This window comes from Felis catus, chromosome B1 (genome assembly GCF_018350175.1).
Source record: "Felis catus isolate Fca126 chromosome B1, F.catus_Fca126_mat1.0, whole genome shotgun sequence".
NCBI lineage: Eukaryota > Metazoa > Chordata > Mammalia > Carnivora > Felidae > Felis > Felis catus.
Genome location: NC_058371.1, coordinates 17,391,786 through 17,680,143, shown reverse-complemented (window position 1 = coordinate 17,680,143; position 288,358 = coordinate 17,391,786). Strand labels below are relative to the sequence as shown.

The following is a 288,358-nucleotide window of genomic DNA, read 5'->3' as shown; positions in this document are numbered from 1 at the left end:
GTACTCTCTCTCTCCCCCTCTGTCTCTGCCCTTCCCCCACTCATGCTCCCTCTCTCAATGTAAACAAACATTTTTTTTTTTAATAAATTTACCCTTTAGAAATAAAGCACACAATGCTATATGAAAGAAAAGTTTTGAGTAGTCTTGGTATTAGTAAAAAAAAAAAAAATTAGGAAAAAAACCATAAAAACATTCAATAAGAAATTGACTAAATAAATGATGCTATAGTCATACAACAACATATTCAGTTGGGGCACCTGGGTGGCTTAGTCAGTTAAATATCTGACTTTGGCTCAGGTCATGATCTCCAGGTTTCTGGGTCTGTGCCCCATGTCAGGCTCTGTGCTGACAGCTCAGATTCTATGTCTCCCTCCTTTCTCTTCCCCTCCCCACTTGTGCTTTGTCTCTCTCTCTCTCAAAAATAAAATAAAACATTAAAAAATTTGTTTTAAAAACCAACCATATTCAGTTAAAAGTATATGATGTACCTATCTGTGTTGGCTTGCAAAATACCCACAGTAGGGGTGCCTGCCTGACTCAGTGGAGCACACTACTCTTGATCTCAGGGTTGTGAGTTCAAATGTTAGGTGTAGAGATTACTTTAAAAAAATAAAATCTTTAAAAGAAAAAAGAAAACTTCCTACAATAAATTGCTAAGTGAAAAAAGTTAGACATCAGGATGTAATATGATTCCATTTACATTATGCATATTGTGTGAAAAAAATTCCAGAATATGCCCCTGTGAGCAGTGTTGATCTTTGGGAAGTAGGATTACATGGCAAACATTCACTTTCTGCTTTATTCACCTTTATAACATTTTTTTCATAACTCAGCAAGTATTTCTTGATATTAAAAACTACTGTTAAATTATAGTAATTATAAAATTTGATCCTAGCTTAGGAATAGAAAAATAAAGCCCAAAGTTTTACGGATCATATATGGAATTCAGAATACGGTAATGATGACATTGCAAAATAATAGGAAGAAAATTCAGCAAGTAGCACAGTTATCCATTGGAAAAGAAATTTAACCAAGTAACCGTTTCTTATTCTCAGATGAGCAAGTGATTTCCCGATTCATCAGAATTTTAAACCTACAAAAGTACTTCATAAAAGTTACAGATTTAAAGACTAAGTAAATATTCTGTGCCCTTAAAAGCATGGCACCAAATATAGAGGCACCAAAATGTTAGTATTCATTTTCTCAGTTGTGTGAAATATCAGAGGACTTTAAAATTATTTGAGACATGCTTCAACTTCGTGTGATTTTTAACAACAAATATCATGCAAGTAATAGATAAGTTTCAAAATAATAAATGGGTTCAGAATAGTCAGGATATTAGAAGTTGTGTGGTATAGTTGTAAATTTCTATACTTCATGGCACACCTGAATCATGGGGAATAATACACTTTATATGTATGTATACATTTATTTTTTTTTAATATAACTTACTGTCAAATTGGCTAACATACAGTGTATACGGTGTGCTCTCGGTTTGGGGGGTAGATTCCCACCGCTAGTCAATACTCCATCCGTGACCCGTGGCACGACATGCCGCGTCCATGCTTCTCCTTCATCATTAAATTAAATTCCATTCCCTTGAAATCAGAAGACCCTTAACGTCCCCAGCAGGAGGTTTTGGGATTTGTGAACACATTACCGCATGCTATGTGTCTTTCTCACAAACAAAAAGAAAAAAAAAAAACCAAACTTTATTTTCTGACCCAAACCGGCACTTTTTTAGACATCTTTTTCTTTTCCTCCATTGCTGTCAGCAGCAGCAGCAGCACTGTCTTCTTTTCTGAGAAACGCTCCCCAGAGAGTGAGCTAAACTGCATACCACATGGTCTGCCATCATAAAGGTGCAGAGAGCCCCAGGCCTCATTCCGATATGAAAACTGGGCTGCTTCTGCTCATTGGTTAAGCGACTCGTCCTTGCCCACCAAACTTACAGCCGTTAAAAATTCAAATTCTTGCTTTCTACAGACTTTCCAAGACACAATTTGGCAATACTTATAAAAATATTTTAAGGGGCATAATTTTTTGGTATTTAAAGAGACACTATGCTTGTGTTTGAAAAGAAAACTTCTGGAAGATTATACATGAAACCCTTAATTTGGCAAAATTAAAATCAAGTAGGACTGAAAGATGGAATAATTCAAGGAACTTTTATTTTTAAAGAGCTTATTTAAGTTTTATAATTATAAAAGTCCTGCTTCAGCAAAATTAAAAATGTTTATAAGTCCTCTACTATGAGGTTGCTCATAAACAGGAAAAAGTAAATATCTATTGTGCCCATTAAACACCTCTGGATCATTATACTAAAGAAATAAGAACACGCCTGCCCTCTAAGAGTCTACAATTTTGTTGGGGAGATAGGCTTGCAAATAAATCATTAGAAAAAAACTGAGACAGCCTACTATAAAGTTCTAGGTTGACTGTAATCAAATGCGTATGGCCAAAATGCAAAAAGTGATCATTATAGTTGTTCAAAAAGAAAGGTCAATAATTGGGAAGCCGTGGGTGACCTAATAATACATAATTTATGGATCTAAAGAAGAGAGAAGGGTATTCTTGAGGAAGTGTCTCAAAAGAGATGAGACCTGGAGTAGAGTAATCAGGGTGTGAGTGAAGGTTGGGGTCATGGATGGAGACAGAAAGAGGAGCTAGGCAGGAATAGGACATGGGCATCTGACTGGCTCTGCTTGTGCATGTGCCCTTGCCCTAGGGTCTGGGGTCTAAGAAGAGAAGAAACTCCCCATTTCAGCTCAAGAGTAGGAGACAGAGCCTTACCTCTCACCTATGTTGGAATTACTTCCAAGTAGTAAAAATGGGTAGGTACTGTTCAAAACAACAGAAGTGCACGCTGATAAGATCTGTCCAAAACTAAGTGGATTTCTTTTGGAGGTTGTACAGTAGGCTGAATGATGGTCCCTCAAAAGATAGGGCCATGTCCTATATCACCAGCGCCTGTGAATATTACCTTATATGGGAAGAGGGTCTTTGAATATGTCATTAAGTTGGAGCTCTTGAGATGAGGAGTTCATTCTGGATTATATGATTGATTCCTGAATATATTACAGGTGTCCTTTTAAGAGACACAGGAAAAATGATGTGAAAACTTAAGCAGAGATTAGGGTGATGTGGCCACAAGCCAAGGAAGCCAGCAACCACCAGAAACTAGCAAAGGCAAGAAATGTCATCTTCCCTAAGTCTCTGTAGAGAGTGTGTTCCTGCTAAACATCTTCAAGTTTCTAGTCTCCAGAACTATAAGATGATAAATTTGTGGTTTTTGAGTCACTAAGGTACAGGTGGTGAGCCTCCCATTGCTGTAAGTATTTAACAGGCTGAATTCTACTTCTGAGATCAGTGTTTTGGAGATAATTCTTGCTCAGGGCCAGAGGTTGGATTTAGTGATATCGCACGTTGTTTTCAATTCTAGGGTTCTGGACTTCTTTTTTTTTTTTTTTTTTTTTTAAGTTTATTTATTTTGAGGGAGGTAGGGTGGGGAGGGGCAGACAGACAGGGAGAGAGAGAATCCCAAGCAGGCTCCATGCTGTCAGAGCAGAACCTGATACGGGGCTAGACCTCAAGAACGGTGAGATCATGACCGGAGCTGAAATCAAGAGTCTGATGCTTAACAGACTGAGCCACCCAGGCGCCCCGCCCCTGGGGTTCTGCACTTCTGCCTTTCACATAAGCAGCTCAGCAGATCATAGCCTCATCCTGTTCCTCAGTCTGTCATTTCTATGCAGTTAGGCTTAATGGCTCCAATGTTAATATTTGGCTACTGATAGATTATTGGAGATTTTATTTCCCAAGTCGTTCATAAACAAACTTGATCTATTACTTACACCTTCTCTTTCTTTTCCTTTCCTCTCTTTCTTTTCTTGACACAACAGTTTGAATTGACTAACGTGGAAAAATCAACTGTTCAGATTATGCAGCTGTCATGTTTCATGCTCCTTGGGAATATTCGCTAGAGAAATAAATGGACTTGGGCTGCTACATTTGTTACCAAATCATTGGAAATTCCCTTATTGCACTTTGAATCATCGTGAGACACACTTATTTTTAGCCATTTTCCTGATGTTGTCATAAATCAGAGTTCATCTCCAAATCCTTGTGACTCATGTCTCATCTGCATAAATAAATATTGAGAAGTGGCAAGTAAAAAATTTCTCTCTCTTTTTACTTAAGGAATTTAAGCAGGTAACAAGACATCCTGACTATCCAAAAGCTAAAGCCACGGCACTAAGTTTGATCATATTTTATTTTCTTCCACACTTTCTCCAAATATTAAAAGTTAGTGATTGCACAGAATCTTTTGGAGGGTTTTCTGTTTTGTTTTTTTTTTAAACAGATTTAAATTTTTATATCTCTGTTTCAGATAATATATGATATTTCATGGTCGTACCCTACTCATAGCTGAGCATTACCTATTGACACATGTTATGGGAACATTTGGTCGCAGATATAATCTTAGTTTTGGCAAACGTGTAAGCCTTATGAATATTGGATTTTGTATATAAAATGAATTATAATCACCAGTAGATATCAAAGCCCTGGCATATGAAGATCTCTTGGCTTTACTGTAATCTTGTCTGCTCCTAATGTTAATGCTACTTTTCTCCATTGTCCTTTCATAATATCCCTCCCTCCCTGCCCTATCCAATAGCTCACAGTGTACAGGGAGGGACAGAGGCTGGATCAGATGGATCACATTTGGATTTTTTTTTTTTTTTGCTTGTTATTTTATCTCATCATAAATGCACTCCTTAATCCTCATCACCTGTCTCCTCCAGCCCCTCACTCTACCTCCCCTCTGGTAACCATTAGTCCGTTCTCTATAGTTAAGAGTCTGTTTCAGGGTAGTTAAGTCCCAGCTGGGTGGCTCATTCAGGTAAGCGTCTGACTCAGCTCGGGTCATGATCTCACAGTTCATGGGTTCAAACCCCATGTCAGGCTCTGTGCTGACAGCTCAGAGCCTGGATCCTACTTCGGATTCTGTGTCTCCCTCTCTCTCTGCCCCAACCCCACTTGTGCTTACTCTCTCCCTCAAAAATAAACATTAAAAAAAAAAAAAGGAGGGGTCTGCTTCTTGGTTTGTCTCTCTTTTCTTTTTTCCGTTGTGTATTTGTCTTGTTTCTTAAATTCCATACATGAGTGAGATCATATGGTATTTGTCTTTCTCTGACTTATTTCACTTAGCATTATACTCTCTACTCTTTCCATGTTGTTGCAAATGGCAAGATTTCATTCTTCTTTGTGGCTAAATAGTATTCCATTGTGTATATATACACCATATCTTCTTTGTCCATTCATTAATCCCTGGGCACTTGGGCCACTTCCATAGTTTGGCTATTGTAAATAATGTTGTAAAAAACATAGAGGTGCATGTATTCCTCTGAATTAGTGTTTTTGTATTCTTCGGGTAAATACCCAGTGGTATGATTACTGCATCGTAGGGCAGTTCTATCTTTAACCTTCTGAGGAACCTCCCTACTGTTTTCCCAAGTGGCTGCACCAGTTTGCGACCCCACCAACAGTGCAAGAGGGTTCCTTTTTTGCCACATCCTCAACACTTTTTGTTTCTTATGTTGTTGATTTTAGCCATTCTGACAGGTGTGAGGTGATTTCATTATACAAATAAAGGGGAGTCATTCGAAGGCTTTTGAGTACAGAAAAGATTTGCTCTCTGGAAAGCTCAGAATGATCTGAATATAAGGTTAAATTGGAGGGAAGAGAGCTGGTCCCAGGCCACTCTTCTTTTTAGGCAGCAAGTTTGGGAAATGGCATGCTGGCAGAGTGATAGTGAAGGAGAAAATCGGAAGTCGTCACCAAGGAAAAAAAACCCAATGGGACTGGATTAAACCTGGGAAGTGGAGGAAGATAGCCTGTGAGGAAAGGCCAACATGTGTCGCCTCAGTCCGTTCTGCTACATAATTTCAGATGTGATCTGAATTGAAAAGCTCCCTATCCCGATGGTGAAATAATGAGAAAAAGTCCAGTAATATACTTGCAGATCCACACAACTTGAAACTCTGTTTGAATTGAATCCCAGTTGTTCCAAACAAACTCCTAAAAATCAGCTGACAGCTTTGCCACCCTACTTCATGTGGTTTGTAAGCAGGGTAAGCAAACTTTGAAGGATCTGTTGGTTTCCTGGATCGCTGGAGCCGACTCTAGAACTTACCCCTCTCTGCAGTCACTTACTGCTTTCTTAATTTTTAGCCCAACGTAAAGACATCGTCGGTGGTGTGCGTACGGATTAGTGACTGTCGGTTGGGGTCCAGGGGGCGGTGTCCAGTGTGAGGTTTGAATCCTAATTTCTCCAGTCATGGCATTAAACGCAGCTGCTGTCTGCCAGCCCGGCCCGCCCCACCCCCCCACTACCGACTCTAGAGTTGTCTTTTGTTTTAGGCACTTGAGCAAGCCGGTCCTACCTGCCTTTTATCCCAGGCTCCGTGTAGTCTGACCACTTAGCTTCCACATCCCTCCTGTCTTCCCCTCTCTCGAGGCCAGGCTCTCCCCAGCACATTTCTCTGCACTTATGTGTCCCTCGCCTCCTGTGGAGAAACGAAGGCCACACAGCCCAGGGTCCGAATGGCGCTTACCACTCCCACCGGTCAGTAGGGGATCAGGACAGTTTGCCAGCTAGAGAGATCTTGTGGTTGTCCTTAGGCCTGCTTGGTTCTGCAGCTCAACTGCGAGAAGGACAGCTTGTTTGTGATTTTTGAAATTCAGTATTTTTTAAGTGTGCAGTTTTACGAGGTAGGGCTTTTCTCATTGTCATAACATGTAATCTGTCAAGAAAACACACACACACACAAACACAAACAATTACCTATTAAAGTACTTGAATGATGCGGACTCCGGGGTGATTTCCCTTTGAAAACACACAATACATTGCATTAGACTTTCAAATGAGGTAACTTCCCATCTCTTCCTGCTTCTACACTTTGGTTGAGTTCTAGCTCTATCCTAAAAACCAGAATGGCAAACCCATAGGATGATTTAGAGTACTGTTTTGTGATGATCTATGTGAACTCCTCTCTCCTTTCTTCTCTTCCTGGATACCCACACCACAACCTCTCCTCACATACTCTTAGAGAATTTGTAAAGTAAAAAGGGCTAGCCTTGAAAACAGCGCATCTGTATAAAAATCGGAATGGAAAACGACTCCATTGATTAACATTGCCAGCCCACCTTTTGTCAAGCACTGGCTAAGCCATTCAGAATACAAAGTCAAACAATATATAGTCGCAACTCTGAAAATGTATCTACTTTAGTAGAAGCAGCAGCAAAGCAAATCATCATTTCAGTGTAGGATAGCTGACTTTAGGGGGTAATGTGGAAGCACCGAGGAGAAACTTCTCAATTAGATTAGGAGATAAAAGCGGTCTCTTTGGAGAAGTGATGCTCAAACTTTTGAAGCGTTTTGTAGAAGTTAGCTAAATAAGAAGGGAGAAAAAGAGAAGAGCATGAAGAAAGTTTTCAAGGAAAGAAACAGTGTGGCCCATTGTTTCCATATCAGAGGTATTTGGGAAAAAGGAACAAATAAAGCGAGGGAAAGAGAGAGGACACTTCTGAAAGACACACAAAAGCCACGAGTCCTAGGCTAAGGAATTTTTATCCATCAGGCTCTGGAGAACGTCAAAGGATTTTTATGTAAGTGAATGACATAACTGGACAAATATTTTATAGCAATTGTTCTGACAGCATTCTGAATAATACTTGAAAAGACAGGCGAGGATTGTAATTAGGTGGCTAATGCAATAATTCAGGCACGCAGGGTGAAATCCTAACTTAAAGTGAGGATGCTAGGATAGAAGAGATAGGTGGCTAACCTGTTTGAAGACGTTGAATTCATGACTCCCTGACTCATTAACTGCAAGAGGTGGGGGAGAGGGAAAAGGTGAAGGTGTCAAATGGGATTCAGGCTTTATCAGTTGGTTGAGTAGTGATACTACTCATTGACTGAGATAGGAAATTTAAAAGTAACCAATTGTCTAGAAAATTGTTTGAAAATGTTAAGTTTGAGGCTTATATCTACACACACAGTTATATAAATAATATATTCCGAGCAAAAAGTTGGGAGGAGAATACATCCTAAGTTTAATAGGGGTTATCTCCTATTAACATTTGGCAGATTTAGGGATTGGATTTCCTTTTTCCTTGTATTTTTTCTATATTCTAACTTTTACATAATGAATATGTATTACTTTTAATAATAAAACAAAAACTAATAAGAAAGAAAGAAAGGTCAATGTGGTCAAGAGGACCGTAGAGCAGTAGACCTAAGGGAAGGAAGCGTCTATTGGTTTGGCAATATAGAAGTCATTTGGCAATTTTACTAGACGTCTCATTCCATGGGTGGAGTTGTAAATGGACTCAGAGGAAAAAGAGATAGAAAGCACGGAGGATGCTTTCAAAGAGATTGACTGTAAAAGGAAGCAGAAATATGGATGTGAACATGAGGAAGATATCAGTTCAAAGGAATATCTGAAGATAGAATTATCTCCGTGTGTTTACAGCTGACAGGAAAGAGCCAATATAGATTCAAAAGTACAAGACAGGGAAGGGATGACTATTGGAACAGTAACTCTGAAGAGACGTTAAGACATTGAATTCCAATATCAGGTGAAGTAAGAGCCTTAGACTAGAAAAGACTTCAGTTAAGAGGAAATGAGGAAAGCATGGGTAGAAATAGAAATAAAGGAACAAACGTTAAACACTTGCATTAGCCTCGAACTCTTTCCCAAATCCTATTTAGATAGCAGTAAAGCTAATTAATACATGGCAAGTATAAAAATCCAAAAGGAATGTAAACATCAGCAGTACAATTTTGGAAACTGAAAAGTAGATGAGTGAGTGGTAATTGACTTAGCAGACCTCGTAAAGTAGAGAAAGCTAAAATATAACCGAATTTACATCTCCCACCTGCGGAAGACCCAAGAATTGGAGGGATCCTCTTACAGAATGCTGGCAGCATAGGGCATTCCTCCAGGCAAGAGTCTGGAAGAGCCTTCCCTGGGGAATCTGGCCCACCAACAAGGGGGGGGGGGGGGGAAGTACTGACATTGGGGATTCTACAAGAAAATAGCCAGCCAAATCACCATACAGTGAAACCCACTATCAAGAAAATCCAACCAGCAGCATAGAGATGCCCCAAAAGAACACTGACAAACAAACTTGAGATTTAAAATATACCAATAAGGGGCACCTGGGTGGCTCAGTCAGTTAAATGTCTGACTTTGGCTCAGGTCATGATCTCACAGTTCATGAGTTTGAGCCTCACGTCGGGCTCTGAGCTGACAGTGTAGAGCCTGCTTGGGATTCTCTGTCTCCTCTCTGTGCCCCTACCTCACTCTTTCTCTCTCTCAAAATAAATAAATAAGCTTAAAATAAAATAAAATATACCAATAACAATGGAAAACTCAATAGAAAGATTGGAAGAGAAGGTGAAGAAGTCTAGAAATCAGTAGAAATCTAGAAAAACAGAGAAAACAGGGAGGAAAAGAAAAAATAAGTTAGAGAACTATTTAAGAGAGCCAAAATCTATATAATAAGAGTTCCAGAAAGAGAAAGTAAGGCAAATGGAATGGAGAAAATCATTAAGCGAATAAGACAAGAACATTTCCCCAGAGCTGAAGGATATGAGTTTCCAGATTAGAAAGACCCAGCAAGTGCCAAGTTGAATGAATGAAAATAGAACCACACCAGTACATTTCATTGGTACATTCAAAGGAGGGGGAGATGGGTGAGAAAAGGGTTTTTTTTTTTTTTTTTTTTTTTCCACAGAGCAAAGGAAAAACAGGTCACATAAGAAGGATTAGGGATTTGAGTGGTTTGGACTTCTCAACAGCAGTGTTGGAAACTGAAAGGCATGGAAAATGGCTTCGGAATTCTGAGGAAAAACAATTTCCGGCCAAGAATTCGAAACCTGGCCAAACTATCAAGTAAATGTGAGAATAACAACATTTTCAGACATGCAAAATCTCAGAAAGGTGATGGCTGCAAAGCAGACATAGCAGTCAGCCAGGCCAGACCGGAACAGGTCAGGGGCTCCACCAAGAGACTTTCCCAAGAAGAGGAAATTAACATTAGAGGTTGAAGGGATTGACTAGGAAGAGGATAGGGGAAGCCAAGTTGATTATTATCAATCCTAAAAACTCAGAGGGATGTGTGTTTTCACTGCCTCCCATTCATGGCTTTGGTGAGGGATGAATTCCCATCCTAGGGTTGTGGGATGGCTGAACACAGCACCGGGCACGTGAGATTGACAACAGTTGATTAATCACAAATAGAGCCCCCGGGAGGAGGGCACCACCACCAGGTTGCACTCAGGGACTGTGAGAGGCAGTCTTTGCAGTGTGAAGAGGGGGAGGTGACCCCTCCCTCCCCACACGAGAATGTGATTGGCTTTTCTTTTTTAATATGTTTTATTTTATATTTGAGAGAGAGAGGGATTGAGCATGAGCAGGGGAGGGGCAGAGAGACGGAGACAGAATCCGAAGGAGGCTCCAGGCTCCAAGCCGTCAGCACAGAGCCCGATGTGGGGCCGGAACTCTTGAAGCATGAGATCATGACCTGAGCCAAAGTCAGATCCTTACCCGACTGAGCCACCCAGGTGCCCCTAGAATGTGATTGGCCTTCTTAACAATTCCAAGTGTGGGGCACCTGGGTGACTGAGTCTGTTAAACATCCAACTCTTGATTTTGGATCAGGCCATGATCTCACCGTTTGTGAGTTCAAGCCCCACGTTAGGCTCTGCTCTGACAGCAGAGACCCTGCGTAGGATTCTCTCACTCTCTCTCTCTCTCTCTCTCTCTCTCTCTCTCTCTTTGTCTCTCAAAAAATAAACAGAGAAAATAAAAAAAAATAAAATAAAATAATTCCAAGTGCTAGCAGGGCACTGAAATTCATTACCCAGGGATAAGCAGGAAGTGCACCTGGTCCCCTTGATACGGACAGTTGTTTGGCCAGGGGACCTTCCCCATGAGAGCAGAGTGGGGAAGGGAAACTTGTAGAGAAAGCATCTGAGGCCCTCCGGGTTTCACCAGATGTCAAGGCAGCACATAATACTATGCTTTAATTGTAGGCCTTACACCACAGCATTCAGGAAAGGAAAAGTCATTGTAATATACCTGTGGCTCAGTCGTGATTGGCATTCATATTTTAAAACACATAAATGAATATAACCTGTAGCAGCATGGGGAAGGACAATATGGTCACGTGTTCATGGGGCCGAGGTTTTGCCATGGTGATTAGCTAATTCCTCATGCTTCCTTGGGGAAGGCAATAGAAAGCGGCTAAAGTGGACAGATCGGTGAATGGCAACATATGCGTGATATTTAGGAATATGGATATAAGTGCTCAGAGAGTCAGCTAAAAGTGGGTGCTTCTGGGGAAGAGAAAATTAAGCATAGGAAGATCAGGGGCTGCTGTTTTATTTATTTTTTTTTCCGACCTATTTGTCTCTTTAAATTATGTGCATGAATAGCTCTGAGAAATTTTTTCAAACCTAATTTTTAAAAATTAAAGAAGGTAAGTTTGTAGTCTACAGGAGAGAAAGTTGAAGAACTTCTTGTCTGATGCTTGAAAGGTCGTTCTGGAGAACCCCACAGGGGTTCGTGTCCGCCACCCCCCGCTGGTCCACCCTGGGTAAATGAGCCAGCTTCTCCCAGCTTCTGGGGGCCTCTACCCCAAAGTGGAGACTTCATAACCGTATCCGCTGAAGGTTAGATGAGGTGATGTGAATAAAGGACCTGGCACCGTGCCTGGCATACAATCAGCGCTCAGTTGATGTTAGCAGTGTATTCATCAGGATCAGCTTGATTTTCTCCGCAGAATGCAAGGGAGGGTGTTTTGCGGAAAGGGATGGGGGAGGGGGTGGGTCGGGAGTTTGAGGAATGAGGTGAACACGGAAGGCAGTGGAAGGCCCTGGACTAGAACTGACAACCACTGCTGCGTGGAATCGGGGGCAGCCGTGGGGCCTGGAAGGCACGGCCACCCGCTGCACCTGCGCCTCTGAGGCCGCAATTCCTGGGGTGGTCAGGGCCCTCCAGCGTCGGGATTGATGGGGGCTCGGAGCTTTGCTGAGCAAAGCCGGCAAGGGAGTTAAAAAACAGTGGCAAGAGAGCGATTGACATGATGGACTGGAGAGTTTCGCTGGAAATGGAACCTGGCAAAAGAAGAAGTGACCTGATGGATGGAGCCTGGAAGTTTGCCTGTGGCCAACGAGGATTACAGGGAGGAAGCGGTGCGGTGAACAAGAGGGAAGGGTCCCCGAGTTCAGACGGGACGTCAGAGAGGATTGGGGGGGGGGGGGTTCCGGTTCCATAGCCCCACGGTATGGGAGAAAATCCACCACACGGAAAAGAACGTTTCTCTATTAGATCCGTGCAACAACCTTAGAAAGAAAGGAGGAAGCAAACGGACATCTGGTGAATACTTACCAGGTCCCTGGATTGATGTTCCCTATTAATCGCATTTATTTTTTGCAACAGTCTCATGAGGTAGATAATAGCCCCCATTTTACAAACGAGCAAAACTGTAGCTCAGAGAGATTGAATCCCTGGTTCCAAAGTCAATGTAACTTCCACGGGCTGACCGTGAACTCAAACACAAGCTCTTGGCTCAGCAACTAGCTGGGGAAACCGGGAAAGACAGTTCTGTCTCTGAGGCTAATGAGTGGGCCGGGCTAGATATTCTCTACGGCACTTCCTGAATTAATACCCAAATATCCAAGTAACGATGTCAGTGAGCGCCGTTTTCCTCATTTGTCAGGTAGAAGCAACAGAATCTTCCTTACCCACCTCAGATAGTTGTTATGAAGATCAAATAAGATAATGTATGTGAGAGGGACTTATAAATTAAGACACACTGTATGACTGAGACTTTAAAACATGTAGAAATATGGGGTCGGTGGGGATCAAAGTCATGAGGAAGAAAAATGGGGAGACTGAGATGCAAACAGTATCCACTGAACATCTACTCTCCCACCTACTAGCCAGAGACCTTGGGCAGATTATCGAACACCTCTGTGCTTCTGGAAAATGGAGATTGAAAACTGGACTGCCTCACAGATTTATTGTGAGAATTCTCTAGCACAATGCAAGGGCTGAAAATATTCACTGTTATCATCATTATTACCACTATTTGCTAGGTGTGTTGTTCTTGCATAAAAATATGTAATTACACTAAGAAATATGAATCTATATCATGTAATTTACATATATTCTTATATAAAAATGCCTCTCCTGGAAAATATATAATATATATCTTACAGACTATAACAGACAGATAGATAGGTAGATAGATTGCTAGAGGATTAGAAAAATATTCAAAGGGGAAGTATCAGGAGGCTGAAATGGGAATAAAGACAGAGCTTGAAGAAAAAGATAGGAGAACTGGGGACACGTGGACTGCTGCCGACACAAGCCTAATAAAGAGAAATAACAGACCCGTATGTCTGATCTGTGGAGTTCATGAAGTTGGCTCGGCTGCCTGCAGAGTATCAGTCCTCAGAAGTGTCAGCACTTCTGATGAGTACTTTTTTTTTTTTAATGTTTATTTATTTTTGAGACAGAGAGAGACAGAGCATGAACGGGGGAGGGTCAGAGAGAGAGGGAGACACAGAGTCTGAAACAGGCTCCAGGCTCTGAGCTGTCAGCACAGAGCCTGACGCGGGGCTTGAACCCACGAACCGCGAGATCATGACCTGAGCCGAAGTCGGACGCCCAACCGACTGAGCCACCCAGGCGCCCCCTGATGAGTACTTCTGATGAGTACTTCTGATGAGTACTGATACTCATTCATTCTAGAGCCTAGGGTGTGCTTCCGATTGTGTTAGGTGTGGGAGAAGAAAAGATAAGCAAGGAAGGTCCCTGCCTTTAGGCGCCTAGTAGAGAAAGAATCCGTTATTTAAACAAATTGCTCTGACACAACATACAAACTCTATTTCTTAAAACAAGATAGTAATAAATGCTAACATACATTGACTGCTTACTGGGAGCCAGGTGCCGTGCAAGTGCTTTATACATATCATCTTCTTAAATCTCCCAGAAAAGCCAGGATTCCAGTTCCAGAGTTGGCACCATGGACACATTACCCTGCCCTGACTAGAAGGACCCAGTCAGGAGGTGGTTGCAGTAATTGAACTGGGAAGGGCAAGGGCCTGAACTAGGGGAGTGGTGGAAGGAATATAAGATGAAGATATGAATTCAAGTTATGTTCAAGGAATTAAAATGGGCAGGTCTTGGCAACTGATTACGTGTGGTGGGTGAAGAGATGCCGGAATTGAAACTTCCAGAGAACTCTGGAGGGGCTTTGGCCAGTGACATGAATCTAGGGGACACAAACATTTACATGTTTTTAAAAGCTCAAGCTCTTTTTAGAATCCCCAGTACCAGATACTGCTAGTTTCCTACCTACTATCCATGAAGTCATCTTCTTACTGAATAGAACATGCACATTATTGGGTACAGAAAAAGATTCCAGCCACTTTTCCTTCTAGAAGTAGCCAATGAAAAGCTAGAAAAATGCATTGGACACAGCTGCTGGAAAGTTCCTTTGTTCCTCTCCCTTCTTTTCTAAATAGAACATGGGTATGATGGCTGGAGCTTCAGCAGCCTTTTCTGTGGACCTTGAGGATAAGCACTAATTGCCAAGGATGGAGGAGTTAAACATACAATGGCCTGGGACACTGAAGTCATCGTGGCACCATCACACAGGCCCTGACTGTTCTATCGCTGGCAACCGCCACTAAGTGATATGCCTCACTTCGCCACAAAAACGAAACTCCCATTCTCTCCACCACTCCAGGTCTCTATTCGTTGTAGGGAGCTAGTTGGACTCAAGGCCATCCTCCATGGCAGTCAAGCAGAACTTGGAACGAGAAACCCAAATTCAAAAACAAGGAGGTGGGATTCTCTACTCCCTCATGGCCTTCCCGTGTCTCCCTTTGCCCAGGAGCCCTCGCTCAGTTGAAAATTGGGTTTAGGTTTTGCTGTCAATCAGTTTTCTGTCTTGTGCGACCATGTAGATGCCACCAACCGACACCAGGAAGAGAGCAAGGGTGTCCAGAAGACAAAGCATTCTGTTTGGAGAAAGTTGCATTTAAGATGATTTAAGGATAGCAAGGTGAAGTGTCTTAGTCCTTCCGGGCTGCTGTAACAAATACCATAAACTGGGTGGATTATAAACAAGAGAAGTTTATTTCTCAGAGTTCTGGAGACTAGGAAATCCAAAATCCAGATGTTGACAGATTCAGTGTCTGGTAAGAGCCCATTTCCTGGTTCATAGACCATGTCTTTTCACCCTGACCTCCCATAGCACAAAAGAGGGATCTCTCTAGGGCCTCCTTTATAAAGGAACTAATTCCATTCATGAGGGTTTAGCCTCTCAAAGGCCCCACCTTCTAATAGCATCACCCTGTGGATTAAGATTTCAACATCTGAATTTTAAAGAGACATAAACATTCAGTTCATGGCATGAAGATTTCCAGAAAGGAGTTGGATATGAATCTGAAGCTCAGGAGAAAGGGGTTGGCTGGAGGGCAGGTGGGTGTCTGGAACCATGAACATGGATGGGGTCACTAGGGAGAGTGTTGGAAGGAGAAGAGCAGGCAGTAGGAAGTGAAAGAACACTAGGGATGCCAACGTATAACATGTGGGCAGAGGAGCCCCCAAACGGTGACAGAGGAAGCCCAATTCAGTAAATGAATGAAAACGAGGAAAGAAACGTGTTGTGACGGGCTAGGGAGTCAAAAGATGCCAAGAAAGACAGATTCCTTTAGCGAAACCTTCTTTAAAAGGTTTCCCCCCCCCGCCTAAAATCTTATTTAGATGCAGGCTGTCCTCCACAAGGACTGAGGTATGCTGTCACACAAAGGTTTTTCTGACTTGTAAGGCTTTTCTCAAGTCAAGGGGAAAAAAGTGAGGACCAGTGGAAATCTAAAGACAGGGCGGTGGAGTAGGAGATACAGGGAGGAGGAGGGGAGGTAACAGACATTCTCTACCTCTAGCTTCGCACTGTAATTCTGTGAGGCAACGGATTGACCATTGTGCTAGTGTTCCGAGCTCAGTGGACCCTGTTGTTCCAGGAGCCTGCTGTGTCAACCAGAAAGCCAAGGGCTCAGTTGTCAGAGTCCTTTAAGATGAAAAAGGTGAGAAAAGCAGGTTAAAGTGTAAGACAGAGTCTCTGAGGCTGTAGATGGCCATTATTTAAAAAGTCCTATCGGAGGCACCTGGGTGGCTCATTGGGTTGAGTGTCAGACTCTTGGTTTTGCCTCAGGTCATGATCTCACAGGTTCATGGGTTCAGGCCCCACAGTGGGCTCTGGGCTGATGGTATGGAGCCTGCTTGGGAGGGTCTCTCTCCTTCACTCTCTGCCCCTCCCCCACTTGTGCTCTCTCTTTCAAAATAAATAAGTACACTTTTTTAAAAAATAAAAAGTAGGGGCGCCTGGGTGGCGCAGTCGGTTAAGCGTCCGACTTCAGCCAGGTCACGATCTCGCGGTCCGTGAGTTCGAGCCCCGCGTCAGGCTCTGGGCGATGGCTCGGAGCCTGGAGCCTGTTTCCGATTCTGTGTCTCCTTCTCTCTCTGCCCCTCCCCCGTTCATGCTCTGTCTCTCTCTGTCCCAAAAATAAATAAACGTTTAAAAAAAAATTAAAAAGTAAAAACTCATAACTATCTGGTTCTTAAATTTGTAACAGAATAAATATTTAACTTGCATGGATATTTGTAAAAGATTATCCATTATTTTGGTGCAGTTGTGAGCCACTAGTCCCATCACTTAGTTTAAGAACTCTGTTTCAGTAAATAATTCGGACTCTTTGAAAACATATCCTTTAAATCAGCTAAGAGTATTTCCATATCCTTTACTAAAACCACTTCCACTGTTACAAAGGAAGCACATCCATGTGTAAAACATGTGATTTTGCCTGTTTTTCTTATATAATGTGCATTGTAAACACTAAATCTCAGGTGCTCGCTATTCATGCAGGTAGCAAGCTACTCTGTTGACGATTCTTTTGATTGCGAAAATCCTTTCTTTTGAATCAGATGAAGTATTTGTTTATTGCTTTAGAGTTTTATTTGTTTGTGTATTTTCTCAATTTCGATTCCTAAGAGAACCAAAGCTATTTCTGTGAGAAGCTCAACAGTGAATGCCTATAAGATAAGAAATCAGATAAACTATCTTTCTGCTAACTGTCACATTGGGCTTTATTAATATATAGCATGTGTGCAAGGAGGTCTCTGTAAATTCCACTACCTCCAAGATGCATGGAATGTTTACTGAAGGCCTTGCCATTGTGTTCTAACAACTGTGTCTAGTTTTAAAGATTCATTTTCAAACACTAAGATCCTTGGTCATTATAATTGCATTCCATATCTCTGAAGAATGCCAGATTCATAATAGAATAGGGGACGTGTGTCTAGAGGCATGCTCTAAAACAACAATGGAAGAAAGCCCAGAAACAATGTCCTTTTCACGTTGCTTACAAAGCCTAACTGCTCTGTAATCAGGAGCACGGCGAACTTGCAAGAGGAATTGAAACATTGACTGGGTACCTAGAAACTAAAAAGGCCATGAAGGAAGGCTGGCTTGTCAAATGGGATTCCCCTTTTCCATCTAGGGAACATTTATAATTTTTCCTTGTCCAGATAACACAAAGGCCCTCTGCTTTTCTTCATACATATATTCTGCATTTAGAGGAAAATTACCTCACCCTTTAGAATTTCTCCCTTTATGTTGTAAATCACAGTGACTGAAGAGGAGTCCTCATCCCCTTTGCATGCCTGAGACCAGATTTTATCAGGAAATGTTTCATCACATTCTTTTCCTGTCATTAGAGTCAATTATCATGTATATTTATGCATTCCTTTGTATGAAAGTGTGGTTTGGGTCTGAAAAGAGCCTGTACAGAGGGCATTTTTAATTAGACAGCTTTGCGTCTCCTGACTCATAAATGGCTAAATAAAAATTATATAGACCTATACTGGACAAGCTCATAAAAGCAAGTCTCTGCTGCTTAGCCATGCTTAGCTCATTGAGCTGATGAGCGGTCAGCTGTATTCCTTTCCACCTCACACATCACCAGCCAAACATCCAGCCAGACTCCGATCCCACAGATTATTACTGGTAATGATGTTTAAGGCAAAATTGTTTGAGCATAGCACCTTGAGCTTCTAATTTGGCAGTTAGAGCAATCTTGTCGTGACGTGTAAACTTTGCACTTAATAGGCAAGGTATTTAACACATGAATTATGTGTAGGGCTAAATGCCACGTCGCAGATTTAATGCCTCGAGTTGTGTCCGGTCTACGATCGGAAATGAGCATTCCTAAATGTTCGGCCAAAAGACAAAAAAAAAAAAAAAAAAAAAATTGCTCTTCCCTAGAATCCAGGTAAAGAAGCCTGGCAGATTTCAAAGCCTATACGGTGTTTCAGAGAGTTGTTTTATTCTTTTAAGGTGAAAAAAAAACCCCAAAAAACAAAAAACTCTCTTTCTTTAAGAGGTATCCAGAACCTTTTGAGAGAGGGTCCAGTTACTAATATTGAAACTGAAAATGCCCAAACCTTGCCCTGGCGGCTGGGGGGTTGGCATCCAGCGGTCACCCTGCACGGTGGGGGCTCCACCCACCAGACAGACCCACTGCCTTTCAAGCAGCAGTTGAGGACATGAAAAGGCAGGAACTAGGCACAGGCGGCCAGGCCGTGAGGGGCAAGTAGTCTCTGCGGCTACACCTGCTTTCAAAGGCAACAGCTTTGTCCGGTGTCCTGTGATGTCGATCTCGGCAGTGCGAGCCACGGTGTTCGTGCCTAGCAGCGGCAGTTGTGAGAGGGAAAAACTTCTCCACCAATCTAGGTCTGACTTGGGGTGGGTGGGGGAACTGGCAATAGAGAGATTAACGGGAGAAAAACATATTCTGCTGGCGGGTGGGAGTATCCTACAGAGCATAGCCCCAGGAGCAGCTAGGGGTAAGGGTTTTTATATGGGTTCCAGAAAGCAGGAGGGCATCAACTATAAGTTCCACAGGTATCTTGGACTATCTAGAATAATGAGTAAAATATCTCTGTTGATTCAAACAAATGACAAATTTTATAAGTAAAAAACAATTACCCTGTTAACTTAGTTTTCTCTATCGTGAGTCACTTGGAAATTCTGTTTCTTACTATCATGCATCCTGGCGGTTCCTCTGCTACTGTTTCTTTGCATTTCACAGACTGTACTCAGTGATGCTGCACGAAATGCAGTTAATCCCCCGTCTCCGTGTCAGGTCACTGCTCCAGAGCCGCTTAGAAAAATGTTCTTTCATCTATATTCTTACCTTCCAGGACCTGTTGGTAATATTAATACAGCATTTTTGAATTTGGGGATTCTCATTTGTGATGGGTTTGACTTCTTACTGTCAGTTCTAGATCAACTATCTGTAGATAGTTCTGTAGACTTAGTTGCAAGTTGACTGCATTGCTATTCAGTGTCTAAGAGCATCCTGATAGTTGTGCTGACTTATTACTAATATCGTCATTGTGGTCTTTTTAGCAGACCGTCTGAGCATGTGTTATTAGGCAGCAGAATTGAGACAGGTGCATTAGCAACAAAAGCCTTAAGTGTGCTAAAGATTTTATCTGATACTCATGTCTCAGTACCGTGTTAACCTTGCAAAATGGCACAATTTCTCTCACGTAGTTTTCTAAATGCGTTTCCGTAGCGTCTGAATGTGGCCCTTACTGCCAACTAAATGACTGTCGAGGATGTCTGAGAATGCGGCTTTGTGTGAGAAGAGCTTCTTCGAGGAGTAGAGGAAGTACAGTTTGAAATCGGCTACCAGGTTTCTAATTGCCTCCTTGCATAATGTAAGCTGAATAGACTGAAAAAGCCTTGAGTGTGTTTTTAAAATATCTAAAACATCTCTAAAGCCCAGGCCTGCAGGTTTTGTGCTCGGTCTTGCAGCCCTTCTTTCTGTTGGGTGCCGTTCTGCAATGTACCCAGGAGCTTCCCTGGAGGCCTTCAGAGTAGCCGTCCTTCCCGTGCACGCAGGGAGGACAGCAACCCGTTTGATTACATCTGATCTGCCATGCCATCGGCTCGCTGACCAAACCAACAAACTGCCTAGAATTCCGGCAGAAACTGGAAATGCGCATCTCACATAAATTAGCTTGAGCAAAGAGACTTCTTGGTAAGATGCCTGGAATTGTTGGTACCATGACGTTTGTCTTTTTTTTTGTTGAAAGCAGATGTTCACCACGGCACCCTTTCACAGTGTGCTGCGAAGCCAGCTTGCCTGACACCAGAGAGCATAATCTTTGTGGTTCCACTTTCTTGGCATATTAGTCTTGATTCTATAACAAATAACTTTCCCAAACTACTCATTATTATTCCCTTCTCTCTTCTGGGGAAATGCATTCTTCTTTTCTCCTTTTCCCCCCACGTAAGATGTATTCTTTCCCCACATGCTTTTCCTTAGTTACGTGCACTGTGTAATTGATTGTGATAATTACGGTGAGCCTCATTTATACTCCTAAAGCCACTCCTATTTTCCTGGCCTTTCAGCTATGATTTTAAAGTTACTTCCCATAGGAAAATGTAAAATTCTTTAATGTATTCTCTGATTTATAGTTGAATATATCGCATACATGAATATCAAAAACTGCCTCACATTATACTCGAGGAATCACAATGGCTAGTTTCTAAGCAAAATATTTTCGGCAACTCGAGATTTATGTTAACTGTATACAAGTACGTGAGTCTTCTTTAACCAACCAAGAAGAATTCATAAAATAACAGAGCTGGATTTTAGAAATTCTCTAAATAATGATTTTCAAATTAAAGTCCTGCAAGTACAAGGAATGCTGTGGCAGTTTCTCTGCAGGAAAGGGCTCAGACCAGGGCTCAGACTCAGACACACACACACACACACACACACACACACACACACACTGTGCATGCACATCCATGTGCACGCATACACACATATGGCACACTCACACACACTCTCCACCCACATACGTCACACACACACTCTGACTTCAAGTAGAGCAGTCTGCTGCTGCTGGGTTTTTACCTATAACATCTATATAAATGGCTCGCCAGCTGTAGGCATCAGCATAAAAGATCTGATTATTGGGGTACAGTCTCCTCATTGTTCCAAAAAGATAAGAAGTGCCAAATGGCTTAAGTGGTTTAACCAAGGCATTGGTTTTCCGTCTCTTGGTCAAATAATGTCTTCACTCACCTTGCTTTCTTCTTGTATTCTTCTTACTTGTTTATAAAATACAGGACCATTAAGGGTTTTTTTTTTTAATTTAAAGTTACTTTAAGTATTTAAGTAGTTAATTCATAAATAGAGGCAGTTTTAGTTTTATGACATAACCAGAGAGCTCTTTGTCACTTCCCTTAAGCACCTAAAACTATCAATATGAACCATAGGAACTAAAAAGGCATAGTTATGTATCCTAGTGTTGACCTCACTAAAATTACAATGCCTTTCTCTCATTTAATATACAGATCAGAAAACTATGAAATACAGGACAAAGAAAAGATGATATGCAAAAACAGCAAGGTTTCATTCTACTTTTCAAAACAATTTACTGTGCTTCTTTGGCCATTATGCAGAGTTTATCCACATGCTCCTGGAGTCAGTTAATAAAATATATTTGACAGTCCTAAGAAAGGGCAAGTATTTATGGTATGCGCTTAAGAAGGTTTTTTGGAGCTGTTAAAGATAGCACCAAAAAAGGATCAGAAATCCCGCTCTTCTATCTAAAAGCATAGGTTTATCTAACATAAATAATTTCAAGAGTGGGTTTTCCTTGACATTTTAACGTAAGAAACTTACAGTAAGAAGATGGCTCTGAAGTTCCCCAAGGATATTAATGTGATTCGACTTCAGTCAGGTCTCTGTTGTGACTTCACACAAACCATTTTATTCTGTTTTCTTTATTTAAAGAGCAATATTGGGGCGCCTGGATGGCTCAGTCGGTTGAGCGTCCGACTTGGGCTCAGGTCATGATCTCGCGGTCCGTGAGTTCGAGCCCCTCGTCAGGCTCTGTGCTGACAGCTCAGAGCCTGGAGCCTGCTTCAGATTCTGTGTCTCCCTTTCTCTCTGACCCTCCCCCGTTTATGCTCTGTCTCTCTCTGTCTCAAAAATAAATAAACGTTAAAAAAAATAATAAAGAGCAATATTAACTAATCTCACAAGATTTCTATGAACAAAAAACTATTACGGTAGCAGAAATCTTATAAAATAAGATGCAAAAGAATGCTATTTAACTGTGAAATTTGAATCATGACAACCACATTCATGGGTGACGACCAAATAAAGAAACAGTATTTAAGGAAAAGTGAGAGAGAAACCTGCATCCTCTACATTTTGAGAATGGTTTTTCCAGAATAAGCAGTATGGACTTATATGTACACCCTCACACACATATGTACACGTAAATTTTATACATATATATACACATATACATATATGTACACACGCACACACAGGAACTTTGGAACCAGACATGAGTTTCAAACTTAGTTCCACCACTTACAGTCTACAGGACGTTAATCAAGTTGTTGAACTTCTTTCACCCAGTTTTCTTTTTAAATGAAGTGTATACAATTTAATAGTTGTAAGTGTTAAATACAACTGGATGAGAAACTTTAGATAATGCATCTGGCACGTAGTAAACACACGGTTTTCCTAAACACACCAGAAAAAAAAAAAAGACAAAAAACGGAAGAAGACTTATATGTTAGTAAGTTTCAGGATCCTTCAAAAGCACTTGTTCTGTGATTGCAGCCAGCTTCTCCACATGTCTTACAGCAAGCTTAGCACTCTCAGAGATGTGGTGATATTTTGATACAAATCTTGACTTTAATATAATTGTTTTTCCAGTATGTGTTTTGACTTAGTACAGACTCATAAAAATGGATTGAATGAAAATCAGGCAAAACAATTTACCTGGAGGCAGATCTCCAAGAAGACTATGTTTGAACAAACTGCAATTCTCAATATATATTTGTAATATCACGAGTAAATGAATCTGATGGCATGAGTAGTTTCCTATGAATCAAAGTTAAACAGAGAAAGATCATAGTTTATGACATGTTTAATGTTATTATTGTTACTATTGCCTCTTAAAATCTACCCACTCTGTCTGATCAATTCTCTGTCCAATCTTCCCTTAAAGTATGATCTTCTCTCCTGAGGCAGTGACTTCTTTCTTCCTATGCTAGATTTTTCTTCTTTTGCTTCTGTGTGTTTACACTATTTTGACATTAAAAACCTGTACTTCCTAAAGGACATTAAATCATCTCCAAATCTTTTAGGGCTGTGTGGAATGGATAAACTTAACTGGGAATAATGAAATCATTCATTTGATTTGGGTAAATGTTAAAGATTTGGAACCCTTCTGTCATTAAAATCCCATTTGCAGGCCACATTGAAAAATGCTACATAAAGCCAGGGCTAAAGGGCCTGGACTCTTGTATCTCTGTTCCCACCTCATTCATATTCATCTCCTTCCCCATCAACTACTACTGTCCCCACCAAGGTGGCCCTGAGGGTTCCACAGAGCACCATTCGACACTGTACATCACTGTGAAAATGGCCTCTTTATAATCTGTCTGGGAAAAGGATGACTTCTGTTTTCTGGCAGCAGAAAGAATTCTGCATAAAGAGTAATTGCTGAGCTCACAAGAGGTAAAAGAAATCTCCAAGAGGTTCCCCAAACCCCTCAAAGTGAAAGGAAACTGGAGCGGTCAGTGAGGGGCCGAGAGAAGAGCAGTGTTAACCTGCCTGCAGGTGCCCGGTTCATCTCTATGGCCAGGATGAGGCTTAGACCCGCATGGCAGCAAGGTAGGGAGGCTGAAGCCCAGACTGATGGAACCACGGGACTTGGCAGGGTCTAGATAATATTAAACTGAGAGAGAGAGAGAGAGAGAGAGAGAGAAACATACCTTGTACATTTTAAGAATGTGTTTTCTAAGGAAGTTAGAATGTATAGTGCCCCCTGAATCTTACTAACAGCAAATGCAAATCCTCTCAGGAGAAACTTTAGATAATGCATCTGGCACTTAGTAAACAGGCCAAAAAAAAAAAGTTACATGATACGTTAGTAAGTTTCAGATTTTGCAAAAGAACATGTTCTATAATCGCAGCAAGCTTCTCCATATGTCTTACAGCAAGTTTAACTGTCAGTTAAATTCTCTTAACTCCAGGTTACCCTGGAGTAAAATCGACAGCATGAATTTACAATGAAAGATCAGCATACACACGTGGGGAAAAAAATCACCTTGAAGTCAGCAGAAACAGCCAATTTAGACCTTTAAAGTCTTCAGGTATGGGAGTATAAGAATTCTTTCTACTTGTTTTGAATTATTGAGCAAGACCAAAATTACCAGGCATATTGGAAAAGTGCTCCAGAAGGAATTATAGAAATAAAAAAATAAAAAAATATCAAATTAAAAGCTCATTTGACAGATTAAATAGAAAACAGATATATATGAGTTGAGATCAGTGGACTAGGGGTGAAAAAAGCTTATGAATCAAGAAGAATGCAGATAAGTGAGTCTCAGAGATGGAAGACACAAAAAGAGGTTAAGACATAGGAAGCATAGAAGGAAGTCTGTATGTGTCTAACTGGATCGTTTGAATGAGGAACTAAAAAGGATGGAAAAGAACAATGTGTAAGATAAATATCATGGAAACTCGCAATCCACAAAACAGAACACAGTGTTTGCCTACCAAAGTAAATTAAAAAGAAGCCAGCACCTAGAGACCATGAACCATCAAGGATAAAAACATGAAGAAATTTCAAGTGAGAATTGTGTACTCAGCAAAATTGCTTTTTAAGAACAAAGGTGATATATAAAAAAAAACTTATAAATTAAAAAGAAAAAAATTAAAAGTGAGCAAAACATGTGAGCAGGCAGTTCACAAAAGAATTTCCAAATGGCCATTAAGATTACAAAAGATGTTCATCAATCTTTTGTTACTAGGAGAATGCAAATTAAAACTACACCGAAATCCCACCACATCCATATCAGAACGGCATATTAAAAAGATAAACAGTGCCAAGTGTTGGCAAGAGTGAGAAGGTGACTTAAACTTATTTATTTTTATTTTTTTTATTTTTGAGAGACAGAGACAGAGCGTGAGCAGGGGAGGGGGAGAGAGAAAGAGGGAGACACGGAATCCGAAGCAGGCTCCAGGTTCCGAGCTGTTTGTTAGCACAGAGCCCAACGCGGGGCTCGAACTCACGAACTGCAAGACCATGACCTGAGCCGAAGTCAGACACTCAACCAACTGAGCCACCCAGGCGCCCCCAACTTAAACTCTTATTACTGCTTCTATGATATGAGTTAGTATAACAATTTTAGTACACTCTGTGGCAATACCTACTAAAAGTAAACATATATATATATAAAATATTTATATATATTTAAATATATTAACTAAGAACTCCATTCCTATTATATCTATTACCCAGCAATTCCATTCCTAAATATATACACAAAAGAAATAAGGGCTTATGGTCCCTAAAGATATATAGAAAAAGTTTTCAGCAACTTAATTCATAATAGCCAAAGAAGTTCAAACAAATCAAGTATCAATCAACAATAGAATGAATAAAGTATGACAGTTGCATATAATGCAATTCTGTACAACAGTGAAAAGGGATGAATCACATAGACAAAATTTTGAATAAAATAAGCCATACTAAAAAAAAGTATACATTATAAAATTATCTTAATGTGAAGTTTTAAAACTAATCTACAATAATAAATGCCAAAACAGTACTTTTGGAGTATACTAAATGGAAACAAGAAAAATGAGCCTGCTAGGTGGTTGGAAATATTCTATATCTTGATTTGGAGGGTGGTTAAATGTGTGCGTGTGTGTGTACGTGTGTGCGTGTGCATGTGTACATGCAGAATTTTAATGGATATATTTATATGTGCAAAATTTATTTAGCTGTATATATAAAATTTATATGCCTAACTACATATGACTTATACATCAATAAATTTTTTAAGTTACCATAGGTGAAATGAAAGCATTTTCAGATTTTAAGAAATGAGAAATTTTTTAAACCTCAAACAGATCTATGCTGAAAAAGAAAGGAGAGTGATATTTGAAGAGAAAGATTACTCCAAAAGGATGGTCTGAGATCAAAGAAGTAATGGGAAGCAAAAGAGAAGTCAATATGTGAATAAATTATAAAGAGGTATTGTCTCTATAAAACATGTTGCAAGTTTATGGGGTTTTAAAAAAGAGAATTAAAATTTTGAAAAAATAGAATAAAAGCTGCAATGAGGTAATTTGAGTTAAATTGTTAAATTGTTCTAATCCCCTGAGAATGGGATTATTTTATTATGCATGGCAATATTTGAGAAGTAATTATGAAAATAATAGAAATAAGGTGTTTAATTTTCAAAAATAACTCACTTAACTGATTTAACAAACAAGAAATATAGAAGAAGCAGGGAATCTAGAAATCCTAAAAAAAGAGTAAAGCAATTTTAAAATATCCATAATGAAAATGAATGTAGTGCTCGCTTCGACAGCACATATACTGAAAATTAATGTAAATAAATTTAACATGGCAGTTGAAAGAGATTGCAAGATTGCTTGGAAAAAAAAAACATACCTATAACCTAATGACATGTAAAGTTTATAAATGAAGAAAAAGATGACTGTTTAAATTCTAAACTAAAGAAGACATTATCAGAAAAAAAATAGATTAAGATAAAAAACATTTCAGGGATAGAGAAGGTCATTATGTGATCATAAAAGTCTCAGTTCATCCAGAATGGTAATTATAAATTTATATGCATCTACTAATATAGCAGGTGAAATTAAATAGAACTATAGGATGAAACTGGTAATGCCATTATCGGATGGGAGGTTTCAACACACTTCTTTCACTTGGGTCGAGAGAAAAAAATTAAGATGGAAAAGAATGTACGACACGGTTAACCAAACCTCCACCCCCAAACTGGAAAATAAGTATTTTTCTCATGCACAATGCAAAATTCACTGCATAACTGACCATAAATAATATCTCAAAAATTTTTAAACATTGGTTTATGTTATGGGCTCATTCACTTTAGACAATGCAAATTAACTAGGTGTCATTAACGAAATATAAACAAAAAAAAAGCCAGTTTGTCAAACACACTACTAAAGAACTCAGTTGTCAAAGGTGAAATCAGAATAGATACTTAAAAGGCTCAACATTGAGATGTATTGTGGAATATAGCAGAAATGGTACTTTGAAAAATAACAACAGCTTACATTATATTTAAAAAAAGAAGAAAAGCTAAAAATTAATGAGCCACATGCCCAAATTAACAAAATATTGGAAAGAGTTTGGAGTTAGAAAATAATAAATCAACAAAATTACTAAAAGATAAAATATGGAGCACCTGGCTGGCTGAGTCGGTAGAGCATGCGACTCTTGATCTTGGAGTTGTGAGTTTGAGCCCCACCATGCATGTAGAGATTACTTTAAAAAAAAAAATAAAGAAGATCAACAAAGCCAAAAGTTGGACTTTGCAAAAACTAATAAACTTCCAACACAACTATAAGGAAAAGGTGAGAAGGCACAAAAAAGGTTTGGAATAAAAGTAAGGAGATAGCAAAAGTTCCAGGAGAATATGAAAAAAAAATATGCCAAAAAATTTGGGAACTTTGATGAAATGAATACATGTCTAGAGAATTTTTCCTAACAAATCAGACTCGGGGAGATCTACAATACCCAAAGACTTTTCTAACAATTAAAGAAATTGAATCAGTGGCTAAAAAAATAATAATAATTCTTTAACAACACTGAGTCCAAATGCTTTAACAGTTAAAATCTACCAAGTCCTCAAGGTCTTTCTAATCTTAAAAAATATCTTTCAAATTATAGCAAGGAAAGAATTACCAACCAACTCATTCTGCAAAGCCCATATAGCTTTGACAACAAAATCACACAATAACTGTAAGAGAAAGAGAAAGGAAATTACAAGCCAATTTCTTTCATGAATGTAGATGCAATTAGCCTATTCAAAATCATAGCAAATCAAACCCAGTTATATATAATAATAATAATAATAATACACCATGACCAAACTGGGTTTATTTCAGAAATGCAAGGTTCATTTCAAAGTAGCAAATGTATAAACATCATTATCGTGTTAAATTAAGATCATATCAAGAGAAACAGAAAAAGCATTAGATATAAATTAATATTAAATCATGACTTTAAAAAATTTTAAGATGCAACAGAAGTGCACATTATCAACCTAAAAACAGAGTATCTATCAAAATCCTACAGAAAACATCATATTTAATAGTAAAAATATTAGAAACCTACTTTTAAAACTTAGGAAAAAGCAGGTGCCTAATTTCACCACTCTTATTCAATACTGGAGCTAGAGAAGTAAGACAAATAAAGAAATAAAAGATATAAAGGCAGATAAAATGCATAAAGAAGAGTCACTATTTACAGAAAAAATGTGTTTGTCTACATGAAAATCCCCAAAAGACATACAGATAGGTTTAATTGGATGAGAGAGTTTAGCAAAGAGACTGGATATAAGATCAATATGCATAATTAAACTCATCTCTATACATTAGCAATTAATGTAATTAATAGAAAATATTGTGAAAAAAAGACACTATCTGCAATAGCAATAAAAATATGATAACCTAGGGGCGCCTGGGTGGCTCAGTCAGTTAAGCATCTGACTTCGGCTCAGGTCATAATCTCGTGGTCCATGGGTTGGAGCCCCACATGGGGCTCTGCACTGACAGCTCAGAGCCAGGACCCTGCTTAGGATTCTGTCTCCCTATCTTTCTGCCCCTCCCACACTCATGCTCTGTCTCTCTCTCTCTCTCTCTCTCTCTCTCTCAAAAACAAATAAACATTAAAAAAATATTTTTAAAAAAGAGAAAACTGTTTAAAAGAAAATACGATAACCTAAAAAAAAGTCTAACAAAAGATACACAGAGATGTATACAGAATGTTATTAATCTGTATTAAAAGTCACTCAAGAAAACATAATTAAAAGAAGTTTGATTCAGTCTGGGTCTCTCCACCCCCTAAAGGTAGAAACCTGAGAAAAAGCCTTTTGTAAAAGTCATTTATTAGTCTGATTTTACAGGAAGGAATGAGGGATAAAGGAAGTTAAACAGGAAGGAGAGAGAATCAATGCAAGGTTGCATTACTGAATTACTGAGTTGGCTGTTGCTATAGGCAACTGGATATTTGCTGCCATGTAGTCATCTGAAAAGCTTTATGAAAAGTGTCTCACTACCTCCCTTCCTTGTGAATGAAGGCAGTTGCATCTATTGATTCCCATTCTCCAGTGATCAAGGGTTGCCTAACAGGGTATGAACCACCCCATCTTCCAGGATGTGACATGTATGTTCTGAGTGGTTTCCCGCAAACATCTTACCATAAAAAAGACCCTGCCTAGAAAGCAAAAAGACTTGACATAAGTTTAGGGTGAGGTGAGGCACTGTCCTATCCACATATGTGAAGCTAGTTGAAGTTGGCATGGAATTGGTCACTGCAGCCATGTCTAGAATGAGAGAACTTGCAGAGGTGTACAAGAAGTATCCAAGACAGAGACGGATAAATACCATGCTCATGGACAGGAAGACTTAATATTGTAAATACGTCAATTCTTTCCACACCGTTTCAGATCAACATCTGAAACTTTTTTTCCTATAAACTTTGCAAGCCCATTCTAAAAATTATATGGAAGACCACAGGGTCTACAATAGACTAGACATTTCTAAAGAAGACTACATAAGGGGTACTTGCCTTACCAAGTATCCAGACTTATAAATGTGACGTTATAAAGATAATGTGACTCTGGCATGCAAACAGACAGATTGACCAATGGAGAGGAAAACAGATGCCAGAAGCCTATCACACATGTGGAAACTTGATATTTGACTGATATCAGACATCCTGTAGACTACTTGGGGAGAGATTAATAAATGATGCCTGGGTAATTGGTAATCAATTCTCATTTATTAAAGACTTAACTGCAAAAGGCCAATTTCTAGATCTTTTAGTAGTAGATAGAGGACAATATTGTTAGTCTCTTTGGGAGGAGAAGAGTTTTTTACACAAAACTATTAAGGAAAAGTAATTGATAAAATAAACTAAATTAATGCTAAGAATAGCTGTTAACCAAAATATACCATAAGGTGAAAAAACTAAACCATATTTAAGGTCTAAGCTTCCAAGCTTGGAGTGAAAGAGAAGTTTTCTAAGAATGAAGGAGGTGACTTCCACAAATTTCCACAGCTTGAAGGTCTGTATGAAGCTTTGGGAAAAATTTGGGGGGAAGCCCAATGAAGAAGTTTTATTTTCATTCCTGGGGCCTCAGGGGCCAACCTGGATATCCTATCCAGAGAAAAGGATAAGAACCAGATTGTGAGGGCACTTTCATTGGATGATTCTCTGGACAAAAAACAAGAAAATTTCCAAAAACACCTAAGAAAGAACATCAAGTTGTAAGAGTTGAGTTTCTCAATTTATTTATTGGGCCATCGTGGGAGGGATTATTGAGAAAAAAAAAAAAGTGTTCCATTTCATGACAGAAAGAAACCCAGGAGGAAGTAATAAAGTGTCAACTCCCAAAAATGAAATCACGCCAAATTCCTGGGGCTTAAGAAAAATGAAAAGGGCATTTGAAATTATAGGACAGCCAAATGGCTGTCCCAAACAGTGGATATAGAGACATCACTTAACATGCCCAGACACTATCCTAGTTAGTGCCTAAATCTAATTTATAGGTTAACTTGTGCAATTATTATTTGTTGCACAATGATATGTGGTTCATGTAAACTCTTGTAGGATGATTATATATTCACTGAATGATACCAGAGGAAACATGGCTAAAAGCTAAAAGAGTATCTATCAACAAAGAATAAATTCACAGGAACATGGAAGAGGGTTTTTCTTACAAAAAGGCCTATAGACTAAACATAAAATAAGTTAAATAACATATACTTTTTATGCACCATAATATAATAAATTATGACATATATTATAATGATATGATAAACATACAATAAAATAATATGTGGAGGATATAGTGAACATAAATAAGATGCAAGAGATTTGTATAAGTTAAGAGCATTTGTATTCACCTATTCTGCTATTTAAGCTACTGCCCATTTCCCATGGTTATGAAGAGTAAAGATGTTCATTAGTCTTTGATCTCACACAAGTGCATCTCCCAGAGATCCATTCACCTGCATTAGGCCACACTCATTCACTCATACATTAACTTATTCAATAAACACTAACTCTGTGCCTCCCATTTACCAGGCATTAAAGAAGTAGTTAGGAATCTCTGCCCTCAAGATTAAAGTTCATTAGGGAAGGCATCAAAACAAAACAAACACTATAGCTAAAGAAGTTCAGGTTTTTCATAGAGGACACTAGGCAGCTGATCAATGAGTGAATAATGAGCAGGGGGCAGGTAGAGAAGCAGGTATGGAAGTAAGGGCAGTTTAAAAGGTCACTCAGGGTGACACTGATTTGAATTTTGAAAGATGTATGGTGGTTATCTAAGGGGAAGCATTTAAGAAAATGGAACAGCAGGTACAAAGGGCCGGATGTGTAAAATTGCATAAATTTCAGTAGCAGGATAGAGCCGAATCTCTGGATTGGTGTGGCCATGGGGCAAGATTAGAGGATGAGGCATTGGCCCCAACAAGAATTTTGTATGACAAATTCAGACTTACAACTCACAACTATTGCTGGAAGGCATGGAGATTCATTAAAGGAGTTTAAATAAGAAACTGAAATGCTCTGGTTTAGATTTTCAAAGATCTCTCTGATGCGGGAATGGAGGTGGACTGACTCAAGACAGGTGTAACATATAGAGGTTTTGCAGTGTTCTAGGCAAGACTCAATGAGGGCAGCAAAGCAGGCAGAAGCCGAGGATAGGATCTGGAGGGGCAAAGTCTGATAGGAAAGGGATCAAAGAGGCAGACTCCACAGAATTGGCTGCTGATAGGGTTGATGGAGACGGAGGAAAGTAGGATAACTCACCAGGTTCTGGGTTGTATTTACCATACAGTTGGAGAACTTTGAAAATGGGAGTAGGGAATGAAGAGTGAATTCAGCTGGAGATAGGTTGACTTTGAGGAATCCATGAGACGCCCAAGTAAGAAGACACATTACATACGCAATTAAATATGTGGTATTTGCACTCAAAAACAAAGTCCAGATTTCAGATTTAGATGTGCTTCCCAAGTAGCAACTGATGCCATAAGTTGGACACTAGGAAAAATAGAGAGTAAGAAGAACCGAGAACCAACTATGGCACCAGAAAACTATTTCAAGAACCAAGAGAGGAGGAGTGGCTACAAGAGGTTAAAGGAAGCATCTAGAGGGGAAGAACTAAAACAACAAACAGCCATGTCACATAGCCCAACAATAACAACAACAATGTCCACAGCAGGAGGATAAAGAGTAGAAACTTGTTTATAAGTTCTTCGCTGGGCTTATGAAGCAGCATTGGTGATGCTGGGGAGCCGTTTAGATGGAATCATAGATTTCAGGTTGTGAAGGTGAGAAGTCAGGAGCAGGAGTTGAGGAGGTGTGGAAAGGGAAATTTTGACTGAACCTAACTTGGTCTAGAAGGTTGGTTATGGTCCAGAAGCAACAGTGGCGAGAGGCACAAAAGGGATGAGAGACGGTTCTTGGCTCTATGTTTCTGTGCCGAAATCACAAATTCTCAAGTACCACACCCAGGTACACAAACAAAATGCAACTTCTTTATTTTCCTGTAACTATTTTAATCTTACACTGGGCATCGTGGAATCAACATAATTATTATAAATGGGCTCGTTCTCTTTAGCTTATATGGTCTCTTTTGGTGAGTCAGCCTCTTTCAAATTAACACCCGGCTCCTCCCCCAAGAACACCTAAATCAATGAGATAGTTGAGGGGTTAACCTGTGTGAGGCACCTTTTCAAGCATTTTATAAAAAATATTTAAACTGTCATAACAACCCTATCTTTACTTGAGAATTGAGGAAAATGAATACTTTTACCAGGATTGGGCATCTAATAAATTTTGGAACCAGGATTCAAGCTTGGGCAGCCTGACCTGAGAGCCCGTGCTCTTAGCCACGACATTTGGCTGACACCAAGAAGTTGGGTGTGTAGAGGACTGAGAAGAATGAGTCCCTCGGGTCCTTACAATCTCTAATCATCTGATGGTTCCACCTGCGCCCTAGGCTTCTGAATGCTGGGGGGCAGTGGATCCCCTCTGACCGTCAAGCTGCAAGGGCTACTAGGTTCCGTGGCCCTAACCGTGGCGTTTGGGCACTCCTGTCTCCACAGACTGTGGCCCTTTTGAGCTCCGTGTAGGCCCTCCCAGCTTCTCTCGAAGCATGGAAGAACACCTGGGTGTCCCACGTGGCCCTTAAAGGCACAAGAACCAGCACCTCTGCCTTAGGCACATCCTCCTACGGTCACTAGGCACTGTTTCCTTTACACTGCGCTCAACACGGCCACTGGCTGCGTCCTGCCCCAACCGGGAGTCCCTTTATCTGCGGTTTCGGTTACATGCAATCACCTCAAAGAGGTCCAGAACCAGGTGCTCCTCGTTCTGACGTAGCATCAGCAGGTCAACAGTCGCCTACTGCTACGTCACATGCCTGCGTCATTCCCTCCACTTGCTCTCCTCACGTGGCATTTTATCATCTCACAGCATCACAAGAAGAAGGGTGAGTACAGGACGATGAGATATTTTGAGAAAGAGACCACAATCACAAAACGGTTACTACAGCATATTGTTATAATCGTTCCATTTCATTGCTACTGTTCTTCTCTTTCTGGGCCTAATTTATAAATTAAACCTGATCTGGGGTGTGTATGTTTAGGGAAAAAACATAGTATCTGTAGGGTTTGGTACTATCTGTGGTTTCAGGCATCCACTAGGAGGAGTCTGGGAATGTATTTCCCAGGGATGAGGAGTTACAAAGGTAATACCTATCGCACCGCCCTCTGTCTTCTGTACTCAGCTAGTTCCTCTCTCAGGTCAAAGGGGAAGTATTTCTCATTTCTCTCCGTCTCCAATTCTGATTGCCAGTTACACTTTGCATACGATAATCAACCACATTGTTATGTTAATGGGACCTAAAGAAACTTAGAAAAGGAATCTTCTCACCAAAGCCTGGATTTCAAAATTCTTGCCTCAGCTACCTACTCGAGAAATTCAGCTCTGTGACCAAAGCTGATCAGTCTTATCTTTGTTCTAGGCAGAATTGTCCTCTTATTTTGTGGGGCACTGAGCCTCAAGGTCCATCTGTAGACATAGGAAGCTGGCAGGGAACATGATATTAAAGGGGAAATTAAAGTGCATTGATTTAATATCTTCAAGATATTACCAACAGATAACGTGCCTAAAAACCTTCCTTAGGGTTATAAACAACTGTAAGTAAATTCTTCTTACTTCCCTCTCCTTGGGGCTATTCTGCATTTCAGTCTGGGGAATTCGTCCTGTATTTGGCCAGAGATTTGCCGTCTATAATTTTATCACAGCCCTCTTTAATTTTTGCAGCCAGAGTGGGAGAGACTCAAGCTTGTCAACATTTTGCATCTTGAGGAAAAAGATTATTGTAACAGGTTCCTTTATTTAGGACCAGAACTGAGTCGGGTGTCTACTTTAATGAGTCCTACACAAATGAGAAATTTAATACTACATAAGCAAATATTTTCATTACGTAAAGAAGACATATTTTCCTTACAGGAGTTCAGCTTACAGATTTAGAGAGTCATAAAGGAACTACTGGTATTATTTACATCAGTAACACAGATATTCTAGCTTTAAAAGGTGGTATTCATAATTATTATGAGCTGACTTCTCTATCTGCTTTAATGAATGCCTGCATGAATTATATGTATCTATGTACAGTTGGTTATCAACCAACACATCTTATTGCTGGCTCTTTTAATGTAAGTCAGAAAATCATCCACAGGCTCATACAAATTAACAAGTACAGCATTAGGACTCTAATAGATTAGCATATAAGAAATATGATCAGACATTTCATCAAAGAAAAAACATCTAATAAATATACAGGGAAACAGCTTTTTTCATACTAAAGAGGAGCAAACATCTTTCTGAGACCATATGACGTTCCTACACTGGGGCCAAGTAAATCCAGTCCCAGGAACTTACCTTTATGAAATTAACCAAAATGCAGAAGAAATGTGGGTACTACGATAATCATTTGGAGTTGGCAGTGTTTTTCTGTCCAGGGCCAGATAATAAGTATTTTAGGATTTGTGGGCCATCGTGGTAAGAAAGCAGCATTGATGGTATGCAGATGAGTGTGTGTGGCTGTGTTCCAGTGAAACTTTATTTACAAAAATATGTAGTGGACAGGATTTGGCCTGTGGCCTAAACCCAGCTTCACAGTGTTATTAGTGGCAAATGAGTGGAAAAATGTAAACAACGGTGTCAACAATTGGAACATAGTTTTATAAAATAGGATAATCAACTCAATGGTTGATTGTGTAGCCATTGTGATAACAACTATAAAAATTGTAGGAGCCTGGGGGGCGCCTGGGTTGCGCCTGGGTGGCTCAGTTGGTTAAGCGTCAGACTTCGGCTCAGGTCATGATCTCACAGTTTGCAAGTTCGAGCCCCGCATCGGGCTCTGTGCGGACAGCTCAGAGCCTAGAGCCTGCTTCAGGTGCTGTGTCTCCCTGTCTCTTCGCCCCTCCCCCAATCACGCTCTGTCTTTCTCTCTCTCTCTCAAAAATAAATAAACATTAAAAAAAATTGTAGGAGCCTGGGAAATGTTGGGTAAAACAAAAACAAAAACCAGGATCTAAAATTATATATTCAGCAAGATTATAAACATAAAATTCTGTTCGTAGAAAGACAAAGGCTGAAGGGGGATACATAAAAAGTGCAAATAATTGTTTGCCATGATGGGTGAGATTTCAAGTTGATTATATTATCTTCATCACTAGTATTAAAAGTTTATTTGAGAAGTAACACAAACTTTAAACATTCATAGCTATATAGCATTGCTGTCATCACACAGCATCTGCCTTTTGGTTAGGAAAATTGCTAGAAAAACAAGGCAGAGGTTTTAGGTACTGAGGAAATTCTAGGGTGATCATGTGTAGTTTCCTAACCATACACGAATTCGCAACACACATGGGCTACACTGACCACACTTAATCAGATGAAAAACTCTGCACGGTTTAAACAAATCTGCAGGCACGTCTCTGAAACCAGCTCAGAGGGACTAGCCAGCTAATGGTAGATTAATGACATTGTCATCATAGAGGACGGTGGTCCATATTTTTAGATCTAGTTCTTGTCGCACACGCCAGAGGCCTTTCTTAAACCAAATCTTGTATTTGTCAGCAATTGAACATGGCCTGAAATCAGAGCCATAAAATCTTTATACTGCTATATACTACTGTTAGTTGCTATGTTTTTCTATCTCCTTTGCTCCCCTGAACTCACTGTTAAAAGCTATCAGGAAATTTTAATATAATTCTTGATTTATTATGACACATTAAAATTCTATGTAACCATTCTATGGGTTGGTGGTTAAGAGCACGGGTCTGGATCCACAGTGCCTGGATTGATGTTCCAATTTCTCAACTTACTAGGGGTATGAACTTAGGCAAATTTATTAACTTCCCTCTGCCCCAGTAAAATGGGTATAGAGCAAAATGGGTATATAGAAAAAACTGTAAAATGGGTATATAGCAAAAACTACCTCATAGGGTTGTTCTAATGATTAAATAAGTTACTGCAATGTAAATTGCTTAGAATACGGTTTGGTATACTCAGTAAGACTAAGGACTCGGTATTTGTAAATACTCAGTAATTATTGTTCTTTTGAGAGACTATATTCCACTGATATTTTATTTCTTTTCTTTAAGATTTTATTTTTAAGGAATCTCCACACTCAACATGGGGCTTGAATTTACAACCCCAAGATCAAGAGTCTCACACTCTACCAACTGAGCCAGCCAGGCACCCCTGATATTTTATTTCAAATCACTGTTGTTTATGGAATTTTATTTCTCCACTCCGTTTACATTATTTTCTCCTCATGCAGCGCGTAAAAATTATGCCAACTTCTTCCTAAACAGACAATAGTTCAATATCACATCTCACAATCTATAGCATTGTAAGAAATGCAGTGAAAATAATCAGATTTACTCTGATGATAATCTTAATTTTCCTGTTGCGCTACAAGCACTCTTTACTCTCTAAAAGCAATATTAAGAATCAGGCCCCAATAGATATCCGAGAAACACTGCTTATTAGATGGCAAAAGTCATCTTGGGCTTTCCATGGAAGCTACCTGGGAGATGGCAGGTTCTATCTAGGTCATTTCCAGGAAAACTGGTGGAAAATTTGTCCTGGGATCTGTGCCGTCAGACAAAAACAGGGATGTGACAAAGCACAGTGAGTGTTGTATTTTTTATTTTAAGTCACAGTCAGCCTTCATATGATTTTTAATACTGTCAACACCCTACTTTTACTATCTAAGTAGCACACATTGAGCAAATTGTTAAGGTATCAATCACATCCTGAGGACAACTGAGAAGAGTTCTGAAAAGTAAATAATATATATAATTAGGTAATAGCATGCTTTCTTTGATGTATTTGTCATAGCAAATATATTTATATTTTTCCTGCTGGTCCTAATGCCACGATTTTTACACTTGTGGACACTCCCTGAGAGTGTAGCACAGAGATGGTTTTCCGCTGTGCCTGTCAGTCTTCCGCAGAGTTTCCTCCTCACCTGATAAATTTAGCACGTCCTTACAATCCTCCTAACAGGGTTAAGAGGTGACTGGATTATTGGTGAGAAATAGTTAGAATCTTAACCAGAATATCGACATAAAGAAATGTTAGAGAAGACATTTCCAAATCCCGTCCAAGATGCGGTGGAGTGTTTCTTAATCGCTAAGTTTGTGGGTTACACACCAACGTATGCAGTGCATGTGTTAGTATGCAAGAGATTTGCTAAGGAAACATATTTAAGATACAAATCCCTGAGTCCCACCCAAATTCTGATTCAACAAATCAGGGCTGGGGCCCCGGAATCTGCATTCTTCCCAGGCACCCCATGTCTTTTATAAAATGAATCTCAGAACACGCGTTGATAAAGACTGTGCTAGGCAACTGCAATGTTTCCACAAATCTACCAAGACAGAGTGCTTAGTGTATGACTATATGCAGTTTATGTACCTTTATTGACAAATGATATTGAATCGGGTTCTAGATGCAGCCATGCTGCTTAGTATGTGGCGAGGCCAACACCCTTGGATTCTTTCATACTTATGCTCTTGCAGTTTGCTATTCCCTCTCTAGCATCCATGACCCAAGACAACAACCCGAATGTCCCTAAAATGTGGTTAGTATGGCGTTGATCCTGGCTTCACCTCCAGGACTGGAAGTTGTTTCCCTTAGCCCACTCGGCAAATCCAATCCCATCAATCACAGAGGTTAATTCAAAAGAAAGAGTGGCACATGACCCAAATCAAGCCAGTCAGGGCCAGGAAAACTCACTTGGGGGATTTGGTTTGAATTACCAGGAAGGCAGACTCTTTCCTAGTGGAAGTGTGAGGAAGCATGTGGCTAAGGAGCTGTTATCCCCGTTTTGTGGTCTGTACTGTACGACAAACTGGGGAGGCACCGGGGCCTGGTCAGAGCCTGAGCTCTGGATAAAGCCTCTTCTGTCACCTAGAACATCCAGTGCTATGAGCCCCAGAATTCCCATTTTTACTAACGGTAGTTTGAATCAGTTTTGTGTTACATGCAACCCAAAGCATCCTAACAAAGACATTTATAAAGAGAGAATATTTTCCTAGATGAACTAGAAGATGCCTTCCCTTCAAAAAAAAAAAAAAAAAAAAAAAATCAGTGACCTTTAAAATCTTTTAAGTTAAAGAGTTAGATTAGCACAATAGTATCTGGACAATGCCCTGCATACAAATTGAAGAGAGATCTTACCTTCTGTTAACTTGTAAACTAACTGAGAAATTTTCTATTGGCTACTCTTTGGCAGATATTCTGGAGAGAACTCTTAACTGGTCCAAGAACCAAAAGATGTAAACTGGTGTGGGATTTGCTGTGCTAAGCCATGAAGCACTGAGGGAACCCAAATACTGAATTCCCGTATCGACCTCAACCAAAGGGACAGTTTGATCTAGGTGAAGGGTTACATCATGATTTGTGACAAATAAGAAAAGAAGGAACTTTAGCAGAGATTAGTCAACTGAACTGGGTGTGACAGCATATCTAAAGTTATTAAGGATGGTCATTTTTACTGGAAGGAAGTGAATTGTCAGACAATATATCAAAGACTTCCTCCAGGAAGCATCAAGTTAGTTTTTTTCCAATTCCAAAATATACTTGTCACTTCAGTTCAGTTCAGCCAAATTCATCATCATCTAAGATACGTAACATTTAAAAATTATTTTACTATATTCTAAGTCGTCAGATTATGTTCCATGTAATATAACATACTGAGAAATAATTAAATACATTAAAAATAACATCAGTGTTACCATATTGCTTTCCAAATTAACATGTTATTACATGTTCTGTGATATATTCTGGCCATCCCTTTTGAATTCATTAGGATTACAAACACTGAGCTTAAGAATCATCACTGCAAAAGAATCTGTCCCATAATAGAAAGAGACAGAGCCAGGCATGCCAGATCTTATAAAAGTTACATTTTTCACCTCTGTAAATCATAATTTCAGTGTTTGCAACATTTTGAGTGCAGACACCACAGGCAGTAATAACTGGCTTAAATGCCTTCACAGTACAGCTGTTTGCAACAATACCTCCATTCATAACGCTCAAAAAATAAAATGACAGCTACAAGTGCCTTGAAAGAATATATGCTCCTCTTTGCATAGGTTAACTCCTAGGGTGCTTGCAGCTCTACACAACAGTAACTGTAAATAAAAGCACTACACCCAAAGTTATTGCACAAGGCCCTGGTAACTACAAACATCTCCGTGTTTTCTCAATGGGGAATTTATGTTTGAATTGCACTGCGAAATCATTCTGTGTGTTGTGGTGAATTTGTTCAGATTAGCACAAAAACTTCAAAGTATCTCATGTGGCTGTTGGTCAGACCATAGGAAAAAAGGAGAGAGAGTGACAGAAAGATGTTAGCAGAATTGCAGTCAAATCTTAACAGAAGTTCTGCAATAGGGACTACATTAGCTAAGACCCTTTTTGGTTAGACATGTTAGAAACCCAACTCAAACTGGCTTCCAAAATGGGAGAATGTAATGTCTCTGTGATCGGGAAGTCAGAAGTCGATGTGTCTTTAATTATGGGTGGATCCACAGGTAAACAGTGTGCTTAGAGTCCTGCCTCTCTCCTTCTTCACCTTTCAGTATGCTTATCTCCACTTGTTATCGCAAGCAGGCTTTTCCTGTGTGTGTCAGACATGATGGCGTTCATCAGCCCCAGATGCACATTGGCCCTGCTTACCAGTCACGGTGGAATTATATGTTCCCCACCCATTAAAACCCTATATCAATCTCAGAAAAGACACTAATTTATCTTTCTTGAGTCACATGCACATTCTTGAATTAATCCTTGGCAGTCTAATAGCTAGCCTTGGTTACCCACTCGCCCACTAAATGGGGATTGGCCATTCTGATTGACATCACCACCTGGAGCACTAAGAATGGGGAAGGCGTAGAAGGAAGGGGATGGGGAATGATGCTAAGCAGACAAAAACTACAGCTTCCACCAATCACTGCACACCTTCTACCCTCCTGATCAACCTAAGACCCTAGAGAACGGATTTCTACAATGTGGGAAAGATTATCCCAGTAAAGAGCATTGATTCTATAGGTTCTTTATGTGTTTTCATTTGTGAAGAAGACTTTTAAACCAATCAGCACTGAAAGATCATTTATACCTGAACCAATGCATGAGTGGTCATTTGTAAATCTTATTTCCTTATGTGGGTGAGGACCTTTTGAAATTTTCTGAAAATCCTAAAATGTGACTAATATGAAGTCATAAGTTTGGAAAATATAATACTTAAATAGAAAATAAAATGGGGCACCTGGGTGGCTCAGCTGGTTAAGTCTCCAACTTCGGCCCAGGTCATGATCTCACAGCTCATGAGTTCAAGCCTCACATCAGACTCCGTGCTGACAGCTCAGAGCCTGGAGCCTGCTTTGGATTCTGTGTCTCCCTCTGTCTCTGCCCCTCCCCCACTTGTGCTCACTCGCTCGTTCTCTCAAAAATGAATACACATTAAAAAAAAGAAGAGAAATCAGGTAAGTCTTGATGTTTTATACCCAAATCTTGAGGAGGAAATTCACTTAAATTAGATTTTATACTGTGGGGAAAGAAAACCACCACCCAAAGAAATCTCATCATTCGCATGAATAAGTGAATGAGGAATTCCGCATTGTTTTACTTCATAAATTGAAAAGAGTATTTCCATTTGATTTCCAAATTTACAGACATGCTTTTGAGTATCAGTATGGTCGCCCCTGCTTCCCCCCCTTAAAATAACATAACAGCTTAAGTTCAAAACTAAAAGCCATTCCTACCCTTAAAGTGGGTGATTATTGTCCTATCACAGTTTCAAGCATCTTTGGATTAAACAATTATTTCTTTTTTTTTTTTTGCATTAAACATTTTAATTGTGTAATATATGACCATAAGCATACAAATAGTAAGTGTACAGCTCGTGCATTTTTCACAAGGACACACCCTTGAAAACAATTATTTCTTTATGTGCTTTCCAAATTCGTGTGAAAATGGTCAGTGGGAAACCAATGTGGTAACATTATTGGGACTGATTCAGCTCCAGTCGAGTGGAGACGAGAAAGGAAATGGTTATTCTTCAAGCTCTTTCTCTAAATTTTGACAAAATTGTAGACGTAGAATTTACTCACGGGCTTGAACATTCACAGTGAAGTCTGGTGCTTAGGAACAGAGCTCTTCAAGCTGGCAAAACACGATTTCTTATTCTTGGGGCTGGGGTGGGGGTGGGGGAATCCCTGAAGCCAAGAACAGTAATTTTCTGCTTATGAAGCAAAGGTGGGAATCTATATATTCTACCTGCTGGGTCACCTTTATGCCATGGTGGAGAACTTGTCTAAGATGGGGAAAAATGGTTAGAAACCAGAAGAACCTCCACAGAAACCCTGAAAAACAGAAGACTTGACTATAAATTTTAAGTTCCTTTTATCACCCATGCCATAAGAGAGATAAAACAATAGCTGCGTTAAAAATGGAGACGAAGAGTATAATTTAGTAAGTTTACTGAAGCCAACAGTTTCAGAAATAGGTAAGAGCTTTTGTTAAACTCACAACGTGGCCAGAATCACCATCTGTTATGAAAGGCTTTTCTTCAGCAGGGGTCCGATCCAATAAGGAATGGTTTATTTCACAGATTTTCAAACTCACTTCATGGAAACCTTGCAGTATTTTTATTATTTCTGAGATATGACAAGAGTGTTAGTTCTGTTTTCACTGTACAGGATAAGGGAACTCACACAATTGCTTTCAACCCTTTGTTTCTTTCCTAAAATCCAGCTGAAATTGCAAAGCAGTCATTTCTCCCTTGACTGAAGTTTATTCCCACCCCAAAAATCCCTTCTTGATAATTGCTATCACCAATTCACTGAACTTTTCTTACTTTATAACAGAAACTTTTTTCCTTCTGAATTCTCCCAAGTAGAAAAGCTTTAAATAACTGTGCTTTTAGTGTTGTTCTCAGAATGAGATTCACCTGGCTTGCCTTGCCAATAGTTTTTTTTTAATATTTCCACATATTTTCATTTAAATTGAAATATAAATCTAGAATTCCATTTGCCATATAATCCATTCACTAGTCTAGAAAGCAAGTTTAGCCAAATATCACTCACAACTGTCCCAATTTTGATGTAATTAGTAATTGTTCACTTCTTTAATCTTAGCAGTCCCATCGCATCAAGTAAGTATTCTTTCACCTTATACACTTTTAATTACCAGCAAACTGCACTCAAATATAACTAGAACAGGATATAAAACATATAATAGCTAACAATTACAGAAAGTATTCTCTTTTTTTTTTTAATGTTTATTTTTGAGAGAGAGAGACAGAGTGTGAGCGGGTGAGGGGCAGAGAGAGAGAGAGAGAGAGGGAGACACAGAATTCGAATAGGCTTCAGGCTCTGCGCTGTCAGCACAGAGCCCAACATGTGGCTGAAACTCAAGAACGTGAGATCATGACCCGAGCCAAACCCCAGAGTCGGATGCTTAACCAACTGAGCCACCCAGGCGCCCCACAATTACAGAAAGCATTAATTGCAAAACATTTTGATCTTTGATTTCAGCTTATCTAGAGACATGTCTTTAGGTGGTTGAACTATACCATAAAGAAGGCTGTAAAAGGTGCTATGACTCAGTTTTACTACATGGATGTAGACCCATTCCACCCATGTCATTTAGAGGCCAACTCTGTGCTGCTTAAGTAAAAAATTACCTTCTGGGCCTGGGCTGTAAGAGATTCCAGTCTGTCTTAAGCATGTCTAAGAAACTGTAAGAATAGGCAGGATGATTCACAAGCCTCTTGGGAGAGCCGCATCACTTTGGGACCCATTTTACCGAGTATAAAACTAAGTGGAAAGTGCAATTTATCTTCCAGGATCTTCTTCACTGCCACATACCACCTAGCTTTGGCACTCTAAAGGACATCAGTTCTAAAGACTGATGGAACGGCTTCCTGGATCATCCAAGCAACAAGAAAGACGAGGGTGCCTGTTAGAATGGCTGCTGAGAGAAATCCCAGTCTGGCCTCAGTGCCAAAAATTGTTGTATCTCTCCAAAGCAACTGAGAATCATTTTTCTCCTGGCCCTTGTGACCATGTAATTGATTAGATTTCCCTCTTCTCAGTGCCTGCTAGAAAGCTTAGAGCCAACTTCTGTTTCTGGCGCTCTTATAGATCAGATATTTTGAAAGACCTTGCCAATGAAAATGACTAAAATGTTGAATTAAGAAAAAAAATACATCTTTAATTGCATTGCTAAGCTGGCACAAATGAACAGAATCCACAGAGGCCAAAATTAAAATGAAAGAAGAAACCCAGGAATTAAGCAAGAGCCAAAGCCAGCTTTCCCTCTGAGGGGTTGAGCTAAGCATTGAAAACCTTGACTTTCCACCATGACAGCTGCACGGAGTGTAGAGGACAGGAGATAAATACGTGCCACGATGGGAAAGTAAATGGGAAGCTATGTCCACGTCGTGCTGAGACACTAAAGAGCTACACATGCTCTGCCTTAGGACAAATGAAAAATAAACCCCCTTCATAGAAATGGACGGCACAAAAATTTTCCTAACTCAACCCTGGAGCAACGCAAAAGAAGAAGGAGAAGTTAAAGAGGAAGATATATTGAGAATTTATGTCATTTAAGTTCAAATTCACCTACCTATGTGATTCAGATCTTTTAGGAGAGAAATTTTACTTAAAGTGGGGCAGTTAAAGAGTATGTGTGTCCAGGATGGCTGGAAAAAAGCAAATACAAACTCTCTTTGAAGGAACATTATTTTAATCTAGAACTTAATGAAATTCCATGATTAAAAAGAATGTGAGTTCCTGTAACAAGAGTCACAAACATCCAAGGAAACAATACAAGATAAAGTCAACCAAAACAAAAGACAGCAGAAAATAACCACAATAACTTCAAATATTAGAATTTTTAGGTACAGAATATAGTGTAACTATGCTTGTAATCATAAAGTAATAAAATAAGAATTTGAAAATAGCCAGGAACATGAGACTACAGAGGGAAAAAAGAATTTTTAAAAGAATCAAATAGAAGTCTTAAAAATTAAAAACTCCATGGACAGAGTAAAGGGAATAGATACAACTGAAGAGAAAATTGGTAAACTGGAAGAAATCTCCAAAGAAACTATCCTAAATTCAGCTAATGGAGTGAAAAAGAAAAATATCAAAAAGAGTTTAAGAAACTTTAAGAATAAAGAAAGCAAGATCTACCATATTTTCAAACCAAGTTTAACAAAAAAAAGCTGAAGGGGTGATATTAAAGAGATAATGACAGAGTGCCTTCTAAATGGTGAGTCCTGTGGGCAGAGTGCACTATGGCATCTTAGACATGGATGCTTCAGATAGCCCCAGGACAATGAAGGCCATGCTCATTAAAAGCTATCTGTAATTTAAAAGGGGTGATTCCTTAATCAGTGGCTGGACTGGTCCCCAAACTTGTCCCAGGAACCCCAGCAGGGCATCAGATGTGGATGCCATGAAACAGAAAAGCTTCAGTCTAGTGGCTTCGGAGGTCACACCAATGCCACGTTGCAGACCCAGAAAAACCCTAGAGTAAGTCTGCCAAGGCCTCAGAAAGGACACGAAGATGCGGAACGTCTACAATTTGACTGCTAAAGGCTTGAACTCAAATTACAGACACAGCAATCTAAAATCACTTGATTATACCTTCCAAGGGGTCAGAAAAGTGGAAAGTGGAGAAATGCTTACCATCCCCGCGCTCACTTCTTGGACTTATCTTTACTATTCCCTGGACCTAAGACTCTTCTTGGAATTTTCCCTGATAACCACTCCTTCCCAAATGACCCTAACGTCAGTTCGCAGAACACTGCACGCCCATCACAACATTTAGTCTACTACACAGAATTTTAATCTTCTCATAATCTGTGTAACTGTCCCCTCCACTCTGAACTTCACACTGTTTGTTCCTACAAAATACAGACCTTAGGTTATTATTAGTCTTTGTATCTTTAGAGTCTGTTAGGATCTAGTTCAATGGCTAATATATAGTTCAGTATGTTCAACAAATGTTTTTTGAATGATATATACATTACATATCATCTAGTATATATATTCCCAGTTATTACACCCTAATGTGTCAGAAGGGCTGGACTTTGTTCTCTGATCATAACAACGAAACCTAGAGAGAGCTGCATTTAATTGAAAGTAAAAGACAGAAAAGGCTAAATAATAGCACAAAAGACCACAGCTAAAAGAAACGAGTTTAATATTTTTCATACTTCTCTTTCTACTCTGATTTCCATGCTTCTACTAGGCTTTAATTTTCCTTCCAAAATTCTTGAAAAATAATTAGCATTCCTTATTTTCCAGACTACATGCATTTTACAAAACTTCTTTTCACATTTTTCTCCTCCAGGCCTCCCAGGCCCCCACAGCTGGATGTGTTCTGCCAGCATGGAATCAAACAGTATTAATGCCTCCCGTCAGCTGGTGCTGTCATTCAACTCACATCTTTTTTATTCAAAATTAACACTGCACCAGATTCCTCATTAATTTTAGCAGAAGGTTTTGTAAAAGCTGGTGCTCTTGTGGTGCGTGATGTGGACCCCAAGAACAGATTTAGAAAATATATATATATGAACATAAGGACTATTATTCCCCACAATAGTAAGCCCTAAGTTATGTCCTAAGAAAGGTGAATAATATAATACAATAAATTAAATATTTATTACTCATTTCAGTAAGTTTTTATTTTCATGTAATTCCAAACTTACAAAAGTTGCAAAAATATCATGAAGTTCAGTATACACTTTATACAGGCTTACTGTTTGTTACATTTACCCTCTCTGCTGAATTTCTCTTTGTCCCTCATTATATACAACATATATATATATATACATATATATGTATATATATATGTATATATATATGTATGTGTATATATATAATTTTTTACAAATCATATGAGAGCACGTTATAGGCATCATCCCCTTTACACTTAAACACTTCAGCATATAATTTCTTTTTTTTTTTAATTTTTTTTTTCAACGTTTATTTATTTTTGGGACAGAGAGAGACAGAGCATGAACGGGGGAGGGGCAGAGAGAGAGGGAGACACAGAATCGGAAACAGGCTCCAGGCTCTGAGCCATCAGCCCAGAGCCCGACGCGGGGCTCGAACTCACAGACCGTGAGATCGTGACCTGAGCTGAAGTCGGATGCTTAACCGACTGCGCCACCCAGGCACCCCATCAGCATGTAATTTCTAAGAACAGAGGTGCTCCCTTCTTTAACCATAGTGCAATTATGAAAAACAGAAAATTTAGGGGTGCCTGGGTGGCTCAGTCACTCGAGCATCCAACTTCAGCTCAGGTCATGATCTCACAGTTTGTGAGTTTGAGCCCTACATCAGGCTTGCTGCTGTCAGCTCGGAGCCCGCTCCAGATCCTCTGTCTCTTTTTTTCTCTGTGCCTCCCCCACCTCAGGCTCGCTCTCTTGAAAATAAATAAACACTTTTTTTAAAAAAAAAAGCAAAATTCAACATTAATGTAATTGTCTATAGTCCATCTCCAAATGTTGCCAATTGTCTCAATAATATCCATTATAGCTTTTTTGCCCCTCCAAGTCTAGGATGTGAGCCAGGATCACCCATGACATCTAATGCTCCTGTCTGTTTAGTCACTTGGCCTTTCTTGTGTGTTTTGCCATTGTTTTCAAAGCCTATATGTCATCCATGTTGTACAGTGTCCTTCAGATTGGGTTTGTCCAATGTTTCTTCATGATTAGATTCAAGATAGGTACTTTGGGCAGAAATGCCACAAAAGTGTATATTGAACCACATCCGTAAATGAAGTGAGTAATACACATATACATAGGCTTTTATAAAAGCTTACAAGAAATGAACCAAATGTAAGAAATGGATAACATTCAGAGAGGTAACATATACTAACAGCCCATTTTGACAAATGAGACAATAAGTGAGCTATTAGAACCAAGGAGATAGGGCTACGGGGAAAATCTGGGAGCAGGGACATTTGCATATTAAGGAAAAGCAAGTTGCTAATAGTTTCATGAAATATACAATCAATCAGGAGTCATTTTTAAAAAACTAATTTGGCTTCCCTGAGATTCCCTTCCCAGGGCATTGCTATTTACTGTTTATAAATAACTGGTGTATGATCATGGAAAATTTTGTCTGTCTCTGGGGGAAAAAAAGTGATTTCTTTTTAAGCCCCTTTTAATTCAAAAGTTTTTTATGTTAAAAAGTTGTAGGAATATGTCCTTATGACACAGCTTTTATAAATTTTTTTAACGTTTATTTATTTTTTTGAGACAGAGAGAGACAGAGCATGAACGGGGGAGGGTCAGAGAGAAAGGGAGACACAGAATCTGAAACAGGCTCCAGGCTCTGAGCTGTCAGCACAGAGCCAGACGTGGGGCTCGAACTCACGGACCGCGAGATCATGGCCTGAGCCGAAGTCGGCCGCTTAACCGACTGAGCCACCCAGGCGCCCCTGACACAGCTTTTAGTACCAAATTATAATATGTGAGAGTAAACTCAAAAATACAATATGTGGATTCATATAGTGTACATACGCATAATAGGACATATATGTATATTTTTAACATGTACAAAAAGTGGAAAATTTGTTCCTTTCCATTAAGAAAGGACATAATTCACAAAGCATTAATTCAACTAATGTCATCTTGCTTTGCTACCTTTCCCCATTCATGGAGTTTCCATGTGTAACAGGCAGCATTTTGGTTTAAGCATGCTATCAGAAATCTCCTGTGGTAATTGTATTCCATCCCCACAATTGGATATAGTACAATGCTTTTCAGAGTCAAGTAGAAGGGAATTTCAGTGCATTACAAATGTGCAAACTATAATTTCAGTCCCAATTTTCGGTAATTGTTCTGTTAGAAAAAAACAACTTCCCTGGAAGGTTTAGCCCTGTACTATTTTTATGCAACTCTCTAGGCATGCAAACTTAAAAACCTGAATTGTGCAAATAAGTTATTTTCTGTTTTGTTTTGGTAAGAACTCAGTTCACTTAGCACTGAAGTTGAGAATGAAGAGATTCTTTTTTTTATTTATTTTTTTTAATAATGCTGTGATGGCACAAAGCAGGACATGGAAATTACACTTTTTGTTCTTCATTCTTATCACTCTCCAACACCTAAAGACATTAACTGGAAAGAGGCTAACTCATGTGCAAGGCACCATTTTAAACTATGGTATAGAAGTTTAGGAAGAGAATGTCTTATCTCTTGAGCTATTTAATACCACCTAGGGATGGTGAGATGTAACAAATACAAATCGTTTTTGGATAATGTTGCTATACAATGTTCTGACAATTCACCAATTACTCTGAGGAAAGTCAGCTGAGAAAGATGTGAGAAAACAGCCTAGGAGAAGAGCAGGAGTAGGGACCGGTCGGCTGAGCTTTGTGTGGGTCCCTCGTTGAGAATCTTCCCGGACTTTTAATCCCCAGGGAAAGGGATTTAAAAAAAGAAGAATACTTCTTTCTTAGACATCATTAAACACCCTTTTAAACTTCTGCCATGACGTCTAAAACATGTCATTGTTCAAAGGTAAGGAAAGTTCATAGTCCAAATGAAGAAAACTTTTGACCCATTCCTGTTCTCTCCTAACCGGTCTTCTTGTGTTAAGTCCCTTTTGCCCATTCACTCTGCTACCTGCACAGTTAGGCCTTTCCCATCTGCTTGTCTTCCAACCACGGAGCCCTGGTAAGTGCGCCCTCACGAAGAATTTAAGGAGAAACATTGCAAGTAGACTTGGCTACGGCCCTGTCGTGACAGCTTCCTGCTCCCGAGAAGATGAGACAACTTTGCCACTCCTTCATGTCAAGTCACTTTATCAGATGGAAGAAATGAGTGAATTATTCACTTAGTGAATCATTGGCAGGGGAAGCAATAACTGACTTTTGGACCCTGCTTGCCCTTCATGTGTGGCCTTTCATTTCATCCACGAGAGAGCCCTTAGGGAATGCACGGCAAAATCATAAACAGGGAGCCAAGGAGTTCAGTACCAGCCCTTCACAACCTACAGCGACTTCCAGACATTTCTGAGAGCCCTTAAAAATAATCCTGTTTATATTTGAGGCCTTACAAGACAGTTGGTCACTTTTACTCTTTTATTTTTATCTCTGTGGAAAAAGCAGGAAGCTGTTTATATGGGGATGGCGGCCCGTTGCCATGGGTAAAATGCAGCAAGTCTAAAGAAAGAGTGTAACAGGTTAAGACGTAACAACTGATATAAATATATTTAAAGGGAGGGACAATGGAAAGCAGTTTTCCCATTTTGTTTTTGCATTTTAACAGAGAAATGTTGCAACCCCTATAGGTGGGAAGCAAGAGTTTCTTAAAACAATGATTTCTTCTTTTAAAGCAATTCCTTCAGTTATGAACTTTGACCAGTTTTGGCACGAGAAGCACAAACAAATTTGACAGAAAAGCACATTCCATGCTGCTTGAAGTGGGAGGAAAGAGGTAAGTCCACATGGTTTAAGAGTTAAAGCAGGGGCACCTGGGTGGGCTCCTTCCTTATGCGTCTGACTCTTGATTGCCACTCGGGTCATGATCTCAGGGTTCGTGAGGTTCAGGAAGTTGAGCCCCAACCGGGGCTCCATGCTATTAGTGCAGAGCCTGCTTGGGATTCTCTCTCTCTCTCTCTCTCTCTCTCTCTCTCTCTGCCCCTTCCCCACACTCTCTCTCCTCTGTCTCTCAAAATAAATAAACTTAAAAAAATAAAGGGTAAAATCATTTAAAAAAAAAAGAGTTAAAACATACTGCACTTGGGGTCAGTTATGTTCTTGCAAAGTGGAAATCATTACATAGTATTTTCCTTGTGGGAGCCTCCTCTTTGGGGTCATGAAAATAACATTTACCTTAAATGATCAATGTGAGCATCCCTACCCAAACAATAGCAACACTGTGTAGTTTGGAATCAGATGTTCCTTTCATAACCAACGATGTAACATGTATAAGCCCCAGTTTTGTAATCCAAAATGAGAGTAGACGCAAGAAAGCAGCAGAAGATGTCAGCTGACTGAACTCCTGGACTGACCTCATTCAAGGGTGGGGCGGGGGGGGGAAAGAAGACAAACTTAGTGAGGGGCTGCCTTTGAAGTGGTTGCTTCTTTAGTAACCTAAGGGATAACCTAAATCTCTAGCATATTTTAAACCTAATCCGGGTTCTTTAAAAAGTTTTGGATGTGATTCAGATACGGCGAGCCCCCTAAGCCTAACATTTCCACAGCTGCCTTCATTTGCTGGCTTGTAAGCGAGACATTAAAAACGTCTATTGGAGAAACTCCACCATGGTGTGGTTAAAAAAAAAAAAAAAAAAAAAAAGTTGCTCTTATTCCTCCTCCCACACTCCTGTGTGATACGGTCAAGAGAAGACTGGGGTTTGGAAAGCAGAGACTGATTCGCCCCTCTCATTGTGAATGTCACCTCTAAGTCAGACTTTGAGCAAAAGTAAAGCAAACAAAAGCACCGTGGAGAATCCAGCCCTTTGTACGATTCTCTTTCTCTTTCAAACCCTTCCTGGCAGATTCGTTTATAGTGAGGATAAATGAAAGACAACCAAATTATCTACTTTTGAGAGCTGGTTAAATACTTTATGGGATAACGAGCCAATTGAAAGCCATTCGACCGTTTAAAATAATGAGGTAAATTGTACGTCTCAATATGGAAAAATAAGCGAGACATTGTTGAGTGCAAAAAGCAAGTTGCAGATTATTGGGGATGCGCTCAATCTGCTTGTTTAAAAAAATGAAAAAATATACATATACATTTTACACTTTCTGGAAGAATATGTAAACCACAGCTAATAGTCGTCAGTCTAGGGCAGGGCACCTCCGTAGAGGCACTGATGACAGGTCAGGCTGGATAATCTTTGCTGTGGAGACTGTCCTGGGCACTGTAGGATGGTTAGCAGCAACTCTGTACCCCCCTGCTACATGCCAGTAGCAGGAGCACCCCCTCTCCATTATGACAACCAGAAATGTCTCTAGAAAGTGCCCAATGTCCCCTGGAAGGCAAAACTGTCCCCAGTCGGGGACCACGGCTCTGCAGAACGAGGCTGGAGGGAAGGTTTTATGTTTCATCTTCTGCTGAACTATTGGATTTATTTTTGTTTGTTTGACTTTACCACGAACATGTACTATTTTTATGAGTTATATTTTTATTTTTTACGTTTTTAATTTTTATTTTTTTTAAGTTGTCTTCATGCCCTACGTCGTGGGGCTTGAACTCACGACCTTGAGATTCAGAGTCACATGCTCTACTGACTCTGCCAGCCAGGCGCCCCTATAAGTTATATTTTTTTTTAAAAAAGGACAAATTTTCCAGGCTAACCCCAGAACTCATATAGAAACTGGAGGAAAAATGAACTATATAACTAATAAAAATACTCCATAAAGCTGTGTTGCCATTTTGACTGATTTCACAGCTTCACATAGTACATTTACTCTGAAGAGCTTAAGGCTCTGTTAAGAAAAAAAAAAAATCAGAAAAAAAATTTTTATAGCCAAAAAATGACAGCAGCAAAAACATTGGGAAAGTGGCAGCCAAAATCAAGCCCTTTAATGAATACAACTGGCATCAACATCGGGGGTTAAGAATTTATTTTCTGTCCAGTAGCACCTGCCCTGGGTGAAACTCTACAGAATGTGAACCGTCCGCAGTATCCTTCCAACCTCTCGTGCCACTGACCTTGATCACCAGTTCATGTATTCACTCAAATAAGCAGCAGGATTGTATTAGACTCTGCATTCTTTGGGATTTGAGAAGCACCAACAGCTTTGGTGGTATAAATTAACTTGTGGTTTTATCCTTACCGGTGACCTGTGCTTTAACATATCACTCAGAGACAGGAAAGTTCTCCTGGGGCATCTTCCAAGACCAATGTCTCCTAGCAGGAGCCACATGGGGAAAAGGGCTGCTTATCACAAAGGCAGCCACCGGGTGAGGCCAGGGGCAAGGCCAGCTGCTCCTCGGGAAGGCAGGAGTGAGATCCGTAAGCAGTGGGGATGGACAGGTTGCTTCACTGAGTGACCAGAAATCCCAAAGGAGGACGTGGAACCTGAAGACTTTTCAAAGACAAAAGTGGAAGTGTTCGGCCGAACTACGGGGAAAGCAGGCGGCACACCAAGGAGAGGGCAGAGAAGAGGGAGGGAGGGGCACAGGGAAACACCACCACTCAGGACAGCAGTATGAGGCAGAAGAGTCTCAGGAAAAGAAAGGTGGAAAGAAAAGCGCCACCTGGGCCTGGCGGAAGGGGCGGGAGTTCAGACCCAGTAAGTGCCTCAAGGCAGAGGGTATTTTCTTAAAGCACAGAACCAGTGGGGAGCTGTAGGGATAGGGTCGATGAAGTCCCATTCCCCAAAGTCAGAGACGTGAATAAGTAGGTCCTACTTTAGAAAAAGGGTATTTGGATTCTTCAAGTCACCATATTTTAACTTCGCAGGACTTACCCATTATTCAGCCTTTGCCTTCCTCCGGCTCCAGCCAAGACGTGAGTTTCCATTTCCCGGTTCTGTGGGTGGTTAGGATAATGAGGGGTATTCTGTGGCTTTGCTTCGTTTCTGGCCTCCCTCCCTTTGTGAGGGTGTGTCTCTCTTTGCTCCATAAAAGATACTGTCACACACGAACGCTGTCTGTGTGTGGCCCTGGGGCCCGCCCAGCCTGCGCCTTAATAATAGCAGCAGCCAGAAAAGGCAGAAAATGGATTACAAACCTCAGTGTTAATGTTAGGACCAGCGGTGGCCATGGCGCTCGTGCTTTTTTCTTCTGAAACAGAAACAGAAAGAATGTGTGTCCTGGGCTTTGTATGGAGTAAGTCATCATTTGCAGAAAGTTTTCGTTGTACCTCAAGGCAGTTGTGATACAGACTTTTGAAAACGTCCGTGATCTTAATACTTGGCACATTATAAAACCAAGAATCCTACATTTAAAAAAAATAAACAAGACTTTTTACCTTCCCTTATAATCTTATTTATGGCGACATTTAAATGATTTAACTAAAACTGAAGTGCCAGGAATTATGAAATAGCCAACTGGATGCTCTCTTTTACATAAACCGCTTATAAAGGGATCCCTGATCCGAAAGAAATGGAGGAGTCCCTTAAGCTATTTCCAGTATTTCTAAGAGTTAAACAGAAATTGCAAGTTCACTTTCAAAAGAGTTGCACAGGCTAATTGAAATGTTGGGCACCTTTGATTCTGCCGGGAATTAAATTGATGTCATGTGGCAGCACTCGTTATCTCTTGCGGATCAGAATTTCTATTATAGAGAAAAGGAAAAGTAAGGGAGGAAGAAGAGAGACAAGAGCAAAGAAACAGGATTTAGGTCTAGACCTGAACAGTCTTTGGTAACCTGGGTGATTTTTAATCTCAGCAGGTCTCAGTTTTCTCATCTGTGAATTGGGCATAATGCTGACTGTGGCATGCTCCTACAAATACTGGGAATAATCTTTGTAAGCACTCAGATTATGTAATGAGGAGTGCTCGCTGTGTTCTAGACACTGTTCTGGGTGCTTTTCATGGGTTAATTCAAAATAACATGAATTTGCATGGGATAACAGTTATTATCCCCCTCTTTAGGATGAGGAAATTAAGACACGAAACAGTTTTTAAAAACTCCTTTAAAACCACACTGCTAATGAACTGGGGTCTCAACCAAGGCACTGGGCTTAAGAGTCCATGGCTGTCCATTACAAATCCATGCTGTCAACACTGTGCTCTATTATCTGAATAGGTAATGAATCTAACATGCAATCGGTCTGTCAATACTATGATTCTACGTCATTGTTATTAGAAAGGAAAAAAACCAAACTTCCACCAAATAAATTTATTGTGTTTAGCAGATAAAACTCTTCAAACCTTAAGATCCATGACGGTAAAATGTTTGGTAATCATTGCTCCATAAAGGGAAATTGTACACATTCTACGGTCCGTCATCAATTTCCTCCCTAGAATGACTCTGATATAAATAAAGTAACCTTCCCATCATTCTCTCTTTTCTCCCAATCATTCATTCATTCATTCATTCATTCTCCAACTGCATGCCACATACTATAAAGTAGGCTATTTTCACAAATTCAAGTGTAGTGTTTTTCTGAAACGACAGTGTACTTATAATACATGTCGTTATACTCATTAAATACAAGATGTATTTTTAGATTCCTGAGTATATCTTCTGAAATCGCAAATCTTTTACTTAATTCACTTTCCCACTTTGCTCTTTGTTACTAATTTGTAACTTATTTATGCACAGTTACACACCAAAATGCATTTTCTGAAGCATATAAAAAGTCTTGCACTTCCTCTGAGAAGATTTCATCCAAACTGAAGGAACAAGTATAAAAAAATAAAGGGGAGGAAAAAACCCCCAAATAATCCTTACGTACTATGGATTCTAGTACAAAAAATATATAAGGCACATAACAATCCATTTCTGATGTCCTGATATATAGTTCCTATAAACCGAGTTTATGAAAAGTTTAAAAACAAAAACCTAGCTACAACCAATTAGAATGCAATTAGCTACAGTGGGTGGTCCATTCCCAATTGTCCAACAACAGACTTTTCAGGTTAGAGATTAACCATACTCCCCTTCTACCATTTTCTCATTTTGTGCTTCGGGCTTCTCTCCCTTTAGCCATGTACCTGTTCACTAGCATGTGAAGATAAGAGGCCCAAAGAACAGAGTTCTGAGCTAGAGCTCAATGAGGCCCTTTGACTCCTCATTAGCAGTTCTCATGGGGCTTTCATCAGAGACAAGAGACAATACAATGCATTAGATGGCATGAATCAAAGTAAAATATCCTCCTTTCAATACTTAGATTGGCTATCTGTGACACCTTATGTCAGCTGGAAGCATCCTTACAGATCATGAATTCCTACCTCCAAACTTTACAGGTGTTAACACCCAAGTCCAGACAAGGTAGGTGACCTGCCCCAAGTCATCCACGTAGATAACGTCATAGGATGAGAAACTAGGTTTTGCTAATGTTTCAACCTGTCCCTTTGAACCCTCTATTCTAATTTTTATCCAGATTCATGTTTTCCCAGTATATTTTATTTCTTCAGCATTTCACAGTGAGGAATTGAGTGAATTCAACTAAGACAATTCCATTAATAATTACAATAAAATTAGTTTATTTGAATACGTTTGATTCTTTCCGTCACATGGTAAACCAGTATTTATTAATTGTTATATATAAAGTCTCTTCAAATCACTTTAACAAAGATACGGATCCAACAGAATTAATAGCAAAAGTTCACTTTTTCCAAGAGCATTTAGTATAGAGGTAAGCAACTTGAATATTTTTGGAATGAGATAGAAGAAGGAAGATAAGAAAGGGAAAAAAAGGAGGGAGGGAGCAAAGAGATGCTAATATTATTATAAGGATTCTGTTCTTCAAGGACATAATAGTTTCATTGCATTATTGAAAGTTGTTTTTAATTTGTGATTGTAAGGAAATCTTACAACATATACCCGTGACCTCTTTTTATATACCCTTATCTAGAATATGTTCTTTAGTAAACTATAAGAGCAGATACCCTAAATTGTTCTGCTTATAACCTATTGTTTATATAAATCATCAGCTCTAGAAGAAAATTAGTTTCCCAAAGTTTACCCATTGATTTATTTCTGCTTTGTGGTATAGAGTGTAATAAATCAATATTAAAAAAAAAAGCCTGAAAAATTCAAGGAAGATAAAGGACTAAGATAATTTAGTATCATTTATGTTTAGAATTATACAATCAAGCGTATGCTACATTCATACATTATCAGGACTTTGGTGATAATACTTTTGTGATATATTTTGCTTCTTGCAACCTTGATCTATTTTTATTTGTTCATTTTAAAATGTGATCAATTCAATTCACTTAAATCTATAATTTCTCTAAATTTTTACTTATAAAGTTTCTGATAAATTAATTATATTTTTAATATCCTAACACTAAATTTTTAATGTCTGAAAATAAGCCACAGGACACTTAATGCATTTCAAAAAGTTGGTTTTCTGATAAATACTTTTTGTATACAGGTGCTTTTACAGATGCACAATCTGAATTGTACAGTTCACACAATTATCTGTTGTGCAATTATCTGAAAATATGCACATTAGCTAGGTAGTAATTTTGAATAAAAAGAAAAATCAGTGTAGACATGATCATAACACTATCAGCATTTGTTTTTTTAATATAGAATAAGCGACCAAATATTTAGTCATTTGAAAAAATTTCAAAGAAAAATATTTAAATAGTTTATTAAGTTATATTGCTGGGACATACATATTACAAATTTTGTGATAATTGGGGTTTTTCTTGTATTCAACGGTGGTGAACATAAGTGGGCCAACAACAACAATGAAAAGTTAAAATAAGTATTTGCACAAACCCTAACCATTCTACTAAGGGCTTTTCACATATTGTTTTCAGATTTCTACGGGTAGCTGTTTTATTTCTGAGTACTAGCTGTTTTTATGATTTTCCTGTTACAGAAGATGAAACAGGCTTACAAATTAAATAACTTACCATGAAGCTCATATTGAATGTGGCTAAGTTAGAATGTGAAGCAAGTTCTGGCTCTGAGCTCTTTCCACAAATAACAAGTTCACTGTCTTTTGGCACCACAGTGTATAGGTTTACTTAAAGAGTAACCTTATAAAATCTATCAAAAGGTCAAAATTCTTCAGGCTCGTTCACTCATGCAAGAAAATAAAAAAGATCATTCTCTGGGAAATTAAAGAAAACGTTTCTTTCATCTAAATTGACTAGGATAGTTGATCAGAATTTCCATATTATTAACTCAGGTATCCTCTTTCACGTATAATCTTTGAAATTAAGAACTGAATGGGGAATAGGATTTTGTATGCAAGATGCTAAGAAAACTAGATCGAATTGATTGATTCAATGAAGTAATCATTGAATTATTTCTTAATTAAATTTAATATTTGGAGTTAAATGGTCAAAAATAAAACTTGATTCAGTATTTTTCTGATTCTCATATATAGCCTTCACCTTTTTAATGTTTTTATTGAACTATAGTAGGCACACAATGTTACATTAGTTTCAGGTGTACAATATAATGATTGAAGAACTCTATACCATATGCTATGCTCACCACAAGTGTAACTACCATCTGTCACCATACAACACTATTACTGTGCCATTGACTCTATGCCCCGTGCTGTACCTTTCATCCCTGTGAGTTATTGATTCGATAACTAGAAGCCTGTACCTCCTTCTCCCCTTTACACATTTTGCCCATCCCCCTTCCTCTCCGGCAGCCATCAATTCTCCATATTTATAGGTCTGTTTCTACTTGTTTGTTTGTTCATTTGATTTGTTTTTTAGATCCTACATGTAATTAAAAACATATGGTATTTATGTTTCTCTCTCTGATTTATTTTATTAGCATAATACCCTCCAGATCCATCCATGTTGCTGCAAATGGCATAATTTCACTTTCTTTTGTGACTAATATTCCACTGTATATATATTTTATATATTCTTTATCCATGCATCTATTTATGGACACATCGATTGCTTCCAAGTCTTGGATATTATAAATAATGCTTCAGTAAACATAAGCATATATCTTTTTGAATTAGTGTTTTCATTTTCTTTGGGTAAATACCCAGTAGTGGAATTATGGAATTGTATGGTATTTCTATTTTTAATTTTTTGATAAACCTGCACACTGTTTTCCACAATGGCTGCATCAATTTACATTCCCACCAACAGTGCACAAGGGTTACCTTTTCTCCACAACCTGGCCAACACTTGTTATTTCTTGACTTTTTGATTCTAGCCATTCTGACAAATGTAAGGTGATATGTCCTTATGGCTTTGAGTTACAATTTCCTGATAATAAGTGATGTTGAGCACCTTTTCACTTGTCTGTTGGCCATCTGTATGTCTTCTTTGCAAAAATGTCTACTCAGGGTCTCTGCCCATTTTTAAATCTGATTCTGTGTTTCCTGTGGATTGAATTGTAAAAATTCTTTATAGATTTTGAATGGTAACCCCTTCAACCCCTTGTCTGAGGAGACATATCTAGATAAATACCATTCAGACTGATGTCAAAGAGATTAATGCCTATGGTTTCTTCCAGGATTTTTATGGTTTCAAGTCTCACATTTAGGTCTTTAATCCATCTTGAGTTTATTTTTGTGTATGGTGTTAGAAAGTGGTCCAGTTTCATTCTTTTGCATGTAGCTGTACAGTTTTCATAACACCATTTATTGAAGAGCCTGGTTTTTCCTAATTGTATATTCTTGCCTCCTTCATCATAAGTTAATTGACCATATGTGCACGGGTTTATTTCTGGGCTTTCTATCAGTTCCATTGACCTCTGCATCTGTTTTTGTACCTATATCATACAATTTTGATTACTATAGCTTTGTAATATATCTTGAAATCTGGGATTATGATACCTCCAGCTATGTTCTTTCTCAAGATTGCTTTGGCACTTGGGGTCTTTTGTAGTTCCATACAAATTTTAGGATTATTTGTTCTAATTCTGTGAAAAATGCTATTGATATATGCATAGAGATTGCATTGAATCTGTTGATTCCTTTAGGTAGAATAGATATTTTAATAATACAATTCTTTCAATCTATGAACATGGTATATCTTTCTACTCTTTTACATCATCTTCAATTTCTTTCATCAACACTTCATACTTTTCAAAGTACAGGTCTTTCACCTTCTTGACTAAGTTTCTTCTTAGGTATTTTATTCTTTTTAGCACAATGATAAATGGAATTATTTTCTTATTTTCTGTTTCTGTACTTCATTATTAGTGTATAAAAATACAACAGATTTCTGTATATAATTTTGTATCCTGCAACTTTACGGAATTCCTTTATTAGTTCTGCTGGGTTTTGGTGGAGTCTAGGGTTTTCTATGTATAGTATTATGTCATCTTTAAATGGTGTCAGTGTTTCTTCTTCCTTACCAATTTGGATGCCTGGTTACTGTGACTAGACTTCCAGTACTGTGTCAAATAGAAGTGGTGAGAGTGGACATCCTTGTCTTGTTCCTGACCTTAGAGAAAAACCTCTCAGTTTTGTGTCCTTGAGTATGATATTAGTTGTGGGCTTTTATATGTTCAGGTATTTTCCTCTAAACCCACTTCATTAAGATATGTTATCATGAATGGATGTTGAGTTCTATCAAATGCTTTTTCTCTATCAACTGAAATGATCATATGATTTTTATCTTTCATTTTGTTAATGTGGTTTATCACATTGATTGGTTTGTGAATATTGAACAATCCTTGCATCCACGAGATAAATCCCACTTCGTTATGATGAGTGATGCTTTTAGCATATTAAATGTGGTTTACTAATATTATGTTGAGGATTTTTGCATCTGTATTTATCAGGGATATTGGCTTGTAGTTTTCTTGTAGTGTCTTTGTCTGATTTTGATATCAGGGTAATGCTGGCCTCACTTAAGTATTTTGAAACTTTACTTCCTCTCGTATCATTTGGAGTAGTTTCAAGAAAATAGATATTAACTCTTCTTTATGTTCTTCCAAGATTTTCTTTAAATTCAAGTTAGTTAACATATAGTATAGTGTGGGTTTCAGGAATAGGATTTAGTGATTCATCATTTACTTATGACATCCAGTGTTCATCACAAATACCCTCCTTAATGCCCATGACCCATCTAGCCCATCCTCCCACCCTCCTCCCCTCCAGCAACCCTCAGTTTGTTCTCTGTATTTAAGAGTCTTTTACAGTTTGTCTCCCTTTATGTTTTTATCTTATTTTATTTTTCCTTCCCTTCTCCTATGTTCATCTGTTTTGTTTCTTAAATTCCACATATGAGTGAAATCATATGGTATTTGTGTTTCTCTGGCTTATTTTGCTGAGTATCATAATACACTCTTCCAGCCACATCATTGCAAATGGCAAGGTTTCATTCTTTTTGATAGCTGAGTAATATATATATTATACACACACACACACACACACACACATGCACACCCCACATCTGCTTTATCCATTCATCAATTGATAGACATTTGGGCTTTTTTCATAATTTGGGTATTGTTGATAGTGCTGGTATAAACATTGGAATGCATGTGCCCCTTCAAACAGCATTTTTGTGTCCTTTGCATAAATACCTAGTAGTACAGTTGTTTGGTAGTAGGATAGTTCTATTTTTAACTTTTTGAGGAATCTTCATACTGTTTTCCAGACTAGCTGCTCCAGTTTGCATTTCCACTAACAATGTAAAAGGGTTCCCCTTTCTCCATATCCTCACCAACACCTATTGTTTCCTGAGTCATTAATTTTAGCCATTCTAACAGGTGTGAAGTGATATCTCATCATAGTTTTGATTTGTAGTTCCCTGAGGATGAGTGATGTTGAGAATTTTTTTCATGTGTTTGTTAGCCATTTGTATGTCTTCTTTGGAGAAATGTCTGTTCATATCTTCTGCCCATTTCTTAACTGGATTATTTACATTTTGGATACTAGCCTTTTATCCAATATGTCATTTGCAAATATCTTCTCCCATTCTGTAGGTTGTCTTTTAGTTTTGTTGATTGTTTCCTTCACTATGCAGAAATTTTTTATCTTGATAAAGTCCCAACAGTTCAGTTTCCTTTGTTTTCCTTGCCTTCGGCAACTTATCTAGTAAACAGTTGCTCCGGCCAAGGTCATAGAGGTTGCTGCCTGTATTCTCCCCTAGGATTCTGATGGTTTCCTCTTTCACATTGAGGTCTTTCATCCAGTTTGAATTTATTTTTGTGTATGGTATAAGAAAGTGGTCTAGTTTCATTTTTCTCCATGTTGCTATCCAGTTTTCCCAACACCATTTGTTGAAGCGACTGTCTTTTTTTCATTGGATATTCTTTCCTGCTTAGCCAAAGATTAGTTGACCATATAGACATGGAGCCATTTCTGGGTTCTCTATTCAGTTCCATTGATCTTTGTGTCTGCTTTTGTGCCAGTACCATACTGTCTTGATGAATACTGCTTTGTAATACAGCTTAAGTTTGGAATTGTGATGCTTCCTGCTTTGCTTTTCCTTTTCAACATTACTTTGGCTATTCGAGGTCTTTTCTGGTTCCATCCAAACTTTAGAATTGTTTGTCCTAGCTCTGTGAAAAATGTTGGCTTTATTTTAATAGGGATTGTTTTGAATGTGTAGATTGCTTTGGGTAGTATAGACATTTTAACAATATTTGCTCTTCCAATCCATGAGCATGGAATGTTTTTCCATTTCTTTGTGTCTTCTTCAATTTCTTTCATAAGTAGTTTGTAGTTTTTTTTATTTTTTTATTTTTTTTTTTAATTTTTTTTTTCAACGTTTTTTTATTTATTTTTGGGACAGAGAGAGACAGAGCATGAACGGGGGAGGGGCAGAGAGAGAGGGAGACACAGAATCGGAAACAGGCTCCAGGCTCCGAGCCATCAGCCCAGAGCCTGACGCGGGGCTCGAACTCACAGACCACGAGATCGTGACCTGGCTGAAGTCGGATGCTTAACCGACTGCGCCACCCAGGCGCCCCGGTATTTTGTAGTTTTCAGAGTACAGATCTTTTAACTCTTTGGTTAGGTTTATTCTTAGGTATCCTATGGTTTTTGGTACAATTGTAAATGGGATCGATTCTTTGACTTCTCTTTCTGCTGCTTCATTATTGGTGTATAGAAATGCAACAGAATTTCTGTACATTGATATTATATCCTGCGACTTTGCTAAATTCATGTATCAATTCTAGCAGTTTTTTGGTAGTCTTTTGGGTTTTCTGCATAAAGTATCATGTCATCTGCAAAGAGTGAAAGTTTGACTTCTTCCTCACTGATTTGGTTGCCTTTTATTTCTTTTTGTTGTCTGATTGCTGAGGCCAGAACTTCTACTACTCTGTTGAAAAACAGTGGGGAGAGTGGACATCCCTGTAATTTTCCTGACCTTGGGGGACAAGCTCTCAGTTTTTCCCCATTGAGGATAATATTAGCTGTGGGTCTTTCATATGTGGCCTTTGTGATGATATTAACCCTTCTTCAAATGTGTGATAGGATTAACCTGTGAAGACATCTGGTCTTAGACTTTTGTTTGTTGAGCGTTTTTTGATTATCTATTCAATTTTATTATTAGGAATCAGTCTGTTCAGATCTATTTCTTCTTCATCCAGTTTTGGAATATTGTATGGTTCTAGGAATCTATCCATTTCTTTTGAGTTGTCTAATTTGTTGGCATATCATATTTTAGTAGTCTCTTATAATTCTTTGTCCTTGTGTGATAACAATTGTTACTTCTCTTTCATTTCTGATTTTATTTATTTGGGTCCTCTCTCTTTTTATCTTGATGAGTCTAGCTAAAGATATGTCACTTTTTTTTTTTTTTTTGCAAAGAACCACATCGTGGTTTCATTTATCTTTTTTTTTCTTTTTTTTTAAAGTCCCTTTCATTTATTACTACTCTCTTTTTTATTTCCTTACTTCTACTAACTTTGGGCTTTCTTTGTTCTTCTTCTAGTTCCTTTAGGTGTAAAGGTAGATTATTTATTTGTGACTTTTCTTGTTTCTTTAGGTAGGCTTGTATCAAATTAAATTTTCCTCTTAGAATTGCTTTCACCATATCTCAAAGATTTGGGTCTGTTGTGTTCTCCTTTTCATTTGTCTCCATGTATTTTTATATTCCTTCTTTCATTTCTTCATTAACCCATTGGTTGGTTAGCAGTATGTTGTTTAGCCTCCATGTGTTTGAGTTTTTTTTCAAGTTTTTCTTTTAAATTTGTTCATACTTTTGTTGTTGGAAAAGATGCTTGATATGATTTCAGTCTTCTCAAATTTATTAAGATTGGTTTTGTGGCCTAATGTGATCTGTTCTGAAAAATGTTCCATGTGCACTTCAATATAATATGTATTCTGTTGTTTTGGGATGGAATGTTCTGTATAAATCTGTTAAGTCCATCTGGTCTAATGTGTCATTCAAAGCCACTGTTTCCTTGTTGATTTTCTGTCTGAATGATCTATAATTTAAGTGTAATAATGTAAGTGGAGGTGTTAAAGTCCCCTGCTATTGTTATATTACAGTTGATTTTTTCCTTTGTGTCTGGTAGAATTTGCTTTATGTATTTAGGTGCTCCAAGTTGGGTGGATAGGTATTTATAAATGTTATATCCTCTTGTTGGATTGATACTTTATCATTATGTAAGCCCTTCTTTGTCTCTTGTTATAGTCTTTGTTTTAAAGTCTATTTCATTTGAGATAAGTATTGCTACCCTGGCTTTTTTTTTTTTTTTTTTTTTTTTGGCTTTTATTGGCATGGAATGTATTTCTATATCTTCACTTTTAGTCTGTTTTGTATGTGTCTTTAGGTCTGAAGCCTACTGTAGGCAGCATATAGAATCTTTTTTTGTATCCATTCTATTACTTTATGCCTTTTGTTGAAGCATTTAGACCATTTACAACTAAAGTAATTATTGATGGGTATGTATTTATTTCCATTTTGTTAATTTTTTTCTGGTAACTTTTGTAGTTCTTCTGTGTTTCTTTTCTTGCTCTCTTTGCTTGTGTTTTATGACTTTCTTTAGTGTTATGCTTAGCTTTATTTCTCTATATTTTTTGTATATCTATTATATGTTTTTGGTTTGTGGTTACCATGAGGTTCATATATAACATCCTAAGAATATAACACTCTATATTAAGTTGGTTACTCAAGTTTGAACACATTCTGAAAGAACTTCATTTTTACCACCCCCTCCATGTTTTATGTATATGTTGTCGTATTTTACATTTTTATTTTGTGACCCCCTTTAGCTAATTTTTTGGATTTAATTGATTTTACCTTTTTCTTTTAACTTTCATACTAGCTTAAATGTGATTGGTCTACTACTTTTACAGTATGTTTGCTTTTATTCATGAAATTTTTTTCTTTCATAATTTTCTTACTTTTAATTATGGCCTTTTCTTTTCTACTAAAGAAATCCCTTTAACATTTCTTTAAGGCTGATTTAGTGGTCATGAACTCCTCTAATTTTTGTTTGTCTAGGAAACTTTTGTCTCTTTTTCAATTCTGATTGATAGTCTTGATACTCACCTACTCTTGCTGAGTAGAGTAGTCTTGGTTGTAGGTTTTCTTCCTTTTAGCACTTTGAATCTATTAATACTACTCCTTTCTGGCCTACAAAGTTTCTCTTGAAAAATAAGGTGACAATCTTATGTGGTTTCCCTTGTATGTTACTAATTGCTTCTCACTGCTTTTAAAATTCCCTCTTTATAGTTAATCTTTGACATTTTAATTATTATGTGTCATGATGTAAACCTCCTTGAGTTCATCTTGTTTGAAACTCTTTGTGCTTCCTGCAACTGGATGTCTGTTTCCTTTTCCAGGTTAGAAAATTTTTCAGCTATTATTTCTTCAAATAAGTTTTCTGCCCTTTTCTCTCTTGTCTTTCTGGGGCCCCTGTAATGCAAATCTTTATTCACTTGACATTATCTAAGAGAATCCTTAATATATCTTCATTTTTTTAATTCTTTTATATTGTTGCTGTTCAACTTGAGTGTTTTCCATTACCCTCTCTTCCAGATCACTGATCCATTCTTCTTCATCCTCTAATCGATTGATTCACTCTGGTATATTTTCAGTTATTGTATTCTTCAACTCTAATTGGTTCTTTCCTGTATTTTCTTTTTGTTGAAGTTACCACTGAGTTCATCCACTCTTCTTTCCAGCCCAGTGAGCAATTTTATGACCATTACTTTGAACTCTTTGTCAAGTAGATTCATTACCTCCATTGCATTTAATTTTGTTCTGAGGTTTTGTCTTGTTCTTTTGTTTGGAGTATATTCCTCTATCTCCTCAGGACACCTGGGTGCCTCAGTTGGTTAAGCATCTGATTCTTGATTTTGGCTCAAGTCATGATCTTGTGATTCATGAGATCAAGCCCCATGTCGGGCTTTCTGCTGACAGTGCAGAGACTGCTTGAGATTCTCTCTTTCTCTCTCTCTCTGCCCCTTATCTAAACAAACAAACAAACAATTAAAAAAATTCTTCTATCTCCTCTATCTCTGTTTTCGTTTCCATGACTTAGACAGAACAGCCATTTCTCCTAACTTTGAAAGAATGATCTTGTGTATGGTCATCCCCTGTATAGACTGACTTTGTTTGACTGGAGCTGTGGCTGACATGGGCTGTGTGTCCTAGGATACTTCATGCTGGGACTGCCTGCTGGGATGGCTGTAGATGAAATGGGCATGGGCCAGGGTGGTCCCAGGGCTTTCCATGCAGAAGGCAGCCTGGTAGGATGGCTGGAACTGAGGCAGGTGCCAGTGAGGGTGTCCTGAGGCTCTCCACACATAGAGCACCATGTCAGGACAGCTGAAGCTAAAGCAGGTGAAGGGCTGGACAGTCTTGGGGCTCTCCACACAGGGGGCAAACTGGTGGAGCATCTGGAGTAAAGGCAAGGCATGGATCAGGGTGTCCTGGAGTGCTTTGTGCAGGGGAGCATGTGGGACAGATGGAACTTAACAGGCATGAGCTCAGAGATGCCAGAGCACTGTGCACTACTGGGTGCCCCAGCAAGTCAACAGGAACTGACTTGGTACAGGCTTGGAGTGTTCTAGGATACTTTGTGACTGTGTTACCTTGGTGAGACAGCTGTAGCTGTAGTGAATACCAACCAGGTGTGTCCCAGTGTGTGTCACACTGATGCCACCTTGGTGGGCGGGCTAGGGAGGTGGTGTGGCTTAGGGACTCACAGTGAGGGCACCCAGACCCTGCTCCTATCCATGCTATCAAGGCGGATGGGAAATGTAAACCATGGTGCTCACCAGCCTCTCTGACCCAGAGAGAATTCCAGCAGCTCTCCTATCATTTGGTAGGGTTGCAGGACTGCCCTCTTAAGACACAGCTTTTTTCCTATGTCCCAGGGCACATGAATGTGTTCATGGTCCTTTAGTACTATCCCTCCCCACTGCAGTTCCCAGGGTCAGGTGTGCAGGTTCCTTTCATTACTATATTTTCATCTTTCTTGCCATTCACTATTTGATCTCGCTTTTTTTGTTGTGCAGAAGCTGTTCAGTCAGGCCTCAGTTCTCCAGGAGAAATTACTCTATAAATAGAAGTAGATTTGGTATGTCTATGGAAGAGGTGAGTTTAGGGGCTTCCTATGTGGCTATCTTGGACCAAAATCACCTTCAACTTTTTTAAATTGAAGAATAACTGACATGCGATATTGCATTAGTTGTAGGTATACAACATAGTGATTCCATTCAGTATTTATATACATTATGAAATGGTCACCACAGTATGTCTATTTACTGTCATCCTAAAAAATAATTACAAGATGATCGACTCTATTTCCTATGCTATACTTTACATGCTGATGTCTTATTTATTTTATAACTGGAAGATTGCACCTCTTAATCCCCTTTGCCTATTTTTCCCCCTACAACCCCAGGAGCTCAGTCTTAGACATTATTACACTTGAGATGACTATTAGACACCCAAGTGTAGATACTGAGTGAGTATTAGATAGACAAGTCTGAACTTGAGAATAGAGGTCCAGGCTAGAGAGAGAAATTAGGGAGTTGACCATATATATGGCATTTAAAGACTAGATGAGGTCAGCAAAGGAATGAGTGTAGATAGAGAAGAAGTCTAAGGACCTAAGTCTTGTGACAACACAATATTAAGACTGCAAGAAAATGAGGAAAGACCAAAGAAGGAAATTGAAAAGGAAAAGTGGTGAGTTAGGAAGAAAATCAAATTGTGGGGTTCTGGAAGATGAATCGAAAAAGTGTTTCAAAGAAGAGGAAGGGGTTACTTGTGTCAAATGCTGGATATAGGTCAAGTCATATGAGAACAGTGATTAAACATTTGGATTTAGCAACATGTAGGCCACTGGTGACTCTTCCAAGTGGATTTTAAGTGTAATGGTGAGAGAGGCAAATGCCTGATTCTAGTGGGAAGAGAAAAACAGAAAGAGGGGAAGCACAGACACAATACTAAAAGAGACAACTCTTTCAGAGTTTTAACTTAAGACGAGGTAGGGAAGAAAAATAGGGAAGAAGAGGTAGAATAGAGGAATAAAACAGTAGTTGCAGGGGAACGTAGAGCCAAGAGAGATTTTTTTGTTTTAAGATGGAAGAAATAATATCATTTCATATGCTGATGAAAATGATTCGCCAGAGGAAAAGCTGATGATGCTAAAGAGAAAAAGGAAGGCTGTGGCATTCAAGGTCATTGAATAAATGAACAGAAATGGAACCTGTATTGGTTTTCTCCAACTATTATAGCAAATTATCATAGGTTTTCAGCTTAAAAAAACAAATTGATCATCTGCAAGGCTCTGTAGGTCAGAGTGTGCAGGGATTGGGAAGATTTCGCGGATTCCTCTGCTCACAGTATCACAAGGTCAAAATCAAAGTGTTGGCCACCGAGAACTTTAATATGGAGACTGTGGGAGAGAGAGAGTCCACTTCCAAGCTCATTCACGTTGTTGGCAGAACTAAGTTCCTTGTGGTTGTATGACCAAGGTCCCCATTTCCTTGCTGGCTGACAGCCAGTAGACTCTCTCAGCTCCTTAAAGTCACCAGCATTCCTTGTCATGTTGCCTCCTCTGTGCTAACCAGCAATATCACATGGAGTCCTTCTTAGGCATCGAATTCCACCAACTTTTCTGCCACATCTCTCCTGCTTTCAGCCAGAGAAAGTGCTCTGCTTTTAGGGGCTCAAGTGCAAGATAATCTCCCTCCATTGAGGTCTATAACCATAATTCCATCTGAAAAATCACGTTTTGCCATTTAACCTAACATATTCACAGGTCCTGGTGATTAGGAAATAGATAGCTTTGTGAGGGCTACTTTATCTACCATGGGAACATTTCTGATAGGAAGCAGAGCAGAATATACAGGTGTATTGTACAGGTGGCAAGGGGGACAACACAGGCTGGAAATCCTCTGTGACTACTCCCGTTTGCATCATCACGTAAGTGTAAAGTTAGGGCTATGGGTGCCGAAGGTTTGAGAAGAGAGAAAGTATGAAATGAGTGAGTGCTCTGGATGTGGTATCATTCCCAGGCAAAATGAAACATTTAGCTGATGTCCACATCCAAGAATAAAAAGGGGCCCGTCAGCCCAGTGGTTATTAAGCCTGAAAGCGGTAGGAATTGAAAGGAGAAAATAAAGATGAAAAGAGATATTGCAAAGTTGGACTGGATAAATATTTAGGAAAGGGAAAAGAAGAGATCCTATCTAGGGGATGGGTAACATTTCATTAAAATCAGGTACGTGTGCTATAAATAAGGAAGTTGGAAGCATGGGGGCACTAATTTGGTGGGGGCAAGGGGAGTTGATAAATTCAGTGTTTGGCATGTTGTATTTGAGAGAATGTTGGGACACCTGTCAGCCAAGCAGAGATGGAGGTTTGGAGACTGGGAGAGTGACGGGGCCTAGAGGTATAAATTGGGAAATCTTTGAGGAGCTAAAAATTGTAGCCATAAGAGCCCATAAATTTTCTAATCATCCACTTCCTAGGATTACTATAAGGATTATAGATAATATTCTGTGGATAATAGATAATGATAATAGATAATGCCTTGTACATAGCACCTTGCACACAGTAAGCATTCTATGCTAGCTCAATTTATTTTCATTATTATTACAAAATGGTAGTGCTAGAATTCAAACCCAGGTGTTACTCCAGAGGCTGTTTCTCACCTACGCTACCTTTAAGTTAAGGATAAACAAGTCATGAAACTTATTTCATATTTATTATACTATTCCTCTCTGTTCATCTTTTTTTAACAAAATCTTTGAAGGGCAATAGAAAAATCAATATGTTACTGATAATATCAGAGGGACTCATTAAAATTTTGTATGCTCCACAATACTCCATTGTATATGAATATATACACATTTTTATATATTGTATGTAATTATATGCGTAATTACATATATGTTATGTACACACATTATAAACACAGTGTATGTTTATAATGACTATAAACAAGTTGAAATAATTGAGTATCATTTCAAATCCTTATGTATTTTGTGATCTCCTTAGAGGCTTTGTTTGGAAACAATTAGAAATGTCAACTTGACATATTCGAGACTCTCAGATCTCTGTTCTGAAAACCATCTGAATTTTTTTTTCTCTGTGAGGTATATTGGTAGACAATACATTGACTGGAGGGTACATGAAATTCTGCTTTCTGTGCTCATCCTAAGAAGTGTCACAAGTAGCAAAACTTCTTTTATTCTGAATTCCGCTGGCTGGGTACTAACCACTGAGCAACTATTCATAGAAAGCATGAAATTGGGAATTTGTGACGCCCAAGCCAGCTGTGACATCACAATTTAAGACAGCAGCCATGCATGCGAGCAGCTTTCGCTCGTCCCTCAGTGCACCTGCCAGCTGGCGTCCATCATGGCGGGCAGTGCTCTACCTTATGGTCTGTTGCCATTCCACTCACTGGCCCTTCTCTCCCTGGGAGATGCCCACCAGTCTGAGACTTTGTAAACAACCCCATCAGCTTCTGTGCTCATGTGTCCTTTTCTTCCAGCCCTGTTAGGGGCAGATACTTGCCTGCTTTCCTGACAGACATTTTTTGGTTTAACACAGAGGAATTGTCCCAGACTCGCCAATGTATGGGAAACGCATGGGGTCCAATACCTTTACCAGATTGTAGCTTGCTTCATCTTGGTAAATTTGGAAGCGAGCAGTGTTGCCACGTGCCTGTGTACGTGGAGAGATCTATTTTTTCAAATGCTTACCTCCCTGCAATTAATGAATTTCTATTTTTTCCTTAGTTCTTATAACAATATTAAAAATCTCTTAGTAGTCATCCGTAAGTATTTCAGAACCTGGGCGTGAACAGTTTTATCGTAGACTGTTGCCAGGTGTTGGGCAGAGACCTCCTCTTGCAGGAGGAAAACAAGGCCTCTCTAGCAATTCCCCCCATAAGTGAGTTCTAGAAAACACTATCACTCCTTTGTACACCTTTTTGGAGACTCCCTTCATTCCACCAAGTCAAGAATTTACACCGTTAACGAGAGGGTCCATTTTACTGTTTTTATCTATGAATGAGGGTGAGGATAAGGATGTGATGATAAAGACAATGAAGACAGCCAGTTGCCTAAATGAGCAGCCCAATCACTTCTAAAACTTATTTGACAATCATAAAAAAAATAAAATAAAATAAAATCTCACAGTTAGTTTTTTTCTTTCCTAAAACACGACCTTTTCATTTCCCTTGGTTGTGTGTGATCCTAACCTCTGCTCCTCCAATATTGTCACGTTTCTTTAGCTCCAATCCATACAAATGTAATTTCCAGATAGAATTAAAATCACAGGGATTAAAGTGAGAATGTAAGTTAGAATCCATGATACTAATTCATAATGATTGCAACATATATTTATAGTGCTTCACGGTTTAAAAGGTAATAAAATATAACACTTGTTTATGCCTGACATCCATCTTCTGTGTCGAACAGTATCATCATTTTTCAGTGGACAACACCACAGCTCATGACGTTAAGAAATGTGCTGGTAGGGGCGCCTGGGTGGCGCAGTCGGTTAAGCGTCCGACTTCAGCCGGGTCGCGATCTCGCGGTCCGTGAGTTCGAGCCCCGCCTCAGGCTCTGGGCTGATGGCTTGGAGCCTGGAGCCTGTTTCCGATTCTGTGTCTCCCTCTCTCTCTGCCCCTTCCCCGTTCATGCTCTGTCTCTCTCTGTCTGAAAAATAAATAAACGTTGAAAAAAAATTAAAAAAAAAAAAAAGAAATGTGCTGGTAATATGTAGATAGGATTAGGCAGAAGTGTACGTAATTGGTATTTCACCTTTTCGGACCTACATCTTCATGTGGTCAGCAAGCAAAAGCTAGGACGCCAATCTGAAGCTCTTCCCCTCATACTCCAGTGCCTGGATTCTTAGTCTGTGTGATTTTTTTTTAATGCTATAATGGGCAGATCATTTCTATAAAGCACTTAAAAGCAATACGGTTGGCAACTTGTTACCTGCCTCAGCCTTAAGATGAACTTGATTACTCTGTAGCAAGTTAAGAAGCTTTATACAGTTGCCAAGTTAAACAGTAAGGAAAAAGGAGGTAAAACAAAATATCTTGAAAGTATGTAGGTTACATAAAACGACACAAAATTCTGAGTTTAAGTATGATGGAAACAGCAATCTTGTGACTCACTCTCATTGGAATAACAACTAAGTCACAACTGAATAGTGCAGTTTAAGCCACCAGATCTGCAAGTGTAAAATGTGTATTGTATAGGAGAGGTCGTTGCTGAATTACTAAAATTTGGTTTTATTAACTCCTGTTATATGGGTTTTCCAGTATTTGTTATTTACACCTTTAGTAGTAAAATGTAAGAAAAAAGTTTTTTCCCGTAAATTCCTAAGATATTCCATTCTCTATCATTGTGTTACTGTAGTCCTTATTTATTATTCATGTATCAACTTGGAAAATAGGTACACACACACACACACACACACACACTGAGAAAAGTGTATGAAATTTTGCAAATAAAGGGCATAAGTATGTTACTACACACAAAGTATACTACCAATATAGCCTGTTCTTTAGTGATAATGGTTCCATTTCTGCTCAGCTTACACCATCCCCCCTTCTGGAAGACAAGAACAGTATCTTTTTATAGTCACTGCAAGGTAATGGCCCTAAGTAAAATGCTAAATCATAGTAATAGACTATATTATTTTACATGAATAAAAGTAACATTTATAACATGTTATAATAAACAATTTATTATTAGTTCCAACAAGGCATAAAGGTGATAAAATTCTATGGAACTCTAAGATTATTTTTAAAAAGGCACTTTGCTCGTGTCAAATATTGCAAGCCGAATTAGAAACTAGCAGCTCTATCCTTACTCCCGTTTTGCACAGGAGATGGCTGACCAGTAGAATACAATCAAGAAGTTTTAATTAGTTTAAAAATAAGCCACATTTTCCAAACCAAATTTCTCTCTTGCAGCTTGCTGCATTATCCACCTCTACCGTGATCAAACCTTGTTCCAATTGAATAGACAGTAATGCGAAAACTGAATACTTATGACTTGCTTTCTCACTTTTTACCCCTCCTTCATGGCCCTAAAGACAGGGGGAGAAAGAACCTCGAACCTTGAGAAAAGATTTCTCTGTCTCACAATATTTCAGCAAGATATCTGGACATTCCACTGTGAACCCTGTAAGAGTGCTATGTGAAATATTCATACTGCCTTACAGATGAATGGGTGAGCTTGGGGAAGAAAATAAGGAAGTATCTATAAGATCAGAAATGCAGTGAAAACAGTCCTACGCAGTTAAGCATCTGCCAGTTTTGGGTGGCCTTGAACTTTGGTTTCATGTCTGTATAGGGTCTGAGATCACTGCCAAAACCCAGAACCCAGAAAGGCTATAAGCATCAGTGATAGGGTAAAATGGGGGCGGGGAGGGGAGGTTAGAAAACCACTTCGCAGAGGCAGACAAAAATTGATTCATAAGACAAATTGCAAAGAACTGCTATAATACAAGCCACATTTTCTGACCACAATTCAAGATGGACAGAAACGAGTAACAAAAACAACAAAAAGGATTATTCCTAGAAGTAAGACTCTTTTCGCCGATGTTCTCTGTAAAGTGTCTTGCCACCAAAGACCTTCTTGGAAGATCACACTCCGTAGTTAATTTCTGCTCAATAGAGAAGACTCCCACCTTTAAACCCTATAAAAATGAAGTTACTATTTTCTGTAGACATGTTTCAGTAGTTATTCAGTCACCCCACCCGGTGAGGTCAGTTATATCCATGCATTCATTTACTGCACCAATATTTAATGATACAACTATGCATCCGGTTCCTCTAGCCATTAGGGACACGGCAATGGAAAAGGTACACAATTTTAGCTGTGACAGAGCTTGCTTTGTAGCAAAGACACATCATACATAATATGTGATAAATATATATTCAATCAAATATGGTAAATTTGTTCATAGAATTGACCTCTTTTCAAGAAAAATTACAGTATAGAAAAATGGCCCATGCATTTTATTTTAAAGCTCACCAAAAATCTCTATTTACAAGGAACTAGCATTGGCTTTGTAGAGAAATAGCAGCCTTTTGATTTCATAATATGTAACCACATAGAATAAAGTTGGAAACCTTTACTTGCTTAGCATAAATGGAGAAAAGGTTTCCTTTAAAGAACATACATTACAACGTGCTTTTGAAATATGATCAGTTAAGTTTATAACTAAAAGCGAGGTGCCCACAGAAACAAATGATCCATTCTACTCAAACATGTCTTGCGCCCCTGTGACAGTTGTTGTATGATGGTATAATCCCCCTAGAGAAAACTCTGAGGGTTTCCCACCACCCGCCCCTAAGAGAAAAGTCAATTTGCACATACTAGTTATTCAACTCTGACCTATTTGTGCAGCATAATTCCCAAGATATCCAACTTACAAATAGGTCCACTTATTGGACCTGCTGGTTGCAGCCAGTCTTTTAAACTTAAAGAGGGAACTCCTCTGGGGGTTATGTAGGAGGGAGGGAGCAGAGTCTAATCCTTCACAGCATGCTGGCTGCCTGCCAAAGCGCTCCAGAGGAATTCCGGAGCGCAGCCCCTGGAACGCAGTCCCATCTGGGGAGGTTGTCTGATGACAGAGCTCGCATCCAGGAGGCTGCCACTCGCGCTGCATGTGCTGTTCCCGGTTATTTCAGGGAGACACCAAGGTGCAGCGTGAGCAGCGAGTCCCAATTCTCTATCTTGACTGCAGCACACTCTGGTTCAGACAGTAGGAGGGAGGGAGCTGGAAAATAGTTTGTCTTTTCCACAGCAATAGAAGCAAATGATTTATCTTAATTATTTTTAGATTGCAATATGTTGCTTCGTATGTCAAATGTACATTAAAGAGCAATTAGCTTAAATGTCAGCCTTAAATGATTCACTACTTAGCATTCCAGAAACAGAAGACAAAAATAACGAATCCGAGCGTCAGTATATACCAGCCTGAACATTTTCAATAGCAGTATACTCTTCTTTCTGCTTTGAATTTGGAATAAGGTTTTCTGCTTAAATTGTATCCAGGAGCGAGTAACTATAAAAGCAAAATAAAACAAAATCCAAAAGACAGTCAGTAGTCAATAAGCTAAGGCCCATAAGCCAAATCTGGCCTGCCACACGCTTTTGTATATGAAACTTTATTGGAGCATAGCCATGCCCGTTGATTTACATATGATAAGTGCTTTAATGTTATAATGACAGAATCAATAGTTGCAACAGAGACCATATGGCCTGCAAACCCTAAAATATTTACCATCTGGCCCTTTACAGAAGAAGTTTTTGACCCCAGGTTTATAAAGTGTGAATAACTCTACGAGGTGTGTCCTTTCCACAGAAGCCCATCTACTTCACAGAGAGAGGATTATGGAGATCTGTGGAGAGCCCCTTGAGTATCCAGGAGAGTACCGATCAGTGACCAAACCACCCAAGATAAGGGGAATAACCATTAGAAGAGTAAAAGGAAACTGCCAGGGTCTCACACAGAGAAAGAAGTAGTTCCTGCTCTACTAGTCATACTGGAAAACATCATAATTCCAAAGCACTGGGGAAAATACTCAGAAGGGTATTGCCTTAGTGGGGGAGGCAAGGGGAAGGGACTAAAAAATACACTGACTGAGAATAACAACAGACTAGACATTGCAGAAGAAAATATTAGTGACCTTGAAGAAAAAAAAGCATTGAAAATACCCTTCCCCCCGCAAAAAAAGCAATTAAGTGAAAATGCATCAGTGAACTGTGAGACAACATCAAAAAGCCTAACACATATTTCTTTGGCATCCTTGAAGGAAAAGAGAGAAAAGGGGGAAACAAAGAAATATTTGAAGAAATAATGGCAAAATATTTCCGATTTGATTAAAACTATAAAACCACAGATTGAAGAAGTTCAACAAACACAAAGTTCAAGAAACACAAAGAACACTATACCAAGGTCATCTGTTCTCACTATTTCTATTCAACATTGAACTAGAGGTTTTAGCCAGTGCAGTAACACACAGAAAAAGAAATAAAATGCATCCAGATTGGAAAGAAAGAAATAAAACTGCCTTTATTTACAAATGACAAAATGGTCTATGTAGAAAATTCATTGGGATGTACAAAAACGCTACTAGAACTAATACATGATTTTAGCAAGTTTGTAGGATATACGATCAATATAGAAAAGTCAATGTTACATCTATAGACTAGTGATGAACAATTGGAAACTGAAATTTAACAAGGACTACAATTAAGAAGAGCATCAAAAATATGAACTACCTAGGGACAAATACCTGTACAATGAAAACCACAAAAGACTGATGAGAAAAAGAAATAAAACCTGAACAACAGTAGAAATGTACTGTTCTATGGGTCAAAAGACTCAATACTAAGATTTGACTCTTAATAAATACAGGTATAGATTCAACATAATATGAGAAAAACAACCAAATGAGCTTACAAAAAAAATCCAATAGTTTTTTTTGTGTGTCTGGAAATTCACAAGTGGATGCAAAAATTTATAAAGAAATTCAAAAGACCTAGAATAAAAATTATTTTTTTATTAAAAATAATAATTTTTAAAAAAAACTTTGTAAAAAGAAGAACAAAACTGGAAGATTTATACTACCTAATTTCAAGACTTATTAAAAGCCATAGTTACCAAGGCACTGTGTTATTGACATCAAGGTAGACAGATAGATCGGTAGAACAGAGTAGAGTCCAGAAATAGACTCTTATATAAACAACTAATTTTTGCGAAAGATGCAAAGATCACACAGTAGAGAAAGAAATCTTTTCAACAAATGGTACCAGGATAATTGGGATATAAATATGCAACAAAATAAATGTTGATACATATGTTGTATCATATACAAAAACTAAAGCACATCATAGACCTAAATGTAAAACCTAAAACTGTAAAACTTCTTTAAGAAACTTAAAAGAAAATATTTGTGACCTAGGCTAGGCAAAAATTGCTTAGACGCAACACCAAAAAGAAAAAAGACAAAAACAAAAAAACCAAATTGGCAAATTTAACTACATCAGTATTAAGAACTTCTGTTCTTTAATAGGACTGCTGAGAGAATGAAAAAATGAGCCACCAACTAGCAAAAAAATATTTGCAAAATATATACCTGATAAAGAACTTCTATCCGGACTCCAAGATGAATTCGCAAAACTCAGCAGGAAAACAAAACAACCAAACAAAAATTGGGTAAAATATTTTAACAGACACTTCACCAAATTTGTACAAATGACAAAGAAGCCCATAAGTAAAAACTCAATATGGTAGATCATAAGGGCAGTGTGCATTAAAACCACAAAGAGAGACTACTTCCCACCAATTAGAATGAGTAAAATTGAAAAGACTGACCATACCAAGTGACGGTGAGGAAAGAAGCGACTGGGAATTTATACATGAGTGGTGGAAATAAAAAAAATGGCACAGCAACTTCAGAAAACAGTCTTGCAATCTTCTAAAAAGTTAAACATATACATGCCATATGTTCCAACCATTGTATTCCTAAGCATTTACCCAAAAGAACTGAAATCAGATGTTCACACAAAAACTTGCATATGGATGTTTAAAAAAATTTTTAGCAGACTTAATATATTAGAGTCGTTTTAGGCTTAGGTTTAGGTATTGAGTGAAAGGTTCAGAGATTTCCCATTCACGCCCTTCCCCTACATATACGTAACGTCCCCCATTAACAACATCCGCCACCAGAGTGATATATTTGTTACAATTAATGAACCTACACTGACATCATCATCATCATCACCTAGAGTCCATAATTTACATCAGCTTTCACTCTTGGTGTTGTACATTCTCTGGGTTTGGACAAATTATTCTGACATGCGTCCACCATTATAGACTCATATAGAGTAGTTTTGCTTCCCTAAAATTCCTCTGTGCTTCACCAGTTCGTCCCTCTTTCCCACATCTTTTATATTTAATATCCCCCAAATGGAAACAAACCAAATATTCCTCAACAGGTCAGTAAATAAACAAACTGGCATATCCATGCAGTGAAATACAAGCAGCAATAAAAATAAATGAGCTACTGATACACTCAACAGTAAGCATGAATCTCAGCATCATTATACTAATATGTGAGAGGAACTAGACAATACATATTGCATAATTCCATTTACAGAAAACTCTGGAAAATGCACATTAATCTACAATGACAAGCCAGGAATCAGTGGGTACCTGGGGAAGGAAGGACTGGGGGGTGGGGGTGCAGGGGCAGGAAAGAGTGACTACAAGGAGGCAAGAAGACATTATTTGTTGACTGTGGTGGTGCTTTCATGGATGGATGCAAACAGCATAATTTTTCAAACTGCACACTTTAAATATGTGCAATTTGATGTCAATGGGTGCGCTTATAATAGCAGTTGTACCTCAAAGCTGCTCTAAAAAAAGAATATATGAAGATCTACATCCTAAAAATAAACTTGTGTTAGAGCCAAGTCAATCCTAATTAATATTTATTGAGTTCTTATTTTTTTCAAGGCAGTTTTACAATACATTATCACATTTAATTGTCATAACACATCATAGGAAAAAGATACTGCTGTCCTCATCTGATAGATAGAAAACAAAGCTCAGAATGGTTGGGTAACTTCCTCATTGTCATAGAAATGTGTAGTAGCAATTTGGTTTTGAAGTCAAAAGCCAAAGATATTCTCTCAGTACATTTCACTCTACCAACAATTCTTCCGCAACAAATAATTATTAAATAATACTAACTTACTACACGTCTTGAAATGCACTAGCCTCTCAACTGATAGAAGTCAAGTTCAAATTTCAACATTTATAACTCAAGCATACTTTTTAGAAATTTATCATGGTATAAAAAGTCTTCCATGTAGCAGCATGTTAGAAATAAATTTGCTAATAATTACAGCTATTTAGAAATGGGATGCTTTTAATGGGGTTCCTGGGTGGCTCAGTTGGTTGAGTGCCCAGCTTCAGCACAGGTCATGATCTCACAGTTCATGAGTTTGAGCCCTGCATTGGGCTCTGTGCTGACAGCTCAGAGTCTGGAGCCTGATTCAGATTCTGTGTCTCCCTCTCTCTGCCCCTCCCCTGCTTGCGCTCTGACTCTCTCTCTCTCAAAAATAAATAAACATTAAAAAAAATTTTTTTAAGAAATGGGATGGTTTTCCTATGGGTCAGCAAGTTAGTTTTCTTTCTCAGTAAGATACTAAGGAGAACACAAGTGGATATCCGTACCCAAAATAATGAAGTTGGACCCTTACCTCATATCATATGTAAAAATTAACTCAAAATAGATAAAATCTCAATGTAAAAGCTAAAACTATAAACCTCTTAAAGAAATCAAAGGGGTTAAATATTCATAACCTCAGATTTGGCAATGGATTATTAGATACAATGACTTAAGCCTACCTCATAGAAATATTTATTACAATCTAAAGGTCCTACATGAGGCAAGATGTTAGAAAGAAATTTGCTCATATTTACAGGTAGTATTTGGAAAAGGAATGATGTGTCATGAGGTAAAAAAGTCGTTTTCTTTCCCTACAAAATGGTTTTCCTAAAAGAAATTAGTAGAACAATCCAGAACTTTGTACTATAGTCCATGACCTTTGAGTTCCTGAAGGTTTCAAACTAGAGGATTAATACCATCCTTTTCTACTTTCCTTTTCTCCATTCCAATCTGTCACATTAGTTGTAGGAAAACAAACTATTGAAATTTTGAGCCAAGAAAGTAGTTGCTTCCAAATTATAAGAAGTTTGCAAACTATTCCATGTGTTTGCACATTTTATTTAAAGAAATGAAATTTTCTAAAAACTCCACATGGCCATATTGTCTAGCCTTATGGATCTCCAAACATTTCATTAGTTGCAAATTTTGTAATGGAACAAAAATTGTTTTGTTTCTCTTTCACAAAGAAAAAGAAAGAAAATTAAAACAAAAGGTTGAACTCCTTTGCAGTTCTTTACTTACACAGATACAAAATCTCTCAAAAGGACTCTTTGTCAACCATTTCTAGGGTTGCAATCTCTGCCCAGACACAGCAATGTTTTGCTTACATTAGCACGATGTCCTGTAATACAAGGCCTCTGACTGCTTTGGATAGAGATCTAAACCCTAGAAAAGATTACATGGGAATGTTTCATCAACTCACAGTTTAAATCAAAGATGACTAACAGAATCCTCAACGTCTTTCACTTTTAGCTTATTCCAAAATTGTGTCCTTTAATCCTAAAGAATCTCACTGAACATGGCTATTTTCTGGCAACAACATCTTGGTCCACTGTTATATCTTCAACAGCACAAAAATGCTGTGTTGTTTTCAATAAATATGAGATACATTTATATGAAATAAATATGTGCACATATGAGTGTATATGTTTTATGATACACAGAGAGACACAGAGCTATAATAGGAAAGGTGTGGGTTTGGGAATGGAGATCGATTCTGAGGTAGGCATACGGATGCTAAATTTACAGATTCTACAGATCCAGATCAGGACTTCTATATGTTTCTTAACTCAGATGGCAATTTAGAGATCTCAGAGTCAAACTCCCATTAAATATAGGATTTCCTTCTTCAGTCTCCCTAATCTTGGCTTGAACACTTCCCATGCCCGAGCGTGTGTTATTCCAAAACCCTTTCTGAGACAGCTGAAATTTATAGATTGTTAATTACTATAGTTAGGTTGAAATCTGTTTCATGTTTTCTGCCCGTTGGCCTTATATCAATCGCCTAAAACAAAAATGTCTAGTCTTTTGTGGGTGGGGAAAGAAAGAGACAGTCTAGTGGAAAGAAAAGTTTTGTTTTGTTTTATAAAGCATGTTGTGCAGTGAAATAACCACTGGGTAAACTAATGATGAATAGGTTATGAACTAATATGAGGAGGTGCTTTCTGAGAATGATGACAAGAAGGACATGCTTCATTAAGCTGGACGTGCCACTTTCCAGGCTCAGGATCTCATCTATAAAATAAAATGATTTAACTAGTCAAGGGTTATAAGCACAAATGTTTTCAAGAGGCAGAGATGAAACATCAATGAACAAAAGATAATAGGAAGGTTTGGCGATGGTGTTCAACTGAAAACTACTGCCCTCTAATGACATTCATATCCAATTTAAAAGTTGTTCTGCTGTGAGTCTAAACAGGCACATCCACATCATCTGACCTTGAGCCTGCCCTTCTCTACCTTCTACTAGCTGACCGACTTTTCAACCTATTGCTCATGTTTCTTTCACCTATAACATCTACAATTTTATGGTACCTGACCCCTCACCATACTGGTCTTCTCTGACCATCCGCTATTCACAGTTCACCTGCACCTGTGTTGGCTTTCTGAGATGTGTGCGTTGTCCGTCTGTGCATTACCCATTCTTTTCGCTTTTGCGCACTCCAGCACTTTGGCTCACTCCTTAGGGCATATGGTTTCCATCCTCCGGAAGTTTCGTTGTCACTATGATGTATAAAACAGGAATATCTGTGTTTTGACAGTCTCAGGAAGATTCCATTTACCCAAAGGTTTAAAGTCAGAATGATGACGTTCTAGGCATTACCCACAACAGTGGGCAGGATGAATTTTGAGAATCAGGGTTATAGTTTTCATGTCCTATAAACCCCCTTCATGTGTTAGCTTTCCAGTTATGTTTCCCCCCACACACTGGTATCAAATAAAAAAAATATATAAAATTATCGCACTAATCCCAAATCTGTGATTGACATGTAAATATCTGCCAAACTGTCAGTGACCATGTTTGTATTTATTTGTGAAAAATAGTTGTGGTGTGCAGTAAATAGTGCTGGCCTTGAGGGAATTAAAAGATACAAGGCCCTTCTCTGCCCCTTGGCAGATTGATCTACCGCAAGAGATTGAATTTTTTGGACCCTAGTCCCTAATCCATAAACTAGAAAGACTGATGCACATCTGCTTGGAATTGGAAGTGAGAAGGCAAATTCCAATTGGAATTGGAAGTCATGGGATTGCTGCGAGAATGCAAATTGAGATATTGCACCTACCCTGCAAAAGACAAAGAATTATATACAACAACCTGTAATTAAAATTAATTTACTCGACCTCTGTTTCTGAGATGTAGTAGGTTGTGAGGGACCAATGCTTCTGTGGTGCCAAAGTAGAAAAAGAAAGATATCCTCAAAGATAAGAGATGTGTAAAGACATCAGAGAGCTGTGGAAACGACAAAGAGTAAACCAAGTAAAATTCCAGAAATATTATAAGGGGTATCTGGTGACCAGGGCATTTGCTGCTTCTAGGCTCAGGCTGAGGATAGCCGAGGGTCCGATCAGAGATGTTTAGCACGGAGAAGAGAAACCAAAAGAGCATTTAGCAGTTGTATGATGCCAGAGGACAACATGGAAACTTGGGGGAGCTGCAAATACACCGCTGTTTTACATCCTAGGGCCTTTGCTGAGTTCTGAGGTTTGGCAGGAGGGTGTAGAGCCAGGGCCCAAACTCCTAAAAGACGGAATGAGATTCCCTGCGGTTTCATAGGGCTTAGGAAACACACGGGCCAGGGGAGAGAGCTGCCTTACATACATGACCAGTCCTGTCCTTAAGATTGCTGCGGTCTCTCCAAGTGGCCCGGGAAAGGTGGTTGGAGAGCCGGACTGGGAATTTCTAAAACACAGAGCTGGATCTCTTACAGTCTTTAAGGAAAGACGGAAGAGAAGGATAATTAACGGCCTTTCAATCAAAACTACGGTACAACTACATTCAAGGAATGGCAGCAAGCAGGATGTCATTAAATTTTATTGACATTGCAACCCATTCAGCCCCAGTCCAGTGCAATCTCTGGATTCAAGTGATGCTCCCCTTAGTCTGTCTCTGTCTGCCTGCCCTTCGGTGGAAGATAAAGCCATCTGGGACTTCTAGGAGTCTTTTCATTATAGTTTAGAGCATAAAATAAGAAATTACTAAGTATATAGGAGCCAAGATAATATGACCAATAATCAAGAGGAAAAAATAAATCATTAGATGCAGAACCACAGATTTCAGTACTGGAGTGGACAAATACTTTTAAATAACTATAACAAAGTGTGTTTTTTAAAGACAAAAATGTATACAATAGAAATGCATAGACATATTTACCAAAAACCACATACATTAATGTCTAATAGCAGCACTATTCACAATCATTAAAACTGGGAACTACCCGCAAAATGGTTGAATGGAAAAATAAATTGTGGTATATTCATATAATAAAATACATGCAGCAATAAAAATAAATAATCTAAAACTACTTCTAGTCATATAGATAAATCTAACAAATACAGCGCCCAGACCCAAAAGAATACATTCTCTATGATTCAATTTATACCAAGTTAGGAAAAGTCACAAATAATCTATAATGGAGAAATAAGGAATAGTCGTACCTTAGAAGTGGGAGAAGCATCTGGAAAGAAACATAAGCAGAGCTTCCAGATGCTGGTAATGTTATGTCTCTTGATGGGGATGCTGGATACCACAGTGAAAATTTGTCAAGCTGTTTACACTCAGATTATGTGCACTTTTCTCTGTGGGCTACAATAAAGAGTTTTCAAAAACTAAAAAATACATAATTAAATTGACTTACATTCTACAGAAATTCCCAAACTGACTATGTAGGCACAACCTCATTACCCAGAGAATCGACTTACAACCTAACTATTACATGGGGGGAAAAAGAATTCATCAGGAACAACTTCTTCCAAAGGCAACATTGTGAGGTTTTTTTCTACCAAAGCCAATCATTTCTCCAAACCACATGTCACACCTCCCTCTTAGTTCTTATTATTTGATAAAAATCTCTAGTAATTCCCTTCCCAAAGATGTTTTCTTATGCGGGGTATTCCTATTATTTAGTAGTAAAACACTCCTTTAAAACTCTTCGAGTTCTACAGGAAATCCCAGCCCATGGCCAAATGTGTTGGAGAATGTCTAGAAGGCAAATGGCAACACAGAGATGAGTTTTTCTCCAAAGCATTTCAACTTCGTCATCTTCCCTGGCACTGTAATCCTCAACTAAAAGCCTCTAACTGAAAGTCATCCATTCGTCACATCATGAAAGGATGCTGTTATCCCCTTGTAGTTGGCTTGGTCTGGATCTGCGAGAACTTGTTGACGCCCTGTCAGAATTCTGTACGTCCCTTCCTTTCAGGGATGTAAACCCTCAACAGAGACAAAACTTACTTACTCGCTTGTGTATAACACTATCGTTAAAGCTGGAAATGCTGGCAAACTAAAAAGATATTCACAGAAAAACGTATTCGCGCAATAGCTGTCCTATAGCTATGACCATATACGTGTTTTTCCAGAAAACACTATGCATCTCAAAACACTGCAGTGTAGCTTCAATGGAAAATGTGCTTCCACAAAAAGCAGTCACACGAGGATATTCTCAGACTTAATGAGCATAGGAGCCATTTTTCTTTACACTGCTCTAAAAACCTCATTTCTTAAGTTTGTCACATCCTAGGCTAGGACAAAATGTAACAATGTAAAGGATGACTAGGTTGCATTATGTACTGCGGGATCTGTATTCTATTAGCAGGGTCACTGCCAGGCGTTTCGTAATTAAAACTCTATTGACCCATCTCTTTTTCCTCCGAAGCTGAAGAAGATTATTTAGTAGGTCATAAATTTAAAGGTCATCAGATCTAAGACTGTACAAATGAGCACAGTGCTGCCAGAAATGCCCTCAAAACAAGCATCGCTATGATGAGATCAGAAGCACAAGCAAGAACAAATACTGAGGACATGTTCCATATTTCTAGTTTCATCATTAGATGAAAACACGTTTTTATATCCAAATTCAAGTTTAGGCTAACGTAGTTTAAAGGCCATGTCCATGATTATGTAAATATAATTAACAAACAGTGTCCATCACTGTGTAATCTGTGTTGTCTTTTTTTTTTTTTTTTCCATTATAAAATCTGTCTTGGGAACTGAATGCCAAAATCGTAGTTCTTCTCTGTAGCCACTACAGGGATAAATCCATGGAAAATACATTCTTTAATCTGTCTCCCATTAGCAGGATCATGAGCAGATTTTATAAACAGCAGTTATAAACTTGTTTACCAATTCCTTTTCTTCCTTCTGTATGTAAAAAGATCATTTATCTGTGTCCTCAATCTTAAGGTTTTCAAATGTCAAGCCTCATTTGACAGAAAAGACATATATTGTAAAAAACCCTTCCTTATGTCTCAAAAATTTAATTTTCCCTTGAGCCAGAACATTAGGCCTGTGGACCTTGGAGCTGTCTTCAATACCTGACACTTCAGAGAATTAAGGAAAGTGCAAATGGCAAGAGTTAGATAATTTGTTGAATGTTTGCGAGTTATCTTTTTAACATTAACACAACAAGTTGGACGACCTCCAGAAAATGTCCTTTGGAGATAAGTCTAAGCACAAAAAAAAAAAAAGGATTTTTGCTCCCCCGCAAAGAAAATAAACACTTCACCCTAAGAAATAAAATTCCTTCTAGATCTCTAGGTTTTTAGTGCATCTGAATCGGTCATAACTTCAAGTGCACTTTTCTTCTGTGTCCACGATGGAGTCTGCATTAGGCTCCTCTATATATTTTAAAAGATAAAATAAAAGATAAAGTAAAATATAATCTTGATCTAGCCTCTGCCAGATTCATCCAAAAATTAATCTTGGAAAATTCAAGACAAAGCATAGATACATTTTTTTTTTAATTTCAGACTAAAATAAACGGTCATTTCTCTCTGGAATACATTCATGTGGGCTTATAAAGCATATTAGACATGTAGTATTTTAAAACCCTGAAGATGACAGGCCCTCCTTACAAGGAATGATTATTTTATACAATTGAATAATCAGTGTTGTAACAAAAGTTAATTGGAAACAAATTAAAGATAGAGTGAACATTTTTAATTTCAGACAATGGAACAATTCATCCAGTTTCTTTAAAGTGAGTTGCCAACTTTAAATGAATTGTGAGGTTTTTGTTGTTGTTGTTGTTGTTTGAAGTAACAGGAATACAAAGTTCATGTTTAATGTTACAGTTAATGATTGATTTCTGACCCTGACAACTAAAATCCTTTTCTCTGTCTCTCTCTCTCTCTCTCTCTCTTTTTTCTCTGGTGCTCAAGTTTTCTTTGGTCTTCAGCTTTGAAGTGGTTGCTTTATAAAACCAAGTAAAAATGCACAATGCCTCCATTAAGTATTGAACCTCCTTCTGACAGATTTCTTTTGTTCTACATAGGACAATCCATTCTTTTCCCTCATTAATTCTAATAAACTCAGACAGGTGGCTGGCCTTCTCAAAGGACTTGCTTTAAAAATATAACAAAACCTGTGTCTACACATATCAAATGAAGGGGAAAGTTAAGCTCCCTTTTGTTGAACTCAATTAGTGTGGACTGCCAAGCTCAATTATTTAGAGGAAGAAAAAAATATTTTCTTCACACAAGTAAGAATTGGCTTGAACCATCCAGATTAGGGGTCAGCAGACTATGAATCACAGGCCAAACAAGGCCCACTGCCTGTTTTTTTTTTTATAAATAAAGTTTTATTGGAACACAGTATGTTCATTTATTTATGTGTTGTCCAAGGTTGCTGTGGTAGCATAGGTGAATAGTTGTGACAGAGATCAAATGGTACATAAAGCCTAAAATATTTACTGTTTGGACATTTGCAGAAAGAAATTTGCCAAATCCTGACCCAGATAAATATCTCAGCTCTCCACGTCAATCTTGCCTCCACAGAAGGAGCCCAAAACATGGGAGAATAACCCTTTGGGCAGCCTAAACTAACATTATGTTTTATGTTGAGTTTCTGTAAATCTTTATTTTAAAGAAGATAAGGAAGCAAACCATTTCGATCAGGACTTATTTTAATAGGCAATTATATCTGTTGGACTCTAGTTTTGCTATAGCCTCAAAGGGCATATGGAAACTCTCCCTGGAAACTGCAGCTTACTTAGTTAAAGGCGTTTGTTGGTTTGATATGTGTGGTTTTCTCTTTAATTGCTGCAGGGATTTGGATTGAAGGTGTATTAAAATTTAAAATTCCAATCATTTGGCAAAGTTGTCATTATGCATGCTATAGGCAAGTTAGTAGATTTAGTTATGCCAATGATTGCGAAAAGATACATTATTGCTGCATTATAATGCATAAACAGGTTTTATGTTCTTCTGCATAATATTAGAAACTCAAATTTATGGAGTCACAGAGCTGTGATCATCATCCAGGTTTTAAATAAGGAAGCAATTGGTGATTTATATCACACATAAAGAAGTTTCCTTGTCAAGGTGCTTGCTGATCCATGGCATATAATTTGGATAAATGAAACAAACCTTTGATGGGATCATTAGGAATTACTTGCATTCATGGTTTTTTTAGAAGTGTTTTTTTTTTGTGATTGTTAATCTCAGGTGGCACTTACCTCTTCTCAACAAATCTTGGTTGTTCAGAAAATCCATCTGAATAGCTTTTACATCAAAACTTTTAAAATTTAAATGTGTATGTGAAGATCTAGGTGTTGTGTATCAGCAGTTGTTAACATATAATAAGACAACACACTGGAAGTTATGAGCCTCCTAATGAAAAAACACAGCTTTATCCATTAAGAAGTCTAGCCAAAAATACTCCTTCTCCTCCTCCTCCTCCTCCTCCTAATAATAATAATAATAATAATAATGATAGAACCTAAATCTGATCTAAACTCTAGATACAATTACCAATTAACAGAAAATACAGAGAGCAAAGAAACATGCTAAATCACACTATGAGGCTACAACTCCCAAAATCCAGACTGGGAAAAACTATAGGATAATGACCTAGTGCCCTAACCAAATAATGTCAAGGAAAAATAGTGAGGTGTAATGGAACATACAGATTAATAAAATCTAAAACATATTAAAATATTAAACATCATAAAATCTTAAACACAATTGCATGTGTTTACCTTATTTGGGTCCTGACTCAATCAATTAAAAATCAATTTATGACATTTAAGAGATAACTACAAATTTGGGCCCTGGCTAGATATATATAGGGAAGGAATTACTGTCAGTTTTTAAGAGCTAGCTATAAGTTTACTGTAGTTATGTGGGGTTTTTTGTTTTGTTTTGTTTTGTTTTTAAGAATCCTCATCCTTAGGGGTGCCTGTGTGGCTCAGTCTGTTGAGCGTCCGACTTCAGCTCAGGTCATGATCTCACGGTTCGTGGGTCTGAGCCCCGCATCGGGCTCTGTGCTGACAGCTCAGAGCCTGGAGCCTGCTTTGGATCCTGTGTCTCCCTCTCTCTCTGCCCCTCTCCCACTCTCTTGCACTCTTCTCTGTCTCTCTCAAAAATAAATAAATATTGGTTTAAATAAGAATGCTTATCTACAGGGATGCATGCTACAATCTTGAGGTTAAAAAGAAAATGTTTAAGATTTGTTTTAAAATGATAAAGGGAGAAAAATTAATTAAAAGTAAAATTTTAGGGGTTCCTGGGTGGCCCAGTTAGTTAAGCCTCTAACTCTTGATTTCAGCTCAGGTCATGATTTCATGGTCTGTGAGACAGACCCCATGTTGGGCTGTGTACTGACAGCACAGAGCCTGCTTGGGATTCTCTCTCTCCCTCTCTCTGCCCCTCCTCTGCTTGCTCTCTCTCTCTCTCTCTCTCTCTCTCTCTCTCAAAATAAACAAATAAATTTAGAACAAATAAGTAAATAATTTAAAAAATAATAAGAGAAAGGGTTAAGAGGGTAAAATGAAACAAGATTGCGAGAGATCATGAATGTGGACACTGGATGATAAGTACATTGGGCTTACTGTGCTGTGTCTACTTTTGTAGCTATTTAAAATTTCCATAATAAAAAAGTAAAAATATATGTAGGATACCATATAAAGTACGATGCCTCTTTATGACTAGTTTTACTAATGATTAGCGATAAATAAAGGAATAGATATAAGTAATTTATTTGGGCATGAAATTAGTTCTGGTACTTGCTTAAACAAAAAAGAATTCACTATCTGGTTAGCAGTAATAAACAGTTATTTTTTTAAAAAATACATCTGTTTAGGTTTGTTTAACAAAATTCAGGAAATATAGGATTTGTGTTTTTCAGCTCATTTGCAATATGATTTGTAGTTTGTTCTTAAGACAGAATCCTTCACACACTTCTACCTAAATTGTATTCAAACCACGCTTATTCTGGGTCCACCAAGCATCAGGCAGGCTAGCTGAAGTTGGGCAGTGCTGAACTCAGGCTCTTTCTTCTCCGTTTCTTCCCCAGGAGGGGTCGGATTTCTCTGTGGGAGATTGATGCAGGAAACACAAACGGAGAGCACCCGCACAGCTCTTTGCTCCTCACTCACGTCTATCTTCAAATGCACCGAACATTTATCCCGCGCCCCTTTCAGGCTGCTGGGTAAACCTTACCTACTGCGCGAAGCTCACTGCCGTCTCCCAAGTACAGGTTCTGGGGAATGCTACAGACTGCATTTGCAGGCGAAAATCAATCTAAAATGACCACATGCACACAAAGAGATACGTGGATGTCGATAATTCAGTTCATATCTAATCAAGTCAACTAAGCTGAAGGGGTACGTTTTGAATTCTTTCAGAAATGTTCTCTTATGACAGACTTGACATGTAGGGACATGAAAATCATTTCACCGCGTCCTACAGGTTTTACTCATTAGCAAGGATAGAGTATGCATGTCTTTCTTTTTCCAGTTTTTTTCTCTCCTATGACCATCACTTGTGGACTTTCCACAAAGCTTCATGGTCATAATTTTTACTATTTAAGTTTCAAATGTTCTTCTAGAAAAAAAATCCAGCCAAGTTAATGCACATGAAAACCTAACGTTTTCTGTGTCAGAGTGGTAAGTGGCCGGGGGGCCAGCTGCTGAGTCCGGGCACCTCGGACCCCAGCGGAGCCCTGGTGCACGGGACCTCACCCGGACTTAGAAGCGGGTCTTCCTTCTTCTGGAATCTCTGGTCTCCACACCATCCTCTACAGAGCCAGTGGAGTGATGGGCACTCGCCCTGATTAAAACCTGTCATTGTCGCCCGTGACTTACAGTTGTAGCTCTGCCCACAACTACTCAGACTCATCTGTCACCACCCTCTTCCCCTTCTCTGTGCTGTGTATCATCTCCTCCACCAAGCCTGCCCCAGACATGCCATGCTGCTTCTCACCTCTCCGAAAGCCCAGATCACTCTCCTTGCCTGGAATCGATACACACACCCACACACACACTGCAAGCACATGGGTCTGCTTCACAGACACGTAGCATTCCTTCAATACCCTTCTCGGAAATAACAATCTCTGGTCCACGGACCCTTTACTGTCATCCGTAGGCCATCGCTGCCTATGCTGCTGATACATCACACTGTATGGGAATTTTTTCATTAAATGTCAGCCTGCTATTTTATGAGATCCTTTACTTCCAGCCACTGTGTTTACCTTTACGTCTGTAGCCTCCAGCCCAGAGTCGGGTGCACATTACACCTTCAGCAAGTGTTTGTTGAATGAATAAATGAATAATTTGAATGCTGTAGCTTACCTAGCAAATCCCTGGCTAAGATCTTCTGTAATAGTTCCATCAATTATTTAATAAATGTTTGCTTAGCATTTTGTGTAAGACACAATGCCCACCGTTGTTGTGGTTTACAAAGCTGAGCAGTGTGGTACGGTCCCTGGGCTGCTGGAGGGAAGATAGCTAATGTACACGTGTCACTGTATTCAAAACACAAAACACAAAACGCTACACGTTCCATAAAAGAGCGTAAGTGAATTTTTGTGCAAATTAGACAAGGAATAGGGAGGAGGTGCCAAACTTTTTAATGAGATGGAAAGCATTTAATCAAAACAAATTGTTCAAAAGCTGTTGAATAACATTCATATTTTTGAATGAACCTTTGTTTCACTGGCCTTTCAGCTAACGTTTGAAACGTCTTTCTTATAGCTTAGAAGTATAAAGCTGCAGAAATACTAAAGATGTTAGAATCCAGCTGTCTTATCTTCTAAAGAAAAAAGCAGAAGTAGATCTCAGGGCTTCTTTCTCCCATTCTACAACTCTTAACAGAGTGACAAACTGCCCCAGATTTTAAAACTTAATTCTGTCTATTGCTATTTGATTTGTGGTAACTGTAGACACAGACCCTAAAATGTGTTTGGGAAAAAAAAATTGAAAGACAACATTTTGCTCATATCTACGCTGTATAGGATTATTGTAAACTCATTTCAAAATTTGCTTTTCTGTATTGCTTTCTTTTAAGGACTATTTATGGGTAAAAATTAAGATGAATACAAAATTATATATAACTTAACTCTGGCAATAAAATAACTTTAAAGTTATTTGAAATATGGATGGTATATAATGTTTTCTTTGTTTTGCTGTGGACTTTGAAGCATTTGGCAAATGATAAATCCATATGGACAGAAAATAATGTATGATTTTATATCATACAAACTGGTATAGTTGATGTTGGCAGATAAAGCTGATTATTAGAGGTGTAGAGAGGGTAAATGTTGGATAAAGATAATAGTCAAGGGGCGCCTGGGTGGCTCAGTCGGTTAAGCGGCCGACTTCGGCTCAAGTCATGATCTCGCGGTCCGTGAGTTCGAGCCCCGCGTTGGGCTCTGTGCTGACCGCTCAGAGCCTGGAGCCTGTTTCGGATTCTGTGTCTCCCTCTCTCTGACCCTCCCCCATTCATGCTCTGTCTCTCCCTGTCTCAAAAATAAATAAACGTTAAAAAATTAAAAAAAAAAAAGATAGTAGTCAAGTGGAAACCGGAAAGGAAGTGACTTACTTACCTATTTGATATGAAAAATCATCTGTCATATTCTTGAGAGTATTTTCCAGTATCTGTTGCTAAGTGTGTCCCCTTTCAGAGAAATCTGGAAATAAATACTATAGTTCAGTTATAGGTTTGTCTACAGTTGTGGCTGCCAACTTTCAACTTCATAAATTGACAGAATTTCAAATATAAATTTGGGGATTAACATAGAGTCATCAACCTTTGAAGCTCTTGTCCAGTAAGAATATTTTTTAAGTTTATTTATTTATTTTGAGAGAAGGAAAATGAGGGAGGGGCAGAGAGAGAGAGAGAGAGAGAGAGAGAGAGAGTCCCAAGCAGGCTCCCTGCTGCCAGTGGAGAGTCCACTGAGGGGCTCAAACTCACCAACCGTGAGATCATGACCTGAGCCGAAATCAAGAGTCAGACATGTAACTGACTGAGCCACCCGGGTGCCCCCAGTAAGAACACTTTTTAAAAGAAAAGAAAAAAATCATTGTAACAGTGACCATATTTCAAAAGAATGTTTTAATACCAAAATAGTGGGAAGGGTACAATATCAGAATAGAGAACAATATTTCAAGAAGAAAAAATGATTGTAAGGGCCACGATATTATACTAATTTTTCTCACTTCAGAATGGACTGGTGATGCTTTTAGCTCAATTAGTAACTAGGAACCACCAGAGGAAGGGAGGGAAGACCAAAAGGATTCAACGAAAACTTAATAAGAGTACAGAAGTGGGGAAAGAATATCTTATTTGTGAAAAGGCTTATTTCCTAGAAGTAAACGTTAGTTTCTCATTTCCATGTCTCCCCTTTGCTCCAGGCGACATAGCCAGTGCGGCCAACTCACTGGGCTCTCATGAAACTCTCTCACTTAGCTTCAAGTTTTAAAGAACCGCAGAAATTTCTGAGCGTATTGTAGTATTTATTTTAGAACGTTGCTCATATTCTTGGCAAGTAATAAAACAGGACCTAACATATTTGGGGCTTAATAATGCTGTAGCCTTCTTTGAAAGGCTTCTAATCAAGACTTGGAAAATGGCCTTCCTAAGATCTATTCAAGATGAAAACTGCTGGCACATAATACTTGACCCCAGAAATCAGTAATCTTGTTCTCAGCTGAGCCCACATCTACCTACAGCCCATATTCTTTCAACATCTGCAATGTCACATGCAGGCAAGGGCCAGGTCCTAGGGCACTGTCAGTACCAACATGAGTCCTGACCTACAAATGACTTAAAACCAGATATGCACGCCGAGGCAATAGAGACTCAGAGTGACTTTTTAAGAAGGAAGGCGTGATTATGAGTGTTGGTTAACAGCACTGCAAACTAGTTCAGAAACTTACCTTGGGATTTAAGTCCAAAAACTACTTCAGTGTTGGTCATTGTTGTGATGTTTCTAAGCCATGATATTAGCTGATCATAAAAACAACAATTATTACCCTATATAAAAAGCAACATGCCAAAAGGAAAAAAAAAATGTTGAGGGTACGGCATGATTGGAAAACATTGGGACTACATAGATAAGCCTCTTCTTGCATGGTGTTTTTCTAACTTTTAAGTTGCCAGCTCTCCTTGTGCCAGTGTTTAGCAACGTACAGGTTTAGAAAAGTAGTATGGTGTATATGGAGCCTTTCAAGATGTTAACATGAGGACAGTGAACATACCCCAATGACCTCAAAGAATAATATGACCAAAGAGACACTAATAATTTACAGGTCATGCACACGTAGTCACCTATTGCATACGAAAGAGCAAATCTAAAAACCGTTGTTAGTAAATTGTTGATATCTAACTCAATAAATCTGAATTTTGGAGAATGATCGTGGTATAAATGTTAAATGTGTGTTAGTGAGAGATCTGCCTTCACATCAAAGCCTTTCTGAGTTAATGATAGTGGCTATTACATTCCATATATAATGTCAATGTCTCGAGAACACTTTGGCAGAAATAGTACCATTTAACTTAGCCCACTTTTTGTCCTTCACACATCCTCTGTTAAGAAATAAATTATTGTGCTAAAGAAAGGAGTTTGTGATATTAAATTAACAGATATAAGCTAAGCACTTCAGCTGGAAATGCCACCTTTGGAGTTATATCCTTTATAAATTGTTATTGGAAGTTCTGAAAAATCAATTTTAACCTTGTACAGGAACTAAAAGCAAAATAATCATGAAGTGTGTGGAGACAGAAAGGAACCATAAGCCAAAGAATAGAAAAATGTGGACTTTAGGTGGTGAAAACAATAAATCCTAGATACATTGGTCCAATTTCAATAGTAAATCAGTTTTTGATTATTTTATACTCTATACACTTTTCTGCCATTATTAAAACAATAAATAACATCCGAGAAGCAAAACTTGTGACTAAAAAAACCCAATTTCACTAAAAGGAGATAAAATCTTATGCTTTAAAAGCGCAGGCAACTATTTAGCCCCGATGAACCTATGGTGTTCCGTACTTCATGCTTAGAATTCACTTAGCCCTCAAAAGAGAATTTAGTTATTGTGTAAGACCAATTAATGACTCATTGGTCCTCCCTTATTTTCCTACAGACAGACACCTGTTGAAGTCAAATCTCAGGTTGAAGACTGAATTTAGTCGGACAAATCGGGACTCACATCTTTAAAATTTTTTTTTTCAACGTTTATTTATTTTTTTGGGGACAGAGAGAGACAGAGCATGAACGGGGGAGGGGCAGAGAGAGAGGGAGACACAGAATCGGAAACAGGATCCAGGCTCTGAGCCATCAGCCCAGAGCCTGATGTGGGGCTCGAACTCACGGGCCGCGAGATCATGACCTGGCTGAAGTCGGACGCTTAACTGACTGCGCCACCCAGGCGCCCCAAGGGACTCACATCTTTAAACCTGTCTCTTCACCCAAATCATGAGGACAATGGTCCTCACCTGCCTCATGTGGTTAATCAGAAGATTAAATGAGAAAATGTATTTGAATGCTATCACATATTAAGCATTCAAAAGAATCAGCAGTAGTAGCATTAGGAAAAGTTGTAATATTAAAGTACATGAATTAGAACAAGGGAAAAGAACTGAATTAAATATTTCATGGCATTAGGCATGATAATCTGATTCATCATTCTCTCAAGTAGGATGGTGTTGCCGATGGAATTTGAATAGTCTGTGCAGAAGGAGATCTTGCAGCCCGTTCTTATTAGGAATGTCCTTACTACTAGGATAGAAAGAATTGAAGCCTGTTGGCCAAAGCTGCTTCTTCCTTTGAGAGTGGCCGCCTGGCTCTGCCACACTTTGCTTGTTTAAATTCCATTCTTCCAGGCTTCCAATATTTCCCAACCTCTCTTGATCATATCCTTGCGATTCTTCCCTTGGATATGCTAACACGCTCAACCCAGTTACAGTCTTACAGACCCACAGTCATTCTTCCTTCTCCTTGTGATCTGAGATGATCAGTTAAGGAACTGATCTTACGGTTTAATTTTCTGAAGGACAAACTTCACCTCTATTCCAAGTCGAATGGGACACCACCAAGAATAATCAGACAAGAACATCTGCAAAATGCAATCATTTTTTTTTTTTTTTTTTTTTTTTTATCTTCGTGTAGTATGAAATCCAGTTTGAATCTAGGTTGTGTTAAATCTACGATTTGACATGTCTGGGCATATCTGGAAGACGAGTCAGGTCAACCTGGCAAGACTCTATTTAAATGACAGGTGGGAAGGTTCCTTGAAATATATTTATATCGAGGGAGACTTTACTCAAGATACACACGTTTAGTGAAAGAACGGCAGAGTGCCTTGCGGAGGCGATTCTAAGCGCAAGATCGTTTCTGTCACTGACATGTTCTTGAGTATGTGTCCACTATGCTTAAGGTCTAGGAAAAGGAGCTGAATTAAAACCGTGAAGAAGACCCAAAAGAGCCATATATTACAATCCCACCAAGAACAAAAGCACTACTAGACTTACCATCTTATCATTTCTGCAAAAATGTTGCTCAACTTTGAGCATCAGAAGCAAGAACTCAGTGAACTGAGGGAGACAGCTGGACCTACCAGTGCCAGGAAATCCAGGAGAGTTCCATGAGGCCCCTTAGGGCCCTCAGGCGTATCCCCTTAGCAGAATTAATCACAACAAAAGGAAAGGTCCACCCAGAAAGAAAAATGAAAGCCACTCATGGTATTTCTCCACAAAGCATCCCCCAAGTGATCTCAAAATTCCTTGGGGCTAGAAGTTAAGCTGCTTGGGATCTCCATGGAGGAAGGCTAGGGAGTCAGCAAAACTCTGTTTTCTTTCTGCTCTAGTAACTTTGTTTTTACATCCAGGTAATTGTGAAAGAGGAACTGTGTAAATAGATTACATTAACATATTATTTCAAACAGTTTCAGCTAATCAACCCAGCTTTTTTTTTTTTTTTTCTGTTTTTCTTTTTTTCCAGTATCACAGTGTTTATTGATAGATACAAGTATATAAAATCAGGGCATGAACATGACTTGATAAATTGACTTAATTTCAAACGGTTTTTGGCCAATCAACTCAGCTCTTTAAAACCATACGCTGGTCCTTCATGATAAACCATAGTTGGACATAGAGAAGGAAACTTCTCATTTGTTCTGAAAAGGAGGACTATTTTTTTTTAATGAATGTTTTCCTTATTTTTGAGAGAGCGTGTGAGTGGGGTAGAGGCAGAGAAAGAGGGAGAGAGGATGACTATTTTACAGTGCACCCAACAAGCCAAATGTAAAGATTAGAATCCATTTTTTCAAGCTACCATTTTATATATATTATCAAACCAGGCAATAGTTGTTAAGAACATGGACAGTGGAAACAATTTGCATGAGTTCAATCAAGTGCCAGCTAAAACACTGAGCTCTTTCTCTATCTAGCTTATTTGTAAAATAAAGACAATACTTGTAACCACCTCACGGTGTTGTGAGAATTAAAAGAGTTAATGTCTAAAGTACTTAGAACAATGCCAGGTACTTGCTTAAGGTTAGCTGAGTAAAACTTAGTTAATAAATGACTAAATACACATTCATCCCACAAATATTTATTGAGTGCACATAAAAGCATTATTAGAACTTCTGATACTGGGGATATGGGAAAGACAAAACACACAAAATTACCTTCCTCAAGGAGCTTATATTCTGAGTATTCCGTGAACCATAATCAATAGCTAAATACTCCAGGGTACCATATTAAAATGCTTCCATACAATCAGGCATTCAGGGCTCGTAATGTCTCATGTTCCATATAGCACTACTAAAGATCAAAATTTTTGCCTACATTTTGAATACTTTTTTTAGCATGAATATCCAAAAGTAGAAATACTGGGTCAAAAGTTGCCAACATTATATTTTAAGGAATAGATGCCTGATTCTTCAAAATAGTTGTGGTTAAACCGCTTTGGAAAGTAGCTAAAATGATGATGGCCAGCACTCTAATTTCTGACTGTGTTAATAAATTTAGGCTTTGCAAAAATGTAAATAACCTTAGACCTCTGCTAAGATAATAGATTTCAGTTATATTGTACCCAAAGAACAGCTCTTCATGGCAAAGCCTTTTTTGGAGGGTGGATTCCATGCAGAAGTTATGAACTTGTGATTAGAGAAGAAGCCATGGATTTTCACCATTTAGGTACACTTAAAAGCTTCAAGAATTAATATGTTTTGAAGCACAAATGGCCCCATATTAAGACAGGTTTCAGGGGCACTGGGCAGCTCAGTAGATTAAGTGACCAACTCTGTTTTTTTCTTTTTTTTCCCTTTTTTCTTTTTTCTTTAATATTTATTACCTTTGAGAGACAGAGAGAGAGCGCGAGCCAGGGAGGGGCAGAGAGGGAGGGAGACACAGGATCGGAAGCAGGCTCCAGGCTCCGAGCTGTCAGCACAGAACCTGATGTGGGGCTCAAACCCAGGAACTGTGAGATCGTGACCTGAACCGAAGTCGGATGCTTGACCGACTGAGCCACCCAGGCGCCCCTCTTTTGTTTTCTTTTAAATTGTCCTGTGTAAGGGCACCTGGGTGGCTCAATCAGTTAAGCATCCGACTTCGGCTCCGGTCATGATTTTTTGGTTCATGAGTGTGAGCCCCTCGTCAGGCTCTGTGCTGACAGCTCAGAGCCTGGAGCCTGTTTCAGATTCTGTGTCCCTCTCTCTCTGCCCTTCCCTGACTCTAGCTCTGTCTCTCTCTTTCTCTCTCTCAGAGATGAATAAACATTAAAAATTTTTTTAACTGTCCTGTTTATTATGTATTTGAAGATTCAAAACAATATAAAATCCATGTGAGAAGAAATTGAGCTCAGAAGTCATACATAAATAGATTCTAGTAAAACCAATTAAAATTTTTCAATTGAAATCACATAATCAGTGACAGGCACTTCAGCATCACTCCTAGCTCCGCCATGGCACCTTGTTCAGCTATAAACGTGGCATTAGAAAGCGTCTGAGAACCGTTTTACCAGCAAGTGTATAAAATCTGTGATCTGGCCTCCTTGAGCAGCTACACAGCAGGACGCCTTTGGGGAAGGAATCAGTCTCTGTGTACGGGCCTAACTTGAATTCTAGAACTACCGGCAAAAGAACAGTCATTCCTTAAACCAATGATTGTTCCCACTGAACTGGCAATTTAAAAAGAAAAGTAACTGGGGTGCCTGGGTGTCTCAGCTGGTTGCGTCTGACTCTTGATTTCGGCTCAGGTCACGATCTCACGGTTCGTGAGTTCAAGCCTCACGTCGAGCTCCGCACGCTGACAGCACAGAGCCTGCCTCGGATTCTCTCTCTCCCTCTCTCTTTGCCCCTCCTCCACTCTCTCTGTCTCTCAAAATAAATAAACTTAAAAAAGGAAAAAAGGAAAAGAAAAGCAATATCCAGGATTGGGTAGGGCACAGGGACACAGGAATTCTCATACACTTCAGATGAGAGTGCCCATTAATACAGGCTTTCAAAAGGCAGCATTGTCTAGTGGTTAGTGACAGGAGTTTGGAGTCAGGGGGACCTTCGTCTTGGTTCTGGTTTTCTTCCCGGACACGTGAAATTGGCCATTTTTTAAGTCCTTTAGCCCCCCACCCCCTGCCTTTTTTTTTTTTACCATCTTTAAAATGGGTATAATGATAAAATCAAATTTTAATGTCATAATGAAGATTAAAATACAGTGCCTAGCACGCCATAAGCATTCCTGTGTTTGATTCCATTATGATTATTACTTCTGAAGATTGTAATATGGCAATATACACAAAGCCTGTAGGTTAAACATTAGCTTCTGAGCCAGAAATTCCACTTTTAGGAATTCAGCCTTAGTAAATAATTAAGGGCACCCACAATGATTTAGCTGCCAGGACACCGTGGAATTTCAGAATCATAATTCTGAATATCACTCGTATGTGTTGGGTTTGGAGCTAGAACAAAAAGATACAAAGTGAGATGATAGTAACTCCAGGTCTTGCTTGCTGGTAAATAACCTTCCTGGAATACTTTCAAAGTGAAATAAAGAATTTAAAATTCTGATTATTGTACCAGAATAATGCTATCTGGAATAATGGTCTTGAAGTTTAGGGTGAAAAACACACTTTAGAAACTAATTGTCAATTTGAAACTTTCCCCGAAGCTTTAAGTTTGGGTTTTGTTTCTCATCTCTAGTGAAGAAATGCTTTTAGCTGACAATAACTAATTAATAACAAGATTAGCCCCAGGGCAGTATTTACTTGGTGTGATTCCCTAAACCCCCTGTATTAAAATCCACTGATTTGTTTGTTAAACATACAGATTCCCATGTTCATCTCAGGCCTGCTAAATCAGAATCCTGGACAGGGGGTTGGAAATCTGTACATTCTAAAAGCACCCAGAGGTTAAACAGGCTGAAGTTTTGGTTCCGGTCCCCATGGGGATGGAAGAACGCTCGCCCACCCAGGAGAGCAATTGCAGATCTTCTCAAGTTGAGAGATTCAAGGTCGGGACCTCTCATGCATTATTTGAAAAGACAAACATAAAAAGAAATGACTTTTTAAAGGAAAAGGGAAGAATGCAGGGTTATTTTGCATTTTGCTGGCTTGTGAAAATATATTAGATCATTTTAAATACGACCATTTGTGTCCTCATCTGCTTCTGTATATGTATATTTCCAGGATTGTATCAGTACGCTTTTCCTTAGGAGTTTCATCTGTAAAGAATGTACCTATAAGCATTCCATTCCTTAAGGGGCACTTGCTTATAAACTCTTATACCCCTAAGAAAAAATAACAGCTGCCCAGAGCCTAGCTCTAGCAAAGGGTCTCATTTTTCTCTCTCCACTCTCTTTGTTGGTATAAGCCTTAAATTTATCGTCACAGATGAATGCAGTTGAAAGATTGGCTTTCAAAAGGTAAACATGGTCCACTCAATGGCAACCATTCTGTAGAACAGAACGAGTTCCCTCTGCATCCTTTTGACGTTGTGAGTTGTTTCTCACTTAGGTTGTGTGAGGTGACAATGAAAAACTTGATAATCCATTTTTAACTTGTATATCACTTTTTCAGGCAATTCAGTTTTTAAAAAAGTAAGAACAGCATTCTAGTAACCCAGACTCTGGTTGGTAGACCTTTGCTTTGGAAACTTCCGTACATAATGCCATAAAAGTTTAAGATGTTTAAACATGACAGTGGCTCAAGGAAATTGCTGATGAACTAAAGAGAAAGGGGTAGCTGTTTCAACTGATGTGGAATTTCTTAATTGGTCAAAGATTTATAGATCTGTGTACATTCAATTTATATATGCCAAATATGCATATGTATCTTTGTCTATACAGTAGGCTATGCTACCTATTATATAATTATTAGGCATAAAAAGGGTTCACATTAATGACAAAATTAAAATTTACTTGAATGCAGGCTGGAGTTTTAGGTGTTTCCCCCCATATTCCAATATCCCAAATCTGAGTCTAATATGTAAAATCTGATACCATGTATTTTTTATTGAACATGGTGGCCCTGGCACCAACCAGTCCCATCCATGCTGTCCTAGCTCCCATTTTCCCCACTCGCACACATACGCACACAAGTTGCCCACATGGAAACAGACAAGATCTTCCGATGTGATTTCTCAGTAACGGAAATGACAAATCTCCACAGTAAGGTGTCATACCTAAATGCCCCAGTCTGAGATCCCTTGTGTTGTATAAAGGGCTGTAAGTTCCCATCCAATGTCTATCCCTCTCACACACAGCTGAGGCACCCTTTGGGCACTAGTCCAGTCTCCTGGCCTGGGGAGTGAGAAATCCTGGCCAAGGGCCAACAGGGCAGAAAGAGGAGAAGGACCTCGAGAGAATGTTCTCCTGGCATCTGGGAATCTTGAGGCAGCGGGATGGAGGTAGGGTGTGAAGACCAGAGTGGGGAAGCAAGGAGGGGACAGTCGATAGGCATAGCTTTAAAATATAGCCAAAGCTGGCAGACATGTCCAGAGCCTTTAGCACTAGACCCCCAGCACCTGTATCCACAGATCACTCTCTTTAGGCAAGTGGGGGGGGGTCCAGAGAGGGACATTTATCAAACGTTCTTACCCAACCCCCTGAGCGTTCTTTGAAAGATTGTTTTCTAAGCCTCCACTGTCCCAATAACCTGCAGTTCTCATTTACAAATTTAAAAGAAAATGAATCTTATTGTTCAATTAGAATGTAAGGTTTCTTTAAAGCCTAGAAAATAACACTTTGGCATAAACGCATTTTCTACAAAGAGTAAATAACTACAATTAGAGCCTGTCTTATTTTAATTGAGAGAAATTTCTGTAACTAAACACAACATTGGAGCTGGAATAGGAGCATGGAGGCCGCAGGAGGAAAGGAAACAGGAAGTGCAGACCAAAGGCATCTGACCCGATCTTCACTCTGCGACTTCATAGCTTTCCCGAGGACCTGCCCATCTCCTCAGTGATGGAAACTGGAGATAATGTAGATGCACTTTTGGTATTTAATGTTCTCGTTGGCTGGGCACAAAGTGCGTTGGCCTGAATGCTGCCTGACTTGGCCTGGGTGTGGCAGACTTCTCTACTCGGCAGGTCGGTAGTGCCTACTATTCATGAAACTCCTACAGCAACAGAACAAGATGCTGTTACATTATCCATTTGGAAATTCTCTCTCGCACCTCTGCCCTCCCTTTGGAGTTGCCTTCTCAACTTACCACAGTCCCTCCAGCCACCTTCTTTAACGTTTCCTCCGTCCAAACACAGGTCCTGTCTTGGGCTTCTCACTCTACCTACTCTTCCAGGGCAATCTCATCCATTCCTGTGGCTTCGGTTATGATCTTTACATCCACAATATTCTACCCTGAGTGAGGAGTTCTAGATCTAACATCCAAATTTACATTAAACAACTCCCCTTGAATATCCTGCAGGCACTTCAAGCACCAGCATCTAAGAAGGAACTCATCACTGTTTACCGTCCCCCAGAGGCTGCGTTCCCCAGCTGGGCACAGGACGTCATCACTCTGTCCCTCGGTCGGCAACCTGGGCATTGCCCTGGGCTCTTTATTCTTTCACACGAGTCCCCTCTCCCTGCCACACCGCACATTGAGACAGTCACCGAATCCTGTTGTCCTAAAGGATTCTACCACTCTCCATTCCCCTGCGTCTAGCCTCGTCCAGGCTAACGGCTCTTTCCTCTGTTGAGGAAAAATGGTGTTTCATATTCCCGTCTGTCCTCATTAGTCCCAATTGGAAAAATCCAACGCGTTCTAAAATGCAAAACTCACGAAGCTAATTCTTCGCTGGACTATGTCAGTACTTTTCTGTGTTCACAGATTCAAATCTAAAAGTTCTAATGCTGCTGCTTTATCCTTCTAGCCTTAATAGACCTTTATGCTCCTCTCTTGCCACGGGCATTATCTTTAACTTGTTTTTCTTTATGCAATTTGAGATACAAAGCTCCAAGGCATCTCAGTACTTACCTTCATTCCAGATTGTTCTTTCAGCTTGAACTCCACCCTTGCTTTGGCCTGGCCACTTCTTCATGGTACTCGTGATAATATGACTTTTTCTTTTTTAATCTTTATTTATATTTGAGGGGGGGAGGGGGGACACAAGTAGGGGAGGGGTAGAGAGAGAGACAGAGATTCCCAAGCAGGCTTCAGGCTCTGAGTTAACAGCTCAGAGCCTGATGGGGGTTCGAACCCACAAACTGTGAGATCATGACCTGAGCTGAAGCCGGACGCTTAACCGACTGAGCCACCCAGGCACCCCAATAATATGACTTCCAAAGACTGGCCTCCCCCAGCTCTCAAGCCGGTTAGATCCCTGAGACAGCCTGGCTGCTTTGCTACGCCAGATTGACTCTCCTCATCTTTCACAATAACAACCTGGATGGTGTTCATGCCACAAGGTGACCAGCCAAAACACTCACCTTCTGTGCAGGAGAGGTCATGTGACCCAGCTCTGGCCAATAAGAGCTCACTGGAAGTGTCCTGGGGGGCTTACAAGAATGATATTTTAAAGAGAAAGACTCACTTGGCATGCGCCTTTGCCTTTTGCACTCTGCCTTTGTCTTTCCCTCTCCTTTCCCTCTGCTTGACCCATGAGTGATGTCCAGATGTAAAACAAACCAACTTTTTAGAATCATGAGGAAAAAAACTCACATTATGATGATGGAACAGGAAGGTAAAAGGAACTTGAGTACCTAATGATATCTGTGGGCTCTGACATATTCGGGTGGGAACCCGCACTTTTTTAAGCTACTGCCTTGTCCATTGCTATATGTCTCATCCTGTACTAGACACGAAGTAGAAACAAAAGAGCTGGATGAATAAGTGAATGAAAGGAGGGTGTGGCAGTCCCTAGGAGCAGTGGGAAGAAGTTTCTTCCAACACTAAGTCACTTGTTCCTTTTTAAAGGCTTAAAGTTTTAAAAGTTCTATGAATATTTAAATACAAATCTCTAGATAGGAGGGTCTAATATCTCTTATTGATCATTCCTCTGATTTGAAACCCTGAAACGTAGGTTAAAAGGCAGGCATTGTATGGTTAGGGAAATAGGCTGAAACATTAATATTAATGATGAAGTTAGTTTATCAGGTAATCTACTCATAATATGCTGACCTGGACCTTGGGAGAATAGGACAAGACCCCAGATAAAAGTTCATGGGAGGGGGCGCCTGGGTGGCTCACTTGTTTAAGCGTCCGACTTCAGCTCAGGTCATGATCTCACGGTCTGTGAGTTTGAGCCCCGCGTCAGGCTCTGTGCCGACAGCTCAGAGCCTGGAGCCTGCTTCGGATTCTGTGTCTCCCTCTCTCTCTGCCCCTCCCCCATTCATGATCTGTCTCTCTCTGTCTCAAAAATAAATAAACATTAAAAAAAATTTTTTTTTGGGGCGCCTGGGTGGCGCAGTCGGTTAAGCGTCCGACTTCAGCCAGGTCACGATCTCGCGGTCCGTGAGTTCGAGCCCCGCGTCAGGCTCTGGGCTGATGGCTCAGAGCCTGGAGCCTGTTTCCGATTCTGTGTCTCCCTCTCTCTCTCTGCCCCTCCCCCGTTCATGCTCTGTCTCTCTCTGTCCCAAAAATAAATAAACATTGAAAAAAAAAATTTAAAAAAAAAAAATTTTTTTTTTAAAGTTCATGGGAAAAAGGAAGCAAATTGGAGACAGAGAAGGGGCTGGTCTAAACACAGTCTGGAATCCTAGGAAGTGCTTCTGTACCAGTACCCGTGTTGACCATAAACAGAGAGCTCTCCTTTCTTTCACACGAAACGGTTCTGCAGGGATCGAAGTGTAAGTTTTCACCTCCTTTACATTTGAAACATTTGCAAGTTTGCAGAGGAGTGATACCATTTTCACTAACTGCAAGACCGCTCTACGACGACATTAAAAACTGCCATAGGACAGTGATTCAGAGTTGGTGGGGGAAAGGAAATTCCCTCTTTGTGGCGCACCATCCATGGAAATACCAACCTCGTGTACCGTCCATGGAAGCAGCGATGCCTGACGGCCAAATAGCGACTTCATCTATCACCAGGTTTCATGTGTATCACAGCGAGTAGAGAGAGGAGAGGGTAAAAATAATAAACTAGTCTCTTCTGGGGGATGTTACTTAGCAGGCTACTTTAATTAAGAGAAGAAAAGACCGAAATTAATTATCATGGAGTTCGTCCTGAACGTCTGAGACAAGAAATTAAATGCTCACTGCACCTCCTTTCGAACATCGCTGAAACAGTGGGCAATAACAAAGAGACAGACTCCAGAGAAGAGAAACAGATACAGGGTTTTCTGGTATTTTGATGCTAAGTCTACTTTAAAAACTTTCAAAATATGTAAAGAATAAGGAATGTTTTGATCCAATGGCTCAAAATCACCAAGATAATGCAAAATAAATCAGCAGGTTGCCAGTTGACATATTCTCTCGTTAGTTGTCACGCATGAGCCAAAGTAAATAAAATATAGGTGCATTGGGACTATAGTTTTTTGAAAGGACTTCTGTTTGGCGCTAATAAGTGACGAATCTCTGTATTCAGATAATTAACTGCAAATGATATGCTATCTCGCTTTTATTTGCTCTTTTTAATGAAAGGAATTTCACTAATGTTCTTCATTTCCTGAGCAGCTATAGCAATGATCTCCCCACATTAAACCCTGCGGCCTGTGACTCAAAAAAGACATGTCCGAACGCAAACCTCGCCTAACAATTGAGGTAGTGTTAGTAGGAAAAGGGACAGGCTTAGACAAGACAAGCCAGGAATGGCATTTCTCTTATTTTGGGGGGGGAAGTAAACAGTTTGGAATGATGGAGGGAAGAGATTGAAAATGTATTGAAAGACAGATGGAAGGCCAACTTTAAAAAAAGTGATAAACACTAGTCCTTTGTATGGGAAGGCAAACTTTACATCTTTCGTAGGGTAAAACGACTTGCAGCTCAGAATGCAGCCCCAGCAAGTCGGGGTAGGTGTTGACCTTGCTGAGAAGCGAACTCCCGGAAGACTTGTTCCTGAGCTTTGCTCTGAAAGCCCTCAAAGAAAGTGAACAAAAAGCCCTGGGGCCTGGCGAGCAGATGTGTGACCACAGTCTCATCACCACAAAGACAAGAGAAGAAAGAGTCTTTCTAAAATTTGTTTGCAAAATGATATTTCTATCTTATCACCTTAAATATGCGTGGTTCATACTGACATCAAAGGGGAATCTCTTCAGCAAAAGATAATACTGATTGATTGAATCAGTCAGGATTCACCAGTTGACAAATTGCCTTCATATGAATTGCAGTGCCTTAGGCCTCGTGTAAGATTTATCTGGATGGGCATAATATTTTGAAAAGACGAATTCAGGAAACATCATAGCCCAAGAAATGCTTTTAAAAAAAAAAAAAGGAAAGAAAAGAAACAGAAACGCCAGTGAAAGATGGATGATATGTATTTGCAAGCTTCCAATTCTAGCAAGAATACAGGCCCACCTGTTGTCACTCTGAGTCAGTCTCCTGAGACAGGCAGTGCACAAACATCCAGGCATCTAACGGAAGCAAGAAGGATTTACCAGATGAATGTTTTCTGCCTGGAGGGACAGGCTGTATTCTCCACTTCCTCGAGCATCTCCCCAGGACTATACTTGGCACACAGGGAGCATTCCGGGATCCCCACGTTGAGCCCTGGGCCTTGCCTCCCCAGACATAGTTCCCCTTCTGTAGTGAGCATGGTCAGGAAGTTAACAAAAAGAAGTCAGGGCCACAATCCTGGGGCAGAAAGGTAGCCGAAGTAATTTCTACTTCCTTCCCTTCACCATCTTCCCCAAGGAGAGCCACAAGCAAATAGAAAGAATAGGTCATACGGTTTTAGATTGGGCATAAATCTTAAACAATGGTACAAAGTACAGCAGCAGCATCATAATTATTAGGCTCGTCTCGAGGCATTTCCTGCTTCCTTGAGCCACAGTTGGTCACTCCGTGGTAATTACTGCCTCGGGACTTTATATCTACTTTTATTGCAACACTTAATGAGTTGAGGTACAATTAATTATTTACGTGTCCATCTCTTCGCTTTCCTATGGCCTGTGAAATTGTGAGTCCCCCACAGCAGAGCTGATATCTTATAGACATTCTCTCTCCCAGGGGCCCCCCTTGTCCCCAAACTTGTAAGTGCCTAGTACTTGTCCGGCTGGTACCAGGCTATAGAAAAACATTCGCTTGTTGAACAAATAAATGAGTCACTTGCAGATCCGAGCCAGAACGTAAAGTGGAGAAAAGTTTCCAAATAGAACATCAAAAATGACCCTGTCGCAGTTTTGATCCCCCAAGTTTTGGAATATGTTAACTTCAAAGACAGAAAATAAAGGAACTTGTATTAAAAAATATATATGAAACATTTCAGGGGTGTGTGTGTACATATGTATGCATTTTTCTCCAAGTATAATGTTATTTTGAGTCTAAACATGCCAATAGCACTCTTCTGGACAAAATGAAATACCATATTTTTTCACAAAGTGAAATAATGTTCCGCTGAATATGTGAGTAGATTAATACACTACAAAATGAGTGTGTAAGAGGAGGTCCGAACCAGGAGCGAGCACCGAGTCAGAGATCCAGGATGCAGGAAGTCCAGCTCGGGAGCAAACGACAAAAACAAAGCCTCCCCCCCCCCCAACGCCCCCGCCACCCCCCCCCCCCAAAAGAAGTTTTGAAACAAGTCTAAAAAGGGAAAGAGGAAGGACCCACCGGCGCCTTAAGCCAAATCATGCTCCTCCAGCAAAGCGAGGGCCCGAGTGTTTCGGTGGATCATTCACTGTGCCTGGAACATGAGAATTTCGCTCAGCGTTCGTTGCTGGAGGAAACGGCCATCCCTCAGCCCGGCCCTCCGAACGTCAGGTGCACCCACACCTCTGGGGCCCGGGGGCCTGGAGAAACAGGAGGGACAGGCGGTGTTGCACAGAGAGGTCAGAATCCCCCAGCAGGGGGGCACGCGCCCGGGGAGCTGGGGGTGGGGTGGGTGCAGTGAGCCTGAGCCGCCTCGGGGTGCCGCAGGGATGGCCTGGGCCTGCAAACACGGAGTCGTGTTCGCCTGGTTTCCTCTAGCCTCCTTCCATTTCAGCAACCGTCGCGTCAACGTGCGGCAGCGTTTTACCTTACAATTCCGTTGCGAGGAGTCCCCTCTTTTGGAACCACTGGCGAAGGAAAGCGAGCGTCCAGCCGCTCTTTTCCAGCTGTGTGTTTGGCGCTGCTGATCCGAAGGATAAAATGAGAGGGCGGCAGAGGGGAAGGATGCAGGGACCTTCCTACCAGCAACTCACAGAGGAGATGGCAGAGAACGCCAAGCCTGCCACAGAGAACCAGAACATCTGTGGAGGTTGAACCGTCCTGATGGGCGCACCAAGGACAGGGGGTGGGTGTCTCCTTCAACCACCTTTGGCCCATCGGGGAAGGAAGGCGGAGGGGTGAGGGCGTGCGAGAAGTGTGGGAGAATGTGGCTCCTACTGCCATTTGAAAGACTTGACTATAACTCAACAGCCGTCCATCCGGCCTGAGTTTCCAGTGTTAAATACAACTCTTTTTGTTAGAAGAATAAAGTAGTTAGAATTCTAAGGTTCTTGTAATAACGTATCCTCGTGTGGACCAAAATACATTTTTTTTCTCATTTGGGGATATATGAATCTATCCATCGTTTTGTTTGGGGGGGGAGGGAAACCTATTGGTGAGACAATTATACATCAAGTACTCAGTCTCCAATAAGGTGGGTTCTGGCACTTAATTTTGAAGCCCCTCAGCAGAGATCAGAATGCCTTGTTTCTTCTAGTTTGTCTACCTCTTATTCATCCCTGGAGAATGCTAATGACTATGTTTTTATATGTTATTGGCCTCCTGCTGAAAATTATCTTCTAATCCTCTTTAAAAATTGTCTTATTCTAATCAACCTCCAGAGGAATTTATTGTCTGAACAGAGATTTTCTTGTTTTGATTTATACAAATCACTGTGTGATATCAACAAATGCTTGCCTGATGATTTCACTCGCACAGATTTGTCTGGAAATAATGAATACCATCCATTTAATGTTCTAAAGAAATTGGCATGTTCATTCGTGGCATTTCCACCTGCGTTAAATCTTTGGGTTTTGTTTTTTGGGTTTTGCGTCCTTTAGAGATGAAGAAAATCGCTCATTCTATGTGGGTACCTAAAGTATTGGGGGGTATTTTAACATTTGAGAGATAACACACTTGTGTCTACTTCTTTTCCTTATTCTGTAGACCAACGTGCAGACATTTTGAATCATAAGCAATATAAATAACACGAGTATCAAATAAACAAATGAAATGTCTTATAACTTTGTTCCATCACAATGAGGCATATAGTATTATATAGGCAGACCACTTGAATGTTTTATCTTAACTTTTGGTTATTCTTTTAATTCTAGGTTTATTTTTGTTGTTGTGCAACAAATACCTATTAAGCAAATTCTATGCACAAGTTCACTCTGGTAATTATTTTAGGAGAGAAGAAAAAGACAACACACGATTCCTACTTCTGAGAAGCTTAAAGTATTTGGAGAAATAAGTTTCTAATAATAAATAATCATAATGACAAGTAATGTTTTTTAATGTTTTTATTTATTTTTGAGAAGGAGAGAGACAGAGCATGAGGGAGACTCAGAATCGGAAGCAGGCTTCAGGCTCTGCGCTGTCAGCCGAGAGCCCCCGAACTGTGAGATCATGACCTGAGCCAAAGTCAGACACTTAACCGACTGAGCCACCCAGGTGCCCCAATAACAAGTAATGTTTATAAAGTGTTTAATAATTTACCGAACTCCTATCACATCCATCGTCTAATATGATCCTTGGAGAGACCCTGAGGGAGAAGAGATATTATTATCTGTTTCGCAGATAGGGAGATGAAGACTCGGGAGGTAAAACAGCCCGCTCACCTAGTGGTAGAGCCATGACTGGAGTCAGCGTTAGACTTCAAATATCGTCTTGTTTCTCCTGCCCCAAAGGACAATAACTCAGATGGCATTGAAGGGTGACAGAAGAGTGATTGAGATAATTTGCTATAGTGTTTGGACAGGGATACTGTTTCATCTGATGAAAGAAGTGGCATTAAAGCTAAACCTGAAGATGGAGTAAGAATTCATCCAATGGAGACTAGGACAACAGCATTCCTGGAAATAGAATTACACAAGGGAAGCCACAGAGGTGGGAAAGGGCAGGACATATCAGGAAGAGATCAAGGGGTCCATATGGCTGGCTTAGGAATTACACCTTGTACAAAACAGGGTGAGAAAGCATCTTAAAAATCAGACTTCAACGGGTCTTGTAAATCAGCAAAAGCACTTTATTTAATAAGCAACGGGAGCTACTGGAGGGGTGTTTTATTGCGAAAAATGATATGCTGAGTTTTGCACAATAGGAAAATTACGATGTCAGTAGCATATGAATGGGACTGCCGGAAGAAAGATTTAGAGATGAGGAGGATATTGCCAAAGCCTAGGAAAAACAAGGGTTTGAACCTGCATTAGAGTGTTAGTGGGAGGAAGGTCAACACAGGAATGGACAGGAGGATGATTTCAAAGGTAGAGACAAAAAGGGGCGCCTGGGTGGCGCAGTCGGTTGAGCGTCCGACTTCAGCCAGGTCATGATCTCACGGTCCGTGAGTTCGAGCCCCGCGTCGGGCTCTGGGCTGATGGCTCAGAGCCTGGAGCCTGTTTCCGATTCTGTGTCTCCCTCTCTCTCTGCCCCTCCCCCGTTCATGCTCTGTCTCTCTCTGTCCCAAAAATAAATAAACGTTGAAAGGTAGAGACAAAAAGACAAGACTAAAGACACAGCAGATAGCTCAATGCTGGGAAGCAAAAGGGAGAGACCTGTTAAAATTTTATTGTGAAATTTCCAGCCTGCATGTGGGAAAAGCAAAGTAACCATGATCAGAAATGTAGAAACCAGGAGTAAGAGGTAATTTGGATGAGACAAATATAATCTCTCTGAGGAAGGTTGAGCTTGAGTTGCTGGTAAGACATCCATGTAAATAGACAAAACCGGTGCACAGTAGATGGAGTTCACCCCCATGAGACAATCCATGGTGGTAGATAGAATAGTCAAGAGACAGAAAGAGAAAGAAGGTTAAAGGACAGGGCTTAGGAGTTACATGCATTTGTTGAACCAGGTGGAGATGAGATGAAGTAGTGATTTCGGAGGAATGATCAAAGAGGAACAAAAAAATAGTACCCATCAGTATTGTACAAGTCTTTAGAAAGAATAACACTCACAAAGACGTAACTGGATTCATGCTTAGTGAGGAAAGAAAGAAGTTTTTGTAGAAGGATGGGGTTGGAAAACAAGTCATATGAAACTGGGGCAGGATGGGTTAACCATTCCTTCAAGAATTTGGAGAAAGACCTAGTGGGAGAAAAGAGGCGAAAGATAAGGAACAGAAAAAGATAAGGTGGTAACTTGAAATAAAGTTACGACTATAAGAAAATGCTTCATGATACATGGAAAACCCAAGCATACTTCAACGCCTTGAGGAAAAGACCAAAGAAAAGAATACAATGTCCAAGACAGAGGGAGAAAATCATACAGCCAGTGCCTGCAGGGCATTAGGTAAAGATTTTGCATGACAGACTCTAGAAAGACTCTAGAATGTCTAGAGAGAGACATTTTCAGGTGGAGATCATTTGAGGAGCTCATAAAGAATGGCTCCAATTTTTATTCTGCCCCCACCCCCACCCCCCACCAGACAATCTACGTGGAACAGAGTGGCAAATCACCCAGCAGTGTATTAGCAAGTGGTTTAAGTGACAAAGTTGTGTATTTCTCTTTCTCCTTAGTCTGAGGTGAGTGTTCTTGGTCGGAGGGAGGTTCTATCCCATGAAGTCTTTCAGGGACCCAAGGTGTCCACAGCCTCGCCATCTTTAACACACGACTTTCAAGGTGGCTCTGGGCATCACCAGCTGTTGAGGGACAAAAATTTCCTCTCAGGGGCGTTAGTTGGAAGTAAAGACCTCACTTCCATTCACATTGCTTTGCTACGTCCTATGGACACACCTCACTGCTGGGGGCTTAGAAAATGAAGTCCCTTGCTGGGTAATTACAAACTAGCTACGACTCTATTTTTAAGGGGAAAGGAGAGAAGAGATGTTGGTGCCAACAAACGAAACCAAAACTCCTTGCCTCTCGTATGTTTAAAAAAGAACTCTTAATTGTAGCTCGTGCTCTAGAATATCCTCTTCTAAACAAGATTATAGAAGTGGCTTTGCTTCTGAGGAAATTTCTCCAAGCTGTAAAGAAATAAGTCTAGAGAAGAGGGTTAAAGGATGAGTTTATTTCTTACTGGCTGAACTGTAGATAACTTTCCCCTCTTTGGAAGGACAGATAAAAGCCCAATAGATCATAGATGCTTATTAATTATTTACATAAGTAACACTTACTATCCCACACTTATGTGATCTGAAAATTCTCTGGGTGCAATTAATTAGAAATGAGATCAAAGCTACATACTCCTTTTGATGTCCTATTTATATAATTTATTTCTGTCAGCAGAAAATAATCATAATGTCATGTGCCATGTGAATATATGCAAGTTTGTTCTGACATTGTTGTTTTGAATATCTGAGCTTTTTCTCACAAAGACTGTGTTCTGTGATGTGACATCTTGTCTGCTCTCACTGCTTCCTTTTATACATACAGACTTGGTGGTCTTTCTAACTATTCAAGTCTTCTAGCTTATTTTTACTTTATTGATGTAATTTTCCGGCTTCTCATTATTCACTAAAAGCTTCTGGACCTTGAGTCTTTTCTTACGTAAAGAGCACAATTGAGGATATTGTGGTAATATTTGTTTCTGGGCTTAAATTGTCATTTTAATGACTATTACCTATATTCACTGCCTATGGAATTTTGATAGGATGAGGTTACACATTTAAAAAGCTATTTGGAAACCAGTTATTTCTCATTCAAACAGTTACCGGTTAATAACCTACCAAATATTCTGAAAATAACCAATTGTATGTTATCAACCAAACTGTGCTCTTTTAGTACATCTGCATAAAATTGGTTTTTGGTTAGCCCTGCCATGAGATACTTATCATTTGAGTCAAGTCTCTTACTTTCTCTGCATTCCTATTACAACCTCACTTGTCCAGCGGTGATAACATCTTTCCAACCTATCTTGTCAGGTGATTAGAAATTTAACAACAACAACAACAAAAATCAAGATACTTTCAGAGGCGAAATTATAAGCATCATTACTTTCATTTCTCAAAATGATTTCAGTTTGCGGATAGACCCGAAGAATCGCAAGAATTAACGAAAGAGTCAACAGCAAGTGGTCATATCAGTAATTGCTGATAGAAGTTCTCATCTGAATGAATCTAAGGATTAGGAAAATCATATTAAAGATTTTTTTTTCTCTAAAGCAGAGAAAATAGTGTCTCCATACTAGTAAGAAAGAGAGTTTAATAGAGAAAGGATACATTTTTCTAAAACGGTCGCTAATTTTATTTTGGCCTTTTTGTTATTAAAAATCAGCCAGGGGGTGCCTGGGTGGCTCAGTCGGTTAAGCGTGCGACTTCAGCTCAGGTCACGATCTCGCGGTCCGCGAGTTCGAGCCCCGCGTCGGGCTCTGGGCTGATGGCTCAGAGCCTGTAGCCTGCTTCCGATTCTGTGTCTCCCTTTCTCTCTGCCCCTCCCCCGTTCATGCTGTGTCTCTCTCTGTCTCAAAAATAAATAAATGTTAAAAAAAAAATTTTTTTTTTAAATAAAAATCAGCCAGGAATTTAAAATCTTCATGAAATCAGTTCAAACTGGTTTTTAGATGGGATTCTGCACTTAGAAGGAAACATAATGCTAACATTAGCTGTTTAGGTACAGGCTGGATTGCTGTAACACAGAGACCCCAAATGCAGTAGTTTAAATAAGATAGTTTATCACTTAATATAAATAGCAGTCCAGGTGTGGGCAGACAGTCCAGCCTGGCCAGACAGCTGAGCTTATAAATTCATTCAGGGATTCATATTTCTTCTGTCTTTCTCTGCCATCTCTTAGGACAGCGATTCTCAAACTTTTTGCCCTCAGACTTGCTTTATACTTTTGAAAATTACCGGGATTCCAAAAAGCTTTTGTTTGTATGTATTGTATCTATCAGTATGTATCGTATGCAAAACGAAAACTAAGAAATGTTTGAAGTATTTATTTAATTCTTTTAAAAATAACATTATATTAGTTTCCTACTACTGTTGCAAAAGAAATACCCCAGTGTAGGGGCTTAAAACAATACAACGGTATTTTTTTTTATAGTTCCGGAGGTCATGTATCTATAATCGAGGTCTTGGCTGGGCAGCATTAGTTCTGCAAGGTTCAGAGGAGAATCCATCCCATGCCTTTTGTAGCTTCAGATACTTCCTGCATTGGTTGGTGGCCTCTTCCTCTGTCTTCAAGGCTCATCACCCCAATCTCCAGTTCGTTCATCACATCTCCTTTTCCTGCTCCTGGCTCTCCTGTCTTCATCTTGTAAATACTCTAGTGATCACATTGTGCCCAATCATCTAACCCCACAGTGTCTCCCAATCTCAAGATCCTTAATTTAATCTCATCTGCAAAGTCCGCTATAAATTTTTTTAATATGTGTTTATTTTTGAGAGAGAGAGAGAGACAGAGTGTGAGTAAGGGAGGGGCAGAGAGAGAGGGAGACACAGAATCTGAGGCAGGCTCCAGGCTCTGAGCTGTCAGCACAGAGCCTGATGCGGGGCTCGAGCTCACAAACTTTGAGATCATGACTTGAGCTGAAATCGGACGCTTAACCAACTGAGCCACCCAGGCGCTCCTGCAAAGTCCTCTATAAAATGACATATGTACCAGGTTCCGGCGATTACGGTGTGGATGTCTTCAAGGGCCATTATTCAGCCTACCCCAAACAGGAAAGCCATTCATTTTAACATAAATAAAATAGATTTCATGAGAAATAACTGTATTTTCCAAAAGTCAAACTAAAGTTTAGTGAGAAGAATGACATCGTTTTACATTTTGCCAATCTCTTCAATGACTGGCTTAGCAGAAGCCTGCTGGATTCTCAGACCTCCTTCTGTTCTCAATCTGTTGTAATGTGTTCTGTTGGTTGAAGTTTAGGAAGAAAATCCATTTTCACACAGTCGTATAACTGTAAAAAGAAGGAGTATTTTTAAAGACTTCTCAAATAATTGTGGATCTGCTTACTTAATACTATACCTCAACTTGACAAGTGCCGTTTTATTAAAGGTTGACCACCATGTGGAATCTGAGATAATATCAATGTAGTTTTCAGACTCTGTCACGTGAAAGTCCGCTGTTCCAGCTTTCACTTTGATATTTTTCCACACATGATTTTGTGATATCGTATGTTCATCGTTTGGAAAATATCGGTCCACTGAATTCTGCAGATCTTTTGACTACTAGAACATGTTATTATGCAACATGAAACAGCATTTATGAATATCACGACCAATCTCGTTAGAAAATCCTCTGAACGTTGGGAAGCTATCAAGTTCACAATGGCAGATACAACTTTTCCAATTCTAATTTTTTTCTTTCAATCTTGAACCTTCTCTCTGGCAACGAACACCGTTGTTTTTCTTGAAGCAACAGGCTTCCTTTACTCCTTTTCAAGAAAATGTCTGCCAAGTCCCCAAGTCTGAAGAACCATGGTTTGCATTTGTCTGTCGGGTTTTTTTTTTTCCAAGTAAAAATGGTGCAATATTAAAAAAGAAAGTGAATTATTCAGTTTTGAACTCAACAGTTGTACGGGTGTTTTGCCTCAAGACGGCCCTACTCCAACACGCACAGGTATATCCTGCCTACTTTTCGTTTTTTCGCACATACTATTAAACAGCCGTGAACGTAAGATTCTAGATTTAACAATATTGATCACTGTGACAGCTTCATCGGTGATTTTTTTTTTTTTTAAGGAAACCGCCATTTTTCTTCTGCGTGTGGCAGCGAAGAATGCAAGGACTGCTTCCTACCAGCACCTGGATTCACGCTAAGGCACTAGAAGCTCCACTGGCCACTGTTTTTGTACCATCAGGGCCAATGTCAACTCTGTGGGTGAGGCAGACTTCATCTTAGTATTATCATCGAAACCATTTTGACCACGTAGACCCACAGAAAATGTCTCAGGAACCCCTAGAGGTCTAAGGACAACAAATTGAGAACGGGGCATTCCTTTGCCTGCCTTTGAGTCAATGCCACATCCACAATCCAGCTTTCAGGGAGGAAGGAGAGCGTACTCGGAGGGCGAGCAATTTCTTTTTGGAGAAGGGTAGGAGCAGGTGTCCACGTTACTTCCGCTCACGTTCTATTGGTGAGAACTTAGTCACATGCCCAAACCTAGCTGCTGTGGATGATGTGAAATGTGGCCTCCAGCTCTGCAACCCTGTGTTTAACAAAAACTGGATTGAGATTAAGGAGAGAACAAATGTGCGGTGCCGGGGTGGCTCAGTCAGTTAAGTCTCCGACTTGGGCTCAGGTCAGGACCACACGGTTGGTGAGTTCCAGCCCCCGTCAGGCTCTGTGCTGACAGATCAGAGCCCGGAGCCTGCTTTGTATTCTGTGTCTCCCTCACCCTCTGCCCCTCCCCAATCATGCTCTGTCTCTGTCTCTCTCTCGAAAATAAATAAACATTAAAAAAAATTTTTTTTTAAAAAGGAGAGAACAAACGTTTAGGGAACCAGGAACTTTCTGCTAAGTGAATCTCATCAAATGATATTGTTTAAGTTGCCATATAATTAGCTCCCTACATATTTATTTTAGGTATGTACATCTTTAAAAGGACCATAGGTTTTCTACGTAGTTCATTTTAAGAGCTCTGCTGGGAAACATCCATTAGAATGGTGCAAATAGGAGGGGCTCCTGGGTGGCTCAGTTGGTTAAGCATCTGACTTTGGCTCAGGTCATGATCTCATGGTTCCTGAATTCGAGCCCTGTATTTAGGCTCTGCGGATAGATCCTCTGTCCTCCTCCCTCTGTGCCCCTCCCTCTCTCTTTCTCTCAAAAATAGATAGACATAAAAAAAAAGGTGCAAATATGAGATTGAAAATAGTAATATTAACACAATTGAGGCATTCTTAGAGCTAGGAGTAGCTCTGAGCAGTGGCTCTGGGGTGGGAAAGAAGAAAATAATGCGGGTAGCAGAGCGCATTGTTCTGCAGATGGGACCAGACTGACATAAACTTCAGGGTAATTTTAAAGAGAAAAGATGAGACGTCATTCTGTTTCTTATCCTCTCCTCTCATTCAAGACAGGAGCCTCTGCAGTGGTGGAAGAAGCATGGGCTTTATGGAAGAGGAAGGCTAAGTTTTTCTCTCAAAGGCTGCATTTGAAGATGGTGATAAGTAATATCCACCTCCCAATAATATTGGGATAGAGTAAATGAGAAAACCTGTGTGATCCACTTCCCAAGGGGTCCTTTAAAAAAAAAAAAAAACTCTGGTGGAGATCACCAGGTGAATAAGTGATTTTGCAGGTTAAGGGCCAAAGCTACAGGTAGTGAATTATCTCCGGTACTGAATTATCTTCTAGTAGCACACTGCACAACAGGAGCTAGTCTTTAAAACATCCTGAAATAGGGAAACAATAGGATACTTTCCAAGGTCAAAATTTCCTGTGCCCCAGAGTGGACTACATCCCTGATTTTTCTGACACCAGTGTTTCCATCGACTTGTTTTAACAGCCTCTTCCCATCTAGGTGAAAGGACCTCTTTCAGATCGTCCTCAGTTAACCCCCTGGGCAGTCTCTCCCCACAGGGGAGGGGGCAGGAATGAGAAGTCAGTGACCACCAGTTCAGAAGAGATAAGAAGGGATCTTATCAAGTGCTCCCTAACTCCATCTGGTCCCTGTGAAGGCAAATGCTAGCGTTCCCCATCATTTACTTATCAGGGGTCTGTGTGTTTCCCGGCTTCTCTGCAGCCACAGAGGTGGCCTGGGGTGGCCTTACTTAACAGATCTGTATCACACACACACACACCCCCAGGGAGGTGCTCTGCCTTCTGTTTGTGAAAACAGAGAAAATATCTGCCACCTGTTCAATAATTTCCAAACACTGTGAACCTTTGAGCACAAAGATGAATTTTTTTCTCAATCGCTTGGTCGGTCCGTAGACTGATCAATGAGAGACTGAATGCTTTGATTTTGTAAGAGAAGCAGGGCTTTTAATGAACTTGAATGCAGGGATTTGAGGCCATTTCCCATTAGGACTCCCGGCAGGGGCAAAGAGCGCAAGGGCGCGGAGGGCGCAAATGAAGGCCTGTCATTCCGCAGGGCACAAGGACGCAGAGAATGCAGGGAGGGAGCGCAGCCCTGAGTCTGACAGCCCGCCCCAAGCACTCCCAGCACATCAAAAAGAAGACGGAACTTGAGGGGACAAAGGGCCAACCAGACCGTGATGCTGCAGAAAACAAACATGATTAGTCCGGGTTAGCCCTGATGCTCCCAGGATGAATAAACAGGCCATGGAGTGCTGTCAATCACCTAGCAATTCACACTAATCATTAATAACAGGATAAGATGACTACGTCTAGGGCTCTACACTTAAAAAAAAGTAAAGAAAACTGCACCAGCTACATAAAAGCTCAAAAACATGTTCTCTTCCTAAGACAAACAAAACTTAACAAAAGAATGGAAAATGACTAGCCCTGTTCACTTACATGTGATGACATAGAGTGTTACGCTAACTAGTCACAAACGCCAACCAGCACAACCCTTCCCAGTCCTTCCCGGAGGTCCCCGCCCACCCCCTTCGTGCCTGCCTGGAGGTCGGAGGCAGCGCTGTGGCCACACCAGCCACATACACGAATTCACAGAGTTTGAAATGCAACAGCGACCATCAGCCCCTGCTAAGAAGCCTGCAGGAATCCACCCGGGTTGGAAGCAAGACATACTTGGGGTTGTTGAAGTACGAGGTTAATAGCGGGACGCTCAGCACTTACGGCTTTCTGCACGGAGCCCTTCGCCAAAATGTTGCAGCATGCCACAGCAACCAAAGGAGAGCTTGTAACAGTCAAAGTCACTTGTGCCGCAACGATATTACCCATTATAACGTAACTCAGTAAATAAGAATACACAGATTATAAAGTCAGAGTTTCTAAAAGCAGAAATGAGAAGTCAGAGCGTATTAGGACACCATGAATAATTTAGAAGCGTTTACTGTTTCTTATATTTTTCTGCAAAGTTGTAAGGGAGAGTCATACTTCATAATAATTACACACTTCAGGGTTGATTTATGCTTTTCTCATATCACCCTTTCTCCTTCTACTTTATTTGGAGAATACATCTAGTTGTTCTTAACACATGACAGGAAAATGAAGGACCCTTCTCCTCCACCTGGGTTGAAAGTTTTCAAGCTTTTCTCTTTTTTCCATTGTTTGCTTTAAAAAGAACACTCACTCAAATAGAAAATTAAAGGCTGAGAATTCTAAAACAATTTTGAACCTACCAGGCAAACATTGATATGTAGCCATTTTTAAGTGTTTTTTTTTCCCCCTCCTAAACAGTTAACGTTCTCTAGAAATGTGTATCATACAACGACTTTCTATTCTTCCTCTCCCAGGTGTTCATTTCTCTGATTAGAGCTCAAAATGCTTATTTTGTTCAGCCCGTTGCTGTCAAATTATTGGTACTCAAAAGCATATTATTCACAAGTCGTGCAGAGAGAGCACTTCATTTTTATCAGAACTGAAATGGAAATCACATAGTTTAAATGAAGTTTTCACCAAGATTAGTGATTAAGTCAACATGTAATTATTTTGGATTTCAAAACTTTTTTCTTTTCTTTTGAAACACATTCTAATCTGTACATGCCCTGTGGAAATTGTGGCGCAGCTGAAATCGTGGTTAAACTCCTTGCTTCCTACAGACCGCCCCATTTCCGTATCTCCCAGATCCCTTGGAGGAAGGCTCCACCAAGCCCAGGTCTGTAGACTTTCCCACAGCTCCATCCCCACCTGGAAGGTAGTGAGCACCCAATTAATGTTGGCCATTACTAGTATAGTCGTAATTATTAAGATTAAAATGCTGACACTACCCCATATGTTTGAGGCCTAAAGCTAGGAAGCCTACTGTCTTAGCCTACTGGCTACCACAACTAAATGCTCTAGACTGAGTGGCTTAAGCAATAGATACTTATTTCTCACAGCTCTGGAGGCTGGGAAGTACAGGACCAATGTGCTGGCAGATTCGATTGCTAGTAAGGGTCCCCTTCCTGGTTGCAGAGACACGGCTATCTCCCTGGGTCCTCCTCACGTGGCAGAGAGAGAATGACAGGAAGCAAGTTCTCTGGGTCTCCTCGTATCTGGATGCTAATCCCTTCTCGGGGGCTTTATCCTCATGACCTCATCTGAACTTAATTCCCTTCCAAAGGCCCCATCTCCAAATACCATCCCATTGGGGGTTAGGGTATCAACACATGAATATTGGAGTGGGAGGAGACACATTTCAGTACATAGAATTCAGCCCCTGCCCCCGCCCCCAAATTCATGTCCTCACATGTGAAATGTACTCTTTCCATCCTAACAGCCCCAGAAGCCTTAACTTATTTCCAGCATCAACTTTAAGCCTAGGATCCCAAGTCTCATCTAAATATCATCTGAATCACATATGGAGGAGACTTGAGATATGATCCTGATCCAGAGGCAGAATTCCTCTCCAGCTGTGAACGTGTGAAACCAGATGAGTTTATGAGCCTCCCAAACACAGTGATGGAGTAAGCATAGGATAGACATTCCCACTTCAAGGGAGAAACAAAACCAGGAGAGACCTATCCCAAGCAAGATAAATTCCATTAGATCTTAAGGCTGACAGTCAGTTAAGCGTCCGACTTCGGGTCATGGTCTTACAATTCGTGGGTTCGAGCCCCGCATTGGGCTCTGTGCTGACAGCTCAGAGCCTGGAGCCTGCTTCAGATTCTGTCTGTCTGTCTGTCTGTCTCTCTCTCTCTCTGCCCCTCCCCCCTCACACTCTGTCTCTCAAATATGAATAAACGTTAAAAAAATTTTTTTTTATTTTTTTTATTTTTTTTTAAGTCTTTATTTTTTTTTTTAATATTTTTAACGTTTATTTATTTTTGAGACAGAGAGAGACAGAGCATGAATGGGGGAGGGTCAGATAGAGGGAGACACAGAATCTGAAACAGGCTCCAGGCTCTGAGCTGTCAGCACAGAACCCGACGCGGGGCTCGAACTCATGGACCGTGAGATCATGACCTGAGCCGAAGTCGGCCGCTCAACCGACTGAGCCACCCAGGCGCCCCCCCAAAAAAATTTTTTTTAAAAGATCTTAAGGCTGACAAATAATGGTCTTTGATTCAATGGTTTGCCCTCTAGGCCCCCTGGAGTGAAAGCACGACCCCACAGTGATGCTGAGGCAGTATGGGGCCAGATGCCCTGCCCCTTGGGCCTCTCGGGCCTGAGCCCAGCTCTCTCTGAGAGGTCCCTCCCTGAGGCACTGGGTACAGGGATCCCAACCACTGATGTCATAGTCAGAATCCAGGCAGCCCTATCAGTGGGTGCCATCAGGATTGGTATTTTGTGCCGTATTCCTATTTTCTTGAAGTAGGCTCTGTTTTATCCGTATCGGCCAAAACTTGAACAGCGAGAATTTCAAGTTCACCGGCAAGTAGAAGCGGCACCCCAGCAAATGTTCCAGATATTGGGGAAGAATCAGAAAGGGCAAAAGTGAGGAATGCACCATGGTCTTCAGGTTTCATACAACATTTGGTAGCCCTCTGCTTGGCGTAGATGTACAAGTGCCTGTCCCAGAGCACTGCTCTGTCTGTAAGAGACAAAACTTCTATCCTTTGCTCTTCCTGCCCTGTAACATATAACGGCTGCATGTTTTATATTCTCTTCCTGAGATAAATATACCCCACGATAATATCTGTCTCGGGCAGAACACATCAAACATTTCCAATCCCTTTCTTTAACATAGACCATATACCTCATGAATAATTAAGTAGTGATTCACAATTGGCTGGTTTCTCTTTGCTCTTGTACCTCACACACTTCAAAGGTAGAAGGTGAGGCTGGTGGGAAAGATCAACCCAAATTATCTTATCACTCAATATATTTTTGCTCGGAGAATTTCATTCTTTAGCCGTGATGAGAGCAAGACCAGTCTTCAGCTTCAAAGCTTTAAAGTCTTTAACAAATCCTTGCTCACTTCAACCCGTAATTCCAAATTCCACCTGTACCCGCTCATTCATCCGCGTTGGTCTGCATGCGGTTCCTTAAATCCTCACTAACCAAGGCCACATCCTCCTACTGAGCAACGTTATGCAAGGGGAGGCCCCATTTTCCAAGGTCAAAACACAGAGTTTATAGAGCAGCAGGACAGGGTACCCGTGCACAGGGAAATTGAGTTGGTTCCTTTTATGATAAAATCTGTAGTTCGTGCTCTTTCCTAAATATTTTGTTCCGTGACTTGGTTCTCAACAGCAACAAACTAAGCAAAAACAATCATTAGAACACACATCAATTCCTCAACACATGAATTCCATTCTTTCAGAAAAAAGTTAAGTGAATTGCTGAATTGCATCCAATTACGGTGGCTAGTAAAACAAAGCATACTTTAGAAATGTGTTGCAGACATTCATTTAGTATTAATTATGGACACATTTGGCCTTCAATAGGTCATGTTCAGTATTTAATTATTTTATGAGGCTTTTGGATCCGATTTAACTTCCCTTGTTTAGTTCCTTTAATCCACTGTTCTTAATAAGAAAAAAAGATGTGTTCAGTGCCCAGGAATAGGATTAAATTAACTTTTCTGCAAATCCATTTGGCCTCAGGCCTCTGGGTCACACTTTGGTAGGGATCCCTGTAGGGATCGATGTTGGCACTTGTTCGCCAGGGAAGTGTTCTTGAGCTGGGCCAAAGGCACAACACGGAACCCGGTGCCTTCTTAGACAAGTGGAAGACTGGCACAGGCCCTTGCCTGTCCCTTGGAAGTAGATGATTAGTACCTTCCTGTAGGATTGTCATGCAGATGAAACGTCATGCCGATTAAATGAGTTTATTCACAGAAAGTGCTTAGAACAATGCCTGGCGCCTGGGAAGCACGAGGCAAGTGATGGTTACGATTCAGTTGATATTGTTGCTGCTTCCATGATTGCCTCAACCCATGAAAGGACAATTAGGGAAGCAGATCTTTATTTACCTTCGGCACCTGCTGAAACTGGCCGGGTCCTGTATGGCAGGGGCACACCCAAGGGGAAGGCCCTTAAATGGAACACTTGATTATTTTTACAATTGATTTCACAGAGAGATCTCAAAGAAAGCTTTTTCTTATAACACACGGTATACGATTGAATAAAGGTAGCACATACAGAGGTCACTGCATCAAATTCAAAACAAACTTTTCTCTGTACAACCAGGAAAGAATATTTCGGGGCTGGTGGTGTTTAAGTGCCCAATGAGCGTGTGGCTGGAAGCTGGTGGAGGAAGTTGTAGGGAAGGAAAGATGGGGAGAAAGAAAACAGATGTAAATTTGGGGGAAGGCGGAATCATATGATTTGTGGTGGTATCTTTTCGACAGGGCAACGCCATCAAAAATTTCCAATTTTTGATAGGGCAACGCCATCACATGCCGTTCATTCACCATTCTAAAATTTCCAAGCAAATCATTTGTGAATTCTAAGTTCGATTCTGCTGTCTTCTCAAAATAATTTTGTTCATCAAACCACGTATTCCAATGTTTACTAAATCTGAGTTCAGACACTTCATTGCTCAGGAGATCCCCATTTTCTCAGCCAGGCTTTCCCACCCTGATATGAAATACCTTTCCATACAGCTTGCTAATCCCTAACATGCCATTAATTGAAGCGAGAACCTTCCATTTCACAGTTAGACCCCGTGCATGATATTCAAGTGCTCAGATGCCCTTTGACTTTAAAACTCAAATTAAATTATGCACTGCTGGGTTCAGATTGTTTCTAGGAACCAGCAGTGGAAAGAACAGGAGCACTGGGGCTAATAGATGACTGAGGAGGGAGAAATGCAACAGAGGAGGGGTAATGGGTGATCAAAAAATAAGAAGAAGAAAGACTAAGGGGCCCGAAGAAAGTGTTCAGTCGTCAAGGGGGCCCAAACATTAGACCTGGACAGGAGAGTTGGCTGAATAGGAGCGAGAAGGTGCTTAAGGTATAAAACCAGGATTAAGTTAGGTTTGTGCATAAATAATTATCTGCTTGTCCATCCTCTAGGGACAGAGTGGGTGAAAGAGGGAGGAGGTCCACCAGTTCCGCAGGGAGAGGGCAATTCTGTCCTGAGAGCAGATCTTGCTGGCAATCAGTCCACAAGGGTCAACAGAAATGAGGCTTCTGAACCCCCTTCCTTAAGCCAACCCTCTGAGCCAATCCCACAGCCTCCCCTGAGTGGGTGACTAATAGAAATTGATTTATTTTGAGGCGATTCTCTGCCCTAGTCAAGTATAAACTTACTGCTGGAAAAGACAAGTGGGGCTTGCTGCTGCTTGTTCTTCCAGAATCAGCAAGAACACGGGATTTACCTAAATTCTCCCCCCTCCCCCCACGCCGTACTCCACCTCATTAACTAAAGCAAACTGCATTCAGCCTCTCACGAATGTTGGAACCACTTGGCAGGCAGTCCAGCATTAGTATGTATGACACGAGGAGTTTCTTCTGTCAATATGTTTTAGAGTGCCAGTTAATATCCAGTCAATGTTCAATTAATGTTTTGATACTGATCCCAAGAACATGTGTGATTTTTGATGTTTTCAGACTTTCTTCATAGCTAGTTTCTTCACTCCATAAAAGTTACACATTTTTTTAAAAAATTTAATTCCAGTGTAGTTAACATACTGTGTGTCAGGTGTACAATATAGTGATTCAACAATTCCATACAACACCCAGTACTCATTACGACAAGTGCCCTCCCCAATCCCCATCACCTATTTCACCTATGCCCCCTCCCCACCTCCCCTCTGGTAACCATCCGTTTGTTCCCTATAGTTAAGAGCCTGCTCTTTGGGGACACCTGGGGGGCTCAGTTGTCAAACGTCTGACTCTTGATTTCGGCTCAGATCATGATCCCAGGGTCATGGGATCAAGTCCTGAGTTGAGCTCCACACTGAGCATGGAGTCTGTTTAAGATTCTCTCTCTCTCTCTCTCTCTCTCTCTGTCCCTTCACCCCTCCCCACCACTGTGCGTGCACATGTGCTCTCTCTAAAATTAAAAAAAAAAGTCTGCTTTTTGGTTTGACACTCTCTTTTTGTTTGTTTTGTTTCTTAATTCCACATAGGAATGAAATCATATAGTATCTGTCTTTCTCTGATTTATCTTGCTTAGTATGATATTCTCTAGCTCCATCCACATTGTTGCAAATAGCAAGATTTCATTCTTTTTTATGGCTAAATATTTATATATATATATATATATATATATATATATATATATATACCACTTTCTCTTTATTCACTCATCCATCGATGGACACTTCGGCTGCTTCCATAACTTGGCCACTATAAATAATGTTGCCATAAACATAGGCACGCATACGTCCCTTCGAATTCGTGTTTTTATTTCCTTTGGGCAAATATCCAGTAATGCAATTCCTGGATTGTAGGGTAGTTCTTTTTTTAATTTTTGGAGGAACCTCCATTCTGTCTTCCACAGTGGCCGCACCAGCTTGCGTTCCCAAAATGCACGAGGGTTCCTTTTTCTCCACATCCTCACCAACACCTATTGTTTCCTCCCATAAAAATTTAATATCGGTGTGTTGGGCAACGAAACTTATCTTCTTATCAATAAGCAACATCCAAACCTTAGTTGTCACTTCCTTCACTACAGAAAATAAAATGAATGGTCCCTCTAAAGCACCTGTATAGTACAGAAGACCGTACCCCAGCCTACAGACCTGGAGGTGAAGCAGAACAGGAAAATGACCACATGTCTGGGCCAAGATCACAGGAGAGAAGACTGAAGCAAAAGTCCAGGTCAGGCCTCAGGGCCATGGACAGGGCCTTCGAAAGACAAGGGGTGAGCCTTTGGCAAACAAACTGAATCTCCATTAGGAAGAAGTATCACTTAATGAGCAGTGATACCTTAAACTCAAACTTTGACCAAGTTTCACCAGAACTCACCAAGATCTGTCAAGAGGTTATTATGTCTCCAGTTTTACATTTGAATAAACTGGGGGCCGGTGGATGGAGTGATTTCCTTAAAGTCACAGGGCCCGTAAGTGTCAGAAACAAGATCTGAGCTTAGTTAGGCCAGACTGGTGGAAAAGTTAGGCTTTTCCCCACCATGCCGTGTTGCTCAAATTTGGCTTCTCTGGTGATTAAATTCAGCTTCCATTCACAGACATTCCATTTCTATGTTCATCACCCCACATTTTACGATATTTATCAAGCTTAGGAAACGTGCACACGGATTGCACGGAAATGTTTCTTTTAAAGAGGCTGTTGTAGATAAAAAAGGTCTGTAACGTTCCCCTTGTTTGTTGACAGACTATACATAGCTCCTCGTCGATTTGCAAATGTAATGCCATGTTCTAGAAACAATATGCAAATAGCATAATTCTTTTGGTTTCCCATCTTGTCGCCTTTATCCTTTAGCCCTATTCTGAAGTGTTCCTCTAGAACAGAACCAGGTGAGGGCCAGGCTCATGACGACGAGCCGACCACAGGAGTATCTTCTGTGACACACTCATTGGGTTGGTCATGTCTTCTAGCATCCCTCTCCCAGTGGCTCTAGGAGGCTGGGCTGGGAGAGCGAGCAGGTTCTTCAGATGAGGAAGCAGCACCCAGCCCTCCTTTCCAAGCAGCGAGCTTGCAGAGCCTTGGTGACCAGGTTAGAGGATTTAAACCTCAGCAATGCAGGCTTTTACTGCTTTTAAAAACACTGTGCCCATCTGTTGGCCTCATGCACAGGCAGCTGCATTAGGGCCTGAGTATCAACATTCTTAATGTCAAGGGGTTGTACAATTTTGCTTTTGTGACAAGAAGTCTTCAGGGCCATAATTAACAGAGTAGGGAATTTCAACCCAAATATTATAACTTCTTTAAAACTATGCCATCTGCTAGCCTTATGTCCTCAATTGAGCTAGAGTCCTTGAAAACAGCAGGAATAAAAAAAAATCACAAAACTTAATTTGTATTGCAGTAAGGTTTGTTTCTGGGGGTGGGGTGGGTGCAGGATGGTGAGGAAGGAGGGGTGGGCATTGTTCACAATTTACAAAGGAAGCAAGCAGCACTGTTGTAATTGGGCTTTCCTTCCGTTTTAAAATTGTTTCATTTTTCTCAGTAGAAGTAGGGTTATAGGTTGGGAGAACAGGATTTAATGTGATACAATTAGCAAAGTTACGCTTTTGTTATTTCTGTTTCCTTCTTCTCTTTCTCCCCTCTTCATCTCTTTCCAGCCTTTCCTCAGGTTTGCAACTGTGTTTTCCCTATGTCATGTAGTGAGGTGGATAAGCCTCACACTGATAACTTCTTGTGACCAAGGTGGGAGAAAGTTCCAGTAAAATGTCAAAAGCATAGAATCTAGCTATGTTACATGGGTATCCTTCCAGCCTTTTTTTTTCCATATATCTAGCTTTTTTCTTTCTTCCAGAATTGAGATCATACCAGAAGCATTTTTTAAGTTTATTTATTTATTTTGAGAGAGAGAGAGAACTAGGGGGGAGGGCAGAGGGAGGGGGGGACAGAGGATCTGAAATGGGTTCTGTGCTGACAGCAGAGAGCCCGATGCAGGGCTTGAACTCATGAACCATGGGATCACAGCCTGAACCGAAGTGGGACGCTTACTGGACTGAGCCACACAGACACCCCTACCGGAAGCATTTATTAAACCCCTATACCAGCAACTAAGAAATCAAAGATGCATAAGACATAGTCTCAGCCCCAGTGATAAACCAATAAACCTTTCAACCTAGGGTGACAATGCTACAATTTAGGAGGGCCCAGATTACCGTAAATGAAAGAGCCATTGAGCCCAGGATAAACAATTCAAGAAAGACTTCCCAGAAGAAGTATCACCTGAACTAAAATTTGGAGTGGGTGTGGTGACAAAGGGTCAAGAGGGCATTCCAGATCAAAGGAACAAGTTGGTCCTAGTGTAAGGGCGAATTGACAGTTATTCAGCATTGCTAGAGCAGGAAAGGCCAAGCTGAAGGCTCCAAGACCCAGTGGAGGCCAGGTCTAAAAAGCTGTGCTAGAGAGCTTAGATTTAATCTTTTAGAAAACAAAAGCATTTTATGGCATCACGTTGCCATTTTGAGAGATGACACCAGGAGCGGAGTATGAAGTTTGGATTTGAGAGAGGACACGCCCGAGTCTGGAAGACCAGTCAGGAGATGAGAATTAATCCAAGTGGGCAGGAAATAAAGAGAAGGGAATGGAGTCCAGACCATTTGGTGGCTGAATGGACTTAGTGATTATTGTTTGCATGTAAAAGTTGCAAGGGAAAGTGTTATCTCTAGATTACCACCATGAGTGGGGTGATCATGATCTAATTCCTTTAGACAAAGCAGGACATGGAGTTCGTCTTGATTCAGGGAGGTGAGGCAAAACTGAGTTCACTTCTCTAGATTTCATATTTAAGGTATAATATACACAAGGCCAGAAAAAATGCAGCTTAAGTTCAAAAAGAGGGTGAGGGGGCACCTGGGTGGCTCAGTTGTTTCAGCATCTGGGTCTTAGTTTTGGCTCAGGTCAAGATCTCACAGTTCATAGGCTTGAGCCCCGCTTGGAATTCTCTCTCCCTTTCTCTCTGCCCCTCCCCGGCTCTCTCACTCTCTCTCAAAACAAATAAAATTAAAAAAAAAAAAAAAAGAGGGAGAGGGATAGAGATGCAGATGTAGAGTCTATCTGCACGTAAGTGAAAACCTTGACAGTGGGGGAAACGATCCAGAGTGTAGAGTGAGAAGAATTACAGACAGCAAGCCCTGGGCTCATGCTCCAGAAGCCTCCACAGACCAACATGTTGTGGTCAACATGTTGAAGGGTCTCACTAAACACCTGTTTAGTCATACATCAAAACATACCTGCACTCAAAGTACAATAGACAACTTATAAGTCACCCTGGGGTGCCTGGGTATCTCAGTCGGTTGAGCATCTGATTCTTGATTTCGGCTCAGGTCATGATCTCACAGTTTAGTGAGTTCGAGCCCCACATTGGGCTCTTTGCTGGCAGTGCAGAGCCTGCTTGAGATTCTCTCTCCCTCTCTCCCTCTCTCTCTGCTCCTCCCCTGCTCATGCTGTCTCTGTCTCTCTCAAAAATAAACTTTAAAAGTTTTTTACAAAGTAGTACGTTACCCTTTCCTAAGAGGTTACTCCTAGTGTTGACTACTTGAACAAATCCTTTCTTGAATAAATCTTTATTAAGCACTACAAGGAAGGTAACAGTTCAAGACACTGGGTGATGGTGTGGATGCAATGGTTATAAAAATATTGAAATATCTCTGTAGCAGACAGCATATAGCAGCAGTTTTCAGCTAGGGTGATTTTCCTCCAGGAGACATTTGACAATATCTGGAGGTATTTCCAGTTGTCACAACTGAGGGGGAAGTCATAAGGGGACCTGGGGCATAGAACCAGAGATGCAGTTACACCTCCCACAATGCATAGCACAGCTCCCAACGACAAAGAATTAGTAGTTCCAAAATGTCAAGAGTTGAGACCCCTGGCGTGTAATCACTGTTATGAGCTCCCTGAAGGCTTTCCATCCTTCCTCTTCCTCTCCCTTGGCTCTCCTCTCCTCTTACCTTCTCAGGATCCAGCAACTGAAGGGTTCACATCTGCCCTTAAAGGAGCCTGCAGGACTTTGTTCAGCTTTATGGCTCGGGTCTCTGCTGATTGGTCCATGTCCTAGCCTTATCAGTTGTTAAATATTTGGAATATTTTATAAATATTTATAAAAGACTCATCAATAAGTTTACTGATTCATCTCAATGATGATATTGACTGAAATTACTTCCTTTAAGAAAGATCCAACCTTCTACCAAATACTATATATCACCAGAGAAATAAAGATTTGATGCACCAAGCAATTTGTGAGGAGCTGAGAAAACATAAATTAGCGGTATGTAATGGCCCAAGACAAAAATAATAATACAATTCTTGCTAACACGGAGGACAGTCTGGAAAAAACTTTGAGAAGTTTAAGAGGAAATGACCTGGGCCTCTTTGGTTTACCCCAAAGTGTATTAAAGACTAGAGATGTGAACAATGTTAAAAAAAAAAAAAGATATTTTTAACATAGCAGGTGATAACAGGAAAGAAATTTCCTTCAACAGTTGTTGAGCCAATAATATTCCACCCTTCAACATTTACATAAATTGCATTAAATGTGAGTCACAAATACTATTTGGATAAGCAGTGCATTTTTAAATACATTTTGATATAAACACTTAAAAAATGAAATATCCCAAAGAAATTACATAGCAAAGGAAGTCTGTTGTTTCTTTCAAAACATCTTCACATATTGACATGGTTAGTTGCTAAAGATAAACATAAATTATTAATCAGCCACCTACAGTGTTGCTTCCTGTTCTGTGCTACTGGGAATTCATAACCGAATGATGCTTATTAAAATGCACTGTAAATTAGAAAAACGGTTTTGTAAAGGCTTACAATTTCCATGGTCATACAACTTAAGACAGAGTAACATGCCTGTCAATTTAACAGCCCTCAAAGTTCCCCTCCATTTCGCCAGAGCCTACAGAGCTACATGGGTGGCATTAGCATGAAAGAAGTTGGCCCCAAAGACTATCGGATTTTTTTTAGCCAACGTCAGCGTTGTGACTATACACGGTTCACATAACGGATAAGTGAGGGCCGCCTTCAGAATGTACGCCTTTTGTTACGTTATTTTCAGCAGGAAGACACCATCACCAAAAAATGAGGTCTGACCATCTTCCACGTTAGATTTCAGCCAATGCTTGCCTGAAGGTGTCATTCAGGAATTGACATGAAAAATGAAATGAGGAGCACCTGGCTGGCTCACTCGGTTAGGTGTCCGACTCTTGACTTTGGCTCACGTCATGATCTCATAGCTTGTGGGTTCGAGCCCCGCTTCGGGCTCTGTGCGGACAGCCCAGAGCCTGGAGCCTGCTTCAGATTCTGTGTCTCGCTCTCTCTCTCTCTGCCTCTCCTCCGCTCGTACTCTGTCTCTTTCTCTCAAAAATAAATAAAACATTAAAAACTGTGTTTAGAAATCAAATGAAATAACAACCAAAGTGTTTTAAAAAAAAATGTAAGGTAAAAGGGGCATCTGGGTGGTTCAGTTGGTTAAGTGTCCGACTCTTGATTTCGGCTCAGGTCAGGATCTCGCAGTTCCTGGGTTTGAGCCCCACATCAGGCTCTGTGCTGACAGCGTAGAGCCTGCTTGGGATTGTCTCCCTCTCTCTCTCTCAAAATGAATACTTTTTTTTTTTTTTTAAGCATCAAATAAAAAGTTTTAAACAGCCTCTTTTCATTGGGGCTCATCCACATGGCACTGGATGCGGGTGAGGTGGGGACTTTCTCAAGGTCAGAGACTCTCTGTGTTGCTTTTACTCTTCATGTCCCTGAGAGGAGCCCCCGTGACAGGTGCTCCGTGCGCACTTGGGGCTACTGTGGCTGCTGTGTGACAGCTGCCTTGAGAGTAATCATCTCTGGTAATCGGTTCATTCAGCTGGTCACTTATAATTTTTTTTCAAAGTAACAGTCAATGCTCACCTGTCAACGTTAGCAGAAACCAAAAAAAAAAAAAAAAAAAAAGTGAAAAACAGATATCTTTACTCTGAATGTCATTGAGGAAATCAAATCTTTCCAACAGTGCCAGTTTGGTTTGGCACAAGAGAAACCCTTACGATAATAACACGATTTATGGCCATCTGAAATCCCCCCCCCCCATCCCCGCTGAAATGGCCTTGGATTTGGCAGCCTTTTTCCTCGAGAAGCCAATCTTCATGTTAGCTTTAATTCCGTGTTCACTCACTGAGTCCTGTATTATATGCAAGGCTCTGTTGAGTACCACAAGTGGTTTGGCGTTTTGAACGTTCTCGTGGATGTCGGGATGTTGATCACAGGGCCGCAATGCATTGTGGGTGGTCTAAAGGACAACGGCCCTGGAAATCAGGCCAGTAACACCAGGCTCTATCCCAGGGAGCCTGGCTAAGAGCTGATTCCACTCCTGTCCAGGCAGTTCCTGAACCACACTAAAGGTTCAGATGCACTTCGAACAAAGGAGTCTGTAGTAAATGCTTACTAAATACTTGTTAAATAAATGAATTTCAACTTTTTTTAATTAAAAAAATTTTTTTATTTGAGAGAGAGAGTGGGCAAGCGGGAGAGAGGGTCAGAGGGAGAGAAAAAGAGAATCCCAGGCAGGTTCTACGTGCAGCATGAGTGGGCTCAATTCCACGATGCTGGGATCATGACGTGAACTGAGTCAGGCGCTCAACCGTCTGAGCCACCCCGGTGCCCCAGAATTTCATCCTTTTAAATTTAGAGAACTTTCACTTATTTTATAAGACACCTTAGAGTTAATGCATACTATTGATTCACTTAATTCCCTTGAAATTTTAAGAAATCTACCCACATGCACGCACATACCCCCCCACACAAATCCAGGTGGAAAAGAATCTATTTTGTAGAAATGCTCTTGTTGGACCTTACAAATGATGGTTTCTATTGAGATGCAAAATTTTCATCATGGTTAGAGAAATCCAATTTCTCTAACGTTTCCGAGCTTCAAAAGACTTCAAAGGTCTAAATCCTTTGAGTCTCAACTACTATAAATGAACACTACCACACACAAAAAGTCAGTGACTGGATATTTCTATGAGAATGAAAATTGGAGCTCACCTAAACTTTCATTGTTCGACACCTATTGAGAATCTGCTTCGTCAGATTTTTATTCCCTTTAATTCTGTTTCTTCATCTGTCTGGTGCAAATAATAAAACTACCCTGTGGCATAAGTTAGTTGTTAGGAGTAAATGAAACAGTGCATGCAAAGGAATGAGTGCATTTGTATTCACAAATTGAATTTGAAAGCGGGAAGGACCCCAGACTTCTTTGGTTTAGAAATGAGAAAATTAAGCCTCAGAGAGGGTGAAGTGAAGAAAGTCACACAGCTTGTCCGGGGACGATCCAGAATCAAACCTGGATCTCCAGACATCCAGTCCAGTGCTATTTCCATAGAATTACACTACACTCTGAGCTAAACTAACTCTGAAATAATTAATAGTAAATTTTGTGTCATAAAACCCCCCATAAAGTTCTTCCCTCGAGCTAGCCACTCAACAACAACAACAGCAACAACAAAATGTATCCTATTTTGGATTGTAATTCAAGCCTCAACAGTGACTAATTTGATTTATTTTCCAGATTAGTTCCCATAGATGCTTTCCCAAATGCTTTTCTACAGGCTTTCTCATGGAAATAGGAGCTAAATATGAACACTCATTAATCTTTTCCTTCTATCTGAGAAGAAATTTTAATAGAACTGCCAGCTATCACATCAGGCATCCTGAGTTCTTCCGCATTGTCTTCCCATCACTGAGATGGCGAGTCCTTGAGAATAACCTGCTGACCCACTCTGGGAGAGCTGTCACAGAAAGCAGTGGGGCTGGGGTTGGGGGTGGCAGGGAGGCGGAAGCTGTTTCAGCTTCTCTACCCTTGCCTCTGCTTTCTTCCAAGGTCCTCTCTACCTAAATGATTCCCAAAGCTGGCCGACTCATCGGAACCGACTGGGGAGCTTGTGTGTTTGTTTAAAAAGAACTTGTTCATGTATTTTAATTTTTTAGCCTTTTATTATAGACATTGTCAAACAAACCCAAAAGTCGAGATAACGGTATAATGAATGCCACGTATTCCCACCTTGCTCCAACAAACCAGCCACCCTCTGTCCATATTTTCTCATCTATTCTTACCCAATTTTTTGCCCTCTTCTGGATTTTTTAAAAGCCAACTGCACTCACCACATCATCTCATGCACGGAGACACTATATATAGCGAACAGGAAAGGACTTAGAAAAACAACGACAACCATAATCACCATATCATGCTCATACTCGACAAATTAGTGGTGAATCCATACTATCATCTAACACCCAGTGTGTGTTCAGTGTGTGTTCACTTTTCCCAGGTTTTCTTTCAGGTGTGTTTTCAGGCTGGTTTGTTTGAATCAAAATCCAAACAAGATCCCAAAAATGTATTTGGCTGACCTGTTTTCTAAACCTCTTTAAAGAGGTAGGTACTGCCTCCCTTGCCCACTTCCGTTTTCTCTAGCCTTTGTTTATTACCGCCTAGATCCATTATTCAATGAAAAGGTGCAAGATGAACATCCTCAAATTCTATTGTTCCTTCTGCATCTTATTTAGTTGTTGATTAATTAATTAATTCACTCATTCGTTGTCAGTTCCGCTGAGATAGAATTGACATACCACTCTGAACGCATCTGAAGTGACATGCGGATATCGCAAAATGATCGCCACGGTATAAGTTTAGTCGAAACTCATTACCTCGTATATTCGTACATTTTTTTTTCCTGGTGATGAGAACTTAGAGGGTCTACCCGCTCAGCAGCCTTCAAGTGTACCACATAGCGGCGTTAACTGTGGCCATGATGTTGTACCTTCTATCCCCGGCACTTTATCTCAGAGCTGACGCTGTACCTTTTGACCACCTTCACCCAATTCCGCCACCCCCATCCCTGCCTCCGGTGAGCGCAACTAATTTTTTGGAGTATCCCTATTAACTTGGGCATTTTTGTATTATATATTCGATGTGTCGCGATCCATTGCACTGGTCCTTTTTGCTGCTGAAATGACCATGTCTTCGGCCAGCAGGCGTTCTCAAGCTGGCACTTGTGTCCTTTTGACAAGACCCAAGGTTGGCAGCTTCCTTACTTTCTGACACAAGATGCGCCAGAATCGTGTTCTTGACTGCCTGCCCTGTAGACCTGGCGTAGCAGAGCTGGTTCATATGCCTCCCAGGACGTGCTTGGCCTTGGATTTTTGGCTTGGTGCTACTGAAGAACCTCCAACAGGCCAGGCTGGCATCCAGGCACGGAGAGGCTCCGGTTAGGACAGGCTACGTCCTAACTCCCTCTGTGGGCGCACTGCCTCCACCGCTCCCAGTATTCCAAGTCACCCGTGGCACAGCCCCATAGCTCTTCATCGTACGCCTCGGGCTGCGTGCCTCCGCCCTCCCACCTGCACTTTTTACGTCATCACCAAAGTGCACCTGCTCAAGGCTGCAGGCTGTAGATGGTGGTGCCATAACTTCCCTACCGTGGCTCTGTCTCCCAGGCTGCCTGAAGGGCTCAGTAAGAGAACCAGGCACTCAGGCCAACTCTGACCAACACAAGAAGGGAGAAGGGAAGGAGTTGGCAAATTCTTTACCCTTCCTTCCCATTGACATTGTTCCAACACGCAGTAGTTCCATATGGCCTCTCAGAAGATCTCCCTCGTGGCTAGGCAACCAGCTGTGTTTTCTAGAACTGCAGCTAACTGGTGATCCGCTATCTTGGATTTGCTTCCCTCCTTTTCTCCTTCTTTTCTGTTTGATTTTTCTTCTTGCTTCCCTGGGTTGTAACACACATACACACACACACACACACACACACACACACATCAATGAAGAGTTAGTTAGCGTGTAAGTTTTAGTGATAAAAATATATTAATATTTTAATAAATGCTAGCAAAACACTGTCAACTAAGAACACACAGAGGTCTTTGAAAGGAAACCTGTAAGAGGTTATCATTACAACAATTTCAGTTTGGGAGATCCCAGCTGCCAAAACAATGTTCTCCATACCGTGTACCTTGCAGTTCCATATCCTGCACCTTGAATAGGAGTTATGGTACGTACTTTGGGTAGAAGGCATATACAGCCACGGAACACAAAATACTCTTAGCACAGCTACAAGGAAATCTTTTACAAATGCCAACTTGTAAATAAAACTCAAAATCGAGGGCTCAGTAGGGTTCATTCTGTAACCGGCTTGCTCTCCTGACAGACCCATAGAAGTTGTTAATACTTGTGCAAATCAATTTTTATATAATGTGATCACTTTTTGTATTTCTTGGTTTGCTTGGTCTTTAGCGCCTGCTTCCTGCTTTATACAATAGATAAAATGGACAATATCTAGCAGCGAGGAGCAAATCCAGAAGAGAAACGCTCAGGTGGTAGAGATTTGGGGGATTGTGGCCCTTGAATATAATAATAATTGTAAAAAAGTTTAAAAAGTAAAGGAATAAAAATAAAGATCCTCTGCTTTCCACCTGGAAAATTTCAGGTTTGGTAGGATCTGAGGTGGGGCCAGGAAGACTATGCTTCCCCAAAGCTCTCCAGATTATTCTGATGAGCTATATATTGAAGGCAACACTATACCCTTGCCTTCCTCCTGAAGGGAAGGGTAGGAGTGGGTGAAGTTTGGACAGACTCACACCCACCCCAGTTATTCTCTTTTCTTGTCTTCGCTTAAAACAAAAGGAGGGGAAATTGGGGTTCACGTGTAATCTCTCAAAGCCTATCCAAGCTTTTCTACTGAATTCAAATCAAATCAAATTGTCCAACCAAGGAAGTGAAACAGCACTCTAGAAACAGAAAGTAACTGGTATTGCGCACCATTAACACCACACGGCTCGATATCTGTCCGTGTTTAACACACAAGGCCAATCCACAAGGTGTTTGTACTGCTTATTTCTATTGTTTTGGTTTTATTAAAATCTGGGAATCTCAAAATCCCAGCCTCACTCATCTGCCCCACGCCGAAAGCTCCTGGACATAATGAGTCGTCAATGAAACAGTATTAAGGGAGGCTCTTTTCTTTGACAGGTATGTTTATCGTGCTAGTACAACTCGGACCGCGAAGGAACACAGGTAGAAGAGCACATCCACTAGCTTTGTACCCATCTTCTACCTTTGTCAAATCTTGACATCTAGTCCTATTTTTCTTTTTAAGAAACGGAACTTTTAGATACAGAAGCTTTCTATTCTCTACTCATCAATCTCATTCTCTTCACTCTTGTGTGAGATGTAACACTTTTCTGAGTTTAGAATTTATTATTCTAGTCACATTTTAATAGTTTCACTACATAGATATCCGTAAGGAATATAGAACAGTATTTGGTGTTTTCTGAAATTTCTATAAATTGTATTATGCTGTACATAGTCTTCTGCAGCGAGGTTTTTTTTCAACCTTGTTTTGAAGATTTATATCTTCACATCGGTGGCGATTGCTCACTCCATTTAACTTTTATTCCACCCTCTGAATATTTTACAATTTATTTATTCTTTTTAATGAATACTTAGATCGTTTCCAAATGTTGCTATTTAAACAATGCAACAGGGAACTGATACGCATTGGTCAGCTTTTGCTGGGATAACAAACAACCCCCAAATCTCAGAGCCTTACGACACAAAACATTTATTTTTCTGTCCACGGGACGGTGGTTCGGCTACAGCTCCATCCTAAGACTGGGGCGGGAGAGAGCAGAGCGAAGGAGGAGGAAAAAAAGGGGCGGGCTTCTCTCTTCTCTCTGAGCATGCGCACTCCCTTTCCTGCCCTCCCAGCCAGAGCTAGAGCAGCCTCGGCACCTCCAGGGAACGTGTTACAAATGCAGATTCTCAGGCCCCAGCCCAGACCTACTGAATCAGAAGCTCTGAGAGTGGAGTCCACCAATCTGTGTTTCAACAAGCTCATGGTGGCTCCGATGCCTGATAAAGTTTGAGAACCACCCGCACCAAAGAATAAAGGACTAACAACCGTAAGTAACATCCTAGGGTAAGTTCTCTTTAATGTCCTTAAGGGAAGTGAATGGATAGATATTTACTAAACAGTGGGATTCTTTTTACATTACAGGTCACATTATGAAGTATTGAAATTGTATAAACTAGGAAACATGAAGAGAAACCAAGAGATGCTACACTGTTTATCGACATATTTATAAATAATCTTGATGGATGTGATTACTGTGTGTATTGCTGTTGATTTATGGGAAGATTCTACTTTGATTTATGCTTTTGTTTTATTACAACTGACCTTTGTGTGATCCCATTTTGTGAGGGAGTTCTTTGATCAGAGTACTACAATATTGGTCTCTAAATGAATACTTCTACGGGAGTTCATTTTCTGGCTAATTTGCATCCAAATGGCCCTATCTGAAACACTGATAACAGGGCTAAAGATAGTTTAAAGACCCAAATCTTTGGAAGAAAGCGTATTAGAGTTCAGCATGAAGAGTTGTATTATGCTAGGAGATAAAATTTCCTATATAACAATTTCCTAATCTATGCCTTTTAAAGATATAAAACAGACTTTTAGGTTATTGCTCAAATAAGTAGAATTTGAATACACTTTACAACAGCTAATAGATAACAAATGTATCTTAAAAGGGAGAAAGTGGAAACCTGTATTTGAGGACATGCTACATTTCATACTTTTTCAGGTACTTACACGTGATACTTCAATAATCTGTTGGCTAAATATTATCACGTATCTGTTCAGATAAGAAAACTAGGGCTCTGAGCTGTGAAGTAACTCATCCCACGTCTGACTACAAATCTCATGCTCTTTCCCCTGTATCACTTGTATACTTCAACAAAACGATATTTCCATGAAGGTTCAATGCATTATTACTGGGTAGATGCATTGAAAAAGGCGTCTGTGCACTTGGAAAGTGCAGTATAAATTTAGCCAACTAAGGGGTCAAAATCTGAGCCTAAAATAAAGTTAACTGGTTGGTAGTTTCATAGAATGCATAAAAACATTTACCGCTTTTTGAAGTGGGCATTTCAAATTAGCTATCTACATTTGGCTATGCAATCTTATCCAAAAATGAATTAATGCAGCCTGCCAAGATACGGATCACAATGGCGCAATTTGTTACGAAAAAGTTGCCTAATGAAAACAGCCAAGGATTCGTGGCCGCTCTCCTGGATGCTGTGTCTGCCTTGTTCCTTCTCAAGAAGTATCAGAATCAGAGCCACTGTGTCCTCTTGTACGCAGCCTGTCTGGGGCAGCACAAGTGAAGGTGAAACTCAGCCATCGAAACGCTGCAGTGTTCATAAGACTCTTGCTTCCCCATAGCTGATTGTGAAACTGAAGTTTGACAGAATAAAGGGTTGAAATAAAACGCAATACCAAATAGGAGTTGTCTGTACAGTAGAATTAAAAACCCAACTTTTCATCCATTTCAGAAGAACGTTGAACTTTTTTTTTTTTTAATTTTTAAATGTTTATTTATCTTTAAGAGAGAGAGAGAGAGAACATGGGCAGGGGAGGGGCAGAGAGGGAGACACAGCATCCAAAGCATCCAGGATCCCCCTGTCAGCACAGAGCCCGATGCAGGGCTTGAACCCACAAACCGTGAGATCATGACCTGAGCTGAAGTCGGACGCTCAACTGACTGAGCCACCCAGGTGCCCCAGAAGAACACTAAACTTAACAGAGAAAGAGTTTAGGGCATCCTGAAGATTTTCAGAAATGAGTTTCCTTGAATCGGAAGGCTAAGGTCTACCAAGAAGTTAGCCCTCTTCGAAGAAGCACTTACTGTATTTAAAACATGCACTGAAATAAAAACACTATTCAAAAATTATTCAACAGGAAGTTTCTGTTGCTAAAGGTAGTCGAGAATACATTCCCATTACTAAACCTGTCTAAAATGCATACACATTGTCTAAAGGCAAATTATATACATTTTTTACTTAAACAGGACATCTCAGAACTAAGATATTTCTGGGGAAATGGTTATCTTCATATATATATACATATATATATACACATATATATACATATATATACACATATATATATACATATATATATACACATATATATACATATATATACACATATATATACATATATATATACACATATATATACACACATATATACATACATATATATACATACATATATGTATGTATATATAATATATACATACATATATGTATGTATATATACATACATAAATGGTTATCTTCATATATATATACATATATATACACATATATATACACATATATATACATACATATATATACATACATATGTATGTATATATATAATATATGTAGCATATTCTATATATCTTTATGTACATTTGTGTTTATTATATTATATATCTCTCCTTTAGTTCAGACAAAATTTTGAAACCTATCTCTCTGTTGTCTCTTCACAGTGAAAATAAACAAACCAAAGAAGACAAATGTACAAGTTCAAAAAAGAAAAATCAAAAAACCAAACAGAGGTAAGCCAGTTACTTTGGCGTCTGTAGTCAAGGTACTCAATTCATTTCCAGAATCTTTCGTTTCACATCCAAGCAATAGGATCTCAGGGAGTCAGTGCCAAATGAAGCACAATGGAAACACGCTTTATGGCTGACTGTTTCATCAAAATGCACTTTGCCTCAGAGAATCATTAAGAGACATGATTCAGGAGGTTTTCCAAAAAAATTAATAGTAATAATCAGGACGTGTTAAAAATGAAGAACTAGTAACTTCTGTCAAACTAAACATTGAACAATGAGCTTTTTGTTGGGTTTTCCGTACAGGTGCCCTGCCCTGTGCAGTAGACGTTAAATATTGACCCCCTGGAAGATCTTCCATCCTGGGAGCTGACCAGGTGTGGTAGTGGTGGCGATCTTGGAATATTAGGCTATCGATGATTTACGAGGTCATGACAAAACTCTAGTTTTTCATAGGATCATTTTTAGTCATTATCTAAGACGGATAGGGCATCAGGGAACCATTCCTTAAGCTCTCGTAACGTCCTCCCGAGCACAGTGATGTCACCCACTTACACCGTTGGCTTGTCACAATGCACTGAAAGGTAGACGTGGTGGCGGAGATCCCATGAAGCCACCTCTCCGCTGGTAAATCCTGCCGGAAGATTAAAAGCATTTTTCTCCCCACTGTCACGGCTTCGGGTTGGGGCATAGCCAACCCACAAAATGAACACGGTGAACGTCCAATAAGCTATGGAGCCGGAGCTGCTACACCCTGGCCTGCCTCTGCCCTGGTATCGCAACTGACGAGAACCATTATCGCAGGCTGAAATTTGTCTCGCTTTGTTTTCCTCCCCTCACTCTGAGGCTTGGGAAGGGTGTGAGCTGTACAATCAGATGATGATGCCACTAACACAAATCTCTTCAACAGGAGCCTTCAGGTCATTAATCTCCAATAAAGTAATCTATTTAGGACATTGTTGAAATGGCCTTGGGTCACTTTGCATGATGGCATGAGGATCCCCTGAGACGCACCCCACATTAAATTCATGTGGAGGAAGTGGTTTCCCCTAGTCTCTGAGCTTCCCTCCTAACCTCTTCTATTTCTGTAGTGTTGGAGAATCCCACAAATCTCAGTCAGCCAGACTCAGACTGTGCTGGTTCCTCACATGACGGCAGAAGATGGGACAAGAACTCAGAACGTGTGTTGCCTGTGGCTGGAACCATCATCTCATTGTCAACTTTGATCTGCTAAGTGAAAGACGTGAGTTGGCAGGTGCCTAATATCTTTCACCTGCTCCCCTTTTGCACTCAACTCTGTGCCCCGGAGATGGGGCCTTGCAGATGATATCACTGACCTTCCTTGCACTGACAAGCCCCTTCTTTCTCAAGGTGGCCAAACCTGACTCTTTTCTTCCTGGTTCCTAATAACCTCTCCCTTTCCTCCTCCCTTCAGGCTGTATTATATTACAAAGTAATAGTTCTTAAAACACTGATACTGGCATAAAAATAGACCAATGCAACAGAAGAGAAAGCTCAGAAATAAACCCAAGCATACAGTGTTAACTTTTTTTTTTTAAGATTTTACTTTTAAGTCATCTCCATACCCAATGTGGGGCTCGAACCCACAACCCTGAGATCAAGAGTCCTCCACTCCACCAACTGAGCCAGCCAGGTGCCCCAGTGTTAACTAATTTCCACCATGGACACCTAGAATACACAGTGGGTTAAAGAGAGCCTCTTCAATAAATGGTGCTGGGAAAACTAGATATCTACATGCAAAAGATGAAATTAAGACCCTTACACTGTAAACAAACATCTACTCAAAATGGGTCGAAGACTTAGACAAAATACCTGGGATGGGTAAAACTCCTTGAAGAAAATACGGGGGAACGTTTCTTGACATCGATCTTGGCTATGATTTTTTGGATATGACACGAAAAGCACAAGCAACAAAAGCAAAAATAAACAAAGGCTAGATCAAACTAAAAAGCTTCTGGGAGCTGGGGCGCCTGAGTGGCTCAGTCAGTTAAGCAACCGATTTTTGATCACAGCACAGGTTGTGCTCTCATGGTTTGTGGGATCGAGCCCCATGCTGCACTGTCAGCGCATAGCCTGCTTAGGATTCTCTCTCTCCCTCTCTCTGCCCCTCCCCCACTGTGCACTCCCTTCCTCTCTCTAAATAAATAATTTTTTTTTTTAAAGCTTCCGGGGCACCTGGGTGGCTCAGCTGGTTAAGCATCTGACATGTGATTTAGGCTCAGGTCATGATCGCAGAGTTTGAGCCTAGCTCATGTTGGGCTCTGTGCTGACAGTACAATGCCCACTTGGGACTCTCTCTCTCCCTCTCTCTCTTTGCCCCTGTTCCTCTCACTCTCTCTCTCTCTCTCTCTTTCTCAAAATAAACATAAAAAAATACAAAGCATCTGCACATGAAAGAAAACAAAATGAAAAGGCAACCTACAGAATGGGAGAAAATATTTGTCAGCTATATATCTGGTTAGTGTACAATATATATAAGGAACTCATACAACTTAATGGAAAGAATAGCAATGATAATAATAATAACATGGTTGAAAAATGGGCAGAAAACACGAATAGACATTTTTCCAAAGAAGACATCCACGTGGCCAACAGACACATGAAAAGATGGTCTACATAACTAATCACCAGGGGAATGCAAATCAAAACCACAGCGAGATATCAACTCACACTTGTTAGGATGGTCATTATGAAAAAGACAAAAGATAACAAATGTTGGTAAGGATGTGAAGAAAGAGAGGAATCCTTGTGCACTGTTGGTGGGAATGTAAATTGGTATAGTCACTATGGAAAACAGTATGGAGGTTTTCCTCCATAAAAAATTAAAAATAGAACTACCATATGATCCAACAATCTCTCTTCTAGGCATATAGCCAAAGCAAATTAAAACAATACTTCGAAGGGATATCTGCACTCCCACGTTTTTTGCAGCATTATTTGCAATAGCCACGGTATGGAAACAACTTCAGTCTCCATTGATGGATAAACGGATAAAGAAATGGTGGTATATATATATAAGGAGTGTCATTCAGCCTTTAAAAAGAAGGAGATACTGCTATGTGCAACAACATGGATGAGTCTGGAGGACATGATGCTAAGCGAAATAAGCCAGGTACAGAAAGAAAAATACTGCATGATTTCGCATACGTGTAGAATCTAGAAAAAGTCAAAAATCATAGAAGCAGAGAGTAGAATGATAGTTACCAGGGGTGAGGAGATGAGGAAAATGGGGAGATACTGGTCAAAGGGTGCAGAGTTTCCGTTATGTGGGATGAATAAATTCTAGCGATCTGATGTGCACCATGATGATTATAGGCATTAGTATTGTAGAATGGAGATTTGCTCAGAAAGTTGATCTCAGGAGGTACCCTTACCACACACACGCGAAAGGTAATTATGTGAGGAGATGACTATGTTGATTAGTTTGACTCTAGTAATAACTTTACTCCGCGTATGTAGATCAAAGCGTCACGTTGTACCCGAGATACAGTTTTTATTAAAAAATATAAAAGTTCGACCGCTCTGGGCTTCAGGATGCTGCACTATCTATTGGGATTTCCGTCGGCTGATGGGTCTCCTGCTGGAATCACCTGAACGGTTCATTAAAGCAGATTGCTTAGCCCCCCGCAAGGGTTTTGGATTCAGGGGGTCTTGGGTACAGCCAAACTTGGCATTTCTAACGAGTTCCCAGGTGCTGGTGCTGCTCTGTGTGAGACCACGCTTTGAGAATCACCGCTCTGTACTGACGCCTTTGTTTACAAAGAATATAGGCAAATAGTGTGCAGTAATAGCTGCCAGGAAACCACGCCCAGCGTTGCCAACAGCTGGCTCGAGAGAGGTAATTAATAGGCCCGCTTGTGTCCGTTAGGGTCCCAACTGGAAACAGATGGCACATTTCAAATAGGGTAATTCCCTACAGCCAGTAAGTGAATGTGCAAAGCCCTGGGGTTTTGTACCAAAGACCTAAGCATACAGGTAAAAACAAAACAAAACAAAACAAAACAAAACACACACACACACACACACACACACACACACACAAACCACCTGAGCTCTGCCCATCACCACACACACTCATTTCAAACAGCTGACATAAGGCCAAGTTACGAGGTTATATCCGTCTGTCCCCTGGCCAAGAGGCCCAAGTAGGTATCCTAGCTGGCTACTCTGACATGTTTTTTTTTTTTTTCCAGAGAGCACCTGTTCCCGTTGACCTCTTGATCTCACTAATTTATCTTTCCTCAAAGCATGACTCCTAGGTGTCTAGGAAAGCCTTTTGTGATGTGGCAGACTTTTATCTAGGCAGTCCCATCTATCTCCCTTCCTCTGAGCTGGCCCATTTCTCTACCAACTACTGAACCAGCTAGCCTCACTTCAACACATGTGCCCGGGGTCATTTTATTTCTTTCCGTTCCTGAATTTGAGCTTATATCCATTCTTGCTGCCTTCCATTTCTCCAAATACCTGTCAAAAGGTATTCAACAGACACATCGATCGCTTTAGGTCGCCCTAATTACTACAACATTCTCCTTTTCCTGTTGTATCATTTTGGTATTACGTATTTTTAATAATAACATATTAAAAGAAGAACTTACATAAGATATTTTTAAGTTAATAAGCACAGAATGAATACAATAGACGAGGCACCCATTCCCTATCTCAGAACTAGAATATTCCTATGCCGGAATGTATCTCGCTATCCCATCCACTAGCCTTTTCTCCTCAAGTAGCCATGATCCTTTTTAAAAGCAAATAGGCTTGGGGCGCCTGGGTGGCGCAGTCGGTTGAGCGTCCGACTTCAGCCAGGTCACGATCTCGCGGTCTGTGAGTTCGGGCCCCGCGTCAGGCTCTGGGCTGATGGCTTGGAGCCTGGAGCCTGTTTCCAATTCTGTGTCTCCCTCTCTCTCTGCCCCTCACCCCTTTATGCTCTGTCTCTCTCTGTCCCAAAAATAAATAAAAAAACGTTGAAAAAAATTAAAAAAATAAAAGCAAATAGGCTCATACCTTATGCATATTTTCCCACACAACATATTGTTTCGTTTTGCTGGATTTTGAATAAATTTTCTAGAATTTCTATTTCTTACCCCATCTTCTATTCCTAAAAATCATTCATATTGTTACGTGTACCAACAGTACATTTCATTTCCCCTGTGAAAATTTCACAGTGTGAAGATGGTGTAATTTATTTTTTCATTCTCGTGTGTGTGTGTGTGTTTCCAGTTTTTTGTTACTATGAACAAAACTGCTATAAAATTTCAGGGCGCCTGACTAGCTCAGTCAGTGAAGCATGCGACTCTTGATTTTAGGGTCATGAGTTCAAGCCCCATGTGGGATGTAGAGATTACTTAAAAATAAAATCTTAAAAAAAAAACTGCTATAAATTTTCTTATACATATCACTCGGGTATGTGCCTTTTGGGTGTACTAAGCCTGGTGGAGAATTGCTGGATTTTGAGGGGACATTCAGATTCATCTTCACAATTGTTCTCCCACGTACTTGCATCAGAATAACAGTTGCATCCAACTAGTGCAGTATAAGAGTTCAAGTTGAGCCACCTCTGATATGATCAGGCATCTTAATTTTTGCCAGTATGATTTGTTTTTTTTTAATTTTTTTAATGTTCATTTTTTTGAGAGAGAGAGAGAGACAGAGTAGGAGCGGGGGAGGGGCAGAGAGAGAGAGGGAGACACAGAATCCAAACTAGGCTCCGGTCTCCGAGCTGTCAGCACAGAGCCCGATGCGGGGCTCGAACTCACAAGCTGTGAGATCATGACCTGAGCCGCAGGCAGGTGCTTAACTGACTGAGCCACCCAGGCGCCCCTTGCCAGTATGATTTGTATATAAGGGTATTACACTGACGACTTCACTTTTATTTCTCAACTAATAAAGGTTTCTCTTCTTATGCACCTCATTCGTTTGTTAGGGCTGCCTTCACGTGTTACCCCGCACTGGGTGGCTTGAAACAACAAAAATGTATTTTCCCACAGTTCTGGAGGCCAGAAGTGCCAAATCAAGGTGCCGGTATGGTTGTGCTCCTTCTGATGGCTCTCGGGAAGAATCCTTCTTTGCATCTCCCAGTTTCTGGTGGTGCCGGGCATTCCTTGGCTCGTGACTACCGAGCCTTTGCCTTCCTGTGGCCTTACTGGTCTGGGTGTCTCTCTCCTGAATGTCCTCTGAATCCTCTTGCCATTGGATTTAGGGCCACTCGAATAATCAAGGATGATTAAAATGATCCAGATTCTTAATGTAATCGCATCTGCAAAGACCCCTTTCCCAAAAAGGTCACATTCACAGGTTTTAGGGATTAGGGAGGCACATTTTGGGGGCCACAGTTTACCCCGTGATGTGTACGATCACTATTCATTTCCTCTTCCAAGTTGCAGGTTTGTGACTTTTCCCATTATTCTCTTGAATCTTGCCTGTTTTTCTGTTGAGCCTTTTTCTTTTTGATACGCAGGACTTCTTTATATTAAAGATATTACATTTTTGTCAATTATGTTTGTTAAATGAACATTCTCCCAGTCCTTGGCCTGCATTTTCAGTTTATTCATTTATGTTTAAGTTTATTTATCTTGAGAGAGAGAGAGAGAGCAAGCAAGTGAGCTGAGGAGGGCTGGGGGGGGGGGGCGGGGAGAGAATCTCAAGCAGGCTCCACGCTGTCAGCACAGAGCTCAACGTGGGGCTCCAACCTATGAACCGTGGAATCATGACCTGAGCCAAAGTCAAGAGTCGGATGCTTACCCTACTGAACCACCTAGGCACCCCACATTTTCACTTTTTAAAATGCTGTTTTTTGATAAACAGAAGTTCTTGATTTTTATGTAATCGAATTGCCCAATCTTTTCTTTCGCGATTAGAACGTTGTATGGCTTATCTAGCAAATCCTTCCATAGCCCCAAATAAATTATTTTCTTATATTTTCTTCTAACTATTTTTACAGTTGGACTTAGAGCCTTGGGTCTTTAATTCAGCAGTGGGATATTTTTGTGCCTAGTATGAAGAATCGGATTGTACTTTTCTCCATGGATGGGGATAACCAGTCCCTTTCATCCTGTCTCAGTGTCAGGAGCAGCAGTGGATGTCTTACACTTATGTGACTGCAAGCTTGAGGATACAAGGCACGCGGTGACACGACAAAGGGATTTTCGGTTAAGGACAGAGTCAACATTTAAGTGATATCAGCTTTATTACAGAGCACAATTCGACATATATTATTTAGGAAGAATAAGAACGTCGAGATGAACGTGAATGCTCTACTAACAGCATGACATGCCTGGCGTCCTACAAGCCTTAACTAGTACGATCTCTTAAGTCTATGTCTAGTTAGGCTTAACTATCATTACAAGTAACTTAGGGCCGTTGTGTTAGCATCTGGGGTGGCATATTTACCAAATGACATCACTAAATAAGGTGGTGCCAAGAACCACTCAGTTATTAAGTCTCTCGCACCCATCAGGTGGATGAGTCAGCCGTGCCCCGTGTGGCTAAGGTAACTGTGGGCGCACTTGGTTCATCGCATGCCTGTTCAGTCAGTCGTGCAAATTAGCCATCGTGTGAGACAGTCAGTTGAGTCCATAATCTCATGTTCAATAAATTGCACACATACACACAAGAGGAAATCTCTCTGAGGTCTCAAAAAACCCCCAGTTTTATAAAATGCGTGGTTCTTTTTCACACAAGGAAAGACATAATTACTTCCACTCAATCTGTCATTTCTGGACTTCATAAAAAACACAGATCCTCTTTCAGAAGTTCGTAACTGGTAAAGATGGCATGACCGTGATTTTTAAATGTTGCGTTCTTTTTGACTCTGTTTTGGAAAAGTCATTTGTGGGTAGAAACCCTTAGACCCACTCTGTCCAAAATGGTAGCCATTAGCCACCTATGACTGTCTCGATTTAAGTGATTCAAAATTAAATAAAAATTTCAGTTCCTCATTTTGTGCTCACTGCATGTCAAGTGTTCAGTAATACTATACAGGACAACGTGGACTGAGCATTTCCATCCGCCCACAAAGTTCTTTGGGGTAGTGGTGTTCTAGATATTATCTTCCAATCTATTTGTATGGCTCCAACATTCACTTAATCCTTTAAGGTTTACCAAATATTTTCTAATCCACGCTTATTCTGAGTCCTCAGTATGTTATTGGAAGGAAGCCATTATTCCAAATTTTTTATCTATTGCTGAGCAACAAATTCCCCCCAAAATTTAGCAGTTTAAAATAGCAAACATTTATTATCTCACATAGTTTCTGAGGGGCAGGAATCTGGGAGTAGCTTCGCTGGGTGATCTGACTCAGGGTCCCTCATGAGTTTGCAGTCAAGCTGTCTCTGGGGGCTGCATGCATCTGAAGGCTTGACTGGGGCTGGTAGATCTACTACTTCAGGCTTGGAGTTTCAAATTGGTTGGTTCCAAGTTGGTTGGAACCATGGTTGTTGGAAGAAGCCTTCAGTTCTTCACTATGAAGGTCTTTGGCTTGTCCCAGAGCAAATAATAAAAGAGACAGAGAGAGAGAGAGAGAGAGCATACGTGCTTGGTGTCTTTTATAACCTAATCTCAGAAATGACATATCATCACTTTGGACTTATTCTACTGTCACAGACCCTGGTTGCTAAAATGTGGGAGGAGATTACCCAAAGGTATGAATGTCAGAAGTGAGGATCACTGGGGCCCATCTTAGAGGCCAGCAAATCACACCACTATTTAAAAAGCTGAGTAACTTGCCAGTGAATGTTAGAGGCAAAACTCACTTAAATTCTCAGACTTCTAACTCCTTTCTCTCTCTTCTACCCACTCTGCCTTCACCCACTTGGATCCTGCCTCAATTAAACAGTTTGGCTTTTTTATAAACCAACGACACAGACTAATAATGTTAACCTGCAAACATTACAGCCAAGGTTCAAAAGGTCTTAGAAGCTTGATTAGTAACAGTCGTCCCTCTCTTTTTGGTTTTTTTTTTCAGGAAAAAGAATTACAGGGGAGTAGAAGCAAGCGAAGGAGCCAGCTACTGACAACACTCTCCCCTGGACCAAACTCTCGGCCTCGACCTTGGTGTCTGTCCTTGTTAGGCCTGAATCACCCAGCTGTAGCAAGAATCCTGTTGAGTTGGCTAAGTTACAATCCCCCACCCTGGCTATCTGATCAAATGTCCTTGTCCCGCCATCTCCCAGGTAATATTGGGTCACCTTGGCTGCCTTCAGCAAGAATCCCGTCAGGTCAGTTTGGCCAGAGTCCCCTCTCACCCACCTTCCCCTACAAAGATTGCTTTGTTCTTTGTCTCTCATACATCTGCCCACATAGGAGAAGAGGCTTTTTACTCATCGTTGCTTCAAAAAGGGGCAGAGGTAGACTATCTTCCTTCTTAAAGCTGCAAAACAATAAAGCTGACTCAAAGATAACCTTATCTTCAACCATAGCCCATCTTCATTGGAGAAAAGTTTTTTGTTTTTGTTTTGGCTTGAATGATTCTATTTCAATGGAGGGCGGAGTGTGGGCAAAGTGGGCCATGGTGAGTATAAACCGATTTCGCTTTTTGGCTTGGCGTGAGATACTGAGAATCGGAAGAACAAATAGATATATATCCCAAACGTCATGCCTGTATTGCCAGTGGGCACGGCAGCTGACTGCTTTATCCTCTGGTAATTATTTGAAAGCACGGTTTGGTTAACAATCACTGCAGATTCTAAGAAATTGCTTCTGGGAATTCTGTACAAAGATATTGGGAAATATGCTAAAAATGCTTCGGCCCTTGAGAGGAAGGAACAGTAGGAATGAAGGAAAATCTTTTAGTTGAACAAATAAAATTTCCTATCCTTATTTTCATCTTCATTATGGTAGGAGAACGGGCAGTGTGCGAGACTGAATCATTATGTATCTAAAAACTTCCTTCTAACCATTAAGGAAAAGTTCCACGTATCGTTCTATCTTGTTGTTAGAGTCAGGCTCAATTCCTATTGACCCATGAGTTGAGAGGTACATCTATTTATTTTTTCTTTCAAATAATTCCTACTATATTTGAAAAAGGATTATCTAGCTGTAGGAGATGATGTCAGTTACAAGCACCCCAGATCTGACACAATCCAGCTTAAATAAGATGGAAACTTACGATCTCCTATAAAAAGAAGTCTTGAGTTAAGATGGCCTTCGGAGACAGTTGATTCAATGTCACTGAGAACCCTTATCTGCTTTCCCTGGTTTAGGCCTCATCCTCAGCAAGTAAGAAACCTGTAATAGTCCCAGGCATGACATCCTAATCTGACAATGTCCACAGAGACACATACTGTCTCTTGTGGATCTCTCTTAGGAGGAAGAACATTTTCTTTTTCCAGGAGCCTTCAGGAAACTTTCTCTGACATGTCATTGGCTATAGTTGGCCCATATGCTCATGACAAATGATACAGAATTATCCTTTGGGCTTGGATAGATCATCTTTTAGAGAAAGGTCTTTGGGGGACTATTACAAGTCTCATTTCCGAAATGGGATTCTTTTCATCTCTGTATCATATTAGCGTTGACGACCAAAACAATTCTACCAAGAAAAGGGATGGGATCTTAGTAGTCAAAAAGTATTGGTAGAGGGAATTTCCCACATAGTCATATGGGAAAGTATAAAAGAAAGAAAGAAAGAAAGAAAGAAAGAAAGAAAGAAAGAAAGAAAGGAGAATTGGAGAGAGATAGAAACACTAGTGGTTGCAGACCAGGAAAAGGAAAAGTGAAGTGTAAAATGAAACACTGATCATGAAATCCAGTGAGATGGTCCTTGTCAGAATTCATTGAGAACAATTCGTGTGCATTTTTCCTGCTGTTCAGATTAAAGAAGTTAGAAGTCAGACAATGATTTTGAATCAAAATGAGTTTAAGAGTATGTATATCTGCCTAGAAAAATAGGGAAGCCAAACAAATAATGTGTATTACACATATATTCCTAAACACAATCAGTGATGCTCTCATTCTGTGATTAAATGACCCACTTTAAGACAGTTCCTTCTCCATGCTCGGTGTAGCTGCTACAAAGGAACATCTTCCTCCAGCCATCATTTGATAGATTTTTATTCTCTTAGGTTGCTTCTTGAACCACAACATTGCTGACAACAGCCACCTTGGTTCATAAAGGGTTCAAATGAGGTACAGGGTATTGGAGGTAGTGCATTATACCGATAAGAGTGTTACTTAATCTACCTAACTTTAGTTTCTCATCTGGAACAAGGTGGTAGGGTATTAATTGCTAATACCTTATAGGATTTTGTAAGAATTACATGAAATGATGCACACAAAGAGGTGGGAGCAGAGTCTGGGGCATAATTGGCATCAAATGAAAGTTACTTTTTACTCTTGGTTCTACAAAGCCTCATAGCTGGGATGTAGTGGTAAGGTGAGAAATTGCATGTAAATCGAGAATAATGATACTGTAGTAATTATCAAATTGTATCAAACAATTTGATATAGTTGGTATCTCCCAACTGTCGGGGCACATTTTTGTTTGTTTTCTTAGAGATAGATTCCTTTATTAAGGAAAGTGAGACTCCCCAAATTCAGTAATAAGCAAATACATTAGATTTTATGTGGCAAAGACAAGACTCAAACCAGATCTTCTGACCTTGAGTGTGATGTTCCTTCTACTACCTCTGTTGGAAAAGGGCTTTAACAGATTCTGAATGATTCATTGCTTACTGGTCAAAAAGGTAGGCTTGAGATCATTCAATCACTGAGCTGAGAAAAACATCATAAGAATTACATCTATCCAGCAAGATCTGTTCCCAAACCAGCTGGGGGTGAAGATCTTATATTTGTCATGACAGAATATCCACAACCAGCCTATTCCACTATGTGTTTATCTCTAAAATGAAGGTTACCTTTTTTTTTTTTTTGTAATAGTCATCCAGTAGGTGAATTGTAATACCTCCAAATATTTGCCTAATTGGCCATGGCATCTGGAATTTCACCATTAGAATAAAATTTCATCATTAAGATTTAGGTTTAAGAAAGCCCTTGTTATAATGCCCTTGGAAGGGACTAGAAATATTAACATATTCATACCCGTAGTTAACTGCTCCTGATTCTTAGATTGAGTAGTTGTCTGCTCTAATGGCCCCCTTGGAGAGTACAAGCAGATCCCGGAGGAGAGCTGTATTTGAATGCAAAGAGTAAAATAATTCCAAAGCTGGGGAAGTGGAGAGGGCGGAAGAGGGTGTTACCTCCAGGAAGTGTAGGCAGAAAGGGAGTGCAGGCGGAGGAGAAAGAAGTGAGAAGGATCACAGAGGGTGGGATACCAGAGGCCAGACCACTTAGAATTATTTAATCTTAGGACAAGGCCTAAACATGTCTTAGAATTCTTTTCTGCTTTAAATGTAGTGATTTCCCCCTGGGTTTAGCATTCAGCAATGAAAGAAAACCATTAAAAGCCTATGTGAGGCCATGTTGATATTTCTTAATCACCAAACAGATATAACTCCTTAAAATTCGAGTCCTTTATAATGTCACATAGCATATCGTTGGTACTTGATAAATATTTGTGGAATGAGTGAATCTGCTGCGATTCTGGTTGCGTTTTTGTTTTACTTTGCAAGTGACTCAATATTGGGCGCATGAAAAACTGTAATACCTGGTGTAGCTCTCCAAAAACAACAGCAAAGTCCATAACAATGCTGTCCAGTAGAATTCTCTGTCATGACGAAAATATTCTTTAACTGACCCCGAACAACAGGGAGCCACTAGTCACAAGCTGATATTGTGTACTTGAATCGTAGCCAGTGAGACCAAAATAACTGAATTGTACATAAATTTGAACAGCCACTTGTGGCTAGTGTCTACTTATGGTATTGGACCATGCAGGTCTGGAGGCTGTTAAAAGTTTTCTCTCCTCTTACTTTGTTAATTTTTTTTTCAGTTTTTCTTTCTTTCTTTCTTTTTCTTTTCTTTCTCTCTCTCTCTCTTTTTTTTTTTTTTTTTTTTTTTTTAGTAATCTCTATACCCAACATAGGGCTCAAACTCACAACCCTGAGATCAAGAGTCACGCGCTCTATGGACTGAGCCAGCCAGGTGCCCCGGTCTCGCACTGTGTTTTTAAAAACAGCTATTTTGATTAATACTATCGATTATAGATAAGTTTCTTTTGTTTATGATTTTGTTTTTTTTTACATGGGAAAACTTTGATTTCCAGGATAACTCTAAAGACTTGTAGAGCACACCGAATTGACTTGCACAGCAGCATCTGGGAAAAAATGATGTGCCTCGTTTATGAGAACTTGTAATATGTGGTCAATTTCTAATTTCAGCTATTGACATAAAAGGAGTGGGCCTGTGTACTTGAAATAGTGAAGCATGAGAAGTCTGTCCTCTGCAGGGACAGGCTGGCCTCCCAAGCCAGTCTTTCTTTTGATTGTCTCCTCCCTCCTCAGGAATCTGCCACCTTCCACTGCCCTCTGGTCGGCTGAGGCCTCTAAGGTCCTTTCCCAAAATTCTCTGTCTCCTAGCTTCTCCCTGCCCTCTCCTCCCTTCTAAATCAAAATGTATCTCGAATCATTTGTGACAACCTCCCTTTATCTCTTCCTAATTTTAGGGATGTGAAAGCTGACACGCTGCGAAAATAGAGAGGGTCAGAAAACTGCTATTGATTTACTACCTTGTGCTTGCTCAACACTTTATATGATGCTCAGTGGAAGTGTGGCCCACGTGAATGAATGTTATCTCCCTGGCAAAGAAATGGCATTCAATTAATATTTTTTGAATGAATAAATACACGAATACATTTTTCAGAGTGAAACAGATATTATCCCCTTACCACAGATGAGAAAACTGAAATTTAGAGAAGTTACAGGATTTCCTCAAGGCTAAGCATATACAATGCTCCAACATTTAATCTTCCTTCTGTTCAACTCCTTGCCTTGTTTCCAGGGTCCTCAGGGTTTTTGCTCTTTACCTTTCAAAGAGAAAGACCAGCTAAACAGACAGGCAGATTTACATCAATGGCTGCAAATGTACTGATAGATCCTGCTCCCAGCGTCCTCGCCCTTTTCAGGGTCCTCTTTATTTTAATGACAACCTTCTGTGGACAGTGTCAACTCCCAGAAATGGCACCCTGGGAATTTCACGCTGTTCAGGATAGATTTTATATCGGTACATCAGAGGCATTAGGGGAAAAAAAAACAAAAACAAAACAAAACAAAACAAAAAACAAAAAAACAAACACCCAACCACAACCAACACACGTTCCACAGTAGATATTTTCCTGGAGTCTGGACGCTTACATAAAAACGACACATTCATTTATAAATTAAATTTCAATAGTGTTTGCGTTTATCTTGCTCTACATTACGAGTAGACGACTGATTTGTGTATTGGCCCCTATCCCTAAGGACGAATTGTAAGAAACGTTAAAAATTGGCTCCTCCTCCATCACTTCCCCCACACCCCTCGGAACCTTATACGCTTCGGAGTACCGTGTCAAAACGTAGGCGATGTTGCAAAGGATTTGAAAATTAAAATATGGCTCTGTGATGTTCAATACAAAGACCACAAACAGCGCTAGAGGACAAGAGCTATTTAAAATACATCACATCCAGAAGTTGGAGGGCTACAAAGTACAAGTCGTCCAGGCCAGTCTGCAGAGACTGTCCTCGCTTCCGCCCTGCAAAAACCCGGCAAGCGACACGTCGCGACGAATTTCAGCTGCAGAAGAGGGAGAGCATCACCTGCAGTTCGACGCGTGGGAAACGCTGCGGGAGGGGGCTTGCCGAAAAGGAAAAGCAGAGGGGTGCGCGCCGCGGGGCTCCGGGGCCGTTCCGGTGCTGAGTGCGAGGAACGCCGGCGCTCGGTAGAGCCGGGGAGACGTCGCACGGTGGAGAGGGACACAAGCCTCCGGGAAAAGAGCGCTGCGGCAGCGGAGACCGCTCCGGCCCCTGGCTCGCTCGGTGCTACTGTCGGGGAGGCGGACCCCGCAGGAGAATCCCATCCTCGCGGCGGGGCGGGGGGCGAGGCGGGGCGCTGACGTCACCTCCCCTCCCCCACCTCCTCCAAGTGGGAGGGAGTGGGGGAAGAGGCAGCGATCCGCCGCAGTTCCCGGCCGCAACTCCCAAACTCAGCGGCTTGCTGCCTGGACATGTCCTGACAAACTTGGCTTCTCCTCGGCCCTCTCCGTAGCCCTCGCGCACTCTCATTTCGCCTCCTTTTGGTGTGCAACTTTCCACCCAGGACGGGAGCCTCCGGAGATGTGGCCACCTGGGTCCGGGCAGCGCCGGCGGATCGCGCTCTCGTTGGGGACATGCTGAAGATCCGAGGGAGTCAAAGTTGGTACTTCAGATACGGCTTTTTAACAAACACCCAAATTGCGTGGGGATTACGGAGCTACCGAGGACTTTAAAGCCTGCATCCAAGGACTCGGCTGAACTGGTAAGTTCTTTGTTTAGTGCAAGCCTTTTGTATTTAAGTTTAAACGTAAATGAAATTACGTGGGGCTGTTTGGCTCTGAGCTAGTGCAGGGAAGCGTGTGCATCCTACAGGCTCTCTTCTTGGCGAGCTGCACACCCCTCTGGTTGTACATGCCTCGGGAATGAAAGATCAGTCTGCACAGGTTTTGGAATTCATAAAATACGTACATAGCAGTGTTCAAAAGAACTTGAAAAGCTATGCTGTTTGTGCATTATTTTGAATGTAACTTATTATAGAAATGGTGCCCAGGGAGGGCGCAACGGGGGCCGCGTGATCTGCAGTGGCGCAGCGCCCTCTAGTCCGGACACCCGGCAAGGCGCGCGATCCCTGCCGGGTTCCGCGCGGACCGAGAACTTGGACCTGCTGGGCGCTCCTGGGACGTGGGCGTGAGCTCCCAGCCTTCACTTACCACCCATTACGGCCCATTCTCTAATTTCCAAATACTGGCTTGGGTGGACTGGATAGAAAGGCAGGGCTGGAGGAAAGCGTTTTTGTTTTCAGGAACCGTCCCCTATTCCCCTTATTTCCAAAAGCCTTCGGGGACAAGGTTAGGGAGGGCCGACTATTGAAAGGACGAACGTAGAGCTTCAACTACATTACTCTTTCTTGTGAGGGTAATTCGATGGTAGCAAAGAGCCATCTCTATTTCGTTTCGTTTAGGCTAAAGGATCAGGAAAACGTGTCGTCGCGAGTCTGGAATCTCCATCTCTGGCTCTCGGCTGTTCCTGTGGCGAAAAAGTGCAACTTCTTCAGGCAATTAGGTTTCGCAGTGAGCCTGGAAAATCGGGATTCCCAAACAGATGTTTTAGCTCTAATAGGCGTTTTTATTTATTAATGAATGGTAATTTTGTTCAGGAATTCTTTCGTGGCGTTTATAGCATCTTGTGATTTCATGTTACGGGATGGTGTCTTTTTACTTTTCAGTGTTCTTCCTTGTCCTCCAACTCTACCTCACTCCCCCAGCACACTGTTGGCGTTCTTGCGTGACTGTGATTTCTTGAGAGTTAGAATTCGGCAAGGGGCGCATACCGATGGAGCTTGGAGATCAGGTCGTCTATTTTCGAGGTGTTCCAAGTATAAAATTGACCTGTAACTCCAGGAGCACTTTGCGCATTTATGACGATGGCCAAGCGTTTGGATGATGGTGTTTGCTGGGTGTGTGAATGAATATGTGTGTATTCTAAATACTGCGCAGGGAGTACACCAGATACTCTTAAGTGCTGCGAATCAGTACATTCATTCTGCAGGCGTTATTTTTCCTTCCCAGCCATAACCTGCTAGACACCTTCATTTTTTCAAACGCCTTCTTTAATATGGTTTAGGAAGAGACTGCATTACTTTGAACCAAGGAATGTCTCTCTTTAAGCCTAGACACCCTCGCTCGCATGTGCTTCGCAGCTCTCCCTGAAGTCCCCTCCACCGGTTCCGGGGAAATCGGATCTCTTTGTCCTCACAGTGTTAAACGTTCGAGTCCCACAAACTTTCCGAGATCATGTCCGCCCTCTTTTGTGGGCTGTTTTCCAATGCCCGGGACCGCTCCGGGCTTCGGCTGAGTCTCAGCCGTGCGGAGCCCGCGCCTGGAGATTGCCCGGGCCGAGGATGGTCTCACAGACCCAGGACCGGGACTGCGCGCTCGGGCGTGGGGCGGGTAGCGGGCTTCCCCGAGTGGGGCAGCTAGACGCTCGGGGGCTTCCCCTTGTCCCTAGGGAACTTGTAGTTTAACATTAGACTGGGTTCGCACTTTGTGCCGCTGACTTGCCGGCTGGGAAAGCGCACGAGGCGGCAGAGCAGCCTTTTGTCCCGCAGACGTGGGATTCGGGGGTGTCCGCCGGAAGAGGCCGGCGTTGGGGTTCGTAACCAGGGTCGGGGAGGTTATGGGATTTAACCAGCTCTGCATAAAGAGGTGGCAGAGGAAGCGCTTTCATTTTCCCTGGATCTTCGTGCACACTGAAGAAGGAAGTAGATCCGATCTAACTGCATTCCTTTTGAGACCTTTTGGAAGATTTTATTCCACCGAGCAATTGCAGACTCAGAACCGAGGCTTTCAAATGCAGATTTAAGAATTCCCTGAAGGTGCTAGGCAATCTAAAGGGAGACGGGGGAAGCTCACTTTTTTTTTTTTTTTTTTAAGCAAAGCTAAACTGTTTCCCCTTTCCTAGCAGGAAACATTCCATATTAATTCCCTGCACAGATCTGTGTGCTAGCCGTAACCAACATCCGCACTAGAGCAAGCCGCACACTGTTCCTCGGAGTGTCGCAAGATCACCCTGGGCACTAGCTCGTCTCCTCGGAAGGAGTTGGCGGCTCTGGCGGCAAGGGACCACTGACCCGTGGCGGGGCGTTGTTGCCCGGGACCCGCAAGCTCAGAGTCTGGCCGCCAGGGAAAGTCAGATCGAGTTTCCGCGCGGGAGAAACGAGCGCCGGCGCTCGCAGGCGTGGCTGCGGGCGGAGGGATATATTCCGCGCCCAGCGCGTGAGGCGCCGGTGCTTAGCCCGGCGGTCGCGGAGCGGGGCGCGCGGGCGGCGAGCAGTGGTCTCCGAGCGGGGCGCACGGAGAGGGAGGCAGGGCCGCCGACATCATGCGGACCCGTGGGCCCAGTGAGGCCCCCGGAGGACCTGGCCCCCGCTCGGGCGCGCGCTGAGGCGGCGAGGCGCGCGTCCCCGAGAGCGCCGCTGCCACTTGGGGCCAACTTTGCTGTAAGTTTGCTAGAAACGAAGCTGGGGCTGCGGGGCGGGTGGGCAAGGGGCGCAGCGCCGCGCCGCGTTTGCCCGTGCGCGGCCGGGCCGGAGCCGTCTGCGCTCGGTAGGCATGCAACTTGCTGCTTCTGGGTGGCGGACTTTTCGGCTCTTTGGGTGCTTTCCCCGCACCGTCCGGCCCAGGAGCGCGCTCCTGCCGGTGCTCTGGGACAAGGGATGAAAGCAAGCCCGGCTGGAAGGTTGGTAGTACCGTGGCGCCTGCCCACTTGGAAAGTTCAGGACCCGCTCAGGATTAGGCGGCCGGCGGAGGATGCGGGGGCGGAGAGGTGGGAGGGGGACAGTTTGCAACGTGAACCGAATGGTAATTGCCGAGCCGAGTGCCGCCGCGCGCGGGCTGCAGGCTGCGGCGGCGGCCGGGGCTGCACGGGTCTGGTCCTGGAGCCATTGCTGGAAATCAGAGCGGCGGCCGCGGCGCGGGGCTACCGGGCGGCCGGAGGGCGAGGCGAGGACTTCCGCTGCGCCCTGGAGCTCGGAAACTTCGCCGCCGCGCTCCGCTCCCCTTCCCCGGTAATTCTCGAGCCCGCTAATGACTTAACCGATCTCGCCCTAGGTTAATTCTTCCAATTTATGAGAGTCCCAGCGTTGGGGAGATGAAAGGCGAGGCCAGTAGCCAAGGAGATGGGATCTTTGAAATGGAGTCGCAGTTTCTCTTAGATGTTTTGTGCCCCGAGGGAGCGCTGCTCTGAGGGTTAAGTACTAACTGGTTGAATGTAGGTAGACGAGGTGCGATTGATAAATTGCGGGCTAAACATTTGCAAAATGTGCTGTTTATTAGGTTTTTTTTTTTTCCCCCCCTGGAGGAGAAACTTGTAAGGTCTTTTTTTTTTTTTTTAAAGAGGGATCCTCATTCTTCAGTGCTTTTTCTTACTTAGAGTGCTTTCTTCCAGGAAGCTAACTTTGTGTTGTCTCTTTGAGATTTTTTTGTTCCCATTGATGTGAATTGCAGAGCTTTGAAAACAAGGACACAATTGTATGCTTTAGAAGAGTAAACTCAAATATTTTTTATGCATTTAAGTTTTTTTTTGGGGGGGCATGTGTTTGAACTACAGTTTCATTAAGTGGCTTTTGTTAACTCTGTGCTTGGTAGAGTAAATTTCTTTTCTTTTCTTTTCTTTTCTTTTCTTTTCTTTTCTTTTCTTTTCTTTTCTTTTCTTTTCTTTCCTGGATATTTACACTGACTCTTAAAATTGGGAAACATTTAAAAGGCAGATGATCTTCATTTATTTGTCTTTTAGAAAGGCAGCCTCTTGAGGCTTTGTGGGTTGCGACATACCGGGTTCAGTAGTTGATCTCTGCACGTGTTAAAACTAGGTTTTAGTGATGTTTTCCCGTGCCATTCTTGGAGATGTAGTGGTTAACCCAACATATCCAGTTGATAGTTATTCATGAAAATGTGTTTTTTCTGCAGTTATATAGGTCAGTTTTGCCTTTATCTTTTGAGTTTTAAAAGGACAGCTTTGGTTCCACAGTTGGAATTAATTGTCTCACTGTCATCATTAAACTTCAAGATGGATTTAAAAATACTTAAAACACTACATAATTTTTAAAAAACAATTGATCTAACTCTAAGTTAAACCAAACATGGCATTTAACAGGTTCAGTGTAAGGTTTGATTTGAATAAAGTGTGCATTTGTGTATCCATTTCTTGAAAAAGAATGTCTTCAATGAGCCAAATTCTTTGTCACTCTGAAAGGAAGGTAGATTGTTAGAGGACTTAATAAACGCATTTAGGCCACCTGTATTTTACTTGTATCTTTTTATTAGTCACTAGAAGTTACCCCAGTGAGTTCTCATCATGTTAATAGATCATTTAATCCACGTTGTGGACAAGTGCCAAGATGGGAATCTGAAAATTACGTGCAGACTAACAACTGTTTTGGTTTACCAGCAACCCTGCCCCTCTCATGTGTATCTTTAGACTTAGTTCATGAGCCACCTTGGAAGCAGTTATTTCTTTGAATGTTAGAGGTGAAAGGGATCTTACAGATTATTTAACCTCCCTTATCAAGTCTACCACCACCTGCTTTCCACCCAAGTTTGGCTGATTTTACATAGACTGAGTAAACTGAATCAAATTAGTGCATTATTGTTGAATTAAATGTTGTCTCAGTGGCCTAATTTGTGGCCTAAAGGACCTGATTTAATAGCAGGAAGCCATAAGGCTAGGTGTCTGTTTAATCTTTTATGAGTGGGAAATTGCAGTAGGTAAGCTTTCTTTTGACCAAATTATATAGACGATCACGCCAAACTATTTTTTTTGTCTCACTTAATTGGTCAATTTGCAAGTGTTAGTTTATCCTTAGGCACTGGAAAGAAGTTTTTGAAATCAGTGATTCAGGTAATTCATTTAAGATCAGAGAGTTGTCATTTTCTTTGCTGACTTTAAAACGTATTCAGTCAGATGACGAATCTGGATATTTCATGTTTTAAGGTTTTTAGAAACTTAAACTTAACCTTTAGGTCCCAGATTTAAATATATTGCCAAAATTCTTAATTCCAAAGGTTTATTATATGTGTGGAGATGAAGCTGTAGTCTTTTTACAAACTATTTAGGAAAACCAAGTGGTATTTAATCCTTCGTAGAATATCCAAGCATAGAGCTTCAAAATAAGCTCCGCATCACAGAAACTGATCTGGCATCTTTTCCAGCCAATTTGGAAGCATTTTGAGGTGGGTGGTGACCCTGTTGCTCAGCTGCTAGAAATCAGAGCCATCTGCACTGTTGTTACTGGCCTGGCGGTTGCACCTGGATTTTCTGTTAATTTCAGAAGAATGGATGTGTATTTTCCCCTGTTACCCCTCCTCTGCTAGAGTCCTGCCTTCCATTCTCCACCCTCAGCCATCTGTCCATTCATGAACTCAGCGACTGTGGGTCTCCTCTTTGCCAGACATTGGGCTGGACACAGGATACAGGCTGAGCAAATCGCATTTCCTTCCCTCAGGGAGCTTACGGCGCAGAGCGGGAGGAGGACAGAAAATAGTTATATCCAGTGTGATAAGAGCAGGGGAGTTCATCCTAGCACTTCATTGAGCTGGGCATGGCAGGTAGGTGGATATTAGGTAGGATAGGGTGAGTTCTGAGGGAAGAGTGAATCAGGAGGGAATAATTTAAGGAGAGGAAATGACACATATAAAGCAAATTGTAGAAACCTTAGTTATGACATGATTTGTGGTATGCTGAGAGCATACCATGTTATCTTTAGGAAAAGGGTTGGTTGATTTATCATCAATGCCTGTTTAATCTTGTTTTCCCATGACTTGCGGCTTGTTTTTTTCCTTTGTGCAAGTAGAAAATAGAAGGTCTGTGATCTGGACGTACGTTGGGTTATAGACAGGGAGGACAGGTTTTTATGGGGCAGGTGTTAAGTGGTGGAAAGAAAGAAATGTAGAAAAGTGAGAAAATAACTAGTATGTGAGGAATGAAGGGCAGGAAGACCAATGTTGAGGTTACCTTTTAAGAAGGCAAGGGATAGAGATCTTACAGGGTTAGAGGCCTCACCACTAGGTGGTGTCACCTGCTCTGGACAGCTTGGTGGTTTCCTGCCTGTGGAAAGTCCAGCTTTTTGGCTTGAAATAGTACTATTGGGAGATCCAATTAGGAAGCAGGTGGAGGTCTTTAGTCTTTAGTACAAGGCTAAGAAGAATATACTTAATCAGCAGGCTAAGGGGAAACACGGAATATTTTCAAACTAGGGACTGATATTGCAAAGAAGTTCTAATGAGATTAATTTGACTGTGGTAGATGGGCTAAATTGGGGGGGGAGGGTGGTAAGAACACAGGAATACTGCTTTGAAAGCTATGAGATCCTGTGCCTGAGTAAATACAGAGAGGAACTAGGTGACAAATGGAAAGGGAACAGTTTTCAGAAATTGAGAGTAAAAAATTGTCCACAGTCTCAATAACTTTAGATATGGAGGTTTGGTAGTTAGAAATAAAAGATCAGTGTCTGTACAAGTGTGAGAGAGAGGAAAGTGGTGGGGGAAAGGTGGGGAGGAGAGAAGTGTCTCTCTGGAGGGCAGGAGGCTATGAAGATTTTAGTACAGGTTTTCAAATAAAGAGATGGAATCCAAGCATTAGGTAACTTCCATGAATTCACACAATTGATTTAGGGACAAAGCCAAGGCTAGATCGCAGGTTTTATGCCTGCCAGCCCCTTCTTTCTTAATCGATTTCTTACGTTGCAAGCCTGAGTGATTTGGAAAGTGGAGAAACTGTTCCGTTGCAGTAGGATAGTAGAGTGGAATGGCTGGCATGTTGTGGTTGGGAGCTGGTGAAAGGCTGTGTGGCCGGGGTGATGGCATCTCAGGAGGCGTGTTCCCACACTTGGGGGAAGTTAAGGCTGGAATGTGGGATTCCAAAGTGCTCCTGGCCGATTGAGTACGACTGAGTGGATGAGACCTCGAAGCACGATACTACGTGCATATGTAAGAAGAGTCAGAAGACAGAGGTTTGTGATGGCGAACTTCAAGGCGAGAGAGCGTAGAGTGTAAAAGAGTGTTGAGGAAAATCAGGAAAACAGTGTCATGTATCCTTTATGTGTTGTGGATTGACCATGCTTTAGGCAGTCTGTGACCTGTAAAGGACGCAAGGGTGTAGTGGGTGGTGTCACATGGGACATTAATTCAGGGAGTACTGAGAAAAAGTCCTCTGATTTGACACTGACTTGTGATGTCAGGAGAAGCTGTGTCTGGTGCCAGGATGGATGTGAGGTCCTGCAGGGCAGTTGAGGGTAGAAGTAGCCTCTTTGGAGACAGAAGTCAGGGTAGCCCGAAGCAGGTTCTTGTTTAGAACTCTCTGCCTGTACGGGAAGGGGAAATAATAGGGTGTGAGTTGGAAGGAAGGGAAGGTTTGAATGAAGCTTATTTTTAAGTAGGGATAAACTTGTGTGTGTTTGTAGACCCTGGAAAAAGGGCCGGTCGTGGCTGGGTCATTTGAGTGTGATGTTTGAGAGGGAGTGATAATTTAGGGAGGAGCTGCAGAAGAGGCAGAATTTTATGTATGGCACCCTGGCTGGCTTTATTTGTAGCTTGGCAGGGTCCCGTGTCTTCTGAAAGGTGGGAAGAAGAACAAATAGGGGGAAAGAACATTTTAAGGAGAGGAAGAGGAGGGACTTTGTATATGTTGACTTTCCTTTTTTTTTTTTTTTTTCTTTTACACGGAACCTTCACCTTTTCGATCCATGATTTAGTGAGATATCTGTATGTGTACCTAAATAATTATCATCATAATTTCGCCAGTAGTTAAAGCTTTACTAATTTGGGAGTGGAGGAAGTGGCTGGTGTTAATTAATGGCCACCCTGCCAAAATGACATTTAAATGCTATTTGTTTGCAGAGAAAAAGTACGTTAGGTGAGATGATGTAAAATCACCAGCGGTAAGCCGTGTTTCTGGAACTTCTCCGTGAGCAATGTTTGCCCTGGAGCGTGGGTGAGGAGAAAGTGGTTGCAGGGTGAGTAACAAGTAGTGGTCATGTCTGGTCTGTAAAAAGAGGAGAGGAAAGTGAGTAGCCCATGGATGCCTAGCCCAGCCAGAAATGTCTGTGCATCCCGTGTTCCTCCTGTCTTGTCTTGTATGTCACAACGGCACGGAACAGCCAGTGATCTTCAGATGCCCGCAGATGTGTTTTATAGGTTCATAGAGCAGGTAAATTACATAGCGGATTTTATATGGAGGCTGCTTACAAACTAGGAACTCTCTAATTTTCTTCAGGTTTTTAAGTGCTGGAAAAGAGTTACGTTGTGCTGAGGGAGAGATTTGGGGTTGTCACCGTCATGTATTAGTGGTTTGAAGACTGCGTTAAATGGAATGAGTTGTTGATCATTTGAAGGCAGTATTTAAATCAAGTCATCGCCGGAGCAACCAGACTTAGCGCGGCCCCTCTCAGAATTAACACCAGGAGCAGTTACAGGAGACACATCCAGCCTAAGGCTGTTCAGTCTGGGTTCATAGTAGGCCCCTACCCCTGTTGCTACTGACAAATGTCCCCGTTGCTACTGACAAATGTCCGAACGTGGCTTAGAAAGATTTGATACGCACTCGGAAAATAAACAGGAGCCACCCATTACATTTTCAGTGTAACAGTAAAAACTTTTAAAAGTACTGTTGTTGGCTATTATAATTTATTAGGAAAGTGACTTTTTTCCCCGTCTTGTAAATGGTATCTGGAAGCTGTGAATTAGTAATACCTGAATAACAGGCTTTCTTAGTAAGATCTAATTCTCTCTCTCTTCCCCTCCCTCCCCCCCTCCCTCCCTCCCCTCCCCCTCCCTCTCTCCCTCCCTCCCCCCTCTCTCCCCCTCCCTCTCTCCCCCTCCCTCCCTCCCTCCCACTCCCCCTCCCTCCCTCTCTCCCCCTCCCTCTCTCCCCCTCCCTCCCTCCCTCTCTCCCCCTCCCTCCCTCCCTCTCTCCCTCCCTCCCTCCCTCTCTCCCTCCCTCCCTCCCTCCCTCCCTCCCTCTCTCCCTCCCTCCCTCCGTCCCTCCCTCTCTCCCCCTCCCTCCCTCTCTCCCTCCCTCCCTCTCTCCCTCCCTCCCTCTCTCCCCCTCCCTCCCTCTCTCCCCCTCCCTCTCTCCCCCTCCCTCTCTCTCTCCCTCCCTCCCCCTCCCTCTCTCTCTCCCTCCCTCCCCCTCCCTCTCTCTCTCCCTCCCTCCCCCTCCCTCTCTCTCTCCCTCCCTCCCCCTCCCTCCCTATTGATTTTAGAGACCATTAAACATTTAATATACACTATTTTTAAAAAACAGGAGTCATTTACATTTCATACTGGCTTTTTGGTGACATTTTTCTTTGAAAATGTGGTTATCTTCCCTGCAGTTGAAACATCTTCAAAAATACTTTAAAAATGTGACACTATTCAAACTGAACATTAAGCTCTGGATTTCAGTAATAAGTTCAACTCTAGTGAGTGCTCTCACTGCTGCTGATACAAAATGGGAGAATGTGGGAGGGCGTGCCGAGGGAGAACACAGAGTTCTTCAGGTGAATATTTTTGTGTGTTTTTATCATCACAGGTGGCATTGATGCTGTTTACTTTTTGCCTGTTGCATGGCGGGCTGAAGGCATGTTAAGATTTGGGACCTCTAAGTAATAGATGTACAACATTTAGGGGATTTTATGCATGTGTAATGCTGTGTCCCACCTAGTCCTATCATGGAAGCATATGCAACATTTCTGAATCTTCAGCTTTAGATCTAAATATTTGAATTTATGCAGTTTTGTTCTTAGCACTGGGGCTGTGTTCTGTTTTGTGACGAAGGGGCAGTCACGGTAATTGACTTAGAACACTATGTGAAGGTCTCCCTAATGAAGAAATATGAGCACGTTAATATCTGATTTCTACTAGAAAAATTATTTTTTCTCTCTTATTTATGGATTTCCAGAAATCTATACTAAAGATATTTTAGCTTCGGACCTGAGGCCCTTTCCTCTACAGGCTGCACTAAGTAAACATTCTTGGTTTTCACTTTGCAAAATGCACAGAAGAAAACCTAAACTACAATGAGTTGAAGTAGTATGATCACCTTCTAAATATCAAAGTGTAGCCTTTGGCTAAAATCGTTTCTGGAGTTTAATTTTCATAAGCATGAACTCTAGGTAATGTACTTTTCAGTAGAAATGGTATTAGTATCTTTTTTTTTTCCTTCCTCAGCTTTGCTGTTTGTTTTGCACAGGGGAACAGCCACCACTTTTTTAATCACGCATTTTATAGCAGAACCTGAATCCACAGTTCTAGGTTCCTTTACTAAAGGTTAATACCTCCTAAAAAGTGAATTGTTTTCTTCTTTTTTTTTTTAAATATTTGAGAGAGCAGGAGAGAGTGAGATCAAGAGTGAGGCGGGGGAGGGGCAGAGAGAGACAGGGAGGGAGAATCTCCAGCAGGTCAGTGCAGAGCCTGGCATGGGACTCGATCTCACGACCTGTGAGATCATGACCAAAGCTAAAATCGAGTTGGATGCTTAACCGACTGAGCCACCCAGGCGCCCCATGGAATTTTTTTTGTTTGCTGATGTAAAAAGTTGCCCTTACTCATTGATCCTGATCACAGTGGCATTCTGTTAGCCAGGTTTGCAGAGTAAATTCCGGGTTTTGAACGGTTTCTGTTGAGGGTGGTCCAGCAGGGGTAGTCCGGCTTTGAGCTGTCCCTGAGAAGAACCGCTGGCGGGGTGGGTTCAGGAAGGTGATCAGGCGTGGGGAATGCAGCTGTGAGAGCAGGGTGGTGGCCGAGATGCGGTGGGGAGGGAACCGTTGCAGTAGTGTGATGTGTTGGCCTTTTCCTTGTGCCGGGTTGGGGGGTGAGGGCGTGTCCGGGGCCGGCCAGCAGTGTGTGCAGCTGCATAGTAGCAGCCAGTGTGTATGCGTCATTGCCAAGTTCTAATGTGAGGCTTCAGATGTTCAGAAAGGTTGACGGACCCATCCTGTTTTTACACCACCACTGTTTCTTGCTTCTGCGTCAGCGACTGACTGCTGTCCCGTCTCACGTGCTGGTTCTCCTCTTCTGTCCTCCACATTTTGGGGGCGTGGGTCATCAGGGCTCTGTGCTTGGTTTTCTTTTCCTCTCTACCTGTGCTCTCTCCCTGGATGATCTCAGTTTTGTGGTTGAAACAGCATGCTCTGTATATTCAGGCAACTCTCAAATTTGTGTCTCCAGGCTGGACCTCTCCCACACGTCAGCCTGCCCCCTCAGAATCATTACTTGGGTAACAGTGGGCATTTTCACCTTAACTTGCCAAAACTCCTCATCTAATTCCCTAGGTCCTGTTCCTCTCTAGTTCGTTAGTTGTGACAAGTGCACCATAATAATGGAAGAGGTTACCAACAGGAGAGGCCGTCTTCATAACTTTCCTGTAAATCTAAAATGATTCTAAAGGTTACAATTTATATATAAAAAAACTCCCTTACTGCTCTCCCCTCATCTGTGCCCCAGCCACAGTGGTCTCTGTTTTTGTAACTAATGCCTCTCTACTGGACGTGATTTTGAGCCCCAGGGAACACTGGCAAAGTCTGGAAACTTTTTGTTTGTTTGTTTGTTTTGGTGGGAGAGTGTGGAGTGAGTTGGAGGAGATAACAACAGGCTTTGAATGGGTGGAGACCAGGATAACAATGAACATCCTAAAATGCACTCTGGGCCTTTTGAATTTTATTTATGTATTATGTATGTACGTATTTATTTTAGAGAAAGTAGGGGGGAGAGGCAGAGAGAGAACAAGAAGGAGGATCCAAAGCAAGCTCTATGCTCACAGCAGAGACCCCAATGTGGGGCTGGAACCCACGAACCTTCAGATCATGACCTGAACGGAAATCAAGAGTCGGACGCTTAATCCACTGAGCCGCCCGGGTGCCCCTTGGGCCTTTTGAATTTAGTTCTGTCTTTCCCTTCAGGTTCCCGACCACAGTCTCCTGCCCTTCTTTATTTTTCTTTTTAGTGCCTCATCATCAGCATGGGATACACTCTTTGCTTGTTTCTCACCAGGAAATATGTCTTCCATGAGGATTTGTTGCTGCTTTGGCTCACTTTTGTATCCCCAGCATCGAGAACGATTCCTAGCACATAGCATTAAATATTCGTTGAATGAAGTCAAATAATTGATGAAGGGAGTGAGTGAGTGGAACAGATGGCCTGCACCTGTGCTAAAATATTCAGCTAGAGTCGTGGAAATAAAGCATGAACCTTCACCTAGCTGCCTGTTCTCCACAAATTACTGTTGACAGTTGATTTTTTTTTTTTTTGATCCAGAATGTTTCTGTCCATTTTTCAGCATATTCATATACTGTGCACACAATTCAGCCCCCCCCCCCCCCCGCCCCTGCCTTTTTTTACACACATACATGGGATCAGTTTAATTTTTCCATTTAACATATCTGGACGTCTCTATGTACCAACATTCAGAGTGGCGGCTTATTCTTTTTAGTGGCTGCATAATACTTTATATGTAGAATTAAGCAATAATATTTTAATTGTTTACAATAGAGTCCTGGCATAATACTTTGTTGTAAAGTGGATAGCAGTAACAAGTCTTCTGAGATGAAACACTGTGCTTGCTTCTTTCACATGAGCTTTTTAAGTGTTACCGTGAAAGCATCTTCTCTTTCTATTCTTAGTTCGTAAATGCCTCAGGATCTGGAAATAGTCTTTGGTTCACGTACCCTCCACAGTCTGTCCTGAGCTAGGCTCCCCATACCTGTAGGTTGAACTGAAGTTTCCCCTGGTTTAGGGAACGTCCCTGCATCATTGCATCTTTCAGATTTCCCTGAATATTAGGACTGTTGACCACATGAAGGGATTGTCTTGTGAGGAAACTGTTTTCTTATTTTGAAGTGATCATCGTTCCCCGGGAGGCTGGAAGTCTGTATGGTCTCCTGACTTGATCGCTGAGGAGATGGCATGATAGCGAAGGCACATGTCAGGGGGCCCGCCTGGAATGTGATTGAGCATCCGTTAAGCCTTGTGTGAAGGAGGGCTTTTCTTTTTTCCCCGATGAAATGACTGACGGCGTGCGGTGAAGATACTGTGAATTAATGCTGCCTTGCGAATTCCCGCCGGCCCTTCAACCAGCCCTCCAGTCTGCCGCTGCTTTCACCTTTGGGTGGGGCTCCCGTTCTGGGAGCACTTGTTTGAGGGTGCAGTGCTGTCCTCTCTGGAGAGTGCTGGGGTGTTTTGTGAGGCTGCAATGATTTGCAAGGTGAATTTGCTGGCATTTAGAGGAACGGTGGGTCTGAAAATAATTGTCTTGCTCATCCGGAAGGCCAGCCCGGAGGACTGCCTACCTTCCACTTGCTAAAGGGAACCCTTTCTCAGATGCCCCCTTGCCTTCCCGTTTCCCCTCTGACCTTCTCTGCGGGGCCGACCACTTTGCTGCGTTCATGGGGCCCTCTCTGTGTGTCAGCCTGGATGCTTTAGCTGTGTGTGTGTGTGTGTGTGTGTGTGTCTTGTGTTTGGTTGTGAACACTAGTTGTTGACTGCAGTGGTGATAAAATATTGATGTGGGTAAGATTCGCTTTGCTGTTTGACATCAGGCTGCTGGTTTCCCATTTGTAAATGGTCTCTTTTTGACTCACGTTGGTTTAGAAGTGACCTCAGTATCAAAATGATATAATGATTTTATTTAAAAAAATTTTTTTTTCAACGTTTTTTATTTATTTTTGGGACAGAGAGAGACAGAGCATGAACAGGGGAAGGGCAGACAGAGAGGGAGACACAGAATCGGAAACAGGCTCCAGGCTCTGAGCCATCAGCCCAGAGCCCGATGCGGGGCTCGAACTCACGGACGGCGAGATCGTGACCTGGCTGAAGTCGGACGCTTAACCGACTGCGCCACCCAGGCGCCCCTAAAAATGATATAATGATTTTATAAGTATTTTAATACCTTTAAATAGTTACATAATGCTAAATGAGACAGTAAACCCTTACGTTTTGGAGGGAGTCAACTAAATTATTCCTAGAAAGAAATAATTTCTGGATCACTTTAGAGATGAGGTTATAGAATGTCATTATGGGAGATCCTATGAAACCACCTTTCAGGTTGGGTCTTGTTCTGAATCAGTTCTTCAAAGCTTCCTGTGCTTGGGATACTGTGGCAGCATGAAATTTGTGAGCTTTTGGGCATTTCATCAGTTGTGTATTAGTAAACCTAGACAATGTTCGTTATCTCCCTTTGTCACAGTTGGTTCCATTTGCCTTGAAGAATCAAGTAGAACAATTCAACTTTGGTGTTACATGTAGCTGGCGGGAGTCTTTGATCTGAAGCTCCTTATGATTCTTGAGTCCTCAAAGTACAAGAAAAAGATTGTTCCTTAGTAATTCTAGACATGTTAGAGGTATTGATACTTGGGCAACGGAAAAAAACCTAAAAACTATTGTACATATTTGTATTTCATACGTATGTGCAATACTTCACTAAAATGCAAAGTCTAAAACTCCCGAAACAAGTTTACGCCACCTTGTTTATTTCTTCGAGGTCACGATTCTTCTTTCTTTCCTGTGTTTTAGATTCCTGAGGGTTAAGCGATGGGGAGACCTGTGGCCTTGCTCCTGCTCCTGCTCCTCCAGCGTTTTGGAGACGGCGACGGAAGCCAAACCCCTGAGCAGAGTCCTCTCCAGTTTACACACTTCCAGTACAATGTCACGGTGCACGAAAACTCTGCAGCTAAAACCTACGTGGGCCATCCTGTAAAGATGGGTATTTACCTTACAAATCCACTGTGGGAGTTAAGGTACAGAATTATCTCCGGGGACAACGAAAACCTTTTCAAAGCTGAAGAGTATGTCCTTGGAGACTTTTGCTTCTTAAGAATAAGGACCAAAGGAGGAAATACAGCTATTCTTAATAGGGAAGTAAAAGACCATTACACATTGATAGTCAAAGCAGTTGAAAAAAACACTAATGCTGAAGCCCGAGCCAAGGTCAGGGTGCAAGTGCTGGATACAAACGACTTGAGACCGCTGTTCTCCCCCACCTCGTACAGTGTTTCGTTACCTGAAAACACAGCCATAAGGACCAGTATTGCCAGAGTCAGCGCCACAGATGCAGACATAGGAACCAACGGAGAGTTTTACTACAGTTTCAAAGATCGAACAGATGTGTTCGCTATTCACCCGACCAGCGGTGCCATAGTTTTAACTGGTAGGCTCGATTACGCAGAGACGAAGCTCTATGAGATGGAGATTCTTGCTGTGGACCGTGGGATGAAACTGTACGGTAGCAGTGGTATCAGCAGCATGGCTAAGCTGACGGTTCACGTGGAACAGGCCAACGGATGTGCTCCTGTGATCACGGCGGTGACGCTGTCTCCATCAGAACTGGACAAGGACCCAACATATGCAATCGTAACGGTGGACGACTGTGATCAGGGGCCCAATGGGGAAATAGCTTCTTTAAGCATTGTGGCAGGTGACCTCCTTCAACAGTTTAGAACAGTGAGGTCCTCTCCAGGGAGTAAAGAATATAAAGTCAAGGCAGTTGGTGGCATTGATTGGGACAGTCATCCTTTTGGCTACAATCTGACTCTACAGGCTAAAGATAAAGGAACCCCTCCCCAGTTCTCTTCTGTGAAAGTAATTCATGTGACTTCTCCGCAGTTCAAAGCTGGGCCAGTCAAGTTTGAAAAGGATGTTTATAGAGCAGAAATCGGTGAGTTTGCTCCTTCTAATACCCCTGTGGTCATGGTGAAAGCCATGCCTAGTTATTCTCATTTGAGGTATGTTTTCAAAAGTACCCCTGGGAAAGCTAAATTCAGTTTAAATCCCAACACTGGTCTCATTTCCATTTTGGAGCCAGTTAAAAGACAGCAGGCATCCCATTTTGAACTTGAAGTAACAACAAGTGACAGAAGAGCCTCGACCAGAGTGTTGGTTAAAGTCTTAGGTGCGAACAGCAATCCCCCTGAGTTTACCCAGACTGCTTACAAAGCATCTTTCGATGAGAACGTGCCCATTGGTACGACGGTCCTGAGCGTGAGTGCCGTGGACCCCGATGAGGGGGAGAACGGCTATGTGACTTACAGTATTGCCAACTTAAACCACGTGCCCTTCGTCATTAACCATTTCACTGGTGCCGTGAGTACTTCAGAAAACCTGGACTATGAGCTGATGCCTCGGGTTTATACTCTGAGGATTCGAGCGTCAGACTGGGGCTTGCCATACCGCCGGGAAGTTGAAGTCCTCGCCACGGTGACCCTCAATAACTTGAATGACAACACACCCTTGTTTGAGAAAATCAATTGTGAAGGAACTATCCCCAGGGATCTAGGTGTGGGGGAGCAAATAACTACTGTTTCTGCGATTGATGCTGACGAACTTCAGTTGGTCCGATACCAGATTGAAGCTGGAAACGAACTAGATTTGTTCAGCCTAAACCCCAGCTCTGGGGTGTTGTCCCTAAAGCAGTCGCTACTGGATGGCTTAGGGACCAAGGTGTCATTTCACAGCCTGAGAATCACGGCCACAGATGGAGAGAATTTTGCCACACCGTTATACATCAACATAACTGTGGCTGCTAGTCGCAAGCCAGTACACTTGCAGTGCGAAGAGACTGGCGTCGCCAAAATGCTGGCGGAGAAACTCCTGCAGGCAAATAAGTTACACAGTCAGGGAGAGGTTGAGGACATTTTCTTTGATTCCCACTCTGTCAATGCGCACGCGCCACAGTTCAGAAGTACTCTCCCCGCTGGTGTTGAGGTAAAGGAAAACCATCCAGTGGGTGCCAGCATAATTTTCATGAATGCTACTGACCTGGACACTGGCTTCAATGGAAAACTGGTCTATGCCATTTCTGGAGGAAATGAGGATAGTTGCTTTGTAATTGACATGGAAACTGGAATGCTAAAGATTTTATCTCCGCTTGACCGTGAAACAACAGACAAGTACACCCTGAACATTACAGCATCTGACCTTGGTATACCACAGAAGGCCGCTTGGCGTCTTGTAGACATCAGAGTTCTCGATGCCAATGATAATCCCCCGGAGTTTTTACAGGAGAGCTACTTTGTTGAAGTGAGCGAAGACAAAGAGGTAGATAGTGAAATCATCCAGGTTGAAGCCACAGATAAAGATTTAGGGCCGAATGGACATGTGACCTACTCTATTCTCACAGACACAGATAAATTCTCCATTGACAGCGTGACTGGAGTTGTTAAAATTGTGTCCCCTTTGGATCGCGAAGTACAGCATGTGCATTACTTAAAGATTGAAGCCAGGGATCAAGCCAGAGAAGAACCTCAGTTGCTTTCCACTGTTCTTTTGAAAGTATCATTAGAGGATGTTAATGACAACCCACCTAGGTTCATTCCACCTAATTACCGTGTGAAAGTTCGCGAAGACCTTCCAGAAGGAACCATAATCATGTGGTTGGAGGCCCACGATCCCGATTTAGGTCAGTCTAGCCAAGTGAGATACAGTCTGCTGGACCACGGAGAAGGACACTTTGATGTGGATAAACTCAGCGGAGCAGTCAGAATTGTCCAGCATTTGGACTTTGAGAAGAAGCAAGTGTATAATCTCACCGTGAGGGCCAAAGACAAAGGGAAGCCGGTTTCTCTGTCTTCCACTTGCTATGTTGAAGTTGAGGTCATTGATGTGAATGAGAACTTACACCCACCAGTGTTTTCCAGCTTTGTGGAGAAGGGGGTAGTGAAAGAAGATGTCCCTATTGGTTCCTCAGTAATGACAGTATCTGCTCACGATGAGGACACAGGAAGAGACGGGGAGATCCGCTATTCCATAAGAGATGGTTCTGGTGTTGGTGTTTTCAAAATAGACGAAGAGACAGGTAAATACGTTATACTCTTCTGGTTTGATCTCCCCTCCCATTTGTCCCAAAGTAATGATCTGCCCTGCGCTGGCTCCTGTACAGTTCCCTCTTGGCCTCTGTCAGGGCTCCACACAGAAGTGCACGTGCATGCTTTTTGCCCTCTTCGGAGCATCCCTGTGTGTAGTAAGTCGTGAGTATGGAACCGAAGGAACTTGAATGACGTGGTGTACAATGAGTAAGGAGACGGGAGAAAGTTGGAATCATTACCGTTGATCCTGATCTTTAAGTTTGTGCTCTGCATTGTTAGAAGCATCACTGTGGTTTTGCTGTAACTTTGAGAAACTGTTCCAGAGCTGTTCAAGCTAGTCTTTTTGCACGCTTAGAACCGCCAGCGCCCACTATCTGGCATGCTTTTCAGAGATGATTGCACACCTGCAGAATTGTGCAGTGCACAGAGAGGACACACTGCTAAAGCTTCCGCGATGTGGTCTGCTTTCCTTAGTACCTCTTCCAAGTTTTGTTTGAGAGGCAGACAGACGTAGGGAAGTACAATGTTGAATTGTAGGGACTTGGCTCTTTGAGTTGTTAATTGGGTGATCTTGGACAAGTTAATTGTCTTACCGAAACTGACTTCATCTATATGATGGGGACGCTCAAAAAGGCTGCAAGATTTATGTGAGGATAAAGTGAAATAACATGGCAAGGCTGCCGAGCGCGTGTTAGTCTGTTAATGTCTTCGAAATGGTAAGGAGGCTTTGTTAGCATACCCTTTCACCTGGAATAAGAGCCTAAAACCAGAACATCCGGGACGGCCGACTGATGCTACGGTCTGTTGCTTTGCACTTTGTGCATATCTCTAATTTAGCTGCTCTTCTCGGATATTACAGTTTGATGTCAGTCTCCCCTGATGGAGTGTGAGCCTTTGTATTAGTTTGCCAAGGGCCAGTGTAGCAAAGGACACAGACTGGGTGGTTTCAGCCACAGACATTGATGTTTTCACAATTCTGGAGTCTAGAAGTCGAGGTTGGAGGTGTTGGCAATGGTAGGTTTTTTCTGAGTCCTTTCTCCTTGTCTTGTAGATGGCTGTTTTCTCCCTGTGTCTTCACCATCTTCTCTGTGTATGTCTGTGTCCTATTCTCTTTTTATAAGGACATTATTCATATTGGATTAGGGATCACCCTAATGGCCTCTATTTATTTCCAAGTCGGTCACATTCTGAGGTACTGGGTGTTAGGGCTTCAGTGCATGAGTTTTAGGGGACATAATTCAGCCAAAAACCACCTTTCAGGACAGGCTTTTATTTAGCTCATGCATTTTCTGTCCTCAGCCCTAGCAAGAAGTACTAGGCATATAGAAGCTGCTCATTAAATGTGAAGACAACGAACGAGCAAACGAATGATTATTTTGATGAGTGTCACATTAAAATGAATGAATGTCCTGCTTCCTGAGAGCGGTAGTGGAAATAGAAGGAAACTGGGTAATCACAGGGTTAGATGAACTGCCATAGATGGGAGTTCAGTTCGTTTGTTGATCTCATTGATATGTCCTTTATGAATATATCCATTCTAAAAAAAGATGTTTTTCTTATTACACTGAAATTTTAGGTTTATCTTTAAAATGCTACAAGTAAATTATTTAATACCCACCCCACTAAGCATGCCTACACCTAATATAAGAAACATAATTATTATCCTAGAAAAAGTTATTTTAGAAGCCATCATATTTTTAATGTACTTTTGTTTATTCAAGGGATTCTTTTTGTAATGAGTTGTAGACCATTAGCATGTGTTGGGTGTATCCATTCCTCTAAAATGCCAGATTTTAATTTTTTAATTTTGAAATTTTTTGTTAGTTTCTAGATTTTAGAAAAATTTTAATTTATTTTTTAATTCCGGTATAATTAAAGGATAAAATACCAGATTTCTGTTTTTATTTTTACATCATGCCGCCATTTAGAATCTTTAATCCAATTTCATCAAAGATTACCAGCCACATGCCGTGATTAGTTCTCTAGAAACAACTTTGCTTTCTGTGTGCAAATCAGTGTCAATGAAATAAAAACTGAAACCATATACTGAGCAAAGAACTCTATTAACCTTGTTTCAAACTTTATTCTCAGTCGTCTTCAGCTTAATTAGCTGCACAGAATGAAATGCGTCTAAGCAAAAATGGAAAAGAGCTGCGGTGTCCAAGGGGCTGGGGGCTTAAAAATATTAGAGATCTAGGTTTTGTCAGACCCATGAACAACATTTTAAAAAGCAGTCATAATATAAAATAGACCCCCCCCCCCCCCCCGCGCCGCACAACATCGTCAAGGTCTGTCCACCTCACAAGTTGCCTCAATGCAGTTGGCTTCGGCCTGTGGTCTTGAACTAGTCAGACCCTCCTCACTGCGTTGGTTTAAGATCCTGGGTAGCGTTTCTGTCGGCTGCTTGGTCTGGGACCCGGCGAGTGTTCGCTGCCCGGATGCCTGCACTTGAGCGCTGTGGAAGCGGATCATGGCGCCTTGGTTGTGAACATACTCCCCTCTTCCCCGCCAGGGATCTTGTGTACCCCTGGCTCCTCTAACGAGAACTGAGGTTTCTATCAGCTGCGGTAGCCCGGCTGTGAACCCACCGCCTGCCTTTTCGGGAGCCTGCCTTTTCGGGAGCCGGTCCTTCCCCACCACTGCGCACGCGTGCTTGGGGTGTGGCGTTTTCTCCTGCTTCCGGAGAGTTTCTTTCATCTTGTCGGAGCAGAAATGGAGCACACGGCAGCGGGGTAGGGACGAGGGTTGGCGCTCAGGGGGTCTGGGGCGGACCAGCCGAGATGAGGTGCACACTCCCCTCGGGATGCAAGATGGCCACTAGAGCCCGATTGTTAAATAACATTTGACTGACTCCTGTTGGTTATGCTATTCTAGTCCCTCGTCTTTTATCTATAGATATATACGTGTATATCCTGCCGTACTCCAATATTAATTCGAATGTTCAGGTATATTGTGTCAACTTGGAAGAGTACCCACATTTTAAGAACTTCACCCAATACAACGAATATGTTTGCGCATTTTCCTAAGGACAATTATTCCTGACCGTTTCTTTTTTTCCTTTTCTAAAATAGCTTCTGAAAAGCTATAAAAAATTGTTACAAGTTAAAGTTGAGACAGAAAATAGAACCCAAGTCTTAATTTACATTCCCTGAAGGCTTAAATTATATGAGCACTGCCTTTTGGGTTTTTCTTTCAAGTGAAAAGAGTATTTTTGTTGCTTTTTAAAGACTCATTTAGAAACTAGTAATTTTTTTTTTTTTTTTTTTTTTTTTTTTTTTTGCTTATAAAGTTAAGACATTGGGATATTCTTACTACCAAGGGAGAAAAAAGGAAACCACCAACCAAACAAGGCAGGGTTCTGAAATCGAGTAGTTTTCAAAGCTGAATGGCAGTGCTAGACTTTTCTGGTGGTAACTTAGTGGGGGGCCAGGGGATGAATTGGGACTGTGGGCATTGGGGTTGGGAAGTATATAAGAAACTTTGTGCATCTGTGTAACTACTGAGATTTGAAAGTGAGAGAAAAGTTGGAAATCTATCAGTCATCTGTTCTGTAGTCCTTGGCTTTACAGAAGAAAATATTTCATGTATAGTAGATTAATGTTTCTGTGTTTTTTGGAAATGAATCAAAGTGATATAATAGTATTTACACATTACCACACGTTGGCCTGGTGTACATTACGAGATGTGATTTGGCAGTAGAATTATCGGCCCAACTTATTTTAGAGATTCCTGGCAAGACATTTGGTATCGTAGGGTAGAATTCCTTCAGGAAAAGTCAGTATGTTTTGTGCAGTAGAAATTCTTAAATCAGGTATGTTCTTTATTTGGGGTTTGTCTAATTCCTAGCGCGGGTCGAAAAGTGTGGAGCGGTGCCTGTCCGAAGAAGAAAAGTAGGGGCAGTTCAGGAACACAGGTGGGGACTCCATAGGACACGACCCTAATAACACTCAGTGTGAGCTGGAGAAGGCACCTGGCTCAGATCAGGTTTAATAGCACCTTTCTAGAACTTCAGACACTGTTCATCGCCTGTTTCTGCTGTGCTGTTACTTTCTCTTCTTGTCACACTGGACTAGCTGATAAGGGCCTGCGCAGGACCAACAATCTGCCCGCTTCATTGTTCGCCTCCTGCCTTTGACTTAACTTGAAACTATAATGTTGTTGGAATAATAAATTTTTGCGGGATTTTACCTATTTCAGCATCGCCACGTACGTGTATCATTTGTAGTCTTTTCATACAACAGAGAACATAAATCCGCAATCTGAATTTCGTTCTTACTATTTTTATGATCCTTTTCTTTAAAAAGTCTGCTTAAATGTGAAACATGCCTTGAAAAGTAGTTTTTAGTTAGTTTTTTTTTTTTTTAACTAGAAATTCTATGAACTACCTAAAATATGTAGCCAAATGTACGGTCCTGTGAGCTCTGCATTTTATACATACTTTGCTAATTGGCTTTTCAGGGAGGTAACATGTAATTGCAGTGTGGGGGTAATTGTCACTTGACTCATCTGATAATCTCTCACCAAATCACATGCTTTTCCTGGAGAGGCCTCTGGGTGTTGGTGAACTGTTCTGACACATTCATGCCCACGTGATAGCTCGTCCGTTCCAGGTTTGGAAGGTTACGTGAAAAATTATTTGGGAAATGGGTCTGGTTAGAGAGCCAGTCTCCAGGGTTCTAATTAAGATTTATGCTCCTCCCCCCCCCCCCCCCCCCCCCCCCCGCCCAATCTCCCTAAAAATCTACAGAGAAGGTGATAAAGCAGATTGAACAGAAATGTTAGTGGAGGATCTCTGAAGCATGTGCAATTTCACATTTAGGTTTTGATTTGTCCCCCATTCTCACTGCAGATATGTGCCTGGTAAGCTTTCAGAGTTGAGCAGAATAAATCTGGAGAAGCCCTCTTGCAGATTTATGGAATAAATTATAAATTCAGCTTAGTGTTCTTGGCCCAGGCGGATGCATCCAAGTTAATTATTACTTGAGCATCTGTAAAGAGGTGCAGCTTTTTGTTAGTTCGGAAACTAAAGTAATGTCTAGAAAAATGCTTGGCCGAAAGATTTTTTTTTTTTTTTTTTTTAATTGTAGGTAGGTAGTTAAGTCTGTTCCCCCTCACGTATGTATCGTAATTGGGATGCCTTTAAGTATGTTTTCCCTTCAGTCTGGAGTACTTTGGTTCAGTGTTTCACTGTTAGAATAATGCAACCCAGTAAGAGTGTTTCCCCCTTCCACTTCTACTTACTTGGGGAGACCATGTTTTTCATTAAGATAAGACTGAATTTCTAAACTTACTAATGCTGTGTTGCTCTTAGAATCCCAGTTGTGATTTCAGAATTGAAATTTACATGTCGATGGAAAGACTTGGGAAGAATTAATATGGAAGTACAGCTGGTGCAATGAGATAAATCGCCTTTCATGAAAAATGGGAGGGGGAATAGGGACAACATTTTTCTTAAGAGAACATGGCTACATTCTCATCATGGGGGAGTGGTATTGCATGGTTCCTGTAGTGCCCATCTGGGGACTGGCTCCTGGGCTTCCTCAGTTAGGGGACACGGGATGAATGCGTTTGTGCAGTGGGACCAGAAGGGACTTCCAATCCAGGCTAACCTTATTGTTGACCACAGTGAGAGGGAAAATGTTTCTGGGGTTTCTTTCTGGTTTGGCAGAACTTGGAATATTTTAATTATTATCTTAATTACTCAAGTTAAAAAACATTTTTTTAACGTTTTTATTTTTGAGACAGAGAGAGAGCATGAACGGGGGAGGGTCAGAGAGAGGGAGACACAGAATCTGAAACAGGCTCCAGGCTCTGAGCTGTCAGCACAGAGCCCGACGCGGGGCTCGAACTCACGGACCGCGAGATCATGACCTGAGCCGAAGTCGGCCGCTTAACTGACTGAGCCACCCAGGCGCCCCTTAATTACTCAAGTTTAAAAGGAAACCTTTTCCCAGCTTCAAGTAGGATGTCTTCTATACATGGCAGGGACCTGTGTTTTTTCCTAGGGCCTGTTGTCATGGCAGAAAATAGAATGTAGAATGTCAGTGGCCTCCAGGGTTATGACCAAAGAATCTGTAAGAGCGGCTGACAGCTGCGTGGCCATTAGGAGTGTGGTCTGCTGTGGTAGGACCCTTCTACCTCTGCTGGAGCTGGACCTGGAACTCCTGGCAGTAGGAACTTGCACAGACACTGGGGGAGGCCCCGTCAAGGAGTTCACAGATTAGCTGGTGAAGTGGGCTTTTGTGTTGGCATCTCCTGCCTTATGTGGCCGCAGCCGCTGTCCTGTTCTTACATTTTGTTCTCTTCCCAGGAAAGTTGAAGAGAAAAACTGATTTCTGAGCCACAGTGAGATTGAAAAATCAGGCCTTGGCAGAAATGAGGTTATGATAATCTGCCCTTTTGTGTGTGTGTGAATCTGAGTCAAGGCACGGAGGGCATGGTAATTTCGCCTGGGGACGGGATCCTCCTCTGAAACTGGAGGATGTTAAGGTGAAAACAGAATCTAATTAGAAATCCTAAGGAAACTCTTTTTGTTTTAAGAGAAAACAGGCTCTGCTTTTCTTCAGTTACTAGTATGGTATTTAACAAGTTGACTGAATAGTGGTTGGGGGAGGAGCTGGGCTGGGATCCAGGATGGTATGTTGTGAGGCAGAATGTGGTGAAGTTCTGCCGTGCCTCCATAGACTCCTGAAAGGTGCGTAAGGGCCAGAACCTGGACGGGATAGAGTAGAAACAACCTAAAATAGGGTCTCTCTAGCTCTGTGCTTTCCGTGATTATGATGATGATAATAAAGGGCATCAGTATAATGAACCACTGACACTTACTGTTACCACCAGGTGCTGTTCTAATTTAATTTTTATATTAATTTTCTCATATTAATTTCTCTATTTTCTTATATTAATTTATATATTAATTTTCTTGCTACAACTACCAAATAGATACTTTTATCCCCATGTTACTGATGAAGGAATGTTCACAGAGGAGCTAAGTAACTTGTCTAAGACCACTTGGGTACTAAGGGGGACAACGAGGGTGGGGGCCTGCGTCTCCCAACACCACATCTTACTGCCTCTCGCTCTTTGTAGAGCGATCTGGAGATGCTCTAATAGAACCCATTTGAAAACTACTGCTTGAATGGGATTCTGGACTGAACTGGGTTGGGCTGAGCCAGGCTGGAGGCTTGAATCCCAGATTGGAGGCTTGGTCTTGAAGAAGATGTATTGAATCGAGCAGTCTTCTTCCGTCATTTCTTCTCCAGAGGACATATTAGTCTTTAGCACATTGAAGAGAACAGGATTTTTGCATTACATAGGGGTGGCACTTAAGCAATTTAAGATTATTTCGATGAAGTGCTGAGCAGTGGGGGAATTCTGCCGAGACCAGTAGTGAGTTTTGTCATCTAGTGGAGATGGACGGGTGTCTCATCTGTGCATGCAGTTGTGAAGGTACAGCGTTCTCGTAAATAAAGGTGCTGCTGGACCAAACTGTGTACAGCATGTTAACTGGAACACTTTCTCATCAAAACAGTGTCTTAGATGGCTGTTAGGGTCCCGTCTAGCCTTTAAAACCACTTTAACCCCCTGAATCGCTTAAGTTGCAGTCCACACGGCCCCCCGCTGAATCCCTGTTCTCTGGCCTTGGCCTCCTTGAGATGTTGGCTTCAGCGTCTGTCCTCACCGGCCATCTGGTTTGTGGCAGGAAAGCCAGCGAACTTGTTCTCTTACTCAGCCCTCTTGACAAGGCACCATTTTTATGTTCTAAGAGTTGTTTAAGAGTTGAGTGTTGATAACCTGATGGAGTGGCCTCTACGTATAGAGATTTAAGGCTCAGTTAATATCTGGCCTGGTTGTTTTTCCATATGGCCTGCCTTGCCCAATTAGGAAAATTGAATAGATTTTAAAACTTTAGGTGTGTTTCCATTGTTGTATTTTTTTTTAACCCTTTAGTTCCTGTTTTGACTTAGTGGATTATTTTCTTTTATTTTTTTTAAGCTTTGATTTATTTTGATAGAGCAAGCATGTACGTGGGCACAGGAGAGGGCAGAGGGAGAGAGAGAGAGAGAGAGAACAAACGAACGAACGAGCAGGGGAGGGACACAGGGAGAAAGAAGGATCAGAGAATCCCAAGCAGGCTCCAGGCTCCGTGTGGAGCCCGACAAGGGGCTCACTCTCCCAAATCATGAGATCGTCGCCTGAGCTGAAATCAAGAGTCAGACGCTTAACTGACTGAGCCACCCGGGCGCCCCAATTTGTGGATTATTTTAATTCAGAAGGCTGGCTTTGTTAAGATTTTATTATCTGCGTTGTGCACCGTTACTTTGCAGTCACCTTTTTGGCACTTAGGTTTTAAGAAATCAAGCCACGTTGTTAGAATAGGGCGTGCTGCCCAAGGCGTAATGCCAGGAAGCACGGCCTTTTCGGGTCTTTGTTACTAGCAATAGACGGACCTGGAAAGATGGCTTGTTGGGGCACCTGCCTGTACCGCTTGAGTCGGCTGTGACCCAGTGTAACAGCCGTGAGAGGAGGGCCAGGACGCTACTCACGCTCGTACTTCACGGGCCGCTCTTCCCAGCGCCAACTGCCTTCTGGTGAACCGCACCGGGTCTCCTCAGGGTGTCTGACGGCCTGTCACACCCGTTGCGTCCCTGGGCCTCCACGGCCGAGTGAGCCGACCTGTTGTCGGAAGGGATTCTTCAGAATTGTTGGTGGTTTTTCTTTCTTGAGAATTAGTATGCTGAGGAAGGTCCGAGAGGTAGTCTTTTTAATTTCAGCTTAATTTTTTTCTTTTGTGATAGAAGTTACCCAGCAGCTCACCTGGTTTCTTAAGATTTCTTTCTAGTTTGTGGTAATTTAACCAGTTTTCTCCTTTATTTTGAGAGAGAGCGTGAACAGGGCAGGAGTAGAGAGAGAGGGAGAGAGAGAGTCCCAAGCAGGCTCCGCGCTGGCAGCACGAACCAGAGATCATGGCCTGAGCCAAAATCAAGGGTCAGATGCTTAACCAACAGAGCCACCCAGCCGCCCCCAACCAATATTATCTTTTTATCACCGGGGAGCCTTTTCTTCTTTATCATCGTCCGTGTATAATTATAGGTCACATTTATTGAAAGCTCAGTGTGAACCAGCCCTGTTGTGAGCTCTTTTCGTAAGTTGTCTCCCTAGATCGTCACGATAATTTGGGAGTAAAATTAGACGGTAATATGCCGTGTTCACGTAGTGCCTGTATTAAATTCTGAAGATATGACGGGGGTGGGGATTATGGTACACACTGACCTCATGCTGTTGAATTTTGAAATCTTCTCTGCGTTTCTTTTTTCTTTTTTTTTAATTAAGAGCTGTAACAGAAGTGTTTCAAGTGTGGCGCTTTGAGGGATTAATGGTCACACAGCTGATTCTCGAAGCAGAGGTGTTCGGTCTCTCATCGGATCTTTCTTAAGACCAGTTAGGGTCTCCCTTACATAAAGCCCAAGCTTTTTTGGCCTCGTAGGCTCTTGCGCCCTCAGAGACTTCCTCCCTCTCCTGCTTTGCTCTGCTTCTCCGCTCCCAGCCCCCATTCAACCCCGGTGCTTGAGGCACCTGGAGCCCGGCCCTCCCCGCCTTCTCTGCCCCATGGTTTCCTAGCTCCCTGCCTTTGGGTGACGCCTTGACTTATTAACCGTCTGCGTAATAAATCTTCCATGACAAGCCTTCTCCCTCCTGTGGAACCCATTTTTCTTCTTTTCTACTTTTTTTTTCTATTTTACGTTATTGTTAGTATCACTCTAGTGGGAATGTTATTATCTGTCCTTTTCCTCTGAATTGGCAGCTTCTTGTGTGGGTAGATGCTAAATCTTTAACCACTAGATTCATAGAAGAGGCACTCATTAAGTTTTGGTTAGGTTGGCCCTAATAAGCCATTGTTGCCTCTCTCGAAACCGGTAGTCTCCATTTCTTTGTTCCAGTAGCACTTTCTGTATGTTTCTGTGTTACGACTCAGGGTATCGTTTATCTCGGGCCTCAAGGCCTCTCCTGAGCACAGTGGCTGACGTGGCCCTACGTAGCCCTTGTTTGCTCAACAAACAAGCTGATTGTAGCATATTAATAATGATAGTCATAAGGTTGAGTGAAAGCTTTTCTTCTACTGCCTGTTTCCAGACTTCCAAAACAATGGTTCGTGATATTTTTGGCATCACAGAAACTTTTGAGAATCTGTTGAAAACTGTGTATTCTGTCTTCAGAGACAGTGATTTGCTTCTAATACCAGGAGGCTTACGAAGAGCTGAACCTCCATGGCCTTGGACCGCTGGTTTTACGTCCCTCTGTTCTAGAGTTTTCTGGGGCTGCCAGGCCCTCACCAGTTCTGAAGGAGGACCTGTGACGATGACGAGGATCACGGGGACGGTGGTAGTGACCAGCATTTCAAAAACGCTCAGCAGCCTGAACCTATTTTTGTATACACTTCATGGCACTTAAGTCTAATGCGTGTCTGTTATTGACCCAGTAGGTTTCCTTTCTGTTTTATAAATGAGGGAGATCAGCCTTTACGGTGCACAAACAGTAACTGCTGTGCTACATACAGGACTTTGCATGTGTGCTTAAAATGGTTCAAGACAGTCTGTCATTCAAGGTGATTTCCCGGAGATCCAGTCGTGTGCAGTTCTTTACACACCTGTATCGGCAGAGCCCTGTCTCCCCGTGTAAGCGTGCAGGACGATTGTGATAAAATAATTACGACACATAATACACACTGTATCTATTTTTAAGTTAGCAGCCCTCTAGGCCAGGATCTGATCTTCCCTGGCGCCCGTTTACCATGGAAACCCTCTTTGCTCAGCTAGTATGCCTTTATTTATTAAGGTAAATAATCTGTCAGGAAACTCAGGCTTCTAATCATAAAGGTAACTTCCCTAACAGGCTGGAGTTTTATATAAATGGACCTAAAGATCAGAGCATTTGAGACTTAATAAACCATTTTTAGTTTTGTTAATAGTCCCTTATTCCGTACAAGAGAAAAAAATTGAAAAATAATTCTTAACTGTTAAAGGTTGCTCCTCTCATGATAAAAGTGTTGCTCTTCTCCTGCCCTTGTAAAGGGAGCTTTAAACAACTTTACAGTGACAGGCGGAATCCATGTATATGTGGCAAAATGTTCTGATCTCTGATTTATGGGCGTTGATAGTCATATCACTTCTAGTCAGTATTTTTTTTTTTTTTTTTAAACCTCTGGAGATGAGATTTTGTAAACAGTGATTTTGGAGTCTTTCACGAAGCAGTGTTTTCTTTATCATGAGTTGAAGACTTTCTGTTGAAAGCAAGAACTGCTCTTTGGAAAATGACTTTAAAGTTAGATTAACTTTAAAATACGTTAAAGCAGTCCCACCATAAATTCTTAGTTAAAAGATTCTCTAAAATCTATTTGCTTTTAGTTCTTACTATTTCTCTTGGCCCCTTCACTCCTAAAGCTGCCTGACATCAGGCCGTCTCAGACATTCTTATTTCTCTCATGACAGTGCTTGGCACACGGCTGGTATTTAGTAAATACTTATTCAGTGATGTTCATCTTTTGATAAACGCAGTAAATGTTTGTCACATAATGGTGTTCTTTTGATCTGTTGCTCATCTGAAGGTGTTTACATTTTTAATGAAAAAAAGATGAATTTGCTATGTAAATACCAAGTTAGTTTGTTGGTTGAAGCCTCCGAATGGAAATGAGTTGCTTTTAAAGGCAAGATCTAAACAAACTTTTTTTTATGGAAATATTTTTGCTTACAAGCGTGTTAACCTCATGTAGAAGATGAAAGCTGATTAGGAAAGCATGAACGTGAATAATACCTGTGTTTGGCTTTAATTAGCCCAGCGCTGTTGATTTTTAGAAAGAAGTCAAACTGAGGATCATCACGTCTAAAGAACATCAAGTTTTATAATTTGAGGTTCCTGATTTTTTTTAACGTACATCCATACACATCATACATTATGTGGCAAAATTTTGAACTTCTGAAAAGGCTGTCAGATTCGTAGGATCTGTATCGCTCTCAATGAATTTCCTAGAGCTTCATATAAGTATGAATTTCCTGTGAATTTCCTAGAGCTTCATATAAGTATGAATAAATTTCCTAGAGCTTCATATAAGATTCACAGAGTCTTTGAAACTGTCCGTTTCAAAGCTAATATGATTTTAACATATTAATTTTTTTTCCAATGTTTATTTATTTTTGGGACAGAGAGAGACAGAGCATGAACGGGGGAGGGGCAGAGAGAGAGGGAGACACAGAATCGGAAACAGGCTCCAGGCTCCGAGCCATCAGCCCAGAGCCCGACGCGGGGCTCGAACTCACGGACCGCGAGATCGTGACCTGGCTGAAGTCGGACGCTTAACCGACTGCGCCACCCAGGCGCCCCTGATTTTAACATATTAAAAAAAAAAAAATCTGCTTTAGTCATTTTTCTTTCACAGCGCCAGCCTTGTGAGCCTAGGTGGGGACTCTGGCCCTGGATGGCTGGCGTCTAGAACTGCACCTGGCCCATGGTAGACACCCAGCAAATACTTGATGGATGAGTAGTTTGAAATTGAATTAGACTTTGACAGAGTATCAAAAGCAAACCCATATCTAAGTAACTATGGCTGGGAAAGACCTTTTAAATTTGTTCTCTGTTCCCAATTAGAATTTCGCGTCTGTATCCGGCTGAAGTGCTGTGTGTGCCTCAGGCCTGCCTGTCCTTTTCATGCACTTAAAACTGCCCTCGTTTTCCACACCTCTGAAGCAGCTACAAAATGAGGGAATTAGAACAACAGCCGTAACAAAAGCTTCATTAGCAGCGCACTTTCCTTTTGTTGATGTTGTGTTCTCTGCAGAAGCAACTTCCTATGTCAGTTGGAGCACCACAGCCTAGAACTGGAAATCTTCAGCTCAGTGGCTTTCCAGGCACAGAATACCGGGCGGGGCATGGCCATTTTCTTGGGCTGCATAGTGGTGCTATTGCCTGTTACCCTCTGAACTGAAAAATGCTTCTGTTCTAAGTGTAAAAGACGAGTATCCATTTACATCGTACATTATGTGGCAAAATTCTGAACTTTTGAAAAGGCTGTCAGATTAGTAGACTCTATTTTTGTTAGTATCACTATCAGTGAATTTGCTAAAGCTTCGTGTAAGTAGTTCTAGAGATCCACAGGGTCTTTGAAACTGTCCGTTTCCTGGATTAAATTGCGCCCCTGTAGTTGCAACCTTTAAAAAAGCTATTTGTATTGTAAATCTTCGGTTGTTTCTGTTGATGGGGTGCTCTTATAAGCAAACCCTTCTTTTAAAGCCTAGTTGAGTTAAGGGAAATCCAATGATGAGGCTATTTTAAGGAGAACACATTATGCAGAAACTAAAAATATTTTTCACACTCAAGTGGTGGCTGCATCTAAATAACAAATTTCTAAAAACTCTTGCTTGTTCTTTGTCTCCTTTTGTCCCCTGGGCGTCTAATCCTATAAACTTTTCGTCCATGGTCAGTTAATTTTGTTTTTCTCATTTGTAAATAACTCCTTAGGATGATGAAACAAAGGTCCGAAAACCTTTGTGGAAGTTTTCTCTGCGTATTCCGGTGGAGGTGTGTTCAGAGGGGGCACATTTGGCACCTGGGAACAGGTGAGAGTCACAGAAATGAGGAGACAATGGCCAAGTTCAGTTAGATTTGGTGAGGGAGATAGAAGACGTGATGGAGTAGGTGCAGACACGTGCAAAGCTGAATTGGCGCTTTTATTATATGTAGCCTGATACTACTATTGTGAAAAGAATTATAGAGAATCGTGTTACTTTGCCTTTCGTTGGGAAACAGATCGTCCTAAAATTTGGTGGCTTTCAACGGCCACTGTTTATTTAGGTCACCGTTCAGTCGGTTGGCAATTTGGGCCGTACCTCCCCTGGGTGTGTGCCCTTCGCCAGTTTCAGCTGGGCTTGGTCCTGTCGGGTCAGTTGCTGGTCAGCTGGGTGGCGGGACTCGTGGGAGTTGGCTGGATGTTGGCGGGGGACGTGGGCCTCTAAGCCCTGTGTCTGTCCTCCGTCAGCAGCCTAGCCTGGACGTCAGGGTCCCTAGAGCTCAAGGAACGAAGTAGCTGGATCTCCTGGCCTAGGCTCAGACGCCTACCTTCTCACTTCTCCCATTCTATTGGCTGAGCAAGGTGATGCAACAGTTAGGAAAATAGTCTGCACCTCTTGTTGGGTGCAGCTGCAAAATACTGGGTTCGTTTTTCAGTCTACCGCAGAGGCACTTTATCTGATATTCTTCCCCTTTGATGAGGACATTCCTTTTGGATGTTAAATGTGCACAAGAATTTAAAGGCTTTTGAAAATTGTGCAGATATCTATGCTATCTTAAATTTCTGCCACAGTCAGCTGTATACTTCAGGGTTTTAATACTGTGAAAATATTTAGTGGTAGTAAAATACTTCAAAGTATTTTTACAGTCTTTCCATTTAAGCTAGAACTTTAAGAGATGCCCGGCGTATTGCCGGAAGTGTAAAGACACTAAAGCACTAGTCTTCCGTTCCTTCACTCTTCCGGTTTTTGTCACAAAGGTTTCTTAAGTTGCTTGCCCCCAAGGGGATTTGGGAATCCCAGTTTTTGCATGGCATTTTAAAATGCCAAAGGAAGAGACTGTCGAGTGGTAAAAGGCGGCAAGGAGTTCTCCACGAGAGCCTTTCACTTGCAGATACTATTTTTGGTTACTAACACCACCTTTCTTAGGAATTATTTTGTCACAAGTTATTTCATTCATTTAGTGCTTTCCCTTGAGGGATGAAAGACTTGGAGGAATTGGAGAAGTAGGTGGAAGGTGTGGGGGACATGAAAATCGAAGCCAGAACAGAGTGAGAACATCAGAGGGTTGCTTTGGTGTCTTTTGGCTTCACACGCATCCCTGTGCTTAGTTTCAGCTTAAATGGCAGTGTGTTACAAATAAATTGAAGGTGTACTTAGTGCTGCTTACTATTCTGCTAAGTTTGGCTTGTGTTACATCTGTTATGGGACCTATTTGCAAAAGAATAAATAGGAAAATGCTCCATGATGAGAAATCGCACGGTTTGAAACAGAAACTCCTGATGTACTGACTTACTAAATATTCTGGTGTTTCTGTCTGGAAATTTTGGGGATTAAGTGTCTTTAAACACCTTGACCTGTATGTGGAATCCTTGACCTATCTTTAACAGGGTTCTTTTAGAGAAGATAGAATGAAACCTTGGTTAGTATTCTTTATCTCAAAGACATTGGAAAAACAAGTAAAATAATGGACAGAGATGAAAAAAATAAGTGATCTCAGTAAAATGTGTTTGCTCATTGTTCATTCCTTAAGAGAGTTTAGTGATCATTAAATACTAAACAGTCAGGTTTCTTCCTTTTCTTTTTAATGATTGTTTATTTTGAAGAGACTGAGCAGGGGACGGGTGGGGAGGGGGAGAGAGAATCCCAAGTAGGCTCAGTGCTGAGAGTGCAGAGCCTGACATGGGGCTTGATCCCACACACTGTGAGATCTTAACCTGAGTTGAAATCAAGAGTCATATGCTTAACCGACTGAGCCACCCAGGTGCCCCCAAAACGGTCAAAATTCTTTTATGGGATGAAATTAAGATTCTATAACAGAAGTGTAGGTTTCATGAGAAACCTAATCTAGAGGTACTGATCTAAAATTTGGTATTTTAATAGTGCATCTTGAATATGGTCTGCAAAAGACCATTGTATCTAAGAGCGTAACAGTCTTAAATTCTCTGTTTTGGGATTAGAGATGATCCTGCATTATAGATCCCTGATCAGTACAACCTGTGTAAATGAAAACAAATACAGCAAAACAATTCATGTCCCAGAATATACCATAAAACCATTTAGTGGAAATGTTCCATTGTTTAGATTCTGTTGTTTACATACACCAGTGCTCATGTGAAAGATGTGAGCTGATTTTCACAGATTGGCACAACTGTGTAAATTCTGCCAGGGTTTACTTTGCCGTTTAATTTTTCAAATCACCAAAGGAGTTAGTACTAACAAGTTAAGGCAACATTGCTCGGTAATACCGTCCACGTATGTAATTTTAAATATTCTAGTCGCCACTAAAAAAGAACAGGTGAAACTAATTGTAATACATTTTATTTAATCCAACAGATTGAAAAGTGTCACATCAGCATGAAATCAACATAGGAGAATATTAATGAGATCTTTTACATTCTTGCATTCGCATGAGGTCCTTAAGTCAGTGTGTATTTTGTACTTAGGAGTACATTTCAGTTTGGACTGGCCCCATTCCAGTGCCGGTTATTAAAGCAGAGGTTTAGTATTCGTTGATTCACAGCAAAGCCCAGCCACTCAGGTGAGGTGGTGGCCCTGTGGCCTGTCCCTCCATGACTGGCTGGTGTGCCCTGGCTGGAAGGGGAAGCAGGAAGGGTTAAGTCGCTCTGCATGTTGAGCTCAGTGCTGTGTGGGAGTCGGATAGGATACCCAGTCTTCTAATGGCATTCAGTGAGGACGTTAAAAACCCATTATGCTGGTGTTGCAGAAAATTTCTTTGTCAGAGATGCTGATGGCCTAGATCCTGGCATGGCTTTTAAAATATTACAGTGAAGCAGTTCTTGTGATGTTAAACTAGTGTCAAAGCTAGATGGAAACTCATTTTGCAGTCATTTGACTCGGATTCTTTCTGTTAATGGATGTAGGAAAACAACCTACCAGTTAATTTCAAATTAGAACCTTGTTTTCAATTAAAAGTTGTCCAGTGACAGCTTTTATCAAATTCCGAATCATGTGTCTTTTTTTTTCTTCAGAATAAACATCTGTTATTTAATTTGCCCCATTCAAATTGCTTTTTTGCAGGTTGGTAGAAATTCTAATTTCATTTGACCTATGAGATGTAAATCTTTCTGTGAAAGTATGCTGTCTTAAGACAAATTTACAGTTATTTTCCAAAAGATTTGATTAGATGAGGTCTGTCATTTCCAAGTGAAAGCATCCTTTAGCAATTAACAAACAAGTTCCTGTGGGTTAACAAAACTGTTAACCTGTGTAATTCAAAACCCTTGTTTTCCATCCTTCTCTTTGGGATTATGGACAGTTAATGAAAAGTCTCCCTTGTGTAGACTCACTCTTGTGTTGTTTCGCTGTTCTGTTTATTCTTTCCGCAGTTAAAAAAGTCACGTTTTGAGATTTTGGAACTTTCTGTGTCGATTTTGGGGTGTGCACACTGAGATGACTTTTTGGGCCCTATTTATTCTCGTCATGACACTTTTCGTGCCATTGAAATGGACACAGAGCGTTAAAACCTATTCTGCTATACTGCCACTGCTACTCTTGTGTATCAGCGATCTACCTGTTTCCATTTGGGCTTCAACAGTTTCACATCAAAAGTTGTGAATGAAGCTTAAGTAAATATGTTTATTTTGTGCTGGCTGCTGGCCAGGAATCTGCTGAAGCAGCTGGAGGGTGTTTTGTTTTGTTTTGTTTTGCCTTTTTTTTTTTTTTTTTTTAAAGCCCCGTTGGGTGAACCATCACTGTGACAGGTAAATAGCTTTCCTCAGTAAAGCTTGAACTCTTCCCCCACTCCTGCTTCATTTCTTCAGGACTGTTGAATGTAGGGATTGTCTTGCTGGGGACCTCACTGATTAGGTCACAGCCTGGGCTGCAGAAAACAGAGCTGCCCTGGGGCCATCTCACTGCAGGGGATTTGCTAAAGTCCTTGTGAAAGGGCCACGTGGGGGTCTCAACTATTACCTTGTGAACAGGAATCCATTCAGGCAGCAGAGCATGTATTAAGGACCTATTAACTTCTTCAGGATTCTCCCCCAGTTGAAAAGCGCTTGGGAGCCAAGGCATAATAAAAGGAAATTGTTGCCAAAGCCACTGACAGTGCATCCTGCCATAACTCTGTGGGTGCATCCTTTTAGCAACAGATTTATTTCCTGCTGGGGAGTCTGTTAGCTTTAGAAGTCCCCTTAAAGGTCATGGAAGGGGAGTTTGAAAATGATTATATAATGTTGATTTTTTTTTTCTTTGAAGAGATCTCTTAGAGCATTTGGGAAAAATGGGCAGAGACCTAACCCACATTTGAAAATGAGCTTTATTTTCCAATGAAATAATATATCACCTTGTAGAAGACTGGGAAAATGTGGACTATTATAAAGAAGAAAAAACTTATTAAAATTTTACTGCCTAGAGTGCCATTGAAGTTTTGCCAACTTATGTACGCATGCACACCCATTCACCCTCTACAGGTACTGGATTAAAAAAATTATATAGTGCATATATATTATTGATGGCCTTTTAACATATTCACAGCTTTTTATGATTTTATTTTAATTTTTTTAAATGTTTGTTTATTTTTGAGACAGAGACAGAGCATGAACAGGGGAGGGGCAGAGGGAGAGGGAGACACAGAATCCGAAGCAGGCTCGAGGCTCTGAGCGGTCAGCACAGAGCCCGATGTGGGGCTTGAACTCACGGACCGTGAGATCATGACCTGAGCCGAAGTCGGATGCTTAACTGACAGCCACCTAGGCGCCCCAGCTTTTTATGATTCTTAAGTATTCTAACAGAATGTGACTCTTGATTACATAGAATACCATCAGAGAAATAAACTCTAATGCATATAACAACACCCAGTTTTAGAACATTTAAATCATTTCCTTGTTGATGTATTTGTTTTGCCCTCGCATAAGTTTCAAGAAGTAGAATTACTGGGTTAAAGAAAATAAAAATTTAAAAATGTTTCTCTGATACAAAACAAATTGCCACATATTCATCCAGAAAGAAAAGTCTCATTAGCAGTTTTGAGAGTGTTCCTCTCTGCATTCTTGCTGCCACTAACTGTTTGGATTTAAGAACAGAAAATGAAAAGGTGCCAGTATATTATTGGTGGAAAAACTTACTTCATTCAGGGAACTATCATAATTGAAATGGTGATGGTTTGTTTTGTGTCTGGTTATATGTTTGAAAACTCTTATTTTTTTAATACATCAACTTTTTGAGATGCTATTCTGATTCACTTAGCTTTTTTGGATCTTTGTCCCAAGTGACCTCTTGAGGCTTATTTCTTTAATTTTGTTTTGTTTTGTTTTGTTTTTTAAATGTGTGTTTCCTGAGTGCCAGATAAAGGTCCTGGGGACCTTTTTATTTCACTTGGTTAGCTACTCTTTATAAAAGCCTCTGATTAGTATGAATTTTTAATTGTCTGGATTTCCAAATAATAAATGTGATTAAAAATGGGAATAAGAGATACACATGTGTTTATTTATAAAGTAAGTCATGGAGATGAAAAGCACAGCGTAGGGACTAGAGTGACTAATACCGTAATAACGCTGGATGGTGACAGTGACAGCAGTAACTGTGGTTGAGCACTGATATATAACATTGCATGTCAACTACACTTCAGTCATTTAAAAAAAAAAAAAAGTGATCTTACTGTTACAACCAAGAATACAGGCTCTTCTGTATTCCCTAAGTGGTCCTTGTAGATTGACTAACCCGAGTCCATAGCTAATACATACTCAGCAGCATAGTGATTGAATTAAGACAAGTTACCTTATTCATGGGATGATCTCAGAAAAATTATCCAAGATCTTTTATCAGACAACATGTAATTCTTGACAGCTAGTGACTCCAGTACCGACAAAAGGGTATGAAGCAGATTAAAGCACACAGGTTTCTATTCAAAACATAATTGGGCAAAGAACAATTTAAAACAGCAATAACAACACAGGGATAAAGTTTTAGTTGATTTAGACAGTGGATCTAAGAACTAAATATTAGAATTGTAATACAGGCCCAGATACTATGAGGTTAATACATTGATTTTAGATATACTGAAGTGATTTTATTGAGCCCTTGGAAAAAAAGAATATTCAGAAGTCCACTCCTTTTTTTTTTGTTTGTTTGCTTCATAGTACATACTTGTGGTTGCAGTAACTCACAAAAACTCTTTTAAAGTCTAATTTACTAGTAAATGGTGAAGATGGGAGGAAGTATACCGGAAAAAAATCTCTACTTGGTTTCTTCAGAATTTGGGTGGAGAAGAAAATTCACAAATAATTATGGTACACAAACTTTCTGCCTTACTTGCCTTGGGGGACTCATTCTAAAGGCGGCCGTACTGAATGGATGCATCTTTAATCATCTGGAAGTAAGAAATCCATTATTTTTCTAAACCAGACAGTGGTTGTCTGTTTTAATGGAACAGTTGGTTGATTACAGCTCTTCAGGGCTTTATTTCCCAATGCTGACTTCCTGTACATATTTGAATTCAAGCTTTAGGGATTGTTAAAAGTGAGTCAGAGAGTCAAAGAATTTAGAGTAGGATTTGATTAATTTTAGGTTTTTTTGGTAACATTACAATTAGACTGTTTAACTAAGGGAAGTGGATTTCCTTACAGCAGATTCCCCAACCTGGGTGCTTAGAAATGGACTGCTGTCTATAGATAACATAAGATGAACTTGGAGGTGTTCGTGGTTCAGCCTACCTGTCTACCTACCTACCAAACAGAACTGAGACTTCAGGGTCTGCCCTTGTGTTCTCTTTTAGTAGAGAGTTTCCTGCTTCTTGCCTAAGTTGAAGGGAATAAAGTAAGCTCTTGTAGAAGTGAACAAAAAGTCTTCACTGTTTTTTTTAAAGTAACCAAATGTAGGTTGGCTTTATGGAAATCAGAGATCTGCTTTAATTACAGAATCCCATATATAGAAAGCATTATTGACGTTGAAAATTACTGGCTAAATGCTTGAAATACCATCTGAGATGTACTCAAAGGAAAAGTTAACTAGAGTGAAACAAAATGTTGAATGCATAATCCTTAGCTAAGGAGTAACTAGAAACACTATAGCAATCTAGGCCTGTGTGTTTGCAGGTTGTAAATCTGTCATTTTAAGAAAATCTCAATGAAGATTTTTCATTTGAAGTAAAATTTTAGGCCTTCGTGTATTTTATGTTCTTACTGAAAAATAGAGAAGTTTGGCTTTCCTATTAACTTTCTCCTTGTAGTGGTCTTTTAATGCTCTCTGATTGCAGTCCACCCACTATCAGCTATTTGAAATTTTATTTAAGGGACACAGAAATGCTTCATTACAGCTTACTCATTCATGAAATCTAAGGCTTGTTCTTGCTGTCCCTGCGAAAAGAGCTTCGTGTGAATGCCTTTGCCTTCTTGGAATGCTTTGTTTGATCTAAGGGTAATGCCCTTGGAGTGCCCTTCCTGTAATGAAAGAAAGGTGAGGTGAGCCACAGTCAGGCCAGATAAGATGGGAATGTGCTTCTTGGCTAGTCTGTGGCATTTTGGTTTTGAGACTGTGGCGATCTACTTTATACTTTTTGCCCAAGGGATTAGGACACTGGTTGACTTTCTTCCTTTTAGATACAGTGTTTCATGCACAGATGGGGCTTGCTTGCTGAATTCCTGAAATTCATGACTTGATTTTGGACATAAAAGAAGTTGCCAAAAATAATAAGAGATGGACGTTTTCAGTTCAAACTGAACACAGAATGCTAAATGAAAACCACGCCTCATGTTTAATGTTATACTACCCTTTTAGTTTAGATGTGTTATATTTTTGGTTTGTTACCCTATTTGAATTATTTACCTGAAAGTGTTTCACTATGCTGCCATTAACACGGGTGGGGTAATGGGACGTGTGATTTTTTTTTTTTTTTTCTCCTCCCCTGTTAACCCTAAAGTTAATGATTAACATGTGGTCATTGACTTGTGAAAAGAATATTGATTGCTTTGGAAAATACATGGTAATTTAAAGTTTCCTAAAGAAGTTTCCTTCCATCCTGTTGAAAATAGGCCAAGGGTCAGTTCTATTTTCTGTGTATTGGAATGTTCAGGTATGGAAGGCAGGCACATTCTTCTCAGGAGGAAGCACAGTTAACAGTAGCTGGTGAGTCTTGTGTGAGAGCCAACAGGAAATTTGCAAAAGCACTTTCTCCCTCTTACAGCCGGGCCTGGCCTTTCTACAGTCTCATTCCAGTGGGAGCACAAAGCACTAATATGTCCTGTGCTGTGGGACCTCTGTCTGGGGTGGGGTATAATACAGTTGGAGAGGAGGTTTAGTCCAAATCACACCCTTAAAAAAAAAAAAGTGTAATTAAAAATATCTTTAAAAAATTCATTGTTTTTTAAAGAAGATGATGTATCTTATTATTGTCAGATACCCATAGTTCATAATGACCTAATTGAGTGGGTAGATAGGGTTCATGTGGGATGAAGAATCTCTTACGGGTTTAATACATTCTTAAATACAAATAAACATGATTAATTCTAGCTTATTTTCTTAAATAGGTAAGCATATATCTATAGTTTACTAAACTATTAATTTGCTTGTTGAATCATTTGCTTAAGAGAATTACAGAATGCCTATGTGTTAGCACAGTGGAATTAAGTAGTCATCTTACTGTGTTATAACTCTTGAAAACAACGGGAAAACACAGTTTTATTAAATTTTATATGCAGTATTTTGTGATGAAAAAATTTTCTTAACCATTTTGAGAGAGAAAGAGGGGCAGAGAGAGGAGAGAGATTCCCAAGCAGGTTCCCCGCTGTCCGTGCAGATCTTCTGTCCCCTTCTCTCTCTGCCCTTCTCTGCTTGCTCTCTCTCTAAAAAATAAATCTTAAAAAAAAAAGAAAGAAAATAAATAAGTAAGTAAAATGGAGTTCTCAGGGAAGGACGTCCAAGGAGGAAATGTAAGCTGGGACTTGAATGACCAGAGTGGAGAGCCAGCCTTTTGAGGGCAATTTTTGATCCTTGGAAGGGCAGCCCCCTAAATACAAAGCAGCTTGTATGGCAGCCGGAAGTCAGGAGGAGGTAGGGGAGACAGACGGGGACAGGGTCCTGCAGCCCTGTGGTCCATGACTGAAGGTGAGTGGCGGGGGCACAGGGCAGTCAGTGCCAGGGGAGGGAGCAGGCAGTCCGCTTCAGCGGGGGAGGGGCCATTTACATTTACAGTAGATGCATGCCCCACCCCCCCCTTCTGTTTTCCTGAGGCTGTCTTCCTGCCCCACAAGCCCAATTACCAGTGTGTTTCCCAGCCCAGACTTGACTCTCGGCTCCTTGAGGACCCCTGTGATAGTGGGTAAAGGAAAATGCTCTTCTAATTTCTTTTCTTTTTAATTTTTTTTAAATGTTTATTTTTGAGAGACAGAGACCGAGTGCAAGTGGGTAAGGGGCAGAGAGAGGGAGAGGGAGGCACAGAATCCTTAGCAGGCCCCACGCTCTGAGCTGTCAGCACAGAGCCCGGTGCGGGGCTCGAACCCATGAACCGTGAGATCATGCCCTGATTCGAAGGCGGAGGCTGAACCGACTTAGCCACACAGGTGCCCCCACTCCTCTATTTTTCTTACCACTCCTGTCAGTTTTGATGGTTTGCCAAACCAATTTTCCTCTTTGGTTTTGCATATAAACCCTTGGGTAAGATTGCTGTTGATAAGTACTTTTAAAGGAAATCCTTAAAAGCCAGTTCTTTTCTCTCAGAAGAATGTTTTTTGTTTCAAAACAGTCTTTACGTGTACAGGTCCCTAAAATGTCTTGCGTTAGAAACATGTACAGTTTTTAGCAGTTCAGAAGGTAAGTTATTGATAGGCTGGAAAACAAAAAAATCTTGGAAGGTGTGTGATTCATATTCTTGCACCTGGGTGGGAATCGTAGGTTTTCTTCCCAGATCTTGGATAAGAAGGCCCTCTAATGTTCATCACCTCCATGTGATATTCATAGTTTTGTACCTGTGGTGACTAAGGGTTAATTGGTACATAGGTATAAGGTTTGTGCTTTAAATAAATTCTTTTAAATAATCATGGTACATTCGAGCAACTTCTGTTGAACTTGGTTAGTTTTAACTCCTAAATCTGTAGCAACTACTGAAACCGTGCTGAAATTTGACCAAAATTTGATGAAAATAAGTGGGGAAGGAGATAGTATCTGATAATGCTGTCTTTGCTCCCAAAATTTCTAATTTGATTCTTCCCACTATCATGCCATATTTGAAAATGGGACTTTATAATGTCTCATAAAAGTCCCTCTGTACTTTATTGGGGTTCAGGGGAGAGCTTATGACAGATCTCAGTGGCCACTTGAGCAGGATTGGTGTGTGCTGTGCACATGTAAGATTTTACTATCACTGGAAATAACTTCTGTCTATTTGAAAATGTTGCCATAGAGGTCTAAATTTCTTTTGCTCTACAATATTCAGTTCAGAATGCTTAGGGGTATTTTAGTCACTTGTTCTTTAAGTGACTCTGATAGTTCTATTTCAGACACTGCCTCATCATAATGTGGTTTGTGTTAGCTAGTTTGTTCTCTGGAGTAATAGTACATCCTTGGAAGCACCGAGGTTAGGGATGAAGGTGTTACACTTCTGGTTAGAATCTTCCTAAATCTTGACTTTGCTTTAGTTTCTCAAGCATCACAGTAGATGATTAGCAGCAATTGCCTTTATTTTTATACTAATCTCTTAGTCCTTACGTCTGGTTTCCTCATTTTCCATGTGAGAAAATTGAGGCGTAGCTTAAGTTTCTGTAGGATTCTGAGCTCTTGTAGGATTGGGTTTGGCAGCACACTGAATATTTCAAGTAGGTGAATACTGCTTCTGAATTATACCTTTTACATTTGTAAAATAATTTGAATTTTTAAAACTGAAAAACTGCTTTGTAGTTAAAATGCAATTTAACAGAAAACTTTTTTTTAAAATCAAAAATGGAGAAAGACGCGACTTTGGGGTGATAGGAAGGGGGGGTGGTTTATACAGGGTATTTGCTTCAACTGGCGTTGAGTTTGTGTAAAACATGCCTGCCTTTTGGCTTAGCTGAACTGCATGTGGGTCTCAGGTTTTGTTTTAAGAAAAATAAATAGGTGCAGTTTTCTGTATTTAGGATCTGTTTTATGGAAGCCTAAACAAACCTTAGAAGAAGGAAAACTTGCTCTTCTACGAGCCTTGTGCATTCTAGGACTCTGGAGACAACTGTCTCTTTTGGAAAGAGCTGTGTTTATACAGTGGCCAGCGTAATACTTGACTGTAGCGGAGGAATCTCATTCCTTTCCTTCTTTAGCCAGGGAGCGCTGGAAGGAGTTGGGCGTGAGGCAGAGTCACGTCAACTGACATTTTAATCACTGAATAGTGCCTTGTCTTCTTCATGCTAAAGCATACTCTGCAATACAAATGTTTCAGGCAGCTGTTACTCGGTTTATGGAAACCTGTAAGGCAGTCTTCACTTTGAAAGGTTGCTTTTACATTTCTGAGATTTCTTAAGTTCTCTTGGATACACTTTGGATTAATCCTCTATGTGTGTAGGTTTACAAAAATAATGTTTTGTAATGCATACGTATTTCTTGTAGAAAAATTGGAAAACATTAACAAAAATCACTCACCCCTGTAGCCCACCGTTTTAGTGTATATCCGCCTCCTCTCCCTGTCTCTGCTCACAAAATGGATTGTGCATTCTGTTTTTTTAAAGTTTACTTATTGAGAGGCGGGGCGGGGGGGAAAGGAGGGGAAGGGCGGAGAGAGAATCCCAAGCAGGCTCTGCGCTGACAGTGGATCTCAGTGAACCCTGAGATCGTGACCTGAGCCAAAATCAAGAGTTGGACTCTTAACTGAGCCACCCAGGAGCTCCTGTTACAATTTATTTATTTTTTAATTAACTTAATTACATGTTGCATCATAAAATTCAGGCAGGGGCTCATAAACCTAAGAAAAGGTTTATTTGACCTTTGTATGAAAAATATTTATAAAACAAATAGAAAATATTAAATAGTAGTTAAATTACTGTGTTGCCCTTCTCAAATACTTGTGCTTTCTTCCCCCTCTCTCTCCACTGTTCCATAGAATAAACTCCTCTTTTATTTAACTGTCTTTCTCACAGGACCCTGTTTTACTACTCTTGGTTTCCTTAGCACCTCATACCATGCTTGGCAAACAGTAGGAACCCTATGTTTGTTGAGTGAATGAAAGAACGTGTAAATCAATAACGCCAGTTTCAAGATTAATTTCTAGCAAGATCCAGGCCACTATAAGCAACGTAAGATCATTTTTAATGAAGAGGAAATCATAGGATAAAGTTCTTAAAAAACCTGTTATTTAAATATTGGGACTAGGGACGCCTGGGTGGCTCAGTCAGCTAAGCGGCCGACTTCCGCTTGGGTCATGATCTCGCGGTCCGTGAGTTCGAGCCCCGCGTTGGGCTCTGTGCTGACAGCTCAGAGCCTGGAGCCCGTTTCGGATTCTGTGTCTCCCTCTCTCTGACCCTCCCCTGTTCATGCTCTGTCTCTCCCTGTCTCAAAAATAAATAAAACGTTAAAAAAAAATTAAAAAAAAAATAAATATTGGGACTAGATAAAAAAAGTCACAGATTTTTTTTCCAAAGAGGGGTGATCCTTAAAATACCTGTTTTTATCTGATGCACAACTTTACAGCTGGCTTAGCATTTGGAGTTCTGGATCTCCCACCCACTGCTCCGTATTTTAACTGTGCTCACAGCTCACTTATGATACCCTCGTAGTGATCTTCAGTATCACAGGATGCCTTACACACCACCTGTTGTGTTGCATGTAATAGAAATTTAGTCTGAACTTTCATGTAGCAAGAAGGAAAATACAGTTGACCCCTGAACAGTGTGCAGACTGGGAGCGCTGACCGCGCCCCCTCACGGTTGAAAATGCACATATAAGTTGACTCCCCTAAAACTTCTAATAGTCTACTGTTGACCAGAAGCCTTACTGATGACATAAATAGTCGATTTAACACATTTTTGTGCTACATGTATTATATATGGTTTGCTTACAGTAAATTACCATAGAGAAATAAAAAGGTTAAAATCATCAGGAAGAGAATATACATTTACAGCACTATACTGCGTTTGTTGGAGAAGATCCACATATGAGTGGGGATCCTTGCATTTCCATGTACTTCAAAGGTCGACTGTGTACCAACTTTCTGAATGCAGAGCAGCGTTGGATCCTATTTTATGTCCTTTTTCCTTTTTTATCCTAAACTTAGATGGGATTTTTGAACTTTGAGTAGGAGTCTGTTTGGCCCACGTTTGGTTGGGTTTATACTTTTTAAATCCTGTCATTCCTCCTTCCGTGGCCAAACGCCGGTAAACTTTTGTTATGTGTTAGTTTTTCTTTTCATTAATAGAGATAGATTAATGAAGGTCACCTACACAGGCTTACAAGAAAAGAGCCAGGCCTTGAGAGGCAGGCATCCCTTGTTGAATCACAGCCCTGCTACCCCATAGGAGTAAGAAAGGCAGAGGGAGGTACTCTGTTGCGTAGGACTTTGGGCTCTAGAGCTAGTAGGCCAGGTTTTGGATTTTTTCTTCTCTGCAACTAGTTGGGTAGCTCAAGGCAATTAACTTTTGAGGCTTAATCAAGTTATTATATGTAAGTGCAACGATGGCTAAGTGGTAAGACAATTCACGAATGAATTCATTGATTAATGTATTCCCCTTATGGTGAGTAAATGCCTGGAACAGTGACTTTTCAGCTCGAAAACCTCTGCATACGGAGCATGAGGAAAGACTGCCGAGCTTACAGAATTAACTGTGAGGATTAAATATGTGGCATATATAAAGCACTTGCTGAGTGTGCATCCAAGAAATAGAATGTGGAAAAAATAATCAATATTGAACTTGTACAACTTCTAACATACAGAACAAACTGCTAGAAACATTACCATTGGTGTGTGAACTGTATCTTTTGAATTTTAATTCCTCCAAAGGTTGTCTTGTGTATGTAGTTTTATCCAATGAGTATGTCTTCAGGTGATACTTTTGATATCCAAGGATGATCCTCTTTAAGAGAGCTTATCCATGAAAGCCCTCATTAACAACACTAATGACTCTGACATGGAAGTCAAAATTTGGAATCATTTCTCAACAAAGCATGAAAACATGGTTTAGCAGAACTTGCCATGGGACTGACTCTTTGCAAAGCTGAAGAAATCCTTGGACTTGAAACATGATGCTTAAAATCTGATTATGAACTTAATATGTTTTAGTACGTTTGCAAGTCAGAAAGCCTCCTCAGCTAATTTTAAAGTTATTGCAACAATTTTAATGGAAAGAGTTGTTAGATCTCCATTTTAATTAAGATGATGTAAATAGGCAGTTTAAATAATGAAAAAACAGATTGGCAGTTACTGCATAAAAAGCTTTCCTTTTAATCATTAATTTATGACCTACCTCTGAGCAATAGAAGTTTAGAATTTCCTAGGCCTACCTAAAACTTTGTAAGTTCCACATATAAATACTTTTGAATTTTAATTGTTGAAACTGTCAGACTAAGTAGACTGTTGTTACCCCATCTATTTAGATGAAATGAAACCGTTAAAGTACTTGGAAATGAAAGTATATCTAAAAATATAAAGGGAAAATAAAATATGAAGGTTATTCTAGCACAACCTCTACAGGACTGCTGGTACTTACCGGTTTGTCATTTTTCATGCACATTTTAAATACGGCTTAACAGTCATTGTTACAGAAATTTAAAAATTCGGTTCATTGAGTTGATTTTCTTTATTGTCTCTCCATTACCTTGTTTATTTGTAGACCTTTATCTTTCCCTGCCTGTATAATTGTGTGTTGTGTTTGTTATTTTTAAATCAGAAGTAAACAGAACCAAGGTCATACTTTATGTACTTCATAAAGATTTCTTTCTCATTTGTTTCTTTAACGTGTAGATCACTGACATTTCTGTGTAATTAATATACATACCTTTTTTTAAAGCTGTATCATATGTACTGTTTTATATTACATTAGTTTCCTTTTTCTCCTGAAACTACGGAATGTGCTCAATGTCTTAATGGCACAGAACAACAAAATTTTTGTAGCATCAGATACTTCACCTAGAACCCCAAATGTTGTGAAGACAGCAAAACCATTTTTTTTTTTTCCCCCATCTGGTCATTATATTCCAAAAAGCCAGGGCTTTTTGTCTGGATACTGCAGGCTGTGTTCAGTTGCTTTCTTGCTTCCCTCTAATTAGAGAATGCCAGAGACTGGGAGGTGCTACAGCATGATTATCTGAAGCCAGTCTCCTTGGGATTGAATCCTAGTTCCACCATGAGCAAGCTGTGACTTTGGGCAAGTTGTTCACACTGTTCCCTCCCCTGTGAAATAGGGTTGATCATATTACCTAACACTTAGAGTTACTGTAAAGATCAAATAAGTTAATCTACGAGAAGTGTTTAAAGTAGTATCCAGCACGTCATGAGCTGTGTATATGTATTTGCGGTTATAATGTTAATCATCGGCATCATTATTAACACTTCGCTGAGCTTGCTGTGATTCCAACCACAGACGGCTTCTCATCAAATGTTACAGCATGTCATTGATTTTCAAAGATCAGGTCATGGTAATAGTGCCATGTCTTTAAACTGAAAAGATAATTGTACGACATGACTGACTTGGTCTTTAGCTGTAAGAGGGCAGAGAGGCATCTATCCAACTGTTCCATGTGCTAGGAAACTGCCGAGCAGTTTGCTTGGCCCATGAGGGATGCTGTTGATTTTATTTACTTTGACCTTTCTTTTTATTAGCAAAAGCATGGGATATTTACTTTGTGTGGTCTCAGGCATTTAAAATTTTGATTTACAGGGACGCCTGGCTGGCTCAGTCAGTAGAGCTTGCCACTCCTGATCTTGGGGTCATGAGTTCAAGCCTCACATTGGGTATAGAGCTTACTTAAAAAAAAATGAGGGGCTCCTGGGAGGTTCAGTCGGTTGAGCGTCCGACTCTTGATTTTGGCTCAGGTCATGACCCCAGGATTGTGGGATCGAGTCCCTCATTGGGCTCTGTGCTGAGTGGAGCCTGCTTAAGAGTCCCTCTCTGTCCTCCTCTGCTTCCCTTCTCTGTGCTCTTTATAAATTTCTTGTTTAATTTGACTTACATATGTATATACACACACATATGTATGTGTGTATGTATACATATGTAATTTACTGTTTAATGAAAATGAGATAAATTCAAAAAAGTTTCATTACTTGAAGGAAACAAATTTAAGTAGATCTGCAGAAAAATTGAGCAGATAGTACAGTTCCCATATAGCTCCTACACCTACAGTTCCCCATTGACATCTTACATTAGTATATCTGTTGTAACTAGTGAACCAATATTGATACATTCTTATTAACTACAGCCTGGGGTTCACTCATATTTCCTTAGCTTTTTTTTTTTTTTTTTTTCTCCTGATGTGCTTTTGCTGGTCTAGGATCCTCTCCAGTCTCCTACCTTGCATTTAGTCGTCCTGTCTCCCCTGGCTCCTCTTGGCTGTGAGTGTTTCTCAGACTTAACTTGTTGATGATGGGCATTCTTTTCAACACATGCTTAACAAGTACCCACTATTTACCTGGCAAAACATCCCCGCCCTGAAAGGGCTTGCATTTTAATAGGGAAATCATAGTCTACTTTTTAAATGTAATTTCAAAGCAGAATGTCTTATAGCAGCATATTTAATATGACAACTATGAGACTTCTGATTTTTCCATAATTAGGAAAAAATTAACCACTTGAGTAACCTTTGTGGATTAATGTCAGATACATACATATTGCATCTCTAGTGTGTATTGTTTTTATATTTGGGAAAACATTTATCTCCAGAAGAGTTACTCTGTACATGATGAGACTACAGAATTGGAGGAAGGGGTAGTTAGTCGCTTACTGTCTGTAGGGAAAATATTATCCAAAACTCTATTTTATGTTTTAAGTTTTTCTTGTGATTGACTAAAGAGGCTTTTCATACAATTGCTGCCTTAAGTTTGGTTCCAGAAAAGTAAAAAAAAAAAAAAAAAAAAAGATTATAAGTATTTTTGAGTTGGAGTTGCTGAAGAATCTGAAATAGCAAGGTTTTGTTGAAACTTTGGCACTGGGGCTGGATAAGGGGCCAAGACCTGTTAAACAAAGAAAATAGGAAAATTCCAGGGAGAAAGATGTTCTGTGGCCATGGAAATTTGAGTTAGTTAAATTATTTTTTGGCAGTAAAGTGACTACATATAATTTTACTTTTGCCTTAAAAATGTGTTGAAAGCATCCTGTTCCACCTTGTCAGCTGGAGCGAATGCTGGCCTTTCCTCTGAGGGCATATTCAAGTTAACATCATCATTAGCCATCAGTGGTGGATGGTAGGAATTAATTATTCTTGGAAACCCTTTACTACTTTAGGATCATTGGCTTGAGCAACTGTACTCAAACTGTACCCTGTACCCTTTGTTTTTTTTTTTTTTTTAATTTTTTTTAATGTTTTTTATTTATTTTTGAGACAGACACAGAGCATGAGTGGGGAAGGGGCAGAGAGAGAGAGAGGGAGGGAGGGAATCCAAAGCAGGCTCCAGGCTCTGTGCTGACAGCTCAGCACAAACCCACGAACTGTGAGATCATGACCTGAGCGGACGTCGCATGCTTAACCGACTGAGCCATCCAGGCATTGTACCTTGTACCCATTGAATAATTGGACTATGGAACGACAACATGAGTACCTAATGACTATCTGTGGAAAATGATGAATCTTCTAGAAAGACATTTTGCTGTGAGCTGTATTTTCAGCCACATCGGCCAAACTCTTTTTTAACAATTACATTGTATTTTTTTTCCCCCTTTCAGTCTAGTTCCACTGCATGCACATTTAAAGTCAGTTTCCATAGTGACATCTGGTGGTGGCTTTGCAATCCTAGCGGGTATGTTTGGAATGATAAATATTTTTACTTTAATAGCTCCAGATTTCCGGCTTCTTTCAAATTTTTCAGCTTATTAACAACTTTTCTTGAAAATGTCTTCATTGTATTCTTGAGGTTGGAAAGCTAGTCCGTTGTTGCTTCTGTCATGTTTCATTAAAGCAAAGGAATGATTCCTTGTAACATTGCTGGGTGGCGCGTGTAACAGGCTTGTCTAAACTTGTCTCTGTACTCAAAATATACATCCCAGGATCAGGAAGCAGCACCCCTACCTTGTCTACTGCTTCTGTGCCATAACCTCATGATGAGAAAGGTGGTGCTCGCCTATTACCGTGCTCACTGGCATTTTCTCTCAGAGCATCCATCTCTCCTTGTCTGGCGGGAGGAAGCTCTGTGGAAAGCCCGGGCTACCGCTTCTGTCTTTCACAGCCTGGGCTTGGGGATCGTCTGGTGGCATGCCGTCCTACCTCTCTCGGAAAGTGAAAGCGGAAATAAAAAATAGGAGCAGAGATGGCAGAGAAAGTAGGGGAGAAGTTCGTAAACAGGCGGAAGGCCACAGATGAAGAGTGTGTGCGTGTGGACGTACACGTATGCCGAATAAGTTGGTACTGTTGTGGTAGGTGTTAGTGAGAAGTGTCTGAAAAACTAGGGTTTAATATTTAAGATTTTGTTGGTTCCTTGAAACTTGTTTCAGGAAAGGAGAACTTATAACCTGGGGCGCAAAAAAGTAGTTTTTGGAAGTTGGTTGGTGGAGGGTCATGGGTAGAAGTAGGAGCTGGAGTTTTGAGGATGGACACAGCAGGCTTATTTCTCTGTGCTGGCTGGGAGGCTTACTTGTTGTTTTCTGGTGTCGAAGGTACAGGCTCGAAGTCCACAGGGTGAAATTTTGAAGATTCTCTTTTATGAATGAAGGTCCTGCTGAAGTTAGAGAAGAAATCCATCTATCCGTGCTGTTTGCGGCTACAGGAAGCACTTGGTAGAGAAGGGTGACAAAGGCTAGGGGTACGAACACCGTGACCGGAAGAGTGGATGCTGCTTGTGGTCAGTGGGTCTGTTGGTTGTCTCAGAGGCCAAGACCTCTCTAAATCATGATCAGTTCTAATGAGCCCCCCTGACCGAGGACGTGCCTCATTCTGGATTCTAAACTCCGTACCAGTTTAGCTTTCGTAAACTTGGGCATATCCTTTCAACTTTCTTTAAAAACAAGGGAGTTGAGCTGCTGGATTGCTAAGGCGTTTCCAGTCCATAGCTGTGATTTTTGCGGCTGCCAAGGCTAGATCTGCTACTCTTCCTGTATTCTCTGCCCTGCTCCCCGCCGTTCCTGGGCCACTGGTCTCCTCTCCCTAGATTGAAGATGGTGCTCAGTGCAGCGCTTTATGCCTGCTTCAGAAGTTTCTGCCCGGGGTTCTTAAGGGGCTGTGTCTTGTGACTGAGCAGACAGACGAACAAGCAGAACATAAAATAATTTTGCATGCGTATGGTCTTTTCCCACCTACTTTTTAAAATACTGCTTAGAATTACGATCAGCAGTTAGAATAGTACTTAGGCACCGCAGCCTGAACTTCTGTGACCAAGCGGAATCCTTGAATCTTCTTTTATTCGCCTTTAAGTGTGGGGAAGGACCCTTATTTAAGCAGTAGAAAACCTGTAGCCTCTCCTCGTGGCATCAGTCCCTCATGGCCCCCAGTTTCCTTGGTGCCGTGGAGCGTGTGATCATGACAGTGCAGCCTGTGGTGGAGACTCAGAGCTCTGGAGCCCGTCTGGGGGTTGAGATCCTGCTTCCACCTCCTCTGTTTCTTAGCCACTCTAAGGCTTGGAAAAGTTTGTCCTCTTTCTCATTTGTGAAGCTGAGATGAACATCTTACAGTTTGTCTGTGTCGTGTGATTTCATGCATGTGAAGCAGCTAGTGAAGCCTTTTGTGTACTTCTCTTGTAAATACTGTAGTATCGCAGATACAGTAAACTGAGTTGAATGGTTATGAATTTGAGCATTTTGGTTAGAAGGGATGACTCAGCGTGCCCTCCTTCCTCTTTGGCAGTCAGAAATTCACTTTATTGTTATCTCTGAGCTGTATTAAATCATTTTTTTTTACAGGGATGTAATAAAAATACATCAAAGCATAAACATCTTAGCAATCACGATGTGATGGAAATATATACAGTCCTGAATTCATGAAATAAGAACATCTGAGCATCCCACTTACGCATATTTAGTATTTTAATTGCTGGGGCACCTGGGTGGCCCAGTCAGATAAGCATCCTACTCTTGCTCTTGGCTCAGGACACGATCTCACAGTTCATGGGTTTGAAGCCCATGCCGGGATCTGCTCTGAGGGCATGGAGCCTGCTTGGGATTCTTCGTCTGCTCCTACTCCTCTTGTGCTCACGTGCGTGCACGTGTGTGCACTCTTCACTCTCGATTAAAAACATTTTTGTTGACTATGCTTTGGTCACGCTAGCCCTAAGACTGACGGCATTTCGTTGGCACCGACATCAGAGATTCAGAGTGTCTGAATTCCAGCTCAGCCATTTGCTATGACCCTGGGAAAGTTCATCTGTTAATCTTAGTTTTTCATCTGCGGTATGGGGATAATAACACCACATGTGTAGTCAGGTTGGATGTAAAGACTAAAGTAGCGCATGTAAGACAGCATAGTGCGTGGCATATAGTAAACACTGAACTAATTTGTTTCTGTAATTATCAGTTTTTAAATGCCTGCAGATCACATTTAGAGGGGCCCGATTATACTAAGTGGATAGCAGCATGAATTATTGAGTATTAGAACCAGAAAGAGGAGGATTACAAGCACCAGGTAGCTGTCTTCTTGAAATTTGCTAATACTTCACCTGTCAAATGAATTATGTTACATTTTAATGGCAGAATACAGGAGGAACATATGTACGCTCATTTGTCAATGTTTAGTCCTAGTAGAGAAAACGTTGTTATTCCCTGACTTCCTCTGCATCCCTTGATGAAAAAGAGAAACTGGAAAAGATTATTTTCCCTTGGTCATTAAGGGCCCTCTTTCAGACTAAAAACAGGTAGAATTTTACTAATTTATTGGACAGATTGAGTAAGCATAGACTATGTTGGGACCAGAAAAGAAGGAAAACATGTTGAATTTATCTGACAGTTGTCTCTGTTGCATAGGGAGACCAGATATCTCCTTTTTTTGTTTTTTGTTTTTTGTTTTTTGTTTTTTGTTTTTTTTTTCGAATGTTTGTTTTTGAGAGAGGGAGAGAGGGAGACACAGAATCCAAGCAGCTGTCAGACAGAGCCCGATGCGGGGCTCAAACTCAGGGACCGCAAGATCATGACCTGAGCTGAAGTCGGATGCTCAACCGACTGAGCCGCCCAGGCGCCCCTAGCTCCTTTTTATTTGAGAGTTGTGAGGCTTTATTCGTTATTTCTAGGAGTGTTACAGATCCATTTTGACGGTTTGCTAAGAATTAAAGAAACAGTTGTAAATAACTACAATGCTTTCTGGATAGTGATACTCATTTCATGATCATCTCTTTCACGTTTTAATATTTAGTTAAGTTTGGTATTTATAACTTGTAAGTCTTTTGGGAAGTGTTAGATGTGATTATCTGACATTTAAAATAAATGAGTTTTTCTGATATTATTTCAAATAAGTCAAGATTTAAATTTATGCAATGATCAAAAAGTAAAAAATACAGATTTATGCTTGGTTGAGATAAATACTCTTTCATTTCTGAGTGCAGATCAAATTGACATCTCTTATTTTTCCCATAGTATTTTGCATTAAATGGGAAACTTTAGTAATTCTAGAGTTGTAGGATTTCCAAAGTCCAGCCTGGAACCGTAGTGTAGAAACCTTAAAAATAGCATTAGTTCGGAATGATATTAATTCAGAAGCAAAAACTGCAAGGATGTATTTGGGGAGAGCAAAAGGACAGGATCACACCATTGAGTAAAAAAGTGGGATTTGCTAAGAGAAATGGCTGTTTCTACTTGATCATCATCCTGGGAAGTGGTTAATCCTGAGATTAAGTAAGGTTTCAACTGGTTTCAATGGTTGGGCCAAAACGTTACAGACACTTTCACCCTCTTCTTTGTAATTACGGAACTCCTGTATCGCTAGTTGACTTAGTAAGAAACGTGTTCTAGTTTGGATCCCAGTTGAGGGACATCGTGCCAACTTCAGTTAAGTCATCTATTCATTGTTGTTTGTTCATTTGATAAATAATTACTGGCCTCTGGGTAAGGAGCAGGGTAAACTGGCATTTAAGAGGGATGTGGCCTTTGCCCTTGTGGAGCTCCTAGCAGCGGGAGAATTTCTGTGTTGAGCACCCTGGTTGTCTTGCCATTTGCCTAAGGGGAAGTAAAAGAAACTGAAGGGTTTCTTTCAGCGCACAGGAGACTTGGGCAAACCCTTGTTCTGGATTTTGAAATACTGTACTCTGTTTTGTTAGCCGCCGTAAGGGGGGTGTGTTCCAAACTGAGATGTGTCGAGAAGTGTTGCCACAGCCTCATTGTCTAAACCATAGCAGTGGACAAGTGAATGCAGCGTGGGTACCGGGGTGCTAGAGTGGGGACCCTGATCCGGGCCACAGCTTTTTGATTTTTTCTCTGGGAACCTCTGGGAAAATCAGCAAATCTCAAGTGGTCATAAATTTCATCTGTGGAAACAGAGCATCGGGCCGTTAGATGGTCTCTCAGTGCCCATCTCGCTGGGTTGTTTGGACAGTTAACGGATAGAATATTTGTATCGTGTCCACATAGTGCCCGACACCTAAAACCAACAATGACAGAGACTTTATAGCCAATACTACATGCCACACGCTATTCTAATTGTTAATGTGTGTATTAGTTCATTTAATTATTTCCATTTTATAGGAAGGGAACAGAGGCACAGAGAGTCAGACAACTTGCCCAGGGTCGTGCGGCTCTGATGACACATAAGACTTTGCTAAGTGAGAGTTGTTAGTGAGGTTGACACTTGGTCAAAGTGGCAGTTTGTGGTTGTTGTTGACGTGTCTTCTTCTTTCTCTGTAGGTGTCATAGAGACCTCAGACGGACTTGACCGGGAGTCCACCTCCCATTACTGGCTAACAGTCTATGCAGCTGATCGGGGTGTCGTGCCTCTCTCATCGTTTATAGAGATCTACATAGAGGTCGAGGACGTCAATGACAACGCCCCACAGACATCAGAGCCTGTTTATTACCCAGAAATAATAGAAAATTCTCCCAAGGATGTATCTGTGGTCCAAATAGAGGCATTTGATGCAGATTCTAGCTCTAATGACAAGCTGACCTACAAAATTACAAGTGGAAATCCACAAGGATTCTTTTCAATACATCCTAAAACAGGTATGTGTTAATGGTATTATGTGAAAGGTTCATGCTTACGCTTCTTGTTATGGGGAAATGAAGAATTTTCTTAATTTACCACTTTATTTTTGTAAATTGTTTCCTTTTCAGGTTATTCAAAATAAGGCTTTATTTCCTGATGAAAATTTAGTCCAAATGCTGTGTTTCTTTTTGAAATTGTTTGAAATTGTTTTTATGAAGCTGTTCTATGACTTTGCTCATTAGTAGAATTTCACTTCCAGGTTAAAAAACAAATAGTGTTTCAGTAACAGCTCCTAAATTACTGATACATCCTAAACTTCCTCCAAGTTGTGCTGCCGCTAAGTATTCCCATTTTCTGAACTCTGCTTTTTACGAAGAATTATCACAGGAATTTATTTGACAATTCAGTATTTTTCTGTGTGGTTTTGGAGTTTTTCCGTCGAGCAGTGTTCTGTCTCTGTAGGCAGTGGGGGATCAAGATTAAGCGATTTTCAGCCTGGCAGCTGTTGCTTTCCTGAGCGATACACCAAGTTGCCTTTCTGTTTTCTCAGTGTCTGACCCCCTACTTCTAAGTGGGTAGCTCCTCGACTCCAGAATCCTCTTCCAAAATCCTTGTCAACTTTTACTCTGTTCTTTTACAGATTTGACAGCGCCTCTGTTTTTTTCTTAGTTCTTGCTTCTTTTTTGCATTATTTCACACGGAAAAGAGCTTCCATGTAGCTATCATTTTTGTTGTACTCGTTGATTTCTTGATCACCATTAAAACAGAACCACCATATGAATTGAGAAGACGGTTTATTTGCGGGAAATGAAACTTCTTATCAAACAGATCACTGGCCTTTGAGCTTAGGGATGTTTCAGTGATGTGGCACTTTATGGTAGAATGTGGCTAACAGAACGTTCTGAAGAGGGAGATTGGCTGAAATATATGTACATACCTCCATCCTGTGTTTGCTAATTTTGTCTTCCCTTATTCTAGGTGAGTTGGCCCGTTGAGTCAGTGGGTTGTCTATTTGATACATTAAGGAAGTATGATAAGCACAAATCAAAATTAAGGAGGCATTCTCTGCTTCCTTACCAGTCTTTGCTATCCCTTACCATTATCTCCTATCCTTACCATTCTTATTTCATAATGTTCTTTGTTAAACTTAAAAGCAATTCTTTTTAAAAAAATTTTTTAAATGTTTTTATTATTTATTTCTGAGAGGGAGCACAAGCAAGCAGGGGAGGGGCAGAAAGAGAGAGAGAGAGACAGACAGACAGACACAGGCAGACAGAAGGACAGACGTAGAATCCTAAGCAGGCTCCAGGCTCTGAGCTGTCAGCACAAAGCCCTATGCAGGGCTCGAACTCCGAACCATTAGATCATGACCTGAGCTGAAGTTGGATGTTTAACCAACTGAGCCACCCAGCTGCCCCAAAAGAAAGCAGTTCTTAAGGTAGAAGGAAGCTTGAGGTCAGCATCTGTTACCAAAATGACTGTACAAAGATACCAGGTAGATCAGTATGTATGTATTGTCTCTTAAAAAGCATGTTAAAATGTTGGTTTTTTTTAACCTTTTGTCGTTCATAGAGTCTGTCTTGATTGTTGAAAATTAAACGTTGTCGTTCATAGAGTCTGTCTTGATTGTTGAAAATTAAATGTAAGTACGAGATTTATTTTGAATGTATGAGAGTTAGTTTTACTTGGGTTAATTATGGTCTAGCTCTTTGGCTAAATTTTGATGTGTCTCTGCTAGAGAATAAGAGTGAGGTTTGGATACTTATAAAGCTAGTAATTAATTATTAAGAATGATTGAGCTGACAGAGTATAACATCCATTCATGGTAACAACCTTCTGCGAAGTAGATCTAGAGGGAACATCTCTCAACATAATAAAGTCCTTGGTTGAAAAATCCACAGCTAGTATCATCCTTGATGAGTCCTTGTTTCCCCCAAGGTCAGGAACAAGACAAGGATGTCACTTTCATCCCTTTTTTTCAACATAGAACTGGAAGTCCTGCCCTCAGCAATCAGACAACAAACAGAAATAAATCCAAATTAGTAAGGAAGACGTAAAACTCTCCTCTCCCTATTTGCAGATATGACATGATGCTATGTATAGAAAACCCTAAAGACTCCACCAAAAAACTGTTAGAACTGATAGACTAATGCAGTGAAGTCACAGAATACAAAATCCATGTACTGAAATCTGTTGCATTTTTATACACCAATAATGAAGCCGCAGAAAGAGAAATTAAGGAAACAACCCCATTTACAGTTGCACCCAAAATAATGAGCTACCTAGGGATAAAACTGAGCAAAGAGGTGAAAGACCTGTACTCTGAAAACTGTCAAACATGAAAGACCCTGAAGATGACACAATGAAATGGAAAGACATTACATGATCATGGATTAGGAGAACAAGTATTATTAAAATGACTATACTACCCAAAGCAGTCTACACGTTCATTGCAATCCCTATCACGATACCAACAGCATTTTTCACAGAGCTAGAACAGTCCTTTTAAAATTTGTATGGAACCACAAAAGACCCCAAATAGCCAAAGCAATCTTGAAAAAGAATAACAGAACTGGAGGCATCACAGTTCCAGACTTGAAGTTAGATTACAAAACTGTTGTAATCAAAACAGTATTGTTTTGACAGTATACAACAATAGCCACACAGATCAAGGAACAGAATAGAAAACCAGAAAGAAACCCACAACTATACGGTCAGTCTTCAACAAGGCAGGAAAGAATATTCAAAGGAAAAAGGACAGTCCCTTCAACAAATGGTGTTGTCCAAACTGGACCACTTTCTTATACAGTACACAAAAATCAATTCAAAATGGATTAAAGATTTAAATGTGAGACCAGAAACCATAAAAATCCTAGAAGAGAACACAGACAGTAACCTCTTTGACATGGGCCGTAGCAGTTCCTTTCTGGATGTGTCTCCTGAGGGAAGGGAAACAGAAACAAAAGTAAACTGTTGGGACTACATCAAAATAAAAAGGTTCTGTATAGCAGAGGAAACAGCAAAACTGAAAGGCAACCTACAGAATGGGAGAAGATATTCGCAAATGACCTGTCTGATAAAGGGCTAGTATCCAAAATATATACAGAACTGATACAACTCAGTACCCCCCAAACGAAATAGTCCAGTTAACAAAATGAAAAGACGTGGACAGACATTTCTCCAAAGAAGACCTCTGGATGGCCAATAGATCTGTGCAGAGATGCTCAACATTACTCATCATTAGGGAAATGCAGGTCAGAAGTACAATGAGATGGTACCTTACACCTGTCAGAATGGCTAAAATCAATAACACAAGAAACAAAAAGTGTTGGCAAGGATGCGGAGAAAAAGGAACCTTCTGGCATTGTCGGTTGGAATGTAAACTGGTGCAGCCGCTGTGGAAAATAGTACGGAGGTTTCTTAGAAATTTAAAGATACAACCACCCGATGATCCAGCAATTGCACTACTGGGTATTTACCCCCAAAATACAAAACCACGACAACAACAACAAAAACACTTATTCACTAAAAATATAAAAACACTAGGGATACTCGCACCCCTATTTTTATTGCAACTTTATTTACGGTAGCCAAATTATGGAAGGTTCCCATTGTTCATTGAGAGATGAATGGATAAAGAAGTGATACACACATACATACACACACAGGAATATTAATTCACTATGAAAAATGAAATATTGTATTTGCAATACCATGGATGGAGGTAGAGAGTGTCATGATAAGCTAAGTAAGTCAGAGAAGGGCAAATACCATATGATCTCACTCATGTGGAATTTAAGTAACAAAATGAGCAAAGGAAAAGAAAAAAACCAAAAAATAGACTCTTAACTATAGAGAACAGACTGATGGTTACCAGAGTGGAGGTGTGTGCAGGGTGGGTGAAGTTGGTGATGAGGATTAAAGAGTCCATTTATCGTGATGAAAACATGAATAAAATAAAGACCAAAAAGTAAGTAAATTAAAAAAGAACAATTGGGCCATTTACAAATTTAACCATAGAAAGAGAAGTGGGATCTCAGAATTATGTTTCGGAAGCATTAGGGCATAGGGTGCAGGACCCTGAGCCTGTGAAAAAGGACTGGTTAAGAGATTATACAAGAACATAAAGACTGGAATGAGCACCTGTAAATGATGCCTCACAGGCTTGTTTAAACAGCATACTTGCATACGTTTTTTACTGCACAAGTGGTCACCAAGTTTAGCTTCATTTTTGTGAAATAAAATGAAAGAGAACTAAGAGCTAAAAATTTAGCAGGCACTATCAGATACAAAAGAAGAAAGATCAGCAGTTTATAAACATTTCTGCGGAGGATTTCAGACTTAAACTTTGCGTGGAAGCAGGGGAGTTCACAGACCTTGGGAGACAGAGAAATCTACAGGTTAAAGCCTTGTGATAATTCAGGAATATAACTCCCCCAATTTAAAATTGCTTGTGAACTAAACTTTAAAAGGCTTTCATTTTTCCTGTCTCCTCTCCCCCTTCTAGATTAGGGCAAATCTTCTATGAGGAGACATGCTAACCAGCAAGCAATGAATGTCCTTTAGAATACCCGAGCCAGTACTGTAGGTCTGGGCATAAAGTATAGTTTTGGAGAAAGAAGAAGGCAAACGTAAAGAAGTGATGTCGGTTAGAGCTGTTGTGGGCAGCCTTGAAGCCTTCGTTATCTCTGGGGGCCGCTCAAAGGAAGATCCCTCTGCTGTGGTGTTATGTCTTGCTGAAATGTGACTAATGTGGCATTGCTGCTTCCTCTTAACATCTCTGTATTCTGACAGCTCCTAGGAGGGGATGTCTGCAGAGACGACTTCTTGATCTTCAGGGAGAATAAATCCCCTCCAGGAGTCCACAGCTAGCTCCTGAACCCCTGGGTGGGAAGCACATGCATCCTGCTGCCGGGACAGCGGGAGGAAGTTCATAAGGATTCCAAAGAGGTTTTACTTTTTTATGAGTTGAAGACCGATAATAGTAGGGAGTAACTGTAGTTAGTACACAAGAAAGATTTTGTTGTGAGGTATATTACAAACTATGGTTAGTAAAGAAGTCTGACTATTTCACAGATCATGTAAAGTCTCTGATCAAGAAATAACCATATTTTAACTTGCGCATTATTAAAGATTAAACACAGCCTTACAAAGCCTGTCTCCAGATGATTCTGTTCCCCCAACTCAGCAGAAAATTTGAGTATGATCCTCAGGGCCCAAACTGCAATGCTTCAAAGTATACATCTGGCTCAAAACTTTGAAAGCAGACCTATTTTTAATGGGTAGATCAGTATTATTGGAGGCCAGATTGTGAAAGCTGATGAAAGAGTCTACTAGAAGAAAGTTCTCCTGATTTACCAACCATAACACCACCTGGAGACCCTAAATCATGTTCCTTAATAATTAATGGCTGAGTGAGAAAATCACTGGGCTGGAAATCAAGAGATCTGGGCGGTAGTGAGGTTTGTTTTTTTTCCCCCACCTCTGGAATCATGGGGAAAACTGGCTTCCTGGTCCTTCTGTCTTGTGATTAGTGATTTTTGCACGCCTGTTACAGGATGTCTGTGCATGCAGAGCACTCAGAATCACTTGCGGGAGAGATGTCACCACCTCTTGTGCTCGTGTACTACATTTGCTCTATTCACTGTGTGTAAGATAATCAAGATTTTAGTAAGTTGATGAAGGATAAACACATTTGATGGAATAAAATGAATCTACTTGCTCCTTAGTGGTGAAGGTAAATTTAGGACCCTGGTGCTTATCAAAATGTCCAGCAGACCAGAGAAAGCCCCAGTTCACTGCCATTCAGTCATTTGTTTTCACATCAAGTATTTACTGAGCCTCTCCTCTGTATAGAGCGCATTAAGCGATGTTTTGAAAATTGATAGTCTGCATAAGTGCAGTGGCAAAGAGAAACCTGTGGGAACAGGCAACCAGGGCGGTGTTGCCGTGGGTTCGGATAAACACCCCCCGGGAGGTGAGAGCTGCCTGATGTATGTGTAGTTGGGAGGGTGGGGCCCCTTGGGCAAGTTACTGAGCTGATTTTGAAGGTAGTGAAAATGGATGGTTGCACAAGAGGTAAGGGATGTTCGTCATGTTGGGGGACAGTTCGGTGACACGATGAGTATTAGCGGCCAAGAGATCAAGTTAGATGAGTGTGTGGGGGGTTGGCTACACTTGATGGAAAGCCTTCAGTACCAGAATAAGGTTTAAAAGATCATATTTATGTTATTTTTATAAATAATGACCTATTTTCAAGAACATGTATGGAATTCTTTGAACGTTTTGTAGAAATAGGAGTCTGATGACCTAAGTCATTTTGGAGAGGAGGGAAACCTGGCTGCCGTATCTGTTTCTCCTTTCGTGGTATGACAAAATATTTGTTTTGAAAAACACAAATCCTTCCTAGGACTGGATTTGATCGTCTGAATTTGGGGTTCTAAATGGCAGGTTTGAATGAACACTTTTGAACGTTTTTTTTCTTCCAAAGGTTTTGTGCGTGATTATGGCAGGAACTGTGTTTCTGCATCTCAGATGGTTCTTACACTGTTTAACTAGGGGGGCAGGGGGGTCCCTTGTCAGGGCGTACAAGCAGATGAGATTTGATCTGTTTTCTTTTTCTGTTTTACGCTCGTTGACACCGTGAATTTTTGTAACTTTCTTTTGCTTGTGTCCAATATCAGGGTAAATTTGCTTTTTCCCCCCTCCCACCCATTCCCACCTCCCTCTGGCAACTATCAGTCCTCTGTCTTTAAAAGCCTGTTTTTGTTTGTTATATTTGCTTCTTTTAACATAACTTCTGTGGTTGCTGAAGTGCGAGAGAGAAAAAGAGCATAGAAGGCTAGATTATCTGAGCCTAGACAGACGCGTCATGGCTTCGTCCGGTGGCACGTCAAGGACAGAGTAGAACGGGAATCCTGAACAATAGAGACCAGTGTGCACTTCACAGGTTTCATTATTCACAAGCTGAAAACACCCGAGCAGAGCGTCTTTTTATTTAATATTAACAATTTAACTTCTGAGGAGTGATACGCTATTTTTATAATTGGCAATAATTTTTGAAGTGTTACTTTCATTCATGTGCACGTGCTTTAGAAAAGACCATGGTTTTATTCTCCTATCTATATATTTGGCATTTTCAAGTTTTGGATGCAAACAAATATTACTCTTTATTTTTAAAAAGCTGCGTTGAAGTATAACTGACCTTCAGTGAATTGCACATATTTAAAGTCAACAATTTGAGAAGTTTTGCCTTAGCGATAGAACAGTGAAACCATTCTCGTGAACATGTCCATCTCTTCCAGAACATTCCCTACAGCTCTTTGTATCCCCCCCCCCCACCCAGTGCCTCTCTGCCCACTCCATGCAGCCGCTTTGGTCACTATGTATTAGTTTGCATTTCCTAAAATTTTATGTAAATAGACTACTGGAATAGCTACTCTTTTCTTGGTAACGCCTCTTGTAGTTAGATATTTACTTTGAGATTTATGCATGTTGTAGTGAGTACCAAAAGCATGTTGCCTTTTTTTTTTTTTTTTTTTTTTTTGGTTTATTTATTTTGAGAGAGAGCGTGTGCGGGTAGAGAGAACCGGGAAAGAGAATCCTAAGCAGGCTCCACACTGGCAGCACGGAGCCCAGTGTGGAGCTCAAACTCAAGAACCAAGCTGAAACCAAGAGTTAGATATTTAACCAACTGAGCCATGCAGAGGCCCCCAAAGTATATTCCTTTTTATTGCTAAAATCCTTTGCCATAGGTACACTGCAGTGTATCCGGTCACCTGTCGATGGGCATTTGTGTTCTTGCACTTTTCGGCTATTACAAATAAAAGCTATTATGAACATTGGAGAATAAACCGCTGTGTGGGCATGTACTTCCATTTCTCTTCGATTTTCACCTAGGAGTAAAAACTGTCTAGAAATGGTTTTGACACTATAAGCTGGGCCATCGGTCAGTCTCGCCCTGTTGGTTTCCCATCTCGGGGGGTGACTTCTTCTGATAGCTGGTGTCCCATAAACTGTTATTTCATTTATTTTGTCTGCTTGTTTCACGTGGGAGGGTAAATCTGATTCCATGGCGGGAAGCAGAAGTTCAGCTTTTGCTTTTTAATTAAAAAAATATTTATTCAGGGGCACCTGGGTGGCTCATCAGTTGAGCGTCCGACTTCAGCTCAGGTTAGGATCTTGCGGTCATTGGGTTCCAGAGCCTGGAGCCTGCTTCAGATTCTGTGTTTTCCCTCACCCCTCCCCCTCTCTCACCGTCTCTCAATAAGTACACGTTAAAAAAAAACTTTAGAAAATAAATAAATACATATATATAAATGCTTATTCAATTTAGAACTACTGTTAAAGCTTCATTGACTAAGTAGTACGAGTGTTCTTTTTTTTTTTTCAACTTTTTATTTTTTTTATTTTTTTTTATTTTTGGGACAGAGAGAGACAGAGCATGAACGGGGGAGGGGCAGAGAGAGAGGGAGACACAGAATCGGAAACAGGCTCCAGGCTCTGAGCCATCAGCCCAGAGCCTGACGCGGGGCTCGAACTCCCGGACCGTGAGATCGTGACCTGGCTGAAGTCGGGCGCTTAACCGACTGCGCCACCCAGGCGCCCCAGTACAAGTGTTCTTAACCAAATTTGTCTGTGATTTTAAGGAGTAAAAAAGTTTCTAGGTTTATCTTAAACAGAAACTTGGCACCATCCTGGGTGTGTTTCTGGAGTTGGTAGAAATACAGGTCATTATACACTTCTGTCCACAAAATGTGTCACAGTGTTGTACCTAATGCTCAGAATGGTGATCCTCAGGTTCTGGCCGGTCCCACTTGTTACCGCTATATACCGTTTACGAGACTGGAAAGCAGGTGTGTGTGTACATGCGTGCGTGCCTGTGTGTGCATAACATACTTCATAAATTATGTTGCTTGTTACAAATAGGTAGTGCATTCAGAGTCCAAAATGCCAAAGGTACAAAAAGATACCCAGTGAAAATTTTTTCTTCTTTTTCGGTTCCGTAGATGATCTGCTTTCTTCCTTAATATATTAACTATGTTTTATTTTCTGTATTCTTGATGCCCAGTCTCTGACCTGGGTAGATACTGCACCTGTCAGGATTAGCCAGCTCTTAGAGATTCCCAAGGATCCACTTCTCATACGCACACTAGCCGATCCAGAACCCGTACTTGGGATCCCTTCCTTTATGGAGCCACAATCCATGCACCTTCCCCAATCATCCCAGGTTCAGGTACCAGACGACCAGCTCAGCCCTCTCCAGAGCCCGCTGAAGTAATTCAGACTCTCCAGTCTAAACCTGCTCTTCCTGCTCTGCCTTGTGTATTCTGTAGAAACCACAACAAAATCTCTTGTCCCCTACCCCTCCACCCCCACCCCAGCTTTCTCCTTGTTCTTTCCTCCTGGCCAACCCAGTGTGGCCCTGGGCACCGCGTCTGTGGTATGGTGCCTCCCTTCCTCGTGGGAATTGTTAATAGTGAAAGTGCTCTCCTCTGACATGTTGGTCTCACCGTACTTGAATAATAAGAAAGTCTACATTTTGAAACACTTTGAGGCAACTAGTGTTTATAGTTTCTTTTCCTAAACAAGCAAGAAGACGTTACTCTTTTTTTTCCTCTTTTTCAACGAGTACCAGCACAGTATACTTAGTGATACTCATCTCGAGTTTTTCTTGTAACAGTATTAGATACCGTGCTTTAGGAGAATAACTGTATCAGTGGGCTGCCACGTTGTTGCAGGAGTATATGCGCATGTCCATGTCAATTTCACCACCCTTCTTGCTGAACCCCTGGTTTTATGCTGTCTAGTAAATGTATTATTTTTTATACCTTCGCATTTGTGGATGTGCATCTTCCTGTTTGGGAACAAACATACTGAAAAGGAATTTTTTATGGCTAAAAATAAATGCATCAGAAATGTTCAGTGAAAATAGAGGCATCCTTTTTGAAAAAATGTGTATGTGTGTATGTGATTTCTCTCTGTCTCTGTGTGCATCTTAAAAGGGTTTAGGCTCTTTGACAGCTGTTGGATCTGTTTCCATCCACTTGGAATTTTAAATGGTTTAAAAATGATTTGGCAGCTTTCAGCTGTTTTCTTAGCTTTTCCTTTATCAATTCTATAGAGTTACAATTTCACCTTTTTCGGTGGCTGATTTCTTCTCATTATTGGATCTGGAGCACACTGCACAGTTTGAATCTTGTAAATCCTGCTGGTTCTGTCTCTTTGGGCTGATTTCCATCAGGCTCTCTCATGCCTGTTACCTTTGAGAGTTGAGCTTGAAAAAGACCGCCAAAGAGAAACCAGCACACTGTGGCTTTCCTTCTTTGGCTACCCTTCTGTGTTGTTCTCTGATCTTTCCTGTACCACTTTTCCACCCTGCCGCCATCCCTTGACCTCACTTTTAGATCAGGCCGGAACAAAACTTTTGTTAGGAGTCACAGGGCCGGTGACAAGCACAGCTTATCATGTATTATGTGCATTGTGCTTCATATATTACAGGCGACCTCACATAATCTTTATAGGAAACCCTGTGAGACGGCTACAGACTGCAAACCAAGAGTCTGCTCTCTTCCGCATCTGTCTTTTCCCCATTTTGTAATAATTGCATGAGTTCTGAGAGGTGAAGGTCACCTGGGGGTAGGTGCCAGAAAGACCTAAATTCCGTGACTGCTGCTTCTGGAAGCACAGCCCCATGTTCACTTGGTGTGCCCTTGGGTCTGGGATGTAAACATGGTTTGGGAGCCAGTTTTTCTGTGCCGCCTTTTTTTTTTTTTTTTTTTTTTTTGTATTGAGGAATTCCTGTGTGACATAATAGTTGCTCTTTAGGCTAATCTTCTCTAATAACTTAAGGCCAGGGCACCTGGGTAGGTGGCTCAGTCGGTTAAGCTGACTCCAGCTCAGGTCGTGATTTCTCAGTTCATGGGTTCAAGCCCCACATTGGGCTCTGCACTGACAGTGCAGAGCCTGGAGCCTGCTTCGGGTTCTGTGTCTCCCTCTCTCTCTGCCCCTCCCCTGCTTGAGCATGCGCTCTCTCTCTCTCTCTCTCTCTCTCTGTCTGTCTGTCTGTCTGTCTGTCTCTGTCTCTCTCTAAAGTAAATAAACATTAAAAAAGATTTTATATCTTCTGGCCGAAGAGCAGGAACCTTCTAAATAACACTAGATGTTTAAACTTGCTTTTATTAACCACGGACTGCAAACACCATTAAGCTTTTTCTGTAAAGGGCGAGGTAGTAAATATTTTAGGCTTTGCGGGTCGTACAGTCTCTGTCACAGCCATTCAGCTCTGTCACTGTAGACTGAAAGCAGCCATAGACAATGTGGACGTGAATGAGCATGGCTGTGTTCCCATAAAACTTTATTTGTGGATTGAAATGTGAGTTTCATGTGCTTTTCCTTTGTCACAATACATTATTCTTTCATTGTTGTGTCTAGTCCTTTAAGAATGTAAAAGCCATTCTTAGCTTGCCTGCCATACGAAAACAGGTAGTTTTCTGGCCCTTGATAGGTTGATGTAGTTGCTAGTTAACTAGTTGGACTAGTTAAATTGTTCGTTTATTTCTCAGGGGGTAGATTATTTGATATTCTTCAAGTAAAAATAGAAAATTTTTCCCATTGCTGTAAGCAGTGAATGCTTACAAGAGAGAATCTGTGTTTTGTTTCTCCAGGATATTAAAATTATTTTTTAAAAGAATCATAGTTCAATATTAGTTATCAAGGTCAAAATCTCAGATACAATTTAGCAAGTTGATGATAAACTATTAGATCTCTTCTGCTTTGAGGGAAAAAACATTGTCATTAGAAAATAAAATATTTCCAAGTTTTGAGATTTGACACTTTTCCTTTGTCCTGCTGTATCCTGTTAAAAATATTTCAGAGCTTGGAGTTCCAGCTCTCAGAGTCAGCTGTATGTATACTTATCACATCTTTGACCAGTTCTTGCGTTTTTTTTTTTTTCCATTCTTTCATTCTGAATTAAGATATTCACCCCTAAAGTAACAAATTACAGCTTACACTTTGTAGAGGACCACTTTATACAGGGGCCTGTTTTTCATCCATTTGTTGACATAGAGGATAGACTATTTAATGTAGAATTAGTTTAAGTTCGGTGTAAGGCATGTTATTTGCAGATGGATTTGGTGGTATTTATACATAGGTAAGTTATACACATATGTACGCACGTGTGTGTTGTGTGTGTGTGCACGCGTGTGTGTAATTTATATGGAGTGATCCCTAAAGCATGGCGAAGATTTAAAATTCTGTGATTTTTGAGTCTGCAGGTATGCTGGGTTGCTGGGAACTCGCCCACGTAGTCCACCATCACATTGCGACTACTTTTTTTTTTTTCTCAAAGTAAATGGTGTTTTATTGTGGCTGGAACGGAGGCCGAACAAAGTGCAATAGGAAGTGGCTACAGCTGCAAACAACTTCCAAGCGTTTCCGGTAACATTCGATAGCCACAAAGGAAGGAAGTAAAGGGCCGGTCACTTCACAATGGCAGGAATTCATTGAAGGGGGAAAAAGTTTACCTATTTGTGGACTTCTTTCAAAGATGTGCACATATTTTAAAGAAGAATCTGTAGGTTTTTCTTACCTGTTCCTCTGCTTATTTTTTATTTTCTAGTGAAATGTGTTATCCTTAAAGTCTGAAAGAAGGAAAAGCTTTATTCCTTGACTTTTTTGAGCATATTGAAGTGGATATGCTTTGCCTCCTAAAATCTGTTAATATTGAACCCTTAGGATCAGTTTTATTCAGGGGCATTCTGTTTTGTTTATGTATATATGTTGCTGAGTATCATTTGTTAAAATTATTTTAAGGACCGATATTTTCCATTTACGTGCTTTTTTTTTTGGTCAACGTGATGTGAACCTTATAAAATGGGTTAAGTTTTCTTTCCCTCTCTACCTATGCTCTGTCTGACGTTGAAAGGAATGTTGAAGGCAATTCCCAATAAATTGCATTTGGCTTTTGATCTCCTGTTTATCTTAGGCTTTAATACCATGAAGCTTCAACAAGAAACAGCTAGTAAAATAGAATTAAAGCCAGAAGGGAAGTCTGGGCGACTTGAGGGTATAAATTCCTACCCAGCCACTACCTGTGTGACTTTAGATTGGCCATTTGATTCATTTTAAAAGGGTTTTCTAGGGGACTCTGAAAAGTATTTCATGTTGAAAGGGTTTTCTAGGGAGGGGGCTCTGAACACCATGGGAACTAAGTGAGTTCCGAGGGCCTTTCCAGCCTTGACAGTCTATGAATAGAATTCCATTTTTGGCTCTAAGCCTAATCCTGCCGGCACCAGGACTGCAGTGACGAGCAGTAGCCGCTCAGATGGCCGCAGCTGCCAGGAGAGCTCGAGACAGGCTGTCGTTAAACGCAGTCTTACAACACCACCTAAATAAAGACGGCGCAATGGTGCGCGGTATCTCTGAGCTCATGGTCTGCAGCTCCGAGGGGATGGATGTTGAATGATAACTGTAGGAAAAAGCGAAGGTTCGCTCTTGGCCCGTAAGGCAGTCTGTATTTTTAGAATGGGCTGGGGCAGCCCTGCCCAGCCTCCCTGCCTGTCTTTCCGAGTCTGCTCTGCCTTTTCCGTGTGGGTGCGTCCAGCCTTGGTGTAGGGCTCCGAGGGTCAGGGCCTACCCATATTCGTTTACTGTATCCCTCCCAGAAGCAAACGTGGTGCCCGGCATGTGGTCGCTGCCCAATACTCATTTTACAGTTGAGCGATAGATTTTTAAAACAGTGGAATTCATAGGATTTTCATTTCACCTGTCAGAAGAGGTTCTTAAAAGTTTGAACAGAGAAATGCTGTTTCCTGTCAAGTTATCTCTCCCTTCTACCTGAGGTGCCCTCTGTCAGCCTGCTGTGTGGTCCTCAGGACTGGAGATGGGATCTTTGTGTCTTAAATTTTTTAAATGTTTGTTTATTTTTGAGAGACAGAGTGCGAATGGGGGAGGGGCAGAGAGAGGGAGGCCCAGAATCTGAAGCGGGCTCCGGGCTCCAAGCTGTCAGCACAGAGACCGACGAGGGCTCGAACTTAAGAACTGCGAGATCCTGACCTGAGCTGAAGTCGAACGCTTGACTTACCGAGCCACCCAGGCGCCCCTCAGCTGGGATCTTTGTAAATTGCAGTAATCAGCCTATAATGAGAACATTTTCGTTTGATTAAAGCTGGTCAGGAACAGATTGGTAGGGTAGAGTATCCCATGGAAAACGTAGAGTGACAACCATGTGCTGCATGGAATTCTATAATTACTGTCTCCTGCTTCCTTGTCTCACTGTGCCTTCCTTGCTTTAATACTTTATTTAACAAGTACTAATTTTAGGGTCACCTGGGTGGCTCAGTTGGTTAAGTACCCGATTCAGCTCAGGTCATGATGTCACCATTCCTGGGTTTGAGTCCTGCGTTGGGCTCTGTGCTGACAGTGTGGAGCCTGCTTTGGATTCTGTGTCTCCCTCTCTCTCTGCCCTTCCCCCACTTGCACTCTGTCTCCCTCTTTCTCAAAAATGAACAAAACATTAAAAAAAAAATTAAAGTAAAAAAAGAAATACTAATTTATGGGGGGGGGTTGCTGTGTGGCTCAGTTGGTTAAGTGTCCCACTCTTGATTTCGGCTCAGGTTGTGATCTCATGGTTCAGGGGTTTGAGCCCCATGTTGGGCTCTGTGCTGGCAGCGTGGAACCTGCTTTGGGTTTTCTCTCTCCCTCTTTTTGCCCCTCTCCTGCTTGTGCACGTGCTCTCTCTTGAAATAAATAAATAATTAAAATAAAAAGGTACTAATTGTATTGCTGCTTCTGTGGTCCATACGTTTGATTAGTCCTTGTAGTTCTTTGGTAGTAACTAACTTAAAGCAGGTTATATTTCAGTAGTACACCATGGAAATTAAAAAACAACAAAATTATTCAGGAGCCCGAAATTTAAAATCCATACCCCATAAAGTTGCTAAAATGCTTGTGTTTAACTTATGACCTCTCCTATTTCTTTTCTTTAGTTTATGTTAATTTTTCCTGGCAGTAGGCATTTTACTGTTTTTTTCTTAGCATACAATGTATGCAAGATGAATGAGAGGTCATTTTGGCTAAAGTGGAGAGGATCCTTGTGGCGAATGTAGAGCAAACACAGGTAAATTTTTTCTGACAAAAGATATTTTACCAGGTAAATGGTTTTTGAAGATGTTTTCTCTTATTATTCTCATGGTACCCTGAGGCCCGTGGTGCTTGTTCAGTGAACTCTTAAAAGATCAGCAGGGGGGTGAAAAAGAGGGAAAAGAAAGAACAGTAAGAAGTTGTTTTGGTTTATTCAGAATAGGAGAGTGTTTTCTATCTTGGTTTTTAGTTGAAACAACTTTCTAATTGTGATTTTTGTATTTTATAGGCATTAAGCTAGTTTTTGTCATTATTGTTAATAGGGTTACTGAAAAATGCTTAGGCACCTTTTATTTCACTATTTTACTATGTAGGAGGGACAAGTATGAAAAATTATAAAGATATAACTGATGTACAATTTGTTGCATGTTTTATAAATTAAAAAAAAGGAGCTGACTTAGCTTGTGTGTGATTCTCAGCCAGGCTAGTGTAGGAGGTCCCCCCAGAGCTGAGAGCCTGCTTGCCCTGCCTTTTGAGGGAGAGCATACAATTAATTTGAATTATTTAGAGCATTTGGCACTTTCCCACTCCAAAGCATCTTTGGGTGTGAGAACTGCCTTTTAATTATCTCTTGATAGAATGATACCTATAAAGTCATATTTCAAATGAAGACAATAATAAAATACAGAGAGCCAGTATGAGTGGTTCTTTTTGGATTACGAAATTGTTTGCCATTGTTACCTAATTTTCCCTCCTCCTCCTCCTCCACTCTCTCTCCCCTTCGCCTCTCACTCCTTCGTATTTTTTCAGTGTTTTTGTTTGATATCCGAATGAAAAGGTTATTAATTTTCTCAGGCTATTGTAGTTATCACAAACAGGGTGGCTTAAAACAACAGAAATGTATACTCTGCAGTTCTGGAGGCCTGAAGTCAGAAGTGAAAGTGTTGGCAGGGCCACACCCCCTCTGAAATTTCTCAGGGAAAATCCTTCCTTGCCTCTTCAGGCTCCTGGGCTCCTGGCACTTTCTCGGCTTGTAGCAGCAGCACTCTGACCTGTGTCTCCTCCTCCACGTGGCCCTGTGGCCCACGTCTGTACGTTCCACATCTCTCTCTCTTCAAAGGACGCGTCGAATTTTGGATCCTTCATAAATTTGGATCTTACCTTGAGATACTTAATTATATCTTGAGAGACTAGTTTTCAAATAAGGTCACAGCCACACAGGTTTCAGGGTGGATGTATCTTTGGGGGAGGGACCGGCATTCGTTTGTGCTACAAAAGGTAATTTCTAGAAAAAAGGAAAATATGCTGCTAAATGGAAATTGATTTAGCCATTTAGATTGTTGTTTCTTTTTATGTTGGAAAAACTACATTTCATTTAACTTAGGTTCTAACAGGATTTAATGATTGGGGCCTGTAGCTGAAGATTTGTGAGGAAGGTTCTGAGATGTTTTTGGCTTTAATAAGTAACTTAAGAGCAGTTGGAATCTTCATGTAGGCTCACCAGACCATTTCTGCAAAGTAAGTTCTGTAGTGTTCATTATGGTTCTTGTTTTTGTTTGTTTTTAATTTTTTTTTAATATTTATTTTTGCGAGACAGCTGGGGAGGGGCAGAGAGAGAGAAACAGAATCCGAAGCAGGCTCCAGGCTCTGAGCCATCAGCACAGTGCCCAACACGGGCTCGAACCCACCAGCTGCAAGATCATGACCTGAGCCAAAGTCGGACACTTAACCGACTGAACCACCTAGGTGCCCCCTGTTATGGTTCTTTTTTTTTTTTTAAAACCTTTTATTTTTAAATTGGGTAGTAGGCCATCTCTGATTATTTTCATTTTTCAAATGTCAAACCGTGAAAAAATTCTTTTTTTGTTGTTGTTGCATTTTTTTTCTTTTTAACTTGTTTTATTTTTTATTTTTTAAATTTACATCCAAATTAGTTAGCATATAGCGCAACAGTGATTTCAGAAGTAGATTCCTTAGTGCTCCTTACCCATTTAGCCCATCCCCTCTCCCACAACCCCTCCTGTAACCCTCTGTTTGTTCTCCATACTTATGAGTCTCTTCTGTTTTGTCCCTCTACCTGTTTTTATATTATTTTTGGTTCCCTTCCCTTATGTTCATCTGTTTTGTCTCTTAAAGTCCTTATATGAGTGAAGTCATATGATATTTGTCTTTCTCTAATTTCACTTAGCATAATACCCTCCAGTTCTATCCACGTAGTTGCACATGGCAAGATTTCATTCTTTTTGATTGCCGAGTAATACTCCATTGTGTCGGTGTATGTATATGTGTGTGTGTGTGTGTGTGTGTGTGTGTGTGTGTGTGTGTATGTATGTATATATATACATCTTTTTTATCCATTCATCCATTGATGGACATTTGGGCTCTTTCCATACTTTGGCTATTGTTGATAGTGCTGCTATTAACATGGAGGTGCACGTGCCCCTTCAAAACAGCACACTTGTATCCCGTGGATAAATGCCTAGTAGTTCAATTGCTGGTCGTAGGGTAGTCCTATTTTCAGTTTTTTGAGGAACCTCCATACTGTTTTCCAGAGAGTGGCTGCACCAGCTTGCATTCCCACCCATTATGGTTCTTAAAGATGTTTTTTCTTTGATAAATCCATAGTCCTCTGTTAGATTTCTCTATGTCTATAATGAAATGTATTTCTGATAAATAGATAATACACTTTCTTCCAGAGTATGGCCATTAGTGATCATTATAATTACTAAAAACGATCCTGTGTTTAGGAAACTATTAGAATAAGAGGGCACGGGTTCTTGTCAACTTCTGTAAGCTCTTGTCCCAAGACGGTTAGCATGGGATGGATTGTCTGGAAACCTCTGTGACATTGTTTGAGCTGGGTCCTCACGGGTGGAGATTTTTTTTCCCTTTTTAATGTTTATTTATTTATTTTGAGAGAGAGAGCACGAGCAGGGGTGGGGCAGAGAGAGAGGAAGAGAGAGAGAGAATCTCAAGCAGGCTCCATGCCACCAGCATAGAACCCGACTCGGGGCTCAATCTCACAAACTATGAGACTGTGCTCTGAATAAGTGGAGATTCAGATTTGGTGGTTCTCCTGTGGGGCAGGAAGGAAGTGGGTTTGACCCAATCCTTCCTCAGAGTTCCCCACAGACCTCTGGGTGAAGAGCCCCAAGAGCAGCAGAGAGACTTGGAAACTCTTTGGGAAGAACTCAATTTTAGTTCCAATTCTGCTGCTGCTTCTGACTTTCAGGAATTAATTCAACATTCCTGAGCTTCACTTTCTTGTTTTTAAAGTGTGGGATTTGGGCTAGATTGTAAAACACCCTTTGGCTCTAGCAAACTTAGTTTTTACGGTAAGAGTACATTCTAGAATGTATGATACACTTCATTAAGTTTTATTAGAAAAACTTGTAAAAGATATACTACTGTCGTATTTCTAAGAAGTTTTTCTTTTTGTGAGTTTATTTATTTTGGAAGAGAGGGACAGCCAGTTGGTGGCTGGGGACTGTGCAGAGAGAGTGAGAGACAGAATTTCAAACAGGCTGTGTGCTGTCAGCTCAGAGCCCAACATGGGGCTCGAACTCAGAACTGTGAGATTATGATCTGAGCCAAGAACAGGTGTCGTATGCTTAACTGACTGAGCCACCCAGGAGCCCCCAGGAAGTTTTAATATTTTAATATATGCATGGCCGGATATTCCAGATTAAAAAAAAAAATCATTTATTTGAGACTTCCCAGCCTAAAATTAGTTTTCAACCAATAAACATTTCTGTCTTTTCATATTGACCTTTAAACTGTTTTGATAGTTTAAATAATACACTTAATACACAGAAAATACTTTAAATAATGTACTTGTTACAAATAAAAGATTCCAGTAATAAAGAACTTTATAAAGTAAAATGTGAAAGTGCCTTTTCTTCTCTTCTCCTCTCCCTTTGGCCTCTCCTATACCATTTCCTAAGGGGCAATCACAGGTAGTTTGGGGTCTAACCTTTCATGAAGGTGTATACACATAAAACATACCATATATAAATATATTACTTTTTTAGTTTTTGTAATACTTGTCTAAAAATTGCTTGAGCGTGTTTAGTTTTACCGTCTACTCACTGGGGTGTTACAGTTCTTTAGTAATTGTCCTTAATGTTGCTGATGTTTAAAACCCAGTGAATGTCGTCGGGGCAATCCCTGGTAAGGGTTGAAAGTAGAAAGGTAGAAATCAAATACCGGATCCCAGTGGTAACAGCTCCTAAAGAAATCACCATCCTCACTGATGGACCCTAAGACTTAAACTAAATACTTGCTATACCACCAAATATGCCACAATTAAAGTTCTTAAACTTTTTGAAGAACAGAACGTATTAAAGTATTTCAGCAAAATCAGTGGGGAAAACCGTTGAAAATAATATTCCTAAATTGCATGGCTGCAGTCAAGGGCTGCTCAAAATAGTGCTGTGGTTACTAAAGCACCGTGAAAGGGATACAGAACGGTGAGGACATCCACAAAGAGAGCCAGACTGGATGGCTGGAGGTAATCCTGGAGTCATGTGAGAAACTCGTTTGTGCTCACTGAATAATTTTGTGGTGTGATCATTATACATATTAAATAAGGAATTATGAGCTACACACTTAAAATTATTTGTGTGAGCCAAGAGTTTGGGCTCTGGGATCAGATGGCCTTAGGGTCAAATCTCCACTTTGCCATTTACTAGCCTTGTGACTTTACCTCTCAAAAGCCTCAAATATCTTCAGATACTCTTTGTTAGTATCTCCCTTAAGGGGTTGCTGTGATTATTCATTGAGAATGACCTATATAAAATGCTTAGCCCAGAGCTGGGTCCTGGGAAGCACACAATTAGTGCTGCCTAAAAAGTGAGCTATGAGACCGTAGTATAATACTTAGTTGTACCTTTTAGGTGTACAGGCTATTTCCTTAAGTGAATTGTATGCTTTTGAGGTCATAGGCCTTTTCCTAGGTTTTTTATATGTATGTTTCAAAGCGACACATTTGGGGAAGACATAATGAAAAAGCAAGTTGAATAACGTGATACAGACTGAACAAGTGACTTTGAGTTAGTAAACCTTATGACAACATCATCACTGCTTATGAACATACATTTCATGGATTAGTGTTCTTAGAGATCATGAGAAGCAAAAAATACAAGTTTGTATAATGAGTTTTTTTTCCCCAAAAGCCTTTAAATAGAGAATCTTTAACAAAATTTTTTTCAACGTTTATTTTTGAGAGAGAGAGGGACACAGAGTATGAGTGGGGAAGGGGCAGAGAGAGGGAGACAGAATCTGAATCAGGCTCCAGGCTCCAAGCGGTCCGCACAGAGCCTGATGCGGGGCTCAAACCCATGAACTGTGAGATCATGACGTGAGCTGAAGTTGGACCCGCAACTGACAGCCACCCAGGCTCCCCTAACCCTAAACACAGAGACTCTTGATGTTTAGGTGTTTGGGTGAAACTGTGAACTCAAAGCAACCAACCAGGTTTCTTCATCGCCTGCAGAGCCCAGTGAGAAAGGAGACCAGTGAAAGGGGGTGTCAGGAAGGGAACATGGAACAGCATCAGCAGGTCAGAATCAGGATCTTGGAAAGTTTTCCTTTTTTCACTCTTTTGAATTAAGACAGGTGTTTACAGAATTTGAATTTTGATAGCAATTGTTTGTTTGCCACTGAATTACCGTTTCAAATTCTGACCATGGAAAAAGATTTTGGATATTGAAGGTATCACAGTTTTTGGTTTTGATGTGGATGATTTGAAAATTGGAGGCACCCTAAAAGAGCAGAGATGACTTATTTAAATTTAAATCATTGAAATTAGCTTTAAAAAATTCAGTTCTGCAGTCACACTCGCCACTTTGCCAATGCTTAGTGGCCACATATGCGGTGGGCTACTATATTGGACAGTGCACATTGAAGAACTTGCCCATCACAGGAAATTCTGGTGGACACCTGCTTTTCTAGAACATATGTTGCTGTAGTTTATGCATTATTGTAAAATGAGCAAAAGTATACAAAAGCCAAAGTAGTTGCAGAAGTTAGAGGAAAATAATCAGAGTAATGGGAAATGTTAACGAGGTGGGTAGACCTTTGCTCCCCTTCCTTGATACTTCCCCTTTTTCTGTTTGTTGTCAAGCAGAATAATTGGAAAATGGTTCAAAGTAAATGGTTCAAAGTAAATTCTTGCCAAACAAGGTGAACACATGGCCAGACTTTTTTTTTTTATTTTAATTTTTTTACAGTTTTGGTTCTTTAAAAACTCTTACTACCGATCACAAGTATTTGTTCTCTCGTTGTGGTTGGATCTTAATCCTACTAAGAAATTGTTTTTTCCCCCTCCTTCATCTCTGGCTGCCATCTAAGTTACATCCACAGCACTGACGTTTCAAACCATTTTTTATAGAACCTAATCTTTCAGTGCCTCCCTGGGTTCTCTCGTTCTTATTGTGGACTTCAGACTCTGGTGATCTGGGTGTATCGAACTTCCAAATCACCATCTTGCTGAATGACCTTGAGAAAGCAATTTAATCTCTCCGAGCCTGTAACAAGGGTAACGTGTCATGATATAGATACCGCCACTTGCCTACATCTGGACTAAATGAGAAAATTTATTGAAAGCTCACCACCTTGGCATGTAGTAAGTCAGATAACAATTAGAGGTGAGGTCATCTGATGCATTATTTTGCCCTTGCTGTGGAGCAAACCGTCCCAGAATTTAGTGGCTTGAGACAGCCACCACCATAATTTCTTATAGGATTCTGCTGGGCGCTTCTGGTCTTGTCCAGGCCTGGCTGACGTTTCATGCAGCGGTGGTCACTCGGCCGGTTCTCTCCGAGGCTGGTTGGTCCTGGCTGGCCTCGCTTGCACATTGAGTGGTGGGCTGGTTGTCTCCTGGAACAATAGAGATGGCTAGACTACGTGTGTCTCATGGTCCAGCCAAGTTAAAGCTTTCTTGGAATACAGAACCCTCAGCAAGGGCCCTTGCTTTCTCCCTGCGTCCTCTGTGTACCCTCCACTCTAGTCTAACTTTTGTATAGTTTGTCGAATGCGGTCTTTGCTTTCACCCTTGTTTCTTGAAAACAAGCCTCTTTGTCATCTCTGTTCTTAGCGCACCCCCAGGACGGTTGAATGAATACCTGCGTGTAGCTCCGCCTTCGCGGACCATTTCACCTTATCCTCACCTGCTGATTCTTTGACGTTCATCTTTATGTGCTACCCTACTTCGTGATGTCCATTTGACCTCTTCAACTTTGAGAAGTTTAGAGATGGTTTTGGTATCGTAAGAAATGTCAGAGTAAAATTCTGTATTGAAACATTTTAGTTAATCTAATTTTCTTGTATCCTTAAATGGATTCTCTTCCGTAAATGCTAAAGTGGCCTTGGAAACCTGAATGGTTTTTTTAATACTGATCGTCAGACAGGAAAGTTTGGCTTCTTAGTTTCACATATGTTTATGGAGTAAAGTGGCCACTGCGACTTGGTGAGAATATAGGGTGTTTGCTGTCTCAGTTCACTTACATTTATAATAGTATTGGTCTGCACAGTGAGATGTTTTTGTAGGCCAAATAAAGAAACTTTGTCTTTGCATTTCTATTTTTAGTTTAATAGTGCTCCACAAAACGATGGAACACAAGAGTTAGAAAAGGCAGCACTTGCATATACATTGTTCTGCTTCTGCCCACTTTTTCCTTTTCTCCCTTTTTTTGACCTGCTAAATGAATAATGATTAACTATTGCTGATTGCGTGTGTGTTCCCTTAAGTTTTATGTAAGTCGTAGTTCAGAGTTGATGGAGACTTGAAATCCTAAAGTATAGTAAATGATGCAGTGTGATGTGATGGGGAAGAGAAGAATCCCCAAACGCTCTCAACGGGGCCTCAGGAAAACTACACTTGTAGTCCTGGCTGTGATGACTTACTGGTGGTCTTGGGACCGTTTAACTTCTCTTTGACTCAGGCGAGTTCGATCATGTTGAAGGTTTCTCTCTAGTTCTGAAGAATCGTGCTGTTTCTACTAGTATAGATCCTCCTGGGATTTAGTAATAAACATAACAGATGACCACAGATGTTTAAAATGAAAGAAATGGATATCCTTATTAGGATATTCCACGCCTACAGGGTTAATGACACGTACTGGGCATGTAGAAAAGGTACACTTCGGTTTCGTCTTTCGAAATAGGTGCTTGTCAGGTAGGCCAGGCGGAAGGATTAGCAGCATCGAGATGTGCAGAATTGCGGCGGAAGTGAGTGCGAAGTGATCTCGTGCCTGGAATGTGGCTCCCTGGGGTGGCTCCAAGGACATCCGGTTTTCCTGGGATTTTCCTTCCTGGTTGGGAAATGTGTGCTCTCACCGGGGTTCATTTGGTGTGCAAATTCCACAAGAAGCGTTAATTTCTCTCTTCTGTAAGGGGCAGGGCACCTCATGCCCCCGCAACGCCCCCAGATGCACAGGCACAGCCTCGCCCTTTGGCGTTGGGCAAAAGAAAGTGCTTCTGATGGGATTTCTTGTGTCAGGAGTGTTGTGAATCCAGAAAAAAAGGCCGTCTTGTCAGTCTGAAGTGTGTTCCGTGTTCACGAGCTATTGTAGGTGCGATTTGAATTTGTTGCCTCACGATGCTTGTGGCTCCTGTACTGGTCAGCTCTGGTCTCGGGCTTCATCTTCCCTCGCGTTCAGCGCTCACTCTCTGCATGGCTCCGTGCTGCCTGCTAAAGTCTCCTCTTCATAAAAGGAACACCCGTCCTGGTCTCCTTCCTGCCTCTCCCGCTCTCCTTTTAGCTCCTCTGATGTACTCGGGGGAGGGACTTCCTCCCGAAAACTCTCTGTCCCCGGTTCCTGCGACACGTGGTGCTTCCCTTCAGCCTGCTGCTCCCTCGGCTTCTTCGTGGCTTTCTAAACGTGGCTGGACCCTACTTTCGTAAAACTGGCCCACCGTTCCCTTTATTCCTCACAGCCTTTTGTACTTGGGGTGGAACCCAGACGTGCTTGGGTACACCTGTAACCCAGGAGTACTTGGGGTGTAACCCGCCCCCCGCACGAGGGATCTGGGCCTCTACGTGCCTGCTGGACGCCACCGTCCCCTGGACCGCCTGGCACGTCCTGCCTGTAAATAGATGCTGCGTCACTTTCTGTTGGCGCATATGTGAGCCGTAAATGCGTATCGTTATTTCCAAGTTTAGGGTAGTTTATGTGTCTGTCTCGCTCAAATACGTAGTTTTAATGCTGCCCCTTTTTGGTTCACACGTTTAAGTATTTTCTTTTAGGGTAAGAGAGGTGCAGCAGTAGAACCAAGATGGGCGAGAAAGGCAGTCTGTCCTCCTAGGCTTTGCAGGCAGCAAGAGGAGACTGGAGTGAGTGACCGTAGTCCTGTGGGGCCGTGCTGCGCTACGGCAGATGTGAGTGTGGAGCCCGGCCGCGGGACCCCAGGCACACCTGTCGGGTCAGGCCTCAGAAGTGACGTCCGAGCCGAGAGGTGGGGGAGCGGATAGCAGTAACGAGGCTGAAAGAGTGTGTAAGAAGGGAACAGAACATTAGAATTCATTGCATTCAGACGGAGTTAATGTTCCGTTTGCGTTAACAGAGGAGAATTAATTTGAAGCATATGGAGAGTGCAAATAATAAACCTGGGTTTGCTCTTTGTCTCTGTTGAATTTGTCGCGTGGATGTGGGCACACACCCTTTGTTAAGTGTGCCGAAAGCAAGCCGTGAAGTGGGGGATTGTATTGCTAATGGGCATTTGGTTATTGGCTGTAGAAACTTATTTGCCAACAGGCATTCTTGCAACAAGTGATTATGCTCTACACGAGCAGGATCCTGTTTTGCTGAGAACGTGCCAAGCTGTTGCCCTTGTGATGTTACCATTGATGACAGCTTTTCGATGGGCACCTTAGGACAGTTCGATGGGACGAGTCACAGTGATTGCCTGTCATTCTTGAACTACTTAAAACCACCATCAGAAAGTGGTAAACATTTGATAGGAAACAAGAGGGATTAACTTTAAAAGGTTTTTGACTAATGAAAATCAAACCTCTGCCACATTAAGCAACATTTTTACGCCGTTAAGCATTGCCGTGCATTTTCCTTGAACTTGTTTCGGTCTATAAGTGTGGTTTGGGAAACCCCCCAGATTCTAGTTTACAATATAGTCTTTTGTTGTTCTTATCAGCAAGAGTGCGTTGCTTCACCGAATTGTGGGGGAGATCATGTTGATTGAGATCCTCAGTAAACTATTTTAGGGAAGAAAAAAATCCTCATCAAATTAAATAAAAACACGAACCTTTCATTTACAAATTTAGAGAATCGTTTTGAATAGCCTTTAATTGGTAGTTGTGTGAAATTACTTAGGATAATAGGGGAAAATCAATTATAGTGATAAAGTCTTTCTTAAATATACATTATTTGAAGTATTTTCCTCTGGAAAAAACCACAAAAAGCTGGGCCGGAGAAAGGTGGTTCCTGCCAGTCGTCTTGCCTCAGAAGGTTTTACCTGAGCTGCTGATCTGACGTCAGATCCACTGTATACACCCCTGACCATGGTCAGCGCAGGCTGCGGAGGCTGTGTTAGTGGTTGGGGGAATTTTGTGTGTATTTTGTGAAGTACAGAAAGGATTTAATCAGTTTTCACGGTCTTCCAGGATCCCACCTATGTGGACACTCACATCGACTGTTATTAAAGTTCTAGAGACAGATTGAAACTATAGATTTTCTAGTTTGATAGAAAAATCAAGGAGATAAAGAATATGGGGTTTCTTTGAGGATCATTTATTTTTTTCTTCCATTGGAAATTAGTTGACATCTGAGCAGTATTTCCTGGAAAGTCACATTACTTTTATAACGAGTCTCCACTTACGAGGGTCAGTGATTGGGAGGTAATAAGTCATGGCGGTAGCCATTCCACTGGTCCTTCTAATACAGTTACAGAAGATTTTTTCTGTCACTTCATACTTAATTGTCTCTGCAGAAATTAGAGGAGTTTGAAATCCTGGATAACTTCATCTCAACTTTTTAAAAAATGTCTTCTGACAACAGTGTGTATTCAAACCACTGGCCACATCAAGAAGGTAACTGGAGTTTTGCCACTTTTTCATCCGTCATTTGTCTACTGTGTTTAAGAGCCATTAAAATGAGACCGTGTGAAGTGTGTTGGTTGTAAATAAAATGATTGAACCTGGATTAATCATTTTTTTTTTTCCCTTCAGGATCAGAGATTTGCTCAGACTTTGTGCTCAGTGAGGTTTCAGTGACGATATTTTGTAAATATTTTGACTTTATTTGTAACGATTAATGAACTGTTGCCACTTCATAGGTCTTATCACAACAACGTCAAGGAAACTGGACCGAGAGCAGCAGGATGAACATATATTAGAAGTAAGCATTTCTTTATTTTAGTTATTTTAAAAATACTAAAATTATAAATACCATGGGAAAGAACATTCGTGGTCACATTAACTAGTCTTCATAATTGTTACTGTTGCATTATATTGCCTCCTGGTCATCATTAGAAAGGAAAATAAAGGGGAAACCAAACCTTTGTGACTGTGGTTCATGTCCCCTTAAATCCCTTTCTATCCCCAGAATACAGGACCGCTCAAATTATTGTGCTTTACACATGCACAACACACACAGAGCAATCAAATGAAGCGATATTATTGAAATTTCCTTTTCATTTACATGAGATGTAGTTCTATAGGCCTTCTACATCTTTTTCCTCAGTATTGTTTTCAGGATTTTTTATGATACTAGGTCTAATTCAACTGTAGCTAGTTTCCAGTTTTTGTTATCGTTATCCTTAAGTAATTGCCTTGTTTTTGCATTTCAAACTGAATTGTAGAAAGTTTGTGTTTTGTTTTTTAAAAAAATTAAGTTTATTTATTTTGAGAGTGCATGAGAGAGCGCAGGAGAGGGGCAGAGAGAGGGGGAAAGAGAGAGAGAACCCCAAGCAGGCTCTGCGTTGTCAGCGTGGACCCCGACGTGGGGCTCAATCCCACAACCCTGGGACCATGACCTGAGCTGAAACCGAGAGCTGGACGCTAAACTGACCGAGCCACCCAGGTGCCCTGAAAGTTTGTGCTTTTTACTAAAAGTTTGTGCTTTGTAAACATTTCTAAACTAAAAGATTGAAGACTGACAGGGTCTCTTCTGCTAGGCTACTCATGCTCACAGCTCACTTAAAATGCCTTCCAGTCCCCGAAAGAAGAAACACAGCTTGTCCTTCACTAGTTTGCTGGTAGAGGGTCGGCACCCTGTAGGCGCAGGGATAGGAGTCTGTGGAGGGGGGCACGTAGTGTCCTGTGGACGGCGGGCCGGATGCGACGGCCGGGAACCACGGCCTCTAGGCCAGGAGGGGGCTGAGAAGAGACGGCACTTGGGGAGGGACGCAGAGCAGACATGTAACCTCTGCTGGCATTTCTGTGTCACATGTTAATAGCCAGTGTTGATCATTGGAGCTAGAGCTGGAAAAGACCCAAGTGCTTGTCGAGTTCTCTGCACGAATCTTCCCTTCTGCCAGTGTGGGTCCTGGGGAAAGTTCTAAGCTGTGATTTGTTATTATTATTTTGATTAATATTTAGCTATCTCTCTTTTTATATTATTGCTGTTCATAATGCTGCCGGTTTAATTTCATTTCATCCCTGGTCCAGTTTCCTTCCTTCCTTCCTTCCTTCCTTCCTTCCTTCCTTCCTTCCTTCCTTCCTTCCTTCCTTCCTTCCTTCCGTTCCTTCCTGAGAGAGACAGAGACACACACACAGAGAGAGAGAGAGAGCGAGCATGAGCAGGGAGGCGCAGAGGATCCACAGCAGGCTCTGCACTGTCACCACAGAGCCCGATGTGGATTCGAACTCACAGACTGAGAGATGACCTGAGCCACAGTCGGACACTCATCCGACTGAGCCACCCTGGTGCCCCCTTGGTCTGATTTTCTAATTGTCAGGAAAATACGTAGTTTTTATAGCTGTGTAACGTGTGCACATGAATATCCTGTGTAGAAAAGGTGCTTCACAGCCACCATCACAGTTGTAATTTCTTCGTGTGTCCATCCAGCCGTCGGTGGTACAGGTCCCTTGAGTTCTCTTTCATTCTGATAGAGCAGAGCTTAGAATTTTCATACAGTCACTACAGTGATTGACAGAAGGGAGAATGTGGTTCCTGAAGAAAAGGAACCGGTGGCAATCTGTCCGGAGTGGCAGGTCCCCGGCATGGGGATCGTGCTGGGCCCGTGCCCTGGTCAGAGCTGCACGGGACACCTGCTGGCTGTGCGCCCTACTCCAGAGCCACCTGTTGGTGGCACCTGTCAAAGGCTGGATGGGAGCAAGCGTCAGGTTAGGACTTAGGACTCTGAAGATGATAGTAAGACGTTGGTGGGAAATAAGACTGTAATGGTTTGTTTACATACCTCATATGTTTTCTGTAGTCCTTGGTGGGGTGTTTTGAGGGCCAACGCCGGTGTCGATTGGCCTGTCTTGAAGAGTTTTTCAGTTCCGTGTTAAAAGCTGTGTTACTGGCTGCTGGTTATTGAACCGAAACTTAAAACCATGTTGGTGATGATACTGCAAAACATAGTGCTTGCTTCTATTTCTCTTTAATTTTCTTTCTTTTTCCTAAAGATCCAAACTGATCCAAAGGAAATGTTTTGGGAGGTTAAAATTAAATAGTAATTGTAAATTTTGTTTTTATTTTGAGAGTGTGAGCAGGTGAATCATGCACTTGATTTTTTTCATTTTTGTTTTCTTTTTAAGCTTGTGTATTTTGATGGGGGGGGGGGCAGGGGCAGAGAGAGGGAGAGAGAGAATCCCAAGGTGGCTCTGCACTGACAGTGCAGACTCGAGGCTCGAACTCACAAACCCATGAGATCGTGACCTGAGCCGAAACCTGGGGGCAGATGCTTAACCGCCTGAGCCACCCAGGTGCCCCAATCATGTACTTAAGGAGAAACAGCTCCTTGACTTAAATACTCTTGATGAGTACTATTAGGATATAGTCACATTTTTATAAACAACAGATTTATACTCACCAAGCTTTAAAAACAAAATGAGTCCCACAAAAACCTGCAGTATACTTTGATATTTTTAAAAATGCATTTCAGTGATTAATTTTGGAGGATGTGGTGAGGGAGCTATTCCTAGGGTTATTGCTTTGAACGTATACACCAAAATAATAGCGGACATCTGATTTCGGGATGAAATTGCGCATATGGAAGCATTCACCAGTCCTCAAGACCTCAGGTTGTTATTTATGTTCTTTTTACTGAAAATCTTATTGAATAAGTGGGTTTGGAATGACAGTTTTTATGTCCGCCCTGCTGAATGTGGAGGACTCCTGTGCAGGAACAGGGTCCGACAGAACAAAAGGGCGATGGCTAGTATGAAGAGGCACGTGACTTTGCACATATTTTAAACTGATGATCTTTAATGCGGTATGTGGAGATGTGATTTTGAAGGGTAGAGAGTGGATGTTATTCCTAAGAGGACTCCTTACTGAAAAGCAAAATCTCCCTGTAGCTCTTCCGTGATTCAAAAAGATGTTGCTGATAGTTTGTCATTTTGGCGACATGCGCATTACAGCTGTGGCAGCCCTGGGACAGGCAGCGTGGTGAGGGGAGAGGCGGGGCTCCTGCTGTGCCTCCTCCTTAGCCCCCGCCTGCTGCCCGGGTCCCTGTCTGAACGGGACACGTCGCCTTGCCTCCTGTTGCCAGGAGAGGAGATGGTGTGCGTCCTAGTGCTGGGTGAGATGCAAAATACAGGTTTATGCAAGATACAGGTTATCCTCAATTTGGAGGAAGGTAGTCGCTTTTTATGTAGTTCTATTTTTAAAAACCTCTGTCGGCCTGTTCCCTTTCACACACAGGTTACCGTGACAGACAATGGTAGCCCCCCCAAGTCAACCATTGCTAGAGTAATTGTGAAAATCCTTGATGAAAACGACAACAAACCCCAGTTCCTACAAAAGTTCTACAAAATCAGACTCCCGGAGCGGGAAAGACCAGAACGAGAAAGAAACTCCAAGCGCGAGCCCATCTATCGTGTTATCGCTACAGACAAAGACGAAGGTCCCAATGCAGAGATCTCTTACAGCATTGAAGATGGAAACGAACATGGCAAATTTTTCATTGAGCCAAAAACCGGAGTGGTTTCGTCCAAGAAGTTCTCTGGAGCTGGAGAATATGATATCCTTTCAGTGAGTTAAGATCGGGTCTTTGAATTTCTCACATACTTTGACTGTTAATCTGGTCTCACATCACTTCTCTTGGAACTTTTTCTTTCTTCAATAAGTAGCCTCAGTGTTTGTGACCTGACTTTGGGAAATGTGGCTTAGGTTGTCCTCTTCAGCTGTCACTCCAGTTATTACTTACATTGAGTGTGGCATGAAGAGGTTGCTCTTTTTTTTTTTCTTTTAATGTTTGTTTAATATTGAGAGAGAGAGACCGTGTGAGCAGGGGAGGGGCAGAGAGAGGGGGGAGACCCAGAACCCGAAGCAAGCTCCAGGCTCTGAGCTGTCAGCGCAGAGCCCGACATGGGGCACGAACTCCCAGACCACGAGATCCTGACCTGAGCCGAAGTCGGGTGCCGAACACCGACTGAGCCACCCAGGCTCCCTGAGAGGTTGCTCTTTTTAATCACACCTTAAACATGGGGAGTACACAAATACAGATACTGTTTGAAATTAACTTAGTTTAAGACCAAACTGATCTGTGCTTCACTTACGGATGTAACTTCTAGTTTGCTCCTTTTATCCTCTCTGCTTACATTTTACAGATTAAGGCAGTTGATAATGGTCGCCCCCAAAAGTCGTCAACCACGCGACTCCACATTGAATGGATTTCCAAACCCAAACCATCCCTGGAGCCGATTTCATTTGAAGAACCGTTTTTCACCTTTACTGTCATGGAAAGTGACCCGGTTGCTCACATGATTGGAGTGATATCTGTGGAGCCTCCTGGCACGCCTCTTTGGTTTGATATCATTGGTAAGCATGGCTCAGAGTTTTCATTGTCCGTGTGTGGGTTACACTGAGGAGAACGTGTCTTTGATTTATTTCTGTCTTTGAGAACCTGTCTCTTTTTCTGATTTTTGTGTCCATCTCAGGACTTAAAATTGGGAGCAAGAGCCAGAAGTGGGGAATTTGTCTTAAATTGCAGTATTTTGATTGCAAATGTGTTACAATATCCAGCACGTACTCACTCACCTTGTTTAAAATAGGTGCTGTGTATCATGAACCTAAAAATAAGGTTTTCAGAAGTGGCATCAAAGAGTTAGAAATCTGAATGTTTTTGGTTCAAAAGCGCAGCTTCTTGATTTTCCTTCTTGGTACATAACATGGCACATGGCTATTTTTAGTGAATATGGTTTGAATGCTTAAAATAACTGCCTGCTTGACTGGCTCAGGTCAGGCAGTATTTTATAGGGAATAAGCTTACAAATTTTATTTGTATGACTTAAAAATGATAGTGCCAACTGTGGCCTTTTTAAGTTTGACTTACCACACTTTGGGAATGTGGGCAGCAGGGTTCACTAGATGAAATAACCCTGTAATAAAAATGACATGCCTAGGTCAGTTTTCCTTTTTCTCGGCCATTTAGTTTAGACCTAGAACGTGTTACCTTATTCTGACATACTTAAAAAAAGAAATTCGCATTAAACTTTGACATCTTAGGTTTTTGAGTGCTGTTTCTTCACATTACCTTAATCACAAAGATACTTAAAAGCAAAAGTACGTATTGCAACTCCTCTCCAGTTGGATCTTTATATTCCTTTTCCCCTCTTCTGTCCTTTAGCCACCCTCCGTACCCCAAATGCTACTTCAGTGGGTTGAAGCCGATGGGACTAGGCTGCCAGGGCCACAGGGTGAGGGGGGTACAGGCTTTTACCTCTTTAATTTTCCACACTAGACTGTTAAGCTGTTTTCCCAGTTTGGGTCATTGTATGAAATTGTTGATGTCATCAACACCTATGAAACCGTTATTTTTATTTATTTTTAACTATTTTTTTTTTAACGTTTATTTATTTTTGAGACAGAGAGAGACAAAGCATGAACAGGGGAGGATCAGAGAGAGGGAGACACAGAACCTGAAACAGGCTCCAGGCTCTGAGCTGTCAGCACAGAGCCCGACGCGGGGCTCGAACTCACCGACTACGAGATCATGACCTGAGCCGAAGTCGGCCGCTTAACCTACTGAGCCACCCAGATGCCCCTTTATTTATTTTTTTAAGTTTATTTATTGATTCTGAGAGAGAGAGCCAGCAGCAGGGGGAGGGCAGAGAGGGAGAGAGAGAATCCCACACAGGCTCCACACCGTTACGCGCAAAGCCCGACGTGGGGCTCGAACTCATGGACCGCGAGATCATGACCTGAGCCGAAGTCGGATGCTTAACCGACTGAGCCAGCCAGGCGCCCCTTTATTTATTTTTTTAAGTTTATTTATTGATTCTGAGAGAGAGAGCCAGCAGCAGGGGGAGGGCAGAGAGGGAGAGAGAGAATCCCACACAGGCTCCACACGGTTACGCGCAAAGCCCGACGTGGGGCTCCAGCTCCCGAGCCGTGAGGTCATGACTGAGCTGAAAACCCAAAAGCCGGACACTTCGCCGCCCCAGCCACCCGGGCCCCCCAGCCGTTACTTTAGTTTTAAAGAAAAGGATTATTTTTGTAACTAACTGCGGTCAAAATAGTGTGTGTGCTGTCTGTTAACTCCTGTCACGCTTGCAGACGAGCAGGCTGCGGCTGTGCCGTGTGTAACTTCCCCGTGTAACACTGACTGCGCTTGGAACTGGTTTGATTGACTGCTCCTCCTTGTTCTGTGCTTGCCTCCCACGCTCGCTTGCTTCTGTTTGGCCGTGCCAGGCGACACACTTGCTAGAGAAGCGTTTCACGTCTTGCAGGTGACTTGTGACCTGAACTGTACAGCAGAAGGTATCTGCTGAGATCACATAATTTGCCTCAGATTATGAGATCTAAGATCAAAGCGTCAGCTTTTAAAGCTTTGTTTCGTGTCCAGTGACTCTCTCATTGCCCTCTGTTTCCATGGTGTGCGCATGGTCACGCATCCCAGCTGCAGACATGCTGACTTCTGATACATCTCCAGATCATCCTTAGTTTTAGGTTTAGTTGAAGATTGTGGCTTTTCTGTGTGTTTCGTTTTGCTTTCTGGTGCGTTTTGTAATAGAACATCATCATGACGTTAAGTCTCTATTTTCATTCCATTTCGCTTCATTGATAAAAGTATCTCAAGTGCAGTGGATTTGAAAAGAGAGTTTTATCTAGGATATAATTGGGAATGCATTTGGATAATGCTCGTAGCACAGAAACTTTTGCTTCCTTAAGCTTTGTGTTTGGCAACAATGGGGGAAGTTTCTTTTCAAGTATGTAAGAGCCAGGACTAATTGACATTAACTGCCATTATTTTTTCCAGAGTTAACATTTGTTTTGAATAGTTAATTTATTAGGGCAGTTCGTTCAAGTGTCATAATTTTTGTGTGTGTAGTTAAACGTTTAAATAGCCGATTTTGGTTAGTAAGTGATGCTTTATATAGCTATTGAGGTGTATAAATTAAAGACCTATTCAGAACCCCTGAAGGAGCAAATTGAAAGTAAATCATTGGCAATATTAGCAACGTTTTTCTGTTTTCAGAGTTGCTTGCCTCTCAGTTACTAGCTTCCCTTGAAATTAGAGCTCAACTTTGCATTAGTAAGCATTGTCTTTCTAGTTGGCCCATCTTTTCTTGTCTTTCAAAATGAAAGCTCCTTGGAATCACCTTGATCAATATCAGAAGTGTTTTGTTTTTTTTTCCCCCCCGTCATTCACAAGTAGAAAGCCACAAAATAAATGACAGAATTTCATCCTATGACCTACCTGTTGTTACTTTTCTGTATGTCCTAATTTAACCTAGGTGGCAACTATGACAGTCACTTTGATGTTGACAAGGGCACCGGAACGATCGTTGTTGCCAAACCTCTTGATGCAGAACAGAAATCAAACTATAACCTCACAGTCGAAGCCACAGACGGAACCACCACCATACTTACACAGGTAGGTGACTTAGTAAGGCTGCATTTGTCAGAGGAAGATTAGTATGACCTTGTGATATCCGGGGCCCGGGGCCGGTATGGGCAGTTGATTCTGCCCTCGGAGGCTCACAGAGTTACTGTGTTGTTAGAGTTTCCACATATGCACACCAAGGATTTGTATTTAGGGAAAAAAAATTAACTGCACATCTCAGTTTAGGTTTGGCATGTAATTATCCAGTTTTGGAAATTTTGCAAGAAGACTTAAAAGGCCCCCTTTTAATTATCAAAATCTTTCAATTTTTGGCTGATTTTGAACAATATTAATATAAAATTTATAACTATTGAGGATGAATTCTCCGAGTCATTTTCATTAAAGCTCATTAAAGTGATTGATTATGTCTTAAATCCCTTTTCTCAATTCCCCTACCTTGGCTACTTTAACTAGGGCTGTATAAAATGGTAAAATTGTTGTCATAATTCACTTAACATCTTTATTTGTTCCTATCTGATGATTAAGAGATGGTCAGATTACTGGGAATTCAAATTGAAATGGCAAAAATCCTATAAATTAAGTCTAAATTCTCTTTGATTCTCATTGTGGACTGTTAGAGAATTTGTTAAACACTCGTTATATGGCAGGTTTCTTCTAGAAGCTAAATACTAGGAAACAAAATCCTGCACCTTTGGAGCTTACCTTAGGATTGTAGAAGCTAAGATTTACATATAATCTGCTCTACTCTGAAAGAGGAAGAAATTAAATACTGAATAAAATGCTCCTGAATTCCAGGTTTTTATCTTTATTATTTTTTTAATGTTTATTTTTGAGAGGGGAAAAAGGGCATGCGCACGTGTGAGCAGGGGAGGGGCAGAGAGAGAGGGAGACACAGAATCTGAAGGAGGCTCCAGGCTCCGAGCTGTCAGGATAGAGACCAATGCAGGGCTCAAAGTCACAAACTCTGAGATCCGTGACCTGAGCGAAAGTCGGACCTTAACCAACTGAGCCACCCAGGCTCCCCAACCAATTTTTTTTTTTATCTTAAGTTATGCTAATTTAAATCTGATATGAGACAGATCATCTGTCAAATCATCTCGTAGGATTGAAGACTAAAAGTCTGAGATGTCTTTTCAACTAATAAGTGAGTAGATAATTTAGAGCCAGTTATGAAAAGGCCTTATTCGTTTCTCTAAATGCTTGTGATTTTTAGTGTATTTGCAACTGACATATGTACCATGCTTTGGGGTCATTTTGAGATTGTCACGTAAACGTTTTAGCACAGTATTAAAATTTCATTTTTGTCAGTAACTGTTCCCATTATAGAAGTTAGGCTTTGGAGCCTGAACATGAGAATAAAAATATCAAGAATTGTAATAAATTTAACAGGATAAATTTTGAAAGGCTCAAAGAGTATAACTTTATGTGGACCAGCTCAAATAATCAACTAGCCAGAAATCTAGCAAAAGGAACTAAATGGCTCTCTGTGCCAGGCGTTCTCATTAATGAAGATGCTCTGTCTACCTGTAGGATTTACCACTTACTACATAGGTGAGTAATTAGCAGAGGGCTCCTCCCCCAATAATTGTAGTGTTAGCTAGGACAGTCAAAAGCTTAGTGTGAAATGTGGTGCAGGTTGATTGAAATATCGCATAGATCCTGGCAAATAGATTCTAGTGTTTTGAGGGATGCAGAATGTCTTCAGTTTCAGTCTTTCATTTATACTTCTGTAAGTTATTTTGAGTCATTTTCAGGGGGTCTTGATAATATTCTAATGAAATTGCTGGCGGGGAGAGGTAGTCAGAATATTGGTGGTTACAGAGCCCACGCTGACCTGTTTAAAGTGTGACACGGAGGGGACGGTCAGTAATTAGGTTTACATTTCCATGTGGGGCAGATGACAGGGAGATAGGAGTGTGAGTGAGAACACAGCAGCAGATACCATCTGAAGAGCATCACCGAGATCAGAACCAGGTTGATAAGGTACCAGAAACACAGCCCAGTAGATTCAGGTTTGTAGGTAAAAGTCCGGAACCAACGGGGTGAGTTTTGCTGCATTGAGGTCAATAGCCAAGGGCAAATCGGAGATTTGGGGATTTGGGGGAGATTTGGAGAGTGGGGTTAAGCCATAGTGAGTGCATCATCAGCAGAGGTGGGTGGTGGTGGGGGGCGGGTCACAGTGTAACCCCCAGTACCTTCTGGAAACAGCACTGCTCCATGCTTTCCTGTCCTGCCATTTTCCGCTTAGGATGCTGATGGGTATTGATTCAAGTCACTTTGCTTTATCTGGTGTCTCGAGGTAACTTACGAAATCCAGTTAAGGCTTTTTCTTTTCTTCAAAACAGCTTTGCTTTCATGTTTTCTTACGGTTTCTTTCAAGCATCGGTCAACATTATGCTCAGGTCATTTGGTTGAATCTCTTAACCCTATCCATTAGCAAGTGGCTAAAACCCTTTGTGTTTCCCTTTTCTTACCTGGAAACTGGGCATCGTGATTTTGTCCTCATAGGCACTTCTGAGGGGTGAGTGAGGTAGCACACGGGGTGCTTGTGCTTGAAGCCCCTGGAACCAGTTGCCCTTGTGCGCCCACAGAGCACTCGCTATTGCGTATCAGCACTGGTTTGGACTCTTTTCCCCACTTGACACCTGAGTCACCTCCCTGTCCCCATTCTCCATCCCTGCGATTCATCTTGCTCTGCTAGAATGGTCTGCCAGTTGAGAAGAGGAGGTAAAGGTGAATTTCCTCCGAACAAATAGTTCAAAGCACACGGGAGTTTTTGTTCTCAAGGCTCTGCATACTGGATCCTCCCTTCTCCCTTCTCCTTTACCATCGCTTAGTTCGATGTCCTTCTCTCCAGTCTCCAGGAGCTAGGATGTGTGATGCTACTACTTGCCTTTACGTCTGACCAAGGCGTTCCCCCCCAATCCCAGTATACATTGATCCTCTACGCAAGCCAAGACTTACCTCCTCCTTAAAAGCTTTCAAATGTCCCACACCATCTCTGGACTCCTAAAAAGTTACTTGATAACTTACCTGATAATATGTGGCTTCATATGCGTAAGACATTTCATGCGGAGGTTGAAAGCTACCTAGGGCAGAGGCTGTTGCACATATATTTGCCCTCCAGTGTTGTGTAGATGAGTGCCGAGTGTATAAGGGCCCTGCGGCCGTGTTTCAGTGGAGTTGCTGTATCAAAAATGGTTGTTACTGGGGCACCTGGGTGGCTCAGTTGGTTAAGCGTCCGACTCCGGCTCAGGTCATGATGTCACAGTTCCTGGGTTCAAGCCCTGCGTCAGGCTCTGTGCCGACAGCTTGGAGCCTGGAACCTGCTTCAGGTTCTGTCTCTCTCTCTCTCTCTCTCTCTCTCTCTCTCTGCCCCGCTCCCCTTGTACTCTGTCTCTGTTTTTCTCTCAAAAGTAAATAAACATTAAAAAAAAATTTTAAAAAAAAGGTTGTTACTTTAGCTGTTCTATTTAGTTGTGATTAATTGACTTTAGAGCAGAAGTGAAGTACCTCTGCCCAACACTAACTTCGTTAGAAAAATAATACATAAATTTATAGTGGAAATGAATATATAATGGTTTAACTTAGAGAAATTATAACCATCTCTTCTGGATCATCACTGACCTTTGAAAAATGGTCTGTAATTTTCAATGTTTACATAACTTTCACATAAAATCTTTCTGTGGTTTAGTGAATGCATATCTTAAGTATATAAAGTTTAATGTTACAAGTCCATCAGTGATGTTGTAGGGTTTTATGAGAGCACTGGTGTAGTTTCCATGGAAAGACCTCTAGTTCACATGCCTGCACCAGTGTGCTTAATAAAAACCTCTGCGTTCCCGGGACTTTGTCCTACTGTGCCATTTGGACTAGTGAACCTCTTTATACAGGCTAATGAAGCTCAGATTTCTTGGTCGTAACTAAACCATCTTATTATAATTGGTACTGATTTGCACTATGCCTTATCCACACACATCTTTTCAATCTGAAAAGTAATCCTCTTACTGTTAAAGTAAAAAAAAAATATTTTTAATTCAGCTTAGGACTAAGTTTTTTTTAATAGTGGCTTTTTTTCCCTCTAAGGTTTTTATTCTAGGATGACTTTTTTTTTTTTTTTTTTTTAAGAGAAAGAGGGGCGCCTGGGTGGCGCAGTCGGTTAAGCGTCCGACTTCAGCCAGGTCACGATCTCGCGCTCCGTGAGTTCGAGCCCCGCGTCGGGCTCTGGGCTGATGGCTCAGAGCCTGGAGCCTGTTTCCGATTCTGTGTCTCCCTCTCTCTCTGCCCCTCCCCCATTCATGCTCTGTCTCTCTCTGTCCCAAAAATAAATAAACGTTGAAAAAAAAAAATAAAAAAAAATAAAAGAGAAAGAGTGCGAGAGTATAAGTGGGGCAGGGGCAGAGAAAGAGGGAGAGAGAATCCCAAGCAGGTCCCATGCCCACTGCAGAGCCCACAGGGCTCGATCCCATGACCATGAGATCATGACCCAAGCTGAAGTCAAGAGTCAGATATATAACAGACGGGCCCACCTAGGTGCCCCTGTGCTGACATATTTAAGAGAGTGTATCTTTTCAGTGTCCTTAAATTTTTTTTAGGAAATGAATGTGTTTCCTATTTATATGTAAGTTTTATGGTCACAAAAATGTAATGAAGATTTTAAAGCACATTTCTAATTTATCAATAGCAATTTGGAGTCCTAAAGATTAGAATGAGAAATTTAAATACTAGGAATCATCTAAAAAATAAATAGATCAACACAGTAATCACCCAGTATCGTACTCTCCTCATTAGTGTGGTGGTTGCAGATTCAAATCTGATACAAGAAATTAGCCTTCTGTAAATCCTGCTCAAGTAAATTCTTGGTTACTCTTCCATGAGTACTCTAGAAATCTCTCTCTAGTGGTGACCTAAGAGAAATTAAGCATTCAGTCAGAAAGAAGTGTGTGAAAGGTGTTCCATATGCCCTCCAAAGTTACTCTCAAGAATTTAGAGAGGTGTTCATTATCTTGCTCATACAGGTAAGAAGCAATGACAAATTTTAAGGATTTTTGTTTTTTATTCTAGGTTTTTGTTTTTATTTCCCAATTTTGTATTTCATTTTGCTAAATCCGTTTTTTTCCCCATTGTGCACCTGATTTTTCCCCTTGATTCTATAAATATTATAATTAGGGATATTATAATGGGTCTTTTTGGTCATTATAGGTATTCATCAAAGTAATAGATACAAATGACCATCGTCCTCAATTTTCTACATCAAAATATGAAGTTGTTATTCCTGAAGACACAGTGCCAGAAACAGAAATTCTACAAATCAGTGCTGTGGATAAGGATGAAAAAAACAAGCTCATCTATACACTGCAGAGCAGCATTGATCCATTGAGTCTCAAGAAATTCCGTCTTGATCCTGCGACAGGCTCTCTCTATACTTCTGAAACACTTGATCATGAAGCCATCCACCAACATGTTCTTACCGTCATGGTACGGCTTTCTGCTCATCCTTTGGCCGGTATTTGGTTTCTGAAAGGTCTCCTGTGTTTAAGAGTGATTTTTAATCCCATATAGGGGACCCCCCCCCCCCACACACACAAAGGAATGATAATGTATTGAATCTTTCAGGTACGGGATCAAGATGTTCCTGTGAAGCGCAACTTTGCACGGATTATTGTCAATGTCAGTGACACCAATGACCATGCCCCCTGGTTCACAAGTTCCTCCTATGAAGGGAGGGTTTATGAATCTGCAGCTGTTGGCTCAGTAGTGTTGCAGGTTACAGCTCTGGACAAGGACAAAGGGAAGAACGCTGAAGTGCTGTACTCGATCGAATCAGGTAATTTTGGAGCCCTCAGTATGTTAACTTTAAAAAGTACATTTCTTTTCTAAAATTCCACATGTAGAAACATTTCTGTGTGTCACTGTAAAAATGGCTTAAATTGATCTTCAGCTACCATTTTACATATTAGGCGAAAGAAGCCTCTTTAGAAAGCAAGGTGAGACTCGTGAGACTCCTACATTCCAGTAGAGAGATTCACATTCTTAGCATGATTCACGGCTCTGAGAAGTCTTGCAGTGAAGAAAACCGTTCCAGTTCCTTATTTCCACAATGTTGTAACCATACGACATTTTCCTCCATAAGACTTGTTAACTCTGAAACATTGTTAGGAAACCACTGGCCTAGGTAATTGAACTTTTAGCCAGGGAGTATTTTCTCTTGGGCAGAGCGGGAAATTCCACGACAAGAGTGCTGGTGTCCTGCCTCTGCTTACCCCTTCCAGGGTTAGTTTTTCTGCCCCTGTCATCCACCTTTTACAGTTGAGTTTCCTTCATGGAATTAGGTTGTTGCAATAGGGCCCAGGGTGGCGATTGGGACTGGAAACGTTGAAAAGCCCAAGGAGCCTGCTGGAATTGGGCAAGGAAGGCCAACTGAACTGTCGGGGTGGACCTTTCTTCTAGGTGTGGCAGGGCAAGAGATCCAGGGTCTTGCTGGTGGACACAAGGAGGACCACCCAGAAATAGTTGTACCAAAGTGAAATATTTTGTTCTCTGTTCTCTTTTATGATGCTATTCGGTCTTTCATTTATTCATTCCATGGGTGCCACGCTAGGAACTTGATAGGTAGAGGCTATCACTGCTCCACAAATGTATGTTCATGGCAAAGGAAAGCCCCTGATTGACACAGGGATCTGCTTTAGGGCATATGTTTTGTACTGTCAGAATTCATCTTGCTTTGGAACTTTACCTCCTTCTGCCAAATACAATGAGTAAGTGATTAAGTATCAAGAAGGCAGCTTCCCTTTTTTCCATGTTTCTCAAGGTCATTGTTAGTACAAAGAATATAGTCTCTTTCATTCTTCTCACTCTTTTATAAGTCTGTTCCTCTGCATATTTAGAAATTGTGCATTTCCTAGACATTGGTATTGGTGTAGAGGTATGAATTAACTATAGGTCATATAATCAAAAGCTGGGTACATGGAGAATAATTTTTAAAAAAAAATGTGTTTTATGTGGTTAAACTATTTTTACTTCTTAGTATTTTCAAAGCTTCATTTGTTTCCCTGAAAATAACCAAATATAGTCCATTACTTACAAATAAGATCTTATGTGCTGCTCGTAGTTCAAGGTTAAAAATGTAGTGAGTGCCTTGAACAAAGATGAAGGTTTTTCCACGGGGTCAGAAATTTTGTTGTTAAAAAAACAGTGCATTCCCTTTGTGCATGCCTGCACATTTCAGTAAAATAATTTTCTCACAGACAAACCGCCTGGGTTTGTGTAGGAGAAAATGTTCAACTTTCCCCTTAGCTTTCACATAATTTTCAACAACTGGGTGGTTAAAGTACGATTCTTGGTGCCTCACTAAAGGCTTGTGCATTCTTTAAATGCTTGCGATGACTGATGGGATTAGTAATTTGGTATTCCAAGAATGAACTGTATCTCCACTCAAACAGTAGATAATACCAAGGGCCTATTTCAGTGTAGCATTTGAACTGCTTAGAAGATAATTTTTATAGATTGGGTAATATAAAAAGTGTGCTCAAAAATTGTAGGCAGCAGCTACTGTTAAAATCCAGAAGAGTGTGTGTGTGTGAATCTGTTGGAATAGGTGGAAATGTAAAGTGGTCATAACACCTTTCATTTAAGTTACTCATATTCACCTTCTCATTTGTCAGGTTACATTTAATAAAGTTCAGAAAACTGGTTAAAAATTCAGGCTGTAAATACTGCATGTTTAATTAGCAGCAATTCATTGAGCAAAAACTTTGGTCTCATTAGGAGTCTTCAGGGAAAAAGGAATTAATTAAAGGATATTTTCAGTAACAACTGACTTAACGTGTTCAGAGACATCAGCGCCCTATTCTGGACCGTGTGGTGTGTGTGTGTTTCTTTTTTAAAAGTAGATTATTGTAACTTCCAAACTGTCATAATGCCTGGAAATAGAAGATACTCTGTAAATATCCTTATTGACTAGAATTGATTCTCTTCCTCAAACTTAGGTTAAATAGAAGTGCAATTGCAACTGTACGTTTCACACTTGAGGCTGCCATCCTGTTGGGCAGTCAGCGCTTTACTGAGGGTCCACAGCATGTCCACCATAGGAAGAAAGAGATTTCTGTGCATAGCTCTCTGACATTTCTTTTGGGGTATATGTGTGTAATACAGTCATAGCTAATGTGCCCAAATTCACATGTTTGTCCAGATAATTGCCTACTTCAAACACAACAATCTAGGGCTACACGGAAATCACCAATATCTCCAGCTAAAGTGAATGACTTAAGCCCCCAACCTAGTAAAGAGTTCCACCACTGCCCTATTAATTTCTTGACAAATAACATGCGTGTATTTCAGCATTTGATGAATTGTACCCATTAGTGGATCAGATGGGCATGTTTAAGCCACTCAGCTGCCCTGCAGTGTTTTTCCACATAAGTATGTTGCTTTCCCATCTGCAAATCTGATGATTCCTTCCATACTGTATATGTATGTCGGAAACCCCCTGTTAACTGGCTAGCTGGGTTCCTGTTTAACCTTCCTATTAAGATACTTCTTGTAGTAATGTTTCTGAATTTTATATACTGATTAAAAAAAATTTTTTTTAATGTTTATTTTTGAGAAAGCGTGAGTGGGGGAGGAACAGAGAGAGAGGGAGACACAGAATCCGAAGCAGGCTCCAGGCTCTGAGCTGTCAGCACAGAGCCTGACGTGGGGCTCAAACTCCCTAACCGTGAGATCATGACCTGAGCCAAAGCTGGACGCTCTACCAACTGAGCCACCCAGGTGCCCCTATATACTGATAAAAATTTTTATCAGAAATTTCCATTTAGTATGTGTTGCTTTTGTCAAAATGTACTTCAGAATGTAGTGCTTAATCTAACACGTGGTTGTTGGTAGTGATAGAAGTAAACTGCAGAAAAACAGAACCAAGTAAAAATATAAATATAGTGCTTTGATGAACGTACTAGTATTTTTCAGGCTTCTGGCCCACCCATTTGGTATTTAATTTATCTTTCCATCCATGCATAGAAGTTGTGTCATTCATCAAATATTTACATAGGACATAGGATATGTCTCTGTGTGTCAGGCATTCTTTTTAGGCACAGGTGATAAAAGAATGTATAAAACAAGCCATGCTTAAATTGGGCTTACATTCTAGTGGAAGAACGGATAAGAAGGTTGCAATATGTGTTATAAAGAAAAAACAGGATAAGAGAATAAAACAGCCATTCTGATTAGGGAGGTAAAGGAAGGCTTCACCACATTCTCTAAGCAGAAGAGCATTTGGGTAAAACCTGAATGGATGGATGGATGGATGGATGGATGGATGGAGAGAGAAGCAATGATAATAGCTGGGGAAGACTGTTCTAGAAAGAACCCACCAAATACAGTCCTCCTGAGATGAGAATGTTCTCGCAGGGATGAGGCGTGAAGAGACAGCAAGGCTGAGCGCATTGTGTGGAAAGTAGAGTGTTCTAATACCACCAGCTTGTTTCACTGCAGAGAAAATCTATTCATTCCTCCATGTTGGGCCTTGCATGTTTGAAGCTTTAAGATTTCACTACACCAAATAAGAGAAATGCCAAAGAGAGGATTGAGTATAAAATATGGTAGGTCAGCTCCTTCGTTAGTACAGACTTAGGGAAAGCCCGAGGGTGGGGATGCAGACCACTGTACAAAGGTTTTCTCAGTCTCCATATTAGTCCAGGCAAACAGTCAGTATTGGAAGGCCTGGGTGGCGCCCAGGTAGGGTGAGAAAGGTCCCTGGAGTTGGGGTGACTGACTAAAGCACAGTGAGAGAATCTGGGATTGTTGACTCATACATTCAGACAGGCAGAAGTTAGGGTCTGTGAGGCGTGGCAAAGGCCTCACGGCTCACCCATTCATGGGCAAGGGTTCAGCTTGGAACTTGGGGCTTGTAGAGAAGAGAGCCCGGCCTCTGCCCTGTTGTCGACTATTCCTCACGGCCGTGGGGCCGAGACGTGGAACTGGGCAGGCTTAATGAAAACCAGACCCGGTCTGGCCTCAGAAGAAATTATGTTATGGATTTTGGGAAAAAGTGTTAAAGGAAGGAAATGAAGGCTGTCGGGGAAGTGTTTACTAGTAATGATGTGGAGAAAGGAGTGCTTGGTCAATCCCCCGTTTCTAAATCGCACTAAGTGATTCTGGCCTATGAAGGGCCACACGAGGTTGCAAACCTAGACGAAAACAGAACTTGAAAAAAAACAGTTAAGTGGCAAGTCAGGTTTGTTTTGGGGAAGCGGGATAGTTCATTTGGGGAAAATAAACTCAGTTCCGTGAGGGGGATAATGGATTCGGGACTCATAGAGGTGAAACAGAACGGAGACGGAGTGCGTGTAGGTGAATCCAGTCTGAGGACCCTCACACTGCTGTAATCTATCCAAAGAGATGGTAAACTGCTAGACTTCAGTCAGCTGCCGGTGTCTTCAGAAAGATTTCAGTTGATGATACAAAACCTGGACTATTGTGGAGTTGCATTTGCAGCAAAAGGCACCTACAGTATAGCTGGAAAAGGCCCAAAGCGAACAAGTAAAACCGTCTATTTTAGTTTATCTGTCAGCACTGTTGACACTTGGGAGCAAAAAATCCTTTGTTGTGGGGCTGCTCTGTGCACAGTAGGATGTTTAACAGCATACTGGATCTCTATCCAATGAAAGTTAGTAGCGCCTTCCCCCTCTAGGTGGTGGTAACTAAAAATGCGTCTAGACATTGTTACATGTCCATCTAGACAAGATCGCCCCCAATTGAGAACCACTGACGTAGAGGGTAGATTGACCTGAAAAAGATTAAGAAGGGAATATTACAGAAATCTTCGAAAGCGACACAGTAGGGCAGGTAAGGCACAAGCTCATTCAACAATTCCCTGGATATTTAAAATAAGGGACACCTCTCAACTGCCTTACAAAAGGATAACCTTCTATAGCATATTCCTGGTTTAGGTGATAGCAAGTGAGTTCTGGCTTTACCTAGAGTAATATTTCTTGTGTTTCTTGCTTTTCATAACTTACAAAACTCTGAAAATTCTGCCTCATTTTAGGTGGATAAAAATGAAGTGAGTTCTATTCAAATGTTGATCACCCCTGAATTTCTGTATAATTACAGAATAATCACTTTTAAAGATTAAAAAAAAAAGTTTGTGTATCTCCAGCTATTACTTGTATTGGTCCTTGCATTTTTCTGTAACATGTTTTTACCCCCTCTCCTCCTAGGAAACATTGGAAATTCTTTTACCATTGATCCCATCTTGGGCTTAATAAAAACTGCCAAAGAATTAGATCGAAATAGCCAAGTGGAATATGACTTAATGGTGAAAGCTACCGATAAAGGGAATCCACCAATGAGTGAAATAACTTCTGTGCATGTCTTTGTGACAATTGCTGACAATGCCTCTCCTAAGTTTACATCAAAAGAATATTCTGTTGAAATCAGCGAAACTGTCGGCATCGGGAGTTTTGTCGGAATGGTTACAGCGCAGAGTCAGTCATCAGTGGTATATGAAATAAAAGATGGAAATGTAGCTGATGCTTTTGATATTAATCCACATTCTGGAAGTATCGTCACTCAGAAAGCCCTGGATTTTGAAACGTTGCCCATTTACACATTGATAATACAAGGAACTAACATGGCTGGTTTGTCTACTAACACAAGTGTTTTAGTGCATCTACAGGATGAAAATGACAACTTGCCAGTCTTCATGCAGGCAGAATATATGGGACTCATTAGCGAATCAGCTTCAACTAACAGCGTGGTCCTAACAGACAAAAATGTCCCATTAGTGATTCGAGCAACTGATGCTGATAAAGAATCAAATGCTCTGCTTGTGTATCACATTGTTGAACCGTCTATACACAAATATTTTGCTATTGACTCTAGCACTGGTGCTATTCATACGGTACTGAGTTTGGACTATGAAGAAACAAGTACTTTTCACTTCACCGTACAAGTGCATGACATGGGGACACCACGTTTATTTGCTGAGTATGCAGCTAATGTGACTATACGTGTAATAGACATTAACGATTGCCCTCCTGTGTTCTCCAAATCATTATATGAAGCATCTCTTCTATTGCCAACATACAGAGGAGTAAAAGTCATCACGGTAAATGCTACGGATGCTGATTCAAGTGCATTCTCCCAGTTGATGTACTCTATCACCGAGGGCAACATTGGGGAGAAGTTTTTTATGGACCACAAGACTGGTACTATAACTGTACAAAACACAACTCAGCTAAGAAGCCGCTATGAGTTAACCGTTAGAGCTTCTGATGGCAGATTTGTAAGCTTTACCTCTGTAAAAATTAATGTGAAAGAAAGCAAAGAAAGTCAACTGAAGTTTACCCAAGATTTCTACTCTGCAGTAGTGAAAGAGAATTCCACTGAAGCCAGAACATTAGCTGTCATTACTGCCATTGGGAACCCAATCAACGAGCCTTTGTTTTACCATATCCTCAACCCAGATCGCAGATTTAAAATAAGCCAGACTTCAGGAGTTCTGTCAACCACTGGCATACCATTTGATCGTGAACAGCAGGAGGCATTTGATGTGGTGGTAGAAGTGACCCAAGAACACAAGCCTTCAGCGGTGGCCCATGTCATTGTCAAGGTCAGCATAGAAGACCAAAATGACAATGCACCAGTGTTTGTCAACCTTCCTTACTATGCTGTTGTTAAAGTGGATACCGTGGTGGGCCACGTTATTCGCCACGTTACCGCCGTTGATAGAGACAGTGGCAGAAATGGAGAAGTGCATTACTACCTTAAAGAGCATCACGAGCATTTTCAGATCGGATCCTCAGGTGAAATTTCACTGAAAAAGCAGTTTGAACCTGACACCTTAAATAAAGAATATCTTGTCACAGTGGTTGCAAAAGACGGAGGAGACCCAGCGTTTTCGGCTGAAGTGATAGTTCCGATCACTGTTATGAATAAAGCCATGCCTGTGTTTGAAAAACCTTTCTACAGCGCAGAGGTTCCAGAGAATATCCAGATGCACAGTCCGGTTGTCCACGTACAAGCCAACAGTCCAGAAGGGTTGAAAGTGTTCTACAGCATCACGGATGGAGATCCTTTCAGCCAGTTTACTGTTAACTTCAACACTGGAGTTATAAATGTCATAGCCCCTCTGGACTTTGAGTCCCACCCGGCTTATAAACTGAGCGTACGAGCAACCGACTCCTTGACCGGTGCTCATGCTGAAGTATTTGTTGACATTATAGTGGAAGACATCAATGATAACCCTCCTGTGTTTGGTCAGCAGTCTTATGCCGCAACTCTGTCCGAGGCAGCTGTCATCGGCACGTCTGTCGTTCAAGTTAGAGCGACAGATTCTGATTCAGAACCAAATAGGGGAATTTCATACCATATGTTTGGGAACCATAGCAAGAGTCATGATCATTTTCACATAGACAGCAGCACCGGCCTCATTTCGCTAGTCCAAACTTTGGATTACGAGCAGTTCCAGCAGCACAAGATTTTTGTAAGGGCTCTGGACGGTGGCATGCCCCCCCTGAGCAGTGATGTGGTTGTGACAGTGGATGTCACGGACCTCAATGACAATCCGCCACTGTTTGACCAACAGATTTATGAAGCCAAAATCAGCGAACATGCCATGCATGGGCATTTCGTGACCTGTGTGAAAGCATATGATGCAGACAGCTCAGACATAGACAGGTTGGACTATTCCATTCTCTCTGGCAATGATCATAAGAATTTTGTCATTGACGGTGAAACGGGGATCGTCACACTCTCAAACGTGCGCCGGCACACCTTGAAGCCATTTTATAGTCTTAACGTTTCTGTTTCTGATGGAGTTTTTAGGAGTTCAGCTCAGGTTCACGTAACTGTAATTGGAGGCAATCTGCACAGTCCTGTTTTTCTTCAGAGCGAATATGAAGTGGAGTTAGCTGAAAATGCTCCCTTACACACGCTGGTGATCGAGGTCAAAGCAACTGATGGGGATTCTGGTATTTACGGTCACATTACTTACCATATTGTAAATGACTTTGCCAAAGACAGATTTTACACGAATGACAGAGGACAGATATTTACTTTGGAGAAACTTGATCGAGAAACTCCAGCAGAGAAAGTAATCTCAGTTCGTTTAATGGCTAAGGATGCCGGTGGAAAAGTTGCTTTCTGCACCATTAATGTCATCCTTACAGATGACAATGATAATGCACCCCAGTTTCGAGCAACCAAGTATGAAGTGGACATTGGGTCCAGTGCTCCCAAAGGGACATCCGTCATTAAAGTTCTTGCAAGTGATGCCGATGAGGGATCCAATGCCGATGTCACCTATGCCATTGAAGCAGATTCTGAAAGTGTCAAGGAGAATTTGGAAATTAACAAACTATCTGGCATAATTACTACAAAAGAAAGCTTAATTGGCTTAGAAAATGAGTTCTTCACTTTCTTTGTGAGAGCTGTGGATAGTGGGTCTCCGTCAAGGGAATCTGTGGTTCCTGTCTATGTTAAAATACTTCCACCAGAAATACAACTTCCAAAATTTTCGGAACCGTTTTATACCTATACGGTTTCAGAAGACATGCCTATTGGCACAGAGATAGACCTCATCCGAGCAGAACATAGTGGGACCGTTCTTTACAGCCTAATCAAAGGGAACACTCCTGAAAGTAACAGGGATGAGTTCTTTGTGATTGACAGACAGAGCGGCAGACTGAAACTTGAAAAGAGTCTTGATCACGAAACGACTAAGTGGTACCAGTTTTCCATACTTGCCAGGTGCGCTCATGAGGACTACGAGGTGGTGGCATCTGTAGATGTTAGCATCCAAGTGAAAGATGCAAATGATAACAGCCCTGTGTTAGAGTCTAACCCGTATGAGGCTTTTATTGTTGAAAACCTGCCAGGGGGGAGTAGAGTCATCCAGGCCAGGGCATCTGATCTGGATTCGGGAACCAATGGCCAAGTCATGTACAGTCTAGATCAGTCACAAAGTGTGGAAGTCATCGAATCTTTTGCCATTAACATGGAGACAGGCTGGATTACAACCCTCAAGGAACTTGACCATGAAGAGAGAGACCATTACCAGATTAAAGTGGTTGCATCGGATCATGGTGAAAAGGTCCAGCTCTCCTCCACGGCCATCGTGGATGTTACTGTCACCGACGTCAACGACAGCCCCCCACGGTTCACGGCAGAGATATACAAAGGGACCGTGAGCGAAGATGACCCACCAGGCGGTGTCATCGCCATCTTGAGTACCACAGATGCCGATTCTGAAGAAATTAATAGACAAGTTACATATTACATAACAGGTAAAACATTGAAGCAAAATGGTTTAAGTTAAACATAAATCGGATTAGAGGTCTACATTTTGAAATATAGTATTTTAGGGAGATCGGGAGTTAAAGGGATGATTTTAATTAAGTAAGCCTAAAATAAGTAGAAATAACATCTGTTAAGCTACATTGAAGAGGCTAACAGTTGTCATTAGACTATTTTTGTTTTGAATGTTTATTTTTGCGAGTGAGAGCGTGAAAGCGAGGGGGGGGCAGAAAGAGAGAGGATCTGAAGCAGGCTCCAGGCTCTGAGCTGTCAGCACAGAGCCCAGCACGAGGCTTGAACTCGCGAACCGTGAGATCATGACCCAAGCCGAAGTTGGAGTCTTAGCCAACTGAGCCACCCAGGCACACCCCTGGACTGTTTTTGATTTTTATGACTCATTCTGTTGAACTTAGCAAATGATAAATATGTATAACAACTATATTTTCCATATAGGGTAACGTACTGTTTAGTAGGGTTTTATGTTTTCTTTAGCTTAATGCTGTGTTTCAGTACCCATTTTAACGCCTTGATGTTTTGGTGGTGGTGGGAGTAACTGGGAAAGTTAATAAGCCAAATTTAAATGTAGTAATTTTTAAAAAAAAAACCTTAATTCTTTTAAACCATAACACTAGATGTATTTATGTCTCCTGTCACTTAGATCTTTACTTATTTCAGCCAATTTGTCCTCTTCCTCCATTGATTTAATAGGAGGAGATCCTTTGGGACAGTTTGCTATTGAAAATATACAGAATGAATGGAAGGTGTTTGTGAAGAAACCTCTGGACAGGGAAAAAAGGGACAATTATCTTCTGACTATCACAGCAACCGATGGGACCTTCTCCTCAAAAGCCATAGTTGAAGTGAAAGTTCTTGATGCAAATGACAACAGTCCCGTCTGTGAAAAGGTAGGCGGTTCTTTATGTATTACGAATTTGGATTTCTTTCTGAACCTTTCATTCGGACTCTCCTGTGGCGCTGGCTGTAATTCAGATGCGTTTCGTATGATAGCCGGTGAGCTTTTAAGCAGAGGTGAGTGTTGAGTGGGGCAAGAGTTGGATCAGCTCCCGAACTATTTTGGGAAATGCTCAGTAGTTGGAACAGCTCATTCACAGATGCTGTAAATTACAGACAAGGTTGCAGTTATGTTTAACTCTAAAAATGCTTTATGAAGATTTCATCCCCCTTATTGGGGGCTGAGCCTATTTCGGGGGCACTGGCTGTTCTACACGAGGTCTGTGAGGGTGCTCCGCAGCTCTGGGGCCCGTTGAATATGAGAACACATACACCAAGAAGGAGCCGTTCCCATCCAAGGCTGCGGTGGGAGGACCGGGGCAGGAGTGCTCCCGGGGAGGGGCGGGGGTGTCAGCCTTTAGGAGGTGGTGATTAGATCGGCAGAGGAGTTGGGACTCCGTCCTAGAGAAGAGAGGACCTCGGAACCCGTTGTGTTTGGAAGGTGGAGCTGCCGTGAGCCAGGAGTTCCTTACAGAAGACATGTTCGTTCGGTAGTGTCGTGTACACTTGGATGAGCACGAGTGAGAGCACGGGGTGGAGGCGGCCAAAGGCACGAAGGGACAAAAGACAGTGCAGAGCGCAAGCTGGTGCCCGTGGTGCCGCCTGCGGGTGACAACATGGCAGGCGTGTGATGTCGGGATTGACTGCCATTTCCTACAGAAGCGAGTGGGAGAAAGACCCAGATAGAAGCCTGGGGTGGGGTTGGCTTAAGAGGAAGCATGTTGTGGTCTGTATTGGACTCATTAAGTGTAGGGTCACGGGACATCCAGTAGAATCGGTTTTGTAGACGTTTAGAGACGGTGAGATTGAAGATGGGCAGGGATGCAAACTTGGCCGTTTCTTTGGATGACGGACAATGGAATCCATCCGAGAGGATGATCACGAAAAGGGACAAAGAGTACCTGTGGGTATTTCCTCTCCTAGGGAGAAGGGAGGAGGAAGCAGAGGCGGGAGGAGGAGACCCCTACCAGGGCAGTGTTACTGAGAGGGCAGGAGCCGAGGATTTTTAGGAGGCAGGACAGCAAATGGGGGTTTGGCTGCTGAACAGATGATGGAGCTGTGGAAGCGAACTGTGGGACTCTGAGAGTGGCTTGGAGACGGAGGGCTCGGCATCATGATGCGGACAGGTGCCTGGTTGCAGGGAGAGCGCGTGTCAGTAGGCACATAGATTGGTCCACCGAAGAAAGAGGAAAGGAAGGAAGAGGAGAGGAAGGAAGAAGAGTGGTAGATGAAGGGAAGGCTGGGGAAGAGAGCGGGGAAGACGGTCTGGAAGAGGGGCAGAGGAGATGAGCAGTGTCACAGCCGTGGCAAGGGACAGAGCCGTTCTCAGGGAAATAGAGCACAGTCAGCAGGGAAGGGAGCTTCAGAGGAGGGAGGACTTCATTCCCGTCCATGTCTCTACTTTTTGGCAACAGTATCGTGTACGGCTAGGGGGGTGGGTGACGTCTGTGTGTGTCGTACAGAAAATAAATGTGTGCGTCTTATTGTGTTTTTCTTTTAAACACTCGCACATTACTTGGATATGATGCGCTGTCATCTTTGAGAATAATAAAATTAAGATATTAGCTCATTTGAAATCATCAGAGTTGCAAAGTATCCTGTTTCATGAGTCATAAAGTGTAGTTCATCTAGAATTGAGCTCATCTTAAGAAAAAAAAAAAAAACAGAATCTTACCTGTTAGCCTTGTGTGTTGGTTGATAGCATGGATTTCTAATGAGTTGGAACTGGAAAGAAGTGTTGATTATGTTTGAGTTCAGTCAGATGGGAAGGGCGGGGGCAGGGTAACAGAAGAGTCCTGGCCATGGTGTCGCTTGCACTCACCCTGGTGACCTGGGGGAATCTTTGTTTTCTCCATGACATGAGGATCACGTCTGTCTCCACTGCAGTCACCTGGCTCTGTGTTTGGAAAGATTGCAAATAATAACTTCCTGTATTGAAAATAGACAGGATGTAACAGGCATTGACTCACCAATTTTCAGATATATATGGAATGCTACTATGTTCACTCATAAGAATTTAAGTTAAACATGAAACCAACTTAAAGACACAAAGTATTCAGAATTCTGTAGGTTAAATGGCAGATCAGACTCTTTCATTGATACAGAGGAATTACCTGTGACGTGACTCCTTTTTGTTTTAAATATGTTTTATAAGAAAAATCGGTTTCAAAAGCTCCTCAGATTTTTAAATACTGTCATTTCCCACATTTTCTGTGACCAAAGTTAAATGATTATTTTTTCTGTTATTCCCTTGGCAGTCATGTTAACGCTTAATGTTTTATGTTCGTGGTATTCAAAATCTTTGTAGAGCTTATATTCGGAAACGATTCCAGAAGATGCCTTTCCCGGGAAGCTGATCATGCAGGTGTCTGCTACAGATGCAGATATCCGCTCCAATGCTGAAATTACTTACACGTTATTTGGTCCAGGGGCAGAAAAGTTCAAACTAAATCCAGACACAGGTAAGATGGGGTTTGGGGCAAAATTCACCATGTTCCAGCAAAGTCATATCAGATATAGGTGGTCTTAGGTCACATGTAAAATTTGAAATTATATCCCGTTCCTTGAAAATTTACTCTGATGCTACAAAATTGGCATCTTTTAGAATTAGAAATCTACACAGCAATTTAGTGTGTAAAATTTGGGATAAGATAAAAAAAAATTGACAACAATATCACCTACTTGAACCCAGAATTTAAAATTTAGTTTTTAATAGTAACTTTAAAAAAAACTCCATAATTGGGCACCTGGGTGGCTCAGTCGGTTGAGCGTCCAACTCTAGCCTAGGTCATGATCTCATAGTTCGTGAGTTCAAGCCCCGTGCTGGGCTCTGACTGACAGCCCAGAGCCTGGAGCCTGCTTCGGATTCTGTGTCTCCCTCTCTCTCTGCCCCTCCCCTGCTCATGCTCTGTCTCTGTCTCAAAAATGAATAAACATTTAAAAAAAAACACACAACTCCATAATTTAAGTATATCTCAAACTTTGTGCTTTATCTGTTTTGTATATAGTTTTCTTGAATATGTGGCCGTAAATTAATAATTTAGCATATTCATTAAATGATGAATGGTATTCTGTTCATCTTTATATCTTTAAGGCTGTTAGATTGTTTTCTCTCTTACAGTTTGTATTTTGTTAATATCAGGAGTCCAAGTAACAGTTTTCTGGGAGTTCCACCCCCCAGAACTGATTGTAAACATATGAATCTGTAAGTCAATTTAAAAATATTTTAAATTTGGTAAATGGGTAGCTTTTTTTTTTTTTTTTTTTAAAGCTAGCTCCCAGCAGGGTTTGGAAACCTGGATCTCAGTGTGCTCCTGCAGCCGTTGACTCTATAGCATCGATAAAATTGCTGCTCCAAAATTTTGTCATTGTAAGAGGGAAAGGGGAAGAAATAGATGTGCATTTGCAGCTCACACCTTAAATTTCAAGTGAATCCACTTTTTTGTTTGTTTTCAGGTGAACTGAAAACATTAGCCCCCCTTGATCGTGAGGAGCAAGCAGTTTATAACCTGCTCGTCAAGGCCACAGATGGAGGGGGTAGATTCTGTCAAGCCAGTATTGTGCTCACATTAGAAGACGTGAATGATAACGCCCCTGAATTCTCCGCCGATCCGCACGCCATCACCGTGTTCGAGAACACAGAGCCTGGGACGCTGTTGACTAGGGTCCAGGCCACGGACGCAGATGCAGGTACCGTCCAGCTGATGCTGTTGGCTTCAGACTGTGCTCTGAGATCTTAGGAACCTCATCCCCAATTCGGTCTCTTTGACTTACTGACCTTATGCATATTGATTAACTCACTGTTGTATTTTTTAATTCCTCAGCATTAAAAATGGAATGAAATCTTTAGGATAATGAATTCATGTTTTATTCACGTTTGAAGTCTCAAAATTGTGCCCCGTGCACGTACCATTGTAAGACATCTGTGGTGTCCCTAACATTACGGTCGGAGACTGTATTACCTGATCTTCATATCCAATTGAATTAATCAGTGAAGTGTTATTTTATGAATAAACCATTAGTGACGTAGAGATTTTAATGTGGAGACAGAACAGCAAATGTTACACTGCTGTAGTTTTATAAACCTTTCACAATTTTTATGGAGAATATAATAGTCTAGGATACATATTTATAATCTTTCGATAGAGAAAACAATTTCTTAAGTCACACTAATACTGAAGAATTGAAGCAATAACAAAAGTGCCACTTTTCAAATAAATCTTTGACGCTGAGGCTAAATCATAGATTTCATTTTAAAAGACCTGCTGGGTACTGCAGGACCATATGCTGTAGAATTTAGTCTTAAAAAGCCAGGTAACTATGGAATTGTATTTGTTTTAGGTTAGTAAGTTGTCAGTGAAAATGTTTGCTTTTTAAAGATCAGAGTCCTTGGAACGTCTCAGTAACGAGCGTTCGCATTTTCCTTTTAAAACATGCTACACGTTTTTTCAAAAAATAATTTAAATTTCTTGAAATAAAACACTCCGACGTGATGTCATGTGTCAACAGGACTGAATCGGAAGATCTCCTACTCGCTGGTGAACTCTGCTGACGGGCAGTTCTCCATTAATGAATTCTCCGGAATCCTTCAGTTAGAAAAGCCTTTGGACCGAGAAGTGCGGGCCGTGTACACCCTTACTCTGAAAGCCGTAGACCAGGGTTTGCCGAGGAGGCTGACGGCTACCGGCACTGTTGTGGTGTCCGTCTTGGATATAAACGACAACCCCCCTGTGTTTGAATACCGTGAGTACGGCGCCACCGTGTCTGAGGACATTCTTCTCGGCACAGAAGTTCTCCAGGTGTATGCGGCCAGTCGGGATATCGAAGCGAATGCGGAAATCACCTACGCAATAATAAGCGGAAACGAACACGGAAAATTCAGCATAGACTCCAAAACAGGTAACCTGCCCTGAAAATGAGAAGAAGGCCTTTATTCTGCCAAAAAAGGCGAGATGGCCCAGCACGTAAGGCAGTACAGAGTGCCAGCTCGTAGATCGGCAGTAGAGCCTTTAAAAAGATGAAGGTTCTAAGTGCCTTCGGCGTTTAAGCGGGGAAATGAAAGCACACTCCAGGAATTGAGTCGAGATGTCCGACGCATTACATGAGTAAAGGTCAAGAGTGGGAGGTGGTGGAGGGTCTTGCGTGATGGCTCCATTACGAGTCTCCATATTGAGTCCACGTGAAGCAGCTTCTTAAGGGAAACCATAGTTTCCGCCTCTTGGAGCCTAGTCTCTGTAGGAGGCATCTGATAATTCATTAAAATTGACGTCTTCATACGCTAGGTATATAGAATAGCCGAAGTACTTTGAATCGCAATGAATATCCACAAGGTCAAGAGTTGCAGGAGGTATTGACTCCTCCATACACGCTTTTGTCGTCTTGTTAACCTGTGGTCTAAGCTGTTCGAATGTTGTACAAAGTCACTCCTTTCAGACTGTATTTAATTGAGTGTGACTATTTCAGATGAGGAGCAGGTGTGTGTTGATGGGATTTTAAAACGTAGTTTTAATGCATACTGTAGAATTATTACTTTTAGGGCTTTTTAATAGGACGGACTGTAAGGAAACGAAAGGTGTTAAAGGAATCGTTAAATCAAAAAGATTTTATTTTTTATTTTTAAAAATTTACATCCAAATTAGCATACAGTGCAACAGTGATTTCAGGAGTAGATTCCTTAGTGCCCCTTAACCATTTAGCCCATCCCCCTTCCCACACCCCCTCCACTAACCCTCAGTTTGTTCTCCATATTTATGAGTCTCTTCTGTTTTGTCCCCCTCCCTGTTTTTATATTGTTTTTGGTTCCCTTCCCTTATGTTCGTCTGTTTTGTCTCTTAAAGTCTTCATATGAGTGAAGTCATATGATTTTTGTCTTTCTCTAATTTCATTTAGCATAATACCCTCCAGTTCCATCCACGTAGTTGCATGTGGCAAGATTTCATTCTTTTGACTGCCGAGTAATACTCCATTGTATATATATACCACATTTTCTCTATCCATTCATCCATTGATGGACATTTGGGCTCTTTCCATACTTTGGCTATTGTTGATAGTGCTGCTGTAAACACGGGGTGCATGTGTCCCTTCGAAACAGCACATCTCTGTCCCTTGGATAAATGCCTAGTAGTGCAATTGCTGGGTCGTAGGGTAGTTCTATTTTGAGTTTTTTGAGGAAGCTCCATAGTGTTTTCCAGAGTGGCTGCACCAGCTTGTATTCCCAAAAAAGAGATTTTTTTTTTTAAATGATAGGATGTAAATAGTTATTCTGGAGATATAAAACAAAATACACACTTCTATAAAAGAAAAACAATGAGGAGGAAAATATAAGCCAAAAAGTAGAATTCTTACGTTTCCTTTTTATTGTACTGTAGTGGCATCCATAGTAAACTATGGTTTGGAAGAAAGAAGAAATATAATTTTATAGTGGAATGTGGGTAGTATTGACTGGGAAAGCAATTTATGTATCACAGAGAAATAAATAAGGATCTAGGAATAGGCAAATTCATAACTTTTAATTGCTGAATGAAGAAATTAGAAAACGCATATAAATGATAGGGGCGCCTGGGTGGCTCAGTCAAACATCTGACTTCGGCTCAGGTCACAAACTCAGTTTTTGAGTTCAAACACCACGTTGGGCTCTATGCTGACAGCTCAGAGCCTGGCACCTGCTTCGGATTCTGTGTCTCTCTCTGCCCCTCCTCTGCTGGTGCTGTGTCTCTCTCAAGAATAAACAAACATTAAATATATAATGATAAATGTTTGAAGTAGAAATTAGAAATGGTTTGTTTAAAAGTTTCGATTTCAGTCACAGTAGGAGAAAGTGGTGGCATTTTAAAGTAATGAAAGTCATTTTGATTTTCTGTGCAGGGGCCATCTTTATCATTGAGAACCTTGATTATGAAAGCTCTCATGAATATTACCTGACTGTAGAGGCCACTGACGGGGGGACACCTTCATTAAGTGATGTGGCCACTGTGAGCATTAACGTAACCGATGTCAATGACAACTCCCCTGTGTTCAGCCAAGACACCTACACAGCAGTGATCAGCGAAGATGCTGTCCTTGAGCAGTCTGTCATCACGGTGTGTATTTCCTCCCCTACCGTGTTCTTCTTCTGGATCTTTGCAAGAAATTTCAGGAAGACCGATTCAGTTTTTGTTGTGGCCTTACTCGAAAATAATTGGAAGATGGGGAAATGTCTTTTGTTACCCTAGTCAATTACTGATTCTATTATAGATGATTGCCTTATAACAGCTAGTTACTGATGGCAGAAAAGCTTGCTTCATAGACCCCTTCCTCAGCTGTCTCCTAAGTAGGAGCGTGATGTCTTCTAGGTGATGGCTGACGATGCTGATGGACCTTCGAACAGCCACATCCGCTATTCAATTACAGATGGCAATCAAGGAAGTCCATTTACAATTGACCCTGCCCGGGGAGAAGTAAAAGTGACCAGGCTTCTCGACCGGGAAACAGTACGTGCAAAACTTTGGCTTAAATTGTTTACAGATTACCAAGTCAGTAAATAGAAGCTCCTTGTCCACTTAATGGGAGGCACCAGAAGGGTACAACCAACCTTGTTCTCAGGCAGTGAGAAGTAAGATATAAATACTGGAAAAGCAATTTCAGTACGAAAATCTCTAGAACAGAAGAGATGTGTGTCATACTGATAGAAGTTTGCATAACAAAAGTTCATGTTCAGGAAGAAACTACTATCGGCTCTGGTGTTTGGAGGCACTTCATGGAGCTAGAAGCTGGGTTTTTAGTAATGGCAGACTCAGAAAGCCATAGTTGTGGAGAGGCGAGTCGCCGTGAGGAACCGCATGAACAGAGACGTGGAAGACGTGGCAAGTACTTAGGTGATCATACTAGATTGTGATGGAGTAGAGGAGTCCTGGTGAGAAGTGAGGGACGCGTGCTAGGACAGGGTTCTAGGAACAGAGCAGAGGTTCACGCTGGCTGCTGCAGGCACAGGGAGCCGCTGAGTATTGGTGAGCCCGGGAGCGACTCACCGAGGTGACTGTGCGGGTGAGCACCACGGTAGGCCTGAGTGGGGTGTAACATCGTGAGCCACCGGGCAGGTAGGAAGCCCAGGGCCCAGGGCTCCGTGGTGAGACACCGAGAGGCTGATTGGGAAGTGCCGTGACGCGCGAGCAGACAGATGGAGAAGCTTCGTGAAGGAGGCCTTAGAATCTGTGAAGCTGAGACACGGCCCCGCGTAGGAAGCGGTGGTGGCCGAGATGCCGGCTCCCCTCCACCTTGCGGTAATGGGGTGGTGCCCTCTGAGAGAAACGGAGCATTGTGAGGCCGCGGAAGCCTAGCACCAGGAGAGGTGGTGGCATGTGGTTTTTGACGTTGTTTTAGGGAGAATGACGTACGTAAGTAGAAATACTCAGCCAGGATTCAGAGAGTTTACTCAAACTTCAGAAACTTGAAAGCCAGGAACACGGAGATGGCACAGGCCTCCGGAGAGGATTGTGGAGGCAGTCCGAGGTGATTAGATAAATGCGAGCAACTGACGAGAGGAAAGCCAGGCGGAAGTTCTGTCCCTCATGTGTCTCTCCGTCCCTCTGCTAACACTCACAGGCAGGGAGCTGCCTAGGGAGGTCATGAAGTGAGGAAGTGCAAAGATAGGACACTGCTGATCAGAGAGTCTAGTTTCAGAACAGTAACAGGTAAAGGGAAGATTAGAGGGACTTGGGGAAATGGTGATGAGCTACCTCCTGAAAGGCCGAATTCTTTCATTCCTTCTCTGACCTGTTCTTTTGAGCAGAGACTTTCCAAGAGTTTAGGAAGCATGACTGGTTAGCCTTCAGGCTGCTGTACTGCTGGGCCGAACAAATTTAGGACTTGTGACCGGTGCGCTTGTCCGCTCCTTTAATGTACTAACGTCCGACAGGAGCCCGCAGAGGAGATGGCGTGTGCGCCCCAGGCCATTTGCCCTTCTCTGTTGGGCATCCTTTAGGACTAAGAGTCGGCAGAACATCCCCTGGGGATTTAGCCCCCTTTCTGGCTTCTTCCACCTCTCATTCTGGGAGCAGAGAGCTTAACAGGGGACTGCCCTAGAACAGAATCTACCTCGCTCGATACAGCTTCTTTTGACGAGGTCAGTTTGTCCTGAGAGAGTCAGACAGCTGGCTGCGGGCCACGTGTAAAAGCGATGGGGGAGGGTGATCTGGAGCGTCCTGAGGTGTTGAAGAGGGGCTGCGACAGCTCCCCTCTGCTTCTGGCTGACGGTCCCATTTAGGCCTTAGAGGAGGCGGCTGCCCCTGTCGCGCACGCTCCGTCGTGTAGCTCTTCACGGCGCGCCTGTCTGTAGCTTGGGGAGTCGCCCACATCCAGGGCAGCACGCGGCAGGGGATGACGGTCGCCCAGATCTGCCCTTGTGGGTGGTCGGCAGTCTGCTTCTGACGGAGCCCCGTTCTCGGGCCTCGTGAAGTGGACATGTGTTCTGTCTTGTCCCGGGAAAGATTTCAGGTTACACACTCACAGTCCAGGCTTCTGATAACGGCAGTCCGCCCAGGGTCAACACGACTACCGTGAATATCGACGTGTCAGACGTCAACGACAACGCTCCGGTCTTCTCCAAGGGAAACTACAGTGTCATTATCCAGGTAACCTTGGGGCGCTGACAGTTTGTCGGGCACATTCCTTTTGGAAGGAGCTCATGCGTTGGCTTCGTTGTTTGAAATCTCTTTCTTTTCCAAAGAGTACTTTTAGGAAAATGAGAAGAGTAAAATGAGGCGGGTCTCCATCCGTACTAAGGAGCATTTTCCAGGTGCCGGCAAGCTTTTCTCTCTTTTTTTTGTACTTTGGTTTTTAAGACATTCTCACTAGCTTGGTCCTTAATCTTGTTTTCTGCTGGCTTTTTTTTTTTTTTTTTTTTTTTTTTGATTTATTTTGAGAGCGAGCGAGCGCTCGCGCACACAAGTTGGGGAGGGGCAGACAGGGAGAGAGAGAATTCCAAGGAGGTTCCATGCTGGCTGTGCAGAGCCTGACAAGGGGCTTGAACTCAGTAACCGTGAGATCACGACCTGAGCTGAAATCAGACACTTAACCGACTGAGCCACGCAGGCGCCCCCATCTGCCCGCCGGTTTCCGAGAGGCATCAGAGAATCGACTCCACCTCTTCTCCTTTCCTCCTCCCCCACTCCACCCTTCTTCCACTCCTGCTTTCTTCTCACACATTCCCTCCCCTCCAGCCCTGTCCAAATCCCCACCTTCCCCCCTCCTCCCCTCTTTCCTTCCCGTCAATGCCCACCGCAACCCTCCCCCCCCCCCCCCACCTTCCTGTCAAATGGCACCGCAGTGAGACGTTGTTTTCCGTATACTCCATTTTATAGAAAACTTGCCTGTGTCTCTTGCCACGTAGATTGGGTTTTTTTGCAAGTCGTGTGCGTTTTGGTTCTCTTTCGTGCAGGAAAATAAGCCCGTGGGTTTCAGCGTACTGCAGCTGGTAGTGACCGACAGGGACTCCTCGCATAACGGCCCACCCTTCTTCTTTACCGTTGTGAGTGGGAATGACGATGGAGTGTTTGAAGTGAACCAGCAAGGGGTCCTTCTCACATCAGCTGCCATAAAGAGGAAGGTGAAAGATCATTACCTACTGCATGTGAAGGTATGAAGGTCTTCAGGATTTTATATTGTGGATTTCTAGAGAAGGGTTCCTTTGCTGGCTCTAGAAATAAAATGAGTACAATTGTGGGTTTTTGTTCTGTGGTGGTTTTTTTTTTTTCCTTCTTTTCGCCATTCCTTTTTTCTTTTAAATGTATATGTATTTTTGAGAGAGAGAGAGAGAGAGGGCACGAGCCATCAAAGGGGGGAGGGGCAGAGAGGGAGGGAGACAGGATCTGAAGCAGGCTCCAGGCTCTGAACTTTCAGCCCAGAGGCCGAGGTAGGGCTTGAACTCACAAACTGTGAGATCGTGACCTGAGCCGAAGGGAGACACTCAACTGCCTGAGCCACCCAGGTGCCCTCTGGCCTTCGTTTTTATCCCACTGCACTTTGCGGGGCCCATATATCCACTTGGTTACTTTATCATAGACATTAATGGAGCTCACCTCCCTTACGAATTTGTGAAAGGGCTGTAAAGAAGTATTTATTCTTGTCCTTCATAGGCTTCTTGTTTAGAAGTATTTCATGGTAACTTTTTAAAACTTGAGTGAGGGAAGCCAAATTTTTATTAAGAAGTTAACGATGACCTATAGACCAAGGTGTTGTGTTTTTGGTTTTAATTTCCTCCTAGGTGGCCGATAACGGAAAGCCTCAGTTGTCATCTTTGACGTATATTGACATTCGGGTCATTGAGGAGAGTGTCTATCCGCCTGCAATCTTGCCACTAGAGATTTTCATTACTGCTTTTGGAGAGGAATACTCAGGCGGTGTCATCGGGAAGATTCACGCAACAGACCAGGACGTGTATGACACTTTAAGCTATAGTCTTGATCCGCAGATGGGCAACCTCTTCTCTGTTTCCAGCACCGGGGGTAAGCTGATAGCGCACAGAAAGCTAGATGTAGGGCAGTACCTTCTCAATGTCAGCGTAACCGATGGGAAATTCACGACGGTGGCGGACATCACGGTGCACATCAGACAGATAACCCAGGAGATGCTGAACCACACCGTCGCCGTCCGCTTCGCCAACCTCACTCCGGAAGAATTCGTTGGTGACTACTGGCGCAACTTCCAGCGAGCTTTGCGGAACATCCTGGGTGTGAGGAGGAGTGACGTCCAGATCGTTAGTTTGCAGCCCTCTGAACCCCATCCACATCTGGATGTCTTGCTTTTCGTAGAGAAATCAGGGAGTGCCCAGGTTTCAACCAAACTGCTTCTGCACAAGATCAATTCTTCTGTGACTGATCTCGAGGAAATCATGGGTGTTAGGATACTGGACGTGTTCCAGAAGCTCTGTGCAGGGCTGGACTGCCCGTGGAAGTTCTGTGATGAAAAGGTGACCGTGGATGAGAACGTTATGTCAACGCACAGCACGGCCAGACTGAGTTTCGTGACTCCCCGCCACCACAGGACAGCTGTGTGTCTCTGCCAAGGTAACGCACGTAAGTCGGGAAACAGACGGTACGGATCATTTCGCGTGCAGCCTTTGAAGGCTACACACGAATCGTTTTCTTGAATTTCGTGAAGTTCCTGTTAATGGGCTTTCCCCCCTCTCCTGTCTCTTCTTTTGGTGGTGTTTTTTACAGAGGGAAGATGCCCAGTTGTCCATCATGGATGTGAAGACAGTCCATGCCCTGAGGGATCTGAATGTATCGCTGATCCCAGAGAGGAGAAATACGCCTGTGTCTGCCCGGGTGGCAAGTTTGGTCAGTGCCCAGGTGAGAGTTCAGTGATGAGGGGTGCTTCCGTTTGAAAAAGTCACTTCGAGTGTTCCTTGCCATTGTCGTTTTGTTTTGTTTTGTTTTTTGTTAGCTTTGGTCAATATTGTCAAGTGCGTTTATAATAACAAGTCAAGGGTATGGATGAGTAAGGAGGAGCAGTAGTAACTTCTTCCACACAACTCACCCGAATTAACGGCGATGCTCTTTCTTCTTCATCATCGTGCTCATGTAAACATACAGTCCCATATGTGCACATTCATTGTGGGTTTTTTTTTTTCACATTCCCTTTAAGAATAGTTACCGTATCTCATATAGTCTACTGCTTGCTTTTCCCCCTGTTTAATGTATGTTATGGGCATCTTTCCAGGTCATTGCACGTAAACCTAATGCTTCCGAATGGCTCTACCATGATTTATTCAACATTTTCCTTATTCATAGAGCTTGAGGTTCTTAAGATGTTTCCTTGTGTTAAAAATGAGTCCTTTTCTGCACTTAATCGTGGTGAGGCTTTGACTAATGTATACAAGTGTTGAATCATTCTGTGGCAGTTCTGAAACTAGTGTAACATTGTGTGTTAATTATACTTCACTTTTTACAAAAGCACTTGTATCCATACAACCTTATTTATTGGTGCTTTCTTTTCCAAAACAAGGATTTACTACGTCAAAGACTAACTACATTTTTAATTTTTAAATATACCATTATGTTAGTTTCCCAGAAAGTTATACCAATTCTTTTCTTGCAGTCATGTGTGACCGTTTCACTCCCCATTTTCTTGGCAATGCAAGGTTTTCAATTAAAAAACAAATTCCTTCATCCAGTGGGCAAGAAATGATATCTAGTTAGTTTAGTGTGGATTTCTCCAGCCTTTTTGTGAATGTTTTGTTTTCTTTTTATTCCTGGTAGCATTTCCTCTCCGGGACTGTTCACAGTCTTTGCTAGTTTGTCCAGCTTATCTGTCTGGTTTTTGTTTCAGTGTATAGATCACTCTGTGTGCTGTGAGCATGAACATTATCTCCAACCCACTGTCTGTCTGTTACTGTCTATTGTTTACAGTATCTTTTGTCACTTTGAAATACAACTTTTGTCTGTTCTGTATAATTTTTACATAACCATTTCCATCGCTGGAGAGTGATGTTATTTTCATTATTTTTGGAGACTGGGAATTAGATCTTGCTTGCAAACTTTCCCCAAACCGTGTGAGGCTGTGTAAATATTTTCCTAAGTTGTCTTCTAATAATTTTATATTGAACATTTTTATATTTATTTTTTTAAATATGTATTTTTTGAAGTTTATTTTGACAGAGCCCACGCGTGTGCGTGCATGCGTCGGGGAGGGGCAGAGAGAGAGGGAGAGAGACTCCCAAGCAGGCTCCACACTGTCTGTGTAGAGCCCAACGTGAGGCTTGAACTCATGAACCGTGAGGTCATGACCTGAGCTGAAATCAAGAGTTGGACACTTAACCAAGCCACTCATGAACATTTTTATATTTAGATCTCTCATTATTTTAGAACTCCTTCCTCACTGATACGGTAGTCTAATTCTCTTCCAAAAAGAGACCCAGGGGTGCTGTGCTTTTTATTAAAGCAAATTGACATTTTCCATCAGATTGAACTTTATAATGTCGTAACCTTAGATAAAAACTTGGATCAGTGTTGGGGGGAAATCTCCCTTTTAAAGATATGCTTCAGCTTGGTTCTGATTTATGTTTTCCTCTTTGTGATTCACAGGGAGTTCATCTGTAACATTTACTGGAAACAGCTTTGTGAAATACCGTCTAATGGAAAACGAAAACAGATTGGAGATGAAACTGACCATGAGGCTCAGAACGTACTCTGCTCACGCAGTTGTGATGTACGCTCGCGGGACGGACTACAGCATCTTGGAGGTACGTTTTGAACCTCACGTTATGGAAGACTTAAAAATACAAAATTCCCATTTTGTTTCTATGGTCCATTTTTGAAAAAACAATGAAAGGAAATGGTTTTAGTCCACACTTAAATGGTCTCTTGATACTTCTAAGTTTTAGACTTTGTGGGCCAAAAAGCTCCTTTATTTGCTCTGCAGTAACATAGAGATTCACTTCTTTTTTTCACAACCTTTTCAGGTCACATGACCATTAATGTTCAAACTCTGATATTACATCTTATGTCATATAGAGAATTTGTAGAGAACATATGTAAATGCTTGAAGTAATTATCCTCCATCCCCCCCCCCCTTTTTTTTTTTATCTTACCTGATACTATTTTTGTTGTTCAATTAGTTAATTGTTATTTCTGTGATGCTTTTTGGATGTGCGGTTTGAACTTGATATCCCTGTAACGTCCATTTTTACTCTTTCTGCCGTGAGCAGATGAGCCTGTGTTCTGTAGTACTTAAGTGCAAGGCCTCACTGACTTTCTACCTTCAAGTGCTCACCGAGCCTCTCCTTTAGATGTTTGATCAGAGTTCATAATTGCAGATTCTGTGGGAGTAATGTGAACGGCCATTGTTTTCATGACAGATTCATAATGGACGGCTACAGTACAAATTTGACTGTGGAAGCGGCCCTGGAATTGTCTCTGTTCAAAGCATTCAAGTCAACGATGGGCTGTGGCATGCAGTGTCTCTAGAAGTGAATGGAAACTACGCTCGGCTGGTTCTCGACCAAGTTCACACTGCATCAGGCACAGCCCCTGGGACTCTGAAAACCCTGAACCTGGATAACCATGTGTTTTTCGGTGGCCACATCCGCCAGCAAGGCACAAGGCACGGAAGAAGCCCCCAAGTGGGTAATGGCTTCAGGGGTTGTATGGACTCCATTTATTTGAATGGGCAGGAGCTCCCTTTAAACAACAAACCAAGAAGCCATGCACACATTGAAGAATGGGTGGACGTCTCTCCCGGGTGCTTGTTAACGGCTACCGAAGACTGTTCCAGCAACCCTTGCCAGAATGGAGGCGTTTGCCAGCCATCCCCTACTGGAGGTAGGCTTCGTGACGTGGTCCTTTTTAAAATGTTACACACGAATACACGCAGTTCCTCAAGTATTTGTGTTTCCCCCTTTTCATTCAAATGATAGGTCAGATACTGCAGTCAGTATTGGAATCGAGTGGTTGGTGCATGTTACACCAGACCGGGGCGTGGGCTAGGATTCTTCCCTGCGGTGAGGCCGCAGTGGGTGGTGTCTTACCTGCCGAGGTCCTGCAGACACGTGGCAGGTGCACCCAGAGGAAGTGTGTCCAGACACCCCTCGTTCCGCACCAGGAGCCACTGGTGAACTACGGCTAACTCTGCACTTTTTCTCCACCCACACTGACATTGACCCAGCGGGACTCAGAATTGTACACTTTGTTCTTTCGAGTGCCCTTCTTTGATCTGATGGCTCAGCACCCAGCGACTGCTAGTCGTGCTAGTTATAGATGGGGTGTGGTTTTCCAGAAGGCCTCGAACCCTCCTGAAGCGTCACCAGTCCTCTCCCGAAGCCCTGACGTGGAAGAGTGCGCCGAGACTTTTTTCACCTGGCCCCGTTTGTTTCCTTTCCCAGTAATAGAAATTATGACGGTCCTGGTGCCTGGGAAATAGAGCTTTGTGTAAGGGATAGAGCAAATATCGAAAGAACACTTGGGTGAGATTTCAGAAGCTTTGGTTTTTTTGTTACTTTCTTTGGAAAGCATCTGTGCACACTATATGCAAACAATGGGCCAGGTCAGCTCCAAAGTAATACTCTGAATGAAAGCGTAGACTGTGCTCGTGTTACATGGCCACGTGAGGTCAGCCAGGAGACTCTCCTTGTTGCGTCACTCAGGCGTGAGGCTGAGAGAAGCATGTTCTTGAAACGTGCTCCTGCAGTCCCTGTGGCAGCTAGACACTGGCTCTGTCGCATGTCACAGTCTTTATGTTCCTTTGGACAGATTTGATAATCCCCTTTCGTTAATCATAGCGTATAGTCTCACAGTGCCTTCACGTTTACTGTTCTCTCGTTTAGCCCTTAAAAGCTTGTGAGTTGTGAATTGAGGTCGATGTCCAGTAGTAAGTGTTGTCTACGTGGTCCCTCAAATAAAGGACCGTTGGTCCCTACTCTGTACGCTTGGCCCAACAACCTTACCTAAACTATGATTCACTAAAGCCAACGACGAGTTCTCTCTTCCGTTCTTTGTGTTAGGGTTCTCCCAAAAGCGGAAGGGATAGCTTGTTGATCTAGACCACATTTTACCCAGAGGGAATAGGAATTTTACTAACTTTGATGGGTCTCCGAGTCTCCTCTTAGTAAAAACCAATGTACTGAGATACAGTTTTTGAGTTACTGATTGGACTTCTTTGTTCCCTTTTGCTCATTTAGGTTATTACTGTAAATGCAGTGCCTTGTACATAGGGACGTATTGTGAGCTGAGCGTCAACCCGTGTTCCTCCAACCCATGCCTCTATGGTGGCACGTGCATTGTGGACAACGGAGACTTCCTTTGCCAATGCCGAGGATTGTACACTGGCCAGAGGTATGTGTGTTTTTCTTCACTTTCATAATTACAGTATTAAAATTTTTGTAAATGGATGCTTGGTATATAGATGGATACTTGATACACACGTCTGACTAAATTTACGTGTTGTTTTCTCTTGCACTGTATTTATCTACAGTAGAAAGTGTGAAGTTTATGCGTATTTCCCCTTCCTTCTTCAGGTGCCAGCTTAGTCCATATTGCAAAGATGAGCCCTGTAAGAATGGTGGAACATGTTTTGACAGCTTGGATGGTGCCGTCTGTCAGTGTGATTCGGGTTTTAGGGGAGAAAGGTAAGTGGCTTCTTCCAGAATTTGTATCTGCTCTTCTCTGTAGTGTCAAATCAAAGAGCAGATGCAACAGAAGTTGATTAATCTGGACTCTGTTGCTTCACATTGTCATAATCCTCCTATAGTTCCTTGTAGAATGTATCTCTTCACTCTTTAAAAACAGTGAGCAGGTGATAACGTAATGCTTGACAACACTTGTGGACGTCAAAGATATTTATAAGCAGAACGGACGGGTTCTTGGAGGCAGTACATGTTTGCGGGAAGAGTGACGATTTTTTTAAGGTGGATACACGTGACGTTGTTACCGGTCTTGAGTGGGATGACAATGACCTCTTCTCATAATCTGTTATAGCTAACATTTAGATAGCATCTAGACCCCCTTTCAACTCTCATTATCTTTTGTAATCCTTACCATAATGCTAAGAGGTGGTGATTATTTCCGAGAGGAGGGAAATGAGGCACAGAGCTGCCTGTTAGACACCGCGAAAGAGGCAGGTTGGTGATGGGGCGCCTGGGTGGCTCAGTCGGTTGAGTATCCGACTTCGGCTCAGGTCATGATCTCATGGTTTGTGAGTTCGAGCCTCGCCTCGGGGTCTGTGCTGCCAGCTCAGAGCCTGCTTCAGGTTCTGTGTCTCCCTGTCTCTCTGCCCTTTCCCTGCTCCAGCTCTGTGTCTCCCTCAAAAATAAACATTTAAAAAAAAATTTCAAAAGTTACTTGGTGAGGGGCAACTGGGTGGCCCAGTCAGTGCTGAGCATCTGACTCTCCAGGGTCATGGGATGGAGCCCCATGCTGACAGTGCTCGGCGCACTTAGGATTTTCTATCTGTCCCTCCCTGACTCGCATGTGCACGCTCTCTCAAAACAAAACAGTTCATGTTATTTCTAAGTGCCTGATGCTTCACTGAAGTGTTCACTGTCAATCTTGTTGGAAGGCTTTTAAGTGTGAGCTGCTTGTAGGTATTTGCATATGCTTTTGCTCAAGTGGTGATTAGAGCCCTGAATTTGGCCATCAGTCACATGGTCTTAGTTCCTAAGTTGTTGACTTTAGTAATTCCAGTGAATCAATCCGTGACATATTTGAGAAAAATGTCTCAAACTTTCAATGGCAGGTGAGTGGGGGGCCAGGGCAGTAGCTACCTTTTATTAAAGGAGGGAAGGATTGATAAGTGTCAGGTGCATCCTCCCAGGGGACACAGTGGCATGTGAAGTGTTAGGTCAGGTGATGGGCTTTGGGAGGTTTTCCACAAGAGAAACATTTTTAGTTTCTTTTTTTCTTAAATTTGTTTATTTTGATAGAGACAGAGCACAAGTGGGGCAGGAGCAGAGAGAGGGAGAGAATCCCAAGCAGGCTGTGTGCTGTGAGTGCAGAGCCTGATACAGGGCTCGAGCTCATGAACCATGAGATCGTGAACCAAAACCAAGAGCCCCTGATGCTTAATCACCTGAGCCACCCAGGTGCCCCCACTGTTTGCTAACCTTGCACATGTCTTAGGAAACTGTTATCTTTCCAAGCAGGAACATCTCCTTCGAAATTGAGGCTCACATATTAGAACAGTTTCCAGCATACCATTTATCAAAATGCACTTTCTTAAAGAATCTGCAACAAACTGGTGCACTCAGCTCAGTCTGTGAGTTTGCTTTAGTCAGCTGTGGAATCCTAGAAGAGTAGCGTTTGAATACGGCTTGACATAATGTTTATCTCCCACAGGTACCGCATATAGGATCACATGATCAGTTACCCCGAAGGGTTTTTGTTGGGATCACTGTTGTCAGCTGTGTGTTTTGGGGAGTTACAGATTTTGCTGTTTGGGTGCCGTCCTTCCGTGGGAGTGGCAGGCCAGGCGTATTCTGACTTCCGTTGCTCGTGTCTGTCCTCCCTGCAGGTGCCAGAGTGACATTGACGAATGCGCTGCCAGCCCCTGCCGCAACGGAGCCCTCTGCGAGAACACGCACGGCTCCTACCACTGTAACTGCAGCCACGACTATAGGGGGAAGCACTGTGAGGACGCTGCCCCCAATCAGTACGTGTCCACGCCGTGGAATATCGGACTGGCTGAAGGAATAGGAATTCTCGTCTTTGTAACCGGGATATTCTTACTGGCGGTGGTGTTCGTCCTCTGCCGCAAGATGATCAGTCGGAAGAAGAAGCACCAGGCCGAACCTGAAGACAAGCACTTGGGACCAACCACAGCTTTCTTGCAGAGACCATATTTCGATTCAAAGCTAAATAAGAACATTTACTCCGACATCCCACCCCAGGTGCCCGTCCGTCCTATATCCTACACTCCAAGCATTCCAAGTGACTCCAGGAACAACCTTGACCGCAATTCCTTTGAGGGATCTGCTATCCCGGAGCATCCCGAATTCAGCACCTTTAACCCCGAGTCTGTGCACGGACACCGGAAGGCAGTGGCCGTCTGCAGCGTGGCCCCGAACTTGCCTCCCCCACCACCTTCCAACTCCCCTTCTGACAGCGACTCCATACAAAAGCCCAGCTGGGACTTCGACTATGATAGTAAGAGCGGCTTTTTCCATCTGAGTAAAATGTCACTAAGCTCAACAGTGACCTTGTAAATGCTGCCAGAGATTCTGGTGGCTCCATTCACAATGTGGGGAGCCTCTGGCAGTGACAGATAGGCTCAGCCTCTGAAGACCTTTAGTAGGATTTGAAAAACCTTCCGGGGCTGAGCGCTGTGGCTGTGATGTTACGTTAATCAAGGAATTGAGTCTAGTCCTGTTCGTATTAATATTCAGAAGAGAGCATTCCATTATTGTAATGGATATAGGTTCTCAAGTATGATTCTGAGGGCTTTTTATGACAAATTGGGAAGGGCATTTGCATGGTAGGATTTTTTTAAATATGGTCAAAAGTGGTGGCCTGAGTTGTCTTTTGATGCTTTAAAAATGCTATATACCTCTTTAAAGGGTTTGTGTGTGTGTGTTTTGAGAGAAAGGGCACAATCAGCAAGGGGCAGAGAGAGCAGCGGGGCTTGTGCTCACCTGATGTGGGGCTGGGACTCACGAACCGTGAGATCGTGATCTGAACGGAGGTCAGATGCTGAACCCGCTGAGACACCCAGGCGCCCCTGAAAGGAAGTTCTAATGCCCGTGTCGACTAACGGTCTCCACAAGCGGGTTCATTGGGAATTTCCGTTCTGTGAATCTGCAAGGATACGTGTAGGGGTTCTGTTTTTCAGATGCTTCTCCTTTTTCCAGTCGTTCCCATATGAAGTCCGTGTCGGGCGGGCTTCTGGCGCCACCTGCTTGGAGCCAGCATTCAGCAGTGACCGCGCCAGAGGCCTTGCCCTCACGGAGCTCACTGTTGTCCTCTCTTGCTTTCAGCTAAAGTAGTGGATCTCGATCCCTGTCTCTCCAAGAAACCTCTGGAGGAGAAGCCTTCGCATCCGTACAGCGCCCGGGAGAGCCTGTCGGAGGTGCAGTCGCTCAGCAGCTTCCAGTCGGAGTCGTGTGACGACAATGGTGAGTAAGTCGTTCGGAAACGCCGTGGCTGGCAGCGCGGGCTGGTATGTGCAACCTCGTAGGTGCGCCAGGTGCCCCTGTTGAGTCCCCGACTGTGGCCAAGTTCCACTCGGGACCACTGGTGACCTGGACCTCGCACGGCTTGCATGAACGCCTGCAGGGGACCGTAGTTAAAACCTCCTTCACGGGCGGACAGGAACAGCTTGTCAGAAATGGGGAGGAATGCCTGCCTCACTGAAAGATCTTTCCTGATTGGCTCGCTTCATATCGGCCTTTTTTCCACGACAGTAAATGTTTTTAGAGGTTTTGTGGGCTGAAAAAAAAAAAAAAAACATGCTCGTAGCAACTTAATCTTGAGCGCGGCCCCCGCACCCTTCACGCTCCCACCCCCGGGAGGAGCCCGATGGGGTGGTTGGAAACGTTCTGTTCCAGCAGCACCTTTGGGATTACAAGGTTCTATTCATCTCTTCCCCCGACTCCCCTGCGGCCCAGCTCCCGCTTGGATCAGAGCGCACTGACTGAGAGCACAGTTTAAGAGATTGCTAGTAAGTTTGATTCTATTTCTGATGAAGAAAGTTTGACAGTGGGATCTTCGGATTTCCCTAGGTGAATTGTGTTACCAGCTTCACCACGGGAACACTTGCCAGTAGAGAAAATTGCCAGTATTCGGTAACAAAATCGTTGTTAGTGGAAATTTTTGAATCTCAGAATTAGTACATTTGACTAATTTTTTTCCTGCATAAAAACGTAATGTGTTTAAACATTTCAAATACAGGTGGAAAGAAATGACCCCACTAATTATTCTTTGATTGTTTCTAAACCCAGAGTAATAGGGTTCATAACATGTTGTGGAGTCCTTTTCCAGACTAAAGATGGCCATAAGCATCCTCCATTCATTTCTGACTTCTAGCGTGTTCTGTGTGATATCAGGTACAGTGTCTGTTCCTCAGGGACAGAGTGTATGAACCTAGCTTTGCTTATCAAACCAATGACAACAGGATAGAATTCTTTCCATCATTAGGCTTAATCTTTAAAACATTAGTGTTGCCAGTTTATGTAGATTAATACATTTCAGAGTTTTGTCATATTTTGCTAATCCCCTTCCTTGCTCTTAATACCTCCTAAATACTTTTAATAAAGTATGGTCACATTAGCTATGAGTTAATTGCCAGAAAACAGTGTGAGAGCCAGGAGTGTTTGTATTTTAATCCTTAACATAATTGTAATCATTATCAGGCATAAAGACCGTATTAAGAATCTCTGCTTAAATTCTAAGGCTCTTCTAACATCCCACAAATGTTGTGGCTTAAAACAAGATAAATGTATTCTCTTATCGTTCCATAGTTTAGAAATCCAACACAGGTCAGTAGGCTAACGTCAGGGTGCCTTTACTGGGGGCTCGAGAGGACAGTCTGTTTCCTCACCTCTTCTAGCTCCTAGAGGCCACGTTCTTCTCCCTGGCCATCCTTCCGTAGTCCTAGCTCCCTCAAACTGCAGCCGGGAGAGTTTCTGCCCTTTTAAGGACCTTGGTGGAGAATACAGTGGGCTCATATAGGCCGTTCGGGAAAATCTTCCCAAGGTCTTTAATCACACCAGCAAAGTCAGGGACGGTAACTCATTCACAGGCTCGTGGGATTAGATGGGGACATCTTGGAGGGCCGTCATTGTGTCTACCACACACACACGTTTATCTTGGCATCCACGCTTTCACACAATCTGATACACAAACGAAAAGGGAATTTACCTAGGAAACAGCCAAGCAGACAGTTTGCATTTCTCTGCTAGTATGTTAGCTCCTCAGCTGTTAGCCTGTCTGCAAAAAGAGATAAGTAATTTGGAGTGGGCGTACACAGAACAGAGTTAAAGCCAGTTTTGTGCTTATATTACACATTTTGTTGTATTACGTAATGCTAAATTTTTCTGGGAATGTATGAATTCATTAAAAAAACCCAGAAAATTGGCTTAGCAAGTATTTTACTATTTAAATCTGAACGCTTTTGCCCTGAGATGTTCACATCAGGATTGTTTTGTCAATGACTAGATCCCTAAGTCAGAAAACTTAGAGCAACAAAATTGCTTCAATTGTGGTATAATGTGGTTACCTTATTTGATGAATAATACGTAGCCTGATTAGAAAAATGTCTAAGATCTGTCACAGCAAGAGCATAGGAGTCATGCATAATTATGTGTTCTGTTGAAGTATTCATTTTGTGTTTTTACATTAGGAGGTAGAAATTGTGTAATATCAAGGAATCCTATTTAATGCATTGTTTTCTAACTGAAGGTTTTCCTAATTTACTCCTTTTGTACCTTTTTACAAGCTTCCATAGTGACTGTCATACACCTTGTCAACGCTGTAGTTGACACGGTGAATGAAGAAGGTATAGTCACAGTGTGTGTGTTGTGTTTGTGTGTATAGCGACCGCTACTAGACTAGTGTGCTTTTGCCCATTGTGGTGTCTTAAAAACCATTCATGGTTTTGAGGGGGTTGGGTATGTGTGTGCAGGTGTGTGTATATGCCCATAAATACTCTTACGTATGTTATGTCTTTGTGACTTTTGGCCCCTCGTGGTGAATCTATATAGATATCAGAAGTGACCCCTAAATCTTGACAACTTGAATTTTTCTAGATCCTTTTCGCAGGAATACCACTAAGACACAGCTTATATAATTACCTAAAACTGACTCTTTACGTCTGAATTTTCCATGGCAGAAAATAGTTATTTGCATTATATGGTTTAGTGAAAGTTCATCTGAAGCTTTATCTCTCTGTTCAAAAGAAAGGGCATTGATCACCACCTAAAATTACTTAAAGTCTGCCCTTTATTAATGCACTGAAGTCTGAGTCATCCCATGTAACTTGCACAAGCTAGTAGTTTTTAAACTGCAGATCAGAGCATCTAGAGGTGATGATCACCGAGAGGGCTTGTTTAAAAGCCTCATTGTTGGGCCCTGAGAATTCTCCTTTCTAACACATTCTCCATTCATTCTGATGCTACTGGCCTAAGGATCCTACTCTGAGAACTGCAGCAATAGACGATCCAGAGTGCATGAAGCACAGGGGAATCTTCCTTGCTCGGAGATGTTTTCAGGACTGAGCTGAGAAGGATAGTTTTGTGCCAGACGTGATGGGGCAGGCCGGATGGGGGGTTTTGGTGGTATCCACGAATCATACACACACCTTCCTGACAGCAGGTGCTGTGTCTTTACCTGGTGAAGTAGAAAGTAGTGACGGAGTTTTATAAAGCAGAACCTAAAACAGTTGTTTCATTAGATCTCCTTCATTGAAAAATAGATCTTGGCATATCTAAGAAATGGTATTTGAAGTTGAATGCTAGCTTCAATGTCAAGAATTGAGTGCCGGTGGAGTAAACACGTTGTCTGTCTTCTCTTTGAAAAGAAATGGCTACATTTTTAGGAGACTTAAAAAAAAAATTCTTTAGGTATGCATTGCCTAAAATACGAGCTGATTCGTTTTTGAGTTCATTTCAGCTTTTGATTTAAATTCCTAGAAGAGAGCCATCAGTCCCATCCTCTTTGTTCCAAATGATGAAATGGGTTTTCAGGAACAGTGTAGAATGCATAGGAAGCATTGGTTTTGTTTAGAACAGCACGGAAGTGGCCCTGTCTCTACCGTGATTACTACTTTTCAATCATCAGAATCCTGCCAATAGCTAAGAGTTAGGGCTTGACCTACATTCTCCGAGCTAATCCTCATAGTGAAGGGATTTCCACTCCCCTTTCAAAGATAAAAACCTGAAGCTTAGCCAGGGTAAGCACCCTGCCCAGGGCCACGTGGCCGTGCCTGGGGTGGGATTGACATCTTTCGCTGCCTTCGAGCTTGAGTTTTGGGGGTGGGGACCGGAGTAAGTGCAGCCGGAGGCCTCCCGGGAGAGGCGAACAATGTCAGTGTGTAAGTCCCACTCGGAACAGGCACGATTTGAAGGGAGTTTCTTCTAGTGATTCACGGGCACCTGGGTTTGTGAATTCGTCTGTAGGTAATGTACACGTGAGGGCTGGCAAAGTGTCTCTTCTCTAGCGTTAGATGTGTTTGGATTGGGGCACGGGATGCCTCAGTATCATGAAGGTGTCGTTGAAGCTCCTTATCGAGTTACACTTGATGAGAGCCTATAGACTTGACTTCTTCCTAACCAAATCGTGTGCCTTCAGGTTCAGATTGCCAGAAAAAATGGAAAAGGAGGTAAACTCATGTTTGAATTTCCTGGCAGAGTTCATCAGTGTCTTCCTCCCCTGCCCCATTTCATTTGTGCTACGTGCATTTCTCGAGCATTTGGAATTCTCCTAGAGGATGGCTTAAAGGCACGATACATGGCTGACTGGGCCTTGATGAACAGTTTGTATTGTATTGTGTACTTACCTTTATTGCCTTTCAGCCGGCTTTCTGTTTTAATTACGAATGTTTTCTTTTCTCTCTACTCTGCCACCAAAAGAGTCTTTGGCTGCTCCTGACCTCAGCAAATCAAGAGGTGACTGATGCATGCCAGTTGTTCATTGGTACTCACTCAACAAAACCGGTCAAGATCTGACCCCAGGGCCCGCCTCGCTTCACTTGTCTGCTCCGCGGGTGCCGCCCTTACTAAGTACAGGGCTGTTTGTGCGCTTCATTGAAACGTGTACTGCCTTGCCTGCCTGGCAGAGGAGTTCAGTAATCCTCGGGGAGGGGGGCATCCCCCAATGGGGAGGTTTCTGAAAAGAATAACCTTTTAAAGTGATCCTTAGGCCTTGTGAAAGTAACAAAACTGACTGTTGTAATCTATCAAAGATGGGGTTCTGTTTTTCAGCGCTTGATTGCATTTTGCTTGATTTGAAGGCATGCTTTGGTACCTAGATTAACGTAATTCAGCGTTTTCCTTAGGGCTGAGCACAGTGCAGTCTTTAATATAAAGTTCATTATATGATTGTAGAGGAAATTGGTTTTTTAAATTTCACCATGTTTAAAATTACCTTGGCTCTTCTAAAGAGTTGCTTTAGTGTTTTTTGAAGGCCTAAACTTACTTACTGGTGTCCCAAGCCTGAACTCGGGACAGTGGGTTCTCTGTGACCAGGAAAGCGGAAGGGCTGACTGGAATCGCGTGTGCAAGAGTGCACGTGACCTAGACGCTAGCACACCGCTTCTCTTCAGCCTCGTGTCGCTTCCTCGAACGTTAGGTACTTACAGGAAGCTCTGAGGCCCCATTTTGACACAGAGCTTTGGGTCACTGGGTAGCAGGGAGGCCCTCAAAGCAAAGATACTGCCTTTGCACGTTGAAAAAGAGCTCAGTGTAACAGACGCTGGGGGAGAAGAGACACTGAAATCTGTTTTCTTGTCTACCAAGGGTATCACTGGGATACGTCGGATTGGATGCCGAGTGTTCCTCTGCCGGATATACAGGAATTCCCCAATTATGAGGTTATCGATGAGCAGACCCCCCTGTACTCGGCAGATCCGAATGCCATCGATACGGACTATTACCCTGGAGGTTACGACATTGAGAGTGACTTTCCACCTCCCCCGGAGGACTTCCCTGTGCCAGACGAACTGCCCCCCTTACCTCCGGAGTTCAGCGATCAGTTCGAATCCATACACCCTCCGAGAGACATGCCCGCTGCTGGTAGTCTGGGCTCTTCATCGAGAAGCCGGCAGAGGTTCCACTTGAATCAGTATCTGCCCCACTTCTACCCCGTCGATCTGTCTGAACCTCAAAAGACAGGCACTGGTGACAACGGTCCGTGTAGAGAACCCTATGCCCCCTGCCCTCCAGGGTACCCAAGAAACTTTGAAGCCCCCACCGTAGAGAACATGCCCCTGTCTGTGTACCCCTCCACGGCTTCCTGCTCTGATGTGTCGGCGTGCTGTGAAGTGGAGTCTGAGGTCATGATGAGTGACTATGAGAGCGGAGACGACGGCCACTTCGAAGAGGTGACAGTGCCTCCGCTGGATGCGCAGCAACACACGCAGGTCTGACGCCCCGACTCCCCCCAAAGTGCCTGGACTTGAACGAGCCCGAGATCGTTCCGTCAACGATCTTCTGCCTCGTTCTCTGCAGAAGTGCTTAAGCGCTTTTTTTTTTTTGGCGAGCTGGGGTGGGCATGGCCGCACGGAGTCACGCACTGCCTGGCGTGGTGGCCATTCCCAGCGTCCCAACCTACTGTAATTGGGTGACAGGTCCATTTCTGAACATCTTTTTTGCATTTTACATCCGTCTGTTAAAAATAATGAAACGAAAATCAGTCCTTTCATCTTGTTAGCATGATTCATGTATTTATAGAGATTTGATTATTTTAATTTCCCTTTTTTTTGTAAATGTTTTGTACAGGTTTGATTTTTCATAGTTTTAACTAGATTTTCAAGACCTTTTGTGCATTTGTTTTTGACCGAATTTTGGTGGTGTTAGTGTCATTACCTAGCACCCTGATTTTTCAATGTAACCAGGGTTTCATTATATGTCCTTTTCCATTGAGGTATGACATTTCATGAAGACATTTCAATATAGTCCTTCGTTTCTAGCTGTACATAGGATGAGGAAAGATTGTATTCATGAACATGTCTTAAATGGGTGACTGTATTTTAGAACTATAAACATTTTTCATTATTGGAAAGTGTAATGGGGACCTTCCGCATACCTGTTTAGAACCAAAACCATCATGACACAGTTTTTATAGTGTCTGTATATTTGTGATGCGATGGTCTTGTAAAGGTTTTTACTGAAAACTACCATTAGCCAGTCTTTCTTACTGACAATAAATTATTAATAAAATATTTGAGCTTTACTGCCTGTTTTTCCTCTGTATTTATGCTTTTGTTTGGGAGTCAGTTAACGAACTGACAGGGACGGATGGATGAAAAGACAAAACCACATTGGCTTTTGGTGGCCCTGTTGCCCAACCAGGTTGTACCTACAGATGTAGCCGCTAGGTGGCAGTACATGGCTACTCGAGCCCGCTCAGAAATCCAGGTATAACTATAAAACCACACCCTGTTTACGTATTTGCCAACTACAAGAAAGATTTCCTTTATGCATTCCATTCACTAGTTAATGGTTATAATTTAAATGCTTCTATGGTCTTCACCTAGGACATCTATCAGAAACAATCTTCCATGTGTATTTTATAAGAGCGAAATCCATCCATCCAGCAAATACCGTGTGCCAACCACTGTGATATGAACGACAAAGAATCAAGCTTTCTTAGAACTTTAGAAAGATACTTTTTCCCTTTAAGTAAATGCCTCATTTTATCAAATGATACATATATATGTATATGTG

At 41.3% G+C, this 288,358-nt stretch overlaps 1 protein-coding gene and 1 long non-coding RNA gene across 11 annotated transcripts; one reads left to right on the top strand and one right to left on the bottom strand.

The window, feature by feature from the left end:
• Nucleotides 1–154,094: 154,094 nt before the first annotated feature.
• On the top strand, nt 154,095–287,864 carry FAT1 (FAT atypical cadherin 1). Of its 10 annotated transcripts, XM_045055240.1 has the most exons (30): nt 154,720–155,131; nt 155,831–156,011; nt 169,911–173,187; nt 209,859–210,173; nt 236,530–236,591; nt 240,066–240,395; nt 240,974–241,184; nt 244,103–244,242; nt 249,415–249,690; nt 249,829–250,039; nt 255,429–259,496; nt 260,215–260,411; nt 262,826–262,979; nt 263,974–264,207; nt 265,027–265,416; nt 267,382–267,596; nt 267,849–267,986; nt 269,982–270,125; nt 270,932–271,129; nt 271,757–272,567; nt 272,712–272,843; nt 274,578–274,735; nt 275,351–275,813; nt 277,169–277,322; nt 277,505–277,615; nt 279,496–280,127; nt 280,955–281,092; nt 283,414–283,473; nt 285,545–285,580; nt 286,430–287,864. In XM_045055240.1, the coding sequence occupies exons 3-30, from the start codon at nt 169,929–169,931 to the stop codon at nt 287,056–287,058; spliced, it is 13,866 nt and encodes a 4,621-aa protein (XP_044911175.1). In that variant the 5' UTR covers nt 154,720–155,131; nt 155,831–156,011; nt 169,911–169,928; the 3' UTR covers nt 287,059–287,864. The 10 variants fall into 10 exon arrangements, 9 of the variants coding, with proteins under 9 accessions (XP_044911180.1, XP_044911179.1, XP_044911175.1 ...); XR_006596301.1 differs by lacking the exons at nt 155,831–156,011; nt 283,414–283,473 and adding an exon at nt 281,585–281,637 and having other exon boundaries at nt 154,699–155,131; nt 286,430–286,533; XM_045055238.1 differs by lacking the exon at nt 155,831–156,011 and having other exon boundaries at nt 154,721–155,131.
• Nucleotides 280,321–286,430, bottom strand: LOC123384775. Its single transcript, XR_006596302.1, has 2 exons — nt 282,837–286,430; nt 280,321–281,405 (listed from the first exon to the last, which is right to left on the bottom strand). It is a non-coding gene; the product is annotated as an uncharacterized LOC123384775 (long non-coding RNA).
• Nucleotides 287,865–288,358: the final 494 nt, after the last annotated feature.

Coding starts and splice junctions, on each gene's coding strand:
- FAT1 (XM_045055240.1), top strand. CDS start 169,929: ATGGGGAGACCTGTGGCCTTGCTCCTGCTCCTGCTCCTCCAGCGTTTT. Junction 250,040..255,428: donor GCTGTACTCGATCGAATCAG/GTAATTTTGGAG, acceptor CTCTCCTCCTAG/GAAACATTGGAAATTCTTTT. Junction 265,417..267,381: donor CAGCATAGACTCCAAAACAG/GTAACCTGCCCT, acceptor TTTTCTGTGCAG/GGGCCATCTTTATCATTGAG.